Source organism: Oncorhynchus nerka, linkage group LG9a (genome assembly GCF_034236695.1).
Source record: "Oncorhynchus nerka isolate Pitt River linkage group LG9a, Oner_Uvic_2.0, whole genome shotgun sequence".
Lineage (NCBI taxonomy): Eukaryota > Metazoa > Chordata > Actinopteri > Salmoniformes > Salmonidae > Oncorhynchus > Oncorhynchus nerka.
In genome coordinates, this window is record NC_088404.1 from 56,005,894 (window position 1) to 56,294,251 (window position 288,358).

General features: G+C 42.3%; 6 protein-coding genes and 1 long non-coding RNA gene across 33 annotated transcripts; 2 read left to right on the top strand and 5 right to left on the bottom strand.

Annotated features, from left to right (window-relative positions):
* Positions 1-1,203: 1,203 nt before the first annotated feature.
* snx1a (sorting nexin 1a) lies at positions 1,204-14,691 on the bottom strand. 4 transcript variants are annotated; one of them, XM_029668689.2, is made up of 15 exons: positions 14,510-14,691; positions 10,571-11,447; positions 9,747-9,895; positions 7,763-7,826; positions 7,393-7,436; positions 7,147-7,288; positions 6,849-6,927; positions 6,545-6,620; positions 6,045-6,158; positions 5,718-5,811; positions 5,326-5,531; positions 3,427-3,570; positions 2,816-2,896; positions 2,647-2,718; positions 1,204-2,367 (listed from the first exon to the last, which is right to left on the bottom strand). In XM_029668689.2, the coding sequence occupies exons 1-15, from the start codon at positions 14,627-14,629 to the stop codon at positions 2,317-2,319; spliced, it is 2,313 nt and encodes a 770-aa protein (XP_029524549.1). In that variant the 5' UTR covers positions 14,630-14,691; the 3' UTR covers positions 1,204-2,316. The 4 variants fall into 4 exon arrangements, with proteins under 4 accessions (XP_029524549.1, XP_029524548.1, XP_029524550.1 ...); XM_029668688.2 differs by having other exon boundaries at positions 9,747-9,898; XM_029668690.2 differs by having other exon boundaries at positions 9,762-9,898; positions 14,510-14,689.
* Positions 14,692-15,924: 1,233 nt separating this feature from the next.
* sv2 (synaptic vesicle glycoprotein 2) lies at positions 15,925-39,413 on the top strand. 4 transcript variants are annotated; one of them, XM_065022715.1, is made up of 13 exons: positions 15,925-16,617; positions 16,856-16,954; positions 18,656-18,844; positions 19,182-19,344; positions 19,683-19,804; positions 20,142-20,305; positions 20,544-20,624; positions 28,769-28,861; positions 29,212-29,300; positions 29,476-29,603; positions 29,868-29,963; positions 30,282-30,441; positions 38,671-39,413. In XM_065022715.1, the coding sequence occupies exons 1-13, from the start codon at positions 16,503-16,505 to the stop codon at positions 38,786-38,788; spliced, it is 1,617 nt and encodes a 538-aa protein (XP_064878787.1). In that variant the 5' UTR covers positions 15,925-16,502; the 3' UTR covers positions 38,789-39,413. The 4 variants fall into 4 exon arrangements, with proteins under 4 accessions (XP_064878787.1, XP_064878788.1, XP_029524553.1 ...); XM_065022716.1 differs by having other exon boundaries at positions 38,734-39,413; XM_029668693.2 differs by lacking the exon at positions 38,671-39,413 and adding an exon at positions 33,131-37,627.
* Positions 21,878-24,938, top strand: LOC115134569 (UV excision repair protein RAD23 homolog). Its single transcript, XM_029668695.2, has 3 exons — positions 21,878-22,408; positions 22,642-22,783; positions 23,040-24,938. Exon 3 carries the CDS (start codon positions 23,222-23,224, stop codon positions 23,924-23,926), a length of 705 nt encoding a protein of 234 aa, XP_029524555.1. The 5' UTR covers positions 21,878-22,408; positions 22,642-22,783; positions 23,040-23,221; the 3' UTR covers positions 23,927-24,938.
* Positions 39,414-42,523: 3,110 nt separating the features above from the next.
* Positions 42,524-63,400, bottom strand: cpeb1a (cytoplasmic polyadenylation element binding protein 1a). Of its 2 annotated transcripts, none has more exons than XM_029668697.2 (12): positions 63,016-63,400; positions 62,342-62,516; positions 60,763-60,960; positions 50,303-50,505; positions 46,317-46,599; positions 45,844-45,957; positions 45,604-45,693; positions 45,087-45,223; positions 44,610-44,808; positions 44,254-44,348; positions 44,048-44,128; positions 42,524-43,851 (listed from the first exon to the last, which is right to left on the bottom strand). In XM_029668697.2, the coding sequence occupies exons 1-12, from the start codon at positions 63,028-63,030 to the stop codon at positions 43,741-43,743; spliced, it is 1,701 nt and encodes a 566-aa protein (XP_029524557.1). In that variant the 5' UTR covers positions 63,031-63,400; the 3' UTR covers positions 42,524-43,740. The 2 variants fall into 2 exon arrangements, with proteins under 2 accessions (XP_029524557.1, XP_029524556.1); XM_029668696.2 differs by having other exon boundaries at positions 45,589-45,693.
* Positions 63,401-63,565: 165 nt separating this feature from the next.
* On the bottom strand, positions 63,566-154,458 carry LOC115134571 (AP-3 complex subunit beta-2). 19 transcript variants are annotated; one of them, XM_029668709.2, is made up of 30 exons: positions 154,305-154,458; positions 109,588-109,663; positions 102,976-103,050; positions 102,382-102,477; positions 100,944-101,104; positions 100,756-100,822; positions 100,305-100,487; positions 99,956-100,165; positions 99,748-99,845; positions 98,706-98,760; positions 98,481-98,552; positions 98,313-98,375; positions 98,006-98,138; positions 93,979-94,088; positions 93,458-93,634; positions 91,885-92,071; positions 91,458-91,576; positions 89,905-89,964; positions 82,778-82,816; positions 81,811-81,925; positions 80,841-81,027; positions 76,272-76,443; positions 74,337-74,424; positions 73,853-73,965; positions 69,040-69,268; positions 68,665-68,749; positions 68,332-68,429; positions 67,796-67,816; positions 66,156-66,294; positions 63,566-65,913 (listed from the first exon to the last, which is right to left on the bottom strand). In XM_029668709.2, exons 1-30 carry the CDS (start codon positions 154,415-154,417, stop codon positions 65,727-65,729), a joined length of 3,528 nt encoding a protein of 1,175 aa, XP_029524569.1. In that variant the 5' UTR covers positions 154,418-154,458; the 3' UTR covers positions 63,566-65,726. The 19 variants fall into 19 exon arrangements, with proteins under 19 accessions (XP_029524569.1, XP_029524558.1, XP_029524562.1 ...); XM_029668698.2 differs by lacking the exon at positions 154,305-154,458 and adding an exon at positions 135,285-136,171; XM_029668702.2 differs by lacking the exon at positions 154,305-154,458 and adding an exon at positions 135,285-136,170 and having other exon boundaries at positions 63,566-65,877.
* Positions 154,459-176,036: 21,578 nt separating this feature from the next.
* On the bottom strand, positions 176,037-176,487 carry LOC135573425 (uncharacterized). Its single transcript, XR_010464747.1, has 2 exons — positions 176,255-176,487; positions 176,037-176,096 (listed from the first exon to the last, which is right to left on the bottom strand). It is a non-coding gene; the product is annotated as an uncharacterized LOC135573425 (long non-coding RNA).
* A 5,956-nt stretch (positions 176,488-182,443) lies between these two features.
* Positions 182,444-197,229, bottom strand: rbpms2a (RNA binding protein, mRNA processing factor 2a). Of its 2 annotated transcripts, none has more exons than XM_029668716.2 (8): positions 196,710-197,229; positions 189,091-189,168; positions 188,910-188,948; positions 188,570-188,632; positions 187,906-188,056; positions 186,984-187,147; positions 183,759-183,831; positions 182,444-183,510 (listed from the first exon to the last, which is right to left on the bottom strand). In XM_029668716.2, exons 1-7 carry the CDS (start codon positions 196,764-196,766, stop codon positions 183,766-183,768), a joined length of 618 nt encoding a protein of 205 aa, XP_029524576.1. In that variant the 5' UTR covers positions 196,767-197,229; the 3' UTR covers positions 182,444-183,510; positions 183,759-183,765. The 2 variants fall into 2 exon arrangements, with proteins under 2 accessions (XP_029524576.1, XP_029524578.1); XM_029668718.2 differs by having other exon boundaries at positions 186,999-187,147; positions 196,710-197,226.
* Between the last annotated feature and the right edge of the window lie 91,129 nt (positions 197,230-288,358).

The window sequence follows — 288,358 nt, forward strand, 5'->3', positions numbered from 1 at the left end:
AACACGTGGGCCAATGCTTTACCACAGGAACTCGAGAATACAGTAGCCTTTGATTAGTATTGCACATGGAAGGGGCATATAAATAACGGGTAATTTGACGACTTTTTTTATTTTCTTCAAACAACTTTATTTCCCACAATTTACGGCAGTTAAAAAAAAACTCTGGTGTCAGCTGCCAACGAGAATTAAACGTCCCCATTAGGTATAATCTGTTGTGTAGCCATTACCGCAATTGAGTTTAAGTAGAAAAAAAACATGCTAATCCAAAATAGAGAAATGTTAGAAGTGGGATCGATTAATAGGGCTGTCATAACAAAATGATACTTTATTTGACAGCAGCATTGAGTGTTGGAAATTAGTCGCCTTATATGTAAAAGTATAACGTTGATGTATATCTGCCTTAACCAAGGATCTGTCTCTCCCCTTAAAGTGGCAATACAACAATGGAAGAAACGTGTGTGTATTGGCCAATGGCTTATATAAACAGATATAGAAGAAACTTCTCTCGGTATATTGTATGCTCTAAAATAAAATGCATCCCAACACGTTAGAAGAAGCATTTGAATTGCACTATAGAAGGGTTTAGCTCACGTCAAACGATGACCACGCTTCAAATGGGGCTTGTGGAGAATCGTAGGTGGCTCGTTTCATCTTGTTCTTGATACCATGTCTTGAAGTATTTTGACGTTACGTATATGCTAGATAGCTAACCAACAACTAGCGATGGATTTGAGTGCTCATCGTGAAAATGTATTCGTTTTCAATAAACATTGAAGACAAAATAAAGTTTACATGTCAACAATCTAAGCCAACCCCATCTGTTTTGCACCATAGCTGCGCACGCGTCATTTTGTTGCTAAACAATCAGTCTCTAGCATCCTCCCAGGTGGATGGTTTACATCCCAAAATCTCATACATTGAGTCTTGCTTGTTTCTCTTGATTACTAGTTGTTGTTTGACCCAAGCGTCTCGAGGACCATGTTCTTAGACTAATTGATAACCACTGAAAAATAGACTTAGTCATATGTATATAGCCTAAACATGGCGCTAATCTGAGCCATTAAATCATGATCAACTGTTTGACCAAGGTCCAGGAAGTTTCACTCATTCAGAATAACCAACCCAATTGTATTACTAGCTAGTCTGAATTAAAGACCCACTACCTTTCATTCTGGGAAAGTAACAACTCTGTTCCACAAAGAATACAGGTAAGTGATCATTTTAATGGATGCGGTTCCTCATGCAAAGTGAAAACTACAATGCATGTTGAGAAGATTCGATTGCCCTTTTGATGTAAGAGTATTTCCCTGAAACAGTTTCATTTCCCCCAAATCCGATGCCATTCATCCAAATTAATGACAATCTGCAATAACTGTTATATAAAGACAGCTTCCATTGAAATTAACGTGCTTTCCATGTGGACCAGCAGTACTTTTAACAGTTACTGACGTGGTTTAAACTTTTTACATTATTTTTCACACTTATCAACCTTGGTTCTTATTTTCTTGACTTTTATTTTGGAGGGTTGATGTCATGTCCACAGTGATTGAACCGATCATGTATAATAATAACAAAAAAAAGTTTGACTCAAAATGTAGAAATTTAAACATCTCAAGATCCTCCCAAATTATACAGGCTGAATGTGGATCCACATGTGTCTTTGACTCAATTCAAAATGGACCCCCAGCCACAATAGCAACAACGCCAAGCCTTTTGGAAGACTAGGTGGATGTTCTGTGTTATTATTGCTTACTTATACCCAATCCTTTATCTTGATTCTTAAGAAGTGCATGGGGAGAGTAGGGTGCTGGTGTTTGATTTGGAATTGGGTATTTAATTAAACTAGATCCCCTTGAAAGTCCCAGAAACGCTGCCTCGTGTGTCATGTGTGTGATGGGCACTCTGTTGTGAATTATTAACAATGCTAATGTGTAAAAAATCTCCTATTGTTAATATAAGGATGTTGCACTGAGAACAATGATTTCTCCTGTTCTGAAGTGGGAACTAATGGAATCATTAACATTGCATACGCAAGTTGGACACCCAGCCCTCACCCACATCCATACCATCACAAAAGAGCTAAAGTTTGTTTTCACCATTTAGAAAATATATGTGGAAGGTTAAATGAAAATATACAATTATTAATACAACAGTTAGAATGAAGCGCTATAGGTTTAGGATGATTTTAAAAAACGAATCAAATTTCCCTTTGCAGCGCACTCTCTGGTTATTTTCTTGGTTTATAGGCGAGAGGTAAAGTGTATAAAAAAAGGCCGCCTCCTCTTCTTCTTTCTTTCCATTGGCTGGCGGACTCCATCACGCAATTGCTTTTGCCTCTGGCAAGAATGCCTCCCAGTACTTTATCAGCTAAAAAGAGGGAGAAGTACAAGAACATTGTCACCCATGTTCCCAAAACAATTCAGATATTCTTACTATTGGAAACTGCCTTCTTATACCAAATAACTCATGCGTTATGTAATGAACCAGTCTTTATTTAGCAGGGTCCATATTCAAAACATGTGCTTAAATAGGATAAAATACCCCTGTCCATATGAAAGGGCTAAATGTATCCAAGATCAGCACTCATGTTCTGAGACACTTTATGAATACAGGCCTAGGTTTACTCCATTGAGCAGAAACTATTACCTGTTGCTGCGACTGTAGCAGAGACTCCAGGTATTTGATGATCTGTTTCTTGAAATCGCGGGCCTTCTCTTTCTGTTAGAAAAAATGACAACACAAGCAATACATTGTTTTTCTATTCTCTCCATCTTATCCAGCACCTACCCCCCCCCCCAGAATAAAAATGTTTTACCTCAAACCTGAGCACCTCCTTGCGAACTGTAGCTGACACTCTGTCAAAGTCTCTCTCATACTGAGTCACCTTAGCCTCCCACTAGGAAAGAGAGGAGTTGAGAAAGGAGGCACATTTGGTATGTAAGCAAAGCACATTTACTTCCCTTTAGGTTACCATTTGGTTTGTATGCCAATGTGTACAGTTGGAGTCAAATCCAGTACACACAGTGGATCCTAGGGATCAATGTTAAGAAACACGCTAGTGGTGGGAAATGGGTGAAAGGCACAATCTGAGAGTTTAATTTCTGGTAAAAAGTGATGCCATCACTTTTTGGAGGATTGAAAGTAAGAGGAACAGGTGCATTTTATTGGCATTAGTCAAAGAGTGACTTTCGTGTCACGTGATTTGTGTATGTACTTGGTCCGTTTGCAACAGGGGACAGAACTTCCTGACCGTGTGTTTAAGACATTAGGGCACGATTCAGAAAATGTTTAGCGACGAAAAATCCAATTACATTTTTTTTATTCGAAAAGTCTATATGTATTCCCTCCCTTTTCAATTTGTTTTCTTCCATTTGGTGTCTAATGAACACAACCCGGAGAGACAAAAGGTGTCGGGCAGCGCGCTACCTCAGTGATGTCATCCTTGGCCTGCTGCAGCTTGTCAGGTTTGTTGGCCCACAGCAGCTTGGCCTCTGTCTCCCTCTTTTTCTGCAGCATGTTCTGAGCATCCTGCCAGCGCTGCCACGTCTTCATCCGCTGGTCAAAGGAGGCCTGAGGACAGAAACGCACACCATTTAACGGTCTCATCTCAGGGTGACAGTTATGATGGTGTGTTGCCTATAGATGCGTCGGAAAACGTTACTCTTATTAGGGCTGTGGCAGTCACTTACATTTTGTCAGCCAAGTTATTGTCATGCAAAAAGACTGACGGTAATTGACCATTAATTAACAAGCACGTTTAGCTTCACCAGGCCTCCACGCCTTTGGAACATCTACATTTAAAAAAGTAATATACACGATCAAAGAAAATACATGTATTTTAGTCAGGTCTAAAGAAACACAAAGAGAATGCATTTCAGAAGAATAGAATGAGTTAGCCTACTGTATGTTATCTGGCTATGCTCCATGCCATAGGTCTGTTAAGAAATGCTTAAAGTCCAGTGCCATTATTGTATACGGAACAAAAATATAAAACGCAACAATTTCAAAGATTTTGCTGAGTTACAGTTCATAAAGGAAATCAGTAAATTTAAATAACTTCAATAGACCCTAATCTATGGATTTCCCATAACTGGGCACTGGGGAGCCAGGCCCAGCCAATCAGACAGCAGGAGCGGTAGAGATACTCTCAATGATTGATCGGCTATGAAAAGCCAACTGACATTTACTTCTAAGGTGCTGACCTGTTGCACCCTCGACAACTACTGTGATTATTATTATTTGACCATGCTGGTCATTTATGAACATTTGAACATCTTGGCCATGTTCTGTTATAATCTCTACCTGGCACAGCCAGAAGAGGACTGGCCACCCCTCATAGCCTGGTTCCGCTCTAGGTTGCGGCCTTTCTAGGGAGTTTTTCCTAGCCACCGTGCTTCTACACCTGCATTGCTTGCTGTTTGGGGTTTTAGGCTGGGTTTCTGTACAGCACTTTGAGATATCAGCTGATGTAAGAAAGGCTTTATAAATTTGATTTGATCAGAATGAGTTTTTTCCCCCACAAAAGGGAATTAGACAAATACTCCTCGGCTAGATTTAGAGGTATTTGGCAACTTTAGTTGTGAATGATACAAACCTTAATGTCTTTAGAAATCAAAACATATGGGCTGCCTGATGAAACTATAGGCTATTGATGATTAGAGAAAGTTAGAAAAAAAAGCAGCTTGTGCTCCGTTCCTCACCTCAGCTGTTCTCTCATCAAGTGATCATATTTTCACCCATCAGACTATTCTCAATTGAATCTTTACTAATGTCATTTGTTTGTTCAACTTTGTTGTTAGGCTTTGAAACATCCACAATGACCATGTTTTATAGTGTTTCAACCTGCTGTATAACCTCATTGAGGTAAGTTTTGAAATCATGTTTTGATGATAAGTGTTTGATTTCATTTTCGATTGCATTTGCATTGATGTCAGAGTGGTTAGAGGGACAATAGAGCAAAGAGTACCAGGTCATTAGGACCTGATGGTCATTAGCAAGTTGGGTACTACCAACATCTCCAGAGTGCATAAGAGGAGATTACCGTGACTCCACGGTCACATGGAATTTTACTGCGGTCATGTCACGACTACCGGTGTCATGGTAATACGGTCACCGCAACAGCCTTAGTCATAATCAAATCGCTTCCTCCGTCCTTTTTTCCTCAATACCTCACTCTGAAAGTGCCCTTACCGCTGCCCTCTTCCTCCAATGTGCTTTGAGAAAGGGGAAAGAACTGGAGGAAAAAAGGACGAGGAAACAAGGATTTAACAGCTTTTAACATTTTCAGACACAGCCTGTGTTATGCCATTGACTCTCTGTAGGTACCCGGACAGATCCCAGCAGGCGGATGTAGTCGGCGAGCAGCTCGGCGAAGCAGAACGAGTCGCTGGCTGCCTGCTCTTGATGCAGCTGCTCCATCTTGTCCTCCACCTCGGCCAGCTGGGAGAGGGCTCTGGACAGGGCCGTGTTGTCCTCTGAGCTGCCTAGCATCGCCACGCTCTTGGCAAAGCCACCCGTGTTTACCGACAACTCTGGGGGAAGTAGAGCGGGGGAGTTAAGCATGTGCCGCTTAAAGCCTTAAAGCGTGTGTGTAGTTTGGTGGGAAAAAGGGACAGCAAGAAGACATATTTCCATTCCACACACAATAGGTGGCAATGCACTGCTTATAGCCTTGTCTGTCTGAGTCTGTCCGATAAAACACTTGTATTCCATTGTACCTTTCCTGTGTCCAACCAGAGAGTCCACCATGATGTGGAGCTTCCTCAGCTGCTGGTCCTCAGCCTCCACTTCCTGCAGTTTCTCCTCGAACCACTGGTAACACAGCATGACACAGGCAACAGCACATTAGAGCCGCAACGGTTGTATCTATTGTGCAAGATAGTGGGTGCATTCGTTTTAGTGATGCTGGGTCCATTCACCTGGGTGGGTGTAGACTTCACTTTAAAATAAGCACACTCCGCCACAGAGGCCACGGGTGAGGTAAAATGAACACACCCAGTCAAACGGAGACTGTGTGTCACAGTGGTCAATGGAGGGAGACTCACCACGTCCGACTCATTCATTTTGATGGTCATCTTGCTGAGGGAGTCTGTAGCCCTGTTGATCATCTTCAGGAAGCCGGCGCCGCTCAGAGCCTGGGTGTTGTGAGCCCTGGGCATCTACAAAACACACACACACCTTAAGAGAGTCACATCAGGGTCGCATTCATTAGTGCACAACGTAGCAAAACGCTTTGCAGTCAGGTCTCTTGTGGTCAATTGAAATGGCTACAAATTCACATATGGAAAAATCCTAATTGGAAATGGACAGCGCTCTGAAATTCTTGAATCAGACCCCGATGCACACATGAATGACAAGTCTGAACAATATTTATCACTTAGCGTGTGAAAATGTAACAGAAAGCCTGTCAAGCATTTTAACAGAAAATGGGACAGCAGGGTCCTGAGACATTAAATGGGTCATGTGCAGGGCAAGCACATGCGTGTGTGGATAGACAGACAGTATCTTTGTGTGAGGGTGGTGCACGCACACACGCCGAGCTTACATCGTCCCTCTCCAAGAATTCTCTGACGTCAGGGTCTTGTAGCAGTGATGGGTGGAACACCACTCTCTGCAGATACCTTTTGGGATGACAAAACCGAACAAATTAAACATTTCACTACAGTTACATTGGGGTCATTTAGTCCGAACTTCTAATTGACCTCCCAACTTTTTGCATACTACCTTCACAACCAAGTCCCTATGCAATGGCTCATTAAAAAGTGCTCATCTACAAGTTATACTATCACGGTTCCAAGTCTACTGCTACCCATCACCGTTTTGCCAATACAGGAAACCACATTCGGTACCTCTCCAGAGCCGCCCTCCTCCTCTCCACAAACTCAGCCGACGAGTTGTCCTCTTTTCCCACTTTGACTTTAGTCATGCCTGTCCAAAACATGACAAATCAATTAGGCTAAAATACACATACAATGGTCAAAACCAGGATAAACACATCAATAGGTCAAAGACCCACGAACCAAAATTGATCCTTTGACAATGGAAAATGGTGGGAAATACATGGCCCCCATTGAGAAACTATGAATGATTTGCTGCCTAAAGCGACATTAACTCAAGGTATCCAATTATGCGTATACTATAGATTACCCATAATGCTCTTCTCAGGCGGCGGGGGCACAATGTAGCCGTTCAGTGTGTGTTTATCTGAGAGCTTCTCGTAAAGGCCTAAGAAGTCACTGAAACGCCGGCGCACTGTGAACATCTTACTGCGGAACATGGGCAGCGTGGTCTAAAAGAGAGAGGAGCGGAGATGCAAAGTGTTAGCTAAGGGGTAAAGAAGACACTGAACTGGAAAAGGCTTAGAAAATGTTTCATTGATTGCAGTGATATTACCTGTGTGGAGACTTTGTAGGCCATGTAAGCGTTCATGCCATCCCCTGTAGAATGAAAGACAATTTATTAACTGGACAATTATACTAAGGGGTAAAACCAACATTAATTTTAAACTTCTTGGTTAGACCCCTGTTATTGTTGTGTTACTTTTGTTTAAAAAAAAATAGGACCTTCACGTATTACATTGATATGGGTACGCCCTTCACTCTCACTTCAGAGAAAGGAAGGAGAGGAACCAGGAAAAGAGAAGCAGCAGGCATTGAGAGAATGAGGAAGCCGTTTATTTTTACGACAACATTGATGCAGGGTTCATCATAATAGGTGTCATTTTCACAGAAGGAAGAAAACGGTGAAATGTAGTGAAACTCACCAACTTTCTCTGGATTGGTTATTGAGATATTCAGCTCAAATTTATCCTCAACCTCCTCTTCCAACTGCATATGGTAGAGACAAAATGGTAATTCAAATCAGTCAATGGCCATTATCTGAAATGTTTTCACACCAAGTTCACATACAAAATAGTGATGTTGTATTGTTGGAGCCAGACAATTTAGAATAAGAACTATACTGAACACGTTAAAAAAAAAAAAAAAAAATTTTTTAAAGTGTTGGTTCCATGTTTCATGAGCTGAAATTAAAGATCCCAGACATTCGGGGACAAATTTGTTGGTGAGCATTTCTCCTTTGCCAAGATAATCCATTCCCCCGACAGGTGTGGCATATCAAGAAGCTGATTAAACAACATGATCATTACACAGGTGCCGCTTTGTCACAACAATGCCACAGATGTCAACTTTGCACAGCCATTAGAAGAGTGGGACAACATTCCACAATCAACAGCCTGATCAACTATATGCGAAGGAGATGTGTCACGCTTTATGAGGCAAATGGTGGTCTTAGCCACAACCCTACTTTCAATTTTTTTTATCCTGTTACCAACAGATGCATATCTGTATTCCCAGTCATGTGAAATCCATAGATTAGGGCCTAAGTAAATGTATTGCAAATGACTGATTTCTTTATAACTGGTATTGTACACACATGTAAATACATTTTCCTTGATTACTTTCTCATCCTATCACCCCTCCCCAAATTGGAGAAAACTAGTGAACAACTATTAAGCTTCTACTTCCATCTTAAAAAAAAATATATATATATATATAAAAAAAAGAAGAAGCTGGAAGTAGAAGCTTAAGAGTTGTTGTTCACTAGTTTTCTCCAATGTGGGGAGGGGTGATATATATATATATATATATACACACACACAGACATTTTATGGGCACATTCTATTTTACAATAGTTATATTTTGTTTGTTTTTACTCATGTCCGTCCTCTAACCTCAACCTCGCCAATCTATTTCTTTCACAAAAGTTCTGAACCTATATACGTTTTACGGACACGGTATGTTTTACATTAGTTAGCTTGTTATTAGTGCCACCCTTCAGCTCCATTCAACCCCTCCCAGCTATCTCTTAACACCATCCATATTGGATTTCTATTTGCCTTGTATTTTTCCAACTGTGTTGTTTCACAAACATTCTGAACCTTACTAAATTTCTACAGATTGTAAATTATTAAAGTATATTATTGATTGATTGACTTTTCAGATCACTCAGTAGTGCCATCTGAAGAGTTAGCGCCAGGTAAATGTTGCAATTCTTCAGCCATTCCTCGACCGGTGACCAAAAACAAGCTACATATGGACAGTACTAAAACAGATGATCTAATGATTCTGTCTCTTCGCAGCAAAATCTGCAGATCTGGGAAGGTTATATCCCCATATATATATATATATAACCTTCCCACACACATACATAAAGAATTTAAATAGAAAAATTCCTCATTCAGTTTCACACTCGTGACCCCCCCCCCCCCAATACCTTGCGACCCCACTGAGAATCACTGTGCTAGCTCACGCGACCTGTGCTGGTTGACAGTTTAATGGTCCAATCAGAGGACTGAGTGTGCGGTTCACTAGCACGTTTTTTTTTTGCAAGTGAGATGCTGCGGCTACTGTCTTGATGCATGTAGAGTAATCCACGGAGACTCAAGTCTGAAGTAAGTTCATATCATGTCGAGTATCAAGTCAAATTTGTGACTCGAGTTCACACCTCTTCCAGATACACACTTGACTGAGTCAATTGACATAACCAAGGTGGTGGAAGAAAAGCATGTACAGCTGTATTTTGAATGACCTGTAAATTGTACAACACTGAATACCCATGTTGGGATGCTCTGTGGGAGTGAACACATGTGAATGAGCAGTTAAAACCCCTTAAGGTCAATGTATACGCACCCACGGAAATCGAGTTAACAATACAAAAGTTGGTTTAGTTGCAGTTCTGTACCGTACTGTAATGTACTGTACCTCCTCCAGGGTCTTGGGTTGCGGTTTGGAAGCACTTGCTGAGACTGAGGGAGCAGGGGCAGACGCAGAGGGCTTGGCTGCCTCTTTCTTTTTTCTGTCATTCCTAGGGCTGTCCAGAGACAGCTCTACGGTGGCTTCTTAAAGAGGGGAGCAGAAACAAAAGAGAGAGCGATGAGGGTAGTAAGACTAAAAGTTCATGGTATTGGAGGCAGTCACGCTTTTTCAAATTCAAGTTAATTGGAGTCAATTCCCACATATCCAATTTACCCCAAACCTGTTTATTTTCTTTGCATCAGTACTCCTCTACCTGTCGAACATGCTGGTTGCCACAAACTCACTCAAAGGTCTGGAAGATCTGACTACAATAGAGCCACTGTCTCTGTCAGGGAATAGTGACAACAGCACTCTTCTTCCAGACTAAATCATATTGTCAATATTTTCTGAGTCCGTGGTAGAAAAGCCAATGGGAGAATCAATTGAAGATTTTGACAGATATTTCACTCCAGTCTTTTGGTCAGGTGAGTGTGTGTGAGTCCACGTGAGAGGGGCCACATTCCTCATGATCAACACCAGGAAGGTACTACTCTGTCTGTTTATTAATGTGAGTGAGGGGTCAGCAAAGGACACTCCTGTTTCAGCTTTCCTCTTCCTAACGGCACAACGCTGAGACAGCAGTTTCCTTATCAGCCCTAATGGCTTGCACACACACAGTTTTTGTTCATTTCATTGCTTGTTTCAAGCCCTCAGCAAATATAGCACGTTAAACTGTATCATTTGAAATGTATGATTAATAATCTGTAAATTCTTACCTGCAAATATATCAGGTTCCTCCTCATCAGAGTGGACTCCGTTGGTCTTGGAGTTGACGGAAACAGTACTGACTGCACTAGGGAGAGTAGTGACAGCCTCCTCAGTGAATATATCAGTGGGGTGCTCATTGTAGTTGTCACTCAGAGGACCGCAGACATTGCTAGCTTTGGCCACTGGTGCAAGTGCTCCTTTGAAGAAATCATTCTGGGGTTTCTTCGAGGCCTCACCCAGCGGTTCGCTGAAGAGGTCCTCATCAGGTTCGTCAAAGATGCTAGTTTGTTGTTGCTTGGCGGTGTTACTTTGTTGTGGTTCAGCGAAAAGTTCGCTAGGCTCATCGTCAAAGAGGTCGCTCGGTGGCTCCTGGGGCATTGCAGCAACTGTTGTTTTGACTTCACTGAGTGGAGTGTCGTTGATAATGTCAGCCAATGGGTCAATGTCAGGTTTGGGAGGCTCCTTTAAGTCGTCACTTGCTGGTTCCATAAGGAGATTCATCATTGGAGCACTAGATGCCTCGCTTGCTGGTTCCATAAGGAGGTCCACCATTGGAGCACTAGATGCCTCGCTTGCTGGTTCCATAAGGAGGTCCACCATTGGAGCACTAGATCCCTCGCTTGCTGGTTCCATAAGGAGGTCCACCATTGGCGCACTAGATGCCTCGCTTGCTGGTTCACTAAGGATGTCCACCATTGGAGCACTAGATCCCTCGCTTGCTGGTTCCATAAGGAGGTCCACCATTGGCGCACTAGATGCCTGGCTTGCTGGTTCACTAAGGAGGTCCATCACTGGAGGACTAGATGCTTCACTCAGTGGTTTGGTTGAACTTGCGATGTCACTTGCAGACAGCGAAGGGTCCATCTTTATCTCCAATGGGTTATCCTGGAGATGAAGAAAGAACAGCATTTCTCAAATCATGCAAATAAGCAAGGTTGCAGCAGCAACAACAGCAAAGACACTCAGGTCTCTGTCACATTTACAATTGATTTAACATCCATGTGAATTCCACTCAAACTACATTATAAGAGTCAAAGATATTTAAAACAAATATAAATAACTATTCCACATCAAAATGAGTCTAACTGCACAGGAGAAATAGAGAACTTACCAGGAATAACACAAAACGTCTGTCAGGTCTACACAGATAAATACATGTCTACCACAACTTCTAAGAGGAGGAATTCATCGTTTTTCAGGAATCAAAGATTTCCTTCAGAAGCCTGATTGAAGAATTAAAACTTGGGTTCTATGGAAAACTTCCTGGTAGTGAGCATGTGGCCACATCTGAGACTCACATGACTGGAGGCTGAGCTTTAGCCTCCCTTCCTGTACTTTTACAGCAATATGAGGTTCACTTGACATGTGCAAACTCCAGGGTGTGACCTATACTCAAACTTGCCTTGCCCTCCTACACCCTGAGTGAGTAATTTAGCTGACAAAGCTGTTGGGTTCACCGACAGAGTGTTTTTTAGAAAAGTTTGCACAAGAATCTAAAACAGTGGAGCTATGGAGCAGGTAGGGACAGTTCACTCCAAAATCAAAGCTTTTCAAATGTTTTCAGGAAAGTACTCCACTGTCAGGATAAATCCACATCATGGGTTGTGTAGATCATGGGTTGTCTTACGAGCGAGCGGGGGGGGTCACAGCACTTAGAATGCAGCTATAAAGTATGTAGGCACGTGCTCATCTAACATCTTATTCTAAAGAAACATGGGCATTACTAAGGAGCTGATTCCCCCCTAAGGAGTTGAAGCCTACACTCTTCTATGGATATTGGAACATTGCGGCGGGGATTTGCATCCATTCAGCAACAAGAGCATTAGTGAAGTTGGCCACTAATGTTGGGCGATTAGGCCTGGCTCGCTGTCGGCATTCCAATTCACCCCAAAGGTGTTCGATGGGGTGGAGGTCTGTGCATGCCAGTCAAGTTCTTCCACACCGATCTCGACAAACCCTTTCTGTATGGACCTCGCTTTGTAAACAGGGGCATTGTCATGCTGAAACAAGAAAGGGCCTTCCCCAAACTGTGGTCAAAGTTAGAAACACAGAATCGTCATTGTATGCTGCAGAGTTAAGATTTCCAGTCACTTAATTTCAGTCACAGGAAATATTAACACTACAGCATACAATGATGATTCTGTGTTTCTAACTTTGTGACAACAGTTTGGGGAAGGCCCTTTCCCATGAAAAACATCCCCAGACCATCATTCCTCCTCCACCAAACTTTACAGTTGGCACTATGCATTGGCGCAGGTAGCATTCACCTGGCATCCACCAAACCCATATTCATCAGTTGGACTGCCAGATGGTGAAGCATGATTCCTCACTCCAGAGAACATGTTTCCACTGCTCCAAGCGTTACACCAATCCAGCCGCTGTTTGGCTGTGTGCGTGATGGTGTGCGGCGTGCGGCTTCTCGGCCATAGAAACCCATTTCACGAAGCTGCTGACAAACCGTTCTTGTGCTGACATCACAATTGCAACGCCATGGTCCTTCTACACACGCTCAATATAAATAACTAACTAACACACTTAACTAGGCAAGTCAGTTAAGAACATATTCTTATTTACAATGATGGCCTACCGAGGAACAGTGGGTTAAACTGCCTTGTTCAGGGGTAGAACGACAGATTTTTACCTTGTCAGCTCGGGGATTCGATCCAGCAACCTTACGGTTACAGGCCCAACACTCTAACCACTAGGCTACCTGCTGCCCCAGTGTGTCTGCACATACTTGGCCAAATCCTTTATAAATTCTTAAACTGAAGTAGTTTGGGGAGAAAAGCTCTTACAGCATCTTACATAACCAAGCTTCACATGCTAGGTATTTTCTCTTAATCAAAAAGCAACAGGACCAACAAACTTCCGCTTTCTCTATTCATCCAGCAGGTCAGACGACGGGCACCAACCACACCAGGAATTCTCTTCAGGTATTCAACCTAAACATCTGTCGTCACCACTGAGATGACTCTTTGAAGGGTGCTCTACTCCAAAGTTCAAAACACAAAATGTATATTGTCCGGATTCTTTGAGGCCCACTGCAATCTTCCTCTGTTCCACAGAAACACAATTAATCAAAAACAAGACCACTCCTGGTCACTGACAGACTACACACTTTGCCTAACGCATACTTCACAATTTCCAACCACTCAAACCGGTCTCCCTACCCTACTAACTATTGATCAAGGTACAGTATCTTCTTCCCCCGGGGACTTTTGTAAGAGCCACAAAGCTTGCGTTTATTGCGGTACGGTTTTGCAAACATAAGGAACGCATCTTTCATATCAGCGAGAAATAATGTTGAACTAAAAGTTTAAATGACTACACACCTTTTATAGATTTGGGGCTAGTGTTCCCACAGCGCGTGTTTAGGGAAGACCGCGAACTAGCACAAGTGGTCGTCTATCTAGCATGCTCCGAACGCCTAACCTGTGTGGAAGGCCGCCAGAAACGTGTTGTGACTGAAAAATACTTCTGGCTGCAACTGTAATAGCAGGTTTAAATAGTGTACAGTGAGTGTATATTTAGTATTTGTGAAATTATTTTGATGTGATTTGAAAGTAAAGGGCTTTATGTTTCTAGAACCGTATCGCAATTGAACATCGGTTCACGTTTATATGGAGTATTTGGCTGTTTTGGCTGCCAGAGCCAGTCTACCTCTGAAAATAACATGTATTTGGACCTGAAGGAGTAAGTTAACGGTAGGACACGCCATACTCCGGGGTAACGTTAGCTGCTCCGGAGACGAGAGTTAGCCAGTTAATGCATATCCGGCTAGTTAGCCAACTAATAGCTTCGTGTCAATGAACCCAATGGATTTCACAGGCCCTTGTTAGCAATGTTTGGCAGCTACAGTAGCTAGCTACTTGGATAACAACCCGGGGAGTGCCGAGTTTTCTAGACAAAATATTTACGTTAGTAAGAAATCAACAACAGACACTCACTGTGCCAAGAAAAATGTCTTCTCCGTCATCACTGTCTTGGTCTCCAACTTCGTCAGGCTCCGGTTCCAGGTCCTCGGGAAAGGGAGGGGGACTACGCTCTGAACTGGTCGCCATCTTCATTCAACGCAAACAGACAGACAGCATCATATAAAACTTTTGAGACTGAGGGGAGGCAGAAAAAAATAACACCACCTACCGGCTCAAACAATGGTGTGCAAGTGCAGCCTACAATTCGGGGCATTCCTGCATCTGCAGGAACGCCTCCCTCACCGAGTTTCCAATTGGTTCCTTCATGAACATCCCCCCTCGATTATCCCATTGGTTTTTGCATGGACGCCCCCACCCCCAGCACCCCTTGGGTTCCTGCAAGAGTATTCTTCAAATGTCATTGCTATGCTATTAATGTAGCATTTAATTAAAATGTCAATGTATTCAAATAAGCACTTTTATTTTGAAGGCCAACCAATACAGCCTGGAATCAAACCAGGGACTGTAGTGACCCCTCTTGCACTGAGATGCAGTGCCTTAGACCGCTGCGCCACCCAGGAGCCCAATACAATACAAAGAACAGTGGTTCTCAACTGGTCTTGCCTTGGGACCTAAATTGAACCAGGTTGTCTCAATCATGACCCAACATTTACACCGCGAAAAATATTCGCCAAAATACAACCTGGAAAACTATTTTAATGCTATATTGATAGTAAATGTAGCAACTCTTTCATTTGTCAATAATAAGATTTTGCCTATATTTTTGACGAATAATCAACCAAAATAACGCCGCTAATAGCTATATTGAAAATACTGTGATTGAAAAAAAAAACTGAGATTAAATTATTCAAAAATGTTAATGCATTATCATTTCTACACACTTTCTACCTGGTTTAAGTCCTTTAGGTTCAGACTGAAACATTTTTTCATTGTAAAAAAAAGTAATTTATTATTTTCTTTTTTACTCAGTCACCCACAACCCATTCAAAACCTCAACCCACCAGTTGAGAATCACTGCCATAGAAGAAGGCCAACCAGGTCCGTGACACTCGCAGACCCAGTGGCTAGAGTGGTGAAACAGAATGTCTGTCTGTCCTTTTGAGTTTTGCTGCTGAAACAAAGTAATGTTAGTAATCAGTTATCCCATATAACATTTTGTGCTGAATCCACTATGGTGTTTCAGGTGCCAAGTTTATGGTCATATTGTGTGTAGGATCCGATAGGGTTAAATTTGTACAAGGTGGTGGCGTTTTTTTTGTGAGTGTAGGGTTAGTTGGCAGGCAGAAATCATGTGATCTTCCTTTCCCTATGTTGTGTCACAAAGTATAATGGATTTGTACTCCAGATGGTGGCGGTAATGCAACATTATATTGGATGCCAACCGCCGTTAAACCCCACCGAAGAAGGCTAACAGCTCATCCATTTCTTAAAACAGGAAGTAAGTTCAGTTCACTCAGAGAGGAAGAGGCGAAGCAAGAGGGGTAACTTAGCCCAAAATCTGTTTACTCCGGCATGCGGTGTTTTTCCGCTCACCAAGCGATTCGTTTTTGTATGGAGGTCAATGAGAGTGTCGAATTTGGTTAACAAAAAGTTGAATGCTTTATTTGCTACATGTGGCTTATTTGATATAATCGAAGTTTTGTAATGCGCGGTTTGTTAGGCGTGTACTGATATACGTAGGACATGTGACATTCCGGCAACTTTGAGAAAAAACACCTCATATCGGAGTTGTGGGTGTTGTTCACTCACGTTTAGCCCTCTCATTGGCTAGAATGGTCCCACCTGATCTTGCCTCCTCTCTGCCTTTTTTTTTAAATACATTTATTTTCATTGTTAGAGCGGCCACTAGAGTATCTGGTCAATATAATGGATAATTCTTTGGTTCACTCCATAACTGTGTGGATAAATATGTGGTTCTCTGGTAATACAGTTACTATGCATCAAGAAAGTCTCCTCTGACATGTAGTCTCTACAAAACAAGAGGTCGTACTGGTGCTTTAGCTTGATGAAACAGCCGGCTATGTCTCGACATATCCATATAGAGGCGTCCGGCGATGATGCAGCACGAGTGCCACTTCTCACTAGCCACCTGGAGCTAGCTAGCCTCGACTCGGATGAAGGTACATGCGTAAACTCCACCTGGTAGTCTTGGAACTTTCATGCAGTCTCCCACGTAAACTAGTCCAACCTGTGTACTCTTTATTAGCTTAAAAATGTAATTCTGATGTCAAATTCAACAGGTAGTAGGTGTACCTGCATTATCAGACGTATGTTTTCCATTAAATGTTTTGAGTAATTTATGATCATACAATTTACAAAGCCATTTATCATGTTTTTTGTGTTTTTTTTACATTTCAGGTGAAGTTATTTTTGAGAGGCGTATTGGAGATAATGCAAATGATGTTCAGAGAAGTACACAAAGAAAACGAACATATGAGGAAGCTGTTGAGGAAGCAGGTAGACTCTACTGGGATTTTGATGTGTAACACAAGGTGTATTCATTATTATAAACTGGGTGGTTTGAGCCCCTGAATGCTTTTTATTAATTGTTATTGTTCTAATTACGTTAGTAACCAGTTTATAATAGTGTAACGACCTTGGGTTTATAAGCGCAGATATCGACTCTGCCCCATGAGCTTGCTTTTGCGGCACAGTCGATAGCGGGCTGGACTTTGGGCTAGAAGGTCGAGGGTTCGAGACCTGCTTCCTGCTGTTTCATTACAATAGCTATAAGGCACCCCACCCCCAAATCTACACACAGTACCCCATAAACTGAAATGTATCACATTTACATAAGTATTCATAGTCCTTTAGGTGCCTTTTGGCAAACTCCAAGTGGGGATGTTATGTGACTTTTTTACTGAGGAGATTACTTCTGTCTGGCCACTCTACCATAAAGGCCTGATTGGTGGAGCGCTGCAGAGATGGTTGGCCTTCTGGAACGTTCTCCCATCTCCACAGAGGAACTCTGGAGCTCTGTCAGATTGACCATCGGGTTCTTGGTCACCTCCCTGACCAAGGCCCTTGTCCCCTGATTGCTCTGTTTGGCCAGGCGGCTAGCTCCAAGAAGAGTCTTGGTGGTTCCAAACTTATTCCATTTAAGAATGATGGAGGCCACTGTTCTTGGGGACCTTTAATGCTACAACATAATTTTTTTGGGTACCATTCCCCACATCTGTGCCTTGACACAATCCTATCTCAGAGCTCTACGGGCAATTCCTTCGACCTTATGGCTTAGTTTTTGCTATGACATGTGCTGTCAACTGTGGGACCTTTATATAGACAGTTGTTACCACAGGTGGAATCCAATCAAGTTGTAGAAACATCTCAAGGATGACCAACAGAAACAGGATGCACCGGAGTTCAATTTCAAGCCTCGTAGCAAAGGGTTTGAATACTTATGTAAATAAGGTATCTATTTTTTTAAAATAAATATGCACAAAAAAAATGGGTAATTGTGTGTGTATATTGATGAGGAAAACAATTAATTGAATCCATTTCAGAATAGGGCTGTAATGTAACAATGTGGAAAAATTTAAGGGTCTGAATACTTTCCAAATGCACTTTATATGGCCAATATCCCATGACTAAGGGCTGTATCGGTTTGCGTTGTGCATAAAAACAGCCCTTAGCTGTGGTATATTACTCTTTATAAACTGGATGGTTTGAGCTCTGAATGTTGATTGGCTGAAAGTGCTCTGTCCTAGCACTCCGCATTGCATCATGTCTAAGAACAGCCCTTAGCCGTGGTATATTGGCCATATACCACACCCCTGCTCTAATTATGTTGGCTACCAGTTTATAATAGCAATAAGGCACCTCTGGGGTTATACCACACCCCCTCGGGCCTTATTGCTTAAAGTGCAAACCTACCTAATTGATCAAGTTCAGGGGTGTATTCATTAGTGCACACCATCATAATGGAAAATGTTTTTAAACTAAAATTAGAGTTTCTGTTAGAGAAATTCAGGTAGGTCCTTCCCTGTTTCCTTCTGTTTGGTTCCGCTTGGTTCATAGTGAATACACCCCAGGTAGGTCCCTTCCAGTTTCAGCAAGTTTGCTTCTGTTTGGTTCCTAGTGAATACACCGCTGATGCCTCAGTCTCAGACTTCCAGACATCACACTATTCTCATTAGAAAATTAACAGTATTCCTGTAGTGTCTGGTCTCTGCGCCCCACCTTCAGGGTTTGGTTTGTTCCATGGGCTCCTGTTGGTGGTGTGTGGATGGGCCAATGCCAGTGATGCGGTGGAGATCCTGTGTGTTTCCTTTCTGCTGCCCACGGCCCGCTGTGACCTCCATCTCAGCTCCTCAGACATGGGGTTACTGACGGCCAACATTTTCCTCGGTAAGGAATAGCTTATATGGGTAAATAGTTTATATAATTTCAACTAAAGAATTCAGTCATCACATTTTAAAGTAGGCCTAAATATCAGTTCACTTGATTACAGATGCTGCTGTATTACTTATATGTAAGTGCAGACTTAACCAGGGTTCTATTAGTGTGATAAGACTCATGCTTAACAACTAAGTCATTCATCATCAATCGCATGTAAAAACCAAATTTCACATCAAGTTCAAGGTTTATGAATAGCAACATTGTTTAAGAATTCTGTGCATAAAAACCTTTTCTAAATGAGGCCTCTGACTTTTCTATGCTCTGTTTTTGCCCTTTGTCCCCATAGGAATGATGATAGGTGGGTACATGTGGGGTTACCTGGCTGACCAGAGGGGGCGCCAGAAGGTCTTGGTGATGTCCCTGACAGTGAACGGAGTGTTTGGAGCGCTGGCCAGCTTTGCCCCAAGGTTCTGGCTCTTCCTTCTACTACGGTTCATCAGCGGTGTAGGGTAAGCACTCATTACATACCCCTCTGATTGGACCTAATGAAGATGGTACACAGACGCACACACATACACAAAGACACCAACACGGAAATGTAATGTGAATCACTTTACAAACACTCAAAGTTGCATCTGCTCTCTTCATTTAAAGGATTCATTTCAACTTTCACCAGAGTGTCTTTCCAGGGCATAGGCTACTCATATGTTTCCCTCTCACCCTTGCCAACAGACAGTTGTCATTGAAATACCTAGACTCTGCTCAGTTAACACTTTGGAAATCTACTGTGTAGGCACTCTAATTGTGTAGTGGATTCTAACAAGTATTTTCCATTTGCCTTTTCCAGGGTGGGAGGTTCAATCCCGGTCATCTTCTCCTACTTTTCAGAGTTTCAGCCCCGGCTGAAGAGGGGGGCAATGATAAGTGCTCTGGCCACCTTCTGGATGGCAGGGAATATTCTGGCAGCAGGTGACACCATTACTATACATTGTCTTCTGTTACAGTCAGATGATGTTTGTCCTCGTGTGAAATGTTTGAGGGAGGTAGAGATGATAACTGTTGCATGTGTCTATAGGCAATGTTTAGGTCCACATGCCTGTTAAAATCATAAAATATAGACCCATGTCCAGTAATATGATTTTTCTGTTTGTGTTTCAATCATTCGTGAGACGTGTACCTAATGGAAATGCATTAACAAATAGTCTAGCTGCACACTTTTGATACAATGCAAATTATTTATGGAAAGTCACAATATATGATGTTAATGAACATTAGGTAAGCGTCTGGGTGTGTGTTTTCCCTACAGGCCTGGCGTGGTTGGTCATTCCCCGGACCTGGGTCCGCTTTTCTCTGGGTGGGCTGGACTTCCAGAGCTGGAGGCTGTTTGTGGTGCTGTGCTCTGTCCCCAGCCTCACATCGGCACTCATCTTCAGTCTGGCCATGCCTGAGAGCCCCCGGTTCCTCATGGAGGTACACCAGTGCTTACAGGCCACTAATCTTTAAAATCCAAAATGCTGTCTTTAAAGACTGCCTTTTTGTGTAACAGTTGGCCAGTCATACAGTATAACTCCAATAAATGTTTCTGAATAATAGAATAGGACACTTAGCCTTGTATACAAGCCCAACCAAGTTCAACAAGTTAGTTTACGAAATAATATCTTGTTTTTGGTTTGTTTCTTCATTAAACACACTTCTCTTTCTTTGCAAGGCTGGCCGTGAGACAGAAGCCCTACGTGTCTTCTGCAGGATGTTTGCAATAAACCACAGAGGCAGTCTCAAGACCTTCTCGGTATGTACCATAGTATGTGTATCTTAGTGCAGCAGCTCCCAAACTGTGGGTCAGGGCAGATGTCGCGGGTTCACGCGATTTTACATTTTTTTTGCCCATAGATACTCATCATTTCATTATTAGTAAATTCCTTAAAATTAGTCACAAGAGTTAGATGTTTTGAATGTTAAATTGTTTTATTATATTTGGTCTGAGTATGTTTTTTTCACTGCTCAGAACCGGCACTTTTTTCTTCTGGGGGCCTTAAGAACCTTTTGGTCAGGGGGAACCATGTGTCGCTTTGCGTCACAGCTCAACCCTTATTGGAGGTTTGCCACTCAAAAGACACGTCAATTGGTGGGTTATGAAGCAAAAGGTTTGAACCCCAATGTATACAATCGCATAACTCTCCAGGTATAACACTTTTAATATATAAGATATTGGTTTTGTTAAAATGTTTTACTCAAAAAAAATTAAGTGGAGTTCAACATGTGAAAATGAATAGTACAGGTCATGAAACATTTCCCTCAAGGACCCCTGATACATGGGGGTTTCCCATCCTTAAGGAGGTATTGGAGAGGCTGCACAAACCCAGTCACAACTACAATATACAAACTAATTGCCCTGGCAAGAATACCCTGTGTGAATTCTAAGTAACCTTGCATTACTATTACCACTATCATCGGAAGATAATTAATCCGCATTGTAACTAGGATAATCAAAATGATCCTTCAGACCTCACAGAACCGTCCAACAGCAGAACAACTTCAGAGAACCAGACCAGGGAACTGCTTAAGATGCAGTAGAGTTTTACACTATTTGACGTTGACGTGTCAAATAAGCTTCTTTACCAATCAGGACCTGAATATGACTCCAGGTCACATAATAATTTAACACGTTCATTAATTCATTAATTTTGTACGTATTTATTACACATTGATTACACTCTCTCGTATTTCATGTCACAAAGATTCACCGTATGCTACGAGCCATAGATTCTCGTATGCTACGAGCCATAGATTGTCACTGATGATCACATTTGCATAAAGGTCGTTTGGAGTCCGCCCAAGTCTCAGGTACTGATGAAAGACGTTCACCCAACTTCTGTTCTTCCGAGGTAAAATTAGCTAGCTAGTTAACAATGGCTGCCCAATTTCTCGAAGATGGTAGATTTACAATCTCTGATTGCACCAGACTGCTGCTCACGGACAGAAGAGATGGACTTCAACCATCAATAGCCAGGTAACGTTAACTTCATGTTAGCTAGCTATCTAACGTAGGTGTTGAGAGTGTGGTGTAACAGCTGCAAAAAAAGTAACTACATAATATAACACTAACGTTACCGAACTTACCAACGGCGTTAGCTAGCTAACGTTAGATCTGCCTGCCATTGATATATTAACTGAACTCAAGATAGCTAGCTAACGTTAATTGTGGAATCTCTAAAACGTTAACTCGTTACTGCTGTACGGTAACGTTAGCTAGCTAGCGATGTTGAATGAAGATACATTTTTTTAGCTAGTTTGTAGTTAAAGTACGTTAGTTAAAACTGTATTGACTGTCAATGCACGGTTGTCTTTATATGTCAGAGGCTCAGAGTTGGCACCGTTTAGACAAGAGAACACTTAAGGGGATGTTAACTACATACAGATAAAATGTCACTGGAACCATCGGGTCTGCGGTCTATTTTTCAGGTCATTTGATTGGTGAAGAGATGGCCAGCAATATAATTGCTGTTGCAGAGGAGTTCCTAATTGCTGTTGCAGAGGCAAATTACATCCAACAACGGGAACCTTATGAATATGGCAAGTTGTTACATTTGTATCATTTATTGTAAGACATGAGTGGCAAAGGCTGATTGTATCATTTAACCTGTACTGTGTTAAGTCTCCTGTGTCAAGTCAATCAATGAAAACAAACATTTGGTTGGTCTATAATGCTGTTCCTAAATTCTATATGGTGATCTTAGTCTTTTAACCTAAAGTTTTTAGGAGTGTATTTTGTAATTCATGATCTATTGTATTTTTTTTTTTTTCAGTGTCCTATCAAGCGCCTTTGGAGGGAAGGCAGTAGCACATCACCAAGGAGCAGCTTGAGTTCCTCATAGATTGTCATATGACCATCAGACAAATGGCAGATGTTCTCAATGTGTTGCAATCTGTGGTCAAGCTGCGCATGAGGTAAGTTATCGTAATTTAATAAAGCAATTGTAACACAAGTGGGATATCTCTTCATCCTCTCTAGATTTGATCACATTCCTGATTGATGTATCTTTTTGTGTTTTGTGTTTAGTCATTTTCAGCTTGTCAGGTCATACTTACTGTTGTCAGACGCTTAGCTGGATGCGAGGATCAAAGAGCTGATATCAATTAAAACAGAATGGTGTCACTATAAGAGAGAGAGGTTTTGTTAAACAAACGTGTCATGTTTTTTTAGGTGGAGGATTGTTATCCATGGTGCTGTGGATGGTTACAGCAGACTTGTTGGGTTTCTGAAGGCCTCTGACAACAACAGGAGTGTCAGTCATGGAGTCATGCGAAGCAGCCATCACCAGCTACGGAGTACCATACCGGGTGAGATAAACACCGGATGGTGAAAACAACCGTATCTGCGCCTTCATGGAGCAGTTCAGGGATGTTGAGAGGGGAAGTGCCCTCAGAGGAAGGTGCACTCACAACCAGAGGATAGAAAGGCTGTGGGGGGACATCTGGCATGTAGTCTCCAACGTTTACCATTACCTGTTCACCTTCTTGGAGATGGAGCAGATCATCGACATCAACAATGAGGTGTACCTGTGGCCACTGCACTTTGTGTTCCTGCCACGGGTGAACAGAGATCTTGCTGTGTTTGCCAGTCAGTGGAACCGCCATGGGCTGAGGACTGACCAACGGCAGTCACCTCTGCAGTTGTTCGTCTCGGGTTCCCTGGCAATGCAGAGGGCCAATCGGACAGCAGTAAGGGATTTGTTCGCCCCAAATTCAACCACCATCAGCTCTCAAGCCACCACCTCTGCTCCTCCAACCACCACCTCTGCTCCTCCAACCACCACCTCTGCTCCTCCAACCACCACCTCTGCTCCTCCAACCACCACCTCTGCTCCTCCAACCACCACCTCTGCTCCTCCAACCACCACCTCGGCTCCTCCAACCACCACCTCGGCTCCCCCAACCACTGGCACCGCAGCTCTTTATTGGTCGGAATGGGTGATTGTGCCACAAATCCAGTTCACCATCAGCAACACACAGATGGAACTGTTGCGGACAATAATTCCATTGGAAGGCTCCAGAGGCAGCCTGGGAGTTAACTGCCATAACCCTCTGTAGATAGTCATCTTCAGCGCCACTCGTTCCTACTCCAACCTGACCTACTACATACTCCCCTACTGGGATGAGGGATTGGACGCTATATCTTCAGCGCCACTTGTTTCTTTGAATCGGTTCATTTTTATAATACTATTATACATTTTATAATACTAACATTCCCCCTCTTTCACACACTATGATTTGGTCTCTAGAAAGGTATGATAGACATCTTCAACTCTAAACGGATGAGGACCAGGTGGCCTTAACCTTCGTTAAGTACTTCCCCATTCCAGTACGATTCTGTTTGGTCATATTTGGAGAGAGTCAGGTACTGTTAAGATATACGGCCTATGGTTACTGTATTTTGCTCTATGGCACTTTAGCACAGCATTCCATCTGCTGACACAATATTTGTCTTCCACTCAGTACAACACGACCCAGGAGAGGCCTACTGCAAGCACTGGATTGGAACCTTCAGAGCGTGCCTGCTGTGGGAGGACAACCGAACATTCTGAATGGACATTATTAAAACAAACTTACATTTTTGTAATGCCCAATTGAGACTTTTATAAATTGTTAAAATGTGTGGAGAACGCCCTATAGTTAAAAAAAAAAAAAAAAACTGAAGATAGTGGTTCGCCCCCTTTACATTTTATATAATTGTGATTAACATGAACCTATTACAGGTAGTAACATAATTGTTGACACATTGTGACAGCTCAAATTATGTGGTTGAAGATGGACTAGTGCAGGGCTCCTAACCTTGTTCTTGGAGAGCTACTGTCTTGTAGGTTCATGCCTACCCTAATCTAGTGCACCTGATTTTAATAATTACCTGCTTAATGAGGTTAGTTACAACTGAGGTTGGATTGAAAACCTACAGGAGGGTAGCTCTCCAGGAACAGGGTTGGAGAGCCTAGGACTAATAGATTTAGTTCTTAGATCAATGTATTTGAAATGTCACTATGAAGGTGCAGTTCCCAGAAGTGGAGCTGTCATTTAATGCAGTTCTAATTAAATGATAATGGCTGAAGTTAATTTGTTCTTAATGTAGGACATCAAATTATCTGAGTTGGCTGCAGTACTTCAGTCAATATCAGCAACGGCTATTGGTTATTAGTGAAGTGTCAGTAAAAAAAACTCAACTTTAACACCAAGACAAGCAATATGGATTGTATAATTTAATTTGAATGATCATTAAGTGAACAATAACAGCCAATATGGAAACACAGTGCATTTGGAAAGTATTCAGACTCCTTTACCGTTTCCACATTTTGTTATATTAGAGCCTTATTCTAAAATGTATTAAACAAATAAAAATGTAGCATCATACCCAAGAAGACTATGGTGTACTCGCTGCCAAAGGTGCTTCAACAAAGTACTGAGTAAAGGGTCATAAATGTAATATTTCCTTTTTTTATATATACATTTGCAAAAATGTCAACCTGTTTTTGCTTTGTCATTATGGGGTATTGTGTGTAGATTGATTGGGGGGGGGGGGGGATTATTGTATCCATTTTTGAATAAGGCTGTAACATAATAAAATGTGGAAAAAGTCAAGGGGTCTGAATACGTTCCGAATGCACTGTACAAACAATACAGATAAATGCTTAAATATTGATGTGCAGTTACATTTTCAAACACTCAATTGCTACCGTAATTTAGTGCTACTAGATACAATTATGTATCGTAAAAATGTTTTTATGCAACACCGAAATGTGGGGAATTCCCTAAAGGCATTTGTAGGTGCTATGAAGAGGGAGCCTTAGTGTCACAGCACACGTGTTTGCCTCTGGGTATGTTTTCTTCTGCTGCCCAGCAAGATGCCCTTGTGCTGTGTGGAGGAATTCGATGGTCGTGGTGTCCTCAAACCCAAGGGGTGTCACCACCGTTGCCCCAGTAGCAAACTCCAACACCATCGCTACTGTTAAAGGACATTCTTCATCTGAGGAGTACACAGTAAAACATTTAAAATACATATTTAAATCATAAAATTGAATAATATGCAGTTACCGATAAACTTGAACAATGTACTAATTTTACCTTGCACCTCAGCCAGCCAGTTGAACCAATGGCAGATGGTGTCGTTCTCCAAACACCGCCGGTTGCCGCCAGGTATGGAATAGGTTACTTTAAACAGGTCCCTGGCAGCGGGAGGCTTTATGGAGTCCACAAAAAAAATGCTCGGAAGCTGTCCGGGTGGTTCCCCAATGCTTCGGGCAGCTCAAGAGAGTTGAGACGATATTTGAACCTGTTATGGTTTAGAGACTATGTATATTTACAATAAGTGTTAAGGACAATATAGTGATGTGTATTGATTTAGGGGGATGGACTGATTAAAACTACTTATGTTAGAGGAGGTAATGACAAGTACTTCACAGATTTGACAGTTTACTTACTGCTCCAAGGCCACCTGCATGCTCCCTTGGACAAATTGTTGAGCCACCAAAACAACCACACCATCTCTGTCCCCCATTGTCTTGACAACAATCCTTTTTTTTGTAGGGGAACGAGCCTCCTTCTGTCTGTCTTAAAAACCTCTACATTTGGATTAATCTGGGGGAATGTTTCCACCAAAACCTTCAAGAAGCTGCTTTCCTCCTGGCCATAGGGCACTTTGATCTGCCTCACAGCATACTCTAAAGATACTGAGATATGGAAACATTATTTAAATATAATAAAAAAGTATCCTAATATAAAACATGGAAATAGTCCATGATCTTCAAAAAATCAATAAAATAACCTACAATAAGTATGTTGAATCACAAGATAGTTTCACACCTAGCTTACTTACAAAGCAAGCACTGTGCATCGCACGGTGTCCTCATGTACTACATGGATATAGGGAAAGTGTACCTATCCTGTTCAGCTGCCGGATGTTAGGGTCAGAGAAACAGGCAAACCCTCATAGTTATCAACCTGCTTCTCCCGGTTTGCTGCCTTTGGACTCCAGCATTATTCCGTCTCCTGAACGATTGAAATCTGAGATACTCGCGCATCCCACGGTAGCTGTTGCAATCATTAGCAAGCTAACGTTACTAGGTAGTTGTGCCGTTTAATGTTGACTTTTGCCAGGTATTACTTAACCTACCAGAATTAATCCTACTTTTGAACCACCCGATCCTCCTGGGATGGTTGTAAAGGTGGTTGCACTTGGCTGGCAAAACTTAAAAAGCGATCTCTCATGTTTTCAAGGTTCGACATGACTTAGTCGTTTGTTGGTGATGATGAATGAGAAGTTTTTCATATAGTGATTGGCCAACATTTGCATATAGTTTACATATTGTTATTTGACGCGTCAAATAGTGTTATTTAACGTGTATATTTTTGGCTGTTTAAAGAAACCATTGAAAATCAAACCATGGATTACAGTGTCTGCTGTCACATGTTCTTTGACTACTATCAGGATGAGGAACCATAAAACATCAAGTTCTAAAATCCTGAACTTCCCATTACGTGAATACAACTGAATACAATATTTTGCAATCTAAATATGTGACAATTCAAAGAAACCATTGAAAATCAAACCATGGATTACAGTGTCTGCTGTCACATGTTCTTTGACTACTATCAGGATGAGGAACCATAAAACATCAAGTTCTAAAATCCTGAACTTCCCATTTGTGAATACAACTGAATACAATATTTTGCAATCTAAATATGTGACAATTCAAATATATATATTTTTAAGTATAACATTTTAACAACTTCATTTTAAGTACTTAATTAATTTAACATTGATGCTGGTCTTTAAAAAACAATGGCTATATGAATGTACAAAGCCATCGATCACGTGACACCATTCATTCCTATGACATACGCTTTCAGGCCCGTGCACACTCTTATCAAGGAATGGATGTACAGCCAGATCTGGGTTCAAATACATGATTTTTATATCACATATCAGTTTAGGATTAGGTATGATTCATATTGTGAACCCTGCTCAATATACAGTACATGTCTTGGAGGGAGCAGGGGTGTCAAATGTGGTTCATGGGCCATTTTTGTCCCCTTTAAAAAAAAAAATTGTTTCAAAAAAAATGTGGCCTTTACTTGTGCTCCCTCTTTTCAGTAATGGCCCCAATGGAAAAAATTACTTTTCAAGTTAGAAAGATCACTTCTTAATGTTTTGGCCTTGATGAACTGCACGTACTGTGTTACTGTAAGTGTATAGTGGTTGCTTCTCCAGTCAAGCAGTAAATATCTCTAAACCAATCCATTTTTCCTGAACACGTCTCCATCTTTCTGTAAATAAATACAGCCCATCACATGGAGCACGGTATGTAAAAGTAGAGGGAAATTGGCACTCATGACCTTTCTGATCGGCCCCTCTTTACAGTAATGGCAAAACACACTTGCAAGTTAGACAGACATACAGTATGTTTTAGCTCCCCATATCCCAGTACTAAAAGCTGCCCAATTCTGTTGATATATTTTCAAAACCCTTTGTTTTGGCCTCTATTAACTGCATATACTGTATTAGCTCATATACCAGAGGTGATCAACCTTGGGTCTCTATTCAATCTGTATCTCTGAAGTGTTACAGATAGCGAGATAGAAATGTGAAAGGTAATTTCCGATTGAGCCAATATATGCAGTGTTTACGATGAATGCAGTCTCCGCTAACCCGGGAACATTGCCTTTAAATTTAAATCGCGCTGTAACGCTGAACATCCGTGATACAGATTGAATACGGCCCTTACCCTTAACGTTTCAGTGTTTTTGCAGGCTTTTGCTCCAGCCCAGCAGTAAACATACTTCTACTAATCATAATCTTTCTCCATTAGTAGAATTAGATATGTTGATGATGCTACTACTTTTCACTTGATATGTTAAATATGGTGTGTTCTGTATCGTTTACAGATTTGTGGGCTGCATATCCCTTCTGAGAAGAAAGAGAGGGAGACTAGGAGAGGTGGAACACACACTCAGCGCTTTGTCAACCTCCTCAAACAGGTAACACCATGCATACATGTACACATGCACACAGACATAGGAGACCGGCACATACACAAATACACTCTCATAATGTTTTTTCCCCTTCAAGACTGGAGCACCCTCCGATGGGATATCACAGCTTCAAAACTAACAGATGTGCTGAAGGAAATGTTGTACTGTACTTTATGCTGCATCTCAGATCCCCTATATACATACATGTATGCTGTTGGCTTTTACATTCAGGTTTTTCTTGATCACATGAGGTTCAGCCCAAAGTCAAATACAAACCCAGTATGTGAATATTCCAATAACACATTGTATGTAGGACATGTTTATTTTCACTTAAATCAATGTTGCTTGTGTTGCAGTGCCTGGCACCAATAAGACAGCTGTTTGTTGGAGAGTTGGCCTCTAGAAGTGTATGTCTGGTCATCATATTCTACTGCATCTCATTTGGGTGGGTCTCAGCTCTCCTTAATACAATCTGTCTGTCTTCAGCTGTCCGTGTTGTCCATACTGTATGTACGGATGACATTTTTGACACAAATATACAAACATTGACAGCTCATATTTCTGTGGGTAGTTATCCTATGTCCTAACCCCTTTGTGTGTGTGTGTGTGTGTGTGTATAGATACTATGGGCTGTGGATGTGGTTCCCAGAGCTTTTCAAGAGAGCAGAGGATGGAGGCTCACCCTGTGCCAATGTGTCTCGCTTACAAAGCCATGACAACCAAAGCTGCTACCCAGTCAAAACGGCAGGTGTGTACAAAACACGAGAGTAATGCACTTCTCAATAAAATGCTCACTCCTGTCAGACAGAAAAAGGTTATGTGTAAACAGCAGCTATGTATGTTATATAAATCTGTGGGCACCAGTTTCTCTTTAATGATGAAATATTGTGCTATCTATAACATTGTGCAACGTTTGTTATTCAAGTAAAAAAAAGTATATTTCATGGCACTTTACTGGCACAATTATTTTTTTGAAAACTAAGTTTGTGTGTTGGACTGCTTCCTTTCGCAGTATACATGGAGGGCTTTGTCACTGCAGCCTCAAACCTACCAGGGAACATCTTCACCGTTCTCCTAATGGACGTCATTGGAGGAAAGGCCCTGCTTTGTGAGTTGTTTTCCCCTCCCTTCTTAAAAGACAGTAGGGCATGATCAAAAAATGCATTTAGTTATTAGAAGTTTCAGTGACATTGTGGCTCAATCAGAATAATTTTGCAGCATTGGGAATGGTGTCATAAAATGGCAATTTGCAGACGCTTTGATCCAAAGCCTCTCACAGTTAACCCATGTTTGTGGTCTATGCAGGAATCAAGTCAAAGTTGCTAGCCTAGAATCACATTCCAACCAAAGCCATCTTGGCATGGATTCTATTCCCTGTGTGTGTCCGTCTGCTTTTTTGAAGTATGTACTGTGCTCTCTGTCCCAGGTTGCAGCCTATTGTTGTCCAGTGTGAGTGTGTTCCTCATCTACGAGGTGAAGACGAAAGCACAGAGTCTGCTCATCTCCTGTGTTTTTAGTGGAGTGTCTGTGGTGGCCTGGAATTCCTTGGACGTGTTGGGCACTGAGCTCTACCCCACCCAGCTACGGTAACTGCATACACCATCATAATAGCCTGGTCCTAGATCTGTTTGTGTGTTGCCTTCCCAACTCCTATGTACTAGAACGCTTCACGGATCCGTCTGTACCCGAATACACGAGACCCGAGCAGGTCAGGATCCAGAATTCTAAATGATGTCACGGGTCTTGGGCGTGTGTAATTTTAACAGACTTGTCCGGAAGGGCCCGTACAGATCATAAACGCGACTGCTGCAGTAGGAGTGAGACATTTTGTAATTCATGCTGCTGCTGTAGCTTTTTACGAGAGTGCAGCATTGTGCGTATAGCTTGTTGTTGACCAATCATGTCATCAAAGCGGCATTAGGCTAAAGTCACAGAACCTCACTCCGTGTGTGGAAAAAGTTAGGCGGTATCTAACCAATGGAAGATGGAATCAAAAGTTAAAGGAGAAGGATAGGCTACAGCAACCAAGAGCCAACAGGTAGGCAGGCTGCTACTTAATATTCGGAATGGCGTTGTTGTCATTTGTAACAAGGATGAGGAAGCGCATGCGCTGCAGCCTCAGTTAGCCTGCTAGCTAATGTTAGCTAGCTTAACTAGCTTCTCACGGTTTGATGCAGTCCAAGACAGATACTACGTAATCATATTTGATGATAAATAACCTAGCTATGTCAGCTATTAGTCTACTAAGTCGGCTTGGTTGGTTGCTGTCTCTTTCTCCCTACTCCCCATGTCACTTGCTCACAGTACAGCTCCTCCCCCTCCTGCTGGAGCGACACCCCTCTCGCTTTCAGCTCAAAAAAATTAATTTTCTGCTGCTTCCCTCACTTGGATCAGACAGGCTCTGGATCCGACCAGATATATACAGTCATGGCCAAACATTTTGAGAATGTCACAAATATTAATTTTCACAAAGTCTGCTGCCTCAGTTTGTATGATGGCAATTTGCATATACTCCAGAATGTTATGAAGAGTGATCAGATGAATTGCAATTAATCGCAAAGTCCCCCTTTGCCATGCAAATGAACTGAATCCCCCAAAATAATTTCCACTGCATTTCAGCCCTGCCACAAAAGGACCAGCTGACATCATGTCAGTGATTCTCTCATTAACACAGGTGTGAGTGTTGACGAGGACAAGGCTGGAGATCACTCTGTCATGCTGATTGAGTTCGAATAACAGACTGGAAGCTTCAAAAGGAGGGTGGTGCTTGGAATCATTGTTCTTCCTCTGTCATCCACGGTTACCTACAAGGAAACATGTGCAGTCATCATTGCTTTGCACAAAAAGGGCTTCACATGCAAGGATATTGATGCCAGTAAGATTGCACTTAAATCAACCATTTATCGGATCATCAAGAACTTCAAGGAGAGCGGTTCAATTGTTGTGAAGGCTTCAGGGTGCCCAAGAAAGTCCAGCAAACGCCAGGACCATCTCCTAAAGTTGATTCAGCTGCGGGATCGGGGCACCACTAGTACAGAGCTTGCTCAGGAATGGCAGCAGGCAGGTGTGAGTGCATCTGCACGCACAGTGAGGCGAATACTTTTGGAGGATGGCCTGGTGTCAAGAAGGGCAGCAAAGAAGCCACTTCTCTCCAGGAAAAACATCAGGTACAGACTGATATTCTGCAAAAGGTACAGGGATTGGACTGCTGAGGACTGGGGTAAAGTCATTTTTTCTGATGAATCCCCTTTCTGATTGTTTTGGGCATCCGGAAAAAGCTTGTCCGGAGAAGACATGGTGAGCGCTACCATCAGTCCTGTGTCATGCCAACAGTAAAGTATCCTGAGATCGTTCATGTGTGGGGTTGCTTCTGAGCCAAGGGAGTGGGCTCACTCACAATTTTTCCTAAGAACACAGCCATGAACGGTACCAACACATCCTCCGAGAGCAACTTCTCCCAACCATCCAGAAACAGTTTGGTGACGAACAATGCCTTTGTCAGCATGATGGAGCACCTTGCCATAAGGGATAACTAAGTGGCTCGGGGAACAAAACATCGATATTTTGGGTCCATGACCAGGAAACTCCCCAGACCTTAATCCCATTGCGAACTTGTGGTCAATCCTCAAGAGGTGGGTGGACAAACAAAACCCCACAAATTCTGACAAACTCCAAGCATTGATTATGCAAGAATGGGCTGCAATCAGTCAGGATGTGGCCCAGAAGTTAATTGACAGCATGCCAGGGCGGATTGCAGAGGTCTTGAAAGACAAGGGTCAACACTGCAAATATTGACTCTTAGCGTCAACATCACGTAATTGTCAATAAAAGCCTTTGATACTTATGAAATGCTTGAAATTATACTTCAGTATTCCATAGTAACATCTGACAAAAATATCTAAAGACTGAGGCAGCAGACTTTGTGAAAACTAATATTTGTGTCATTCTCAAAACTTTTGGCCACGACTGTACATAACGGGTCTAGTTGTCCTGGGGTCCGTTCAGAACGGGTCTCTATATAAATAAATAAAAATGTATTTATGCATATTGGGTCCGGGTGGGAAGCCCCAGGTCCACTTTAGAACGGGTTCTATTGGTCTTCTATTGTCACGACAGGTCCAAGATCTGTTTCTGCTGTCTTGCCAACTCCTATGACATGTAATGGGACCAAGCTCCCATACAGCCTTCTTTTAAACAATTTCCCAGCAAAGGCTCTTTGCCAGGCTGATCGTCTTGTCTCCCACTGTGCTCACTGTCAATCTTGATTTATTTTAGGTCCTCCGCTCTGGGCTTCTTCACAGGAATAGGCAGAGTGGCAGCCATCATGGGTAACATAGTCTTTGGCCAGCTGGTGGACACCAACTGTGCGATACCAGTTCTACTTGTGTCTGCTTTGCTGCTGACAGGGGGGATCACTGCCTTGCGCCTTCCACGCACTAAACAGGCAGAGCTCACCTGAGGCCTCTGTGAAATGAAGTCCAGAAGACACACTTTTTTTCCCTGCTCATAGTCCTCGCCAAGGGTTATTCCCTGAATCTAGTCTACCTAGAGATGCCTTTTTCCCATCATGACCAAAGATTGACGTACAAAAGATTTTATAAAACGGATGTTGTGAAATGCTGGATTGCACAAGTGCACTTTGAGAAACCGTGTACCTTAATGGTTTCTCAATGATTAACAAGTCATTGACCAGAGCTAATACAGTGATCTACAAAAGTATGGGGACAGTGACACATTTTTTTGTTGTGTATTAAAAGTAGTCAAACGTTGAGTATTTGATCACATATTCCTAGTATGCAATAATTACATCAAGCTTCTGAATCTACAAAGTTGTTGGATGCATTTGCTGTTTTGGTGGTTTCATTTCTATTGGTCACAAAATAATCAATGATAAATAATGTATTGTCATTTTGGATGAACTTTTTTTGTGAATAAGAATAGAATATGTTTCTAAACACTTCTACATTAATGTGAATTAGTGTTGGCATGGTATACCGGTACCACAGTAATATCACGGTACCAAAACATCATGATACCAACATTTATAGATTATCGTTTCATATAATACTATCACATTTTTCAGTCCTACCGATCTAAGGCACCGGCGCCTTTTATAAAATGTGTATCAAGTCAGTTTTGTTTATAAATTCTGTAAAAAAATAAATGCAACTAGTCTCTTGTATGCGCTGGTCCAATAATGTCCACTTAACTTTCATGCCATATCACGTGTAGTAGCTGTAATCTGCCAGCCCATCCCATTCCAGCCATCACTCACCTGTTTCAAAGATTTTACTGAGTTACAGTTCATAAAAGGAAATCAGTCAATTGAAAAATTAATTGGGCCCTAATCTATGGATTTCACATGACTGGGAATACAGATATACATCGATTGGTCACAGATACCTTTAAAAAAAAAAGGTAGGAGCGTGGAACAGAAAACCAGTCAGTATCTGGTGTGACCACCATTTGCCTTATGCAGCACCACATCTCCTTTGCATAGAGTTTATCAGGCTGATGATTGTGGCCTGTGGAATGTTGTCCCACTCCTCTTCAATGGCTGTGTGAAGTTGCTGGATATTGGTGGGAACTGGAACATACTGTCGTACACGTTGATCCAGAGCATCCCAAACATGCTCAATGGGTGACCATGTCTGGTGAGTATGCAAGCCATGGAAGAACTGACATTTTCAGCTTCCAGGAATTGTGTACAGATCCTTGTGACATGGGGCCATGCGTTATCATGCAACATGAGGTGATGGCGGTGGATGAATGACACGACAATGGGCCTAAATCTCCTCACAGTATCTGTGCATTCACTTTGCCATCGATAAAATGCAATTGTGCTCGTTGTCCGTAGCTTATGTATACCGATACCATAACCCCACCGCCACCATGGGGCACTCTGTTCACAACGTTGACATCAGCAAACCGCTCGCCCACATGACCCCATACACGTGGTGTAAACAAATTTGTGCACAACATTTTTGAGAAATAAGCTTTTTGTGCATATGGAACATTTTTGGGATCTTTTTTTCAGCTCACGAAACATGGGACCAACACTTTACATGTTGCGTTTATATTTCTTTCCCAGAGTAATTTCACAAACCATGTCGCGAGTCGTTTTAACCTGTTAAGGAAGTTGAGAATTCAAGCAGCTTTTTGCAGCTTTTTGTTAAAAATCGCGCAACATTTCAGCGCCCTGCTATTCATGCCAGGAATATAGTATATGCATATGATTAGTATGTGTGGATAGAAAACACTCAGACGTTTCTAAAACTGTTTAAATCACGGCTCTGACTATAACAGAAATAACAGAACGTGCGTTTCATCGAAAAGTGCAGGGAAATCTGATCACTGAAAATGGAAAAATATATCCTTCCGCGACTTCAAGGAATTGTTCAAAGTGAACCGAATTAAATAGGGCCGAGGTTACAGTGCCTACAGCTTCCACACGATGTCTAGAGTCTTGTCATTTGATTTAGTCATTTGATTCTTGGTCGAACCGAATCAAGGGAACTCCTTCCCTCCGGTCTCCGACCGGATGTTTTGATCGAGCTCTCTTCGGACATGTTTTATACACGGACAGCTAAAGAATTTACATTGCCTCCTGATGAATTTTATCGCTTATTAACGTGTACTAATACCTAAAGTTGCATTACAAAAGTATTTCGAAGTGTTTTGTGAAAGTTTATCGTCGACTTTTTTAATTTTTAAAAACAGACGTTACGTTATGAAACGCTATTTTTTTCAGTTTATCACACAGTATTCTTAGATCGATATCTAGGCTATATATGGACCGATTTAATCGAAAAAAGACCCTAAATGATGTTTATGGGACATCTAGGAGTGCCAAGAAAGAAGCTCGTCAAAGGTAATGAATGTTTTATATTTTATTTCAGCGTTTTTGGTTTGCGCCGGCTAACGCAAAATCTGTCGTGTTAGGTGACGTTGCAGTATTTTGAGGGTGCATGGTATCAGATAATAGCTTCTCATGCTTTCGCCGAAAAGCATTTTACAAATCTGACACGGTGGATAGATTCACAACGAGTGTAGCTTTAATTCAGTATATTGTATGTCAATTTTAATGAAAGTTTGAGGTTTATCAACCTCTATAGGTGGCGCTCTTTAACATTTCCGCTGATTGTGGTTCCCACCTCGGTACCACGTCCTTAAACTAATCCCAGGACGCTTATTATTGTTTTGATAACAAACAATGTTGTTCAAATTTGATTGGCACAGGAAAAAAGGCCTGGTATGGTTGGTATCATGGTAGCATCCACATGAATGTTGAAATATACTTATGTCCTTATTTACAATAAAAGTGACACCAAAATGACATTAATTTCTATTGGGCACAAAATAATCTGAAACACAAACAAAACAAACAGCAAATGTATCCAACTTGATGTAATCATTGTGTGCTAGGAATATGGGACCAAATACTCAACTTTTGACTATAATACACCATAAGTGAATTTGTCCCAATATTTTTGGTCCCCTAAAATGGGGGGACTATGTACAAAAAGTGCTGTAATTTCTAAATGGTTTGCCCAAAATTTATGAAAATACCCTCAAATTAAAGTTGACAGTCTGCTCTTTAACATCAGTTTAACATAGTTTAATTTAAAATAAAGTGCTGTGTAAGTGTTGGTGCTCACTGTGTATCCGATATGAATAAATCAGTGATTCATGGCTTCATTAATTCATTGCTTGAGTCTGGGCACTTAAAGGAGAACTCCACTTACTATCTTTGGGTCTTTTTTTCATTAGTCCACTGTTGATTCAATCACAACATGTTTTGCATGTTAGCAGTCAAGTTTAAAAGATATTGGATTTCAAGAAGCCAAGTGTTACCAGCCACATCACAAAACGCATCATCATCATGATGCGGCCGGCGATACTTTGCTTGAACTTGACTGCTGACATGTAAAACATTTTGGGACTGTATCAACCGTTGATTATTGGGGAAAATACCAAAAGATAGTTTGAGTGGAGTTCCCCTCAAGTGACAATCAAGATAGTGTGGCCCACAACGTTTTTGTCAAATTGCTAAGCAAATCCAATGTATAGGTAATTGCTTTGAGTTGACTTAATTGGATCCAAAGATGTATCACCATCTGTAAAGATGGGTTGCCACTGCTTATAGTCCATGTTGTAACGCACCTACAGTAAGTAGTTGTCAATGGTTTAAGCGGAGCTGGGGGTCTCCTTGCCCCCCAGCTCCGCTTAAACCATTGACAACTACTTACCGTTTAAGGGATTGCTCTTCAAGAGCACAGTCAGAACTACAAATGTCAGATTATTCCATGTAAAACAATTGTGCACATTTAGCTCTATCATCGGTGTTAAAGTAACTGTAGGCTTTTCATGCTCAGTAAACATTGATCATGTCATTTGAATTGCATATACTCGATGGTAGTGATGGGTTCTGATTTCTTAACTGTTGGAATCATGAAATATACTTATTAATTTCACTGAGGGAGAGAGGGTAATGTATAACGTTTACATTATGTCAGGATATGTTATTGTTAGCCATCAGGGATCCTATGGGAGGAGAAGAGACAGTCTGAGAAATATATATATATAGATAGATATATATACATACATACACACAACTAATCTTCTGGATAGCAACAGAAGTGTATTGGCTGTTCAGATGTGTAAGGGGCTCAGCATAGGAGAAAAGGGTTAAATATCAGTGCTTGTGAGAATCTATTATTTGTTTGTTCAGCTGTTCGATCCTTTGGGGTGAATAAACTTGGTTGGAGCTTTTATAGTGTCCGTCGATTTCTTACTCTGATTTCTAGAACCTAACAGTAGCCTCAATATATATCAATATTGGCCACTATTAATTGGATATTTGAGTGATATAAGAGTGAACTATACCTGACAAGTATGAGTGGTTTTGGTTAATTTCCCCATCCTGTCAAGCAGCAAAAGGGCGCAATTGCCGGCGATGTAATTAATAAACTAAACCAACAAAAATACTGTGTTAGCTGATAGTTTACTTTGCAAACTACCGGTAGAAACGTACAATTGGCTAAACATAGTTATAAGTAGACCTAATGTACTTTTTTTCTCCAACGTAGGCATACAGTACCTAATGAAGTTGGCTCCCCTTTCCCCCATTTTGTTTTTAAGTGTTTAATCACGATTTGCTGCTGACAGACATGATAGGCTGTTGATTGGACCACGTCAAATTGTCTAGCTAGCTAATAACAGATCACCTCAATATGGCTAGTTGACAAGCTAAAATAAAGCGCCTCCATGCTCTGGACACTACGCTGACAGACACAGCAAACCTTCTTGCTACAGCTCGCATTGATGTGCCATCCTGAATGAGCTGCACTACCTGAGCCACTTGTGTGGGTTGTAGACTCCGTCTCATGCTACCACTAGACTGAAAGCACCGCCAGCATTCAAAAGTGACCAAAACATCAGCCAGGAAGCATAGGAACTGAGAAGTGGTCTGTAGTCACCACCTGCAGAACCACTCCTTTATTGGGGGTGTCTTGCTAAATGCCTATAATTTCCACCTGTTGTCTATTCCACTTGCACAACAGCATGTGAAATTGATTGTCAATCAGTGTTGCTTCCAAAGTGGACAGTTTGATTTCACAGAAGTGTGATTGACTTGGAGTTACATTGTGTTTAAGTGTTCCCTTTATTCTTTTGAGCAGTATATATATATATATATATATACATACACACTTATACTTCCAGCGCCGACAGATAGCCGCCTCGCTTCGCGTTCCTAGTAAACTATGCAGTATTTTGTTTTTTTTTACGTGTTATTTCTTACATTGGTATCCCAGGTTTCATTACATACAGTCGGGAGGAACTACTGAATATGTTTTGCCTCCAAACTCGTCATCAAGCTCAAGACCCTGGGTCTCGACCCCGCCCTGTGCAACTGGGTACTGGACTTCCTGACGGGCCACCCCCAGGTGGTGAGGGTAGGTAACAACATCTCCACCCCGCTGATCCTCAACACTGGGGCCCCACAGTGGCCACCTAACACCACCTGATGTCACAAGAAGGCCATAAAGATCATCAAGGACAACAACCACCCGAGCCACTGCCTGTTCACCCGCTATCATCCAGAAGGCGAGGTCAGTACAGGTGCATCAAAGCAGGGACCGAAAGACTGAAAAACAGCTTATATCTCAAGGCCATCAGACTGTTAAACAGCCACCACTAACATTGAGTGGCTGCTGCCAAAATACCGACTCAACTCCAGCCACTTTAATAATGGAAAATTGATGTAAAAAATGTATCACTAGCCACTTTAAACAATGGCACTTTTATGTCTTCATACCCTAAATGACTCATCTCATATGTATATACTGTACTCGATACCATCTACTGTATCTTGCCTATGCCGTTCTGTACCATCCCTCATTCATATATTTTTATGTACATATTCTTTATCCCTTTACACTTGTGTGTATAAGGTAGTTGTTGTAGGACTGTTAGGTTACTCGTTGGTTATTACTGCATTGTCAGAACTAGAGGCACACGCAATAAATCATTATCTACTATTATTCTGACAGTTCAACTCCTTAGTTTGTGTCATTGATATGGAAATTCACCCACAATGTTCAGTTCATAAGCATTGACTATAATACCTCTAGGGCAGGGGTGGGCAACCCTAGTCCTGGAGTGCCTGTGGCACTCCATGCTTTTGATTTTACAAACCTGGAGACCTTTAACTAGGTCAGTCAGTTAACAATTTCTTATTTACAGTGATGGCCTACCAAAAGGCCTTGCTGGGATAAACATTTTTATATATATATATATATATATATATATATACACACATACACACACCACGACGAGAGACACCACAAACATAACAAAACAACATAGCATGGCAGCAACATGACAACATGGAGGCAGTAGCACAAAACATGGTACAAACATTATTGGGCACGACCACAGCACAAAGGGCAAGACGGTAGAGACAACACATCCGCTAAGCAGCCACAACTGTCAATAAGAGTGTACATGATTGAGTCTTTGAATTAAGAGATTGAGATTTTTTTTTTTTACTGTCCAGTGTGCGTTTTTTTGCAACTCGTTGAAGTCGCTAGCCGCATCGAACTGACAAGAGTGAGGCCTAAGAGGGTTTTATAAATAAGCATCAACCAGTGGGTCTTGCGAAGGGTATACAAAGATGACCAGTTCACAGAGTGCAGTGATGTGTCCTATAAAGGAGCATCGGTGGCAATAGTGATGGCCGAATGGTAAAGAACATCAAGCTGCTCTAGAGCACCCTTACCTGCCGATCCATAAATTACGTCTCCGCAATCAAGCATGGGTAGGATGGTCATCTGAATCAGGGTTAGTTTGGCAGCTGGTGTGAAAGAGGGGCAATCACTGAACCGATGAATCAGCTGTTTGTCAAGGGTTCAGTACATAAAAACGTAATAGAACATTCAATTGAACGGAAACTGTTGTACTATTAAAAACGGGGAGGGTAGGGGGTTCAAAATGCACCGCTGCCCTTTTAAATACGTCACTCATTGCTTCAAAACACGGTACACCCACCGAACCGAGCAAGCGTAGCTCAAAGTATGTTCAAGAACGTACAATCATGTTTTGGGGAAATGTGTCGTTCAGTACAAGGTGTTCCGCAACCTAGCAAACATTTAAGCGAACTGAACGCACCCCTGGTGTGGCGCCTTGTTGGACAAAATCCGTCAGTACTTTAGGTTTACGAGTGTTTCAACAATGCATCGTAAAAATAATGTCCGAAGATGTCACACCAGTTTCCCAAAACACACAGTGCACTCGTTACAAAGTTACATTTATCTGTGTCGTTACAGGAGCTGTACCGTGCTGAAAATTATTCCAGAATATAAACTAAAGAGCTTGCAGTAGCTCTTAAATGATACATGGCATTTCAAAGGAATGTAATGAAACCGCAGGTCTCGAACCCTCGACCTTCGAGCCCGAGCGCTAATTGAATGTGCCGCAAAAGCATGCCTCGTGCGGCAGGATCGATTTCCGCGCTTATAAACCCAGGGTCGTTACAGTAATCTGTTGCACACAATACCGTTTTTTTCGAAGTAATCTATTGTACACAATACAGTTCTCATCATAAGAATACATTTTGTGTAGCCTATTATAAAGTATGTGTTTGTTGTTTGCCATTTGTTATGTATTCTGTGTTTTTTCGTGCTGTTTCGCATGCAATGTTTGCTTATATAAATTCTGAATTTCTTCAGTTTGTGTGAAAAAAAAGTCGCTATAGAAAATATCAAAGTTACCTAAAAATAGGATATGTTGACAATAGCAGCTAGTGTAACCGATGTGAAAGTTATACTGTTACATTGGTGCCGTGACCCGGATCACTGGTTGCTGAGGAAAAGGAGGTCAAAAGGGGGGTGAGTGTAACCAATGCGAAATGGCTGGCTAGCTAGTTAGCGGTGGTGCGCTCTAATAGCGTTTCAATCGGTGACGTCTCTCACTCCGAGACCTGAAGTAGTTGTTCCCCTTGCTCTGCAAGGGCCGTGGCTTTTGTGGAGCGAAGGTGACTGTTGTGTGCAGAAGGTCCCTGGTTTGAGCCCGGAAAGGGGACAGACGAAAGTTATTGCTAGCTAGCACACATACAGTGCAGATAAATTCTTCACATTCATCTGATCACAGACCAACATGGCTGACTTTTGGATTATCACAAGGGTAAATGCCATTCTAGTATTGTAATTCATAATTATATGGCATTAACCATCATTCAGACATCAATATGCTGCAGCAGCTGTAGAAAGTTGATAACAATGAGACTTAGTGACCGGTGCAATCCATGAATACTAACATTCTGTAAAACTGGCGGGAACTTGGTTTATGGAAGATAGTCAAACAGGACATACAGTTGAGGCCAAATATTTTGGCCGCAAAACAGGCACTCTACATGGTGATGATTTGTAGAGAGGAACTAGCTAGTTTAGCATAAGTGTTGACAAGTGACTTCAACTAATCCCCATTCATAGACACACACACCACACACACACAGTACCAGTCAAAAGTTGACAGCTCATTCCAGGGTTTCTCTTTATTTTAACTATTTCCTACATTGTAGAGACATCAAAACTATGGAATCATGAAGTAACCAAAAAAAGGGTTTAACAAATCAAAATATATTTGAGATTTTTCAAAGTAGCCACCCTTTGCCTTGACAGCTTTGCATTCTCTCAACCAGCTTCATGAGGTAGTCACCTGGAATGCATTTCAATTAACAGGTGTGCCTTGCTAAAGGTTCATGTGTGGAATTTCATTCCTTCCTTTGTTTAAGGTCTACTTGACCAAGGAGAGCGATGGAATGTTGCATCAAATGACTTGGCCTCCACCATCACCTGACTTCAACCCAATTGAGATGGTTTGGGATGAGTTGGACCGCAGAGCGAACTGCTTCAAGACTGTTGGAAAAGCATTCCAGGGGAAGCTGGTTGAGAGAATGCCAAGCATGTGCAAAGCGTGGCTACTTTGAAATATCTAAAATATATTTTGATTTGTTTAGTACGTGTCATTTCATAGCTTTGATGTCTTCAATATTATTATTATACAATGTATAAAATAGCATAAATAAAGAAAAACCCTTGAACCCTTTTGATTGGTACTGTATAGAAACTCAATGCAGGTATTTTAGCATAAACAAGGAACCAATGATAATGCTTCAACACCTTTATTGTGCAATCAGAACGCCCTCCACACCTGTAGGCAACAGCAGCAACATTAGCAAACCAATGAGGTAGACTTTCAAACCCTAAAAAGCAGCACAAGAAACTTGATCAAAAAGAAAAGAAAAAGAGGGATGACAATAGGTCTTTGGAAAAGCCTCCAATGACAACAAAAGGGGTAGGAGAAGGGTATGGGAAGGTAAGCCATGTTTGGTCGCATCATACTAGCAAAGTTAGTTCTAAATTCAACAGGAACAAAGCGGCTAAGAAAAACACTTCCGATGACATCTGTCCTGCTGAAAAAAGATAACAGGTGATTAAAAAAAACAAGTCAAACCTTTTCTCAAATGCAAATCAAAAAGTACAACAGTAAGTTGATTAAAACTATGTACAGTCGAGATCAAGGTTCGTTCCAGTGTTATTTCCATATTATCTGATCATTAGTTGAAAGCCTGTTGGTTTGACTGGTCAGCATCTGGCAATGGATGGCTAAAAATGCTGGAGCACCGACAGCTAGGCAGAGCAAAGGCTTCAACCACTTCATATTTGTAAAAAAAACTCAAATGTACAAACCGACAGCCCCAGGTAATTACTTTGAAGGGGCCAAAACTTAAAAATCGGCAAATATAAATTAAAAAGCAGTCAAGTAGATATTATATTAAGTTACCATTTTAGGACTTAAAACAATGAGTAAAAATTTGTAAAATACCTGCGTAAAAATATCAAGGTACGCTACTGGACAACTGATTCCCAAACTCCTCACCCCCCCAACAAAAACATCTACCTCTGAGGAATTTTGGTAGGTGTGGTGGGATGGTCAAAAAAAATAAAAAAAGGCACAGTCTGGCATCTGCAATGAAGAACAATGGGACCTGAAATATATAAAGTTAAGGATCAACAACAAAATCAACTCAAAATCTAGGGAGAGGAACATCTATGGATGCCTTTTAATGTCCTTTCCTGAATTATAATAGTTGTCTCAATAACTCCAACCCTTTACTGTGCATAAGGGCCATTAGTGAAAACAAGTAAATGGCAAAAAGAGAGCACAGTGCAGTAGTGAATATTCCTAGTGGTTCTTCCCCTGGGCCCTGTTGAGGGGGATAACAGGCTCTGGGGCTCCTGTGGTTAGCCTATCCCTCATCCTGGCTCCAGCTCCTGTGGGGGATCTCTGGAGCCCCCTGGAGTGTTGCCATAGCAGGCAGCTTAGCTGCAGTCCAGGCGCTTTTGGTTTCTCATGAGAGGCCTGTGGCTGCGGAGCACGTCCATGGAGTGCTGCCAGTGCCAGCAAGAGTGGCAGAAGTACTTGAAGCAGGCCTGTAGAGAAAACAAGTCACTCAGTCAGTCACCACTTCAGACTGGAGCACTCACATTTATTTCACTAATGACAATACCTGCAATGCATCATCCCCAAACTGTTTAGTATTAAGTAATAACCCATTGGAGATAACCCATCAATACAATTAGTGCTGGATTAGTGTCCTCTACCCTCTATTGTATGGGGTGTTCTCACCAGGTCTCTGCAGAAGAAGGGCCCTGGTTGTCGGTTACACACTTGGCACATGGAGTCCTCCAAGTAGGGGTCGATCTGAACCTGAGTAGACAAATCAATGCATTGATCTAGCCCTGTAAAGGAGGTTGAGTACTGGGTAAGGCTAGAGAGCTTAGGTTGCCTCAATCCATCTCTCAATGGAGATGTCCAATGGAAGCTCTCCTTACCTTTTTGGTGAACTTTGGAGTCTTGATCTCCACAAAGGCAGCGCTCACAGCCTTCAGGTAGCTCCTCTGGTTGTTGAAGGTCACACGTCCCGACCCTGCCGTTAAGGACACATGCTTAAACATCCCCTTCGTCAAAGTCACAAATAGCTCGGTCAGAATGTCAGCTATTAACAGATTCACTTTCCCTTGTACTATAAAGGCACTATTCCCTTTTTGAATATCATGCTACTTGTTATCCCTGAGAAAAAACAGCTCACGTGGTCCAGTAGATAATGATGGAGCTTGGCAGGGTAAAGACTAGTGTCAGGAGACAAGGCTAACCATTCCCAGAGTGCGTTGGTCCACACTACACCTACCTATGGGGTACTTGTGTTTGTCCGTGTCGATGCCAGAGTACATGACCCCTCCGAAGAGGTTGTTCATGATGAAGGCCAGGGCCTCTGCATTGAGCATGCCATGCAGCGCGCCTACAAACACAGTCTTACTGGGGACCAGCCGCTGGGATGGGCAGCGCACAAAGTTACTGTCAACCAGCACCCAAGGGATTACCTGCACCTGAGGACATGCGGGGAAGGGGAAGATTTTAAAAAACGTAATACAGAGAAATTTGAATACTGCAGCCAATTATGAAGGCTCCATCCAAAGTCAGTTACACATGGACATGAGTCCAACCCTGATTGGGCCAAAAACTGGATTAGTGAGAGCAATATAGCAGAAGAGCCAACCTCATTGCCTTCACCCATCTAATTCCTACAGATCAGACAGCAGGTAGGTGCTACAAGAACGTCCTATGGACAGAAATGGAACCAGATGTTTGAAAGGTCACTACTCACGTCCTTGCAGCGCATCCTTCGGCTAGACATCTTGTAGTAATACTCCCTATAGTCATCCTTGTGGAGCAGGTCCTGGGTGCAAGCCTGCAGCAGCCCATGGACAGACCGCTCACTCTCAAACACCAGATACACATAGCCTGCAGAGACCAGTGTCAGTTAAAAAACACAGAGTATCATTCCCCGACGAAGGCTAGACATACCACAACATGTCAGTGTTTTTCTACATTTTTCAATATCTATATCCCTGTAGCATTGTATCCCTGCGTATATCCTTACCGCCTACACGCAAAAAAAAAGAAAATAAATAACAATTGCACATTTCCCTGAAATACAATTCAGGTTGACTATGGATTTTAGGTTATTTTATTCCACCGAATAATAAACAAAAATAGAAGGCACCACTTACTGTGAAACACCAGAAGTGAATACATGCCAATGTACGTGTCCACCTCTGTGCTCTGGGAGAATGAGTAAAATAAAATTCCTACCACGTCAGCATTACCTTTAGGCATATTACCTTTGGGTGGGCAGCGTGGGTGCCTCCCATCCTTACCCGGCCACTCCACACTCAGAGGTCCGTACACGCCGAACGTGCCGACCAGGCTGGCTGTGGAGGGAGGGGAGAGAAGAGGTATGTCACAGTAATTTAGCAGACGCTCTTATCTATCAAACCTGGGTTATGTTCAGTAGGGCACAACGTTTTGAAACGGAAACAAAATTAGCATTCTTATTTTTTATTTTTTTTGGCTCTTCTCACCTACAGTCACATCCCATGGCACACCGCCCAGGAACACTTTACATGAGTACACTTGGTTCTTGTAGTTCCTAGGAGGCAGCTGGCCGCTCCATGTGAAGGTGGCATCGTTCACAGCTGGAAGAAAAAGTAAGAAAGATGATAGCACAGTACAACTGTAGCATGTAGAAGAATAAAGAGTCAAATGCAACTAAATTACTAGACTCCTGAAATTGTCAATCATTTACATTTAATTGGGCAATCAAGTTGAGTGAGAGGGGGGAACCAGCAAGAACATGGCCGTGGAGAACTGGGGTATATTCTATACTTCTTGCAACAAAAACATTTACTCTTTAAGAACCAAAACGGAAGTGAACAGAGCAAACGGAAAGAGGGGCCTACATGAATCTGTCCAATAGAAACTTGTTTTCATTGCAAAATGTTTTCCGTTTGGAGTAAACTGTGTTACAAATCATTTTGCAATCGAATCCAACAACCTGCAGCCTGTCTGTGCAGGCGAGCCTCCCTCTCAATGTTGAAGGGCTTCTGGGGCTCCTCCAGCAAGTCCCAGCTGGGCCACACTGAGGCCTGGGGCAAGCACTTGACCAGGGGCACCCCACAGTAGCTTTGGCCCTTTAGGGTGGGGGGCTCAGGGCTGAGAGCAGAGTTGTTGTGGAGGTCCAGGCGAGGACAGTCAACGGCTGTGCCTAGAATGTGGGGGTCCCTCTGTTGTACCCCCGGCATCATGAAGGGCAGGGGCGGGGAGATCCGCAGAGAAGACTGCAGAGAGGGAACACACACACACTTAACTACAGCCAGAACTGTGCACAGAACTCTAGTGCCAGTTCCAAATCAATACCTACCAGTGTTGTGTTCGAGACAGATTCAAGATCAAGACCGGGAGGGGGACAAGGGGTTGGAGACAGAGTCAAGACCAGAAAAATGCCAGTCCAATTCAAGACCATTGTAATTTTGTAAAATCACCACCATAAGAGCGCAAAATATCCAGTATTTCAGTGTTCATATTTCAGAACATATGGATTCTTCAGACATTCAGAATAGTGAAAAAATACACGGAGGGAAAAATAGAGCCACTACAAATAATTACTAGCCCAAACACCATGGGGAATAATTGGCCTTCTAAAACCTTCAGAGAAGGGGTAAGGATTTATAAAACAATGTAATTATTTTGAAATATTTCCAATTTATTCTCTTTAGTTTTTGTTGGAAAGGGTTAACACGAAAGAGAAAATCAGGATTTATATCAAATCAAATTGATTTATATAGCCCTTCGTACATCAGCTGATATCTCAAAGTGCTGTACAGAAACCCAGCCTAAAACCCCAAACAGCAAGCAATGCAGGTGTAAAGGTTTATTTTTTTTTCTTTGCTGGTCTCTAGCTAGCCACGTCAGCTATTGGCTAGGCCATCTGAAGCAAGATAAAGGCATCTGCCATTCAACTGTATTAGGGCAACATTTTGTGGAGTGACAGTGAAATCAACCAATAGCTATTTTTGATTAACTAGTCAAGTCAGTTAAGAACAAATTCTTATTTACAATGACTGCCCACCCCGGACGACACTGGGCCAATTGCGCACTGTCCTATGGGACCCCCAATCGCTGCAGATGTGATACAGCCTGGATTCGAACCAAGGACTGTAGTGGCGCCTCTTGCACTGAGATACAGTGCCTTAAGACCGCTGTGCCACTCGGGGAGCTTAATAGGTGGTACCGTTTATATAAAAACGTATGGAAACTTGCCTTCTTGAAGGCCAACAAGTCACCGCGCAATAGCGAGCAGTAGTTTTCCCTGTCTCGCTAGCTATCTTTTGTTGTCGGCTAGTTTGCAGTGGCTGCAGCAGGTGTTATCAAAGAGGATGTTGTTGCTAATTTGTTAGTTAAGTTTCAAATGATCATCATCAGGTGAACGGAACAGTGTTTATTGCAGAGCGCTTGCTGTTAGCAATCTCTTTGAAAATAAAGTGTGAGAAACATTGCTGCATTTAAAGTCCATATAAACCCCCTTTACAGCCCTATTGATCAAACAACCATGAAAGGTAGGCTCTCTCCCTCAGTTATGCACATCAACTAATGCTATCCAGAGCAAGAGGAGCTAAAATTTAACGAAGCAACATTAGATAAACCCTCTCAAACCTTTCAGCTAGTTGACCGTCAAAATTGCACTGATAAACGATGGGGAATTGTAGCCTTGTCATCCTTCTGCAGTTGCCTGCCAATGCATGCTTATCCCAACCTAGCACCCAAGCTAACTGGCTAAAGTTGGCTAGCTAGCTACTTCTAGACAAATGAGAGAACACCTCACTGACCTTAGCGGAGCTGGTTACACGTTATCTAGAGCATTCTTGACCATCACGCTCCCCCCATCCAACCTGACAGAGCTTGAGATGATCTGCAGAGAAGAATGGGAGAAACTCCCCAAATACAGGTGTGCCAAGCTTGTAGCATCATATCCAAGAAGACTTTAGGCTTTAAATCGCTGCCAAAGATGCTTCAATAAAGTACTGAGTAAAGGGTCTGAATACTTAAATCCAGGTGATTGAAGTTATTTAATACATTTGCAAAAATGTAAAAAGGTGTATTGTGTATAGATTGATGAGAATTTTTTTAATTTTAAAAAATCCATTTTAGAATAAGGCTGTAACATTAAATGTTGAAAGTCAAGGGGTCTGAATACTTTACGAATGCACTGTAAGTTGAAACGTCTTTCCTTCCCTACCGATGTCATTCTTCTGTGAGCTGCTCCTTGCCAAAACAAGTTGAAAGCTGCACAATTTTGCTGCCTGCAGATGATATTGCACTGAAACTAGGCTGTGTGCGGCACGCATGTGAATATATTTCACGCGCTTTGCGATTATGTAGGCTACTTTGTGCATGATTTATCTATTGTCCTACATAATTGATAAGTCGTATACCTCCACTACACTACTTTGATACATATCAGTAGGGATTAAGTAGCGAGTATACGCAATTCCCACTGAAAAAAAAGGTGGGTATAATGTTTATACCTGCGTATACCCTCTACACCACTGGCCCTTTGTGAGTGCGCTGGTATTACGTTTGCTGTCCTTTCAGAATCACAAATCTGTCACACACAGAAGGCTTATAGGTTCGCCACTGCGCAAACATGTCTAATAGATAAGGCTGTTACGATAATGTTTTCAAGAAAGGAGTCTATACATCCATCCTGGTATGGCAACAGCTTGGCCTCCGACCGCAAGGCACTACAGAGGGTAGTGCACATGTCCAAGGACATCACGGGCCACGCTTCCTGACATCCAGGACCTATATACTAGGCAGTGTCAGGGGAAGGCCCAAAAAATGACTCCAGTCACTCCGGTACCCAACTGCTACCGGAGCGCCAAATCTAGGACCAAAATGCTCCTTAACAGCTTCTACCCCCAAGCCATAAGACTGCTGAACAATTAAATCAGATGGCCACCCCGACTATGTTTTTACACTGCTGCTATCACTTATCTATGCAGTCACTTTACTCCTACCTACATGTACAAAATAACTTGACTTGCCATACCCCTATACCCTGTATATAGCCACGCTATTTATATTGTGTTACTTTTTAATTTGACATTTTTTACTTCAGTTTATTAAGTAAATATTTTCTTAACTCTTTCTTGAACTGCATTGTTGGTAAGTAAGAATTTCACAAAAAGTTCTACGCCTGGTTAATGGTTTGTAAGTAAGCATTTCACAATACCTGATGTATTCTGAGCATGTGACAATTCAAATTTGATAGACATTTGGTCTGGTGAAGCAGTTATGCGCTGGATTATTTTAATTTTTTCTATTTTTAACTCCGCTGATCTCGGCTGTCTGAGACAGAGTACAAATGTATCCGACACGACCGAGCCAATGTATGGTATCGAGACAGGTCTTGAGTACTACAACACTGATACCTACCCAACCTTTACTCTGACATACATTTTTCACAATTTGTTGTTGATGGATCCAGACAGTTTAAGTGCATACCAGGAATATTTCTAGCTGCCTCAGGCTAGCCATAACTGATTATAGTGTAATCAAATGTGGCAAACCACTATTTCACTATAAAAAGCAAAAAATGGCCTACACCATCTTGAGTATAGCTGAGGAGTGATCTGATTAAACAGGGCCCCTTAACTTACATTTACATTTAAGTAAACTTACTTACTGTTGAGTTTGAATAGTAGACATCAGAAGTGCTCCTCGTCATTCACTAACAGACCTTAGCTCAATTATTAGCCTTTAAACGGCAAAATTTTGTCTCCACCCCATGCCAAAATGTGCTGAATTGCAGGAAATTAGTTTTTGATTTGGTTGGTGGGGTGTCGCAAAAGGTCCCAAGGTGGTAGGGCCCCCAAACAAAACTTGCTTAGAACTCCCAAAAGGCTAGGGCCGGACCTGAATCTGGGCATATGAAACTGCGCCATAAAGAGGTATATTCTAGGGTCTTCAATCAAAACTCACCAGCAGCTCAGAGAGGTGGTCTGATCCGGAGCTAAAGCCACTGGTTTCAGAGTCGGCCGGGCTGCTGCAGCGCGAGTCCAGGAAGGAGCGCCCCTCCACGCGGGGATTTCCACCCTGACTCAGCCCAGGGAACGTCGCCAGCAGATCTGTGGTGCCCAGAGGTTCCAGAGCCTGGCCCAGTGGGCTACCCAGCATGCCTAGCACTATAAATACAAAGAATACTCATGTGCTCATCATACTGCAACTTGAGAGGGACATCACTGAAGGAAACCTCAACAAATTCACAGAGCCAGTGAAGACAGCATTTTGTTTCCTCAAGGTCAGCGTTTCTTAATTCTGGTACTTGTGCGAAGGGGTGCACGTTTTAGCCCCAGCACTACACAGCGGATTCAAATAACTAACTCAAGCTTTGAATCAGGTGCGTAGTGCTAAGGCAAAATCTAAAATGTGCATCCCTTTGGATTCCTGCAACCAAGATTAAGAAGCGCTGCTCTGGGTGATTTCAAGTTATTAACCTGGGAACACATTAAAGTGAAGCACACAACCTTAATGTATGGGTTTTAATGGTAAAAGGTTAGAGCAGAGGAGGATTCAGAGGAACAGCCCTGGACCTGATTTCCCAAAAGCGTCAACACTAAGTTCATCATAACTTTCATAAGAGCGTCATTAAATCGGGAGCGGTTTCCCAAAAACATTGTTAGATTACGAGCGTTTTTCAATTTCAACACCTGCCTAAGACCGCTCATAAAAGAGCTAAGTACGTCATTAGATACTTTTGTCATCCCACGTCACTTTATACACAGATCTCCACTAATCATAGAATCACATGGATTATCCATATCTCTGTGACCGTGTTAACTTCAGAACAAAGTTGATAAGTTGCCAATGTCTTTGCAATTGATACAAACAAGCAACGTATAAAACGATGCATCAAATGAAAAAAATCATATTGAAACACATTTCATGTTTAAGCAATTGAGTTCCAGTTTGCTACTTGTAGGCTACTGTCCAATTTGTCTCGATACATTTCATGTGTAGCCAAACAGTGTGACGAATCTGTAATTTAGTGTATTTTCATTTTGTAAGCATTAGAATAAGCCGCCTCAATTTGCAGGCATAGGTGGTAATATCCCTAGGAGCTGATCAGATGTCAGTATTGTGAAATTATAATTTTAAGGTAAGAGAAAGTACAGCGCTCCCCTTCTTTTGATCCTATCAGTATTGACATGCTCCAACGACACACTTAGCATCTCTGCATGGTGTTTTGGGAAACTCATGTTACATCTTTGGCCGTTGTAGAAAAGATGCATTGTTAAAACACTACTAAGCCTAAGTCCCATCGCTATTGGGAAACTGGGCCCTCGGCATTCAAATGTGATTACATTCTGTGGCCTCACTGCCCTGGATGAGGGTGCCACTGCCAGGCCAAACAAAACTGCGTCAGCAGCGAGTGTGCCATGCCAGAGACAAAACTGATTAGTCACAGCAAAGAATTAAGAGACGTGATGAGGCAGAACCAGGGCTGGCCCCTTCTGGAAGAGTGTTTACCCTTGTGCACAGAAATAGGTCTGATTAATCATCCTTGGAAGTAGGAGCTCATTGCTGCCACTTACATCAAAGGCCATCCTAATCCAGAGAGCACATTATAGATCAAAAATCATACCAGCACACCCCAAAAGGGGATTAGGGGGTTCTATTAGGACATTTGAAAGAATGAATCACAGCCAGGTTTATCACATAGGGTTATATTAGGGCTGTTGGCGGTCACTACATTTTGTCAGCCAGTGATTGTCAAGCAAATAACTGTCGATCTCACGCAAAAATGTGCTTATGTTAATTAACGGCAATTACCATGAACACATTTCGCATCTCCCGGCTTCCACACAAGCCACTGATGCATACCTTTGGAACATCTACATTTTAAAAAGTCTATAAGTCCATGTAACATAGGCTATACCTTCACAATAAATCCATTATTTTAGACAGTGTAAGAGCAAAATTGCAAGATTGTTATAATACTTTTAATTGCATCAAATGGTTGTTTTATGCAACAGAATAGAGTTCTTAGAACTCTATTGTGTCTGTGTGAACTGAAAGTGGGCCTCTGGGAGATAACACTGACAGGAGATTTACAATGTCTTTGGGGATACCGCATTCCAGAACATGAGTTAATGTTTCTGTTCTATACGGTACCAGAGAGCCATGGCTCCAGCATGGAGTTGAGGGGCCAGACACTGGTCTCTACACAATGAAAACCTTTTACAGCAGATACTGTTTGCTGTATGTTATATTTCCTATAAATCTTAACCTCGTGACCCATTCCATACATCTGTTGTGTTTATGTAGACTGGAGGATGGACTTTGCTGACTCAAACCAGCTTGTTGAGTTCGCAGTGATCACCTCCAGGGGAGGTTACTGACCAGCTCCATTACTGCAGTAATTAAATAATGTTTGATTTTTAGATTTCTTCAAAACAATATTTCCCCCACAACAGGCCTAAAGAAACATGATATTAAGAAAATGTAGTCTATTTCAGAAGAACAGAAAAGCATACTCCGAGTTATCCTTGATGTTAGGTCTTGATCTGGCTATGCCATATGGCTGTGGGCTACAATAGTTCATTTAGCAGACAAGATTTGCTTAGTATTACGTGGCATTATTTTATAGTATGAAGAATACAAATTTAATAGCAAGAATATTTTCTCCAAATGATTTGAGGGAGTGCGCACATGTAGCTATTCCATGTAGAGCGGTTAACAAAGAAATAGATACTCCTATATACTTAATTTAGAGTTATGTAACATTAGTTGTGATACAAATGGCGGGCCATATGTTTAGATTTTTAATACATTGTAAGGCTACATGATGCGACTAATGATGTTTGAAAGGCATGCGCTCTACTTTGTTTTTTATGCAGGCTATAGACACTTCGTCGTCTCTCATTCACAATTTGAGAAGCTCTTGATAACGCCTTGAATTTCCCAGCGGCATTCCCTTTGTGTGGCCATAATGTAACCTAAAAAAAATCCATGCCTTTTGCATCCCTGAGTGCTGCCTGCTCCGAAGCACCTCTGGCTCACGCGGCTCCATCATCTGATCGGATCTTTCTCACAGGCTACAAGTGAAGACAGCCACATCGGGACGCAACTGCGTGCGTCCTTATCCAATTCCGAGGTGCATATTGAAGATTTGAAAAACTGTCCACATTTACTTCGTCAGCCAACAAGATGAGTAGGCCTAACGAACAGCAAAGGCACTAGCCTATGTCAATCTACTAGCATAGTACAAAAGTTGACCCATTCTATTCTGTGCCAGAAATAAATAATCCTCCTATAATCCTGGGACAGTTGTGGGATGTGATGTATTAATTTGGGATCTAAGCACTAGCATAAAAAACACTTTGTGTAATGAGGCTGACTGATATGTGACTGATTTCTTCACATTATATAAGCAACAATGCGCACACAGCAGTAGGATATAAGCGTGAATTGTCCATTAGCGGGAAAACACCATTATGACCATTACATTACATTTACATTTAAGTCATTTAGCAGGACCACAAATGCAATTATGCATGTAATGCTTTTATTATAAAAGGTGCATTTTTATGGTGAAAATTATCTTCCCCAAACATGAAACTAACACACTGCATGAGCCAGTTAGGGCCTACACCTGTTTTAAAGCAGATTAATGTGGTTAATTTTAAAGAAGTTATTCGGCCACTTTAGTTATGATACAAACCTTATGAAAACATACGGGCCTATGGGCAAGGCTACATGTGGCAAACTGTGATTAGAAAAAGTTATTTAAAAAAAAAGGCATGGTTTGCCTTAAGCTGGGCATCATTCCCAAGTGCTAATATATAATTCACAAGTGAGTAGGCTAATATTGTCACCCATCAGACTATTCTTGATTTAACCTTTACATATACTAACTAACATGTGTGAAATTCATTTTGATTTAGAATGGACCATTATGCACGGTCTCTAAATTGGGGCAGGGGGAAAAAAATACGTCATTATTAAATAGCGAATGGCGGACACTTTTTTCTATGGTTCATTTTCATGCCAGCCAGGTAGGCTATACACCTGTTGTAAAATCAAATCAAATTTTATTTGTCACATGCGCTGAATACAACAGTTCAACAGCTCTTAACCAACAATGCAGTTAAGAAAAATAAGTGTAAAGTAAAAAAAATTAAAAAGTAACAAATAATTAAAGAGCAGCAGTAAAATAACAATAGTGAGGTTATATACAAGGGGTAACAGTACTTAGTCAATGTGCGGGTGCACCGGTTAGTCGAGGTAATATGTAGGGATGCACGATATATCGGAATCCGCCGATATTAGCTAAAAATGCCAACATCAGCCAGCTGTCCAGTTTAACGTTGATGTGCAAAACTGATGTCAAAGCTGACGTGCATACCTATATAACGTAGGTACATGAAGTAAAGACGCTGCATAAAATGTTGCGCTACACATGCAACACAGCATTCCTAACCGATACCACAATGTCGTGTGGATCAACAAGTCAACAATTTGAGCAGTCATTTGAAATAGTAAGAACATTTCAGCGAGACAACTCCAAGGCAAAATCCATTAACACCAAGATAATGGAATTCATTGCCCTTGACAATCAACTGCTCTCTGTCGTGGGTGATGTTGGCTTCGCGACTAGTTGAGCACCGCCGGTACACACTACCAAGTGTGCCATTTTTCATGTTGCCCTACCGGAGTTACACACATTAGCTTCACAACATACTATGGAACGCCGTTTGGGTCTTTGTGTGTCAAAAAAGACACGTCAATTAACACTATTTGACACGTTAAATAACAGTTCTATTACAGAATGTTGTGTGTTCTGAATTTGCACGTGCAAGCCAAGCGCCACCACTACTATCAGTAGCACTGTCAAAGTCTGCAAACACTGGCCACGAACGATGTGTTTACAATACCACGTTGGTAATAAAGAATAATTAGTTCAACTGCAACTTCTGGGGTAGCTAGCACCAATACAACCAGCCTGAAGACCATGACCAGTAGAAACAGCAGTTATTTTCATTATTCTTAGTAATGATTTAGGAATCCCTGTGAGTAAGTATTAGCTAGGTAGCAACTTGTTCGCCTATTGAAAATAAATAGCTAGCGTTATAAGCAGCCAGCTAGCTTCATCTGGCTAGTGAAGCTCAACCGGAACGGGTTGTGAAGCTAGCCACAATAAGGATTAGGCACAATAGTGGAATTTGCAGTTGGCCTTCAAGATAAAACGCACCTCATTGAAAGTGATGCAGAAGGTTACAAATTGGTGGAATCATGCCATATTTAGACTAGATAATATTAAACAAGGTTGGAATGTGAAGCAATGAAATGGGGTATCAGTCTACTCTGTGATACCCACAGAACACAATTGTTAAGAGTTTACGCGAATATTAGCGTTGTCTCATAGCGGGACTGCGACTGTGAAATCCCCTACCCAGTCAGCCTATTGTGTGTATTGACATATTGCACTGTACAGCTTTACCTAAGGATTGGGGATCAATGAAATAAGCTTTCAGTCTACTCAATGCCAAATATATTTTTTCCCAACGTCCTCAGACTTCAAAATACCCACGCAGTATTGTTTTTCCTCGGGAATAGTGTTCAGTCCACATAGGTTGACAATAAATGTGGCTCAATTTACAGTTGTTTCAGAGTCCCGCAATAAGAGCTACAATGCTAATGTTCTCTGGGTGTCACTGAGTAGACTGATACCCCATGTAATTGATCTATAATCCATAGGCTGTACAGTGAAATAAGTATGCCCCCATTGCAATTCTAAAGTATAAAACAGTGTGATTTCAACAGATTTGTTCATTTGACACTTTTGTTGATTTTATGTAACATGCCAACCTCCTTTAGCATGATCTATTCAATTATGGCATAATTCTACTATTTGTATTAATTTGCATCACTGTCAATGTCATATTTATATTTTGAAGGCTAACCTCAAAGTCCTCGTGGCTAATCCTTATTGTGGCGAGCTTCACATAGATGGGTCCGAGCACCATTAATCAAGTAAAATCATTTTTTATAAACTAGGGTAATTTTAGATTACACCTAGCTATGTAGTTAGCTAGCTAACTATAGCTAATGTAACATATGTCGTTTAGCTATGTTTTTGGGGAAGAACATTGTTTGCATCCATAAGCTAGCTTTTTTTTTAAATGACCAGCACTGTAGGTGTGCGAGACTTTACCAGCATCATAGCATACGTATCGATGAATCGTTGTGATATATGACATACAAGTGAGTGTAACCAATATGTAATAACTCTGTAAAAAATGTATGAACGTGTTAAATTATTATGTGACATGAGGTCATATTCAGGTCCTGATTGGTCAACAAACTTAATTGACGTGTATCTTTTTTGACACGCAAAGACCCAAACTGTGTTCTATAGAAATCCTGGTTGAGAATGAAATGACTGAACAAATGAAAAACAAAACAGCACAGCAAGTAAGTGAAAGAAATAGGTTTTGATTATGTTTTACTGGTAATGGGGACATACGTAAACGCCAACAAAATAACCTTTTGGTCAGTGTGGTGTATGTGTAACCTTTAACTAGGAAAGTCAATTAAGAACAAATTATTTACAATGACGGCCTACCCCAGACGACCCTGGGCTAACTCTGCGCCGCCCTATGGGACTCCCTATCACGGCTAGATATGATATAGCCTGGATTCGAACCAGGGACTGTAGTGACACCTCTTGCACTGATATGCAGTGCCTTAGACCGCTGCGTCCGTGTGTGTGTTAACTATTTAACTGTACTAGAATGCTTCAAAGGCCGCTAAATTGTTGGTTATTGGCTCCAGGATGCTGGCCTTCTAGGCAGCGTTGCAAAGAAAAAGCCATCTCTCAGATTGGCCAATAAAAATAAAAGATTAAGATGGGCAAAAGAACAGACACTGGACAGAGGAACTCTGCCTAGAAGGCCAGCATCCCGGAGTTGCCTCTTCACTGTTGACTTTGAGACGGGTGTTTTGCAGGTACTATTTAATGAAGCTGCCAGTTGAGGACATGCAAGGACAAATGTACTTGTCCTCTTGCTCAGTTGTACACCGAGGCCTCCCACTCCTTTTTCTATTCTGGTAAGAGCTAGTTTGCGCTCTTCTGTGAAGGGAGTAGTACACAGCGTTGTACGAGATCTTCAGTTTCTTGCAATTTTTTGCATTTCTCAGAACAAGAATAGACTGACGAGTTTCAGAAGAAAGTACTTGTTTCTGGCCATTTTGAGCCTGTAATTGAACCCACAAATGCTAACGCTCCAGATACACAACTAAGCTAAAGGACAGTTTTATTGCTTCTTTAAATCAGAAACAGTTTTCAGCTGTGCTAACATAATTGCAAAAGGGTTTTCTAATGATCAATTAGCATATTATATATATATATATATATACACACACACACACATACACTGCTCAAAAAAAATAAAGGGAACACTTAAACAACACAATGTAACTCCAAATCAATCACACTTCTGTGAAATCAAACTGTTCACTTAGGAAGCAAAACTGATTGACATTAAATTTCACATGCTGTTGTGCAAATGGAATAGACAACAGGTGGAAATAGGCAATTAGCAAGACACCCCCAATAAAGGAGTGGTTCTGCAGGTGGTGACCACAGTCCACTTCTCAGTTCCTATGCTTCCTGGATGATGTTTTGGTCACTTTTGAATGCTGGCGGTGCTTTCACTCTAGTGGTAGCATGAGACAGAGTCTACAACCCACACAAGTGGCTAAGGTAGTGCAGCTCATCCAGGATGGCACATCAATGTGAGCTGTGGCAAGAAGGTTTGCTGTGTCTGTCCAGAGCATGGAGGTGCTACCAGGAGACAGGCCAGTACATCAGGAGACGGGGAGGAGGCCGTAGGAGGGCAACAACCCAGCAGCAGGATCGCTACCTCAGTCTTTGTGCAAGGAGGAGCACTGCCAGAGCCCTGCAAAATGACCTCCAGCAGGCCACAAATGTGCATGTGTCTGCTCAAACGGTCAGAAACAGACGCCATGAGGGTGGTATGAGGGCCCGACGTCCACAGGTGGGGGTTGTGCTTACAGCCTAACACCGTGCAGGACGTTTGGCATTTGCAAGAGAACACCAAGACTGGCAAATTCGCCACAGGCGCCCTGTGCTCTTCACAGATGAAAGCAGGTTCACACTGAGCACATGTGACAGAGTCTGGAGACACAGTGGAGAACGTTCTGCTGCCTGCAACATCCTCCAGCATGACCGGTTTGGCGGTGGGTCAGTCATGGTGTGGGGTGGTATTTCTTTGGGGGGGCCGCACAGCCCTCCATGTGCTCGCCAGAGGCAGCCTGACTGCCATTAGGTACCGAGATGAGATCCTCAGACCCCTTGTGAGACCATATGCTGGTGCGGTTGGCCATGGGTTCCTCCTAATGCAAGACAATGCTAGACCGCATGTGGCTGGAGTGTGTCAGCAGTTCCTGCAAGTGGAAGGAATTGATGCTATGGACTGGCCCGCCCCTTCCCCAGACCTGAATCCAATTGAGCACATCTGGGACATCATGTCTCGCTCCATCCACCAATGCCACGTTGCACCACAGACTGTCCAGGAGTTGGCGTATGCTTTAGTCCAAGTCTGGGAGGAGATCCCTCAGGAGACCACCCGCCACCTCATCAGGAGCATGCCCAGGCGTTGTAGGGAGGTCATACAGGCACGTGGAGGCCACACACACTACTGAGCCTCATTTTGACTTGTTTTAAGGACATTACATCAAAGTTGGATCAGCCTGTAGTGTGGTTTTCCACTTTAATTTTGAGTGTCACTCCAAATCCAGACCCCCATGGGTTGATCAATTTGATTTCCATTGATAATTTGTGTGATTTTTTTTGTCAGCACATTCAACTATGTAAAGAAAAAAGTATTTAATTAGAAAATGTCATTCATTCAGATCTAGGATGTGTTATTTTGGTGTTCCCTTTAATTTTTTGAGCATATACATATATACATACATACACACAGTGGGGAGAACAAGTACTTGATACACTGCCGATTTTCCTACTTACAAAGCATTTAGAGGTCTGTAATTTTTATCGTACTTATGTCATGCAATAAAATGCAAATTAATTACTTAAGTCATACCATGTGATTTTCTGGATTTTTGTTTTAGATTCCATCTCTCACAGCTGAAGTGTACCTATGATAAAAGAATTACAGACCTCTACATGCTTTGTAAGTGGGAAAACCTGCAAAATCGGCAGTGTATCAAACACTTGTTCTCCCCACTGTGTGTGTGTATATATATATATATTTTTTTTTAATCAGCCATTTCCAGCTCCAATAGTAATTTACAACATTAACCATGTCTACACTGTATTTCTGATCAATTTGATGTTATTTTAATGATTTTTTTTTTAAAAGTGCTTTTCTTTCAAAAACAAGGACTTTTCTAAGTGACCCCAAACTTTTGAACGGTAGTGTACGTGTTCGTAGTTCGTCTATTTTATAGTCCAATGATTGTACGTTGGCTAATAGGACCGATGGTAAAGGCAAACCCACTCGCCATCGGATCCTTACAAGGCACCCAGACCTACATTCAAGATATCTCCCTCTCCTGCGAATGACAGGGATGAGGGGCTTGTCGGGTGTCTGGAGTAAATCCTTCGCGCCCGACTCGTTAAGGAAAAATAATCTTCTTCCAGTACGAGGTGAGTAATCGCTGTCCTGATATCTAGAAGCTCTTTTCGGTCATAGGCGATGGTGGCAGAGACATTATGTGCAAAATAAGTTACAAATAACGCAAAACAAGACAATAGCACAATTGGTTAGGGGACTGTTAGGGGACGGAAGCCATCTCCTCCGGCACCATTAACCTGTCCTAGAAGCAATGTACTGAATATTAGGAAAGTTGAGAAATAAATGTAGTAGGCCTAGCCTATAGAAAGCTGATGGAATCCTCTTTTTAAGAGGCCATCACTTTGTTTTCTCACGCAATTGCATAGCCTATAGAAATGTTACGCAACATGAGCTCTCATGAAGTGATTAGATTTTCAATACATTTGTATTGATGTCAGAGTGATTATAGGGACAATAGAGTGCTGAGTACCATACCAGGCAGTTAGCAAGTTTGGTAAGCTACTAATAAGCATCATCGGCATCAGATTGGAGAAGCCTAATTACCGTGACCTAACGGTCACATAGAATTTGACTGTCTTCATGACTCGTGACCGTGATACGGCCCCCGCTACAGCCCTAGGTGCTATTCCTTCCCAGTGATCCCAAAACCAGTTTCTAACAAAGCAAAAATCATCATTCTTCCATTTATCCAAAACAGACTACTCCCACCTCACCTACATTTCATAAAAGGTTTTTTAATTTCTTAAAGAAGAAACCGATTTTCCCTCCCTTATGAAGGTTTTGTAGATATGTGTATAATATGGCACTGATACTCACTGGAGGGCGAGTTGGTGTGTGACGGAGGCTCCATGGTAGCAGAGGGCTGCTCCCAGCAGGCTAGGTTGAGCGACTGCAGCCCCAGGCCCAGCTGAGTGAGATCAGACAGGCCACCACCACGGAGCGTAGAGCCCTGGGCTATGGAGGGGCAAGGAACCTTGCTGCTTATAGGGCTACCCATCGCTGCAAAATCCCCATCTAGTAAGTATGGAGAGAAGGAGAGAGCGAGAGAGTGAGTATAAACGAGGCAGAGAAGGAGTACAAAGAGAGAACCAGACAAACCAAGTTGGGAGAACCTGAGTAAGGGAAGGCGTGAATCAGACAAAATGACAGAGAGCAGGTATAAAGGGAGGGTATAGTGAGAAAACATTCACAGCAGGCAACACCAAGAGAAATGCACAACCTCTGGAAAATCCATTCTACATAGGTACTAGACTAACTACCTACCACCTCATCCACCACACCCCTCCCATCATCTCAGCCTTACCAACCTACTGTACCCGGGCAAGTGCCCAGAGCCTGCCATGCCTCTGTCGGCATCACCACCCAGCTAAGCATGTGACCTGGACTCGGCTGCCCTCACACACTCCTGACGCTGCCATTCGGTGGTGTGAGAGATAGGTTGAATAAAGCTCTCACTCAGCACATGGATCCAACCAGGCAGCACCCGTGGCTGGGTGGCTCAGGAAGCAATGTGCTCCACTCGGTATCTCTCGGTAGAATGTGTGTGAGCGTGGGGCTCAGCAGTGCTCCTCAGAATCTCTCGGCCGACTGTGTGTGTGCGCGTATGGCTGACTCTCCTGTAGCTCTCGCGAGTGTCCAACCGCCGCTGCGCACTGATCAGACAGGCTGAGAGCTGCTTTCTGCTTTCTCTTGCCTGCCTAAGAATGTGTTCCAAAACACTGACTTGATTCACACAACAGAGATCTGAGGAGAACAGCAGTCTGAGAAGTTGGACCCCCTCCAGATTCAGCCCCTCCCCATATGCCTCAGTCTGGTCTGACTCAGCAAATCGGACCGGTAGGGAGGCAGACAGATTCAGCTCGCTTGATACCAACACTACTATTCATTCAACACTACAAAAAAAGCCTAGAAACTTATTCAGAAGAGTATAAATTTACTGCTCAGATAAAGATATATTTTGAGATGCATAATTCTCAGCCTTGTAGAACAGAGCATTATGTCAGTTCAATACATTACAATTCTATCTGCAATGTTACAAAACTTGCATCTTGCTGAATAAGCCCTTTACCATTTGGCAAAACGAACAAGACGTCCCTGTAAGGAGAAGGAAGTCAAGTTCTGCCTCGGTATTGGCAGGAGCCAGTACCTGGATCGGTTACAAGAGCAGCATGAATGAGCTTCAATGCTTTCCCAATCTCATTGACAAAAAGAGAATCAGCTGACTGCCATTGTGGTCTCATACTGCTATAGAATGCGTTCTGCAGGAGTTATGAGAAACAATACTGAGAACTCAGCACATTTATCAAAATAAAACTGAAAAGGGATGCTTCATAGCTGTTCAATTCTAGACTAGGTCCAATTTTACAATGCATTTCTTAAATGGCTTTGGAATTACCTGACAGGTGATGGACACGCTCCCCCTTGTGGTTTGTGGGTGTAGTGCACACCCCAGTGAGGTCCAGAGAGTTGCCCAACATATTGTTAATTCGGCGGAAAATATCACCATTGCTGCATGTAGGCAGGGCTTGAGAGCCTGTATGCCAGTGGTCATGGAGCCTCAGGTCTTCTTTCTGTTTGCAGTATGAATGTAGAACATGCAATGTACAACAGGCAGACAATACTGCACATACATCAAATGTAGGCTTATTCCCCAATAAAGTAGGTTTATTCCCCGTGTAGTCTAGATAGGAAACGTTGAAATAATAGGCCTAGTCTTTACAACTTGGCCTTGTTGGCTATTATTTCTCCGGTTGTCACTGCGTTTGAGGTAAACTTATTATCAGTCAAGTGATGGTAAAAACGCGATTAAATATGCACTAGACATAAAAGGCAACCATAAATACATTTACATCGTTAAACAGTTAGAGCTGGACTGGTGATTATTTATGAATGGGAAAATGTTCAATTTAAATAATATATTGAAAATGTCTACAGCTAACGTTAGCAGTTGTACCGTGGACAAAAGCTAAAGATGCTAAAGGTTCATTTTACAAAAGGACATAGTCGTTGAACGACTGGGAGGTTTATTTTATAGACAGCGCTCGACTATTCACACAAAAGTCTACTTACCAGAGAAAAGGCCATATTATTGGACAGGAACCCGCTGGGATGTGTCAAATATCTGTCTGCCTGCCTCGAAACACTACTTGAAGACTACTTTCAATACTCAGGTGTCATGATTAGGAAAATGTGCGGCAACTTATCTGTTAACGGCATGCGGGGTAATTCATTTGAAATGGCACCACTGAAGTAGAGATGCACAGACCTACAAATCAAATTTTAACTAAATTAAAATGGGGTACATCACGTCGTAGTTTCAGTACTATAACTTCCAGTATTTCATTGCCTCCTGTTAACCTCTGAAAACGGATTTTGAGGCACCTATTGAACTATTTTTAGATTCAGCACGCGGAGGGAAATCACACTGTCTGCTCATGGGCCCTAGGGTCAGTTGCTTCCAGACATGACGTCATATCACATCTAAATTGGATACATTGTACCTTACAAACAGGAAGTAGCTGAATTTGAAGACAAGTCGATAACAAATATCCACATCAAAGAGTATCAAGTTAGGTTTTCCATCTCTCCGGTCCATATACAAAAAGGCTATAGACATTGACACATTTCATCCGTTTTATTTCATTATTTTCATTTGAATAATAAATAAAAGCTTAAACATCACATTATTTCATAACCACACAGAAGATATGGTAGACCATAATCATGACATCAGAAAGAGAAAGCGAGTGTGCATTAAAATAACAATACCCTTTAAATGATTGCTCCATCCACTATTATCTTAAATTCATTGCAAAGTTTTCATTTTGAGAGAAAGGTTTAACCATTTAAAGTTATATATAGCTTTCTATTTTAGGGGAGGAAATAATAGACCACTGCCACGTTTAACAGTACTTTCAATAAGGTACTTTTCACAAGGTCAATGGTATGAGTTAAGCAAATTATGTCCTCAAATTGTCTGCATACCAGTAGTAAAATGAATTTGAAATGACATGTAAATTCAACTTAAATTATTTGTTCTTTGATGGTGTCATGACTCCACAAACCTGTGAATTAAGTCCACAAGCTTGAAAGATTTACCAGTGCGACACTGAACAAATAAAACAATTCAAATTTCAAGGAGTAAAAAACTGCTGTCATTTTCCCTTTTCTTTCACTCTCCAACTTTCTATGATAACTGTTATTGATGCTTGCTGTATTGAACTCCTTTGGTGTGACGATACAAATACATGTTCCTATGGCAAAAAAAAATCGAAACAAATAAATAAATAACATCACTTATGTCACGAAGGCAGCTCGCAGATATGCAGGTGGGTTATGTTATATCATATCACGTGTCTCCCCGATACAGAGCAAGGCCCTTTACCTGGTGTGACCCATTGGCGCCCAAGACAGCATAGTGCAGTTTCCTTAGGATCCCATTTCCGTAGGTCTCATTATGACAACATCAGTGGGTTTATAGCATGATAGAAACCACTTTTAAATATAGCATGGTTAACCTATACTGGAAATACAGTAAGTATATGCAAAAGTCAATGGAAAGGCAGGAAAACACAGATAGCTGCTGATTACAGAACAGTTTGCCTTGGGCCATGATGATTTGACATTGTCATGTTTGGAAATCATTCATACACACAGACACAGACACACACTAACACAGACCTTAGATTTTGTATTAAATATTGCAATGCATTCAATCACATTTACTGTATATCATTTTCAACTGCAGGACTCCCACTCAATAACATCTATTCTATGTGTATGACATTTAGCGGGCCAGGCGGTAGAGATTGAGAATAGAGAACTACACTATTCAAAAGGGGACTTCATTGAACATTCAGCAGACCAAAGTAAATTGAGGAGTGACCACTTTTTTTCTTGATGATGATATACCCTGTTACTGTACCTAAGTAATGTTGGTAATGGTACCACACTACATTTTTTTAAAGGCATGGTGTTTTCTACATAGTACATTTGCGCTTGGCCGAAACAAGTATAGCAAGAGTATAGGTGAGGACTCGCAGTCTTTAGTTCAGACAATAATGTACTATACATCATGAGCCATTCGTAGATATGGCTAAAGAGAGCATGTCAAACCTTTACAGCAGTCATGACAAATGATAAGGAGGATTTTTGGTTAGGATAAACATCCCACTGGGCACTGACCTCAGTTCAATGTCTAGTTTTGATTAAAACATTTTTGAGTTAACATGAATTCAATGTGAAATCAACAAACAAATATAGGTTAAAAGTTGTGTGAAAAAAAAAATTCCCTTACGCTGATTACTTTTTGCAAATCCAATCAGTTTTCCATGTTGATTCAACGCCGTCACTGATTTTATTTGATAAGTGGGATGATTCTTAATGACTTATTGTCTTTACAAATCGTGTACAGTAATGCCATTCTGTAATTTGTTACGACGGTTCGTAGGAAGTGATTTTAAAAGTCAAAGTGGGGCCTATTATTTCCCCCAGATTTGCGTCTCTCGTATAAGTAAAAAATCATCATAATTTGTTTGAAACCTGCATTACATGGAGAATATCAATTGAGCGATGGATCAAACCTGTATTCTATATATTCTTATCAGACTACCAGTATCTTAAGGAAGAGAAAGAGGACTCTAAGTATTGGGGTATTTGGAATGGGAGTGGATGAATGTGTGGTTGTATGTATGTGAGTGAGCAAAGGGAGACAGAACCGAGCTGTGGGAGAGGAAGGAAATTGCTGGGGTCAAAGGTCAGGGGTCAAGAGTTAGGGGTCATCACTGTGTGAGGGCCTGAAGGATGTCCTTGACCAGCATCGTGCCAATCACCATTTTCTCACAGTTGACCGTCAGCTGGGCGGCCCCGTCCTCTTTGGTGACCACACTGACCAGTACAAGGCTGCCACTGGTCACCGTCTTCCCAGCGAACCTGTGAATCGGAAATGGGGGAGGAGGTACAGGATGGCTAAGTTCAAAGATCAAAGAGCAGAAGTAAAGATGAAGTTGAATAGTTGAATAAATATGACACAAAACAGCAATATTCTTTCATGATTTCATAACTTCCTATTTGACACATTCCCCTACTATCTCCCCTGTCTACTAAAACATGCAACATACTAATTCAATAAATAAAAAAATCTATATCAATATTTATTCTGGCGACATCTGCCAACTTTGCCAACTTTTCCAAATGCCCGCCACCCTCACCTGCACTCCTTGTCTGAGCCACAGGGCACTCGGCTGAGGTTGGCGGCAGTGGTAACCCTTTGAACGACAGCGTGCTCGCCCTGACACTTCTCCTCCAGTGTCAGCTTCTCTGTGATCTCATTCATGCCCATCAACTGACCTGAGGACAGTACAAAATAGCAGTGGTCAACAGACGAGTGGTCAAGGAGTCTGCATCTCAATTGATCTTTCCGCGATTCCTTGCATCCTATCTCCTCGGCTCCTTCCCCTCCGTATTGGAGGAGACGGTCCAAGGTCTCTCACCTCAGACCTTCTTCTCCAATACCTTTTTAGGGATGCAAGGAAAGAGGATGTGAGGAATCGAGGAAAGATGAATTACAGGTTCCAGCTTGAGTGAGATTGAACATGTGTTTGAAGAAGGTCAATTGAATTTTTGTTTTTATGAATGCTCATTGTCACCAGACTCCTTCAAAATAGGAGACTGTCCCGTGAATACCTAACGTTTTAACCAAACCTCCTTGTGTAATATCTCACACTATATGGAGGCATTTTTGTCCATATACCATTTGATACTACAACAATCTAAAAGCCATACAACTCTATAGGGTCTACTACCATAAAAGTGTTGGGTTTTACACAATTCTCGTAGGACTACACTAACTATATAATGCCTTAGGATTAAAAGACTAGAGATATGAGCCATTACATAAGCATGGGCTTAATGTGAAAAACTATCTCGCAAAGCAGTGACACTTTCCTAAGAATAAGAAAGTAATCTGATATTTGCCAAAAAACAGGAGTTTGAGGGGAATAGCCTGCATGTGGATTACTTTATTTATCATGTTGCAGGTCTATAACTCATATTTCTATCCTGCTCGTCTTTTTGTCAAACTCATTTTCTCATATATCACTGTCAAACTTCCTTGAACATAGAAAAGGCTCCCTGAAAGAGATTGAAATGTTCCCTCTTCGTTCTGTGACGTCTTAGTTATATTTAGCTGAATTCAGCAAACTTCTGCACAAACGTCCCCCACACTAAATCTAGAATACAATGACCATTAACTTAAAATGTATTATAAAACACCATTATATGCATTAAATGGAAGCAGCATGCTATACTGTCCTCTCACCACTCAGACAAAGTTAAGTTAGCTCTACTTCTCTAAAACATCTGAATGTGGTCTACAGTATGCATTAGTTACAGCCCATGTGTCTTACAGCCTGTATAACACAATCAATGCTGTGAAAGAAGAGCGCAATGGTTTCAAATGCAGTGTATTTAAAAAAAAATTGGACATCCTCTTTGCGCATTCCCGGAACTACTGTTGGACATTGATTTGGGATTAGTGGATCTAAGTGGAGCATTCCCAGTCATTCCCAGTGGAGCTACAGTACATGTTAGAGGCTGGGATGCGGGTTAGGTTAGGTCAGTTGTGTCTGCCATTGAAGTGAACTGGAGATACATAGTGCAAATAGTCATTGGCACCCAGGCATTAGATATCGCTGTGGGGGGTATAGGAGGGAACAGCTTGAAGCAAGGGGGGAGATGTTGAGGGGAAGGATGGGGGAGGAGAGGTTGAGTCTCGTATGGGGGGGTAGGTTGTTAAGGCAGGTGGCACATAGACAGCTGACGAGAACAAGTTCTATCAAAGGAAACTTACCTAGACTTTGTAATAGCATCTCTATTGGGGCCAGTATCAAGAGGGAAGAACGGAGGATATGACACGTTTAAACACACAATATGGTTGGATTTGAGTTGAAAACCTTGCCCAGTGTTAGTGATTATGCTCCAAGGGTGACTATTGCTATTAAACCAAGTTAGAATGAATACCAAGGTTTCCTGGTGGATGTGGATTTGATCAAGTCAGAGGTGATAGTGCGGTAGTAGTCACATGCCATTGTTAGGGTTAGTTTGTGTAGTGACTGGTGGAAACTGCCATTCATCACTGACAAAAAATAAATATACTATGATTTGCCTCAGAAATGTATTAATTCTTGAGTGTTCTTTTGGATACCAACTCAAAACAACACCCAGAGAGGCAAAGACATCTCAAAACACACTGCATCAATGCAGGGATTTTACTATTACAAAACTGTAAAGTTGTATTACTCTTTGTTGACACTAGCATTGTTTCTTTACCGCAGTCAACATGGGGCCCATATTGTTTGATTTCCATGCATTGGTTCCTGTGCTCACCTTGCTCCTTTTTGAACTCATTTTCTGTCATAAAGATTGGCATCATCAGCTCTCCAACCGGTGGCTGGATCGACACAAAGAACTTCCTGGTGTGAGTGCTGCAAAGGAACAATAAGACATGACATGATTCACTTATAGGAGAATAGAGCAATAGGACTGTGCAGTGATTAGGGTCGCAAAATTCCAGAAACTTTCCCAGGAATTCTCTGGTTTTCCAGAACACCCAATAAGTAAAAAACAGGATTTCTGAAAAACCAAGTTTCCATAATTTTGCAACACTAGTTTGATACTTGACTGGCCATATGGGGGGGCAGGGAGCAGGCTTTTTCTTACCAGAGCTGGAAGTTGGCTGCCTGTGTGGAATCACAGAAATCGATGCCCATCACCACGCTGACAGTCTCGCCCGCAGGTAACACCTCTGAAGACAACACAAGATACTAGGTAAAAGTGACAGTGCACTAACTAGCCCAGAACAATGACAAACAGCTACCTAGATAGATCACTGAATGACTGAGGTGTAATTCTAATTTAAAACTGACCCCGTTGCAAACCCAACAAAGAACCATTTCTTTCAATTCGCTTTTCCAAAAAGTATTCTTCAGATAAAAAAGGGTTCCATGTAGAACCCTACCGGTCCTCAAAGGATCCTTTTAGAACCCCTTTTCAAAACTATTAAAAGAGGAATTCTGTTGTGAAATGTTGACTGACCGATCTCAGGGAACTCTTTGATCCTCATGCCTGATTGCAACTTGGCGTCCTCCATGTGCAGGCTCTTGGCCTCGGAGGTGGCGCTGTTGGTGAACTGGATTTTGACTGCCACCATGTGCGGGTCGGGGCTGAACGGCTGGCGGCTGAAGCAGTACTCCACTGACAGGCCCTCGCCGGTGATACGGTGGAGCAGCTCGTAGGTCTTCAGATTGCCGGATGGGACGATGGTCTGTGGTACGGAAACAGGTAGGGGGGGGTTGAGTAAAAACTGCATGTACAGCCAAGCAGGCTTACATATTGTATCAAACACCTGGACACTGGCTATAGTGTTGGGTTGACTGTCGCTGGACACAGTTTAGAATCCCAGTTGGGGTTACTGTAGTAGGTTGGCCCTTGTGGGTATCCATACCTATGTATGACTATATATGACATGTGCAGACTAGGCTAGTAAACATGCTGAAGCAAGAACCTCGTTGTTGTACCTCCTTATTTTAGATGATACTGCATTGTGTCAGAAGTGGGTTTAATAATCACATAAACGTGATGGACTTACCAAGTAAATCATACATTCAGTATGTGGATGACGTGTGAAATGCTTGATAATGTATGTGATATCAACAGAGAGGTATATTTTCTGGGTGATTTAAATATTGACTGGCTTTCATCAAGCTGCCCACTCAAGAAAAAGCTTCAAACAGTAACCAGAGCCTGAAACCAGGTTATCAGTCAACCCACCAGGGTAGTTACAAACAGCACAGGAATGAAATCATCAACATGTATTGATCACATCTTTACTAATGCTGCAGAAATTTGCTTGAAAGCAGTATCTAGATCCATTGGATGTAATGATCACAATATAGTAGTCATATCTATGAAAACCAAAGTTCCAAAGGCTGGGCCTAATAAAGTGTATAAGGGGTCATATATTAAGTTTGGTAGTGATTCCTATAATATTGATGTAAAGAATATCTGTTGGTCTGTGGTGTGTAATGAGGAGAAAACAGACACGGCACTTCCTTATTTTAGATGATACTACATTGTGTCAGAAGTGGTTTTAATAATCACATAAACGTGAAGTAAATCATACATTCAGGCCGACAGGCTGTTTCAAAGCAAAGAGGGCACGGTGTTGGAGATAAACAGAGCAGATCATCATTGGGCTAGCAAGGACTAATGAGGAAGGACTAAGTTACTGCTAGCACATGTTGCAAGAGGAAGGAACTGGCGGGATTTCAGGGTTTGCGACTCCCAAGTTCAACGGGCTCTCGTGCAAACATGGACAGGCCAGTGGCTTATGCTGACGGATTTTGCATTAGTCCCCTGGAGAATTTAGATTGTACGTACATTCAAAACTGGCCGAAATGGATCAGGCGCTTTGAAAGGTACAGAGTAGCTTCAGGCTTAAATGTGAAAAATTTGGCATTTCAAGATAATACACTGATCTACTCTATGGGTGATGAAGGCGAGGATATATTAAATGCTTCACCGTTGACTGAGGAAGATAAACTTAACTACTGTGCCATTAAAGACTGTGTTGAAATGCATTTCGTAGGGAGACATTATATTTGAGAGAGCTAGGCTTAATGTGGGCAAACAGGAGCAGGGAGAAACCACCAACAGTTTTATCACAGCTGCTCACAAGCTAGCGGAACATTGTCGGATTGGCGCACTCAGGGAAGAGTTGACCCGAGATCAGATTGTAGTGGGAATAAGAAATATCTCACTTTCTGAAAAGTTACAGTTGGATTCCCAGCTTCCCTTGTCCAAAGCTGTAAACAAGGTTAGGCAGAGTGAGACAGTAAAAATACCAGCAGACAATGTTGCACCACATCAGCTCCTTGCAGAGTGAAGAGAGTGAGGAAACACATGCGTTTTCATACCGTGCAACAACAAAAATGGAGGGGAACACAGAACAGAGACCGACGAGGAGAAAACAATCACAGACAGCACCAGTAGCCAGTTCAAGTGTTTGTCGCAAATGTGGGATATTCCCCTTTCCACAGATGGGAAGATTGCCCAGCAAAGGATGCGGAATGCAGGAAATGTCACTTTTCAGCAGTCTGTCGATCACGTAAAGGCCATTCTGGTGGGAAGCTGCTATAGACCACCAAGTGCTAACAGTCAGTATCTGGATGACGTGTGAAATGCTTGATAATGTATGTGATATCAACAGAGAGGTATATTTTCTGGGTGATTTAAATATTGACTGGCTTTCATCAAGCTGCCCACTCAAGAAAAAGATTCAAATAGTAACCAGTGGCTGTAACCTGGTTCAGGTTAACAGTCAACCTACCAGGGTAGTTACAAACAGCACAGTAATGAATTCCTCAACATGTATTGATCACATCTTTACTAATGCTGCAGAAACTCTATTCCACATCAAGTAACTCATGCAATCAGTTAAATTAGATGTAAAAAACAGATAAAAAAACATCTTATGGAACAGCGGGGACTGTGAAGCAACACGAACATAGGCACAGACACATGCATACACACACACACGATAATATACGCACTATACACACACGTACACATGGATTTTGTACTGTATATATGTGGTACTGGTAAAGTAGAGGCCTGAGGGCATGTGGAGGTATTGTAATGTTTTTAAAATTGTATAAACTGTCTTAATTTTGCTAGACCCCAGGAAGAGTAGCCCCAGGAAGAGTAGCCTTGGCAGCAGCTAATGGGGATCCATAATAAATACAAATACAAAGCAAATGCATGAGGTCTCAGAGGAGGAACAGCAGCTACAGTAGGACAGCATCTTTCTGGGACAAGTAAGGAAAAAACAATGATGGCGGGCACTCGGATATCAAACTCAATGGGGAGGTTGTGTCATTTAAACCAGACACATGGGCAGCAGTGACCGAAATCCCCACAAAACTGTATAGCTATAGTAGAAATGGCCCTTTGCTCTCTACAAACTAAAAACTGTAAGATATTACCAGTGGTAGGGCAGTTGGTAAGTAAACTGGAGAGTAAAGACAAAAAGTGCCATCCAACCTGTCTTTGCCATTCACTCTCTGGCCAGACCGTTGCTGGGGCTGCCAGCAATTGAACTGGAGGACCCAAGGGATGTTTTCCAAAATACATTTCCAAAAGTGTTTTCTGGCCTAGGAAGGTGACTACAAAACCTGAAAGAGACCTGCAGTTTACAGCAGAGACTGACCACAAACCACTGTTGGCTCTGTTAGGGACAAAAGCACTGGACGACTTGCCTCCCAGAGTCCTGCGCTTCCGCCTCAGATTGCCGAGGTTCACCTACAATATGGTGTATGCGCCAGGGAAGGTACTGATCACAGCAGACGCACTCTCCATGCCCCAATTAAACGTCCATTAACAGAGGAGGAGCCATGTCTAGAGGGGGAGGTACAGGTGTCCATTAATGCAGTAAGAGACAGTCTACCTGCATCTCAGACCAAACTGCAGCAGATTGCAGAGGAGCAACAACGAGACCACATCTGCCGACAGATAGTACAGCAGTGCAAAAAGGGAAGGCCCAGGCAGGAGGAACTGCATCAGCTGCTGAAGCCCTATTGGGTGCACCAACGTGACTTCCACTGTAATGGAGACCTTCTCATGAAAGGACAACGGAGTGTTATCCCAGAGACTCTACAACCGGAAATTCTAGAGAGTGCATGAGGGACCCATGGGGATAACCAAATGCAGACAGAGGGCTCAACAGTCGGTGTGGTGGCTGGGTCTGAGCACTTAGATTGCCAAGCTGGTGGCCCAGTGTGAGGTGTGTGCACAATGTTAACCTTGTCATCCTGAACCAATGATGGCGAGGGAGCTGCCAAAACAGCAATGGCAAAAGGTAGGGGCAGATAAGAACTTATGGAAAAAAGACACCCATAACCACATCAGCTGGTGTTATCAATGTACTAAAGTCAATTCTTTCTGGGCAAGGGGTTGCTGAGGTCCTGGTTACAGATCCCCAATTCTCCGCAAGCTCCTTTTCTGCATTTGCCGTAGAATATGAACTTCACACGTGACCAGAAACCCCTACCATGCACAGAGCAACGGTGAGGTAGAGAGAGCTGTGAAAACAGTCAAAGGACTGATAAAAAAGAACAAGGATCCGTACATGGCTCTGTTACCATACAGAGTTACACCACTGCATCATGGACACAGGCTCCGAGGAGGTACGGATTAACAAAACACCTCAGAGCTCTTCCAGATCTACTAGGCACACAGGCTGAGGAGTCCACAGACAACGCACAAAAAGAGGGAGAAGGAGAGAGAATGCTCACAGAGCCACAAGCTCGCCCAAAAAGGGATGTGAAGCCACCAGAGTGGCTGAAAGACTATGTTACATGAATAGAATGCATACTGTTGGGGACCATACCCAGCAAAAAGAGACTGTAGCTAAGTTATTGCATAAGTGTTAAAGAGAATAATAGTGGTTTCCAAATTGCATTTCAGTTATGCTTCAGTGGTTATAAATGTTGAATTATTTTTCATTGGAGAGGGGAAGATGTAGTAGGATGGCCCTTGTGGGTATCCGTACCCATGTATGACATGCACAGACTAGGCTAGTAAACATGCTGAAGCTAGAACCTCATTGTTGTGCCTTCTGATTTTAGATGATACTACAGTTACCCGCTCAAATTTACCAGAAAATACTATACATCTTCAAAAATATTCAGTAAAATTGGCACTCATAAAATGTTATAAAGCTTGGAATGTATGGTACTTAATCTCTCTTTAAATCTACATGATCTTTCTCTAGCAATCTACATCTATATGAAGTGCTTAGGCCTTCGGGGGTTAGGGGCTATGGGTAGTTTGTCCTAGAAAGGGTACTCACCGTAGGGGACAGAACGTTGTCGGTCAGGGACAAGCCCTCCAGATCTGTCACTAGGCTGCTGGACAGGAAGTTGTTGAGGGGCGTGACTTGAGACGGAGATGGAGCGGGGTCAACTAGGAAGAGGAAAGAGCACAGCGTATTCTCAAAGACTGGGGAGCAATCATGTATAGTCTGATGCTGCGCTAATGTAAACAAACAAGCAAATAGCGGCGATTCTGCATCATGGACAATGGCGATTGTGGACTTCTGAAGTTGCAATGTTCAGTACCACAGACACGGATATATTAGATTTTAAACATTTGATTTCGAATTTGAAATAATAGGGATTAATCTGCAAATAATTAAAATAGACTTATCCAGTGACATCCATTACCAATCGTTCATCATCCCATTCAAATTCTATGTAGGACCACTTGAGGAGGAAAGTGCAGACTGTCACTGTATTCCTGATATCGTGGATTTAGTAAAAAGGAGGTGAACTTACAGTCATCAAAATCTAGCAGAGACATTTCTTTCTTTTCTTTCTTGTTCTCTTTTTTGGGTGGTTTGGATGGAGGTTTAGATGCTGTGGTCTGAAAAGAAGAGAAAGAGAAACTAACCCACAAGCAGAAGGAGACCTGCCACCTGAATATAGTGTATAAAAGGAGGGGGAAAAGTAAATAGATATAAACTATATTACCACTTGTGCATGAAAGCAAAGGAATATGTTCATACAGTCCCACGCTGGCGCGTTTTGGACTTCTAACCCCTTTTAAAACATAGTGTGTTTGAGCTACAGACTTCTGTTGAACCATTGGATTAATCCATCTCTTCTGCATCCATTTAAACCAATCACTAGTCTGTGTGATTAACTTGGGCTGAGCTAAGGCAGTGTTTGTGAGACAAGGGCGGTTCCCAAAGGGGCCTGCGGACGGTTCTTCTCACAAAAACGTCTCTAAAGCCAGAGTGGTTTGAGCGGAGACTCTTTCGAACACGTACATGTAATCGTGCATGTTTTGCATGCATTGTTTGCTCTATGACGCTCACAAGCCATACAACAGTTTTTTGAAGGTAAGGTGTTTTTCTACATTGAAGAGCATAGGAAATCCCAGGACATACTGTCTATAATACTGTAATAAGCTCAGATAGTTGCTGTCACAAATTCCAAACTTCACATTTGCCACTGACTAGTTGGATATTCATTTCCCAATGAGCAAACATAAATTCATGTTTATCAGGTTTTTACTTGGCAGACCTTATTTTTTGTATTTTGTATTTTTTTTTACATTTGTCAATAAAACTGTTTATGTCAAATTGTAAAACACTTCATTGTGAGGCTAAATATAAGGGCTAGACATGCAGATAAATGAAAGTAGTGCCTAGGGTAACTCCACGACTTTTCAACCTCATTTTCATTATCTCCAGCACAATACCAGTGTCAATATATGTGAAAATGGCGAATTTCGACATTTTGTATAATCTTTTGTTAACAAGTTCTACCTAATGACATCAAAACTTAAAACATTTTATTTGACGGGAGCAAGAAAATACCCTCCCTTGGGCTAGAAATTCATTGCAGTTTTTGATCCTACCTTGTGATGTCACTGAGAAGCATTTCTATTTTAACCATGGATCGCTCATAGAAACACTGTTTTCACATATGTAGAAACTGGTTGGTGGTGGAGATTATGAATATGAGGTTGAAAAGTGGCAGAATTGCCCTTTAAGTTTATTAGTTTACTGTATCCATTGGGAATGTTGACATCAGAGAATATATACGTGCTTTATGCCAACCATCAGATAATGCCAATGTAGAATTGGTGTTACGTTTTTCCTTTATGAAGTCTTATAAATTGAAAAATTATTTTTTACATGTTCCCCCTGTTGACGATGTTCATTATATATTAAGGTTGAACCAAAAGATTACATGTAACAAAAATAAAATACGAAATTATTATGTTAAATTGAATGAAACAATTTATGTTGATGCTAATATTATGTACAATATTCCATGTTTCTATATGATAACAATAGCGTAATATATGTAATATTTTTAAACTATTTTGTAACAGTTTCACCAATTCATTTTAATTAATTTAATCATTATGACACACCCCTCACTATTGTCATTAGTTACACTAATTGCACTGAGTGTCTGTCTACATAACCTGTTTCAAAGTATTCATGACATTACACTGAGGAAGGCACAGTGATGCCGAAACATTGGTAAATACACATTACATTGCTGGGAGTTTATTCATGGAGTGTGCGACTTTCTTTATTTGATAGTCCACTGGGAATGTTGACATCAAAGAATATCTATGTGCTTTATGCCAATATCAAATAATGCCAATTTAGAATGTGTGTGTTTACGTCTCTCACTGTGTGTGTGTGTGTGTATATCTGTAGTACGTGTATTTTCGAGTCTCTCATTACCCACCTTCTTTTTCTTCTTGGTCTCCTCCTCTGACTCCTCTTCTGACTCCTCCTCCTCTGACTCGCTGCTCTCTGACTCACTGTCGTCGTCCTCCTCGGATTCTGACTCGGAGCTACCAATCCGCGGTTTGCTCTTCTTCTCGCTTTTCTTCACATCCTCTCCACTGCTCGGCTCACTGTGATGCAATGGTAAACAAGTATAAAAAGGTTTAATGAAGGAATTTCACATCTTTAGAGCTCATGTCAAAGCATTGCATTTCCTAGTGCTCTGCTACAGGTTTTGTCTACATTCTTTGGGTTACACACATCAGATTGAATATGAATTAATAGGTAAAGAAAAAACGTACAATTTAAACTTTTGACTCGAATTCCTCTTTAATCATTATCCAGTTTATGTATAATTGAGATTAGGGCCAACAATTCATCGTCAATGGCTGATATTAAAGATACATTATAACGGTTTTGTAATAATTTTAGCCAGTAGTTTTGAAAGTAGCGCTCACGAGCCAAAATGTGTCCCCGAAAATTGTGCACAATTGTGTACATCATCACATCATTGTTCTCGAGCCTCTGTAAAGTGTGAGAAGAGAAGAGAAGAAAAAAACTGTGGTGTGCATGTGGGGTGTTCATGTTGGGCTCATTGGACAATACTGTGCTGACCTGATCCCACCTCCCACTTTAATCTTGCAACCTCATTGGACATCGTTCCACCTGCCAATCAACATTGTCTATCAGCTCCGGTTGTCATGCATGGTCTCGTCAGGTTAGTATGGCAAACCAGCAAGCGAATGTGATAATGTAACTTAAACACACCTCTGACACACACACTTACCCCACCAGACATGCCACCAGGGGTCTTTTCACAGTCCCCAAATCCAGAACAAATTCAAAAAAGCATACAGCACTATATAGAGTCATTATTTCATGGAACTCCCATCTCATATTGCTCAAATTAACAGCAAACCTGGTTAAAAAAAAAGCAAAGCAACACCTCACGGCACAAAACCTCTCCCCTATTTGACCTAGATAGTTTGTGTGTATGGATTGATATGTAGGCTACGTGTGCCATTTTTAAATGGATGTACTTCTGTTCTTGAGCTGTTCTTGTCAATTAATGTCAAATCAAATGTTATTGGTCACATACACATGGTTAGCAGATGTTAATGCGAGTGTAGCGAAATGCTTCTGCTTCTAGTTCCGACCATGCAGTAATATCTAACAATTTCATAACAGCTACCTTATAAACACACAAGTGTAAAGGAATGAATAAGAATATGTACATATAAATAAATGGATGAGCGATGGCCTCGCTGCATAAGCAAGATGTAGTAGATGGTATAGAGTACAGTATATACATATGAGATGAGTAATGTAGGGTATGTAAACATTATATAAAGTGGCATTGTTTAAAGTGACTAGTGATACATTTATTTCATCCAGTTTTTAATGATTAAAGTGGCTAGAGATTTTAATCGGTATGTTGGCAGCAGCCACTCAATGTTAGTGATGGCTGTTTTTCAGTCTCTCGGTCCCAGCTTTGATGCACCTGTACTGACCTCGCCTTCTGGATGATAGTGGGGTGAACAGGCAGTGGCTCGGGTGGTTGTTGTCCTTGATGATCTTTATGGCCTTCCTGTGACATCGGGTGGTGTTAGGTGTCCTGGAGGGCAGGTAGTTTGCCCCCGGTGATGCGTTGTGCAGACCTCACTACCCTCTGGAGAGCCTTACGGTTATGGGCGGAGCAGTTGCTGTACCAGGTGGTGATACAGCCCGACAGGATGCTCTCGATTGTGCATCTGTAAAAGTTTGTGAGTGCTTTTGGTGACAAGCCAAATTTATTCAGTCTCCTGAGGTTGAAGAGGCACTGTTTCGCCTTCTTCACCACGCTGTCTGTGTGGGTGGACCATTTCAGTTCGTCCGTGAGGTGTACGCCGAGGAACTTAAAACTTTCTACCCTCTCCACTACTGTCCCGTCGATGTGGATAGGCGGGTGCTCCCTCTGCTGTTTCCTGAAGTTCACAATCATCTCCTTTGTTTTTTTGACGTTGAGTGTGAGGTTATTTTCCTGACACCACACTCCGAGGGCCCTCACCTCCTCCCTGTAGGCCGTCTCGTCGTTGTTGGTAATCAAGCCTAACACTGTACTGTCGTCTGCAAACTTGATGATTGAGTTGGAGGTGTGCATGGCCACGCAGTCATGGGTGAACCGGGAGTACAGGAGAGGGCTGAGAACGCACCCTTGTGGGGCTCCAGTGTTGAGGATCAACGGGGTGGAGCTGTTGTTTCCTACGCTCACCACCTGGGGGCGGCCCATCAGAAAGTCAAGGACCCAGCTGCAAAGAGCGGGGTCAAGACCTATGGTCTCGAGCTTAATGACGAGTTTGGAGGGTACTATGATGTTAAATGCTGAGCTGTAATCGATGCACAGCATTCTTACATAGGTATTCCTGTTGTCCAGATGGGTTAGGGAAGTGTGCAGTGTGATTGCGTCGTCTGTGGACCTATTGGGGCGGTAAGCAAATTGGAGGGTGTCAGGTAGGGTGGAGGTAATATGGTCCTTGACTAGTCTCTCAAAGCATTTCATGATGACGGAAGTGAGTGCAATGGGGGATAGTCGTTTAGCTTAGTTACCTTAACTTTCTTGGGAACAGGAACAATGGTGGCCCTCTTGAAGCATGTGGGAACAGCAGACTGGGATAGGGATTGATTGAATATGTCCGTAAACACACCAAGACACCAGCATGCTCTGAGGACGCGGCTAGGGATGCCGTCTGGGCCGGCAGCCTTGCGAGGGTTAACACGTTTGAAATGTTTTACTCATGTTGGCTGCGGTGAAGGAGAGCCCGCAGGTTTTGGTAGCGGGTCGTGTCAGTGGCACTGTATTGTCCTCAAAGCGAGCAAAGAAGTTGTTTAATTTGTCTGGGAGCAAGACGTAGGTGTCCACAACGGGCTGGTTTTCTTTTTGTAATCCGTGATTGACTGTAGACCCTGCCACATAGGTCTTGTGCCTGAGACGTTGAATTGTGACTCTACTTTGTCTCTATACTGACACTTAGCTTGTTTGATTGCCTTGCGGAGGGAATAACTATACTGTTTATATTCGATCATGTTTCCGGTTGCCTTGCCAAGATTAAAAGCAGTGGTTTGCGCTTTCAGTTTTGCACGAATGCTGCCATCAATCCACAGTTTCTGGTTGGGAAAGGTTTTAATAGTCACTGTGGGTACAACATCACCGATGCACTTGCTAATAAACTCGCTCACTGAATCAGCGTATCTATCAATATTGTCTGAGGCTATCAGGAACATATCCCAGTTCACATGATCGAAGCAATCTTGAAATGGAGTCGTGGTCAGATTTGCTGAAAGGAGGGCGAGGGATGGATTTGTATGCGTCGCGGAAGTTAGAGTAGCAATGATCCAGAATTTTGCCAGCCCAGGTCGTGCATTCGATATGCTGATCAAATTTAGGGAGCCTTGTTTTCAGAGTAGCTTTGTTAAAATCCCCAGCTACAATAAATGCGCCTCAGGATATATGGTTTCCAGTTTACATAGAGTCCAATGAAGTTCTTTCAGGGCCGTCGAGGTGTCTGCTTGGGGGGGGATATACACGGCTGTGATTATAATCGAAAATAATTCTCTTGGTAGATAATGCAGGTGGCATTTGATTGTAAGGAATTCTAGGTCAGGTGAGCAAAAGGGCTTGAGTCCCTGTATGTTGTTATGATCACACCAAGACTCTTTAATCAAAAGGCAAACACCCCTGTCCTTCTTCTTACCAGAGAGATGTTTGTTTCTGTCGGCGTGATGTGTGAAGAAACCGGGTGGCTGTACTGACTCTGATAACATATCCCGAGTGAGCAATGTTTCCGTGAAACAGAGAATGTTACAATCTCTGAGGTCTCCCTGGAAGGCAACCCTTGCTCGAATTTCGTATACCTTGTTGTCAAGAGACTAGACATTGACGAGTAGTATACTCGGGAGCAGTGAGCAATGTGCCCGTCTATGGAGCCTGACCAGATGGATGGACGCGTGCCTTGTAAAAATCTTATAGCTTATTCCACAATATATTCCAAAATGTTAACAAAATACACCAAAAACATAATTTCGGAGATACAAGTTGTGAGCATAGTTTTTCTGATTGGGTTAACAATGATCTTCTAATGTGTGCCTACAATGCCATCTTTAGCGCTCAACATTTTCTGGTTTACAGAGAAATACATTGAAAGAGATCTATGAAACCACTACCGAGGTTTAATACATCTAACTTATCATTTTAAATGTTTTATCACTTATGATGCATGGATTTGATTGATGCATTCAATGTATTTTCACTGTTATCAAAATAACTAAATGGTAAGCCATGCAGCCACTTGAAAACTTGCTTCAGAGTGGGGGTTCACTACATCACAGGAACGAGCACGTTCTAAAGGTTGGCAGGTTAGAATGTAGATGGTTCATAAATGAATAATAAACAATACACTGACATGTCGATTCCAAAACGTGAGGTTTAAAAAATAACAAGGTAGTTTTCAATTTTCCGGAAACATTTCTTTAAGCGAAAAATGTGTGCTACCTTTCACTTTCTGGAACAGGTTTCCTTGCTTTGATCTTCTCCACATTCTTCTTTTTCTTCTTCCCCTCTTCCTCCTCGTCCTCCTCGCTTGCAGACTCAGACTCCTCGTTGCTCTCCTCACTCTCGGATCCCGAGCCGCTCTCCTCACTGCCACTGCCACTCTCTGAGCCGCTGGCTGTGTCTGAGGCTGGGGGGTGGAGAGGATAGGTTTCTATTCATCCCATGCTACACAAATTCTTTCTCATATACTTAAAGGTCGGGTTGCAAAAGACCTGTAGGTTATTGGCATTTTCAGAATGTAAAAAAATGAACAGGCCATCTACGGCAACTTTGGTCATTTATACTTGAATAACTTTTTTTTAAAATGGATTCATATAAAATATATATTTTTTGTTCATCTTTATATCTCTCCCCATTTTCTATGAGGTTATAGTGGAAAATAAGCCAATAAATTTCAAAAGCATTGAATCAACAATGGCATCATTTTCAAATAACTCTGCAACTGTCACAACTATTTACTTTTTTCACAACTGCCTCCAAAACATTTACAACAAAGACATATTGACATAGTAAAATAAATAAAAGTGAGTAAAAATATAAAGGGTATTTCATGCTGAAACCCTGATATTAAACACCAACGGTATTCACTAAATTGATGGGTTATATTTAGGATAATGTTTTACAGATTTTTCATAATTGTCTTTAATTTAAAAATCATCTTATCTTATTATTTTATAAAAATTACATAAAATCCTTGAATGTTTCCCAAATTCTGGTGGTTTACTGGTAAACGTAATATACCCTCCCTTTGCAACCCTACTCGTAGGACATGATAAAACACATATAGGCAAACATTTCCACGGTTGCACACACAAACGCTTTTTACGTTATCACAGTATTATTCTTCATGCTAGCACGTGTGGTGAAGCGGGTTGTGAGGTTGTGAATGGAAGTAAGCAGCCCTAGTCACCACTGTCAGCAGACTCGGTCGGGCCAGACTCGCCCTCCGAGTCAGAGTAGAATGGCTTGTCCGCCTTCTTTTCTTTCCTTTTCTCACGGCTGCTGCACTTGGTCCACTCCGGCACCTGGCAAAGAGGTCAGAGGGCAAAGAGTCAGCCGTGTCACCACCACGTCCGAAGCATTTCAATGGAAGCAGAGAAGAGGGGTTCATCCGAAATGCCACCGTATTCCCTAATGCAATACTTTTGACCAGGGCCCGCATAAGGGCTCAGGTCAAAAGTAGCGCGCTATAGGGGAATGGGGTGCCATTTCGGATGCAGCCAAGGATCGAAGACGCAGCATGGCCATGACTGCTTCCCCCTGGGGCCGACCCTGTGAAACAAACCAACCAGCCATAATGGGCATCCATTATGGTACAGTCCCGGGAAGCTTTAGTTTACACAATTGTCATAACATGTACTGTATAACATGTTTAACTTGTATTTATCGTTTTCCACAGCTAGGTGGCAGCACCAAGGTGATGCCTTCATGGCCAGTTTGGTAATAGTGTTTGATTTAGATTTTTTAAAGGGAGTAGTTCCAATAAAGATGTGATGTCCTCCAGGAGTAGTCAATGTCCTGGCACTGAAAAATGTAACAACATTCAAATGTATTGTATTAACCAGGGTGTATTCTTTTCTATTCTTCCTGATACAGTATGTTAGTTGTTTATCTCACATGCAAAAGACAACAACAACAACCACAAAAAGTAAGAAGAAGAGAAGTTTCAACAAGTGGGAGGACCGTCAACTCTTCTGAAGGAATCGACTCTTTAATGGTAGAGGCAGAGGAGGTTGCTGAGCTGGGTAGTTTTGCTGAGTTAGCTAGGCACAGAACAGCAGCTACGGTAGGCCTGGGGTGTCAAAAAGCACTTTGGCGCTTTGGGGAAGGAGGGGGGAGGCTCAAAGAGGCAAGCTCTTTGCCACTGACTGACTCACGCTGGTTAAAGTTGTGACTCTTTCAAGCAGCGTAATAACCTGGCAGGACGGAAGAAAGAAAAAGATTGGGATGGAAGTGAGATGACAAAAAGGAAGAAAAGTCTAGAAAGAGGTATAAAAAAACAAGGCAAAAAGGAACAGACGGATTCAAGTTGCACTTACTCAATACTGTAGATGTTCAAAAACAGTTTTCACTTCTAAGCGATTGTTACTACAAGGCCTTATCTTACTCTCTTAAGCATTCATTAAACAACATTACCGAAGTACTTTAAACATTACTTCAACAACTTGAAATTACTTCAACTAGCAATTTGTTAACTTACTTTAACCAAGTTATTAAATAACTTAATACAGTTCAAGTTAACAAATTCACAATTACTTATGGTTATCATAATCATTACGGTACATCCAATATCTAAGACTATACATCAATGGTAAAGCATGAGGTGGTGTTTGCTTATTGAACTTCGCTATGGTAGTGCAACCTTGATTGAATGAATCCAGCGGGGGTTGAACGGTGGAATACATGAGGAGAAGAACATAGAAGATCGAGAGAGGCAGATTTTGGATTGGAAACAAGGTTGGCACACACCGCACAACAAGAAAGAGTCAAACACAGCAGTTCACACGCAAAATACACAAACTGTACCACTAACACAAGTCCAATTTCAGCTACTAAAATTAGAGACCAGTAGCCTAACTATCCATCTAGCTACAGTCCATTTCAAAACTGAAACTTTCTCTTTATATAAATAGCTATAAGAGACAGAGCTGACTTGGACTTCTATAGCATTCATTCTTGAAATACGTTCATAGAATACCTGTAGCAATTTACCATCCTTTATAGGCTCAGCTAAGTAATAAGTGAATTCCCATCTAAACCAATCGGCACTTTGACATCCAACACCAATCTTTTTTAATATGGTGCCACAGCTAGTGTGCGATCTTTAATATTTACATCCTGTAGTACTGCTCAGCGGAGTTGGAATACTTAATAAAAAACTGTAGACCATACTATTTACCAATAATTTTCATCTATATTTTTCGTAGCTGTCTAATTACCACCACAAACCAATGCTGGCAATAAGACCGCACTCAACGAGCTGTATAGGGCCATAAGCAAACAAGAAAATGCTCATCCAGAGGCAGCGCCCCTAGTTGCGTTTTTTTTAACGCAGGGAAACTGAAATCTGTTTAATCAAATTTCTACCCGCATGTCACATGTGCAACTACAGGAGAAAGAAATCTAGATCACCTTTACTCCACACACAGAAACAAATACAAAGCTCTTCCTCCTCTTCCTTCCTTTTGCCTCCATTTGGCAAATCTAACCATAACTCCATCCTCCTGATTCCTTAGAAGCAAACACTCAAACAGAAAGTACCATTGACTCAGGCAACACAGAAGTTGTCCGATGAAGCGGATGCTAAGCTACAGGACTGTTTCCCTAGCACAGACTGGAATATTTTCCGGAATTCATCCGATGGCATTGAGGAGTTTACCACATCAGTCACCGGCTTCATTAATAAAGTACATTGATGACATCATCCCCACAGTGACAGTGCGTACATATCCCAACCAGAAGCAATGGATTACAGGCAACATCCGCACTGACCTAAAGGCTAGAGCTGCCACTTTCAAGGAACGGGACATTAATCCGACATAGACGTAGAGCCTGAGTAGTAGGATTTGATCTCGGTCCTGTATTAACGCCCTGCCTGTTTGATGGCTCCTGCTATGACCTTTGACGAGCAATCAAACAGACAAAGCGTCAATACAGGCCTAAGATCGCATCCTACTACACTGGCTCTGATACTCGTCGGATGTTGCAGGGCTTGCAAACTATTACAGATTACAACAGGGAACCCAGCCGCGAGTTGCCAAGTGATGTGAGCCTACCAGACGAGCTAAATGCCTTCTATGCTTGCTTCAAGGCAAGCAACACTGAACCATGCATGAGAGTACCTGCTATTCCGGACGACTGTTTGACCACACTCTCCGTAGCCGATGTAAACAGGTTAACATTCACAAGGCCGCAGGGCAGACAGATTACTAGGACAGGTACTAACATGCACTGGCAAGTGTCTTCACTGACATTTCCAACCTCTCCCTGACACATCCTGTAATAGCTAAATGTTTCAAGCAGTCCCTGTGTCAAGGTAACCTGTCTAAATGACTATCACCCCGTAGCACTCACATATGTAGCCATGAAATGCTTTGAAAGGCTGGTCATGGCTCACATCAACATCATTATCCCATACACCCTGGACCCACTCCAATTCGCATACCACAGATGACGCAAACTCTATTGCACTCCACACTCCACACTACCAGAGGAACACCTTGTGAGAATGCTGTTCATTGACTACAGCTCAACATTCAACACCATAGTGCCCTCCAAGCTCATCCCTAAGCTAAGGAACCTGGGACTGAACACCTCCCTCTGCATCCTGGACTTCCTGATGGGCTGCCTCAGGTGGTGAGGGTAGGAAACATCACATTCGCCATGCTGAACCTTTAACATGGGGGCCCCTCAGGGGTGCATGCTTAGTCCCCCCTGTACTCCCTGTTCACCCACAACTGCGTGGCCGCACACAACTCCAAAACCATAATTAAGTTTGCTGACGACAAGACAGTGGTAGGCCTGATCACCGACGACGGTGAGACAGTCTATAAGGAGGAGGTCAGAGACCCGGCAGTGTGGTGCCAGGACAACAACCTCTCCCTCAACGGAAGCAAGACAAAGGAGCTGATCATGGACTGGGGATTGGTCGAGAGCTTTAAGTTCCTCGGTGTCCACATCACTAACGATCTATCATGGTCCACACAAACCAACACAGTTGTGAAGAGGGCACAACAATACCTTAGGTTTGGCCGGCCGAGATATCCTTGTCCCATCGCGCTCTAGTGACTCCTATGGCGGGCCGGGCGCATGCACGCTGACACGGTCGCCCGGTGTACGGTGATTCCTCCGACACATTGGTGCGGCTGGCTTCCGGGTTAAGCGGGCATTTTGTCAAGAAACAGTGCAGCTTGGCTGGGTCAGACGCACGACTCTTGACCATCGCCTCACCCAAGTCCGTACAGGAGTTGCAGCGATGGGGCAAGACTGTAACTACCAATTGGATACCAATAAATTGGGGAGAAAAAGGGGTAAATAAAAAAAGATTCTATAGCTGCATTACTGAGAGCATCTTGACTGGCTGCAACACCGCTTGGTATGGCAACTGCTTGGCTTCGACCACAAGGGGCTACAGAGGGTAGTGCATATGGCCCAGTACATCACTGGGGCCAAGCTCCCTGCCATCTAGGACCTCTATAACAGGTGGTGTCAGAGGAAATCCCTAATAATTGTCAAAGACTACACTCTGCTACCGCACGGCAAGCGTTAACGATGCAACAAGTCTGGAACCAACAGGACCCTGAACAGCTTCTACCCCCAAGCCATATGACTGCTAAATAGATAACCAAATAAACTGAACAAAAATGTAAATGTATCATGCAACAATTCCAAAATTTGACTGAGTTACAGTTCATATAAAGGAAATCAGTCAATTGAAATAAATTCATTAGAACCTAATCTATGGATTTCACATGACTGGGAATACAGATATGCATCTTTTGTTCACAAACACCTTAAAAAAAATGTGCCTCACAATGGGCCTCAGGATCTCATCATGGTATTTCTGTGCATTCAAGTTGCCATTGATAAAACACAATTATTTTAGTTGTCTATAGCTTATGCCTACCCCACCGCCACCATGGGGCACTTTGTTCAAAATGTTGACATTAGCAAACCGGTTCCCCACACAACGCAATACACATGGTCTCATGTTGAGCGACTGGTTGGACGTACTGCCAATTGCAATCTGTGGCATTGTGTTGTGTGACAAAACTGCACATTAGAGTGGCCTTTTATTGCATTTACATGTTGCGTTTATATATTCTTCATAATTACAGTATTTTACTAGGTGAATTTCACTTTTACTTGAGGCATTTTCTATTAAGGTGTCATGACTCTCCTGTGAGGATCGAAGCATCAGGTTACTGTGAGTCCGCTCTACAGCGCCCTTTCTCTCCCGCAGAGGGGGAGAGGGGTGACGTTGGCCATTTTATGACGCTCGTAAATACCTTGTAGAAACAGGATTGAGGGGAATGAAACCTTTTGTGTCAAGGAGATTACTCCCGCCAAAACTACAACATCAAAAGGCTGGATAATTAACAATATTTCTGTAATCCAAACATTGGGAATGGTCCGTGGGTATTTAAAGAATAATGATGTTAGCCTTCTAAATGAAAAAATTGTTTTTCATATAAAGTCTTAACCAGTCAGTGACCACACCCACGTGGGCAAAGACATTATGTCGGCGTCATGGAATGCCCCCTTTGCCAGAGTGCATAAAACCCCTCGTGAAGAATTAACATACAGTGGGGCAAAAAAGTATTTAGTCAGCCAACAATTGTGCAAGTTCTCCCACTTAAAAAGATGAGAGAGGCCTGTAATTGTCATCATAGGTAAACTTCAACTATGACAAACAAAATGAGAAAAAAATCCAGAAAATCACATTGTATGATTTTTTATGAATTTATTTGCACATTATGGTGGAAAATAAGTATTTGCTCAATAACAAAAGTTTATCTCAATACCTTGTTATATACCCTTTGTTGGCAATGACAAAGGTCAAATGTTTTCTGTGAGTCTTCACAAGGTTTTCACACACTGTTGCTGGTATTTTGGCCCATTCCTCCATGCAAATCTCCATGCAAATCCCCTCTAGAGCAGTGATGTTTTGGGGCTGTTGCTGGGCAACACAGACTTTCCACTCCCTCCAAAGATATTCTATGGGGTTGAGATCTGGAGACTGGCTAGGCCACTCCAGGACCTTGAAATTGCCCGGGTGGTGTGTTTGGGATAATTGTCATGCTGAAAGACCCATCCACGTTTCATCTTCAATGCCCTTGCTGATGGAAGGAGGTTTTCACTCAAAATCTCACGATACATGGCCCCATTCATTCTTTCCTTTACACGGATCAGTCGTCCTGGTCTCTTTGCAGAAAAACAGCCCCAAAGCATGATGTTTCCACCCCCATGCTTCACAGTAGGTATGGTGTTCTTTGGATGCAACTCAGCATTCTTTGTCCTCCAAACACGACGAGTTGAGTTTTTACCAAAAAGTTATATTTTGGTTTCATCTGACCATATGACATTCTCCCAATCTTCTTCTGGATCATCCAAATGCTCTCTAGCAAACTTCAGACGGGCCTGGACATGTACTGGCTTAAGCAGGGGGACACGTCTGGCACTGCAGGATTTGAGTCCCTGCCGGCGTAGTGTGTTACTGATGGTAGGCTTTGTTACTTTGGTCCCAGCTCTCTGCAGGTCATTCACTAGGTCCCCCCGTGTGGTTCTGGGATTTTTGCTCACCGTTCTTGTGATCATTTTGACCCCACGGGGTGAGATCTTGCGTGGAGCCCCAGATCAAGGGAGATTATCAGTGGTCTTGTATGTCTTCCATTTCCTAATAATTGCTCCCACAGTGGATTTCTTCTTGCTTACCTATTGCAGATTCAGTCTTCCCAGCCTGGTGCATGTCTACAATTTTGTTTCTGGTGTCCTTTGACAGCTCTTTGGTCTTGGCCATAGTGGAGTTTGGAGTGTTACTGTTTGAGGTTGTGGACAGGTGTCTTTTATACTGATAACAAGCTCAAACAGGTGCCATTAATACAGGTAACGAGTGGAGGACAGAGGAGCCTCTTAAAGAAGTAGTAACAGGTCTGTGAGAGCCAGAAATCTTGCTTGTTTGTAGGTGACCAAATACTTATTCTCCACCATCATTTGCAAATAAATAAATTAAAAATCCTACAATGTGATTTTCTGGATTTTTTTCTCTAATTTTGTCTGTCATAGTTGAAGTGTACCTATGATGAAAATTACAGGCCTCTCTCATCTTTTTAAGTGGGAGAACTTGCACAATTGGTGGCTGACTAAATACTTTTTTGCCCCACTGTATCAGACCAAGCAGGTGGACGGTGTTGAACCGGACGTCACAAATGTTTAGACTCTATGAGACCAGAAAAATGTGGAGCGTGGCTACACGTTGAAATGGTAGGAATTTAAATCTCTAGATATAGTACATTGCTGGGTTGCTACAGGCATGTAAAATGGTTAGACTCTACATTAGACCAGCGTGACTGACAGCGTGAGCTGAAAGATACGAAATGGTTAGAAACTCTCTCTCGAAGAAGAAGAAGAAGAAGAAGAGGAAGACGACAACACAGGAACATTCAGTCTGCAGCTGTTTAAGTATTATTCAACTGTATGTACAATTGTGGAATTCCTTTGTTTTTCCCTTTCCTTCTCTTTTGAATCCGCCATTTTGTGTAACACGCCGTCATATCGGTTTAGTCCACTAGGGACCTTTCATTGCATTGTGTTAGTAAACAATAACTATACTGTGTGTTTATGTATTTCTGTATGATTATTTAGTTAGTTAGTAAATAAATAATTATGCCAATTTGTATATTGCTGATTCATCATTTATGCCAGGGTTCATGCAGATATCCAAGAATATTGTCTGTGACTGATGTAAGAGATATTTATATCTTTAGAGTTTAGTCAGGAGATAGTAACTTGTTAAATAACTTTTCCCGTGGTGCCCCAGATTACTACTTAATGAATTGTTATATGATTAATTTAATTGCGTAATAATTGAACGTGGTATGTAATTATTTTATAAAATAACAGTCAAACACATTAATGATAGTCATGACACGACAAAGGTATTTTTACTTTCACTCAAGTATGATAATTGGGTACTTTTTCCACCACTGGATAGAATCCTCTGCAAAGGGTTCTACCCAGCACCAAATAGGGTTCCCCTATGGGGACAAATCAAAAACCCCGAGATGGTTCTACTTAGCACCTTTTTTTCTAGTGTAGCTAGACTATCCATATGATAAGATCAACTAGTTATTTGGGCAAACTTCCCCTTCAAGTGTCTGGAATTAGTCATTTGGATGAACTCTCTCTTTAAGTCACTGAAGTGCCCTGTTTGAGTGGTACAGAGAAATTAGAGAGAGAGTAGAGCAGTCAGCAGAAATACACTGCACTCTCAAACGGGAGGCACCTCTCGCGTGTCTCCTAGCAAGCCGATCCGCCCCTCACTGCTGGTTATGACCTCCTCTATCTGCGGACCGAGGGCAGAGAGAGAGGTCATGGGGTCAAAAGTTACCAGGTACAAATCCACATGTGAACTCGTCTGGAAATCTGCTTTGGTCATGAATGACACATTAATGCAGAATCATGGGGAATGAAAAGACATTGTTAAAACAAACATAAACAGTTCACGGAGCAACGATAAACCAATGGAACAAGCAAACCAAATCAAGAATTCAAGTCCCTCCTCCAGCGCAACAAAAACTTTTTTTTAAAGGGTTTTGAAGGCGTATTTGGACGTAAGGAGCGAGACTTAAGGATATTGATTTGATGTCAGCCTTTGGCACATATCGTTGAAAATGAACCGATGGCACATGGAATGATAATGTGGAAAAATGGGAGCCTCTGTGGTTTGGGTAATTAGAGGTGTTTAGGTGACACATTACTGCATGGTGGTTATTTGAGTCTGTGTGGTGTGTTTTAGTAACAGTACATTTGCTGGGTTGTTTTCATTAGGCATCAAACAGAAGAAAACTACTTGGAGTTGTCCAATAAACGCTTATTATCGTTTTCCGTTGTAAAATGAATAAGACCCTGTTTTCCAATTTGTAAGTCGCTCTGGATAAGAGCGTCTGCTAAATGACTTAAATGTTAAATGATGATGTAATGTTTTCCCTCTTTTCTGTGTGTTTCCAAGCTGAGCTGCATTGCTGGAAGTTACCCTTCCACCCCCTTATGCCATGTGCCATTGGCTCAAGCAGGTGAGATATCACCAAAGAGGGTGGGGGTGTGGGTGATTGAGTGTTTGTTACCCTATAGAGGCCAGAGGAGCAAGGGGTCTAATGGATAGCATGGTATTGGATAAACTTGGCAAGTAGGCCACAGCTAGGCCAGCTAGAGTTTACTAGCGGACACCTGACAGGGATTTCCCAATTTCACTAGTGTGTGCTCAGGTGTGACAGCTAACTAGCCTCAGCTGCCATTAGCATAACAATATTCCACTCTGTTACCAGTTGATCGGAGTTCACACTGGGACAGGTCATTCCTGTTGCCCAGTCAATTTCAGATTCATTCTGTTACGTTATTAGCTGTTACGTAATCATGTTTACTGGGCAGATAATATGGCAACCATACAGTTCAAGCATCTGGGTCCTTGAACTTGACTAAAACAGAATTAACCTTTTCAGGACACATTCTGGCACCACTGGCAGCATGTGCGGAAGCAGCATCCCATTGACAATGCATGGGAGACAATAGGGATGTGCGTAGTGCATACGTGGATGACGTTATGCTAATGAACAGTGAGTGACCAGTGAATGACTGGCAGGTGGTCATGATTAATGAAGTCAGTGTTATATGTCAGTGTCTGGGTGCTACTGCAATTTGGTGGTGGTGCTGCGCCCCCTCCAAGGCATTGCCCAACTAGAGGAGCGCCCCTCGGGCCCCCCTTGGGTTTTGGGGTGCCCCTAGAGGCCCCCTGTCTCTGGCTGTTACTGTTTCCACTGCACGCACAGACTCCTTCACCTCCACGTTGCGCACAGAGGGGTCTGGGGCGGCCTCGGGCCAGTCAGGCAGCACCTGGTAGCCGCCGGCCTTGGCATTCAGTAGGTGGGACAACGAGCCCAGCTGGAAGTGGTCTCGATCTGGAAAACACAGAGAAAAAAAGACAGTAAGATCCACATAATTACATAAAACATTACTATATTGTATCTCTATGGTATGAATTATGGTTAGGACCATGTTCACTTACAATTTATTTTAAAAGGCTCATGTCTGACAACACAAAACAGAAGCAGAAATAGTAAGAGTCTCAGATCTGAGTCCCTGGTCTCAGGTCTGGTTGTGCCATCTTGCCAACTCTGCGGTCATTATCGCCATAGACGTTGGCAGTAGAGCACAAACTGATCTGGGACCAGTCTAGTAAAAAAGAACACCATCTGATGAAAGACACCTTTAAATGGAGATTCGAGGACGGGCGCAGGCTTAAGGGCCAGGAACAGCTTCTTGGCATACTTGCTGAGGGCACCACTCTTGTCAGTGGGCACGATGAGCTGGCGGATGAAGCGTGCCCGGTCGCGAATGTCATAGTTCTGGTCGTACTTGGCCAGGTTCAGCACGTACTGAGTGAGCAGTTTTGTCTGAGGGAGGAGAGGAACAAGGGAGGAGGGAGTGTGGGAGGAGAGGAAAAGAGAGAGAATGTTACTTTCAACTGGAGGGAGGTGACAGCTTGGTGCTAGAGACACAGAGAGAGAGACACAGAGAGAGAGATATTTCAACACTGTAGACAGTGCCATAGGGATGACTGTATCATACCAGTGGATCATTGGTGGAAGTCCCATAGACATTGTAACGACTGTACAAGAGCCTTGGCTGTACCATAATGAATCATGCTGGAAGTCTAAATCACTCCCTACCTATGGAAAATATGCTTTAATGGTGAGATGGAAGTGTTTTTATCCAAAAAGGGAGTAAGCCTGCTTGTGCAGTAAAATGAGAACAACATTACTTGCTTCTCTGCCATCTTGGGAAAGGGTTTAATACAAGACACTGCTGCGAAGCTGGGGAGCTAAAGGACGTGGCCATACTAAACCCACTGTTTTCTCAGTGTTTTGGTAAAGGCTTTACAAATACAAGCTGCTGTACCAGCTGTTCCCAAGAGAACCATGGCATAGAAGGGGGAATAAAGACAAATGGAAAATATAGCCTAGTGCTGTGCCTTTCTTATTCTCATATGCTGAAACGTGAGGTGATGGCGGCAGCTGAATGGCACGAGAATGGGCCTCAAGATATCTTTGTGCATTCAAATTGCCATCGATAAAATGCAATTGTGTTCGTTTTCCGTTGCTTATGCTAGCACATACCATAACCCTATCATGGGGCCCTCAATGTTGACATCAGCAAACCGCTTGCCCACACAACACCATACACGTGGTCTGCGGTTGCGAGGCTGGTTGGACGTCCTGCCAAATTCTCTTAAACAACGTGGGAGGCAGCTTATGGTAGAGAAATTAACATTCAATTCTCTGACAAAAAGCTCTGTTGGACATTTCTGCAGTCAGCATGCCAATTGCACGCTCCCTCAAAACTTGAGACATCTGTGGTATTGTGTTGTGTGACAAAACTGCACATTTTAGAGTGGCCTTTTATTGTCCCCAGCACAAGGTGCACCTGTGTAATGATCATGATGTTTAATCAGCTCCTTGATATGCCACACCTGTCAGGTGGATGGATTATCTTGGCAAAAGAGAAATGCTCACTAACAGGGACGTAAACAAATTTGTGGACAACATTTGAGAGATTTAAGCTTTTTACATGTATAGAACATTTCTAGCATCTTTCATTTCTCCTCATGAAACATGGGACCAACATTTTACATGTTGTGTTTATATTTTTATTCAGTGTAGATGCTGGCACCTGTTCGGAGTTGGTCAGGTAGAGTTTGTCAGCCAGGAGATGGTTATAACACATTATAACGGTGTCATACATGCTCATCACAAGTCCTAAATGCATTATAAATGCATCACCTGTTTGGAGTTGGTCAGGTAGAGTTTGGCAGCCAGGTTGATGATCTGCAGCTTGACGATGTCTTCCTCATTGGTGAAGGTCTTGGCCATCTTCCTCAGGACATCCGGAGCGATCTTGGGAACGTGCTCGCAATACTCCCCGATCAACCACAGGATACTGGCCCGCGCCATGGGCACCTGTGTAGGCAGACAGCACATGAACATTGGGCATGCAAACAGGCTGGGTCAAGTGGAGAAACTGGAAGAGCTAGCTCTGGCTCTCGGTCATATGTTACAATTCCTGAAATACAATCATAATACATTACAATTGTAACACAATACAATTAACATTTCATTTGTTCAACAAAAGTGCCTATTTGTTGCTTACTCAAAACAAACTGACAGCACAACCAAGCAGGACTGTTGTGAAGGTTTGGGGACAAATATGCTTTAAAAAAACATTAATTATGACAAGAAAAAGAGCACCTCATGTAGTTAGACTATGGGGTCAAAGTTAAGATCAGAGGCCTACGTCCACGTACCTGGATGTTGTCGGTGAGTTTGGCCATGTGCTTGATGATGTCACTGTGCTGCTCGGGCTGCATCTGCAGCAGCTTCTTAATCACCACCACCGACTCGGCCACTACTAACTCTGCAACCGACACATGTTCATGCTGATATTTCACAACCTTCATTGAATCTTTGTTATATCACATGGGTCGTTGAGAGGAAATATTTGATATGATGTCAGCTGAAGCACAGGGAATCCGGATATGTGGAGGCGACATGAATGTACGTTCAAACCCAAAACTTGACTCAACAGGAATGACCCCAACGCAGCCAAAACCCATTTGTAAGAAAATCAATACTTAAAAAAAGATGTTTACCAGCCGTGACTGTACTTGCTTTTCTTCCCCTTTTCTTCAGTTTACAATAGGATTCACTATATCTTTACCTTTAGTAAAGATAGGCACATAATTGAGGAATATGATATAGGAACATTTTCAGTAAAAAAAATACCTTGTTTACATAAGTATTTAGATGTTTCTACAACTTGGAGTCCACCCGTGGTAAATTGAATTGATTGGACATGATTTGGAAAGGCACACACCTGTCTCTATAAGGTCCCACAGTTGACAGTGCATGTTTGAGCAACAAACAAGCCATGAGGTCGAAGGAATTGTCCATAGAGCTCAGAGACAGAATTGAGTCGAGACACAGATCTGGGGAATGGTACCAAAAAATGTCTGCAAGACAAGAACACAGTGTCCTCCATCATTTGTAAATGGAAGAAGTTTGGAACCACCAAGACTCTTCCTAGAGCTGGGCGCCCGGCCAAACTGAGCAATCGGGGGAGAAGGGCCTTGGTCAGGGAGGTGACCAAGAACACGATGGTCACTCTGACAGAGATCCAGAGGTTTTCTGTGGAGATGGGAGAACCTTCCAGATGGACAACTATCTCTGCAGGACTCCACCAATCAGGCCTTTATGGTAGAATGGCCAGACGAAAGCCACTCCTCAGTAAAAGGCACATGACAGCTTGCTTGGAGTTCGCCAAAAGGCACCTTAACGATTCTCAGACTGGGGACGAAGGTTCACCTTCCAACAGGACAACGACCCTAAGCACACAGCCAAGATAACACATGAGTGGCTTCGGAACAAGTCTCTGAATGTCCTTGAGGGGTCCAGCCAGAGTCCGGACTTGAACCTGATCAAACATCTCTCGAGAGACCTGAAAATAGCTGTGCAGTGATGCTCCCCATCCAACCTGACAGAGCTTGAGAGGATTTGCAGAGAAGAATGGGAGAAACTCCCCAAATACAGGTGTGCCAAATTGTAGCGTCATACCCAAGAAGACTCAAGGCTGTAATCGCTGCCAAAGGTGTTTCAACAAAGTACTGAGTAAAGGTTCTGAATACTTACGTAAATGTTATATTTACGTTTTCATTTTTAATAAATTTGCACAAAAAAAATCATCTGTTTTTGCGTTGTCATTATGGGGTATTGTGTGTATAATGATTCAGGGGAAATACAATTGAATCCATTTTAGAATAAGGCTGTAACGTAACAAAATGTGGAAAAGGTCAAGGGGTCTGAATACTTTCCGAATGCACTGTGCCTTTGAACGGGGTATGGGTAGTAGGTGCCAGGCGCACCAGTTTGCATCAAGATCTGCAACGCTGCTGGTATTTCCATGCTCAACATTTTCCTGTGTGTATCAAGAATTTTCTACCACCCAGAGGACAAGATACAACTGTTGGCGTCAACATGGGTCAGCATCCAACATGGGGGGGGGGGGGGGGGGGGGGTGCAACTCAATATTAGGAAGGTGTTCCTAATGTTTAGTATACTCAGTGTATGTCCATGTGTTTGAATAATAGACCAAGATCGACTCTCCGGAGGTTGAACTCAAGTATTTTGAATAACCCACAGATGAAGGTACAAATTAATCTGGACATTTAAACCTATTTGGAACAGAATGACAACGGTGTGGTGTCACCGACTGTGCTCTGGGATGTATGCAAAGCTGTAATGAGGTGGGAAATGATCGCCTCTACATCTCTTTTAAAGAACAATAGACGAGAGAAACTTAATAAACTGCATGCTCAGTTAAAACAAGCTGAAACAAGAAATTAAAAAGTGGAGGAAAAATGTACTTCCAAGAAGAAAATAAAAAGTATATTCCTACAACAGAGGTACTATGAAGTAGGCAGTAAGTCTATGAAACTATTAGACTATAGACTGAAAAAATAACAGGGCAACAGTCTCCCACAAATGATTCAGCCCCCCTCGGCCAAATAGTGACAATTATTCAAATGTATGTTGCGTGGGTTAATGAGAGAGATAAATAAAGAAAAAAAATCGATTCAAAAAGTCTAATTTGCGGAAAATATAATGGGCTGAGCTAAAAGGTCCTTATGGGAAAATTGTTGCTTAATTTCCTTATGGGGGAAGCAGATATAACTGTCTACAAGATAAGGAACCCACAAACCAAAATAATTCAACATAACGTAGAAGGGATACGAGAGAGCTTTGAAATACTGTACAGAAACCTACACTCCCAATCACACTTTGACAATGACTTACAAATAGACACATTTTCTTACTCACTGATCTTACAGTACCCACCATCATTGAAGAACAGAATGAGATGTTAAGCTCAGAAATGACCACAGAGGAATTAAATACAGCTATTACTGGTACCAAAGCAAACAAATCCTTGGGTACGGACGGTTTCACCTCTGAATGGTAGAAATCATTTAGAGAATAGATTATTCCAAGTTTACTTGCAGCCTGTAACTGGGCATTTCAGAAAGGTGAGATCCCCTCGTGGATCTCGGTCCTAAATTTGCATTAAAACTATACACATCTATTCAACTAGAAAAATAGAAAATATCTTACCAGAGCTCATTCACTTAGACCAGACAGGCTTTATCCGACAGACACACTCAGTACAATATTACACGAACATTACAAATGATGATACATTTCCAAAAGAATAAGGTAGAAGCCATTGCATTGGGCCTGGATGCTGAGAAGGCTTTTGATCCTGTCAGATGGGCCTATATCTATTCAGTTAGGACATTATTAAAGCCTTTCAGGCATTATATGATAGACCATTAGCAAGAATTAAAATCAATGGTGACCTCTCAAACCAGTTTGTATAAGAACAGGGTTTGACACAGGGATGCCTGGCCTCGCCCCTCCTCTTCGCCCTATTTATAGAACCCCTGAGTCAATGGATTAGACAGAATTACAACATTAAAGTGATGGATATGGTGGGAGGAGAGAAGATATATGAGATAACCAGTTTAAAGGATGGGCAACAAGAGGCCTCTCAGCCTACTGTAATTTAGCACACAAGGGGGCACTTCAAAGCTTCCAAGTATTAAGAGAGAGCCAAGGATTAGAACGTGAAGATTTCCATTAATATCTCAAAATATGTCACCAATTTGATGAAATCATAAAAGGTGGAGGACTCTGAGACTACATGAGAATACAATGACTTCTTAAAGTACAAATCTGAAAACACACTATACTGTGTATATAAAAGGAGAAATGGGAAAGGGAGGGTAACATGGTCATTTCTGTGGATGAGTGGGAAACCCTATGCCAATTACAATGGAAATCAACAAGCTATTTGACTTGTGGGGAATTTGGATGGAAAAATATGATGCCGTTCTTTAACACTCAGGGTAATGGAATGGAGTGTTGGAGATTATGAGGGCCTATTGAAGCAAACCATTACCACATATTTTGGGAATGCCCTAAGCTTGTTCCATACTGGCAGGATGTCCATAAAGGAATGGAAGCCGTATTTAGTGTTGATGTCCCATTCAGAGGGGAGGCCCTGTATTTAGGGTGCATTACATTTGATCTCAGCGATGCTTTAGGCAAACACTTGATTGGGATACTTCTAGTAGCAAGTAAGAAAGCCCCGACAAAAAAAAAATGGTTACAACAAGAGGCGCCCGTGGTCGATGATTGGACAGATGTGATACGTGAGATCTTGGTGATGGAGAGACTGAAAAATGTCACGCGTGTCTGAACGGGAAGACGTCTACTCACCATCGCGGTTGGAGAGCAGCTGCACCAGGCCGTTGAGACAGGTGTCCCTCACCTCCCCAATGTTGGTGGCACAGCGGCCGATGGCCTGGATGGTGGCTGCCACAAAGTCCTTATCATTGCTTTTAATGTACGTCTGCCAGAGAGAAAACATGGAAGGAAGTTAACCCACTGTAGGCAGACGTGTACTGTACCGCCATGTACCCCTAGCGACAAATGCATCCAAACACACAGGAAAGCAAAACAAATGATCATCCTTATCACAAATGGCAGTCAAGCTAAACAGAAGTCTTCACCATTTTTACTATACCTGAAATTCTCTCAGGATGGTGGATATATTTGTCTCGTTGGCCAAATTGGTCAAAACCTCCAGCTGACAAAACAATCAAGACTATAATTAAAGTTCTGAAATGTCAACGTGTTGCAGCATACTGTAACACGAAAGGAATGCATGTCAATGTGAGAAGTGTTTGGTCACCTTGAGGACTTTAATCTGGGTTGGGTCTGTGGAGCGGATGTAGAAACTCTTCAGATACGGCTCAAACATCCCCTGGGAAACACAGAGACAAATAACACGTACAATTTTAGATCGTGCTGCAGACCCCATGCAGTACCTCCTCGGTCCCTAAACAATTTGGAATCAATTTTACCATTCAATACCCCTTTTGCACCCTTTGGAGATATTGTTGGAGTTATGACTCACCCTTCTCTTGATGGACATCGTTGCCACATTCTGAAGGACGACATATTGCACTTCACTACATGGGGATAGAAAGGGGGGGGCAGGGAGCGAGAGAGGACATTAATATAATTAATTACATGCAGCTGCCTCTCCACACACACACACACACACACACACACACACACACACACACACACACACACACACACACACACACACACACACACACACACACACACACACACACACACACACACACACAATGAGATGTAGCTGTTGTCACGTCACATGGTGACAATACTGAAGTCATCCCTGGGCAGATGGATTGAACCTGTTCTCTGAGCAATTTCATGGTGACATTTCCTCGTTGCTGACTGATGACCTCATCACTGTGCACGCAGCTCCACAACACCAGAAATAAACTAAAGAGCAGGTGCTAGACAGCCAGGATGAGAGACAACAATTTCCTTGCTTTTTGTGACATTGTTTACTGTTTGTGCCTGTTCTTGTCTTATGGCCCCATTCATGTGGACTCTAGATTAGAGTTATATTAATAATATTCAAACAATATAAAAAGTCTAATTCACAGGTGTAGGATCTTAATTTGATCACCCTGTTGTGTGAAATACAAACTCGTAGCTTATTCAAGGTTTAACAAGGCTTCTAAAGTTTGTAATTTCCTCTAAAATATCAGACTTAATTTGCTCTAATGAAAAATTGATTAACCCCTACAAAAATGTCCATTAATTATTATCCACATAATAATTCTCATTCCTTGTTGCTGCAGGATTATTTCGCTGCTGTGAGAAACTGGTCAAATTAAAATCCTACCTATGTAAATGAATGACACTAATATAACCATAGAAGTTATGACAATGTAGTAGATAAGAGAATTCTCTAACAAATTTAGAACAGGGTGTGGAGTTTCTCTAATGGAAAGAGAGCACTGTCTCACGTCATATAGCATGACGATGCTGTACTGAGTATAGAGAGTTCATGGCAACACGTCGGTTACAATGACTCCATCTCTGGGAAGACAATGGGAAAGAAAGGCGACACTGACCTGTGACTCCTCATGAGGCGCACCAGAGCCTTGGCAATGACGCCTACCTCCGCTTTGGGTGCCAGGTGGAAATATAGCTGAGCCACAGCCATCACCACCTAGAGAGAAGAGAGAAGGAAGAAGAGACAAATAATCATTAGAATAGTAGTAGTAGTAGTACTGGTAGTAGTAGAAGTCGTAGCAGTAGTAATAGTTGTATTATACTCACTGCTGCGTTTCGACTCTGCAGTAGGGGCTTGGTATTCCTCAGCAGTAGCCGGTGGTCTGGGTCCATCACGTAAGGCTTCCTCTTGACAATGGCAGTCGCCTCAGTCTTCTTCTTCTCCTTCTCCTCTTTGTCTTCCTCATCATCGGTGTCATCATCATTATCAGAGCCATAGAAGGCCTTCTCTCCACCACCCTCCTCCAACAGGGATTCCTATAGAGAGAGGGAGGGATGAGTGGAGTAACACAGACACACACACACACACACGCACACCCACACACAAACTGTACACCCACACACAAACAAACACACAACCACGAAGACACAGTATGCGGGGACCTGCTGTACTCACGTTCATGTTGGGGTTGAGGAACTGCGTCCGGGCGTAGCGAGTGAGCATGTTGATGATGACCACCTGACCCCACTCCTCCACGTCGATCAGCAGGTTACACAGTTTACGGTAGTTCTTATGGATCAGGTCTATGCGCTCAGGACACACCTCCTCAAAGGCCATGACAACACTACCTGCCACTAGCTGCAGGCACAGTCAGAGGGAGAGAAATTCTCTAAATCCTGTAGATACCTTAAGCTCAAAAAATGGCCATATGTTGACTTTGGCAGAGGCATGAAAATTTGCACATCATTTTCACACTTAACACAACTTGATATGGTACCATTCACGCAAGCCTGTAATGCCACCAATAGGCCAAAGCAGAATATGGGTTTAACTGAGCTTAAGTTTTCAGTCATAGTTTCCCTTGTAAGAGCGTACAGAGTTGGCTAACGGGAAATATTTAACCTACTGTGGTTTTATCAGCCAAGAGCTTCTCAATGACCTCAATCAGACAGTCCTTCTGCTCTGGGTCCAAGCTGAGAGGAGACAACAGACATGTGTCAGGAAGTCAAGGAGCTGGATTCTATCTCTCTCGTTCTGTCTATATCTCTTTCGTACAGACACCCCCCCCCCCCCCCCACCCCACCCATGTTATACCTGTAGAGTTTGGGGATGGCGTGAGCTGCCGTCTTCCTCACATAGGGGGACATGTCGGAGGCAGCCTCTTTGATGGCCAGCATCATGATAGGGACAATAATGGTGACTCTGATGCTGGAGAGCACACGCAGAGCACTGGCCCGGATCAACTGGTTAGGGTCCTAGAAAGACAGACAGAGAGAGAGGCAGCGAGAAACAGAGAGAGAGAGAGAGAAAAATGTTAAGAGATCATTGAATGACTCAATTAACTCAATTACTTCCTTTATTATACATATGGCTATTATTTACTGCTGGGAGGTTCTGTAGGTCCAGTGTGAATTCAGTGAAGTGTCAAAAAACCCATGACCGGCCTCCCGGGTGGCGCAGTGGTTAAGGGCGCTGTACTGCAGTGCCAGCTGTGCCACCAGAGACTCTCGGGCCGCGACCGGAGGGTGAGTGGGGCGACGCACAATTGGCATAGTGTCGTCCGGGTTAGCGAGGGTTTGGCCGGTAGGGATATCCTTGTCTCATCGCGCACCAGCGACTCCTGTGGCGGGCCGGGCGCAGTGCACGCTAACCAAGGTTGCCAGGTGCACGGTGTTTCCTCCGACACATTGGTGCGGCTGGCTTCCTGGTTGGATGCGCGCTGTGTTAAGAAGCAGTGCGGCTTGGTTGAGTTGTGTATCGGAGGACTTATGACTTTCAACCTTCGTCTCTCCCGAGCCCGTACGGGAGTTGTAGCGATGAGACAAGATAGTAGCTACTAACAATTGGATACCACGAAATTGGGGAGAAAAAGGGGGTAAAAATTCAACAACAACAAACAAAAAAACGAACAAAAAAAAACACCATGACCATCAATCATAGAGAAACTTACTGATATGCTTCATGTACTTTTTGGACCTAGTTGGACCTAGCAGCAGCCTTATGTGTGGCAGCGAGGATAGTGACAAACGAGAACTCTAATCTCAGAATTAACTATCGATTGGCTATTAATCTGTGTGAGAGAGAGAGAGAGAGAGAGTGGAAGGGGGGGAAAAAAGAGGTGAACACTGGAAATGGAAATGGGAGAGAGAGATGAGACCTAGCTATTTTTTTTTTTAACCACCTCTGGAATCTCATCTCAGCTTCAGTAGGAGAGCAGGTGAAACAGATGGTTATTGTAAAATGGCTGGAGAGGAATCCCCTGCTCCTGCTGTGTATGTGTCTGTGTGTGAAGAAAGAAATAATGATCTTACGACTTTGATAATTGAACTCGTTTTGTCTTGTCATAACACCACCATCGGATCATGTCACGTGTTCCCAACTCAATGGACCCCCTTTACTCCAGAGTAGATAGAAGTTGCCGCTCACCACAGGTCCAGGGTCAGATATCTTTGTCTCCATCCAATGGTTAAGGTTAGGATCAAGGGGTAGGATATCTAATGCTAGATCTGTGGTTATGGGCAAGGTGACTGACCTTCAGGCCTCTCTGAAAGGTTGAAATGGAGAGCAGAGCCAGATCCTGCTGCTCCTCAGCATAGCGCACCAGGTACACATAGACCAGCTTCTTCACCTGAGATAGTGAAGAGGTCGGGGAAGAGGAGAGAGGGGGGGAACTTGAGACATGACGGTACAACACACCATTGGATATATTCCCCAAAACCTGCCATTTATCAATCTACTATGCTTCTATTCATTGCCATTCACTGGCATTCATAGGCAGTCTATAAGAAAAACCATCACCTTAATATTTGCCTCGCATCCACACCTTGTTTCACATGAAACAGAGCAATATTCAGTCTGGATGCAAGACAACCTAAACATTGCCAAGCCTTCAACTACTCTTGTGCCTCTATATTGTTTGCTTCACTGTCTGCTTGAGATAGTTTACAAAATGAAAATAACGGGCAATTTCTCCAATGAAGGTATTAACAGTTCGATATATAGGCCTATGCACGGCTCAAAGATCTAAAAAACGTAACGCCAGTACCCCCCTGAAAAATAAATGTATATGTGACCTCAACTTCATGCTACAGTATATGTGGGATGGCTGGCTGGCTCCAAGACTTACCTCGATGTTCTTGCAGGCCACATTCTTCACCACTGCTGGGAAGAGGTCCGAGGCATTCTTCCCTCTGGCGATCATCTGGGGATCACAAACCCAGTACAGAACAGTCACACACTGGACTGCACTGTCAAAACCAGCCATTTAGCCGTGTATTATTGGATTAGTGAGTAATGATGAACACTCAAATGCATAGCAGCAGACAGTAGCCTGAATCTCAAATGACAGTGTGGGCTTTAAAGAAAGATATTATGTCCATGTGGAATGGAGTCAAACACATGATTTCATATGTTTGATATGGTAAAAATGTATTCAGTTCTAGACATTACAATGAGCCCGTCCCTCCTATAGCTTCTCCCGCCAGCCTCCACTGTAGTACATGTTCTGCTGTTCTATTGCGTATGCAATGATGTTCGAGAGAGAGAAAAAAAGCAGTGTTTGTTGTTTGCAGTAACTTTGTTGTTGTGAAATCCCAAACTGACGTGGCAGTTTCAGCAACGAAGGATTCCAGCTTTAAAGGGAAACCCAGCAATATGACATCATACACACACAATGAGATGTAGCTGTTGTCACGTCACATGGTGACAATACTGAAGTCATCCCCGGGCAGATGGATGTAACCTGTTCTCTGAGCAATTTCATGGTGACATTTCCTCGTTGCTGACTGATGACACTGTGCACGCAGCTCCACAACACAAAAAAAAAACGTTGGGTTTTCTAGACGTTTATCCACACCGACCAACCACCCTCCTATCGTTGTTGACTTAAGTAATCATCTGTTTTATGTAACCATACCAAACATATCATACTAAATTGGGTTTCTCGGAATTACGTACAGAATAATATGAAATGCTCTGAGACCAGGTCGTTGCAGGGTTAATAAGCCCGCCACTCACTGCACTACTAGATATATCTTCGCAAATCTACGAAAAATATAAACGCTCTGTCACAACAAAAATACTAAATTGGATAAGTCCAATCGATTGTGAGATATGGCATATACATTTTATATGATACATTTTGGGTCGCAGGTTCACAATTTTACCTTTTCTGAGATCGCTGCCCATCAAAGAGGAAAAAGCCACCAGTTTATGCAACAGCACACGCAGGAGGGGGCTGCTCATAAAACACAACACACTGGCAGTTTTCAAAATAGCCTACATCAGAATTTTGCACACCACAACACGCCTTTTAGCCTACTATATTGTCAGAAGCATCATCAGACCTCGGTAGTAGCCTATTTATCTCTCTTTCAATGCTCTGGAAACCAAGCAGAAAATCCTGTGCTCTAAAGATGGCATCATAGCCACACAAATACATTATAAGATAATTGTCGATCTGATCAGAAACAGTGTGCTCACAACCTTAATCTCCTAAATTATGTCGCTGATGTATTTTGTTTGAATTTTGGAATAGATTGCGCAATAGAGCCCCACAGTGGAGGTGTCATAATACCCATAAACCCTAGCAGCCAAACAGGGACATGGTTTTTCCACCATTCATTTTTCCCATAGGGAATTTTAGAAACACTTAAAATAAGGGCTGTGTTTCGTGTAAGCTTACACTGGCGTGATGTTTTGATAACCATGTAAATCTCTCTCGGACAAGGTGACTTATCAATATATTCGGCTCTATTTCCTCTCAGATTCAGAAATGCTAATTAGTAAATCCCTGCAAGCTCCTGCACGTCATCGCGAAGAACACATTTCCATTTGATAAAATTTGCCTACATTCTCTTGCTCGCTCGAGGAAGGCAATTTGGGGTAATAATAGTATATTTGATCTAACCCAATGAAAACTTGGATGTGAGCATGAAACACATTTCAATAGATGCATGCATCAGTACCTAAGCTATCTATTATATCTGCAACAGAAATTCATTTACAAGGATATGTTCGGTGTCAGCTGGCTTCTGGATGAAATTTATAATCAAATGATACATTTATTTCATAAATAATCCTTATAGCCCATATATGTCATCCCATGAAGCGGAGGTTATGTTGTACACTCACTAGTCTTTCCCTATCAATTTACTAGATATATGATATGATCTCACCATGCAATGAGGGAAGTAGCCTACAGTCAGAGAGGGAAGACGGACAAATGTGTAAACTGCAGCCCGCAATTCGAGGCGTTCCTGCATGTGGGCATTCTTGCATCTGCAGGACTGCCCCACCCCCCATCCCCCTCAAGCATCCCATTGGTTCCTTCATGAACAACCCCCCTCGAGCACCCCATTGGTTCCTACATCAACGTCCCCCCTCAAGCATAACATCTTCATGCTTGTGTGACATTTTGAAAGTGGGTCAAAAGGGAAATAAAAGTATTATCCGAGTGTCCTTCACTCACGCCTGCCCTCACCGTCGTTAACAGAACTGCAGGAAAACAGTGCCCGACAGGCAGAATCAAGAGGACACTGTCTACCGGTTGCCCCGTTTCCAGTTAGTACAGCAGGCGGGAGGCTGGAGTGAGACAATGTGCTAGCTAACTAGCTAGTGTAACCGGTGTCAAATGGTTAGCGGGGTGCACGCTAATAGCGTTTCAAATCGGTGACATCACTCGCTCTGAGACTTTGAAGTAGTCATTTCCCTTGGTCTGCAAGGGCCGCGGCTTTTGTGGAGCGATAGGTAACGATGCTTCGAGGGTGTCAGTTGTTGATGTCTGCAGAGGGTCCCTGGTTCGAGCCCAGGTTGGGGCGAGGAGAGGCACGGAGGCAACACTGTTACACTAGTTTGCGACACCATGTGCTTGCTTGCTAGTTAGCTAGCAGATTGTGTAACCCCCGCCTGCTGTGTACCGGAGAAAACCGTGCCCGACAGGTGGGGGCAAAGGACACGGTCTACCAATGTTGTCCCCGCCTACTGCTAACTACTCTGGTACACCGCAGGCGGGGGCGACACTGTGTGCTTGCGACACAGTATGCTAGCTTACTAGTTAGCGAACCAGCACATGGTGTCGCCCCCACATGTCGTGTACCGGAGTCCTATTTAGGACTAGCTGGCTAAGCTAGCCCACAGTGTCCTTCGCTCCCGCCTGCCGAACACCTGCCCTTGCTGTCATTAACAGAGCTGCGGGAAAACACTGCCAAACAGGCAGGGGCGAAGGACACGTGTGTACTAGTTGTAGCTAGTTACCATTGTTGCCCCCGGAATTAGGATTAGGTTAGCGCCTTTCCTCATTGCTTAGCAGAGATCTCAGAAAAGGTAAAATTGTGAACCCACCACAGGAGGTTGGTGGCACCTTAATTGGGGAGGTTGGGCTAGTGGTAATGGCTGGAGTGGAATAAGTGGAATGGTATCAAATACACAATTTCCATGTGGTTGAGCCATTTGCACCGTTCTGGTAATTATTATGAGCCGTTTTCCAATCAGCAGCCTCCTGTGGAACAGATTATTTCAATTCACTGTATCACAATTTCAGTTGGTCAGAAGTTTACATACACTAAGTTGACTGTGCCTTTAAACAGCTTGGGAAATTCCATAAAACGATGTTATGGCTTTAGAAGCTTCTGATAGGCTAGTTGACATAATTTGAGTCAATTGGAGGTGTACCTTTGGATGTATTTAAAGGCCTACCTTCAAACTAAGTGCCTCTTTGCTTGACATCATGGGAAAATCAAAAGACCTCAGAAAAAAATTGCAGACCTCCACAAGACTGGTTGATCCTTGGGAGCAATTTCCAAACACCTGAAGGTACCACGTCCATCTGTACAAATAATAGCACGCAAGTATAAACACCATGGGACCATGCAGCCGTCATACCGTCTCCTAGAGATGGACATACTTTTGTGCGAAAAGTGCAAATCAATCCAAGAACAACAGCAAAGGACGATGAAGATGCTGGAGGAAACAGGTACAAAAGTATCGATATCCACAGTAAAACGAGTCCTATATCGACATAACCTGAAAGGCTGCTCAGCAAGGAAGAAGCCACTGTTCCCAAACTGCCATAAAAAAAGCCAGACTACGGTTTGCAACTGCACATGGGGACAAAGATCGTACTTTTTGGAGACATGTCCTCTGGTCTGAGGAAACAAAAATAGAACTGAAAAAGGGGGACGCTTGCAAGCCGAAGAGCACCATCCCAACCATGAAGCACCGGGGTGGCAGCATCATGTTGTTGTGGGGGTGCATTGCTGCAGGAGGGACTGGTGCACTTCACAAAATAGACGGCATCATGAAGAAGTAAAATGATGTGGATATATTGAAGCAACATCTCAAGACATCAGTTAAAGTTAAAGTTAAAGCTTGGTTGCAAATGGGTCTTCCAATGACCCCAAGCATACTTCCAAAGTTTTGGCAAAATGGCTTAAGGACAACAAAGTCAATGTATTGGAGTGGCCATCACAAAGCCCTGACCTCAATCCCATAGAACATTTGTGGGCAGATCTGAAAAAGCGTGTGCAAGCAAGGAAGCCTACAAACCTGACTCAGTTACACCAACTCTGTCAGGAGGAATGGGCCAAAATTCACCAAATGTATTGTGGGAAGCTTGTGGAAGGCTACTCGTAACGTTTGACCCAAGTTAAACAATTTAAAGGCAATGCTACCAAATACTAATTGAGTGTATGTAAACTAACTGACCTAAGACATGGAATTTTTACTAGGATTAAATGTCAGGAAGTGTGAAAAACTGAGTTTAAATGTATTTGGCTAAGGTGTATGAAAACTTCCGACTTCAACTGTATATGTCATAACTCACAAACGATTGGACTTCCCCAATTCAGTATTTTGATTGTGAGAGAACGTTTATATTTTTAATATATTTGTGTTATTCCAAAAAGTTATATCTACCATTGCAGTGAATGGTGGGGATGTATATCAGATTTGTTATGGTATTTCCACACTATGAGGTTGAAAATGATAATGCCCTTTTAGTGTAAAAAATAAACACCCAGAATTTCAGCCTGTTCAGGTGAGATGGAGTTTTTGGCCCACCAGCATGACATCACATATTTTATTTGCATATGTATCCTCCTACTTTGAAGGGGTAAGCAGGGTAGACTCTGGAGTCTAGACCTGGGTGTCAAACTCATTTTGCCCTGGGGGCCACATTTGGCCGCACTGACAATTAGTTATATTTCCAAAGCCATCAACATTTTTGCTAAAAATAGTCCTCTATCTATTATTTTGGGAATTTTCTATGCTCACTGGCAGTGAGTGATTATTAGTGAGATGTAAACAGTCAAGAAACTGTATGAATAGAGGTCCATAATCATTTCTACATCATTTCAATTTAGTTTGATTTATTTTAAAGTATATTGTCGCCCCCCCACACATTTTTTAAACTCAAACCACACGAGGGCCGGATTGGACGCCCTCACAGTCGGATCCGGCCCGTGGGTCGTATTTTTGACACCCCTGGCCGAGACGATTATATCCGCCAATCAGGATTGTGTATATAAAAATAAAGATAAGGAGGCTCAGCGAAATGATAAAACCTGTATTTGGAGTTATATTCATAAAATAAACAGTTTTTTTTTTTTTGACATACAGTGATGATATTATTATTTTTTAAGACAGCATGGCTTTAAAAGATGTTAACCAATTATCCTATCCTTTTGTCAAAGTAGACTGAACTTGAAACCTTATACTTTGTGTAACAGTACTGGCGGCAGGCAACCTACATTCGCAGTCGAACGGACTTATATTTGACCACAAACTTACCTCGGCCTAGCTTCATTTTCCCCTCCACCTCTCTAACTATTCTCAGATATAAATTATGCAGTGACGGCTGCTCTGCTTCAGTAGTAAGAAACTGACACCAATAATGAATATTCTCTCGCCTTCTCTTACAGCTGTCGTCCTTGATGGGACGTCTGGGATCAGTCTTAGGAACGGCAGATATTCAAACTCAATACCTCAGGCTATTCTTGTTATCAGGAGCACATTTTCGACAGTAGCAGAGGAGGAAATGATTTATGCGAAAGAGGAAAGAGAAAGCGTACTCCAGAAAATAAACTGTTCTGCCTTTACAATTACATAATTAATGTCATGAATATTTTAAAAGCTACTGTATTCATAATAGATGTCGATTGGAAAATGCAAAGGCTGCCACTGACGTATGTGCTAATTGGGACAACCAGGAGGGTAACTCACACAAGTTTGAAGACTAAAGCCTACGGATGGTTGTCAAAGCTTGGACTATGACCCTTTATCAACCACTAGAAGGATATAATATATGGAAGGATATAGGATGAATGCCATCTATGATTTCCAAAATAGTGTGGGCTACTGTGTTTACAGAAATCAGAATTACTCAACGAGTAAGATCTGAAACTTTACCAAGGACATGGGGTGGAAAATGTCAAAATTACAGCAAAAGCACTGAAAACAGATTTGAAAGTATGTTTTTTTGAGTAATTTTTTTATGATGGACAGAAGGTGTCAAGGTGACAGTGAATCCTCTTCGAAAATATTGAGTCTGTTTCTCTTTTTACTCCCGTTTGGTTATTTTGAGAGAGAGAATATTGAACGTTTTTTCCAAAGATTCCTCATGTGCTTGATTTCTCGCCTCCACCTGAGTAATCAAGGAAAGACTTCTGAGATTCACCCAGTGAGTTTTTTGTTGTTGAAGATGGTGGTGGTTGACAGTGGATATGAAGACAGCAGTACTCACAGCCACAATCCTCTTCATAGCTTCCAGCTTCAGGGAGTCTTTGTTGCTGTCCAGCATCTCTTTCAAGTCATCATGTCTGGGGGAAGAAGAAGGAAGAGTCTTCAATTACTGAAGTTATCCAGACTAGCCACTTTCTGGTGTAAAGGTAATTAGCAACCTTGTCTGAGACCTGAAGACTCATTTTAGCTCCCTGAGCTTATTCCTAAGGCTTTAGCTCAGCAGGCTAAAACAGTTTGTGGAGTGCCGATGACCCCGTTTTCACACCCAGTTGATCACACTAACAGACATCTACGTCTGTGGTTGAGAGCAACTTCTACCTCGAGCATGTAACTATGGCAGCTGATGGGTAACGAGATACTTCTGGGTCCCGTTTAGTAGGCACGAAACCATCATAATTTTTCAATAAGAAGCACTCATATTTGTTTTCTAATTTAATATAGATGTAGGAAAAAAAACAGGATGAGGGACATGTCAAAATCCATATTTTTTTGCACTTTAGCAAGTCTTTATTCATGTCAAAATGTATTGAACTTTCCATGTGGTCTATATTAAAGGGTACAATTCAATATTGGTGCACAATTCTGCATCAAAGAGATGCAAAATGTACTCTATTCTTGGAACGACCCACGAGACGAGATTTGGAAGGATGGCCACGCGAGACTATATTTGACATGCTCCATAAATATTGCAATGTAGGCTTGATCGAATATAGAGCTATGAGTCTAGGTTGACAATATTAAACAAACTGAAATCTTTCGAACAGCAATCCCAACCTATTTGTGACACTGTACGTGGAGTAGCGAAGCACGTTTTTGCAGTGGCTTGACTCATTCACTCATCATGGCTCTCCTCTGTATTGTGGAAGCTTTGTTATTGTTTCAACTGCGGATTGCCCCTTTAAGGCTGTCACGAGAGACTACCTGTTCAGTAAAGCCACAAAGCCAGTCCCAGTGACAGCACAATGGTTACATTGAATCCCATGCTATCGAGTCTGAAGATATGAAACAGTATATCAATGACAATTTGGTTAAATGGTTTACTCTGAATATAGAAAAAAAGCTAGACTATAGATGTGAATTATTCAATTAGAAGTCCAGTGACCACCTCAGTATATATCACAGGCTTGAATGTGAGGGATGATGCTTTCCAATCTACCTCATTGATACTATAACTGCCTATTGCACTTTCAGTCTAGAGGTCCTGTATACTCAGCAAATAGTTAAGTGATTAGTTTGGGTTGGTCATCATCTCTGATCATTACCATTGTGCCACCCCCACCCCCCTCGATACACTTCTAAGGAGCAGCAACTTGGGCACTAAGTAACAATGCTATTTAAGTAACTACGCAATTCCAAGTAACAACGCTAAATAGTGTAAGGTAGGGGGGCAATAAAGCAATACATCATAAGACAATAAATCAAAACCATGACTGTCCGTAAAGAAAGCATGGAAGACAGTGGTTTTAACTTTTCTTTACTAAATGTAATCCTATGGTGAGCTAAATATGGGAGAAACGTGGGAAGAATGCAGAGGGACAACAGAAGACCAAGCAACTCGCAGTCGAATTCCCCCTCTTCATAGATATATTCACTAACTGTTAAATACTCATCTGAATTAAGCCTGAACAGTGTAAAAATAGGCCTCAACACGATGGCACATGTCACAAAAATGCTCCTGCTCCCGTACACACACATGTGCACATGCATACAGACATAGACACACACACACACACACACACACACACACACACACACACGAGAGCCCTCCTGGAGCCTGTTATTCACACTTGGCTGAGGAGATGTCCAAACAGGCCCTGAGAGAGACACCACAGCACAACACTCTATAGTTTGTGTGAAAGATAAAACACACACAGTGTTTCTATGGCAACAGTCATTCGTTTCTTTAGCACAGGTGATCAATGGAGTCGTTAGTAAGATCCCCCCCCAGCTAACTAATTTCACATAAGAGATAGGACATGCAGGCAGAGTGTGAATTACACTGTGACATTCGGGGGTGTACATATTTTTTATGGGAATTCCTATTTGGCGTGCACTTTTTTTTTATGGGCCTAATAGTAAAAGACATATATTTTAACAGTACACATGTAGTGCAATTTAATGTGGAGTTAACACAAGCAGTCATGATGTTCTCATCTGATTGTTAAACAAATCTCTTTAAAAAAAAGTAGGCTACCTGTGCACAATCGTCCAAAAGAATTCCAGCATCTAAACAGTGCACTGTGCACCTGCCATTTGATGGGAAAGAGACATCTGTTACAAAACACCAAAACGTGTAACGACATTCGACGATTGCCATTAGACCTACAGTCTGAATTCATTTGATGCGTCTTGCTGACAAATGTACTTTTTTTTGTCAAAAGAAAAGTCGGGACACCTGAAAAGGGGCTGAAATACGGGATTCAAGTACAGCTGTGTCTGTCCCGAGCTCATCCATGCAGAAAACTGTGAGGGCCCAGTTGAAACAATGTTGCAAGTTCGCTAGCGAAAGCTCAACCCACTGGGCACACGCTGGTTGAATCAACATTGTTTCCACGTCATTTCAATGAAATGACGTTGAACCAACGTGGAATAGACATTGAATTGATGTCTGTGCCCAGTGGGAGAGAGAAAAAGACAGACAGGAGATGAATGCGATTGAAAGAACCTAAACCAACTGTGTCACTGGTTTAAACCATGTCAGAGATGTGGGGGTGTTCGTTTAATTTGGAATAAGCTTTTATTTTCATATTTGACACTGTAGCATAACAGTACACAATTGCATTTTAAGCAACTAGGAGAATGGTTAGACTAACGTTTGACGAAAGTTTGAGTTTTGTTGCATCTCATTCGGTGGCCATGATCCCCTGTAATTCATGCACTTTTACTATCATAACTGATTTGGTATTGACCATGCTCTGTTTAAAAGCCGCCTATATTAATATGTTACTGGAAAAAGCACACAGATGCCTGCTCATTTGCTGATAGTCTCAATAGTGTACTCTACAGACACTTTACGGTAACTTGCTGGCAGCCAGTTGCCTGTATTTTACCGTTAATGAAGGTGCCGTATGTTACTGTACAGTATTTTACGGTATCCAATACTGTTACTGGAACTGATTTATTGTACCAATAATGCTACTGTAGCCATTTTACGTTAACATATACTCTTACCGTAATCTTTGGTATTGCTGTTTTAAGGTAACATACAGGCAACCGGAACATCACTCTTACTAACGGTACAACAAATGTAGCCTCTTACAAGGCATGCCTAAATACATGTTAATGAGCCACAAACAACAATATCATGCACCCACTAGGGGTCAAAACGTTTTTGGCACTCCAAAAATACAGTAGGGTACTGTATTCTGTCAAGTAGAATTACAATACCATTTGAAATAAAGCAAATATTTACAGTAATGTACTGTTAAACTAAAGTTCATTTGGAATTGATGTTATCATTTAACAGTTATGCCTAAAATCATCCAGAGTGCATTGCGATTTACATCAATTTACTGTAAATGCTTGTCATTGTTCATTCTATGTGTTTGTAGGCAGTCCCCTGCCCCTGTAATATGTTTGGTGGTACTGTACCTTCCTTTCTAACTGAAAGCAATACCTCATTATTAGAAAGATGGGAGGAGTCCATAACCTGTGGTGCCCCACAGGGTTCAGTGCTAGGATCCATTCACTTAATCTATACATGCTGTACTGTAGTAGTACCTTCTCAATATCACACTTACACTCCTATGTGGTAAAAGCTTACAACGATACACCCATGCATAAAGACACTCAAATTCTATCCAAAAAGAGGATGATATCACATTGATACATTTATATTCAGACCGGGCCAGCCTGAAATGGTTCTGTAAAATTCCTAATATGTAGCTATTTGATCTGTTCCGTCTTAATGTGTTCATGGGCCATTTGGGGAGCAAAGACACAAAGACCTTGGTTCCATCCCAAATCACAGCCTATTCCCTATGCACTACTTTTGACCAGAGCCCTATGGGCCCTGGTCAAATGTAGTGCACTAAATAGGGACTATGGTGCCATTTGGGACACATATTTTCTCTAAATAGCAGCCCCATTTGCTGAGAGCCTGCTGAATGTGAAAGGAGATGGGTTTTTCATTGGGCCAGGGTGAGGGAGATTTGTTCATCTGTCATCCATGCGATTGGCAATGGGGACAGACTAGCTGCAACACGTGTGGGCTTAGAATCATGCTGAGGGGATCTGAGGTGATATTTTCTCTTCCCCCTCACCTCCCTACACACACGCACACACAATATCTTCCAAATTGATTTTATTATATGCTACACAAAGATTCTCTACAAATCCTATGAGAATAGGAACAATTAATCATTTTTTAACCATGGCCTGATTATCTTACCTGTTTGGCAGAAACTCATGAGATTACTTATTCCAGTAAACTAGTCTATGTATAAGTAATCTCGTCCCCGGCTCTCACGCTGTTGAACCAATTGAGCCTGGGGACGAGGTCAATGTATAAGCCATTTCTGATCAATACACTACTGCATGCATTCATACAAACAAAACTCTGACCTAATAATACGTAGTCCGTCTGAAAAGCATTCTTCCATTAATATTGCTCAAGGACATTAATTTCTTTGCAGTATGAGTTTTAATGTGTATATTCACATAGAAATGCGAGTTATAGATCTGTCATTCTCATTGAAAACAAGTCTAAGAAGCGGTAGATCTGCTCTATGTGTGCTATTTCTAAGCTTCCCATTCTTAAACCTGCACTGCGTAACTGTGTGTACATTGTCTTTAGAGACCCCTCTGGCAAGAATGCAATATTTTTTTCTAGATTTGAACACGATATCCCAGAAACCCCAGCTCTCATTGGTTGTTGCCGCTGGGATGACGTAGCACAGGCCTGGGCAATTATTTTACATGGAGGGCCACATTAGAATAGATTTTTGCCATCGTGGGCCAGAATCATATTACAGGATTATACAGCATGTGTTTGACTGTGTTAAAAGATATATCTACTGTAAATGACATCCAGATATGCTACTTATTTTACTTTTTTAACATGCACAGAAATAAACCACTTCTATGTTTTCTCCTTTTGGTAGATATTTTCATTTTTAAACATGCAATGAACGGAGGGATGGGAAAAGTACACTGTGCATTCAGCAACACGGACAGAACTCTTGTTAACTCTTAAGGAGTCGCCCCTTTTTTTCAATTTTCGCCTAAAATGACATACCCAAATCTAACTGCCTGTAGCTCAGGCCCTGAAGCAAGGATATGCATATTCTTGGTACCATTTGAAAGGAAACACTTTGCAGTTTGTGGAAATGTGAAAGGAATGTAGGCAAATAACACAATAGATCTGGTAAAAGATAATACAAAGAAAAAACAACCATTCTTTTGTATTTTTTGGTACCATCATCTTTGAAATGAAAGAGAAAGGCCATAATGTATTATTACAGCCCAGGTACAATTTAGATTTTGCCCACTAGATGGCAGCAGTGTATGTGTAAAGTTTTAGACTGATCCAATAAACCATTGCATTTCTGTTCAAAATGTTGTATCAAGACTGCCCAAATGTTCCTAATTGGTTGATTAATAACTTTCCATGTTCAAATTTGTGCACTCTCCTCAAACAATAGCATGGTATTATTTCACTGTAATAGCTACTGTAAATTGGACAGTGCAGTTAGACTAACAAGAATTTAAGCTTTCTGCCAATATCAGATATGTCTATGTTACAACCTCATGCTAATCACATTAGCCTACGTTAGCTCAACCGTCCTGTGGAAGGGACACCGATCCCGAAGAAGATTTATTAACAGGTATGCACAAAAACACAAGAAAGAGAGAGAGCTCAACATTACATTTAAACTAGTTAATGTGAGGAATGAAGTCTCTGAAGTGCATTGACTAGAGTAGTGAAGTCAGGTATAGTTTCTGACGTCGCTATGCACAGAATTGCTGAGAGGTGAGAGCCAGTAAGAGATGATCTGTGCCTTGACTTGTTATATTTCATCACTGAAAATGTCTGTTCACATACATAGGTTGACCCAAACAGTACAAACATCTTCTGAGCATGACCCCTAATCTTTGGTAAGTTTTGTTAATCGAGAGATGCATAGAACCTCATCAGTGACATTGTTTTGAATAGTTCTCCAATCATTTCATCAGACTGAAGATCAATAAGCTCAAGTTGCATGTCAGTGGGAGCGTTATCCATGTTGAAGGTGAAAGGAGAGGAAACCAACAGCATGTCATTTTCCAAGCTTTTTAAATCCTCAAAACGGAGAGAAAACTCACCGTTCAAAGCACACAGCAGTGATGTATACTTCTCCCGCTGGGAGATAGAGAACAGACTAGTAGTGTCGGAAGGTGGGTGAGATTGTTAGATTCTACTTGGCGGTTCAGGAGGAGTAATTTTCCCTTGAAGGCTTTGACAAGGCTGTACATCTGATGTGCAAAAAGGCCCTTCCCTTGTAGTTTGGAATTCAGTTAATTCATGAGGGACATGATGTCCACAGTGAAGGCAAAATCAGCCAACCATTCTTTATCTTGAGGTTGAGGGAATTCCACATATTTTCCTTTAATATGCAAAAATTCAGCAAATCTCTGACTTCAGGTCCCACACCTTTTAAGCACCTTTCCCAAACTCAGCCATCTCATGTTTGTGTGGTAGGGGAGATCTGCATGACCCAACCCTGTCTCTTCCAACAGTGAGACAAACTGCCTGTGCTTTAAAGATTTTGCTCTTATGAGGTTTACCACTTTAGTGACTGTATCCACAACAAGGCTCATTTTCAGAACACCCTCCTGATGAATAATGCAATGCAGGAAAATCATTTTCTGATCTGGGTTCAGCTCAGCTACTTGATCTTGTATCCTTTTCAAAAGGCCAACATTTTTTCCTGTCAAGTTTGGGCACCCATCAGTGGTGACACTGGATAACTTTTCAAAACTCAGTCCCAGCTTTGCCACACACTTATTAACCTCCTCCAATAAATATTTCCCTGTGGTTGTGTGCTTCATTGACTGCACTGAAGCAAGCTCCTATGTCATTTAAAGTCTGGGGTTATGCCTCATAACATGGAACCCATACAGGCTGTGCGAGTGCGCCATCTTGCATACATTTATTTTGTCCCCCTACACCAAATGCGATCACGACACACAGGTTAAAATATCAAAACAAACTCTAAACCAATTACATTATTTTGAGAACAGGTCGAAAAGCATTAAACATTTATGGCAATTTAGCTAGTTAGCTTGCACTTGCTAGCTAACCTGTCCTATTTAGCTAGCTTGCTGTTACTAGCTAATTTGTCCTGGGATATAAACTTTGAGTTGTTATTTTACCTGAAATGCACAAGGTCCTCTACTCCGACAATTAATCCACACATAAAACGGTCAACCAAATCGTTTCTAGTCATCTCTCCTCCTTCCAGGCTTTTTCATCTTTGAACTTATATAATGATTGGCATCTAAACTTTCATAGTATTTGGCTGCATTCTGTAATTTCATGTTGCTTATTTTCTTATCATTACAGGTTCAATTGCAAGAGATGTCCTTTAACGAAAGGGGAGAGGCGCTGGAGCTGGCCTCTTCCCATCTACATGGAGTGATTTTTGACATCATGGAGTACCGGAGAGCTATCCCTGGTTCACCGGACAACCTCGCTGGTGCACCTACATGAATTGCAGGGAGACTCCTGCACCTTACAACACACAACTTCTGCCATTTCACCACTGCAGTATTCCATTGATTTATTACCAAGTATGTTTACATCGTTGGATGGCCCTCGCTTCATATTCGTCGCCAAACCCACTGACTCCAGGTCATCTATAAGTCTTTGCTAGTTAAAGCCCCGCCTTATCTCAGCTCACTGGTCACCATAGCAGCACCCACCCGTAGCGCGCAGGTATATTTCACTGGTCACCCCCGAAGCCAATTCCTTCCAGTTCTCTGCTGCCAATGACTGGAACGAATTGCTAAAATCACTGAAGCTGGAGACTCATATCCACCTCACTAACTTTAAGCACCAGATCACTGCAGAGCAGCTCACAGATCACTGCACCTGTACATAGCCCATCTGTAAATAGCCCATCCACCTACCTCATACTGTTATTTTTGTTGTTGTTGCTCCTTTGCATCCCAGTATCTCTACTTGCACATTCATCTTCTGCACATCTATCACTCCAGTGTTTAATTGCTCAATTGTAAATATTTCGCCACTATGGCCTATTTATTGCCTTACCTCCGTTGCACACACTGTATATAGACTTTTTTCTATTGTGTTATTGACTGTATGTTTGTTTATTCCATGTGTAACTCCGTGATGTTGTTTGTCGCACTGCTTTGCTTTATCTTGTCGAAGTTGTAAATGAGAACTTGTTCTCAACTAGCCTACCTGGTTAAATAAAAAGGTGAAATTCTAAAACATAACAGGTTAATACTTTCCACGACTACACTGTACTTTATTCTTCATTTGGATCCCAATTGTGAAAAATACTTAATTCAGTGATATCTTTAGTTTTCCTTTCTTTTTTGAAATACTTTTAAGGGGGTAGATCAGCTGTAATATTGCAGATAGATTGTGGCTTCTATCAATGTTATTGTCTGCATCATTTCCAATCCCCTTTCAGTGCATTCGGAAAGTATTCAGACCCTTTCCCATTTTCCACATTTTGTTATGTTACAGCCTTATTCTAAAAATGATTTAATCAATCAAAAAAAGGTTCCTTAAATCCACATAGAAAACCCCATAATGAAAGTGTTTTTAGACATTTTTGCAAATGTATTAAAATATTTAAAAAACGGATATACCTTTTTTACATAAGTATTCAGACCCTTTGCCACGAGACTCGAAATTGAGCTCAGGTGCATCCCGTTTCCATGGATCATCCTTGAGATAGCCACAGCATGATTCTGCCACCACCATGCTTCACCATAGAGATGGTGCCAGGTTTCCTCCAGATATGACGCTTGGCATTCAGGCCAAAGAGTTCAATACTGATTTCATCAGAACAGAGAATCTTGTTTCTCATGGTCGGTCTGAGAGTCCTTTTTGTGCCTTTTGTCAAACTCCAAGCGGGCTGTCATGTGCCTTCACCGAGGAATGGCTTCCATCTGGCCACTTTACCACAAAGGCCTGATTGGTGGAGTGCTGCAGAAATGGTTGTCCTTCTGGAAGGGTTCTCCCATCTCCACAGAGGAACTCTGGAGCTCTGTCAGAGTGACCATTGGATTCTTGGTCACCTCCCTGACTAAGGCCCTTCTACCCAGATTGCTCAGTTTGGCCGGGTGGCCAGCTCTAGGAAGAGTCTTGGTGGTTCCAAACTTCTTCCATTTAAGAATGATGGAGGCCACTGTGTTCTTGGGGACCTTCAATGCTGCAGACATTTTTGGTACCCTTACCCAGATCTGTGCCTCGACACAATCCTGTCTCGCAGCTCTACGGAGAATTAATTTGACTTCATGGCTTGGTTTTTGCTCTGACATGCACTGCCAACCTTATATAGACAGGTGTGTGCCTTTCCAAATCATGTCCAATCAATTGAATTTACCACAGGTGGACGCCAATCAAGTTGTAGAAACATCTCAAGGATGATCAGGGGAAACACGATGCACCTGAGCTCAATTTCGAGTCTCATAGCAAAGGGTCTGAATACTTATGTAAATACGATATTTCAGGTTATTTTCAATACATTTGCAACCTTTTTTCGCTTTGTCATGATTACGTGTTGTGTGTAGATTGATGAGGGGGAAAATATTTTATCCACATTTTAGAATAATGCTGTAATGTAACAAAATATGGAAAAAGTGAAGTGGTCTGAATACTTTCTGAATGCATTGTAATTTTTTGTAAATATACAGTACCAGTCAAAAGTTTGGACACACCTACTCATTCAAGGGTTTTTCTTTATTTGTACTATTTTCTACATTGTAGAATAATAGTGAAGACATCAAAACTATTAAATAACATTTTTGCAATCATGTAGTAAGCAAAAAAATGTTAAACAAATCACAAAATATATTTCATATTTGAGATTCTTCAAAGTAGCCACCCTTTGCCTTGATGACAGCTTTGCACACTCTTGTCAGCAGTGTGCTGACAAGCTATTAGCTAACGTTAGCTAGCTAATACGAACTATTGGACATGTGGCTTGAAAACAATCAAAAAAGTAATCCAAAATATTACTGGCATACATATTTACAAAAAAAGCGATTTCTGCATATTGCACCTTTGTTATGAAGCTCACTTCAATAGCTTCCCGTCATACATAAATCAGTGGTTCAGTGGATGATCCTCAATCTATTATTCCATATGTGATTTTTTAAATTGAGAGACTGATAAACGTTGATATACTGTATTTTAAAGGCTTCCAGATATACACAAGTCCAAACAGGTTTAACCTGGAACTGATCAAATGTGCAGCAGTCTTTTGATGATGAGTGACAAGTATCTCTAATTAAATCAACTTTGTTCTCATATTCAGTTTTCTTTTCATAATGTTCTGCATCTGATTATTGCAAATGTCAATGTAAATTGAGGGCTGTTACTAAACATACAGCTTTTGTGTGTATAACTGTTTGTTTCTTTACCGTGTGTATCTGTTTGAATGAATGTGAATATTCGCATAGGTGTTTGTACAGTATGTGGTAGTGGACTTGTTTGTGAGAGTGGATGCTTCTGTGTGTGTAGGTCTGTGTCTGCAGCAGCATAGTACACTGACAATGACCATTTCTGATACTAATTAGCTGTGTGTGTGTGTGTGGTGCGCATGTCACCTAACAGCTGAGGCACATATGTGTTTGGGATCTGTTGTTTTGATACTACTCACATCATTAGATATGTACAGTGTCTTCAGAAAGTGGATGTATTCATACTCCTTGACTTATTCCACATTTTGTTGTGTTACAGCCTGAATTCAAAATGGATTAAATATATTTTTTCCCCTCACCCATCTACACACAATACCCCATAATGACAAAGTGAATTTTTATTTTTATTTCTGCAACTTTATTGTAAATGAAATACTGAAATATCTCATTTACATAAGTATTCACACCCCTGAGTCAACACTTTGTAGAAGCACAATTGGTGGGGATTACACCTTTGTGTCATTTTGGGTAAAGTCTGTATCAGTTTGCACATCTGGATTTGAGGATTTATCCCATTTTTCTTTGCAGTTTTTCTCAAGCTCTGTTAAATTAGATGGGGAGCGGCAGTGAACAGCAATCTTCAAGTTTTTCCACAGATTTTCGATGAGATTCAAGTCTGGACTTTGGCTGGGCTACTTAATGACTTTCACATCCCTTGTTCTGAAGCCATTCCAGCATTGCTTTGGCTGTATGCTTGGGGTCATTGCCCTGTTGGAAGGTAAATATTCGTCCCAGTCTAAGGTTGATTGCACTCTGAAGCAGGTTTTCATCAAGAATTTGCCTGTATTTGGCTCCATTCATTGTTCCCTCTATCCTTGCTAGTCTCCCAGTCCCTGCCACTGAAAAGCATCCTCATAGCATGATGCTGCCAAGCTGTGCCCGGTTTTCTCCAGACATAGCGCTTTGCATTCAGACCAAAGAGTAACATTTTTGTCTCATCAGCCCAGATAATCTTTTGTCTTATGATCTCAGAGTCTTTCACGTGCCTTTTTGAAAATTCCAGGCGTGCTTGTCATGTGCCTTTTTCTCTGGACTAGCTTCTGTCTGGCCACTCTCCCATAAAGCCCAGATTGGTGAAGTGCTGTAGAGACTGTTGTGCTTCTGGCAGGTTCTCCCATCTCAGCCAAGGAACTCTGTAGTTCTGTCAGAGTGGTCATTCGGTTCTTGGTCACCTCCCTGACCTAGTCTGGCTAGTTCCATATTTTTGAAATTTTCCAATGATGGAGACCACTGTGCTCTTGGAAACATTCAACATTCTTGAAATTGTTTTATATCCTTCCCCATATATACTGTATGCCTCATCACAATGCTATCTCACAGCTCTATGGACAGTTCCTTGGTATAGTTTCTGCTCTGACATGTGACGACCCTCCCACTCTGTCTGCCGTATTCTGTCTTTGTTCTTGTTTCCTTATTAGGATGCCGGTGGGCGGAGTGCAGAGGGTCGTCAGCTACATGGGAAACACCTGGGCCAGGTGTCTCCCAGGATAAATAGACCTCTTCCACATTCATGGAGGAGACTCTCTCCATGCAGACACCTTTGTAGATTGTGTTGTGGTTCTTGGTGGCTGGCTGGCTGTTTGTTTGCTTTGGCACCTTTCAACACCCTGCATTATCACATTCATGCATGCACAACACTCACTTACACTACTGATTACTGATTACACACACCATTGTATATTTTCCTTAGTTGCTTTAGTTAATAAATATATATTTTGCTACTCCTTATCTCCACGTTGTCTCCCTTTGTTACGGGCTTTGAGCCGGTTCGTGACAGACATGCACTGTCAACTGTGGGACTTTATACACGGCGTGTACAAAACGTTAAGAACACATGCTCTTTCCATAACATAGACTGACTAGGTGAATCCCTTATTGATGGCACTTGTTAAATCCACTTCAATCAGTGTAGATGAAGGGGAGGTTAAAGAAGGATTTTTAAGCCTTGAGACAATTGAGACATAGATTGTGAATTTGTGCACAAAATATTTAAGTGCCTTTGAACAGGGCTTGGCTGTAAGTGCCAGGCGCACTGGTTTGTGTTAAGCACTGCAACTCTGCTGGGTTTTTCACCCTCAGCAGTTTTCCGTGCGTATCAAGAATGGTCTACCACCCAAAGGATATCCAGTCAACTTGACACAACTGTGGGAAGCATTGAAGTCAACATGAGCCAGTAACTTAATATTAGGAAGGTGTTCTTCATGGTTTGTGCATTGAGAGTATAGCCAGGTGTGTTTCTTTCTAAATCATGTCCAAACAATTGAATTGGCCACAGGCGGACTCCAATACAGTTGTAGTGACATCAAGGATGATCAAAGGAAATTGGATCCACCGGAGCACAATTTGGTGTGTCATAGCAAAGGGGTGTGAATACTTATGTAAATGAGATATTTCTGTTTATAATTTTCAATACATTTGCAAAAAATTCTAAAAACATGTTTTCACTTTGTCTTTATGGGGGATTGGGTATAGATGGTTGATAAGCGCCCCCCACACACACACTTTAAATCAATTTTGGCTGTAACACAACAAAATGTAGAATAAGTCAAGGGGTATGAATACTTTCTAAATATAGTGGGGTCCGAAATGATTGACACCTTTGATAAAAGGTGAGCAAAAATTACTGTATAAAATAAATCATTTTAAAAAAGTGAGCTAAATAGAATGCTAGTGCTCAGTGCTTCACCGAAATGTTGGTTACTTTAATTTTTTTTAACTACTGTAATTGCTCTACATTGGTTCAATTATCTGAATTCCATTTCTTTTTCTTCTTCTTTTTTTAGCTCAGGGAACATTTTGCAGTTTCTCTAGAGATAAATCACATCAAGCCCGAACTGTGCAATGTAGTAGGGAGTTGTAGTTTCCAACAGGCCAGTTTAGAGCAAAAACGTGGTAATTAACTACGATGACCACAATCCATTGCACGCCTACTTGTCCGGTGTCACGACTTCTGCCGAAGTGGAATCCCGCACCGCAACATGGAATCAGCAGGAGCAGCCGCATCTCCTCTCCCATCGATGGAGGAAAGGGTCCTCCATCATACCAGCGTTCTCCATAGGATTGGTTCGGCCATGGACCAATCGCTAGTCGATTCAGGCACAGCTGGGAATTTCATGGATCGTGGGCTCGCGTTAAGGCTAGGGATTCCCCTGGTGTCGTTAGACCTACCTTTCCCCGTGCACTCCTTAGATAGCCGACCATTAGGGTCAGGAGTAGTTAGGGAGGCTACGGTGCCGCTGGACATGGTAACGCAGGGGGGTCATAAGGAGCAGATTAGTCTGTTCCTTATAGATTCACCTGCGTTTCCAGTGGTGTTGGGCATTCCCTGGTTAGCTCAGCACAACCCGGTGATTTCCTGGCGACAGGGGGCTCTGAAGGGGTGGTCAGAGGAGTGTTCCGGCAGGTGTATAGGAGTTGCCGTTGGTACGACTACGGTGGAGAGTCCAGACCAGGTTTCCACCGTGCGCATTCCCTCTGAATATTCCGATTTGGCTATCGCCTTCAGTAAAAAGAGGGCGAACCAATTACCAACCCATCGTCGAGGGGACTGCGTGATAAACCTTCTGGAGAACGCTGCACTTCCTAGGAGGGGCGCGGGGCGCGCTTCTTCACAAAACTGGACCCGAGGAGTGCGTATAATATGGTACGTATCCGGGGAGGAGATGAGTGGAAAACCGCATTTAGTACTACATCTGGTCATTATGAGTACCGCGTCATGCCATATGGGTTGAAGAATGCTCCAGCCGTCTTCCAATCCTTCGTAGATGAGATTCTCCAAGACCTGCTCGGGCAGGGAGTGGTAGTGTACATCGATGACATCTTGATCTATTCTGCCACACGTGCGGCGCATGCGTCTCTGGTGCGTAAGGTACTTGGGCGACTGCTGGAGCATGACCTGTATTGCAAGGCGGAGAAATGTGAGTTTTTCAAACAGGCCGTTTCCTTCCTGGGTTATCGTATTTCCACCTCCGGGGTGGTGATGGAGGATGACCGCGTTACAGCCGTGCGTAATTGGCCGACTCCAACCATGGTGAAAGAAGTGCAGCGGTTTTTAGTGTTTGCCAATTACTACCAGAGGTTTATCCGGGGTTTTGGTCGGGTGGCTGCTCCCATCACCTCACTGCTGAAGGGAAGACCGGTGCGCTTGCGTTGGTCAGCAGAGGCGGGCAGAGCTTTCAGTCGTTTGAAGGAGCTGTTCACCAATGCGCCCGTGTTGGCGCCTCTGGACCCCTCTTTAGCGTTCATAGTGGAGGTGGACCTGTCCGAGGGGTCGGGCCGTGCTGTCCCAGCGCTCGGGCGTGCCACCCAAGCTCCGCCCTTGTGCCTTCTTTTGGAGGAAGCTCGGTCCGGCAGAGCGAAACTATGATGTGGGGGACCGGGAGTTGTTAGCGGTAGTCAAGGCTCTGAAGGTGTGGAGACATTGGCTTGAGGGGGCGAAACACCCTTTTCTCATCTGGACTGACCATCGTAATCTCGAGTATATCCGGGCAGCGAGGTGACTAAATCCACGTCAAGCTAGATGGGCCATGTTTTTCACCAGGTTTCGGTTTACCATCTCATGCCGGCCAGGCTCCCAAAATACCAAAGCCGACGCGCCTCTATGATACCGAGAACCGGTCCGTTGAGCCAACTCCCATCATTCCACCTTCATGTCTCGTGGCACCGGTAGTATGGGAGGTGGACGCGGAGATAGAGAGGGCCTCACGGTTAGAGCCGGCACCCCCTAACTGTCCAGCGGGGGCTCAGTACGTGCCGAGGAGGGTCCGGGATAAGCTGATCCATTGGGCTCATACTCTCCCCTCCTCGGGTCATCCTGGCATCGAGAGGACAGTGCGGAGTCTTAGAGGGAGATACTGGTGGCCCACGCTGGCTAAGGACGTGAGATTTTATGTCTCCTCCTGCCCAGTGTGCACTCAGAGCAAGGCTCCTCGGCACCTGCCTAGAGGGGAAGTTACAACCCCTCCCCGTTCCACAACGGCCGTGGACACTTATCGGTGGACTTTCTTACCGACCTTCCCCCGTCCCAGGGAAGTACTACAATCTTGGTCATTGTGGATCGGTTTTCGAAGTCCTGTCGTCTCATCCCGTTGCCCGGTCTCGCTACGGCCCTGCAAACTGCGGAGGCCTTGTTTACCCATGTCTTCCGGGACTATGGGGTGCCTGAGGGGGGGGGGGGGGGGGTACTGTCACGACTTCTGCCGAAGTTGGCTCCCCTGCCTGTTCGGGCGGTGCTCGGCGGTCGCAGTCACAGTCCTACTAGCCGCTACCGATCCCTTTTTCGTTTGTCTGTCGGTTTTGTCTTATTAGTTTCACCTGTGTGTATTTTGGTTTAATTAGCTTCCCTATATGTAGTAGTTTGACCCGCCCTTGTTTTGTGCGGGATTGTCTTTTGTTATGTGTGTACATATTAGGTCGTGGTGTATTTTATTTTCTATACTGGACACCCTGTGGTTTTGGGTTGTCTGGTATAGTGTCCTGCGCCCTGTATTGTATTGGGCTTATCAGTTTGGTGTGCAATAGTAAAGCTCTTTACTCCGTTACTCTCTCTCTGCATCTGATTCCTGCACACACACCTAGTCCCGTGTGACATCCGGTCTGTGTTTTTTTTACGCCTGCTACATTAAAAAGAGACAGAAGAATGCGCAATCGAGGGGGATAGAGAGCAGTCATCAAATAAAACAAACGTAATATACACAACAACTGAAATATGTTAACAATCATATGTTAACAATTTATCACGGTTTTTGATTTCGGTTTAGCTATTCTTTTAAACATGAAAATGCACTATGCATTATGTGAGTTGAATGCTGTAATAACATAATAAACTATTCATAAAAGTCCCATGATTGTAGTGTCTGCCCTTTACTGCTTATCACATCATTTACTCACATTACTTTACTTTAATACAATATTTCAGTTGTTGTGTATTTGAATACTTTATTATTTTATCCCAAATTCTAATATCATCACTATAAAGCTGCATGCTGCCTATGCTGTCTGACAAAATCACTATTTTAGTTGTTTTTCAAAGTAATTAAGGCATACTTTTATGACGGCTCAATACTAATTATCATCACTTAGATCGTGTATTTTCAGGTAGAGATACTTCTTGAAGAAACTGCTATCCCTATTTGATGGTGCATCCCTCTGTCTCTGCTTGAAGCAGGCGTAAAATAGGCACGACATGGATTATGGTCATTGTAGTTAATTACCATGTTTTCTGCGCTAAACTATGTTGAATATTAGCCTGTTGGAAATTACAACTCCCAACTACATCGCACACTTTGGGCTTGATCTGATTTATGAACCCAAATCTCTAGAGAAACTCTGCAATGTGCGCGTTGAGCTTACAGAAGAAGAAAAAACGGGTAAATTAGTTGTTTAAAAAACATATAGAAAATTGCTCAGCACTAGCCAGCAGAGACCTCACATGAGTATCTGTACAGTTTTTCCCTTGACAAACCTCTACTGACCAAACCACCCCAAGCCAGTTTCTCTAGAAGACACGTCATAGCACTGAGAAATAACAATACAGTAGCCGCCCCTGAATGTCCCCCACTCCCACCTCTCTTCCAAATGAGCCAGACTACAACAGGTTAGGCGAGGGAAGCAGACCTGGGTTCAAATACTATTTGAAATCTTTCAAATACTTAGTGTTTGCTGGAGTGCCAGATGGGCGGGATTTGGACTTTTGCCGCTATTCTATTGGTTCCATTGTGCCAGACAAACTCAATCTAACCCAGTTCAAGCATTTGAAATACATTAAAATAGTATTTGAACCCAGGTTTGGAGGGTAGCAAACAGAATTTAAAAAACTGGCTAATTGAAAAGATTCCCCTGGGAGTCCGGGCTCTCCATAATTTAAATAGCTATGATATCTCTGCACAAGCCCAGGTTCTCCTGACTAGTTTCCAAGGCAACATAGAATGTGATAAAGTGAAGGGAAGTGATTTCCTGCCTCCGTCGTGTCTTTGTTGCAGCTGCATGCAGAGAAGCAGGCATGAAGTGTCTAACTAGGTGTGACACCGCAGTCTTAAGAGATCATTCCCCCAGGTACATTCCTTTGAGGAAGACGGTCGTTCAAATTCACCTATCAATCAAGTCTCTTGATGTCATCTTTTGGGAGGCTGATTGTTTCAGATCCCAGGTAGTGGCACTATCTCCTGCTATTGTGCCATTGAGCAACATACTTGGGGCACTGTACTATGGACCCTGATCCTGGGTTGCTCCCAAAATGTGGGCTGTCTGTTGGGGACAAAGCAGCATTTCCATCTCTGCAGATGGACTAATGATTGCTGACTAAAAGCAATATAATCAAAACAGTCATTAAAAGTCCATTAAATAACAGGACAGAGAGCACATCTGGCAAAGTAGACAGCCAAATAGACAGCCAAATAGAGAGCAAAATAGCCCTAGTCAATTGTGGGTAAAATAGCCAAGTGTGGGTGCGAAGACTGAAAAGACCATTCTTTCAACATAGCACCCATCTGCCATTGTCAGGAAAGCTCTTCTATAGGGCGTTATCAGTAAAACGTTACAATAAGGTGCAGAGCATTCTATTTGCCTTCTGAGGTGCAAGGAGACCCACCGCTCCTCTAAAACCATTGCCAACTGCGTGCTATTTCCAAGGGATTGTTAAATAAATGTTAACTATTTGGTTGTAATGTTATCACCTCTTGAAGAGCATAGTCACGACTACACATTTCCGATTATTCCATGCAAAACAATTGCACACATTTAGCTCAATCATCAGAGTTCTAGGCCAACAGCAAGTAGACCTAACTGCATGCTTTTTATGATCAGTAAACATATGAGTGGTTTTGGTTAATTTCCCAGCCTTTGTGGGATCTGCCTGTCAAGCAGCAGAAGGGCGCATTTGCCGATGTAACATTACTGTAGGCTGATAATGTTTACTTTGCAAGCTACCGGTAAAAACGTTGTACAGTTGGCTAGACATAAGTTGGTAAGTAGACCTTTTTCTCCAACCAAATGTCGGATTACCTAGCGAAGTTAGCCACCATGATCCCATTTTCAACATTGTATTTAAATCATGTTTAAACATGATTGCTGCTGACATACATGATAGACTACATTGACTGATGGACCATATCAAATTGGCTATCTAGCTAACAACATATCAGGTCAATATGGCTAGTTAACAAGCTAACTTTCAGGGATAAACTAGATCGCCATATTCAAATATTGTTTGATTTGCTTGCTATCTATATTAGGGATGACCATTAGGCCGACTGACAACTTTACCAGGACGATGTCAAGCCCTTTCCAAAAGCCTTATCTCTGATGAAGCAAGCTAAATTACACATGGTTTGCTTTTTAGCTAGCTAGCTAGCCAAATGGATGTGGTTACACTCACGTATCTGAAAATAAATGATAAATGGATGTTTCCTGATTGCTGTATAACTCTGATGATGGAGGTAATTGTGGAATAGTCTGAAATGTGTAGTATGCTCTTCAGTAGGTGATGATATTAAAACCAAATAGTTATAACATTTATTTAACAATCTGTTGAAAACGGCACATAGTTTTCAATGGTTTTAGCAGAGCTGGAGGTCTCCTTGCCTCCTAACAGCCAACTCAAACGCTAGTTTTATTGATAATGACCTATAGTGTTGAATGAAGCTTGGAGGGTCAGACAGGGAAAACTCTAACTTCGTAGATGATGAAAAACGTAATATCTTTCGACATGGACCATTGTTTTGAGTTGATGTTGAGGCATTTTCTGTTTGACGTTTGATCTTTACATGCAAAGCGTTCAAACATGTCAAAGGCTAAATCTATTTCACTACAATCTGTTATATCATTCGGTCCATATTTGATTAATTAAAAGATTACACAAAGGTACATAATCAAGTACAGGCAGGATTTCACAAGAAAAGCCTGTACAACTTTAGGAGGGTATTATCCATGGGAGATTGCCTTAATTCCATTCAATCAGAAAAAGACAGAACATTTGATGCAGGCAGATAAAGACATCATTAAATGTGGCTGGGCCTGAGAAGAGGATTAAAGATTCAACAGAGCCAATTTTGCAACATTGAGTTCAGACGGAACTGAAATAGCTTATTCTCTCCTGAGGGTTGATTAGCATTTCTAGCTGAATTATGATTAGGAGGAACCCCTACTTTGGTCTCGTTACACTTCAGTGGAGGCTGTTGAGGGGAGGATGGCTAACAATAATGGCTGGAATGGAGCAAATGGAATGGCATCAAACACATAGAAAATGTGTTTTTTTTGTATTTGGTACCATTCCACTAATTCCGTTCCAGCCATTACCACGAGCCTGTCCTCCTTAATTAAGGTGCCACCATCCTACTGTGCTACACATTCATGCAGTGGCGACCCGTCATTCAGGGCAGGTGGGGCAAAGTTATTTTGGCATTAATACGTGTGGCATATCAGTTTGCAAACAATGTCCAAAAAAATAAGCATTGGGTTAATAAAGCCACATACAAACAGTCTCTTTTTTGCTTTCTTGAGTAAGTGCTTTCTGTGGTGGTGGGGCAGCCAGTGGAAAATATGGAGCATAGGTGTTGGTAATGTTCTCTAGTTGCACAATGATTAGCTCAGTGTTCTATCACTCGTGGGGACAGTATGTCAACACCAAGTCTAAGGGTAGACCTAGAAAATTCAAGCTCCTTGGATGCTTCCATAGAGTTACATTAGAAGTGCCCATCTAAGAAGGCTTAAGGTCATTGGCCACAGATAAAATGACGTCAAATGACATATCTACAGTAGTTTTGATTGGACTGATCATGTCAACATCATTCTTTCAAAATCTTAGCTAGCAGTCATCATCATGAAGTCAACAATCTACTGGCAAATCCTTTTTAATCCTTGTCATATGAAGATAAACTATTAAGATAAATTATAGATAAAACGTGTCGGTGCTCATCGGCCATTGGACATAAACATTTCAAAGGAATCAGTGACAGTGGCTAACTGCAAGCATTGCAAAGCAATCACTACTGCTATTCAGTGGAGTGGCTGTGTGGTCCTAAATCTGTGATTAAGTGTCTCTTTTCCAAGTTTAAAATGATAAACATTCAACATTGGCCATGCTGTCAATGAAGCATGATTTGTGCCGTGCTCAAAACAACTGTTAACTCGGAACTGCGAAAACTTGACTTCAGTGAGTTCAAGACAACTTGGAATCTCGGAAAAAAAGAGCTCCAACTGGGAAATACATTTTGAACGGTTATCCAACTCAAAATGTTAAATCGAGAACTCTGGCCTCTTTCTAGAGCTACGACCTGAAGATCAATGACGCCATCGTGATTTGTGACCCAGACAGGAGACACCGTTGAAAGCACCATAAACCCAGAGAATGCCAGCCTTTGATGCCAAAATTTGCCCACGAAGGACCGCTGTGCCACCTTCCTGTTCAAGTGAGCACAGCACAACAAGGTGAGTCCAAAAATGTATTGTATGCTGCTGCATAAATGATGTAATATGCCAGGGAGATATGTATACTGTAGCTAAGAAACTAATACTAAGTGTATGTTGTGTAGTAAGCTGTTAGTAGCCCATGTGACTCACGTCAAATAATTTGGTATATTTACCCCTCTTAATTTTGCCTACTGTTCTGACTTGGTGGTGCACATGTAGCCTACATCTTGTTTTAGAGAAATGTAATCATCAAATTTCATTAAGAACTTTCATTGTTTGCTTATATGCCCCATTTATTTATCCTACGGTTCTGACTTGGTGTACAGGGAGGACACCATAACAACAGCCCATGTTCTGAATTCCTTCGCTGTACATTTCAAAAGTGCTAAACAAATAGCTATATTGACTACATCTGTACTAGCTCGCTCATTAATGTCTAAATCGAAATGACGGATTGCCTCTTATCCACTTGTCGTCCCTTTATGCCATAGTTTGTACATCTCAATTGCCATTAGAAACCACAGTTGATATGGCCGACTTGCTTAAACAAACATGTTTTCTTACAAGGCAGTAAATGAGGCTGAATGAACTGTTTCGTAGCCAGACAAGGCTCCACTGAAAGCCAGGTGTAGCAGTGGTAAGATGTTGGGACTGCTTTATGTAGGCCCTAACAGTTTGTGGGCACCGTTTGTCACCGTTATAGTGCAACTATTGTATTGTTTTGTTGTGTTGTGTAGTGGCTTTTCTGGCATGCATCCCACTTTTTGACCCCCCCAAGATTTACATGCTAAAAGCATCACTGCATTCATGTTCCTCCGTGGCTTCTGTTGGTAGACTGCATTATTCAGTTATTTCGAACGGAACACTGGAAGCTTCATAGAGGAGAGCTAAAGGAGGACTACAGTTCCCATAAAGCAATGCACTGAACCATGCTTCCATGTAAAATTAAAATCGGGTAATAACTTAAAGTAAAAATGATTTTAGTGCTAGGTGAACTATCTTGCATTTGTCTCCTTATGAATACAAGTCATAATGTACATGATTGATCCTGCATGACAAAAGAAGCCTTTTTGGTGGCCATTTTCAAAACTAACACTTGATTCACTGTCGTTGTCAAATGTTAGTTTAGGAATGCCTTACACTCTCTTTCTCTCCTGCCAGTAAAGAAAGACAGGTGGGTGAGTTGATCCAGAGCTAGTCAGATATCAAGTTCCACAGAGAAGGAACCTTACACCTATACTGGGTTTCACTGTCCTAGGTCTTTGTCTTGCCCGGCAGAGAATAGCTTAATTTACAAACCCAGTACTCAATTATTTAACTTACCGAGGCATTGTAGAGCACTGGCCCAATGTCTGAATTGGTGGTCAGGTTACTGGTGGTCAGTTTATAAGATCAGCCGGAACTTTCTAGCTATTTTGAACTATTTTAGAAGCCTTTCACAAACGCAAAGTAGGGTGCCTATGGCAGTTACTACAAAGTTAGAGTATGTACATGTATGTTTTACTGTGTATAAATCCATGGCAATGGCAGGGTAATTATACTGTATGTTTGTGCTAATAGATACAGTGCCTTCAGAAAGTATTCACACCACTTTACTTTTTCCACAATTTGTTGTGTTACAGCCTGAATTTAAAATAGAGTAAATTGAGATTTTGTGTCACTGGCCTACACACAATACCCCATAATGTCAAAGTGGAATTATGTTAAGACATTTTTACAAATTAATAAAAAATGAAAAGCTGAAATGTCTTGAATCAATAAGTATTCAACCCCTTTGTTATGGCAAGCCTAAATAAGTTCAGGAGTTAACTTTATGTCCTGAATGCAAAGCGTTATGTTTGGGGCAAACCAACACAACACTCTTCATATTTTCAAGCATGGTGGTTGTTGCATCATGTTATGGGTATGCTTGTCATCTGCAAGGACTAGAGTGCTTTTTTGTGGATAAAAAGAAATGGAATAGAGCTAAGCACAGGAGGACCTAGAGGAAAACCTGGTTCAGTCTGCTTTCCAAAGACACTGGAAGACAAATTCACGTTTCAGCAGGTCAATAACCTAAAGCACAAGGCCAAATATACACTGGAGTTGCTTACCAAGACAGCAATGAACGTTCCCGAGTGGCTTAGTTACAGTTTACACTTAAAATCGGCTTGAAAATCTATAGCAAGACTTGAAAATGGCTGTCTAGCAATAATCCACAACCAACTTGACAGATTTTGAAGAATTTAAAAAATAATAATATGCAAATATTTTACAATCCAGGTGTGCAAAGCTCACAACTGTAATCATTGCCAAAGATGATTCTAACACGTATTGATTCAGACGTGTGAATACTTATGTAAATGAGATATTTCATGGTTTAATGAAAAACCCCATGAGGTTCCAGCCGGAGTCCTGATCAGTAGATCAAACAACACAAAAGTGCTGCTGTGTTGTGAACCTCAACATGCAGAAACTTCCTAACTGAAGTAGTCAGTTTAGCTTCCAGCTAGAACAAGCTCGTACTGTGACAGTCACATCCATAAAACAAAACATAGAAGCGGCCTCTTCTTGCATTCGAAATTCGACTAAAAAGGCTCATGTAATTTACACCACCCATGAATTCACATAAATTGACTAAGAAACTTTGAGAATCTACAATGTCCTCATGCCTCTGCTAAACTATCCATTGGTTCTCAAGAACAGCTACATTTGCTTGAATTCTCTGATGTATTGCTGAGGAGAGACTACTAGTGGTTTTTTTTTTACGACAGCGCAAAAACAGACTGAACCCTTTGACCCCCGTATACAGCTCAAACCTCTGGGATCAGGAGAGAGGCCTTGAGAACACAAAAACAAAATAAAAAAAGACATCTAGAGCAACTGTTTCATTACCCTGTGCTCTTTAAACATTTACTCTCTTACGGCAGCTGACCTGTAGACATGCACACACAAAAACAGAAGCAATTCAGGTGAGAAGCTTACATTCTGTTGGCGATGGAAACACAGGCGTAAAGAACATAAATTACTAATACGTGTGAGCGCGTGTGTCTGAGTAACTCCAGAGCAGCAGGTGAGACCAAGGTTTTTTTCAGGCATTTTCAGCAGTACATAACCTAGCGGTGTGCTTATTTCTGAGGTCCAAACACTAGCCGATGAGTAAGTACGCGTGGCCTTTTAAAAGACCCCCCCCCCACTTCTGAAGAATGATGAAGGCTACATATAGATATTAACAAATTGGGTGTGCGAATTTCCATGTGGAGTTGATAAACATCAACAAATAGGGCACTGACAGCTGTCAGTGTAGCTAGCTAGCTAATGTTATCTGTTGCATTTATTTTATTTGAACAACACCGTATTCAAAAGATTAACCAGCTGTCTCAATGGCTGGATTTGTCATAAGCATTGACTTAAGGAAAGCTACTGGCAAACGAATCTGCTATAGAAATACTTAGAAATAATAAGATGACATTCCAGGTTATATGGATAACTATTGACAGATTGCTGACATGCGTTTTTCTACATTGTAATGGACATGGTGCAACCATTGGTAGGTAGGCTGCTGGCATACTTCGGCTGCAGTACAGCAAAGCCAGGTCAGCCCGTGCTCATGTTTCTCACAGGGGAAGTGAAATTAAAGGCTACAATGACTTTGCTCATGACCATGCATGCCACAAATGAAATGTGTTACTTGAATTTTCTTCTGCGGGTGCTTGCTCATTATCTGAATATACACTTGTGGTTTCTAGCTAACGTCACAACAATAAAAGCCGTGGAGAATGAAGTGAAGCAAAACTTTAGTGGTCAAAACCATTCTTGTTGGGGCAACGGGGGGGAGCGGGTTTTCAAAATGCTATCATATCAAGTAATTATATTTCTACAATGGTCACACATATTTTTAACACAAACTATCTCAAATAGTTAAAATTTTCAAATTATGATAATTTTCTGTTTAAAAAAAAGTGGAGGTGCAAAAACAAGTTTGCGCACCTTATTTTAATTTGCTCCATGGCTCAGGCGGCCAAGTAGATACAAGGCTGTTTGGCTCATCTCAGTCACGAAGAGGAATAACTTTGCAGTGGTTTCTGATGAATAAAAAAATGCCATGCTGGTGGGTGGTAACAATCAAATAAAACCCAGGCCTGTAACAAAACGTAGGCTGATAATAATTTGTATGTCATATCATAGGAATAGTCACCGCATTCACACGCATTGTACAAAGTCGGCAGTTTTGATTTGTTACTTCAAGCTTAAATATATCATACTTTGACTAAAACGATGACTTTACTGACTTAAATCGTTGTGCAACATCATGGGTAAGCTCTGGCCATCGTCTTTCAGCTCAAAAAAAAGTAGATTTCTACTGGCGTGGGCGTTTAACAGCACTATTATTAACATAGATTACTGTTTTCACAAGGCCTGGAAGCAACAGGCATATAGTGTTCAGAGTTTGTGTGTGTACACAAGGTGTTTTCACATCCCAGGTGTGTGTGTGTGTTTATGCTTATCTAATTACGCTTGTCTCTTTCTCATTATGTCTAATTACTGTCGTCTGCATACTCACTCATCAGTAACACATGTACGCAAGCGTTTTCAGGTCTGTTTATGCACATATTTACACGGCACATGTGTCTCATGCTGATGGCACCCTACCGCAACGGCTGGGTCACAAGGCTGGATAAACTGCCTCCCCCTTCCTCCAGGTGGGCCCGCTCCTCCTGGTCTCCACCTCCGCTGCCAAACCGAATGTGGCGCGGGTCGTTGGGCTCCCCGTTGTACCAGTTATGGTTTCCGCCATCCGGGGTCATCACAGGGCTTTTGGCCTCATCCTGCTGCCCCATCTGGTCCTGCGCCGTTTTCACCATATTCATCGCGTTCACCGGCAACTGGAGGAGCTTTTGCATGGGCGTCATGGCTAGCGTCGTAGAGTCCTTTCCCGAGAAGAAGCCCAATCACAACTTTATGGACTGAAGAACTCAAAAAAACCTAGACCTTCTTAGATCGTTTCCATATGGCGTAGCTGTAGATGTGGGTACTGGAATGAGGATTGGAGAAGGTAGATCCAACAGTGGGTGTCCACTTTCATTCTCCAGAAGCTAATGTGGTGAATACAGTCATCAACAAGCCCAAACTCTTGGTATCTTCCTTTGAGATGGTCCTACTGAGATGGAGATAATGACTTATTCACTATGGATATTCCTTTGAGGAGGAAATAATGATGCGTCAGGTCTTGCCTTGGATGAAGCCTTAATGATGACGAGTGCTGACAGCTTCCTCTGACACCACATAGAAACACAGCCTTACAGTTGCTCTTCTCGTGTGAACCGTACGCTCCGCTATGCTAGGGCTGTCTAAGGGAGTCCAGTGAAGCAACAGTAGACTGCACAGCACACAGTGAGTAGCAAGTAGGTGCTGAGGATAGAAGGCGTGGATGGAGTTCCCTCCCTTTATTTTTCCTCCTTCGCTTCCTGTTCTGCTCCTTCTCTTGCTCCTCTCATGGGGAAAGGAGCTCCGTCTGCCTCTCCGAGGGTTTGGCGTCTGGCGCTGATCTCCAGTGTTGCTCTGCGCCGATGGCATAGCCCCCTTCTCTCCCTCCTTCCTCCTTCTCCGCCACGTTAGCAGCTACCACCCCTCCCTTCTCCTCTTCACTCCTCCCCCTCTCCCTCTCCATCTCGTGTGTACGCAGGTTTTCCGACGCTCTACTCCGTTTCATCTCTTGCACTGCCTTGACTCCAGTGCACTCCTCTCGCCTGAAACTGTATTTGTCTCTCATCGCTTGCTCTCTTCTCCCCACCATCTTTATCTCCATCATGCTTAGTTCCCCTCTTCTTCACCTGATCTTGTTCCCTTCGTTCACCACCCCTCCCTGTTTCCTTGCTTGCTTCCTTCTGGTTACATTATCTTTGTCCATGCCCTCTTTTCTCTCCCTTCGTTTTCCTGTTCCCTCGCTCTCTTGCCTTACATGACTCAGCTTTCACAGCAGTGTCGTGGTGATGATGTTGCTCTTTCTCACACGCACACTCCTCCCCGTTCTTCCGATCAACAGTGCCACCTAACAACAGGAATCCTTTCTCTCTGCCTCTCTCTCATTCCTTAATCTCTCTCATTCCTTCCCCTCTTCCTCTCTCATTCCTTTCTCTCTTCCTCTCTCATTCCTTTCTCTCTTCCTCTCTCATTCCTTTGTGCCTCACATTCTCTCTTTTTCATTTCTATTATTCCTTTCTCTCTGTCTCTCTCTCATTCCTCTTTCTCCCGGAGGCTATAATGTAATGGGTTAATTTACAGCCAGAGAGAGACTGTGGGATTGTGGAGGACTGATGGCCATGATGATGGCCCGTGTGTGTGTGTGTGTGTGTGTGTGTGTGTGTGTGTGGGCTGATCGAGGTAAGGGAGTGCCGCACTGAAGCAAGGGAACATTAAATCACATCCTTTACTAAAGGGGCCTAGGTTGCTAGGCAAGGGTACTAAATTACCCCCTTCAGTAAGGGGCTAGGACACAGAGATGTGGCCCATGTTCTGTTCAGTGCTACGGTTCCAGAAAACACAGATTTAGCATCAAAGTCAGGTTTTATTGCTTGTATCTGTACTGAATCTAACACACTAAATTAAACATGTCAGATGCATAAAACCTCAACAATTCTCCAATTTGCTTTTTCATGGTATGGTATGTCTCTCCTCTCTCTCTCTCTGCAGTATTACTGGTACCATCCCCCACCTATCTCCTTTCACCATTTCTCACCAGGATGCCTGAAACTGTGACATCACGCTCTAGTGAATTACACACACACACACACACACACACACACACACACACACACACACACACACACACACACACACACAGCCAATGTGGCACATAAACAGTTTCTCCTCACAGCTCGACATCATCTCATCAGTCAGCCCTGCTGCACTCTCTGCTACTCATGCCAAGTAAATTGCCCACCATCCAACAGACAAGGATACTATGACATTTCATCTTCAACTGAATTTGTCCGATACACACTCCTGTTTCAGAGACCGAGAAAGAGAGCGAGACAGAGACACAGAGACTGATCCCCAATGACCGGACCGACTGATCTAGAAATGATAATTATTAGTTAGATAGGATGCAAGGTGATTTACAGATTTCCTCAAACACACACAAATAAAGAGACCGAGACTGCGAAATCAATTGAATAATAGAGGAATTGTTCAATTATTCATTGACAATTAACACTGAGTGACATTGTTGTAATCAACAATCAAGTGAACACTGCAAACAACCAAACCAAGATGGCCGCTTAGATGGCGTACAAACATATTGAGTCTTCTGAGAAATAAACAGAGAGGATGAGTAGGTGTGGGCCACAGGAGAGAGACATTTTTCAGAGAAAAAGCCAGACAAAAATCAATGACATTTAGAGAGGCAGGGGAGGGAAAATAAAGACGATATCAGAACAGACAGTCACACGTACTCCGAGGAGGTGAGAGAGAGGAGAAAGATCAAGTGAAGTGAGCAAAAGCGAGGGAGTCAGGGGAAGCAATGTATTATACACAGTGCCTACAGAAAGTATTCACACCCCTTAACTTTTTCCACATTTTGTTGTGTTAGATTTTGTGTCAGTGGCCTACACACAATACCCCATCATGTAAACATGAGATTATGTTTCTACACATTTTTACAAATTAATACAAAATGAAAAGCTGAAATGTCTTGAGTCAATAAGTATTCAACTCCTTTGTTATGGCTAGCCTAAGAAGGGCACCTATTGGTAGATGGGTAAAATAAAGAAAATGCAGACATTGAATATCCCTTTGAGCATGGTGAAGTTATGAATTACACTTTGGATGGTGTATCAATACACCCAGTCACTACAAAGATACAGGTGTCCTTCCTAACTCAGTTGCCGGAATGGAAGGAAACCACACCATGAGGCCAATTGTGAATTTAAAACAGTTACAGAGTTTAATGGCTGTGATAGGAGAAAACTGAGGATGGATCAACAACATTGTTGTTACTCCACAACACTAACCTAAATTACAGAGTGAAAAGAAGGAAGCATGTACAGAATAAAATGATTCCAAAACATGCATCCAATAAGGCACTAAAGTAAAACTACAAAAAATGTGGTGCAAATCCAACACAAACCATCACTTCATACACTATGTATACAAAAGTATGTGGACACCCCTTCAAATGAGTGGATTCGGCTATTTCAGCCACAGACATTGCTGCCAGGTATCTAAAATCGAGCACACAGCCATGCAGACAAACATTGCCAGTAGAATGGCCTTATTGAAGAGCTCCGTGACTTTTAATGTGGCACCGTCATAGGATGGCAACTTTCCAGCAAGTCAGTTCATCAAATTTCTGCCCTGCTAGAGCTGCTCCGGTCAACTGTAAGTGCTGTTCTTGTGAAGTGGAAACATCTAGGAGCAACAATGGCTCAGCCGCAAAGTGGTAGACCACACAAGCTCACAGAATGGGACCGTCGAGTGGTGAAGCGCTTAGCGCGTAAAAATCGCCGGTCCTCGGTTGCAACACTTACTACCAAGTTCCAAACTGCCTCTGGAAGCAACGTCAGCACAATAATTGTTCGTTGGGGTTTTCATGGCCGAGCAGCCGCACACAAGCCTAAGATCACCATGCGCAATGCCATGCGTCGGCTGGTGTGGTGTAAAGCTCGCCACCATTGGACTCTAGTGCAGTGGAAACGCGTTCTCTGGAGTGATGAATCACGCTTCACCATCTGGTAGTTTGACGGACGAATATGGCGGATACCAGGAGAATGCTACCTGCCGAATGCATAGTGCCAACTGTAAAGTTTGGTGGAGGAGGAATAATGGTCTCGGGCTGTTTTTCATGGTTCGGGCTTGGCCCCTTAGTTCCAGTGAAGGGATCTTAACGCTACAGCATACAATTACATTCTAGACGATTCTGTGCTTCCAACTTTGTGGCACCAGTTTGTGAAGGACTTTTCCTGTTTCAGCATGACAATGCCCCCGTGCACAAAGTGAGGTCTGTCAGAAATGGTTTGTCAAGATCGGTGTGGAAGAACTTGACTGGCCTGCACAGAGCCCTGACCTCAACCCCATCGAACACCTTTGGGATGTATTGGAACGCCGACTGTGAGCCAGACCTAATCCCCCACAATCAGTGCCCGACTTGACTAATGCTCTTGTGACTGAAAGGAAGCAAGTCCCCGCAGCAATGTTTCAACATCTAGTGGAAAGCCTTCCCAGAAGAGTGGAAGCTGTTATAGCGGCAAAGTGGGGACAAAATCCATATTAATCCCCATGATTTTAGAATGAGATGTTCAACAAGCATGTGTCCACATACTTTTGTAATGTAGTATATTTTCAAGCATGGTTGGTGGTGGTTGCATCATGTTATGGGTATGCTTGTTGTCGGCAAGAACTAGAGTTTTTTTTAGGATGAAAATAAATGGAATAGAGCTAAGCGCAGGCAAAATCCTAGAGGAAAATCTACTTTCCAACAGACACTGGGAGACAAATTCAACATTCAGCAGGACAATAACCTAAAACACAAGGCCAAATATACAATAGAGTTGCTTACCAAGATGACATTGAATGTTCCTGAGTGGCCTAGTTACAGATTTCACTTAAATCAGGTTGAAAATCTATGGAAAGACTTGAAAATGGCTCTCTAGCAATGATCAACAACCAATTGACAAATTAATTATTTGCAAATAATGTGCAAATACTGTACAATCCAGGTGTGAAAAGGCTCTTAGACTTACCCAGAAATATCCAGAGCTGTAATTGCTGCTGATTCTACAATTTATTGACTCAGGGGTGTGAATACTTATACTTTAATATTTCTATATTTAATTTTCAATATATTTGCAAACATTTCTAAAAACATGTTTTCACATTGTCATTATGGAGTGTTGTGTGTAGATGGGTTAAAAAAAACAACATTTAATCCATTTTGAATTCAGGCTGTAACAAACTGTGGAATAAATCAAGGGGTATGAATACTTTCTGAAGGCACTGTAGACTACTGTCGAGATCTTACTCCGAGGGAGTAGTTCGCTGGGGTGAGAATGGTGCTGTTGACAGGTTTCGAGACCTCAAATCCCACAAACCTTAAAACCTGCTCTCTTCCATTATCCTTGTATACAGTCTATGGTTCCTCCACAGAGAATACAATGGACTTAACCGGACTTAGCTTCACAACCACGCCTCAACCAACGCAGGCTTAGCAAGACATTTATTCTCTTCCTTCTCCTGCCTGTTAGTCGATGACTCATTGCTAATAGAAGAACACATTACGTAGGGACGTACAGTAGGCCTCCGTGACTAGAGAATCTTCTGATGTTTAGCATCATGCTAACAGAGGATGATACTAGTCGGCTGGCGTATTGCTCAGCAGGGTGGGACTGTAAAATAGATTTCAATAGATAATGAAGTTATCGATTTTGACAAATGAAAGGAGGCAAAACTTGTAGAGATTACTAGCCTGGTCCCAGAGCTGCATATACTGTTTAGCCAACTCCTATAGTTGTTTTGGCACAAAACAGATCTGGGACTGGGCTAGTAGATTACGCCACCAAGACAACAACCTATTCAAATAACCTACCCAAAATAACGAGGAGGAACATCTTGACTTTACTGTGTGTAAGCGGTTAGTGGTTTGTCTTTGGCTTACATGACAACATGGAGAATGTTTGTGCAGAAACATGAACATTCGTTCATCTGCTACATCCATCTCCCAGCTGTGTGAATGGCACATTGAAAAAGCAATCCTCTCCAAGGTCTTAATGCTTTTTCTCCAAGAACGTCACTTCATCCTACATCTCAACTCAAAATGTTATATTGGAACCAATGTTCGCTATATTTTTTTATCTGAGAAAATTTCAGGTCTGCTGACAGAAAACTCTGTGCATCTTCCGGCACAACGCGTTTAATGTTAACACTGAGGCTGTACCCGCTTTAAGTTAGTTTTAACAATGGTCAAGTAAGCTACTGTGGCTATTTGATCATAATGTAGGCCTACCAGAGTGTCTCAAAATACAACAAAATGAGACAAAAGCAAGCACTACCTTACTAGCTCTTCAAAGATGTCTAGAAATGCACACGTTTTGTGCTCTTGTAGGAAGCAATCACTCCCCCATTGCTGACTACAAATGATCTATAACTGGGCTAATAACTTATTAACTAGCAAAGGATATGAACAAATGTACACACCTCGCTACATGTAATTCACTTTGATCTCAAAACAAGCTCATCTACCCACAACCGCTGATGCTGTAAAAACAGTCCATTTTAAAGTGAATGGCACAGATCCATGAATGGCAATGGTCTATTTTCATATAGGCCTACTGCATCTGATTGGTTATGGCGCACCGGTCTGTGCAGAGTACATGCCTGTGTCGTGCCAGTCAATTAAATAAAATCATACTCTGATGTGTTCTGCCTACAACAAAATCTCCTGTATTGTTAGTTTTGCATACTAAGTCTTGCGTAGTTCATTTTGTTTTGTTATGTTGCATTGAAAGTGGCTAATTGATTCGATCACAATTCCCAAAGTAAAGGGAAAAGTGCTAATATTTCTTCTGCTTGGCAGTCCAGGAGAGCTGTGCTTTAGAGGGAACATTGATTGTAACCCCACTTCATCCTAATTCATTCAATGCAGAATTTAAGGATTCAAATGGACAATTTGTGAAAGAGCCAAACAGATCCACAAATGGCATCAATCTGTCACGTTTGCGATGACATGGCAGAGCAAAATGCCCTGAGCAACATGGAATGTGGTGGTGACTCGGGCAGGTTTCCAAGGCAACAGCATTTCCTCTGCCATGTTTATACAGAGACCAGCCGACTTGCCATCCTGTGCACCTGGGATACAACAGAACAATGCAAACATGCTGGGTAATTGCACATCAGATAAAAACTAGCTGTCGAGTGGCCATTATTGAACAGGTGACTATGTGCTGCTGCTATGACAATCTAAAACTGGATTTAAAGCTGTACGATGGAGGTATATTGTGTGTGTTGTTGTCTCATCTAGACATGTCATATAAGCAAGGTTTGGGGTCCAACTTTAAGAAATATCTCGTGCACAAACCAGTTTGTTCAAGCTCTGTAGTAATTGTTGTCGCTGCTATGACAATCTAAAACGGGATTTAAAGATGGACGATAGTAGTATATTCTCTGTGTGTTGTCTCAACTAGACCTGCAATATAGGATAGGCTAAGGGTTAAACTTTTAAAATGTCCATGCACCAGTAGTTTGTTCGGCTCTCCATGTCCTGTAAAAGCCCATTTTCTATGGCATACATTATATGTGCCACTGCCACTAAATCAATCTCTCATTTGAAAGGCCTGAGCTAGATATCTTTCCCATTATGTATGATACCATAAAAAAATTAACTGAATGTACAAAATATTAGGAACACCTGCTCTTTCCATGACAGACTGACCAGATAAATACAGGTGAAAGCTACAGTATGATCCCTTATTGATGCCACTTGTTAAATCCACTTCAATCAGTGTAGATGAAGGGGAGGAGACAGGTTAAAGAAGGATTTTTAAGCCTTAAAATAATTGAGACATGGATTGTGTATGTATGCCATTCCAGCTCTCTCCCCAGATTTTTAGAAGTTCAGCTGTGGAGCTATGAAGAAGACAGGATCATTTTTTTTAAATGACATTGCTGCAAAATAAAATCTCTGCTTAGAACATGAGATTGCACAGCTAACCAAACATTTCTGCTGAATACATGGTATATACTGTAAAGCTTTGATACAATAACCATGTTTCCATCCACATTTTGTATTTGAGTAAAATCATACCATATGAAAAGAAATCACAACAGCTGTGATGGAAACAGGATGTTATTGTACATTTTTATAAATGCCGACAGATCATTTGTTCGTTCGACAGTGTGGGATATTTTTTGTGTCGGTAAAATTAGTTATGTGAGAAATGGCACTAGAAGCAACTTTATGCGCAAATATTGATATAACAACCATCATATCGAAGTAAACTTGGAGTCACGCGATGATACGGTGAGTGGTCCTCCCACTATGACTCGGGAAACTATGCAGTTTATTAGGCTACAGATTAAATAAATGATGATGAACTTCACAGGGTGGTGAAAGTGCACAGTTATCTTGATGCTCCTTTCTAATAAATATCGAGGGCCTTATTCTGGTAACATGATGATTGACGCTTAACTGCCATTTGACAAATACAAATTTTCTCGCTCTTACCCATAATAATCTCATCATGTAGACTAGCCTACCCACACTTTATCAGCTTTTGGCTAGAGCACACGTTGCCAACTCCTCAGTAAGAAAAGTAGCTATTGGCTGTCCTAAAAGTCGCTAAATGACGTCATCGCCTAATTTGCATAATTGGACATGTGCATGCGATTGTGATGGACGCTGTAGGAGAGAGGAATAACGTCGTAGGAGAGACAAAAAGTGAGTAAAAAACACCCTAAATATGTTTAGAACTACAAATGAGCAAGCTGCAGAGAGTGGCACAACACAGCGAATAAGAACCAGATATTTGAGGCCATACTCCTTTCTCCTTCAGCACTTTATGGACTCCATTGTTAATCCCCATCATAACAGAGGCATTGTTAGTCCCTATCCACTTCTCGAGGAAAGCCACAACAGCACGGGCTAAAGATTTGGCATCTCCTCCCTCCAACTCAACAAGCCCCAGAAATGTTGATACAATTGTCTGCTTGGTGTCACTAAAGTACCCCCAGGTACATAGAAACACTTACATCCGTGGACTCATCGAGGAGGCTGAAACACTGGTCACCCACATCTGCGACCAACGTTTTCAGAAAGTATGTTGCTAGAACACCATTAATCATTTCTGTGCACTTTGTCCTGTGCATTTTGAAGTGGGTAGCAGCAGTGGAGTCTGAGAAAGCAGCTCTACATGCTTCTCCAATGTGATCACATCCCAGAATGGAACAGTGCGATAGCTAATGCCATGGTGGCCTCAGCCTTTTTTGCAGAGTCAACCTTTTTAACCATAAATGGCAGCTTGTTTTGGGTGGAACTGTTATATAAGGCTTTGCCTTTTGAGTATGTTTTTGAGTTGTCATGTGTTTTTTTTTTACATCATTACGTTTGGCATAAAAATCAGCCTTACAATACAGGCAGTATGCCCGTGTATCAACTCCAATAAATGGCTCTGAATTCAGGGTTTGATTCCCACTCCTTTCTGTATTTTGGGTGTACAGTTTAGACTGAGACATGATGAGCTAGCCAGCTAGATGTTTAGCTTATGTCACAGAGAGGCACACACACAGTGGACAAGGTGAGTAAGTGACTGAGGCTGTGTGAGTTAAATGCAGTGATTTATTTTCGTGCAGTTTATTTATTTCAAACAAAAAACAGCAGCACCCACTGCTCGTTGAGAAGAGTCTCCAAAAGTCTCCAATAACACCAGAAAAAGTCGCTAGTCGATTTTTTTAAAAATTTGTCGCTAGAGGGGTCTGAATACTCGCTAAATATAGCGACAAAGTCACTAAGTTGGCTACACTGGCTAAGACCAGAGTAGGCACATTTGCTATTTAATGCAACAGTTTTTGTAGCAAAACTACGGTAGAGTTTAAAAAGCGATGGAAACACATTTAACTTTAGATTTTTATTCGGTACATGAAAAATGTTGTATGCATGTGTGCAGTATGTCATCACGCACTGAATGGAAAATGCGCATCTTTTCTTTTTCAGATTTGAGAATATTTGCATTAAAATCTGTAGCCAATTGGATGGAAACCTAGCTATTAATTAAGTGGCCAAGAATAATTATATTGTTTTGAAAATTGTTAATTTACACTTGATATCCCAATTCACTAAATGCACCTTCACTCTTTCTGTGTGAAACATTCAATTAGCTTAAATCAATTAGTTGATCTAAAATTTGATTATTTGTGATTTTCATAGTTTTATCACAGGTTGTACTCTGTCTCACTAGGGTTGCAAACATGGCCAGCAAAATCCATGGAATATTAAGTCAGAAACTTGGCGTGCCTAGCTGGTTGGGGGGGGGGGGGGGGGGGGTCTCTGACACAGACTGTGTGTACCCATTGAACCCACTCAAGGCCATCCTGGCATGGAATAAAAAGCAATACAGTGAAAAAGCCTTCAACACAGTGACTTAACTGTGAGCACCATCTGCTGGGGTAAATGCTCCAGTACACTTTAATCGAAGGTTATCTATTGTCAATAACATTGACCTTTGTGCTTATGTCAACAATTGCAGGTTAGTATGTCACTGCAAATATGTCAACGTATAGTATATTGATGGTATAATAAGGGGTATAGAGGGTTTGTGCATTGAGTATTTCACAATTGCTTTCATGTAATGGAGGCTGGTTTCTTTTGCCATTACTCATCCACTAAAGCCTAAAGAAGACCAAAATATGTCATATGTGAAAAAAGTTTATTACAAGACCATTTTTATACCAATTGTTTATCCCAATAGACAGTTGAGTATTTTAGACCATGATGTCATGGTTAAAAAAACGTCGAGCTTGCTTACAAATGAACTCTGGGATCACAGTTATGGCAATCATTTCACTGTGAATACATCATGGCAATCTCCAAACGGATCTCCAAACAGCCTCTGTTCTATTCCACCAAAGGAGAGTAAAGTGGAACTCCTGTTTGGTAAGCCTACCTTTAAATGGTGATGTATGATCTGTCAGTCAAAAAAAAGTTGCTTAAAAACCTCATACCTCCATCAAAAGTGAGCTGACCTATTAAACGTAAGAGCAATTTGAATGATTCCTCAGTGGTTGTAATTAACACAGAATGTTTCTGGGGGAAAATCTTTCAAAAGATGTCGAAGACAAAACATGAAAGGTGTTCAAACAAAGGTGTGAATGTGTAATAAAACATGATTCATTTCTAGCTTAGTCACTACATACAGTAGGCCAGTCGCTAGACTACACAGCTCCCCAGACACATATAAAGGCTACACTTCTAGTGCTGTGAATCAGATATCTAGACTAGGATCATCAGATATATACCAACATACCAGACCAGAACCTCTACATGGCCAGGAAATTAACTTTTTTTAATCACACAAGGTGATCTTGGCTCTTGGCTTCAGCAACACACACACACGCCTCCCATTTTGCATATTTAATGCATTCATTTCACAGGCACTTAAATATAGCCCCTACCTGGAGTGCATCCCAAATGGCACTTTACTCACCATACCGTGCACTACCTTTGACCAGGGCCCATAGGGAATAGGGTTCCATGTGGGACACATGACCAGAGTTATGCGTGCGTAAATGGAACATAATTCCCTTTTTTATGGACTTTTGTCTCTCGACGCATCTGCTGACCTTAGACTAAGCATGGGAATGGCATGCTATTCACCTGCTATTTGTTTGGGGTGGAGACCAAAGAAATGAACGTGGCGAGGTGTGTCTACAGATACGGCGTATTCCAACCTAGATTTAATTCCCTAATAATTCCACCACCTTTATGTGCGATAAAGCGATGAATAAGGTCAAGCAACCTGTTGGTTCCAAGTGGAAAACCATCAATTTTATTTTTCCCAGATAGAAATAAAACCATTCTCCATGAAATGTAATTTACAAATTGATCCGAGCTATTAATAAGATGAGTAAGCCGTTTGGATAAGGGGATTGTAAACATAAATGACCATTTAAAAAAAAAATCTATAAATCTATTTTATCTTGTGATCGCTGGAGATAAATGTTAAACAAGTCATAATGGCAGCAAACTGAAGCATACATAGCTTATCACCATTTCCACAGTGAAGTTTATTAAATGCTGGCCTTTATAATTTGAAAGAGACTCACTCTATAGGCTTCTGTTGACATGCGCAAATAACAGTATAGCGCCAAACCTACCTAATTGATTTATGATTTCTAGAATGTTTTAATTATATTACCGGACTTTCCATTGTATTTGTTTTTTAACAATTTTGATCATATCAAATTTTTTCCACTAATCGGTAGCCACAGTCGGGTATACCCACATACAGTGCCTTCTGAAAGTATTCAGACCCCTTGACTTTTTCCACATTTTGTTAGGTTACAGCCTTATTATAAAATTGATTAAATTGTTTTTTCCCCTCATCAATCTACACACAATACCCCATAATGACAAAGCAAAAACAGTTTTTTAGAAATACTGAAATATTACATTCACGTAAGTATTCAGACCCTTTACAAAGTACTTTTGTTGAAGCACCTTTGGCAGCGATTACAGCCTCGAATCTTATTGGGAATGACACTACAAGCTTGGCACAGCTGCATTTGGGGAGTTTCTCCCATTCTTTTCTGCAGATCCTATCAAGCTCTGTCAGGATGGTTGGGCAGCGTCGCTGCACAGCTATTTTCAGGTCTCTCCAGAGACGTTAGATCGGGCTCAAGTTTGGGCTCTGGCTGGGTCATTCAAGGACATTCAGACACTTGTCCCGAAGCCACTCCTGCATTGTCTTGGCTGTGTGCTTAGGGTTGTTGTCCTGTTGGAAGGTGAACCTTCGCCCCAGTCTGAGGTCCTGAGCCCTATGGAGCAGGTTTTCATCAAGGATCTCTCTGTACTTTGCTCCTTTCATCTTTCCCTCATTCCTGACTAGTCTCCCAGTCCCTGCCGCTGAAAAACATCCCCACAACATGATGCTGCCACCACCATGCTTCACTGTAAGGATGGTGCCAGGTTTCCTCCAGATGTGACGCTTGGCATTCAGGCCAAAGAGTTCATTCTTGGTTTCACCAGACCAGACAATCTTGTTTCTCATGGTTTGAGTCCTCTAGTCCTCTAACTCCAAACGGGCTGTCATGTGCCTTTTACTGATGAGTGGCTTCCGTCTGGCCACTCTACCATAAAGGTCTGATTGGTGGAGTGCTGCAGTGATGGTTGTCATTCTGAAAGGATCTCCCATCTCCATAGAGGAACTCTGGAGCTCTGTCAGAGTGACCATCGGGTCCTTGGTCACCTCCCTGACCACCTCCCTCACCCCAGAGAATGCGATTCCACTGCTCCAGAGGCCAATGGCGGCGAGCTTTACACCATTCCAGACGATGCTTGGCATTTCGCATGGTGATGTTAGGCTTATGTGCGGCTGTTCGGCCATGGAAACCCATTTCATGAAGCTCCCGATGAATAGTTATTGTGCTGACATTGCTTCCAGAGGCAGTTTGGAACTCGATAGTGAGTGTTGCAATCGAGGACAGATGATTTTTATGTGCTACGCGCCTCAGCACTCGACTGTCCCATTCTGTGAGCTTGTGTGGTCTACCACTTTGCGGCTGAGCCGTTGTTGCTCCTAGATGTTTCCACTTCACAAGAACAGCACTTACAGTTGACCGGGGCAGCTCTAGCAGGGCAGAAATTTGACGAACTGACTTGTTGGAAAGGTGGCATCCTATGACGATGCCACATTGAAAGTCAGTGAGCGCTACATGCAATGTTTGTCTATGGAGATTGCATGGCCATGTGCTCGATTTTTATACACCTGTCATTAACGGGAGTGGCTGAAATAGCCAGATCCACTACTTTGAAGGGGTGCCCACATACTTCTGTATATATAGTGAACTTAGTGCGGAAAGTGTCGCCAAACCATTTTTTAAATGAATTCATAACTACTTTCCTAACCCTAAATGATATACAAAATCAGAGTATTTTTAAATATACCAATTTGTCACACCCTGAACTGTTTTACCTGTCTTCGTGTTGTCACCCATCTTCCTCATTATCCCCAGTGTATTTATACATGTGTTCTCTGTTTGTCTGTTGCCAGTTTGTCTTGTCAGGTCTTACCAGCGTGTTTTCCCGTCTCCCTGTCTTCTCAAGTTCTATTTCCTAGATTCCCCGGTTTTGACCATTATGCCTGACCCCGAGCCTGCACCTTATAGACTCTGCCCTGGATTACAGACCTCTGCCTGTCTTTGACCTGTCTTTTGCCTGCCCCCTGTTCGGGTCAATAAACATCTGTGACTCTAGCTGTCTGCATCTGGGTCTTATCCTGAGTTCTGATACCAATTAGTGCTGAAACGGAGAAGAATATGTGTATATTTAGGCCTAAGTGGCTTTATTTCATTGATCCCTAATATTCTGAACTATTCTCCATATATTCCAGGGAGTCTGTCGAGAAACTGCAAATTAAAAAAGGTACACCAAATTTAAAGGGATAGCTTTAGATAAATTTACTGAAAACCATTTTGAATGAACTTCACGAGAAAATCTGTTGGTTGGAGGGTTTTCAGCAGTTGAATTCAATTTATTCAGGGCACGCATGGGAACCAGGCCTGCAAAGCCTGTTATGCACCTACATAAGGTAAGTCTGAACATCAACTTCTGAGAAGTGTGTAGGAAAGGCGTACATCTGAATCGGGCCCATAGTATATAACACAGTCTGTCTCCAAAGGATATTGTAAAATGTATTAAAAAATGTATTCAATCAAATATCAGGTGCATGATACATTGGCCGTGCAGCATTTACGGGGATACTGTAGAAGGCAGGGCATTCTTACTTCTTGCTCTTCACCGAGCAGAGCAGCACTGTTGTGAAGGAAGTTGTCAAGGAACTAAGTTTGTGTTTATACAGGACCTCCAGCCCCCACCTCCCATCAATCAATCATGTCAATGCGGAGCTATACAGAGCCCTATGCATTGTTACAAAATTTGGGCGGCGCATGGTGATGCAGCACGAAACTCAATTGGCCTCTGCATGCCTCCAGAGGATCCGAAATTGCATCACACCATCCATACGGCCCCTATGAATTGTTTTTGTTGAAAAAAGCATAAATTGTCTCTTAGTTTCCCTGGCGTGGTTAACCACATACTTAGGGATGTGGCGGTGATGAGATTTTGTCAGACGGTGATTGTCAAGCAAATAACTGCCGGTCTCATGGTAGGTAATCAAACGTTAACTAACATAACTACATTTAGCATCTCATCGCTTCCACGCATAGTCTACAAGCAACTGATGCAGAACTTTGGAACATCTACATTTTTAAAAGTCTAATAAATCCATTTAATATAGCCCACACCATCACAATAAATACATTATTTTATACAGGTCTAAAGAAACATGATATGAATAAAATGTAGTCTATTTCAGAAGAACAGAATAGCATACTCTGAGTTATCCTTATGTTAGGTCCTGATCTGGTTATGCCATATGGCTGTGGGCTACACTAGTTCATTTAGCAGACAATATTTGCTTAGAATTCCATGGCATTCTTTTATACTATTTTATAGTATGAAGAATACAACTGAACATAGCTGAATAAAATAGAAAGGATATTTTCTCCATCGGGACTTAAAAATAGATATATTGAATATTAAAACATACAATCAACCTGTAGTGAAGCCACTCAACATTTACATTGCATTCAGTCATCTAAGAGCGACCCACAGGCACAACCAGGGTTAAGCGCCCCGCCCAAGGGCACGTCGACAGATCTTCCATCAAGTCAAAACGGGGATCCGAACCAGCAACCTATCGGCCACCGGCCCAAGCTCCCAACTGCCAGGCCACCCACCACCAGGCCACCAACCATCCAAGATCCCCCCCACAGTTCCCTGTGATCGGGTCTTTGTCACAGGCTACAAGTGAAGACAGACACATTGGGGACATAACTGTGATCATCCTTATCCAATTCTGAGGTGCATTTTGAAGATATTGGAAGAACTGTCCAACTGTACTTTTTGTCAGTCAACAAAATGAGTAGGCCTAATGAACAGCAAAGGCAGTAGCCTATGTCAATCTACTATCCCCCCATAGTACAAAAGTTAACCTATTCTATTCTGTGTGAGGAATAAATATTCCAAGCATAGTCTGGGATGTGATAGATTCCAAATTAATACAACCACTACCATCAAAAAAAGGTTTTCAAGCAATGTGGCTGACACAACAGATCAGAACATTTAGCTTAAAATGTTGATAAACTATTAGGCTATTTCTTCACATTATAAGCGCAGTAAAGCGCATATGTTCGAAAATACTGTCAATTAGCGGTAAAAAACACCATTCTCAAAAGTCAACTCCAATACAAATATGCATGTAATGCTTTCATTAAAAAGGTGCATTTTTATAGTATGCATGCCAGTTAAGCCCTACACTCATTGTAAAACTGATTTAATGTGCTTCATTTTAAAAAGTTGTTTGGCCACTTTAGTTATGATACAAACCTTATCAGGCCTATGGGCTTGGCTACATGAGGTGTGTGACTATTATTTGAAAAAGGTTGCAAAAAAAAGGCATGCTCTGTTTCTTGCCTTACTGCACACAAGCTGGGCATCATTCACACGTGATACTATATAATTCACAAGTGATAGGCTAATATTGTCACCCATCACACTATTCTTGATTTAATCTTTTGTCTTTACATATACTAAATAATATTTGTTTGGATTTAGAATGGACCAGGGGCAGGGGAAAAAATACATGTCATCTATGCACTTAAATAGCGAATTAAGTACGCTTTTCCCATGGTTCATTATCATGCCAGCCAGGTAGACTATACTCCTGTTGTAAACAGAAGCAATGTGCTTAATATTAGGAAGGTTGAGAAATAAATATAGTAGCCTATAGAAAGTTGATGGGATCCTCCTATTTTTAATAGAGAACATCACTCTGTTTCCTCACGCAATTTCTTAGCCTATTGAAATGTTGCGCAACATGAGCTCCTGGGCTCTCATGGAGTGTTTGATTAGATTTTCGAATTCATTTGCATTGATGACAGAGTGATTAGAGGGACAATACAGTGCTGAGTACCAGGCAGTTAGCAAGTTTGCTAGCCTACTAATGACCATCAGCAGCATCAGCGCTTGGAGAATCCTAATTACCATGGCTAAATGGTTACGTGGAATTTGACTGCCGTCACAACTTGTGATTTGTGAAAATGTGTTTGTGGTCCTTCCAATGCAGCCATACATGCACATATCAAATAACACAAGCCGTTATGACATCAATGTTTCCTATTTTATGAAGAAAGCATCAATGTAAAATTGACAGCTCAAGCAAAGGCAGCTGGGATGACCTGTCCTGACCTGCATATTTTACTCTAGCTTTCTCACTGGAGCCATAGACCGGCCCACTTGCCGTGTCAGAAAAAAATACAGTATTTGGAAGGTCATTTTAGACTATAAAGTATTACTTACACAGTAATATTGGTACCCTGAACCAAACAGTGACACAAGAGACTTATACAGTATAAGTGTCTACCCTGACTTGGGCATTTTAATAGTGTTACCAGTGCTCCTTTTCTCCAATGCACTTTATTGCATTGCACTTAGAGCAGGTTGGGGTTGATGCCTGCAGCAATCAATGAACTGCAGATAAGAGCAGAAGTGACAGGTAGGCAGACTGCCCTTTCCTCTGCCCTGCACTCTTCAACCAAATCAAATCAAATAGATCCATAGATCCAGGATCCAAGAGAATACACTCGACACACACACTAAGCTACAAACTAGTTTCAATAGCAAGTTCAATAGCAGCATCAGCATCTCCCCCTACTCCCTCATCAATCTCAAATAACATGAATACAACAATACTGATAAATAATACAGTACAATTGAATAGCACTGTCTAGACCTGCAATGATTAGACTCAACAGAGCATATTGTGTAGGGTCAAACATCAGATTCAGACAGCACAGTAAATCAACTGAATTATTTAAATGGCAAACTTTATATCTCAGATATTCATTTTTTGTTAATCAAATAACATTTTATTAGTGTAATATAGCAGTGAATATCGGTTGATAGCAGCCTACTAATTGTCTTAGTTTGCCTTCGCTTTCTTAACCTTTTGCCAAGTGGCCAAAAATTGAAATGATATTTATCACAGTTCCCTAATTGCCCTTCAAGAGTAGGCTATACAGACAAGGCCACTTGAAACGACCTTTCTGGAGAGCAGCATTCTGTGAACACAAGCCACTTCGCCCTACACACACACCGTCCTCTTCAGCACCACGGAGCTGTCCGGTCCGCGGTTCTGCAAATATATAGAAAACGAACGCTCCTTACGTAGACTATTATGAAGATTATTATGCCTAGTTTCATTTGTAGTATAAATTTCCAGCAACAATCTATCGTATATTTCCCCATCCTATCATGTTTGGTTGACTAGGCAGTGTAAACTGATTTCTAATGGGACAGCGTTTTGGACGAATAGGCTATGCTACACACGAGTGAGTGGTCAGCCCGATTCGCGTTCAACTCAGATTAAGAATTTAAAATGTAGCCTATAGCCTAGATAGAATACTGAACAATTACGCTACGTGATAGCAATCTGTCAATAAATAAACCCACTCTAACAGAATATGCATATCGCTTCTGCGGCCTAGTCCCATGTAAATTGGCCCAACACCAAATCACTGTAAGATTCAGAGCTTCAGCCCTGATGGCCTTCTCCTTGGTAGCAGCATACGGCAGTTTTCCCAAGCAAATCATCTAGGACTCAAGAAAATACACAACTATGACTGTTCAAACACATATTTTTCAATCGAAGTAAACTACGTTGGAGACATTGTTTATTCGAACGTCCCCAAGCATATAAAGCCCGTTCAAGCGCCGCTTCCTCTCCATCTTGACAGGCAGGAAATTGCATCCACCTCGCACCTCCCCCATAAACTGCCCATGATATTTCAATATGACAACATTAAACATAACCGCGACAAACGCAAGCGGCGACGGGTTTTTGCACCTACCTTTTGTAGTCGGAGGAGAAAATCCCTCCGCTGGCCGGGTCGTGGCCATATTCGGGCTCCCCGACATTCGAGGAGCCCCCTTTTTCATCATTGAAAGCGGAGCTAGCAGACATTTCAGCAGCTTCTTTGGAACACAATGATGGAGATTTAGTGCGGCGGTCAGGGCAACTCTTAAAGGCACACTACCCGCTATCTCCCCTCTATTCTCTGTGACACACCGTCACCAAGTAGACTAGGTTATCCCCAACATTGGAGCTACGTAAGCCTACAGTCGACAACATAAGGTCTGGGGACTCTTAACAGTTGCGTAGATTTCTGTGTGCGCCATTTCTGAAAAGTCTGCGCATGTACACAAATATTGAGATTTATAAACTTGCCATATATACATGGTTGTGTTATAAATCAGACCTGTTGTAAAACTGTGCACATGCACGAGCATTAAAACTTCGTTTGGAAAACGCCCAACATTCACCTTTTATGGTGACAATAACGCCATTTATTTGCTGTAAAATGTGAAACTATTTGAATTAGGCCATGGCAGTTTCTATAATATATATATATATAGTGGCACACCAGGGGGTTTGATCAAGACGTTTACACAGATCAGACACAGAGTAGGATTAGCTCGGTTTCAATGGTGTTTATTTAAATAATCAATCAAAATTAAAGGATAGGTTTCCCCCATGAGACCCTCTCCGGGATACCGTCTTCTGGGCTCCGGGTCTTGCTGTATCCTGTCGTGCACAAAAACTGAACTGACTCCTTTTAGCTCGGGCACCGTGTCCAACTATACGAAAGTCACCTTTCTTTCCCCCCAATCCCTCCCTTTGTGTGCTGCCCCTCTGGCAGCTTTATGGGACTCGTACAAGCTGGTGAGCAATCAGCCCTTGATTTACCCACCAACCGCAATCAGCCCCAATTAGTCCTGGCCGGAGAGCCCGTCGAGACCTGGCACGTCCAGCAGAGGGAGCCATCGCCTCGTGATGTAGACTCCCGTCTGCCACCAGGCCTCGACGAATCTCCCCCTGGTGGCTGACCTGCCTTACGCCACAATATAGTACCAGTCAAAGTTCGGACACATCTACTCATTCCATGGTTTTTCTTTCTTTATACTATTTTCCACATTGAAGTCAATATGCCTTGTCTATTGCTGTTTTGGTTAGTCATTTTCTGTCTTATTTCACTGTAGAGCCTCCAGCCCTGCTCAATATGCCTTAGCCCTTATGTTCCACCCCCACACATGCAGTGACCACACCTGGCTAAATTGGTGCCTCTAGAGACAAAACCTCTCTCATCGTCACTCAATGCCTAGGCTTACCTCCACTGTACTCACATCCTACCATACCCTTGTCTGTACATTATGATTTGATTTGATTTGATGTCTTGAATCTATTCTTCCGCACCCAGAAACCTGCTCCTTTTACTCTCTGTCCGAACGTACTAGATAACCAGTAATTTGATCCTTTAGCCGTACTCTTATCCTACTCATCCTCTGTTCCTGGTGATGTAGAGGTGAATCCAGGCCCTGCAGCCCCCAGCATCACTCCCATTCCCCAGGTGCTCTCATTTGTTGACATCTGTAACCGTAAAAGCATTGATTTCGTGCATGTTAACATTAGAAGCCTCCTCCATATGTTTGTTATATTCACTGCTTTAGAACACTCCGCCAACACAGATGTCTTAGTTGTGTCTGAATCCTGGCTTAGGAAGGCCACCAAAAATCCTGAAATTTCCATCCCTGACTATAACAATTTCCGACAAGATAGAACTACCAATGGGGGCAGGGTTGCAATCAACTGCAGAGATAGCCTGCAGAGTTCTGTCATTCTATCCAGGTCTGTGCCCAACCAATTCTAGCTTTTACTTTTAAAACTCCATCTTTCCAGAAACAAGTCTCTCACTGTTGCCGCTTGTTATAGACCCCCTTCAGCCCCTAGCTATAGCCTGGACACCATATGTGAAATGATCACCCCCATCTATCTTCAGAGTTTGTACTGTTAGGTGACCTAAACTGGGATATGCTTAACACCCCAGCCGTGCTACAATCTAAGCTAGATGCCGACAATCTCACCAAAAACAATCAAGACGCCTACGAAGGGAAAAACCCTAAATCTGTAACCATGGGCTCCCTCTTAGATATCATCTAGGCCAACTTGCCCTCTAAATACACCTCTGCTGTCTTCAACCAGGATCTCAGCGATCACTGCCTCATTGCCTGTGTGCGTAATGGGTCCGTGGTCAAACGACCACCCCTCATCAATGTCAAACTAAAACACTTCAGCGAGCAGGCCTTTCAAATCGACCTGGCCCGGGTATCCTGGAAGGATATTGACCTCATCCCGTCTGTAAAAAATGCCTGGTTATTCTTCAAAAGTACTTTCCTCTCCATCTTAAATAAGCATGCCCCATTCAAAAAATATAGAACTAAGAACAGATATAGCCCTTGATTCACCCCAGACTTGACTGCCCTTGACCAGCACAAAAACATCCTGTGGGGTTCTGCATTAGCATCGAATAGCCCCCGCGATATGCAACTTTTCAGGGAAGTCAGGAACCAATATACTCAGTCAGTCTGGAAAGCTAAGGCTAGCTTTTTCAAACAGAAATTTACTTCCTGTAGCACTAATCCAAAAAGTTTTGGGACACTGTAAAGTCCATAGAGAATAAGAGCACCTCCTCCCAGCTGCCCACTGCAATGAGGCTAGGAAACATTGTCACCACCGATATACAGTGGGGAGAACAAGTATTTGATACACTGCCGATTTTGCAGGTTTTCCTACTTACAAAGTATGTAGAGGTCTGTAATTTTTATCATAGGTACACTTCAACTGTGAGAAACGGAATCAAAAATACAGAAAATCACATTGTATGATTTTTAAGAAATTAATTAGCATTTTATTGCATGACATAAGTATTTGATACATCAGAAAAACAGAACTTAATATTTGGTACAGAAACCTTTGTTTGCAATTACAGAGATCATACATTTCCTGTAGTTCTTGACCAGGTTTGCACACACTGCAGTAGGGATTTTGGCCCATTCCTCCATACGGACCTTCTCCAGATCCTTCAGGTTTCGGGGCTGTCGCTGGGCAATACGGACTTTCAGCTCCTTCCAAAGATGTTCTATTGGGTTCAGGTCTGGAGACTGGCTAGGCCACTCCAGGACCTTGAGATGCTTCTTACGGAGCCACCCCTTAACTGCCCTGGCTGTGTGTTTCGGGTCGTCGTCATGCTGGAAGACCCAGCCACGACCCATATTCAATGCTCTTACTGAGAGAAGGAGGTTGTTGGCCAAGATCTCGCGATACATGGCCCCATCCATCCTCCCCTCAATACGGTGCAGTCGTCCTGTCCCCTTTGCAGAAAAGCATCCCCAAAGAATGATGTTTCCACCTCCATGCTTCACGGTTGGGATGGTGTTCTTGGGGTTGTACTCATCCTTCTTCTTCCTCCAAACATGGCGAGTGGAGTTTAGACCAGAAAGCTCTATTTTTGTCTCATCAGACCACATGACCTTCTCCCATTCCTCCTCTGGATCATCCAGATGGTCATTGGCAAACTTCAGACGGGCCTGGACATGCGCCGGCTTGAGCAGTGGGACCTTGCGTGCGCTGTAGAATTTTAGTAGGCTACAATTTAAAAGTAGGCTAAATGCTTTTATGCAAAATACTTTGTTTGTTATTGGGTTTCTATACCCTGCTTTGGATTAGGCTCTGAGATTCAACAGGCAATGATGTTGTACTGTTATCACACAGCAATAGGCTACTGTAATTTACGCATACTATCAAATATTTTACATTAGCTACCAGTCTATTTACTGTGTTGGCAGAATCTTTTAATCTTTTGCAGTAATTTATACTGTATTTGGCAAAGGACTGTGCCAGTTTCTGTAAGAGAAAACAAAGGCAAATTGTTGTGTACCTTTTCAGCAGAACGTTTGAATTCAACAATCTATTGCATCGACTTTCCCCCCAATCTAAATATTATGGACCTGAAATGTTATGGACCTGCGAATTCTGAAACATTGTAAAAAACAATAACAATTTCAGTACTTACAGTAGCATACATACAGTGCCTTCGGAAAGTATTCAAACCCCTTGACTTTTTCCACATTTTGTTAAGTTACAGCCTTATTCTAAAATGTATTAAATATTTGTATTCCTAGCAACCTACCCCATAATGATAAAACAAAAACAGTTTTTTAGAAATGTTTGCAAATATATTTAAAAAATAAAAATAAAAATACCTTATTTACATAAGTATTCAGACCCTTTGCTATGAAATTCGAAATTGAGCTCAGGTGCATTCTGTTTCCATTCATCATGCTTGAGATGTTTCTACAACTTGATTGGAGTCCACCTGTGGTAAATTTAATTGATTGCACATGATTTGGAAAGGCCTACACCTGTCTATATAAGGTCCCACAGTTGGCAGTGCATGTCAGAGCAAAAAGCAAGCCATGAGTTCGAAGGAATTGTCCGTAGAGCTCTGAGACAGGATTGTGTCGAGGCACAAGGGTACAAAAACATTTATACAGCATTGAAGGTCCCCAATAACACAGTGGCCTCCATCATTCTTAAATGGAAGAAGTTTGGAACCACCAAGACTCATCCTAGAGCTGGCCGCCCAGCCAAACTGAGCAATCGGTGGAGAAGGTCCTTGGTCAGGGAGGAGACCAAGAACCTGATGGTCACTCTGAACGAGCTCTAGAGGTCCTCTGTGGAGATGGGAGAACCATCTCTGCAGCACTCTACCAATCAGGCCTTTATAGTAGAGTGGCCAGACGGAAGCCACTCCTCAGTAAGGCACATGACACCGAGTTTGGCAAAAGGCACTTAAAGACTCACACACCATGAGAAACAAGATTATCTGGTCTGATGAGGCCAAGATTGAACTATTTGGCCTTAATGCTAGCGTCACATCTGGAGGAAACCTTGCACCATCCCTACGGTGAAGCATGGTGGTGGCAGAATCATGCTGTGGGGATGTTTTTCAGTGGCAGGGACTGGAAGACTAGTCAGGATCAAGGCAAAGATGAACGGAGCAAAGATCCTTGATGAAAACCTGCTCCAAAGCACTCAGGACCTTAGACTGGGGTGAAGGTTCACCTTCCAACAGGACAGTAACCCTAAGCACACAGTCAAGACAACACAGGAGGGGCTTCGGGACAAGTCTCTGATTGTCCTTGAGTGGCCAAGCCAGAGTCCGTACTTGAGCCCGATCTAACATCTCTGGAGAGACCTGTAAATTGCTGTGCAGCAACGCTCCCCAATCCAGCCTGACAGAGCTTGAGCGGATCTGCAGAGAAGAGTGGGAGAACTCCCCAAATATAGGCGTGCCAAGCTTATAGTGTCATACCCAAGAAGACTCAAAGCTGTAATCACTGCCAAAGGTGCTTCAACAAAGAACTTTGTAAAGGGTCTGAATACTTATGTGATAGTTCTTTTTTTATATATATATTTAAAGATTCTAAAAACCTGCTTTTTGCTTTGTCATTATGGGGTATTGTGTGTAGATTGATGAGAGGGAAAAAAACTATTTAATACACTTTACAATAAGGCTGTAATGTAACAAAATGTGGAAAAGGTCAAGGGGTCTGAATAGTTTCCAACGGCACGGTAGATCTACTTCAATGTAAAAGATCAACTGTTAAATTCGACTATATATGGAACGAGTGCGCTGAGAGTCGGGAAGCAATTACAGGGAGTGAGGGTTTTATTAAGTAAATAAAACAATAAACTCAAAACACAAACTACGCACCGACATGAAACAAAGTCAATAACACCCGAGGAAAGAACCCAGGGGAGTGACAGATATAGGGAAGATAATCAAGGAGGTGATGGAGTCCAGGTGAGTGTCATGAGGCGCTGGTGCGCTTGATGATGATGACAGGTGTATAATGATCAGCAGCCTGATGATCAGAGCCTGATGATCAGCAGCCTGATGACCCAGAGGCCAGAGAGGGAGTATACGTGACAATATATTATAAACTGCGCTGCCTATGGGATTGCAATACGTATGCAATGTCTATCAGGCATGATTAGGCAAATCATTTTTCTAGTTAAACCAGTTTAGAAATTTTACAGATTTACAACAGTAATTTGTTTTATTATTGTTTCTCCTTACTGTTAGTAAACCTAGCTAGCTAGCTTGCTGGATAGCAAATAATTGTTTGCTGTTTGGAATCCTATCTTGCGTCATGCCTATAATTTTGTGAGATTGAAACGCACCCGCTGTCATAATCTTAACCAATGTCAACCCATGTCAATTATGTTACATAGCTAGCTAGAAGAGGTTTTACAATCAAGATAAAATAGATTGTTGTTAAACCTATTGTTAAACCTCTTCTCTTTTTAGTCATAGATATGGCTATCGGTAGCGGTTTAGCTAGCTAGCTACCTAATTTAGCAAACAGAGAAATCATTAGATATGGGCATAAGCACGTGATCAGTTCCCACCAGGATGTCCTGACCGGATGCCCAAATATGGGCATGCACACGTCTCCTTTTATAAACAATATCTCGCCATAGCTAACGTTACCTGGCTATATACAGGACATGTGCATTTGTTTATTCATTAAAATGAGTCAGTCCATATATATAGCCTAAGTTGACAAATTTCCCATGATGCTTAATTAGCCTACTTGCTGCTTGAATACGGACACATTTCTCAATAACACCATGTATCCTTGTAGGCTGACTGTATTAGACTAGTTTACGATATGTTTGCTATGTATTGTTCTAGTGGTAGTGTGATACACTCATCCTGTTGGTTGGAGATGTCTAAAAAGACTCATAAGCCCCATAAGGGTGTGGATGTCCCGATTGCGGACATTTGCCGCAGGAGTTTGGGCTGCCAACATACCCTGATGAAGACAGCTTGGCTGTCGAAACGTTGGTAATTACATTTTTGCATCTGAGCTCCTAGAGTGTGCGGCTCTCTTTTATTTTCAAGTTTTCTACTCCGCTAGCCAGCACCTCGCCTAAGTAGGTGTGCGTTTCTTTTTCTTCTAGATTATAATGAATGAACTGCCTGAGGACCTGAAAAAAATCAATCTCTACGGTCAAGCAGGCCCAGGCTGATTTGCAGGTATCGGTCAGTGAAATCAAAATCAGGCTTGATTAAGCAGAGGAGAGAATATCAACATTGGAGGATGACAACATCGAACTGAAAAAAGCACCGAAAAATTACACTGAGAGTGACAGAAAAAATATGAAGATTTATGGAACCATATGCAAGATACCATCAATAGAGATCATCCCCAAAACATCAGACGGGTGTTCCTGTGATAGAGACAGTGAAACCGAGAGAAGGAGTGCAACAAGTTGTTCGGGAAGCAATTGAACTGGAAGGTGATGCGCCGATCCTATGCTGCTCATTCGCTTTCTGGGGGACACGGAGCGAGAGAGAAGGTGTTATCTTCTTCTTCGGCGGGGTTTATCGGCGGTTGGCAGCCAACGTTATGGTGCATTACCGCCACCTACTCTACTGGAGTGTGGGCCAGAGACAGGGAGAAACTAAATCCTACCTGCCAGTTTCTCTTCAAAAAGACAAAACTAAATATTTGAGATGGTATCTAATGACGTTCTACTCAATATACTCGTTAAACTAATTTCCTGTATCCCCATATCCCTCATACTAGATCTCAGCCTCTCTTTTCCCCTCTCATACTGCCCATGCTGTATCAATACATGCTCCACTGTCTCTGTTTCCTGGCAATAATCACACTTTCCTGGGATGCTTTCCTATCACATTTAAAGTCTTATTCAACCGGCTGTGTCCCACCCTTGTAAAAATAGCCTCTCTTCTGTCCCATCCTGCCGTCGACCCTTCCCGACTTTCCTCTGTACTTGACCTTAGTTTCTCTATTCCATTGCTCCTGCTATCTTTGCACTACCGCTGTCCATATCAGTCCCATCTCCCTCGCCTGGGTATTACCCACCCACCCAAAGCTCGTGTTCTGTCCTTGCTCATGTTCCCAGCATGCCTGTAAAACCCCTTTCGCAGGATGAGACACCCCCAAGTCTCTGTAGGTTGACCCAATAATTAATTCCCAGCTGCCGTCTCCTAATCTGCAATGGCATATCCCCCACCTCCACCTGTAGTGCAGCCACAGCGGAGGTCCAAAATGCCCCACTGCAGAGTCCTTGCCCCTGTATGGCATGTAGCCTTTCCAATGAGGTCCGGACTGCCAAACCATACGCTATACTGCCATAGTCTATTATAGATTGGATCAATGCAACATACATGGTCCTGAATGAGGAACGCCCAGCCCCCCACTCCTTCCCTGTCAGACAGCGCATCACATTTGGCACCTTCTTACACTTTCCCACCACTCTCTTAATGTGTTCTGCCCAGGTCAGCCTAGTGTCAAAGTATACTCCAAGGAACTTGAACACAACCCTGGTTTTTCCCATATAACCTCAAGTGTACCTCATCTCCCACCTTCCTCCTAGTATAGAACACTGTCTGAGTTTTCTACAGAGAACCTGAATCCCCACATTAATGACCACTTCTCGAACTCATCAATTGCTTCCTGTACCTTCCTGACTATGTACGCCAAATGTCTTCCCCTCTTCCATAAGGCCCCATCATCTGCAATATCCCAATATCCGTCTGTATGTGAGAGTAAACATAATTGATCATGATTGAGAACAACAGAGGACTAATCAGGCTCCCCTGCAGTGTACCGTTATCCTCCAGGTAGCTGCCTGATAGAGACTTCCCCACCCCCACCCTGGATAGACCTTCCAAACTGTCACGTTCTGACCATAGTTCTGTTATTTTATTCTTTGTTTTAGTATGGTCAGGGCGTGTGTTGGGTGGGCAGTCTGTTTGTTTTTCTATGTTGGTTTTTTAGTTCGGCCTAGTATGGTTCTCAATCAGAGGCAGCTGTCAATTGTTGTCCCTGATTGAGAATCATACTTAGGGAGCCTGGGTTTAGCACCAGCGGGAGAACATCAGCCATATCCCCGGCGAGTGTGCATATTCACTGGGTCAGTGCCCCTTTTGTTTGTTTTTGGACAATCTTTTCTCCTCCAGGTTAGATGGAGGTCATATAGTATTTGTGTTTCCTCTTTTCGCAGGCTGATTATATGGATCAGCCAGCATAGTTTTTATTGATCTGTTTGTCAGTGTCAGCAGAGTTGGCTACCCTGTCATTTTTGTAGTATTAAAAAAAAACGTGTGCGCGCACTTGGGTGTTCAGTTCCAGTACGAAATTATATCTACTTTCTCCCCTGGACCATGTCTTTGTGCAAACAAACAAACAAACGATTGGATTGTCTCTAACAAATCAAAGTCAATGATGAATTTTCAAACTGTCGTTTTACCCATGTGTGTTCTGGCTCTGGCCCAACCCATTGGTTTCTAGGCAGATCAGACTGGCCCGAATGTGTTCCCATTCGGTGAAGGGTCGGGGAGGTACACGCTCATTGTGTGCTTTGCCCATGCTTCGTCAAAGGGCAGCGTGGTCCATTTTGGGCGATTCTGGGACAAGGAGAGCTCTCCTTCAAGGAGTGAATGGGAGTCAATTGAGTGCTAGCGCAAAATCCCAACATTAGCATGCATTTTATGAACAAGAAATACAACGTTACAAATCTTTTCCAGGATGCGAGACTTAACTTGTTCTCTGTAATATCGTATAGCTTTTGAATCGTGACATTACGTACTTCTGAGGAAAATACTCAGGTTTCTCATACTTTACTGTACTGAACACTACTGTACTGAAATCTACTGAACTCTACTGTACTCTAATTCTACTGTACTTAACTCTACTGTGCTGTGTTGTACTCTACTGTGCTGTAATTTGATGTCCAAACTTGTAAAACATCTGTGACATTTGTGATTGGTTCAAATTTGGTCCGGTCCAACCAAATTTGGTCTTGTTTGGGGGCAGAGCTCATTCAAATAGCCATTGTGTAGAACAGGGCTGGGCAATTGGCAGCATGCGACCCCCATTTTGAAGGCCCTCAGTCGGGGTCTCAACTTGCGAGTTAGAATAGTACAATGCTTAAGGTGCAAGTTCAAAATTTGGTTGTGCATCAGTGTCAGTCACTGATAGTCACCCACGTCAGCTATTTTTTTTTTAGATTGGTAGCAATCATGGTCGAATTAGAGGCCGGGGGCCCCCATTGATTTTGATAGTCAATGTCACTGCAAACATTTCACTGCACCCTATAGAAAAATGCGTAGAATTGCAGGAAATTCGCTGTAAAACAAAATGTGTATGATTGTACAAAATTAACTAATAAAATGGAAAAATTAGCTCTCTACTGTCAAGAGCAGGGCAGCTAATGTTTTCCTCCCAAGGTAGGGTGTGTGGTGGTGTATGGATGTGGGTACGCAGAACTGCGAGCAACTGCGGCCCCTCATGAGGAGTTCAGATTTTTTGTGGCCCCCACCCCCGTCAAAGTTACCCATCCCCGTGGTAGAATAACATTCAAATATGCAAAAGAAGGATATTGCATATTTATACCTTTGTGTACCTATTAGGATACATCACCATGAAGAGAACGACATTCATATCCATAATTAGGCATTTCTCTGCAGTAGAGATCAGGGACCCATGATGAAATTCCATTACTGCAGTTTTGTTACCAGGTGTAAATCCACTTCACTTACTGTAGTTCAATAACCAAAATATATTTTTGTGTCATGTCACAGCTGACACCCCATTCTTTCTGCAGACATCATTGCATCTTAATTCGGAGAATATACACTATAATATATATACAGTACCAGTCAAAAGTTTGGAAACATCTACTCATTAAAGGGTTTTTGTTTATTTTTTACTATTTTCTACATTGTAGAATAACAGTGAAGACATCAACTATGAAATAACACATATGGAATCATGTAGAAATCAAAAAGGTTTTTAACAAATCGAAATATATTTGAGATTCTTCAAAGTAGCCACCCTTTGCCTGGGGGGTGGCAGGTAGCCTAGTGGTTAGAGTGTTGGGCCTGTAACCGAAAGGTTTCTGGATCAAATCCCTGAGCTGACAAGGTAAACATCTGTCGTTCTGCTCCTGAACATGGCAGTTAAATTCTTATTTACAATGACAGCCCACTGAGGAACAGTGGTTCCCCAGTAGGCTGTCATTGTAAATAAGAATTTGTTCTTAACTGACTTGCCTAATAAAATAAAAAAAATGCCTTGATGGCAGCTTTGCACACTCTCGGCATTCTCTTAACCAGGTTCACCTGGAATGCTTTTCCAACAGTCTTAAAGGAGTTCCCACATATGCTGAGCTGTTGTTGGTTGCTTTTTCTTCACTCTGCAGTCCATCTCATCCCAAACCATCTCAATTGGGTTGAGGTCGGGTGATTGTGGAGGCCAGGTGCAGCACTCCATCTGATGCAGCACTCCATCACTCTCTTTCTTGGTCAAATAGACCTTATACAGCCTTATACAGCCTGGAGGTGTGTTGAAAACAAATTATAGTCCTACTATGCGCAAATCAGATGGGACGGAATATTGCTGCAGAATGCTGTGTGCCTTGAATTCTAAATAAATCAGACTGTGTCGCCAGCAAATATTGTAAATATATTATGATCTTAGTTCACTAAAGTTTATTGCAACATACCGGCCGCCAACCTGTCTTCTTTCTTTCGGTTATACTAAATATGCAGTACATTATTCAATCCAGGAGATGGAGGAGTTGTATAAATAGGCACAATCTAGGAATCGCCAGTGTTGCCTCTGCAGGCACTGTTGCCTCTCTGCAGGCTCTTGTCTGGTTGCTGTCCAGAAAGTATGAGGAATTGGGTGATGTGCAAATGGAATTCATGGGCAGAATTTCTGGCAACAGTATATTACAACTGATTTACAAATGCACACCTTGCTGTCCACTTATTAAACTGTGATCAGATCAGAATTATTATTTTTTTTTACTTAAAGGGTAGGTAACATTAATGTAACAAATATGTAACATATGGATTTGCATTAGTATACACATCAAAAGTCAGACTGCAAAGTTACACCTCACTTTTCTATTTTTCAAGTTAATACATAAACCGATCATGTTTTTCGAGGGTGTGATGATGTAATATGGAGGACCCGGCAAGCTAGCCTATTGCCCAATACAAATAACTTCAAATGTATAACTTCAAATAAAATAAAATAATTTGCACTCATTACTACAGGTTTCAATGACATTTTCAGCCAACTTACAGGCAAATACTTTATAAATGTGTTGTTACAAATCAACTTGCAAGGTTGCTAGCCAACTAGCCTTCTAACGTTATCCTATTAGCCTGATAATGCTACGTTAGCACTGCATGAGTTAGCCAGCTGCTATTAACATCTAGCTTACAGCTACATTAAAGTAAACCAATGTTTTAGAAATACACAATGCCATCTAACCAGTTATCAAAGAACGTTAGCTATTTGCAGTTATCTTAGCCGGCAAGATAGCCAGTCAAATAACATTAGCTATTTAGCCAACTATTAGCTTAGCCAGCCACCATTGTTATGGTTGGCAAGGTAAACCCAACTACTGGAGACCAGCTAGAACACAACTAACACAACTAAAACATAACGCATTTTAAAAGCAAAGAGAGAGCAGAGACTTACAGATTGATGTTTGGGGCCCATGCGATGGTAAAACTTTAAAAGAGTGCAGGCTGAGTTAGCTACCAAAGCAAAGGGGAGGCGGGAAATTCAGAGCTCCAAGACAGGATTGTGATGAGGCACAGGTCTGGTGAAGGGTGCCAAAAGATGTCTGCACAGTGGCCTCCACCATTCTTAAATGGAAGAAGTTTGGAACCACCAAGACTCTTCCTATAGCTGGCTCCCCAGCAAACTGAGCAATCGGGGGAGAAGGGCCTTGATAAGGGAGGCAACCTAGAACCCGATGGTCACTCTGAATGAGCTCCAGAGTTCCTTTGTGGAGATTTGAGAACGTCCCAGAAGGACAACCATCTCCGCAACACTCCGCCAAATCAGGCCTTTGTGGCCAGATGGAAGCCACTCCTCAGTAAAAGGCACATGACAGCCCGCTTGTAGTTTCCCGAAGGCACCTAAAGGACTCATACCATAAGAAACAAGATTCTCTGGTCTGATGAAACCAAGATTGAACTCTTTGGCCTGAATGCCAAGCGTCACGTCTGGAGGAAACCTGGCAACATCTCTACTGTGAAGCATGGAGGTAGCAGCATCATGCTGTGGGGATGTTATTCGGCGGCAGGAACTGGGAGATTAGCAAGGATCGAGGGAAAGATGAACGGAGAAAAGTGTTATTGACTTGTTAATTGTTTACTCCATGTGTAACTCTGTGTTGTCTGTTCACACTGCTATGCTTTATCTTGGCCAGGTCGCATTTGCAAATGAGAACTTGTTCTCAACTAGCCTACCTGGTTAAATAAAGGTGAAATAAAATAAAAATAAAAATAAAGTACAGAGAGATCCTTGATAAAACCTGCTCCAGCGTGCTCAGGACCTCAGACCAGGGTGAAGGTTCAACTTCCAACAGGGCAAAGACCTTAAGCACACAGCCAAGACAATGCAGGAGTGGCTTCGGGGCAAGTCTCCGAATGCCCTTGAGTGGCCCATCCAGAGCCCAGACTTGAACCTGATTGGAGAGACCTGTAAATAGTTGTACAGCGCCCCTCCTGTAAAGCACTGGAATCTTTTTTCCCCACTCCAAAAAAACACTGAGACCTCTTGCCAGGATATCAGAGGTGTTGTATTCTCTCTCTTCAGGTGTCTGGGGAGTCATAAAGGTACCCACGACAGGCATATCCATTGTCACTCAAAGCTGGGACTGAGAGACTGAAAAACAGCTTCTATCTCAAGGCCATCAGACTGGTATTGTCACTCCTGCTCCCGCTCTCCCTTTCTGGATTCTCGAGGGCGCCAGGCTGCCCTTCATTATGCACACCTGTCATTACACATAGCAGCGATCATTGGACTCACCTGGACTCCTTGCCTTTGTTGATTGCGCCGTCTATAACTGTCTGCTCCCCCATTTGTTCCCTGTGTCTGCATTAATGTTATGTGTTCACGTCCAGATGCTGTCCTGTCCTGTTCCATGTCCGTCGCCATTAAATGTTCACTCCCTGTACCTGCTTCTTGTCTCAATCAGAGTCGACTCTTAAAGAATGCAGATACCACAAAAATAAGCATCAGGAAGTGTTGGTTGGTGACGTCGGGTCCGGTCTTCCACACCTTAGTCTGCTTGAGAGGTCGTATTGCCTCGGTGGGCTCGGCAGGTGCCCACCCCACGTCACGCTTCTGCCGGATCGTCGGGCTCCCACGCCTGTCTGCATTAATGTTATGTGTTCATGTCCAGACACTGTCCTGTCCTATGTCCATTGCAATTAAATGCTCACTCCTTGTACCTGCTTCTTGTCTCTAACTGTAAGGGTTGACGCTGGTAAACAGCCATCACTAACACGGAGAAGCTGTTGCCTACACACAGACTTTTAAATTGATCACCAGTCACTTTAATAAGCTCACTTTAATATTGACATGTTTTGCATCACTCATCTCATACTGTATGTGTACACGGTATTTTATACCATCTATTGCATCTTGCCTTGCCCTTTATCATTGCTCATCCATATATGTATATGTCTATATTCCTTTTCTTAGATTTGTGTGTATTAGGTAGTTGTTGTGGAATTGTTAGATTACATGTTAGATATTGCTGCACTGTCGGAACTAGAAGCACAAGCATTTCGCTACACTCACAATAACATCTGCTAACCATGTGTATGTGACCAATAAAATTTGATTTGAGTAGGTGGCCTTCATTTGCTCCCCTTTCCAGCGTTGCACATAGTTGACGATCGTCAAAGATTCTGCTGTCAAGGGTAGATCCTGGCCATCTAGCTACAATGTTGGTGAGCTGACCTTTGTCATCACAGACAGCCTGCACGTTGATGGAGAAGTAACCTTTCAGATTACGGAATAGTTCTCCATTCTCGCCAACAGGGTTGGGTATAGGAATGTGTACATTCTATTGCCCCTAGTACACCTGGGAATTTAGCTCTCCTGTAAAATCTAGCTGCTGTTTCCTCTGTAGGATTGAACCTTATGTACTGATTCTTCAGACCGGCAATAGCACTGGTCACTCTGACTACAATCCTGTTGACCTGTGGAGTCCAAAAAAGTCCCCATCCACCATCTGGAATCATCCAATGGAGTAGAACCATAGGGTCACCAGGAGCTGAAGTAGTGGGGGTACAGCCAAGTTCATATCACTCCCATGCTTACTGGTCGGTCCAACCTTTCTTTCCAGTTGCATTACAGAGTCCTTTGGAGAAGCGATATCATCATTATCATAAAACTCAACACGTTTCAATGTGTCTCAAAATATTATCTGAGGAACTCTGTCGTTTTGGACTCTCCACAGTAGATATGCTGCCATTGTATCAGTTAAACGACCTCAAGTTTAGAATGAATCTCCAATAAAATGAATCTAGGTTTATGAGGAACCTAATTTAGAGGAAGGATTTAATAACAATTAATTTAAAACTAGGTTTAACATTTGGTGCAACAAGATTAATAGATAAACCTTGATTTAACCCCGTTTGAGTTCATCCATGTTGGTGCAACCCACCCTATGACTTTGTGGCTATCCCAGCTAGTGACCACTGCAGTGTTGCCTCCAGAATAAGATTCATGATGAAAAACACTAACCTTTGTGGAGCGGCTGCCTTCCAGACTCTGGGTGATGGTACCAGAAATAATGTTAAGGTTAAACATATGTGTTAAAGATTCTGCAATCAGAGGAGCAGAAATCTGCAGCAAGAAAGGATTAAGAAAATCAGCCTCAGTGGATTTTTTTTGGTTCTTACAAGAAATCTTGTGCAAGGCGTAAAGCACATCACAAGTAGAAAGTTGTTGAAATGAAAACAAAGACTCACTAGAAATTGAGCCAACTAGAGGTTGGGATAGGGTCGGCAGTTGACTGGCTGACCAAGGTCAATTAAACCAACATTTCTTTAAAAGCCTGCTGAGATACATTGCTGACTAAAATCATCACATCACATTTTTCTCCATAATGATGCCAGAGTTTCAAATCAAATCAAATTGTATTGGCCACATACACATGGTTAGTTATTGCGAGTGTAGCGAAAAGCTTATGCTTCTAGATCCAACAGTGCAGCAGTATCTAACAGGTAAAATCTTACAATTACACAACAAAACCTAATACACACAAACTAGTAAAGGAATGGGATAAGAATATATAAATATATGGATGAGCAGTGACAGAGCGCCTAAGATGCAATAGATATGTACTGTATACTACACTATGAGAAAAGTCATGTAAGATATGTAAACATTCTTAAAGTGACATTATCAAAGTGACTAGTGATCCATTTATTAAAGTGGCCAATGATATCAATTCTGTAGGTAGGCAGCCGTCTCTCTGTGCTAGTGATGGCAGTTTAACAATCTGATGGCCTTGAGATAGAAGCTGTTTTTCAATCTCTCAGCATTGATGTACCTGTACTGACCTCGCCTTTTGGATGGAAGCGGGGTGAACAGGCTGGTTATTGTCCTTGATGATCTTTTTTGCCTTCCTGTGACATCGGGTGTTGTAGGTATCCTGGAGGGCAGGTAGTTTGCCCCTGGTGATGCGTTGTGCAGACTGCACCACCCTCTGGAGAGCCCTGCGGTTGTGGGCGGTGCAGTTGTCGTACCAGGCGGTGATACAGCCTGACAGGTTGCTCTCGATTGTGCACCGAGTCTGACACAACTCAGGGGTTAAAGTTCTCCGTCACAGCGACCAATTTCCGTCATATGGATTCTGGAGGTCATTTTTTAGATCAGTGTAGATCTTTGATAAGAAAATATCGGGGGGGATGGGGGGGTGGTTTGGAGATGCCATAGGAGGGAAAGATGTATTCTGACAAGCAGTCAATGCACAACAATTGTTAATGCAATTGTGTGAAAACACTTCTGAAAGCAGTTTTGGCCTTTGTTAAAAACAAATTGTTTGGCATAGTTAATTGCATGGCATAGGTTTACCAATGCAGTTTTTCAGGCATAGTTTAGGTGCAGCTGCGCAACAGAACCCTTCTAAAGGGGCAATGTCATCTTAAAAATGGCAATAACATACTTTGTAATAGAAACAAACAAAAATAATTTATATATTTAATAATAATAAATCAGGATGTTGTGTGGGGTAAATGTAGATGGACAAATCATTCTTCAGCCTCTGTGTATTTTATAGCCACTATGCTTCATCAGTTGGGCTACAGGTGGTAATGCTTATTGCTAATAGCACATCTGATAATATAGACAATGCATAGGATATATGCATGTTCCAATATGTTCCAAATATTTTAACATGAATTTTTACAATACATTTTTGGACCCATTTCTGGAGGTGGAAATTATATATTTAGATGGTGTCAGTATAATTTTATTTTAATACATTTTAGTGTAGAATGTCCTTTTATAAAGTCACCAGAACTGAGCTTCTTAGTCCTTCATAAGCAAGGGGACTGGAATTGGTCAAACTTGCCGTTTAATACACGTACAAAACAATGCTCTTCCCCAAAAAGCATGATGGTCATGACTTTCTTACGTGAAAGGGGAGGTTAACTTGGCCCCAGACAATCGATCTGAGACGGACTTAAATTTCAGTCATGGGATTTGTTTATGCTTTAACCCCTACACAACTTGCTTAGCCAGGGAATGACAGGATGCATTAACTGTTTTCCCCAAAAATGTTGATGGATCACCAGCAGAGTCCGAGATATAAATGAGAAAGTAGCTAGATTTAGCTTTCTTGATTGAGGAAGTGCATCTTATTCTCAATAGCCTGAAAATCTGCCAATCAGCTACAAAGTCTTTTTTTTTGGCCTTTGCCCAGGCCTGATTTCTCATCATAAATAGATCTGAAAGTTCTATCGAGAACCAAGGATTTTAAAAATATATTTTACTCTAATGCATTTAAAAGGGAGCATGTTTGTCTGCCAGAGAGATAGAAATAGATGAGAAGAATTCTATAGCCAATTCAGGGTCAGGCATGTAGTTAATTGAGGAAAAGTAATGCGTCTCTTCATTATTATACAAGGCCCAGTGTTCATCTGTTTGGTATCTTTAATACATGCAATAGGACAGCGATCACTGAGATCATTAGCAAAGACACCACTGGACAAGTACTTGTCGGGACTATTTGTCAGAATTAGGCCAATCGTGAGGAGTTTGATAGATTTTTTTACATTCATCCGTGTGGGTTTTGCAATCAGTTGAGTCGGGTTAAAGTCCAGACAAATGTTTTTTAAATGGTCTGAGATCTAAATGGTCTTAAAAATCCCTTAAGACGACTAATTCAGACAGAAAAGGAATATTCTCCCCATACCCACACGGCTCAGGCAGGGATTTATAATATTTTATTTATTCAAGGGGAACCCAATTGAGACTAGTGTCTCATTTACAAATGGTGCCCTGAGGACAAAATGTTTTCCATCAATACAAGAACAAAAGATAAAAACTACAAGACAGCTATAAATACATTACATCAGGTTATTACAACAAGTTATAATAATCAATTGAAACAACTGCACACTTCTGTAAATTCATTGAACTTGTAGCGGTTTTCGTCGTCTGAAGAAGAGGAATCGGACCAAAGCGCAGCGTGGTAAGTGTTCATGCTTTTTATTGAAACTGAACACTACAACAAAAATAACAAAGAGAATAACCGAAACAGTCCTGTAAGGTGCAAAACACTAAACAGAAATTAACTACCCACAAAAATCATGTGGGAAAAAGCTACCTAAGTATGGTTCCCAATCAGAGACAATGATAGACAGCTGTCCCTGATTGAGAACCATACCCAGCCAAAACAAAGAAATGCAAAAACATAGAAAAAGAACATAGAATGCCCACCCAAATCACACCCTGACCAAACCAAAATAGAGACGTAAAAAGCTCTAAGGTCAGGGCGTGACAGAACTACAGAGTTTTAAACTGCCCTATTGGCACCAGTGAATCCAGGTGTAATTTGTTTTGTAAGGCATTCTATAACTGTGGTGTGTTAAAACTAAAAGGCAGATTTACCAAACTTTCTGGAGACAAGCAATTATCCAACCCTGCGAACGGGTTAGGTATTTCATATTTATATATTTCAACAGGGAAGTGAGGTGTGTTGGAAGTTTGTGAACCAGAGCTTTGAAAACAAGAAGGGAGTAAGGAAGTGATCTATGGGATTTTAGTGAGGTCCACCCGACCTTCTGATAGAGGATGCAGTGATGAGTATTAAAACTGTCACCTGTAAAAAAGTGAAGGGCGCTATGGTATGTTTCCAAAGTTAAGAGTAGTGGCTGCTGCATTCTGATAAATGATGTCACCTTAGTCAAGAACTGGCAGGAAAGTTGACTGTACAATCTGCTTCCTGCTGTTCATGGAGAGGAAAGTTCTATTTTAAAACAACAACAAAAAACCAGGAGGGATTAGAGAAGTGTTTATTAATGATGGGTTGTATTCAACTAGAGAAGTGTTCCAAGCCTTCGGACCAGTGACCAGTGATATTAATAGGGTCTGGCAGGTTCCATAGCCCCCCTCGCACCCCTTCCTTTCTTAGCAGGTCCCATTAATTGCAGGCTCATTAGAGGGGTCCAGTGAATGGGACACTCCACTGCACAGATCCTCACAGTGAACCAATCAGACCTTCAAACAGTATGGGACAAACCACTCATGCAAAATATGGGGGTGTCAAGACTCAAGAGAAGACCCAGATGCAGACATTATCGAAGTAACAAAAGTTTATTACAAAAAGAGGGGAGCAGGCAAATGACAGGTCAAGGGCAGACAGAGGTCAATAATCCAGGGTGGTGTGACAATGTAGAGAACGGCTGGCAGACAGAATGGTCAAAACCAGGAAAACTAGAAAATAAGAACAGAGAAAGACAGGAGCATGGGAAAACGCTGGTAGGCTTGACGAAACAAACCTGACAACAGACAACACAGGTATAAATACACTGGGGATAATGGGGAAGATGGGAGACCCCTGGAGTGGGGTGGAGACAAAGGACTATGAGACATAGGTTTAATCCTAGACACATGAATAGTGGGATACAGTTGAAGTCAGAAGTTTACATACACCTTAGCCAAATACATTTAAACTCAGTTTTTCACAATTCCTGACATTTAATTATAGTAAAAAATCAATTAAAAACTCAATTAGTATTTGGTAGTATTGCCAATAAATTGTTTAACTTGGGTCAAACGTTTTGGGTAGCCTTCCGCAAGCTTCCCAATAAGTTGGGTGAATTTTGGCCCATTCCTCCTGACAGGGCTGGTGTAACTGAGTCAGGTTTGTAGGCCTCCTTGCTCGCACACGCCTTTTCAGTTTTCAGTTCCCACAAATTTTCTATAGGATTGAGGTCAGGGCTTTGTGATGGCCACTCCAAAACATTGACTTTGTTGTCCTTAAGCAAGTTTGCCACAACTTTGGAAGTATGCTTGGGGTCATTGTCCATTTGGAAGACCCCTTTGTGACCAAGATTAAACTTCCTAACGTATGTCTTGAGATGTTGCTTCAATATATCCACATAATTTTCCTTACACATGAAAGCCATCTATTTTGTGAAGTGCACCAGTCCCTCCTGCAGCAATGCACCCCCACAACATGATGCTGCCACCCTTGTGCTTCAAGATTGTGATGGTGTTCCTCGGCTTGCAAGCCTCCCCTTTCCCTCAAACATAATGATGGCCATCATGGCCAAACAGTTCTATTTTTGTTTCATCAGACCAGAGGAGATTTCTCCAAAAAGTACGATCTTTGTTCTCATGTGCAGTGGAAAACCGTAGTCAGTTTTTTTTATGCCGGTTTTGGAGCAGTGGCTTCTTCCCTGCTGAGTGGCCTTTCAGGTTATGTCGATATTGGACTTGTTTTAAAGTGGATATACACTGCTCAAAAAAATAAAGGGAACAGTTTTAATGACTCCAGAGAGTAATAGGATACGGCGCCTGTCAAATTTGATTGATTGCTGACCTTATGACCTGATGACCTGTACAGAATATGTGCCCCCGCCCCGCCCCCCCTGTTCGTGTGGTCATGTGTTAGAGGGTGTTTGAACTTTTGGGGCCCATGCCCCCCCTCCACCCCCCCCAGTTTTATCTCCCTTATGGTTGTTATCTATGAAGCAGGAATGTCTGGGGCTATTGTCCATTTCAGGCTTTAAACAACAATTAAACAGCCATCTAAATAATGTTTCTCAGCCTAGTTTCCTATTGAGTTCTCTTTATATGTACAGGCACAGAGCTTCCAGATGGCTCCAGCCTAAGGATTTTCAGTGCATGTACACACGGGGAGATTAGAACCCCAAAGAAAAGATCCTAAAGGTACTTTCAGATTCAGGTTTATCATGACAGCCGCTTTATGAAAGGCCTTTACTTATGGCTAAACAGCTTCTACACAGCTTATTAATTAATGCTGTGGGATGAAATTATGTGTTTCTAGGAGGGCTTAAACAAATATACAGTGAAACAAACATGGCCACTTTACACACATTTTTATTGACTTTTAAAAAAGACCACAGTAACATGACAGAATTTGTGCAAAGGCAACGAAATCTGCTAGGGGATATTAAATGTACAACAGTAGTATTCTGTAACAAGCAATACGTGTTAAACATAAGGGACATGCAATCATGACAGGCTCTTTATGAAAGGCCTTTAACTATGGCTAAACAGTTTTCCACACATCTTATTCATTAATGATGTGGGCATAGCTCCCTTCAGTAACCACGAGCACAACCGTTCAATGATTTTAACTGGCGGCTTTATTCAGTAGTTTCAGTGAGAATTATCCCCTTCAGTGAGAACTATAAAGTAAATTAAAAATACAGTTAAGCACACTCTTACAACATTATCTTAGGAGTGACTTATTAGCTTGGTATAACTCTGAAGTGCTTACATACATAACAGTTTAACCGGCGTTATAAGGGGTTCAGATTAAACACATGAATAAAGGAAAAAATACCTCATTGGCTGCTTATTACAGAAGGGAGGAAATCAAACTTCACACTTATTATTCCTGGCATGAATTCACACTTCATCCTAACATACACTCTTCAACCTTTATGAACTACACCCGATGACATGAAAATTTAGCTAACGCAGCGCAGGATTGCCTTCCCTACAAAAGTGTGTTGCTACAATAAGGATCCCCAGTTACAACAGTATTAGCTACGTAGTTCCGCTTGTATTATCATTTTCCCCCACAGCGGACACATAATTTGGAATTATAACATGTGTTAAAATGTAGGTACTAAATATTTTGAATTAAATCACTGGTTTTAAAAATGTATCGCACGCTTTAACGATAGGGGAAGAGGTCATTTCATATTTCGTTTTAGGGGGGGTTATTAACTTTATGGAAAACAATATTCACACAAACAACACCGTTTAGAGCAGCTTGGAGATTATTAGCCATGTAAACGGGGAGCAAAAGAGCGGATTTAACCAACTCTGTACAAACCGGCGCTCCAGGGACAAGGTATGGGACCATTATACAGTTTTGTTATTAGTTATCAGCCTTTTTATTAGTTATAGATCTGTTGATAGCCTATGTTAAAACAAGGACAAATAATGTTATCAACAGATCTATAACTAATAAAAAGGCTGATAACTAATAACAAAACTGTATAATGGTCCCATACCTTGTCCCTGGAGCGCCGGTTTGTACAGAGTTGGTTAAATCCGCTCTTTTGCTCCCCGTTTACATGGCTAATAATCTCCAAGCTGCTCTAAGCGGTGTTGTTTGTGTGAATATTGTTTTCCATAAAGTTAATAACCCCCCCTAAAACGAAATATGAAATGACCTCTTCCCCTATCGTTAAAGCGTGCGATACATTTTTAAAACCAGTGATTTAATTCAAAATATTTAGTACCTACATTTTAACACATGTTATAATTCCAAATTATGTGTCCGCTGTGCGGGGAAAATGATAATACAAGCGGAACTATGTAGCTAATACTGTTGTAACTGGGGATCCTTATTGTAGCAACACACTTTTGTAGGGAAGGCAATCCTGCGCTGCGTTAGCTAAGTTTTCATGTCATCGGGTGTAGTTCATAAAGGTTGAAGAGTGTATGTTAGGATGAAGTGTGAATTCATGCCAGGAATAATAAGTGTGAAGTTTGATTTCCTCCCTTCTGTAATAAGCAGCCAATGAGGTATTTTTTCCTTTATTCATGTGTTTAATCTGAACCCCTTATAACGCCGGTTAAACTGTTATGTATGTAAGCACTTCAGAGTTATACCAAGCTAATAAGTCACTCCTAAGATAATGTTGTAAGAGTGTGCTTAACTGTATTTTTAATTTACTTTATAGTTCTCACTGAAGGGGATAATTCTCACTGAAACTACTGAATAAAGCCGCCCGTTAAAATCATTGAACGGTTGTGCTCGTGGTTACTGAAGGGAGCTATGCCCACATCATTAATGAATAAGATGTGGAAAACTGTTTAGCCATAGTTAAAGGCCTTTCATAAAGAGCCTGTCATGATTGCATGTCCCTTATGTTTAACACGTATTGCTTGTTACAGAATACTACTGTTGTACATTTAATATCCCCTAGCAGATTTCGTTGCCTTTGCACAAATTCTGTCATGTTACTGTGGTCTTTTTAAAAGTCAATAAAAATGTGTGTAAAGTGGCCATGTTTGTTTCACTGTATATTTGTTTAAGCCCTCCTAGAAACACATAATTTCATCCCACAGCATTAATTAATAAGCTGTGTAGAAGCTGTTTAGCCATAAGTAAAGGCCTTTCATAAAGCGGCTGTCATGATAAACCTGAATCTGAAAGTACCTTTAGGATCTTTTCTTTGGGGTTCTAATCTCCCCGTGTGTACATGCACTGAAAATCCTTAGGCTGGAGCCATCTGGAAGCTCTGTGCCTGTACATATAAAGAGAACTCAATAGGAAACTAGGCTGAGAAACATTATTTAGATGGCTGTTTAATTGTTGTTTAAAGCCTGAAATGGACAATAGCCACAGACATTCCTGCTTCATAGATAACAACCATAAGGGAGATAAAACTGGGGGGGTGGGGGGGGGGCATGGGCCCCAAAAGTTCAAACACCCTCTAACACATGACCACACGAACAGGGGGGGCGGGGCGGTGGCACATATTCTGTACAGGTCATCAGGTCATAAGGTCAGCAATCAATCAAATTTGACAGGCGCCGTATCCTATTCCTCTCTGACTCCAACCGAAGTGTATGTAAACTTCCGACTTCAACTGTATCTACGGAGGGTACGGGGCAACAAAAGACGAACAGCAGAGGGGCTAATGATCTTGGAGGGGTAAAGGGCAGATAAAACGGGGGGAAAGTTTGAGGGACTCCACCCGGTGGGGCAGACCTCGGGTGGACAGCCATACCCTCTGCCCGAGACGATACCAGGGAGCCGTGGTCTGGTGGCGGTCCCCTTGTCGCCGATACCTGGAGGTAGTCTTGAGAAGAGCTGACTGGGCTCTCTTCCAGGTACGGCGAAAGCAGCGGACAAACATCTGAGTTGAGGTTATGCAGACCTCTTCAGTGAATTTGGTGCGCCCCCCCCCCCCCCCCCTGTTCAGAGAAATTAGTCATTGAAGTTGCTTATGTCCCATCCTACATCCTGATATTACCAGGTTATCACCACTACATGGTGCTGTTCGGGGTCTTTTTTTTTTTAAAGAAACCCACCCCTTCCCCCTCATTGTTAAAGGGATAGTTCACCCAAATTACTAAATCATATATTGGTAACCTAGTGGTTAGAGCTTTGGACCAGTAACCGGAATGTTGCTAGATCGAGTCCCCGAGCTTTCGTTCTGCCCCTAAACAAGGCAGTTGACCCACTGTAAATAAGAATTTGTTTTTAACTGACTTGCCTAGTTAAATAATAGGTCAAATAAGTAGACAAACATTGGCAATAGAATGGCCTTACTGAAGAGCTCAGAGACTTTCAACGTGGCACCTGTTCTACCTTTCCAACCAGTCAAATGTCTGTCCTGCTAGAGCTGCCCCGGTGAACTGTAAATGCTGTTATTGGGATTTGGAAACGTCTAGGGGCAACAGCGGCTCAGCAGGGAAGTGGTAGGCCACACAAGATCACAGAACAGGACCGGAGAGTGCTGAAGAACGTAGTGTGTAAAAAAAAAAAAAAACGCCTGTCCTCATACATGTAGTGTACTTAACTTGCAAATCCGGGTTGGTCTTTGTCCGAGTTGAAATAAATTGGCTAGTTCGAGTTGAAACATTGAAAGCAAACTGGCTACATCCTATGATTAGCGAGCAAGTTAATATCCAAGTGCCTGACCTGAATTGACCCTAAATGCTAATGACTACAGTTAGCTGTTGTTAGCAAGGTAGCTAGCTAACGTGAGCCATACACTGCTTCACCTGACAATCTACAGCACATTACCTTGCTGTATTTAACTAGTTACAGTATCCTTCCCATTGAATCTGTGTTATCATAACTAGCCTGGCTCACTAGCATTACCATATAACGTTGTATAACCAAAAGTCAGAGGTGGGACCAAATCGAGTCCCAAATTGATATTGTCAAGTCCAAGTCGTAATAGTTCAGTTGAAAACATTCCAAATGCATGCTTCATAAGTAAAGATCAATTTGAAGCAATTTGGACATACCAAAAGACCAGTAGGCCTTCGCTACTAATTGTTGCCCAATTGCCAGTGATATTGCAAAGTAAACTGTTCATATTCTTGCCCACCAAACCATTTTTTAACTGCATATTCATTTATGGCAGTTCACTCTACAATTTCACGTTTGCGCTGCAACCCGTCCTATAGCTGTCAGCAAATCAGCAATCTGTTCGCTAGCTCAGCGGTTTCAAACTTTGACCCACCACCCCCAAAAAGATGTGGTTCAAAACTTGAGAACCCCGCACGCGCACATGGACACACAATCGCAGTGCAAATGTATCCTGTCATTACAGCCCTAAACAGTGATGCATTTTCAAACTGCAAGATACAGAAATAAACTGCATTTTAAAGATTATGTTAGCAGTCAATATCAACTAGCGATATCACATGGTCACTTCACTGGAGTCCAGAGCAAGTAGGATCATACCTGTATCCAGTGGAGGTTGCAGGATCGGATGGAAAGCATGATCTGTCTCACACATATCATACATACATTGCCAGAATGTTGCATCTTCATCCCATAAGTAGTCCCTACTGAAGGACATATAGCCAGTTCCACCACTGAACAAAAATATAAACACATGTTCTAGGGAGTTTTTTCCTAGCCCCTGTGCTTCTACACCTGCATTGCTTGCTGTTTGGGGTTTTAGGCTGGGTTTCTGTACAGCACTTTGAGATACCAGCTGATGTAAGAAGGGCTTTATAAATAGATTTGATGTTGTGTTGGTCCCATATTTCATGAGCTGAAATAAAAAATACCAGAAATGTTCCATATACACAAAAAACTTATTTTCCTCTCATTTTGAGCACACATTTGTTTATATCCCTGTTAGTGAGCATTTCTCATTTGTCAAGATAATCCATCCACTTGACAGGTGTGGCATATCAAGAAGCTAATTAAACAGCATGATCGTTACACAGGTGCACCTTGTACTGGGGACAATAAAAGGCCACTTTAAAATGTGCAGTTTTGTCAACACAGCTTGTCCATCAAAGCTTTTGCCAGTGAATTGAATGTTAATTTCTCTACCATGTCTGTAATAAATCCCTTTTGTGGGGAAAAACTCATTCTGATTGGCTCGGCCTGGCTCCCCACCCAAACAAAACTAGGCCTATCTGTCGCTACATGTTTCCCTCCTGTGGTCACAATACCTTTGCTGTCTGATATTTTGTGCATACATTGAAAAGTGACTTAAGAGGACTCACTTTCAGAGCACATTGCCTATTGTTCTAATCACCATTTACGTTGAGCTTGTTAGCCATCTCCCCTAGTGGTAGCATTTCCATTCAGAATGAATTAGTATTTAGCATGCCTGTTCGCAATTAGCTGTTCGTTAGCATTTCTGTGGTGGCAAGCAATTTTCTGTGTACAACGATCATGGTTAATGTTGTGTAGACATACAATACTGCACTGTTTACATTAGATGTTAAGTTTACCATGTCTACAAGTTCCATAGTCTGTGTAGGTTATTGCCATGTGCACACACTTCCTGCTACAGTGTATAGCCTGTGCTGTAATGTACAAGCTTGTTAGTCATGTAGAGCAGTGCTATAGTCTAAGTTTTACCTCATTCATTTCAGAACCAATCATTTTCAGTCACAATCACTGTCAGAGTAGTGTTGGATGTGTGTGTATGGATCATTTATTAAACCCCGAAGCTGAAACACTGCATCCTCATTTTGGCAGAATGTTTCGCCTTTGCAGTAACTTATGCTGTATTTGGAAAAGGACTTAGATTTTGAAAATGTAAATAATTTGTGGACCGGTCAGTAGCATGTTTGAATCTATTTCTCTCAACCTATGCTGGACTGACCGCGAATACTGAAATGTCTACTCCAGAAATATGAAATTAAGGTACTCACACAGTAGTAGCCTTCATACATCAATGGAAAAGGTGAACTGTTCTGAAGTTCAACTGCAGCCTATTGTTTAAACCATGGTCCAGGTCATATCAGTAAATACTTATCCATTTACAATTGTAAAGTACCTTATTTTTTGGCTGTGTCAGGAGTATGAAAGCATCAGTCAAGTTATTCTGCTAATTATTTTAGATTGCAAACACTTCACTAACGGCAGCATCTATACTATATTTTCCAGTAAAAAATGTAAAAAAAAAAAAAAGCCTAATCGTGGCATATCCCCCATTTTCACAAATTACTGTCTGCTTGCAATTCAGCCACATCGTGCATATGCACGGTCTAAAGTTTGCAGGGCATTAAGCACATTCTCACATCAGTTTTTATTAATGACAACTTTTGCGTGAACTGGCACATGTTTGAGTAGATTTTTTAAAGTTAACATTTAAGTCCCCAGAGCACTACAACTACGCATTTATTATAACAAAGACCCAAAGGCTAGAAAGAAAGAAATACAATCCAAGGACATCACAGGGGATTACCAGAAACCAAAAGTGCCCAATTCAAAGTGTATATTTATGTTCAGATCCATCATGTTCCACCCTTCAGTTGAGGTAACATTTGATCACAGTCCCGTGTTTAAAATAAATAAATAAAACACTTCAGATCAATCCATTTATTATCCAGTTTCACATTCTGAATGATCAGCATTTTGTTTTACAGCAATCTCATGTTAGCAGTCCATGTACAGTAGCAGTTCTGACTGCCACGGTCAAAATATTTCAGTATTTAACACCAAGCCAAAGAAAATTGCACTTTTGTTCTACTTCAAAACAGGAGATTATAGACAGGATTCAACATCCATCAAAAATAACACCAAAGAAACCCACAAGGGCAGACTAAACATAAACTTATACAGATTACTTCTTTAAATTGCACAAAAATGCATAAATACTCATTACACAAATGTACAAAAATACTTGTACTCACTTTTTTGTTCAAATATAATCTGAACAGACAGATATTTTGGCAAAACTGGGTCGTTAGAGGTTGCATTCAAAAGGTCCAAGGTTACAGACAGCGTCAGCATTCTTGGACAGGTTTACAGTTAAAGATCAGAGGAAGAAAAAGAAAACCCAGTGCATACATTATCCATTCTGAACAAAGAAAAACAAAAATAAAAATGACAAGTAACAAGATGTCTGCATCTACTTCGCAGGTAACATCGTAAGCAACTCAATCCAAGGTAATCTTCAAAGAAGCGAGACTAAGAATAATGAAAACATACTGTAGGGGTCCGCCGAGACCTCTCGCTATTATGGCAACATAAGCAATATGAAATGACAAAATGTTTGGATTTCTAATTCATGCCGAATACCTCAACATGGATTGATTGTTGAGTCCCACCCACATCCAATAGAGCAGCTTGATAGTTTCAGCACAGAGTAAGGTCCACTTCGAGAAAAGACTGCGCACACTTTTTTTTGGGGGGGGGGGGGCTGTACCGTCAAAGGCCAAAAAGTCAGATTGTCTTCTGCTTCAGATTGTCGTCCGCAACATGTTTCCACGGTCTCAAAAATCCTCCTCTCCATTTTTCTGCGAGGAAAGCAACATCGGTAATGCACCTTAATGTCCGTTAAATAAACCGGATTTAAATTCAATTGAGTTCAGAATACCTTTAATCTGCTCTGAGGGGAAAAACAAAAACCTTCAGGTACTGAATGGGATCTGGGGAGAGCGAGAAAATGGTTTAAAAACATTGTTTTGCAAGTCCATACAAATTAGCCAACTGAAAGCTTCACGTGTGAAAGCTCAAGAAATAATGACATGGGATGAGTCTGAAAGGGCACCCACCCTATTCTCTTCAGTGCACTACTTCCTATGTAGGCCCTTGTCAAAAGTTGTGTAGTAAGTAACAGGGTGCCATTTCGGATGCAGACAGTTTAGCTAGGCTTCTTGGGATGGGTCATACTTACTAAACACTTAACAGAACTGACGGGATTTCCATCCTGGTTGTGAGGTTTCAGATGGGGACGGGTACCAACGCATCTGGGGAATACAAAGCAGACTTAGAGGGCACTCCAGCAGAAAAGCCCATGCTTGGGTCATGTTCCGCATTTGATTTATTAGACAAGGTAGTCCCTCCCTGTTGGTCCGTTTTCTTCCATGTGCTGTCTAATGAACACAACCCAGGTGAAATACTGGCCTAGTATTCTTCTGATCACCTTACCAGAGACAAAATTACTTTCAGGGTAACCAAATACTTGGTTATGTGAATATTGCTTTAGACACTTTACAGACATTCAATTGTTACAGAGTAGGCATTTGTTCGGTCAATAAATCTGAATTACACAGCAACAGAGTGCTCCTTTTTCTTTATTCTCCTGGATAGTCACCAGTTGAAGTATCCCAGAGTAGGGAATGTTGTTTTAGCCACAGAGTTACTAAAAATGGGGAGAACAGCAGAAATAATCAAAACAGGATCTAGTCTGGGGGTGCTCCAAGTTCAAATAATTGACTTTCACTGACAAGACATTTAACCTAGAGTACAACTCCACACGGCATTAGTGTCAGTCTACTCTACAAACCAGCCACTGAGCTGTACAGGAAAGCTACTGTTTTCAGACCCAATTTCTATAGCTTTCACCACGTCGCCATTAGTTGTTTTCCTGTCCCCCATTGGACAGTGCCACGCATCAGACCTTTGTGTTCCAGCCAAGGGCACCGGTAGGAGAACGCCAGACAATGTGTTCAGCACTTCCATACCCTGTGGTCATGTTGCATTCTTTTTTTTCCCCCCGGAACGCGCCCCTCAGAATGCCCCACATTCCTCAGGCCCCGCTGGGCTTGGAAAATAGACTTAACAATTAACTTCCTATGCAAATAGAATGAGAGGGAGCTTGTTAATGTATGAGGGAGCCCATCAATGAGCAGCCACCATTGTTGGGACAAAGCTCAAGTAGCAGAGCTATTAGCCACAGGGTGAAGTTTCCCCCAAGGAACAGATAACAGGAGGCTGCTGAGGAGAGGACAGCTCAAATGCTTGAATGGCGTAAATGGAATGGTATCAACACCATTGCATCTATTCCATTCCAGACATTACTAGGAGCCCATCCTCCCCAATTAAGGTGCTACCAGCCACCTGCGATACAAATCTAGGGGATCAGCATCTCCCCTAATCCTAACCATTAGTGGGGCAAATGCAAAACTGGATCAAGATCAGCATCTAGGGGTAGTATCACTATACATACCAACTGTGAGGGAGGTGGTTTTACTACAGTAAACAGAGCTACAGGGTGTGCAGCCTTTTGTTCCAGCCAGCACTAAACAAGGCAGATCTTGCATCAGTTGTCTTTTCAATCATAATGAAAAAGAGGGAGGGTGAGGCTGAGCTATATCCCAGATACCAGTGTTCACAAAATGTTGTGTTGGTGCTGGGCTGTTACTCACTGTTTTTCATCTATGCATAGTCACTTTACCCATAATGTACATATTACGCCAATTACTACTAACCTGTACCCCCGCACATTGACTCTGTACTGGTAGCCTTGTTACTTATAATATTTACTAATTGTATTTTTTTTTTACTCTTATATTTCTGAAAACGGCATTGTTCGTTAAGGGCTTATAAGTAAGCATTTCAGTTTGTTGTAGTTGGCGCATGTGACAAATAAAATCTTATTTGATACAAATGCCATGTAGTTCTCCAGGACCAAGGTTGGTGACTACTACGAATACACAGCATCTCATAAGTGAACTTGTGGAATTTGGGGGCTTAGCTCTGCAGGCGCTACACATTACATAACAAAAGGCCCTCTGACCTAAGACTTTGATTACCTATGCACATTGAAGGGAATGAATGATGCATGGATGCCCTCATTCACCTTACTGAACTTTACAGTTAACAGTTACTGAGATTTGACTGCACTTTCACCTTTAATGGTCCCTTTTGCAGCCGGCCAGCGACATGATACTGTGGTTTCCAGGAAGGTTTCCAATTGGTGTGTATTCCACAACTATTAAGGGAACGGTTAGTACAATGCCACCCATGGAAAACTGCAATTGAATGTGTGAGTGAGAAAAGACAACTGCATTCCCTTAAACCAGAATATTGGTAAAAGCAAAGGGAACAGCTACAGGAACACATGCCCAAGACTTCAGGTACACTGTAGCCCTGAAGTACAGAGTCAGGTTGATATGTGCTGGCAGGTAGAAAACAGTCAACCCCTACACAGCTTTGACCTTTAACTCGCATTGAGTTATTGTAATGGCAATTCGCAGGAATGCCAGAGCCAACCAAACGATTGGTCTGCTCACCGAGAGCTGGTTCGCAGGACAACCAGTCACAACCGATTAAAGGCTTACAATGAACATCATTTAGAGTCATACCACTCTAGTCACCAGAGTGATGAGACACATTCTATTTTCTTACAGTATAAGAATGTATGATATTTTACTTGTGACAAAGCCATCAAGATGCATATCTAGGGGCGAAGCAAGCAAATTAATTCAATACAACAGATGTCCTACACAAGAAACACCCCCTATTTAATGACACCTCATAATTCCATGTATCATACTTGAGGGTCAGAGTTCATTGTGAATAAAACAATGCTCTATCTGAGCAGTGCTGTGAAGACTGTCCTCACTCACTCGTTTTAAGAGGTCATAGAAACAGCCAAAACAGTGGAGAGGCTTGGCTAACGTTTTACAGGACTTTATGGGCAACAGATTCACTCAACGACCAATGCATAATCCAACCTGAGCGCCAATTAAAAACAGATTTTCTCTGTTGTGATCTCTTAGCAACGAATCCCGTGCGCAGGAATGTTGAGGAATTTTACGAAAGGAGTGAAGCAGACAGAGGTTGGACCCTTATTTTACTCCACTGGTATGGTTTCTTACCGTATGTAAGACAGGCAGTCAGCGGGCTTTGCAAAAAGCCCTCCCAAATGCACAGAATGGATCCCGTCATGTTGAACAATACAGTATCAGGTTGTGCATGTTTAAGGGTGGATAAGCTCACTACTGGTTCCTTATGATGTCAGATGATTGAAATGGAACTATCAAGAATGATTATCCAATTTTATTTGGGATTGAGAGCCATCCTGATGTGTATCCATGTATGTTCCGCGATCATATGCTACACATATAGCAAGGGATGGTAAATGAGAGAGATGTTGAAGGGGCAGTAGACCCACCGGTTGGTCCCTCACCTGGGCGTGGAGGGCTGCGGCAGCAGCGGCAGCGGCCGGGTAGGTGAAGGCAGCATGGGGGAGCCCAGGGGGAAGCTCCGTGGTGTACAGTGGGTAAGGGGCCCAAGCCTCGGGAGAGGCTGGGATCAGTGCAGCCCCTGTTAGGTCATCTATGGAAAAAAATATGCTCAAATGCATAGTAGTTCTGATCTCAATTTGGGAATTTCTTGGAAGGGGGGGGCAAAAAGATAACTTTAGGGAGATATCAGTTAGCATCTTCTCATTTCAAAAGCATTTGCTCCCTTTTGGTGCCTAAATGACTCAGGACAATGGCCATGTTTAAAAAGTTGGAAAACGTAACTGGCCTCCAGATGATTTTTGATTTAACGGAATATGTGTGAAATCAAGTTCCCAACCAAATTGTTCACACCTGTGTAAATATGTTAGATCTGTGATCCATGAGTAAGGGCAGGAGGATGTATTGGGTCAAGTATTCAAACTGGATCCATGTCCTGCTAGTCTGACTAGAACAATTCTCTTTCACCGTGCCTTACTTCTGGGGGACCCGTCAATGAGGATGAGAGCAGAGACTATTTAAAGTGTGGATTTAACAGTGTTTGGGGGAGCAAAGCGCAGGTGCATGGGATTAAAAACCCTGGTGCAGCAGATTAATCAATAACCACTGGAGGACCCCTCTTAGTCCTGGTTCCAACAATCGTGGTGAATTTAATTGAAGTGGAACATTGTGCACTACCTAGTTGTGCCTGACCAGCAGAGATAAAACTACAATCTACTTGAGGTGTAGAGGTGAGTTAATTGATCCAGCATTGTCTGTAGTGCATATTCTAAAAGGAGAGGGGGGAAAGGAGGATTGGGGGAAGCCTATGTCCGCGTGGTGAGTGTTTCTAGGGTAGAGCCGCACACTTACATGGGTCCCGTGCAATGAAGTGTGCTCCTAGAGCTGGGTGGATATTTGTGGGGTTCGGTGTGGCCATCAGCTTACTCTTTGCCATCTTCGTGTTGGCTTTAGCGAACTCTAAGCGCAGGGTCTGGGGACTCTCGGGGTCAAAACGGATCCCCTAGAGAGAGATAGTGAACACTGTAAAGGGGTGGTGGGACTATACTGTGAGAAGAGGTGTGAAGTGCTCTTTAGTCTGCTCACATGCATGCAGGTCAAATTACTGTACCACGGCAACTCTTCAGAAGATCCCATTGAGGAAAACACTTACATAGGGAGAGGGGGGTGGTAGAGCTTCTGGCCAATATGAAAAAGGAGGCCTTTCAGTTGACTGGTTATACATGACTACATTAGTTGAACCATCGAGGTAATATATATCACAGTAAAAACAGCCATCTTGTCACATTTCAACTGCATTATGGTAAGTAGACAATTGAGTCTTCTTCCATAGTGGGCAGTCGTGACCCAACAATCTTGCATATTGGAATTGAAGTCAAGGTCAACATTCAGTTCCTATGTCAAGGTGTCAACCTGCAGTTAAGCATGAAAACAAATCCCCAAAGGTTGAAGAGGATTACTCAACAATTCAGGGATAGCCTCACGTCCACTTATTAATGGCTGAATGACTGCTTACGTTTAATGCGTTCTTCGCAGCTTCAGCACCTGTCCGGTTGTCAAAGGTAACAAACCCGACAGGCTGGAAGAGAGAGCGAGAGAACAGAGCATCAGAGACAATACAGGGAAAAGACTGATGACTCTTAGATTGGCTAAAAGGTACACTATTACATTTCCACATGCAAACAATGGTGTCTGTTAGCGGCAATAATGAAGGAATGAACCAAAGGAAACATCTAATATTTAGGCTACTAGAGCATCACTTGAAGGTATAAAATTGCAAGTCTACAGTACAATCAACTACAAGCATCCTCGCTCCCTTTGTACCTCTCATACCTCAGATATGGACATAGTCTCACCTGCTTTGAAGTCAACTTAATAAGGGATCCTTCATAACCCTGTAAATGCAAGTAAAACCACAAACACCATGTAAGTCACAAGAACACCGAACTTGACAAGCTGGACACACTTAAGCATGTCAATAAGGTGAATCAGGAAAAAAGTAATAGTTCAGACATTTAACAAAATATTCTGGCCTACCTTGAATGGTCTGAAGAGCAGGTAGAGTTCCCGTGGCTTGATATCAACTGGAAGGCCGCTGACAAAAAGAGTTCGTACCTGGAAACACAAAATGCTAACTTGAGACAAACGCTACTAAAAAAAGGTCAGATGAGGTTGCCATAGTAGGGTATAAAAATCACAAGAGATCATCCAAGAGTGAGGGTTGAGGCCATATGCATACCCCCAATTTAAAACCTGGCTATGCTAGTTTTTATGCTTTGATTTTGAACACATTTTGTCCTGGCAACAGGACTAATGTTTTTGGGGTTCAGAAACCAATGTTTGAGTTTATTTTATATTTTTTAACTAGGCAAGTCAGTTAAGATGACAGCCTAGGAACAGTGGGTTAACTGCCTTGTTCAGGGGCAGAACATTTGTACCTTGTCAGCTCGGGAATTTGATCTTGCTGCAACCTTTCAGTTACTAGTCCAACGCTCTAACCACTAGGCTACCCTGCCGCCCCGAGTGAGGCAGGCATTGGATAGAATGGAAAGAGCAAGACTTAACACCCTTAAAGAAACAACCCTACTTTGATTCAAATTTGAGCTAAGTTTATATGTTCAATAGTTATAATTTGTCGGTGTCCTTTTTTATTAGCTCAATAGGTCAAGTAGCCTATTTCTTATGTAGCTTCAAATTCCAGATAACAACTTATGTCAGAATGCATGAAGAAGCCAACCAATGCACATGAGAAGCAGAGTTTACTAGCTGAAGCACAGACGCCTCAGAAGAGGTGTACATTTAATATTGAAAGCGAAAATCTAGCAATTACAACTATCAGCATTGACACAATCATTTCAATTCACAACAATGAATACACGTTGAACTTCAGGCTTAATTTGGGTACAGCTTTGAGCCTTTAACACTCACTCGGCACCTTAAAAGGCTACAGAAGCGTGTATATTGCCTTGTGTGAAGTCACCCCAGCTGTTTAATTTCAGGTTTTCCATTCTTACCTTCTGTAGCATTTTTCACTGAGGCTTACTAAAGTAAAACGACATTTTCATAAATTTCACTGGTATACTTGCGTGTCATTCCTAACTTTGGCTTTTGATGGGCTTTGGGGAAAATGTGCAAGTAGCAGAACACTTAATATACAGGTATTCAGAGACTTCTGCCAATGTACAGCTAATCTGTGAGAATGTTTTTTTTGCACTAGATAGGATGAGAACAAGTGAACGCCAGGCTTTCGAAGGAATAAATGTGAACACCACCTAGGGCTCATATTAACAGGCCTTTTGGGGAACTTATGGCAACTTCAGCCAAAGGGAACTGATACTTGTTCATTGAACCTGCCGATTAAACACAACAAGGGTGAATGGCATCTAATTTTAGACCAAATGGGCATCAGATTTCAGACAGAGGATGTGAGGAATCAAGAAAAAAACATTTAGAAAGGCTATTTCAGAACCTAGCCAAGTATATGGTCGAGGTTCCTGGACATTAAAAGGGAGGCTAAGGATGCGTGCACGCACACACACACAAACAAAAGGCAATACCAAGAGATGCGTTTTCCTTATTCAGGACAGAGGGTAATTTCCACCAATACACTGGAAATTACTCAACACTTCAGACACCATGAGTATATTATTCCTGGGAGAACACAATCAATTGATTTTCTAACAAGGGTAATTTCGATAGCAGCACAGTAACTAACACCCATCTAGCAATTCAGAGAAAAGTAAATCTTAAAGCTGGAATCAGTAATGGTGAAACTGTCACGCCAATTTCCGATATTACAACAAAGAAAACAACGAAGACTTTGCCCTCAAATCACTGCATGAGCGATAGAACAGCAGATTATGTATTGAGTTTACATTTTTTAAACCACAATTCTAAAAATGGTCCTCCCCTCAGTTTCATAAACAAAAAAACAAGGTGCTGGGGTGAACAGTGCGCCGTTTCCCGTAATGTGGATTCCAGCTTTAATGCGAGCAATGCTCAGGTGGTAAATTAAAATACAGATCTCATTGCAGTTTGTGAAGAAATTCACAAGTGACATTTTGCACACATTTTCTACTCAATTAAAATAGGAAATGGTTGACCTTTCCCCTAGGGCCGACACTTGGAGAAAGGATTTGATTGGTATGAGCAATACAGTGAAACTTCTCCCTAAACTACCAGGGGGAGCCATTACCATATTTCATCCTTTCAGATCTACACAAGTGTTGAGTTTAGTTGTCTGTCTATTTGGGATAGGGCTGTAGGCTACAGGTACTGAAGCCTTAGAGATTACCTGTACACTGGAGGATATTTACAACAGTAAGCCCTATGAAACAAGAACAGTACCTACCACTGGTCCAAAAGCTGACTTCAGATCACCGAGGACAGGTCTGAGGATATAAGGACTACTAAATTTCGTTTATCCGGTAAGACAAAGCATAATGAACTGAAATCTAGGTGTTAACTTTGAAGTAACATGAAACTCACCAAAATAGTCATTTTCATCCAATTATTCTAGTCACTTCATTGGCTTTTGACAAAAGATCCAAAAAGCATACAGGGCCTGTAACATTTCCATGAGGAAGGTCGCAACAGCCTGAGCACAATGGGTAGCTTGAACTCAAGTGGAAAACAAAAATTATTATACTGCCTCCTACTGGAGGATTTTACATAGGTTTTTGTAGGCGTAATTGCTTGACAGGGCTGGCAGTGGATTCAAGAGCTTCCACTGGACCAAAGCTGTGCAGTTTCAGCACTGTAGCAATATATTCAAGTGCCAAGGCTGGACAGTAAACATGCAGATTAAACGATATACAGTACCACTCAAGTTTGGAAACACTCATTCAAGGGTTTATTTTTTAAATATTTTCTACACGGTAGAATGAAGGCATCAAAACTATTAACACATGGAATCATGTAGTAACCCAAACAAAGTGTTTAACAAATCAAAACACATTTTAGAGTCTCCAAAAGTAGCCAATCTTTGCATTAATGACAGCTTTGCACACTCTTGGCATTCTCTCAACCAGCTTCACAAGGAATGCTTTTATAACAGTCTTGGAGTTCACACATATGCTGAGCTCGTTGGCTGCTTTTCCAACTCATCCCAAACTGGGTTGAGGTTGGGGGATTGCGGAGGCCAGGTCATCTGATACAGTACTCCATCACTAATTCTTGTTCAAATAGCCCTTACACAGTCTGGAGGTGTGTAAGGCGATTGTCCTGTTGAAAAACAAATGATAGTGGGACTAAGCGCAACCCAGATGGGATGGCGTATTGCTGCAGAATGCGGTGGTAGCCATGCTGGTTAAGCGTGCTTTGAAGTCTAAATAAATCACTGACAGGGTCACCAGCAAAGCACCCCCACAGCTCCATGCAGAGTTCCGTTCATCTACCCTGCGTCTCACAAAGACACAGCGGTTGGAACCAAAAAGGACAGATTTCCACCGGTCTAATGTCCATTGCTAGAGTTTGACACAAGTAAATCTCTTACTGGTGTCCTTTAGTAGTGGTTTCTTTGCAGCAATTCAACCATGAAGGCCTGATTCACCCAGTCTCCCCTGAACAGTTGATATTGATATGCGTCTGTTACTTGAACTCATTTATTTGGGCTGCAATTTGATGTTGGTAACTCAAATGAGCTTATCCTCCGCAGCAGAGGTAACTCTGGGTCTTTCCTATGGCGGCCCTCATGAGAGCCAGTTTCATCATAGCGCTTGATGGTTTGTGACTGCACTTGAAGAAACGTTCAAAGTTATTTACATTTTCCTGATTGACTGACTTTCATGTCTTAAAGTAATGATGGACTGTCGTTTCTCTTTGCTTATTTGTGCTGTTCTTGCCATAATATGGACTGGGTGTTTCATCAAATAGGGCTATCTTCTGTATACCACCTCTACCTTGTCACAACACAACCGAGTGGCTCAAATGCATTAAGTAAAGAAATTCCACAAATTAACAAGGCGAAGTTAATTGAAATGCATTGCAGGTGACTACCTCGAAGCTGGCTGACAGAGTGCCAAGAGTGTGCAAAGCTTTAATCAAGGCAAAGGGTGCCTATTTGAACAACCGCAAATATATTTTGACTTGTTTATTTCATAGTTTGTCCTCAATATTATTCTACAATGTAGAAAATAGTACAAAGAAAAACCCTGGAATGAATAGCTGTCCAAACCATTGACTGGTACTGTACACAACCGTTCAAAAGTTTGGGGTCACTTTGAGCCACTCAGTTGTCACTTAGAATTGTCCTTGTTTTTGAAAGAAAATTCTGTCCATTAAATTAACATCACATTGATCAGAAATACAGTGTAGACATTGTTAATGTTGTAAATGACTATTGTTGTTGGAAACAGCTGATTGTACGCCTATGTAGATATTCGCCTATGTAGATATTCCATAAACAGCAGTTTCCAGTTACAATAGTCATTTACAACATTAAACATCTCTACAGTGTATTTCTGATCAATTTCATGTTATTTTAAATGGACAAAATGTGCTTTCAAAAACAAAGATCATTTCTAAGTGACCACAAACTTTTGAACGGTAGTGTACATCTAAAAGGATTCCCCACTGATAGCCCTCATTAACATTTGTCATTTAGCAGGACTTACAGTAGTGACTGAATACATTGTTATACTGGTCCACCATGTGAATCGAACCCACAACCCTGGACATGCTCTACCAGCCACGCCACACAGGACATGTCATTCAGTGCATTCGGAAAGTATTCAGACCCTTTGACTTTCCACATTGTTATTTTACAGCCTTAATCTAAAATGTATTAAATTGTCAATCTACACACAATACCCCATAATGAAAAAGTTTAACCAAATTTTTAGAAATAAAAAAAAATGGAAATAACCCATTTACATAAGTATTCAAACCCTTTACTCAGTACTTTGTTGAAGCACCTTCGGCAACAATTACAGCCTCAAATCTTCTTGGGTATGAGGCCACAAGCTTGGCACACCTGTATTTGGGGAGTTTCTCCAATTCTTCTCTGCAGATCCTCTCAAGCTATGTCAGGTTCGATGTGGAGCATTGCTGCACAGCTATTTTCATGTCTCTCCAGAGATGTTCGATCAAGTTTAAGATTTTCAAATCAAGGATCTGTACTTTGCTCCATTCATCTTTCCCTCGATCCTGACTAGTCTCCCAGTCCCTGCCGCTGAATAACATCCCCATAGCATGTGTCCACCGCCACCATGCTTCACCGTAGGGATGGTGCCAGGTTTCCTCCAGACATGATGCTTGGCATTCAGGCAAAATAGTTCAATATTGGTTTCATCAGACCAGAGAATCTTGTTTCTCAAGGTCTAAGAGTCTTTAGGTGTTGTCTGGCCACTACCATGAAGGCCTAATTGGTGGAGTGCTGAAGAGATGGGAGAACATTCCAGAAGGGCAACCATCTCCACATAGGAACTCTGGAGCTCTGTCAGTGCCCAACACCTCCCTGACCAAGGCCCTTCTCCCCCGATTGCTCAGTTTGGCCAGCTCTAGGGAGAGTATTGGTGGTCCTTAACTTCTTCCATTGAAGAATGATGGAGGACACTTCTTGTGGACTATAAACACTGCAGAAATGTTTTGGCACAGTTCTGGGGAAGAGTACCTCGACACAATCCTGTCTGAGCTCTACGGACAATTCCTTCAACCTCATGGCTTGGTTTTTGCTCTGACATGCACTGTAAACTGTGGGACCTTATATAGGACAGGCGTGTGCCTTTCCAAATCATGTCCAATCAATTGAATTTACCACAGGTGGACTCCAATCAAGTTGTAGAAACATCTCAACGATGATCAATGGAAACAGGATGCACCTGAGCACAATTGAGTGTCATAGCAAAGGGTCTGCATACGGATGGATGTAAATAATGTTTTTTTAATATCTTTGCACAATGTCTAAACCTGTTTCGCTTCATCATTATTGGGTGTTGTGTAGATTTAAAAAATATATATATATATAAAGTTATCAATTTTAGAATGAGACAGTATTGTAACACAACTTGGAAAAAGTCAAGGGGTCTATAAACTTTCCGAAGGCACTGTATATCACATTGAAGCCACAATCTCGAATGAATTTAGCCAAACAGCAGTATCACCACTTTTTTACTATAAAGCTAAGATTGGGCTGGAGAAACTACTCAAATTCATAGATTGAGCTATGGATGCAAAGAATGAAAATCCATGAGTTCAAGTTTAACACATTGAAGCTAACAGTATAAATTGTTTACAATGGAGTAAAACATTTCAATTTTCATGGGGTAAGAGTTGTCCTATTAAAGCTCATTCGGCGTAGCCTACAATTTTTTTTAACCTTTATTTAACTAGGCAAGTCAGTTAAGAACAAATTCTTATTTTCAATGACGGCCTAGGAACAGTGGATTAACTGCCTGTTCAGGGGCAGAACGACAGATTTGTACCTTGTCTGCTCGGGGATTTGAACTTGCAACCTTTACTAGTCCAACGCTCTAACCACTAGGATACCCTGCCGCCCCAAATAACATTCTTCAAGAAACTATGGGAATATTTCATTATAAACTGAGTAGTACAAGCCCTGAATGCTAATTGGCTGACTGCCGTGGTATAGCACAGGTATGACAAAACATTTGTTACATTGGTAACCAGTTTAATAGCAATAAGTCACCTTAAGGGCTGTATCCAGGCATTCAGCGTTGCGTAGTGTGTAAAAACAGCCCATACCCCTTGTGCCTTATTGCTTAAATGACCATTGAATAGCAGTAATTGCAGAATGTTCCGGTAGGCCTACTTGTAGATTATGTGCAGTGTGTATTTTGATTATGCATTACCCTCCCCATAGTAGTTTAGTAGCCTCCAAAACCCATCAAACACACTGTATTTAATAAAAACGCAGTTGCAGCCAATTCATGCTTTAAAAAATATTGGGGAATCAAACGTTCAGCAATTAAGGTCTCAATTAGGAATGGAAGACTAAGCTGAACATACATTCCACACAATCGAAATTCAACCTTTTTTTCCTGAAATGCTCAAGGTCAAGGTTGACTAATAAAACGATGAGATTTCCACAGCCCCCCCCACTGTTTGTAAATAATATTTCGACTTCAGAAATCCTCCCTTTAGTTTGCAAGTAGTGAACTCTCGTAAACTCTGCCTTTACAAGACGAAAACATTGTAACTCACATTGAAGCAATATTTGTGGTTTGATCGCACGCTGGCTTTCCCACAAGGTAGCCCTACGTTACAGGTGTGTCGCATAGTGTCAATACACCTAAAGAGTCAAATGCGATACTAAAAGGCAACATGTTTTTGGTCTACTTGCGCTATAATATCCTTATCCAATATATTGACTTCGTCAAAAATAAAAAAGTACTATGTTGAAGTGTGAAAACAGTGAATTCGGAGTAATTTCTTTAAAAAGTAGCCTCATTCCTACTTTCAAATCCAACATTTGGATTTATATGGCGTAATTTAAAAGGCCTTACAGACGTAAAATACAACGAAGCTAGGCTACAAAGGAAGATACATGCGCTACAAGTTCACACACTATGCAAATCAGTCTTAAACATGGAATAAGACTTCTTAGAATCCTCAGACCTGAAAAAAAGCGATAAACACAACTGACACGCTCAATAAAATGTGTGCAACAAAACAGCAAGGACTAATCTTCCCCTTACCTCCTCTTCCAAGGATACAACATTGTTGTTCGGCTCAGAATCAGATTTGAGACTCATTGTGTGACTTTTGCGCTTCTTTGTATAAGACAAAAGTATGTTTTCCCTGTTGGTAGATTTTTCTCTGAAGTGCTTTAAAGTTGCGGAAGAAATCTTGGTGCCGTTTCGTGAGACTACAGTAAAAGGGTGACCAGGTGAAGCCGTGCTGGAAAGCCAAAAGTATCCAAGGAACCACAAAATTAGTTAAACTAAAGGTGAAATAGTGGATAGGTGCACTGTGAAGGTGAGAGAAAGGTTAAAAAAACAAGTGCTCTTGTTTCCCCCTTGCTCACATCAAGCTCGTTTGCGTCAAGATGAAATAAAGAAGAAAAAAAATCTAGGAAAATCTTCAACGTGAGGTGTCCACGCCGTTGTCCCTCGTCCTCTGCTTTGCAATTTGCTCATCAATTACATTAAAAGCCAAAGCGAATGACTTGCACTCATCTCTGATGGCTCTCAGCTTGTCCAACAAAGCCCAACCCACTCCACCACGGTCAATCACTGAGCTACTTCAAAAAGGAAAATGAAAGGTCCAATGCAGGCGTTTTTATCTCGACATCAAATCATTACTGGGTAAGAATTAAGTACCTTACTGCGATTGTTTTCAATTGGTCAAAATTAAACAACAAAAAATATTTTTAGCAATAGCAATTTCTCAAGCAATACTTTTGCTAGGAGTGTCTAGTAGACGTTATTACAAAAAATCCGATTTAGCATAATTTGATTTTAGTATCTTATTTCGTTTAACATATTTTAAAGTAAATACTAATTTTGTCACATTTATGTGGTAAAAGGGGGGCAGTACACCAACATTTGAAATGTACTGAATTTTATTGAGAGAAAAAAGCGATTCATCCATTGATCCTAAGAGACATTACCAAAAATGTGCCTCAGTTTCCATTAGTTACTTACTCCACAGCCAGCTTTAGCGTCACTAGTAGTGAAGCGGTAGGGTCTATGGCAGGATGCTTAAAACATTATATCCAAATCCTCAGTCCCTTCAAACCAAATGTTATAGCAACCCAAATACCACAACAAGTTGCACATATAGAATATTGGAGGATATTATCGATATTCTGGTATTTATATACTGAACAAAAATCTAAACGCAACATGCAATAATTTCAAGTGAGTTAGAATTCATATAAGGAAATCAGTCCATTTAAATAAATTCATTCAGCCCTAATCTATGGATTTCACATGGCTGGACAGGGGCGCAGCCATGGTGGGCCTGGTAGGGCATAGGCCCACCCACTGGGGAGCCAGACTGTATATCTAGTCAAAATCACTGATACATGTCCCCCTCCACCTTCTGAGGTTATGTATAATTTAATATTATGTCTCCAGAGAAACCTGGATTATAATATATACTTAAAAAAATATTTACCCTAGAATAACTACTTTTCTGAGAATTACACACCAATACAGCTCTCTATGTATATTCAGTTGTATCAACTTTGTCTACCATTGGCAGATTTTTAAATGCACAAAAATAAGATAATTTTGGTTTTGCAGACAGTCATACGATCAGGTCAAAATCACTGATACAGGTCTCCCTCCACCCTCTGGTGGTATGGATAATTTGTCATTATGTCTCCAGATTAAAATAAAGGTCCTATTTATCAAATTACTATAGGTGGAATCAGGTGTTTTTGTTTGGCGTCAAAATGACCCCAGTATGAGGGTTAATAAAATGCTTCTTTGCATATAATTGATTAATGGGAAAATAATGAGAAACTCTCATATATTATTGAATACTATTACAAATATTATAACAAACAAAAATATTTACTGTAAATAGTGATTATTATCATGTCGATATTAATAGTTTAGACAATAAACTGTGAGAGCTCCCCCTTTCTGATGGCAGAGTAGGCCTATGTAATATCTTTGTGTACTTCTTAAAAATAATAGTGCTTAGGTTTAGAGAATACTGTATAAATGTAAGTTTTATGTTTTTCAAGTCGTTTTTAATGCTATTCACAAAAAGTCTTCAAAGATGGTTGCATTGCTTTATTGTCTCATTTTATAGGTTAAGCCGAATTTGCCCAAGATTATCAATGCAGAAAGAAAACAATGTAAAATAATATAATGCTCTATATGCATTTTGCGATTTTATTTCATTTACATGTTTTATTTGTGTAATATATTAAAGGGGATGAAAAGGAATAAAACAAATTGGTTAAATAACACATTCTATAAGAATAATTATTTGATTTCTTCCCCCCATTCTTTAAAAACACATTCTAAAAAAACAAAATAAGAAGACTAAAGAAGGACCTCCCAAGTTTTCCATCTCGACAATGCATAATATCAGTTAAGAGGTTACAATTAGTGCCTCATGTTTTCTTTGCCTGTGATTAACCCTGTCCTGGGCTGTACCCTGCATGCTGTGTGGTGCAGAATTAGCTGCTAATGAAGCGTTCAAGGGGAGGCTCCATCTCTGATGACAAATCCCAGACCTCCAGAGGTCTTGATACGGAGCAAAACAACAGCTAACACCCCAGCACCAGTTCAGCCAAAAGGGGGGAGAGGGCGGAAACTTGTGCACTGCCCTCCCTCCCTGCACTAATCTCAATTTCTCCCCAATGATGGCCCCTGGTCCTGCCCATAGAGATAGATAGATGACTCCAGTGCCCAAAAGACTGTTTTAGCATGGCCAGTGCCATTAAGGACTTTCACCATTTTGAAGTAGTCAACTTCCTATGGGTTAAGGAAGGATCACATGATTCCATCCAGGTCATCAGGGGGATCAGACAATTAATTATACTTGTGAGGAAACATTCCATAACCGCATGTGGCAGTAAGTCGCCAACCTAGGCTTAATACCTGTTCAAACAACACACTATAGGTGGCAGAGTGAACCCTTTCAGTTTGTTTGACAACTCATAGAAGTAGTGGAAGAAGAAAATGGACTACTTCAAAATGGAGATGGATGCTCTCACAAATGCCATAATAGGACAGATACAATGATGTAAGTCTATGGTCCTGCATCAATTCCCTCAGGTGTCGGTGAAAATGTTTTGTACAGATCTCTGCCTGTCCCGCTCTATCTCTGCAATCGCTGACGCAAGCGTGGGCGCTCATTGCAAACTGCCCTAGTTCCTCAATTAAAGAAGAATGTCACAGAATGTTATAGAAACATGCAGTTGAATAAAATGCTCTGGAGAAGGAGTGGATATTTAATTAAAAGGGGAGATTAGCCTAGGTTTTCAGCATCAGAGAAGTGGAGGGCCTTGTTTTAATGTGTGTGACCCCGTTGGAGGCTGTCCGTTGATATATTAAACAGCGTTCCTCTCCTCAGGAGTGTGGAGCTAGCTTGTGTCTCCACGAGCATACCGTTTCCTGACTTTGTGTGGGAACACAATTAGGGAAAGGCCGGGCTCTCGGGGGGGGGGGGGGTGCTCTGGAAATATTTGGTTCTTTTGTAATCATTGACCCAATGTTGTTTCTTACAGCCAGGCCTATAAATAGACACTAGGGCCTCTTTCGTTTTTCCCCTCCCTGGCTTTCTATCAAACTTGGCAGGGATGCAAAATATTAGCACTCCTTAGTAACTGCTGCAGTGATGTTATATCTCGGTGTGAAAACCTTGCTAGTTGAGGAAAGGAGTCGGTGTTATGGTGATATATGATATAATACTTGTGGAATGTTACAACTCCTCAGTTATTCTAGCTGTTAATTCATTACCTATTTTCTATATTTGGTTAGATGTGCTGTTTATGTTACGGTTAATGTTGCTGTTCGTGTTAGGAATGGTCATATTTTCCCAGTGGTGTTAGATATTACTCAAGAAACATAAAACCACATTCTACTGCAGTTGATAAATTTTACACACACATGTTACACGAAAATTGGTACACATTCTGTATAACCTTTACACAAATGTTACGCAACATTTCAAATTCATGACATCAGTTTCACTAGGATTATTGTTATGATCTGATTCCATTGGCTCAGGAAAACGCCAAAATTAAGTCAATACATTATATTCAATGCAAAAAAAAGTTGCTGTTAAAGCTGCAATGTGTAAATTGGAGAAAGTCACAGACAGACATATACTGTACATTTATAGACAGACCTCTCTCTCTCTTTTCTAATCCCTTCCTCTCCCTATCTCTCTCTCTAACTCCTCTTTATCCCCGCCTCCTTATCTTCTCTCTCCCTCCCTCTTATTTCACCCCTCCACCCTCTTCCCACCTCTCCCAATCTCTATCTCCCCTCTGTCCTCTCTCCCCCTCTCTCCTTCACCCTCTCCCCACCTCCCTCAATCTCCCCCTTCTCTCATTCTCCCGCAATGGGTAAATTGGTGAAAGACTCAGACAGTCCGGCAGGCAGACTCTAATCTCAACCCTAAACCTACCCTAACCCTAGCTTCATGTCCAAATTCTGGCTCAACCCTAACCCTAGCCATAGGTTAAGTGTTGAGTTTGGAGTTAGAGTTGAGCTGGGATGTGGACAAGAATTTAGGTTTAGTGTTATAGCTAGGGTTGAGCCAAGATGTGAAGATGAAGCGAGGGTGGAGGTTTAGGGTTGAACCAGGAGTGGATGTGAAGCTAGGGTTATGGTTATGGTTACGTTTAAGAGGGTTTCTGTTTGTGCTGGTATCAAGCCTTGGGTTGCACAGGCTTATTGCAACTTCCTGCTCTGGTTAGTGTTGAGTCTTAGGTGAGGGTGGAGCCGGAATGTGGATTTGAAGCTAGGGATAGGGTTAAGGCTAGGTTTAGGGTTGACCCGGGATGCGGGCATGAAGCTAGAGACATCGGCAGAGGCTAGAAATTATTCACGTATTCAATCTTTCAGCAGACACTCTGGATGAACGCAAACCTACACATCACCATGTGAAATTAACTCTTTACAGTGAAAACTTGGTCCCACAGCGAACATTCTTCCATAGAAAAGCATTACCTACAACCCTTACATAACCCTTGCGCCCGTGAACTCCATTGAGCTAGCTAACCGTCCTTCCACAAACCCATTGTGACCTTATAGGATGCCATGGCTTGAGGTTCAACTTTCTGTGTCAAAAGGAAGTGGCTTAAATCTTCCTCAACATGGTCCTTCATTCTCTCCCTGCAGTTACACAAAACACTGGCTTCCATCCTCTGTAGAATAGTCAATTATTAATGTAAAGACTCAGAGTATTGTTAAAAAGTGTCCCCAGGAGGCTGTACGTTGAATTAGGGGTCATGGGGGCGATTTGGATGGGTTGAAAAGGTTGAATATTCCCAAATTGTATATAGAGTTGAAGTCAGAAGTTTACATACACTTAGGTTGGAGTCATTAAAACTCGTTTTTCAACCACTCCACAAATTTCTTGTTAACAAACTACATTTTTGGCAAGTCGGTTAGGACATCTACTTTGTGCAAGATACAAGTAATTTTTACAACAATTGTTTACAGACAGATTATTTCACTTATAATTCACTGTATCACAATTCCAGTGGGTCAGATGTTTACATACACTAAGTTGACTGTGCCTTTAAACAGCTTGGAAAATTCCAGAAAATGATGTCATGGCTTTAGAAGCTTCTGATAGGCTAATTGACATCATTTGAGTCAATTGGAGGAGTACCTGTGGATGTATTTCAAGGCCTACCTTCAAACGCAGTCCCTCTTTGCTTGACATCACAGGAAAATATATATATATATTTTTGAAATGCCAGACTACGGTTTGCAACTGCACATGGGGACAAATATCGTACTTTTTGCAGAAATGTCCTCTGGTCTAACGAAACAAAAATATAACTGTTTGGCCATAATGACCATTGTTAGGTTTGGAGGAAAAAGGGTGAGGATTGCAAGCCGAAGAACACCATCCCAACCGTGAAGCATGGGGTGGCAGCATCATGTTTTGGAGGTGCTTTGCTGTAGGAGGGAATGGTGCACTTCACAAAATAGATGGCATCATGAAGAGAGAATATTATGTGGATATATTGAAGCAACATCTCAAGACATCAGTCAGTTAGTCAGTCAGTTAAAAGTAAGTTAAAGCTTGGTCGCAAATGGGTCTTCCAAATGGACAATGACCCCAAGTATACTTCCAAAGTTGTGTCAAAATGGCTTAAGGACAACAATGTCAAGGTATTGGAGTGGCCATCACAAAGCCCTGACCTCAATCCTACAGAAAATTTGTGGGCAGAACTGAAAAAGCATGTGTGAGCAAGGAGGCCTTACAAACCTGAATCTGTTACACCAGCTCTGTCAGGAGGAATGGGCCAAAATTCACCCAATGTATTGTGGGAAGCTTGTGGAAGGCTACCCAAAACGTTTGACCCAAGTTAAACAATTTCTAGGCAATGCTACCAAATGCTAACTGGGTGCATGTAAACTTCTGACCCACTGGGAATGTGATGAAAGAAATAAAAGCTTAAATAAATCACTCTCTACTATTATTCTGACATTTCACATTCTTAAAATAAAGTGGTGATCCTAACCGACCTAAGTCAGGGAATTATTACTATAATTAAATGGCAGGAATTGTGAAAAACTGAGTATAAGTGTATTTGGCTAAGGTGTATGTAAACTTCCGACTTCAACTTTAGTTGTGCCTGGAGGACCATCATGACATCAAATTTGATGTCAAAGGGCCCAAAAGCATTTTTAAACTACATTATACAGTTCAAGAAACTAAGAGCCTTGTTAGAGTGAATTCTGAAGGTGTTGGTGACAATTGTTTTGATTGACTTGAAACTGTCGGTCTGTCTGTCTACCCATTGCAGCTTTATCAACAACTTGTTTTGCTTGAATGCAATGTATTATCATATGCATCACCCCTTATAACCCCATATCGATGTAGACACAATTTCTAAATATCTGTCAGGTTTGAGGTCAATTCGGTATTTCGGAATTTAATTCAATTCAGCCCATGAATTGAAATTCTAATTGACCACACTCCACAGGAAGCAGATTTTGAAGGAAGTAGAATTTGATTCAAAGAAATTAAACTGAGACATGAAACATGAATCTCAAACATTTTGCTAAGAGCATCTGCCACTTATTAATGCAAAGAATACAGACACCATTTAAAATTAGCTTGATTATAATGAAAAAAAATGTCAAACAGTATTTTATTTGTATTTTTGCCATGATATGTTAGGCTGCTCCCTTGCATTCTGGAGTGTTTCATCTAATGCATTCTGAGAAATGTATTTCGCCCCTAATATTTAATAACATGTAAGTGAATTACGAATTATTACAGACCTACAGATTCATCTTAGAATATTTCCAGACCACTAATTATAAAACATTATTTTAGGAGGATGCGTTTTAAAAATGAAATGTTTCCAGAACATGTTAAACATAGTATTGGTAACCATACATTGTCAAAATAAACATGTGAATAATGACGTATGGAATAAATTAACCATTTGAATTTGATTGAATTCTACTTTCTTTAATAAAAAAATCTGCTTCATGTGGGGTGTGGCAAATTCAAGAATTGGAATTAAAAACTAATACGCAACTCAATTCAGAATTGACCCAAACCCTGGGGTCAATAGCAGTGTAATGTATTGACCTAGACCAGGACTAATTAACTATATTATTACGGGGGCCAGATGTTAAAAAATGTTTTTCCCACATGCGATATATATATAAAATAATTAAACGCACAGCCACCATAAAAAGCACTTTTCTTAAAATTAAATATTGCCATAAGTAATGAAAGAAGTGCTTGTCATTTTGGCACTGAACATTGGACTTTGGCAGGAAATTTATTTTCAGATCTTTTGTCAGAATTGTTCAAAAGGCCTATATAAATTCATGAACGGGCCAGATCAGGCCCACGGGCCACCAGTTGAATAGCCCTGACCTAGACACTTATCTCCTCCCATTGAATGCAATGTATTCACTTCATGTCCATGAGGCCTTTCTCTAGGCATCAATAGTGTGAGGCTAATCTTCACCCCATTAAATGCAAGGTATTCACTTAGGTGTTATGTCCGTGAAGGCTTTCTCTAGAATTTCACAGTGTGACGCTAATCTTCCCCCATTGAATGCAATGTATTCACATAAGCATCATATTCCTTGATCCATATCTGTGACGTGGTAAGGTTGGACCCAGGCGCAGAGAAGAGACCAGACGAGGAATCAGTTGTTAACGATAAACATAATACTTTACTGAGAAACGGTAAGCAAAGGATCACAGTATCACTGGGAAAAGTCTCGAAAACTCACCCAGGAGACAAACAATGTCTAGTTAGAGGAGTGTCCCCATTGTAGTACCTGAGAACTGGCTGGTCGCAGAACATAAAGTCTGTAAGTGAGACCCCCGCTGGGGTCAGGTTCTCAGGTCTGGGCTTGTCAGACCATGGTCTCAATATTCCATATCATAGTGGCCACAATGCAGGAGCTGTGGATGATGGGCTCAGAGTCCCTGTCCTTGTTAGAGATGCCCTGTCCCGCCAACATGATGTCTGCTTTCTGATTCTTGGATCCCGGACAATAGGCTAGTGTGAAGTTGAACCTGTTAAAGAACAGAGCCCACCTAGCCTGGCGAGCGTTCAATCACTTGGCTTCTTGAATGGAGACCAAGTTCCTGTGGTCCGTCCAGATCACAAAAGGATGAGGTGCCAGTGTCTCCACCCCTCAAGGCCCCACTTAACTGCCAAGAGCTCCTGGTTGCCTACATCGTAGTTGCGTTCTGCTGGTGAGAACCGCTTGGCGAGAAAGGCACATTGGTGCAGTTTCTTGTCCCACTCATTCTGCTGTGAAAGGACCGGCCCTTCTCCGGTGTCTGAGGCGTCCAACTCTACCACGAATGGACAGGTAGGATCAGGATGGGTCTGGAGGTGAAATGTCCCTTGAGTTCCCCAAATGCCCTGTCAGCCTCGGGGCCAGCAAAAAATGGTTCAGGGACTTACGGGTTAGGGCCGTGAGAGGTGGACTTGAGAGGCAGGATGGGGCCAGTCGGTGACCGCCCTCACCTTTACAGGGTCAATTTGGATGCCGGATGTAGAGATAATGTGGCCCAGGAAAGAAACTTGGCATACAAGGAACTCATACTTCTCTATCTTGATGTATAGTTGTCTCTGCGGGTGGTGTCTCAGGACTTGCAGGATGTGTTCCGGAAGGGTCTTGGAGAAGATCAGAATGTCGTCGAACCGATTCAATATATCCCTAAGCGTGTCATTGATCAATGCTTGGAAGACTGCCGGTGAGTTAAATAAGCCGAAGGGCATGACTAAATGCTCATAGTGGCCACTTGGGGTGTTAAAGGCAGTCTTCCATTCATCTCCCTCCCTGATTCTCACCAGATTGTAAGCGTTGGGGAGGTTCAGTTTGGTGAAGAATTGGGCCCCACGGGCCAACTCCAAGGCGGCGGACATCTGGGGTAGGGGGTAATGATTCTTAATCGTAATCCTGTTCAGCCTTCTGTAATCAATTCAGGGATGCAGACCTCCATCCTTCTTTCCCACAAAGAAGAAGTCTGCACCAGCTGGGGATGTAGAGGAGCGAATGTAACTCCTCCAGCAACTCCCGGGTGTAATTGCCCATGATTGCTGCTTCAGGGGACGAGAGGGAGTACAGACGGCCTCAGGGAGGGGTGGAGCCATGTAGGAGTTCTATGGCACAGTCGTATGGATGATGAGGAGGGAGGGTGGCGGATTATCTCTTACCGAAGGCCTCCTGGAGGTCGAAGTACTCGGGAGAGAGAGTGGAAAAGTCTTGGTCTTCAATGGATGCTGGGGAACACGGCAAGGCTCTTGTTGGGGGTCTTAGGCATTTAATCTGGCAGTTCTAGTAGGTATCCTGTGGGCCAGGATAATAGTGGGTTATGTAGCCAGGGGTACCTTAGGATAAGGGGGTTCTCGGGAGCAGTGATCAAAAGAAAACGAAGAGTCTGAGGGGTTCACCCCAACCTGCAGTAGAATGGCTGAGACCTCCGGAGTAGAGGCAGCAGCCGTCGCGCGTGCGCCTGTCACATTCCTGTGAGATCAGACGTGTGTCCCAGCTGCCTGGGCTCCTCAATGCTGGGCTCGGGGTGCTTCGGAAACCAGGATGGTGTCAAAAAGGTGCTGTCTCACATATTCTAGGATGCGGTTGTCAATCCTGATGGCCAACATTATCAGGGACTCGAGGTCCTCTCCCAGTTCTCGAGCGGCCAGTTCATCCTTGATGGAGTTAGACAGACTCAGATGGAAAGCGGTGACCAGTGCCTCAGTATCCCACCCACTCTCGGTGGCGAGAGGGTGGAACTCAATGGCGAAGTCAGCCACTGGTCTGGCCCCTTGGCGGAGGTTGAGCAGTCGGCTTCCCGCTTCTCGTCTGCCAACTGGGTGGTTGAAGCTCAGCAGTTGATGCTCAGCAGTGAAGGCTAATATGGAGCTGCAGGATGGTAGCTGCTGTTCCCACACCGCTGTTGCCCATGCCAAGGCCTTGCCCGAGAGTAGAGAGATGATGTAGATCATGGCCCGATCAGTGTGGAACGAGGAGGACTGTAGCTCGAACACCAGAGAGCACTGAGTGAGGAACCCCTTGCATCCTCCCGGGTGGCAGTCATGCCTATCAGGGGCTGGGATCTTGGGTTCCCAGTGCAAGTTCGCTGGAGGAACTACGGCGATGCTTGTAGCACAGGGCAATGAGACTTGGGCATTGGCTCATCCTGGGTTAGGGTTGGACTGTGGTTGGAGGAAGTCGGTAAGTGCCCGGGAGGTCTCCGGAGAGTTGTTCTTGCTGCAGCACCCAGCAGTGCTCCGTGGTGGGTTACAACATTCTTGATCTGGGAGATCTCTGCTGGGTCTATGTTGAGGCAGAAGCTTGCTGTGACGTGATGAGGTTGGATCCAGGTGCAGAGAAGGTACCAGATGAGAAATCAGTGGTTAAGGATAAACATAATACTTTACTGAGAAACGGTAAACAAAGGATCATAGTAACACTGGGAAAACACTAAGTCTCAACAACTCATCCAGGAGACCGCAGGCAGGCAGGCAGGCAGGCAGGCAGGCAGGCAGGCAGGCAGGCAGGCAGGCAGGCAGGCAGGCAGGCAGGCAGGCAGGCAGGCAGGCAGGCAGGCAGGCAGGCAGCAAACAATTCAAGCTTCTGCAAAGCACAACAGAAAACACACCTCTTTTAAAGGGAAATCATAACGAGTAAATAGGACACACCTAAGTGTCGTTAATGTCTCTAGGACGGTCTCTGCCACCCTCTGGTGACAGGTAGAACCATGACAATATCTTTTGGATCAGTGTGAGGCTAGGCATCCACAGTGTGAGGCTAATCTCCCTAAACATTGAATGCAATGTATTCACATAAACGTCATGTTCCTTGAATGATATATTTTCTGAAAATCACATCAGATTGACGCTTATATGCTGATACCTGGCTGAAAATACTTACAACTCAAAGCTGGGTATTGTTTCAGAGATGTCAATGTTCAACCTCTACACAGCTGTTATTGCAGAGGCTTGGTCTCTTGGGTAGCCGTTTCCAGCAGTTAATAATAAACATTATTTTAAAAAAGACGCAGAAAATCCGGTATTTCTATGTCAAATGGTTTTGTTATATTTCAGGCTTCTGTAATGTATAAGAGTAATATTGGGATGCAAACTCAAAATTGAATACATTTAAACTCTACAGTACATTCAGAAATGATTCAGACCCCTTCCCTTTTTCCACATTTTTTTTTCCATTACAGCCTTATTCTAAAATTGATACAATCATTTTCCCCCTCATCAATCTACACACAACACTCTATAATGACAAAGTGAAAACAGTTTTTTAGAAATGTTTGCAAATCTATAAAAAAAATCTATATATGTATTTACATAGGTATTCAGACCCTTTGCTATGAGCCTCGAAATTGAGCTGTTTCCACCTGTCGTCAATTAAATCAATTAAATTGATTGGACATGATTTGGAAAGGCACACACACGTCTATATTAGGTCCCACAGTTGACAGTGCATGTTAGAGCAAAAGCCAAGCCACGAGGTCGAAGGAATTGTCCGTAGAGCTCCGAGACAGGATTGTAGCACAGATATGGGGGAGGGTACCAAAACATTTCTGCAGCATTGAAGGTCCCCAAGTACACAGTGGCTTCCATCATTCTTAAATTTAAGTAGTTTGGAACCACCAAGACTCTTCCTAGAGCTGGCTGCCTGGCCAAACTGAGCAATCAGGGGAGAAGGACCTTGTTCAAGGAGGTGAGCAAGAACCCAATTGTCACTCTGACAGAGCTCCAGAGTTCCTCTGGGGAGTTGGGAGAACCTGCGAGAAGGACCACCATCTCTGCAGCACTCCACCAATCAGGTCTTTATGGTAGAGTGGCCAGACACAGCACGCTTGGAATTTGCCAAAAGGCACCTAATGGACTCTCAGACCATGAGAAACAAGATTCTCTTGTCTGATGAAACCAAGATTGAACTCTTTGGCCTGAATGCCAAGTGTCACATCTGGATGAAACCTGGCACCATCCCTACAGTGAAAAATGCTGTGGGGATGTTTTTCAGTGGCAGGGACTGGGAGACTAGTCAGGATCAAGGGGAAGATGAATGGAGCACTCAGGACCTCATACTGGGGTGAAGGTTCATCTTCCAACAGGATAACGACACTAAGCACACAGCCAGACAGTGCATTAGTGGGTTTGGTACAAGTCTCTGAATGTCCTTGAGTGGCCCAGCCAGAGCCTGGACTTGAACCCGATCAAACATCCCTGGAGAGACCTGAAAATAGCTGTGCAGTGACGCTCCCCATCCAACCTGGCAGAGCTTGAAAGGATATGCAGAGCATAATGGGAGAAACTCCCCAAATACAGATGTGCCAAGCTTGTAGCGTTACACCCAAGAAGACTCAAGGCTGTAATCGCTGCCAAATGTACTTCAACAAAGTACTGAGTAAAAGGTGTGAATACTTATGTAAATGTGATATTTCAGGTAAAAAAAATTATATATACATTGTGTGTATATTGTGTTATTGTATTGTGTGTAGATTGATAAGCGTAAAAAAAATTAAATGACATTTTTTTTTAAAGTCAAGTGGTCTGAATACTTCCCAAATGCACAGTATATCTGACATGGTACAGGTGTCTTGTTTTTTTAAGCCCATAACCACGTGTATGAGGTGTATACTTTTGTTTCAAAATAGATGTATTTAAGACTACCAAGAAACACTCTGTGTGACCCTGATTTTGCCCACTGCAGTAAATTAATATTCAGGCCACAATCCATTTTCTCTGATGTGATACGATGGAGTCAACACAAGTGAAAGAGTTACCTTTTTCCTCTGAGGCAACTGTTTGCCAAGCCTGATCCCTTAATTCCTGGAGGGCTTCCGGAAGCTTTGTCTGCCCCTCCCTCCCTCTATCCGAAGGCTTCAGCCCTACCAGTGTGGCAAGAGACCTGTATGAAGGATATGGACACTGGACCCGGGAGAGAGGAACCATCCCATCCCATTTCTATGACATTTCTCTGACCAAGTGCTTGAGAGGAAGCAAGCCCTAGAACAGCTGTACTCAACAGGCGGACTGCGGTACAGATCTGGGCCCAGAACAGGGTCAATACGGACCGCTGGTTCCGACAAAAAGGAACTGTCGGGCCTCAACCGCTGATATCATATGAACACACATAAGACATGGTCAAATGTAGAATTGCAGGAAATTAGCTTTAAAATGCAACATTTTGTCTCTGCACCATGGCAAAATGTGTAGAATTGCAGGAAATAAGCTTTCAAAATGCTAAATGTATTCTCTGCCAACATAAAGGGTGTGAACAGTTTGAATAGTTTGGGATCACATGGGTTGCGAGGTGCGGGTTTGTTACTAAGCCAATAAATGACAATATCCTTCCGGACCTTTGCCACCACGGAGGTTTTTCTGACCGGACCTTCTCAAATAGTACGTGAGTACCCCTGCCTTAGAAGTTGAGCCCATCCTACTTTGGCTGGCCAGGAATTGGTTCAGAGTTAGTATATCATCGAAGTCAGACAATTGACCTATAAAGGCTGTCAGAATGACAAAGAGTGACCAACAGGGCTGAACCAACATCCAATGCTGGGGGGGATTAACCAAACTCCCATTTTGCATTTTTCTCTATTTTAAGACCATGCTAAACTAAACAGAATGTAATGGACAGCATAGAAGGTGGCACACTAGGTATTCAAACCCAGTGCTGTTTGGGGCTATATGTGGTTTAGAGTCAGCTGTGTTGACCACAAGGCCAACCTCTGGCACAATGTTTGGCATGTACCCTGTCCTTCCCACTGGGTAAATCTCTGTGATAAAGATGTCTCCAAGCGCCTCTCCTCTATCAGCCGCTCAGGGCTTTTAGATAACAGCCCTTGTCGTGTCACATCTCCCAACACTCTGAAAGAGGACCTCGGCTAGTTCTGTGGAAGGCAGGGCCATAAAGTTAGACATACAGTGTTGTGAGAAGGTATTTTTCCCCTTTCTAATTTTCCCAACTTTTACATAGTTTTTATACGGAATGTTAGATCCTCAACCAAAACCTAATATTAGATAAAGGGAACATGAGTGAACAAATAACACAACAATACCATCGAGAGCATCCTGACCGGTTGCATCACCGCCTGGTATGGCAACTGATTGGCATCCGACCAGAAGGTGCTACAGAGGGTAGTGCGTATGGCCCAGTACATCACCGGGGCCAAGCTTCTGGGGCCATAAGTCTTCTGAACAATTAATCAAATGGCCATCCGGACTATTTGCATTGATGCCCCTCCTCACTTTTGCTTTTACAAATCACAAAATAGATGGCATCATGAGGAGGGGAAATTATGTGGATATATTGAAGCAACATCTCAAGACATCAGTCAGGAAGGTAAAGCTTGGTCACAAATAGGTTTCCCAAATGGACAATGACCCCACAACTTCCAGTTGTGGCAAAATGGCTTAAGGACAACAAAGTCAAGGTATTGGAGTGGCCATCACAAAGCCCTGACCTCAATCCTATAGAAAATTTGTGGGCAGAACTGAAAAAGCATGTGCGAGCAAGAAGGCCTACAAACCTGATTCAGTTACACCAGCTCTGTCAGGAGGAATGGGCCAGAATTCACCCAACTTATTGTGGGAAGCTTGTGGAAGGCTACCCAAAACATTTGACCCAAGTTAAAAAAAATTCTAGGCAATGCTACCAAGTACTAATTGAGTCTTCTGACCCACTGGGAATATGATGAAAGAAATAAAAGCTGAAATAAATAATTCTCTCTACTATTATTATGAAATTTCACATTCTTAAAATAAAGTGGTGATCCTAACTGACCTAAGACATGGACTTTTTACTAGGGTTAAATGTCAGGAATTGTGGAAAAACTGAGTTTAAATGTATTTGGCTAAGGTGCATGTAAACTTCCGACTTCAACTGTATATGTTGTGTAATTTGTTAGATATTACTTGTTAGATATTACTGCACTGTTGGAGCTAGAAGCACAAGCATTTTACTACACCGGCAATAACATCTGCTAATCACGTGTATGTGACCAATACAATTTTATTTTATTTGAATTATAATTCGCATTCTGTAAGAGCTAGAGTAGTGACACTCTTCATGAGGAAGAGAAGCTAGAAGACCCAGAGGGCGGGAGATTCCTTTTATAGAAGTGAGAGTCTGTCTGAACCAAACTGTTCCTAGGCCATCATTGAAAATAAGAATTTGTTCTTAACTGACTTGCCTAGTAAAATAAAGGTAAAAAAATAAATAATAATAATATTTTGCCACCCTACCTGTCTGCAACTCACTATTAGGAAGGTGTACCTAACGTTTGCTATAGTCAGTGTATACATTTTACTGCAAAAAAGCTCTGGCACTGCACATACCATTTTACCAAAATGTTGTGTCACAATGTCATACATCACATTTTTTTTTAAAGAATGAGATTAACAAGAAGAGCCAATTATGTCATGGCAAAAGAGTGCTCTGATCAACATGTGTTACACGTGTCACATGTGTTACTTTATTGGGCTCCTGTGTTGCTCCTGTGGTACTGTTGTTGTCAGTATGCACTGCCCAAGAAGGGCCACAGAGTGGCTATCATTCCACAGGATGGATGTTCCTTTCTCAAACTTGTCTATTCAATGACAGCTATCCTCGGCCAGTTGGTACAGTTACCACTTTGCCTAAGTGTTTGGGTTTGTCTCGTCAGTTCCCACTTTACCAGAAATACTTTAGCGCAGCGATAAAATAAGAAATGCTTTTTATAGCAATTTCATGTCAGTGAAGAAGATACAGGAGTTAAAAATGAAAAATGTATCCCGTACATTTTAAATCCAGAACCCAGATTTTGTTTACCAAACCCAATCCAAAAATATGATTCAATGTTCCCTGAGTTTTGAGGAATTTCTTTATTCGTTTGCTTTTAACCTGGCTACAAATACAAATGCTTGGATTAACTCAAATGAATGAGTAGAATAAAGATCATGCCGCCCAGTGATCTTTCTCACCACATTTGGTAGCAGAGATACTGTTTGTTTTTCACTTCCGTCTTTGTTAGAGATGGTTTATAACAGCGGTGAAATGAAAAAGAAGTGTTTCACTGTCCAAACAGGAAGAAAACCCTTGTATTTGGACTTTGGTGAGGCCTGAATATTGACAGCTCCTAATCAAAAGATCCTTGTTGAGTGAATCTTTTTTCAAATGTTTCATATTCTAGTCATTTTTCTTGAAGGGTTTATGTAGGCCTATATTGACAACACACTATACACCCTTGACTCACCCATTGCAGTAGACAACTAGTCAAACAGAACAGAAGCTACATGTGCCACAGAAGAGTGACTACAAACTGTTGGTTGAGGTGAAGCCATTGAAGCGCTTCATTTGGTTTATGATAACAGTGAAGATTCCCCTCCTTTTAAGGTGATCTCATGGATGTGTTTTGCTCAGGCCCAACGCTCTGTGCGATGGCTGCCAAGATCAGGGTGAGCGCTTCTCAGTGACTCCTCAAGGACTGTCACTGGGATATTCACCAGCCTACCCCACGTGTGTTAACCACACTAACAACAGGACATAATAAACTCTACATGTTCTCTGGTCTCTGTTAACAGCAACATGCTGTACAATAAGGTGACGTGTGTGTGTGTGTGTGTGTGTGTGTGTGTGTGTGTGTGTGTGTGTGCGAAAAATTGAGAGAGCAAGAAATTGACCCGTGTCACATAGCATGTAGTAGTCCTACACGTAATAAATTAATAATCAAATATGTACACAGGGGCTAGAACATACCTCGCATCCCCTAGAAAATACATCATGCTCCCAGAACAATGAACTATGTAAACATGATTTCTCCAGTCCTTTTATGGTCTCCTGTGCTGACCTACTTAAACCACCTTCACCTTTTACTTTCAGAGGCATTTAGGAGTTGAGGGACCCCTTAATCTCACATTTAAAATTCTCTGTTAAGAGGAAGCCCCACCCCCCTAAAATGTCTAGTCTGGGAAGATCTGGGCCCCCATTCATAAAGCATCTCAGAGTCGGGCCCTGGAAGTCTACAATCTGAAAGAGGATACCTAGACAACTGACACCAAGCAGACAAGAGCAAAGATTCAGAGTCAGTTCAACCTTACGTGGATTGAAGATTTCTCCCTCCCATTTGAATTGGTTCCAAACCTGTGTGGTCCAGTGTCTTTGTGGCTTTTATTAGATACTCACCAAATTGAAAAAGCGTGGACCCTATTTAGGGAGATCTGTGGTATTTTGTGCTTTCCAGTCCTTGTAGGGAAGCGAGGCAGTCAAGGACATCAAAGTAAATACAATGAAGGAAAAACACATCACCTCCAGCTATTGTCTTCAATGACCCCATGTGTGTGTGCATGTGCGTGTGTGTGTGTGTGCGTGTACGTGCGTTTCAGACTAAAGTCAGGAGCGGGGAAAAGAACAGTATGCTCTGAGGTTCTTAGTGGGGTTATATGTTTGGTTTATGTTGCGGGAACTCTGGAATGACATCACAGGGACTTGTGTGTAGTGTTTCTCTGTGAGTCTGATGTATCACCCGCTAGGTGACTCTGAGTCCCGCAGAGTTTGTGTTATTTAAAACTGTGTGATCAAGAAAGACTCGTCGGCTAAGGCTACATGGTTATTTCACCTGATATGAATTGACATAACTTTAAATATTACAATATCTGTGTTTGACAGACAGACAGATAGAGGGCATATGTGAGTGCGCAGGTGTGTTTGTTTGTGTTTGGAAGAGGGAGCCTGGGTAATACGCTTGTGTTTGTGAGTGTGACTGTTTGCTTGTTTGTGTGATGTGTTATCATATGTGTGTAGTGTGTAGCATCATTCCTCCACATTACTAAGCCAGCTGATGGAAACTCTGGAGGGTCACACAACAAGAATAGCAGCCTGGTCTCATAGACTAGACGTAACATAGTAAACGGGACACTCAAATAAGTATGATATGCCACGTTTGGTATGGTTACATAAGACATTATGGCTAAGTTGGTTTGACGTTGGATATCTGGGGATAGTTAGGGACCGTCAATAAATTACACAGTGTATATAAATGGGACAATATTTTCATGTTGCACATCTTTTAGTTCTCTCATTAAATGCTTTCAATATTTGTATATTAATTACTACAATTTATAGTTGGTTTGAGGTTTTTAAGGCATTGAAAATTGGAGCTATTGACCTTCTAAAATATTGTTCCTTATAAATTGTTGAATTTACTGATGGTCCCTAACAAGCCCCATAGGGATATCGAATGCCAAACCAAATGAACCTTGGGTATTATGATTGGGTCATTGAAAACTGTTACGGTACCCTTCATTCCGTGACATACAATTTTCTCCTACCATCTCGCAATCTGAGTTTTGGACGAGACTGACTTTATGACCCAAATGATCCCGTTTACACTTTGTAATCAACTTCAGGTTCTGTTTATGCTCATTGAAAAAGGTAGTTTTTTTCTGGTTTTCGGTTCTGGTTCCTGAACCGGTTCCAACCCCTGCTTGTCAGTACACTCATAACAACGCACTATGCACTATGAAACTTCTATTCGATCCAATAAGCCACATGTAGCAAATAAGCCACACATATTTGTTAACCAAATTCGACACTCTCTCATTGACCCCCATACAAAAACTCCTTGCTTGTTGAGCGTAAAAAAACTGGGCCCAAAAATATGGGCCCAGAAGCTGTCTCTCGCTTCGCCTCTCTGGTGTGACTCACACATTTAAGTTAATTACTATAGCCCCCACATTGGGCCAATTAGAGTAATTTTGTAAATGCTATGGCAAGACACATCGTTCTTCCAAGTTTTGTCAAAATCGGGCTAGTGCTGTCTGAAATGTCGCTTGTGACTAAAGTATCATATATCAAATATCATATTTGATGCTATGTAGGCCTATATAGCCTTTACAAAGTCATAGACAGATATTGTTTAAATTCAACCTAGGATTCAACAAAAAATAGACAATGCATATACTGTAGGCCTAGGGTTTCAAGCTAGAGTTTCTAGCCAATCGAATTATATTTTATGATATTGAATGGTGTTTGGTTGTAAACGCAACCAAATATCAACATTTGAAGGAGATGTAATATTCTGCTTAGTCTGGCTTTATCTACAAAATTAATAAATGATATGTTTGATTGACGTCTCTGTCTCAAAACCAAAAATCTAAGTTAAAGAATAGAACTAAATTAAATCAAACTTTATTTAAAGCACATTTAAAGTTTGATTTAATTTAGTCCTATTCTTCAACTTAGATATTTGGTTGAGCTGGAGACGTGAATCCAATATAGCCTATCAATTATTAATTTGTAAACAAACTGGAACAAATTGGAATCCAAACAGAAGATAAAACCTCCTTCAAATGTTGACATTTGGTTGCATTGACAACCAAACACAACTTAACATCACTTTTGAAATGCAATAAGTAGCCTATAAACCTGTCGACAACTGAAGTTAACAAATGATATGTTGGATACACGTCTCCAACTCAACCAAAAATAGAAGTTAAAGAATGTTATTAAGCCAGTGGCCCCGATGTAACTATCCAAGCAGTATAGATCATCTCCTTTAAATGTTGATATTTGGTTGCGTCGTCACCCAGCACAATTAAATGTGTAAGGGATAATCAACGAGGAGTATGCGTTCTCTGGAAAATAATGAACGAAGTGCAAGATGTGTTCTGCAACGCTCTAGCGGAGTGGAACTGCCCACTGACATGCTGGACACATCGTGTGCGCGAGCGTCGCAAAATAAATGTTGAAATCCATGTTATTCAATTATTGCGTGCTTACGAGCGTCTGCGATGCCAAGGGCTAAAATAGAACTCCTTTCTATTTCTGATGCAGATCGCGCTGGAAGTCCTGCCTCTCCCGTCTCCTCATTGGTTTATAGAAGCAGGGACCCACGTGCCATCTCCTCATTGGTTATACCCACGTGGGTGATTGAAAGACAAACTGTTTTGCAGGTCGTCGTGGTAATACTATGAAAGTTTAGATGACGATCACCATATAAGTTCAAAGAGGAAATAGCCTGGAAGGAGGAGAGATGACTCAAATGTAATGGCATGTTCACGTATCGCCAACCAGGATCAAACTGACCATGACCTAACCATTTGGGTGGTCTTAACCAATCATAGCACAGTATGATATAGCGGTAAAATGCATCCAATTACAATTCAGTATGTTTACACATATGAATATTACAGTTTGTTTAAGTGTTCTTCCTTCATTAAAATAACTTCTTGATGCACCCATCCCGTTAGTGGGATCATTTTCGTCAACCACCGCTGAATTGCAGAGCGCCAAATTCAAATTAAATCACTAAAAATATTAAATGTTCATGAAATCAAAAGTGCAATATAGCAAAACACAGCTTAGCTTGTTGTTAATCCACCTGGCATGTCAGATTTCTATAAAGCTTTTCGGCGAAAGCATACCAAGCGTTTATGTAAGCACATCTCTCTCAGAAGTCAAAATATTACAAACAGCTAGCAGCCAAGTAGATTGGTCACGAAAGTCAGAAAAGCAATAAATTAAATCTCTTACCTTTGATGATCTTCGGATGTTTGCACTCACGAGACTCCCAGTTACACAATAAATGTTCCTTTTGTTCCATAAAGATTATTTTCATATCCAAAATACCTCCATTTGGTTGGCATGTTATGTTCAGAAATCAACAGGCTCGAGCGGTCACGACATCGCAGATGAAAATTCCAAATAGTATCCGTAATGTTCGTAGAAACATTTCAAACGTTTTTTTATAATTACATTTACATTTACATTTACATTTAAGTCATTTAGCAGACGCTCTTATCCAGAGCGACTTACAAATTGGTGCGTTCACCTTAAGACATCCAGTGGAACAGCCACTTTACAATAGTGCATCTAAATATTTTAAGGGGGGGGGGGTGAGAAGGATTACTTTATCCTATCCTAGGTATTCCTGAAAGAGGTGGGGTTTCAGGTGTCTCCGGAAGGTGGTGATTGACTCCGCTGTCCTGGCGTTCCACCATTGGGGGGCCAGAGCAGTGAACAGTTTTGACTGGGCTGCGCAGGAACTGTACTTCCTCAGTGGTAGGGAGGCGAGCAGGCCAGAGGTGGATGAACGCAGTGCCCTTGTTTGGGTGTAGGGCCTGATCAGAGCCTGGAGGTACTGAGGTGCCGTTCCCCTCACAGCTCCGTAGGCAAGCACCATGGTCTTGTAGCGGATGCGAGCTTCAACTGGAAGCCAGTGGAGAGAGCGGAGGAGCGGAATAATCAATCCTCAGGTTGTTTTTACAATATATAATCGATAATATATCAACCGGGAATATAGCTTCTTCAATAGGAGAGAGAGAGAAAATGGCTGCTCCAAGCTGTTGCGCATACAAAATGCTGCTGGCACCCAGCCATACAATGACGCGATGTGATCTTTCTCGCTCATTTATCAAAATAAAAGCTTGAAACGAATCTGGTTGATATCCCTTTAAATGGAGTGAAGGCAGGCTATGGAACATGGAGCTTTCAAAATAGAGTCCACTTCCTGGTTTGATAATCCTCAGGTTTTTGCCTGCAATATCAGTTCTGTTGTACTCGCAGACAATATTTTGACAACTTTAGAGTGTTTTCTATCCTAATCGGACAATTATATGCATATTCTAGATTCTGAGCCTGAGAAATAGGCAGTTTAATTTGGGTACGTTTTTCATCCAAACATCAAAATACTGCCCCCTACACTCAAGAGGAAGAATGTATTCTAATCACGCTGCGCTTCGGTCTCCTCTTTACGACGAACGTGACAGTGATAGACATTTGGGTGACAACTACACCAAAATTCTGACATTGTTTTTCCAATGGAATTTGGTTGTGTTTTTAGATGGTTGAAAGTGTAGTCATAACACATTGGAAATTCAACTGACTTTTGTCTGCCTTTATGAGTGGGTAAATATAGGTTGTAATTTCACTAATCAACGTCTCAACCAAATATTACCCAATTATCCACGTTGAAATAACGTAGTGTGTAGGTAATGACATTCGGCAATTGTCACTGGGTCTACAGTCTTGTAGCCTGAATTAAATTATTATTACATTTTTTTATAGAAAGAAAAGTTGTGACGCCTGAAAAGGTGCTGAGCTATGGGACTGTCCCGGGATCACAAGAGCAGACACATTTTAAACACTGATACAGAGGTGAGGATGTTTGTTAAATTTGGAATGAACTTTTATTTTTATATTTACCACTGCATCAGCACAAATTGCATTTTAAACAATTAGGAGATTGGTTCAAGTTTGACTGTTGCATTTATGGGGACTCATGTCTCATTCAGGGGGTCTGAGTCCCCCCTGGGCCCCTGTAATTGGCACTCTGAGAGAGGGAGATAAGCATGATCTCCCCTTCCTCATCTCTCTTCCTTAAAAGGGCCTGTCTGTTCCTGAGGTCTTTATCTCTAACTGGTGGAGAGCAGGAGGACTGGGGCTCGCTCCCTGACACTCAGCACATCCCCTACGACCTAAGGAGGGGCCCTGATAAGCATATTAGGGTTGACACTACCCAGTCCCAGGCCCGGCTCCATAAGGGGCACCTTGGTGAGATGTCTGGGCCTTGAGAGTGGGGTAGTGGTTATAGAGCTTGATTCACCACTATAGGGTTGAAGGGTCAGTTTCACTGTAGGAAACCCATGTAATCTAATACTGTACCTTGGCATTTTGCTTGGAGTTTGGAGTGGGTATTTTTGAAGTTGGGAATATTATGTGTGTGGAGCGGTGGACTTTTGAAAGTGAGCAACTGACAAAGATCATTGTTGGTCGTCATCAACATCATTGTAATTATTATCATCATCATAGTCACAAGCATACATTGTATTTTTGTATTTATTTAACCGTTATTTAACAAGGCAAGTCAGTTAATTAAAATAACAAATTATTATTTACAATGATGGCCTATCAGAAGGCAAAAGGCCTCTTGTGGAGACAGGGGATGGGATTACAAATACAAAATAAAAAATAAAATATAGGACAAAACACACATCACGACAAGAGAGACACCACAACACTACATACAGAGAGACCTAAGACATCAACAGCATGGCAGCAACCCATGAAAACACAGCATGGTAGCAACACAACATGACAATAACATGGTAACAACACAACATGGTAGCAGCACAAAACATGGGACAAACATAATTGGGCATAGACAACAGCACAAAAGGCAAGAAGTTAGAGACAACAATACATCACGCGAAGCAGCCACAAATGTCAGTAAGAGTGTCCATGCCTGAGTCTTTGAATGAAGAGATGGAGATAAAATGGTCCAGTTTGAGGGTTTTTTGCAACTCGTTCCATTCGCTAGTTGCAGCGAACTGAAAAGAGGAGCGACCCAGGGATGTGTGTGCTTGAAATGTATCATGAAATCTCATGTAAATACAGGATTTCTATAAATGTTGTGTATACAAAACCAAGGACCTTATGACTGGTTCACCACTGACCACCATTGACCCCTAATATTGACCCCTAATTCCCCAGCAGTTAAGTAAACTATTATACACGTTATAGTCAAGATGATTTAGGTTGTGGTTTCTTCCTCAATTTGTCTATCACGCAAATAGGGAATTTGTCATTTCAAATTCAACTCCTAAGTATTTAATTTACTCTAACCCTAGATTGTAAATCAGTGTATGCTCAAGACGAAAGCAGACATTGATGGATGGAAAAGAGGTGAAGTATAACCATCAGCCATTCCTCAGTCAGTCAGTGGTAGCTAGAGTAGGGTTCGTCGAACAGGAGTGGCCCCAGGACAGAGCAACAGAGGCAGGCTTTTAGCAGACCTCGGGGGGCCTGTCTTCTGTCTCGCTGCCTCTCTTTCCACAAAGATGGGTCTTCTGCTTCATTACCCAGGGAAGAAAGTTCAGAAAGAACCTTTCTCCTATCACCCATGTTGGGCCTGCTTTTAGAGACAGCAGTCAGCCAAAGTAATGTGATGCAAATAAAAAATAAATGCAATGTGTGCGCTGGGATCATGGCAAAACATTAGGTGAGGGGAGCGCGGAAGAAGGGAGAGGGAAAGTTTAGTGTAGAGTTCTAGAGAAAGTGCAGTGTTGTCTTGATTTAGTGGTGAGCTGAGCTGTTGAAAATCAGGAGCATCTGCCATTTGTCACAATAGGAGAAAGGAGCTTGGAATCTATTGTATAGCCACTCAGCAGCAGAAGAGTGAGATTGTGTACTTGTAGGTCATGAGGGCAATTTGGGTCAGAAACTGAAATTCCATTCCTCAACAAATACTCTATATGAAATCATGACATTGGATATCCCGAAGGAAACATGGAGTGGCCTTATTTGGCATTGTGTATTGTATTGCCCCCTAATATGAGTAAGAGATTGGAATGAATGGAAGGTAATCTACTTCCTGCTTTCTTCCTGGAAACTACTGTAGGCTGGGAAACATCTGTAATATACACACTTTTCGCTCCCACATAGAAAGTGGTCAAATCTGGAGGGTCTAATCTAATACATTTTGTATTAATAAAATGACCATTAAACTGATTACATTGTTCAGTATTATTTATTTTCCACAGCGCCAACAAATGGAACATTTCTCTAAAATGCTGTATGTCCATAAATGTACATTATTTGGAGCAAATGGTTTTAATCAAGGCCAACACAAAGGCTAACAGTGGCCAATAGTTCTTCCTTCGGATGTGAATGTACATCAGTACATAGAGCCAGCTTCATAGGTTAAGTAGCATGATCCACGCTAGCCTGGAGAGTTCCCAGCTTATTAAGGCCTGAAACTGCTGCTGCTGTCAAGTCCGATGAGCCTCAACACTCTCAGCTACAACATGCATAGCTCTGCCCCCACGTCTGGGGCGGGCCAAATCCCCTTATGTACTCTGTGCATTAGCCACCTGCTGATGCCTCCCGCTGGGCGCTCACTTGATGGACCTCGACTGAGAGAAACATCCCCAAGTACGTAGAACCCCCCGAGGCCTAGTTTACAGTACAGCCCCCATTGGAAACATCAGCCTTCCACAGTCTTCAACTAAAGTTCGCGTTAAAGGGGGTCTGAACTTCCTGATTTGGCCTTATTTTTTAGCTTGCTCATTAAGAAATGCTAGCAACCATGACTGAAGTCAAACGAGAGTTGTCTTGGGGGTGTGGTTTGATGTGGGTATTTCTTTGGTGTGTCTTTGCCATTCAAACAACATACAAGGGCAGTAGTGAGTGGTGACAGCGAAGTAAGCTAAGCTAGTTTTGCTATGGAGAGAACAAAGTCAGCCAATTCAGTTATATGTGTAAGTTAGGCTAAGGCCTTCACTGACCTTGTGTTTAGCCAAGTTGACAGCAGCTAGCTAGCATAGCTCGGGGATAGCTGCAGCTGGCTAGCCTATCTAGCTGATATTTCTCTGTCAAATCACAGTTATGCCATGATAGCAAGAACCAGTGTCTGGAATATTTCATGAGACACTCGTTCGCTACAACACCTTGCCAAGAAAGTAGCTTGCAACTTAGTTGCAAAGTTTCATCACGTCATGTAAAGACATGTTACTATGGAAACGGTATCAACTGCGAGCTGAATGCCTGGATTTCAGTCATAAAACACAATATTCTGGAACTGATTGTGTCTTGTCTTGTCTCTCCTCATGTCCACTGTTAGATATTTCCCAGGGGACAAATCCCAGAACTACTAATATCCCTACAGGTGTAGGATACATGTGGACATCTCACAAACATCACCCAACTTGAGTGTAGATGGATTTATCAATCGATGGGTGTGTTCATGTTACAAAGAAAGAAAGAATTCTGCTGTAAAAATCACATTGACGTGCTTATGAAGACAGTATGCCAAAATAATTGTGTGAAGAACTAGATAGAATGTCTAACCAGAAGTCCCTTCCATCTATGTCATGTCTTAGAGGTTATAAGTGGCAGGAGGGGTGAAGTGCATGACACCTCCTCCAGGAGGAAGATTTGAATCGGTCAGTAGTTTACAAAGTAATATGAGAAGAGTGCAATTGCTGAACATATAGTATAAAAATATTCTAAACAAAATGTTTTCATAACAGTTCCATGTAGAATAAACCATAATACACATAATACTGTAGAAGCAGTGTTCTGATTACCCAACAAGGTAACACTTTACATGACACCCAGCATCATATCACGTTATGAAACGGTCATAACCATGTCATAATGTGTCCTAACTGCTGACATAACTTGTCATAACCTGTTATAATATGGTCATAACACTGTCATGACGCATATTTAGACCTATTGTGACATATTGCATTATTTTATGGCTGGTTATGACACCAACATAAGAGTGTCAAAACCCACAACACCTACCACACAAGGCTTTGGGCTCCCGAGTGGCGCAGCGGTCTAAGGCACTGCATCTCAGTGCTAGAGGCGTCATTACAGACCCTGGTTCTATGCCAGGCTGTATCACAACCAGCTGTGATTGGGAGTCCCATAGGGCGGCGCACAAATGGCCAAGCATCGTTCGGGTTAGGGTTTGGCCGGGGTAAGCAGTCACTGTAAATAAGAATTTGTTCTTAACTGACTTGCCTAACTAAATAAAGGTTAAAAAATATATATATTTAAAAGGCTAAACATTCCTTTACAGTATCTTTATTTGATATATTTTGGTGAAATTAACCATGTTAAATTATCATTGTAATTTCGCACACATTGATGTCAGATATACACCTACCTCAATGCGTTCCTATTTATTTTCTTCAAACATGTCAGTAGTCATATCTTCCTGTATGGTTTCCCGTATAAGACAGGAGTTCCCTAACATGTTTTGATAGTACCATAAGATTCATAGATGTGTATTGTATAATCTTTTACATTTTACATTTGACTAGTTTAGCAGACGCTGTTATCCAGAGCGACGTACAGTTGTGAGAGCATACATTTTCATACTATTTTCGTACTGATCCCCTGTGGGAATCGAACCCATTATCCTAGACTAGCAAGCGCCATGCTCTACCAACTGAGTCACACGGGTCCTTTTTTCCTTTTTCCACAAATAAGCATTTCACTGTTAGTATGCACCTGTTGTTTACGAAGCATATGACAATTAGATTTGATTTGATTACATGTTGTCACACCCTGATGTGTTTTACCTGTCTTTGTGATTGTCTCCACCCCCCTCCAGGTGTCCCCCATCTTCCCCATTATCCACTGTGTATTTACCTGTGTTCTCTGTTTGTCTGTTGCTAGTTCGCCTTGTTTGTCAAGTCAACCAGCATTTGTGTTTCAGCTCCTGCTTTTCCAAGTCTCTCTTTTTCTCACCCTCCTGGTTTATAACCTTGCATCTTCTGACTCTGACCCCGCCTGCCTGACCACTCTGCCTGCCCCTGAGCCTGCCTGCCGACCTGTACCTTTGCCCCACCTCTGGATTATTGACCTCTGCCTACCCTGACCCTGAGCCTGCCTGCACCGTTGCCCCACCTCTGGTTTACTGACCCCTGCCTGCCTTGACCTGTCTATTGCCTGCCCTTGTTGGATTATTAAACCATTGTTCATTCGACGTTGGCTGCATCTAGGTCTTACTTTCATACCTGATACACGTTAGGGAGAGGCTACATATTTAGCTAGTTACATCACAGTATCATGGCTACCCTGGCTCTCCAGCATGATCAAATACGTAACTAGCTAGTTATAACCAACAACAACACACCAGTCTCAGGTTTGACAGTTGACAGCCCACAGAGGTCGTAGCTAGCATCGTATTTAATCCATATCCTTGCCATCTGCCCAGGATTGCTGAACAACTTTATGTAAGCCCAGATTCACTTGTATTTGCATAGCAAAATGTGTGTAGCACCACATGCTGCATCTGTAGACATGACAGTATGATCCTTATATGGCAGGGGGGTGTTACCACACTGTATTTTCACTGGGGAATTGGGCACCATTGGAAAAAGAGGGCACGTAATCCATACCCGACCCCTCAGGAAAACTGTGGCATACCCTTCACTCGTAACATACTGTACTATTTTTTCCTAATAATCTTGCAGATCTCCGTTTTGGACTAGACAGACTTTATGACCAAAATTATCCTATTTATACTTTGTAGTACTTTTTGACACTATAATAAATGTTTCTGACTCATATCGATGCCACATAGGCCGTTTTCAAAAGGAGAAGTTGCTTTTGTGAGTCAGTCGCCCTTTAAAGCTATTTCTTATTAATGGTCAGTTTCTATTTTGTGCTCGCTCAGGAGGAAACATTGTGTCCAACCCCACCTCGCCCGCAGAGGCTCCATAAGTAATGAGCCCCCAGAAGCAACCGCAGGGGCCCCATGCCTGTCCGCTGCTCAACTCGACATCAACTAGTGCCGTCAGGGAGTTCAATCATTCATGGGTATATAAATGCAGAGAATAGTGTTGGAGTGAGCCAAAGTTAAGCTAGCTACTTTCCTCTGTGAACCACCTGATGAAACAAGTGTGGCTAGTTTTCAGCTTCCATTTTACATTTACATTTAAGTCATTTAGCAGACGCTCTTATCCAGAGCGACTTACAAATTGGTGCTTTCACCTTATGACATCCAGTGGAACAGCCACTTTACAATAGTGCATCTAGGTCTTTTAAGGGGGAGGGGGGTGAGAAGGATTACTTTATCCTATCCTAGGTATTCCTTAAAGAGGTGGGGTTTCAGGTGTCTCCGGAAGGTGGTGATTGACTCCGCTGTCCTGGCGTCGTGAGGGAGTTTGTTCCACCATTGGGGGGCCAGAGCAGCGAACAGTTTTGACTGGGCTGAGCGGGAACTGTACTTCCTCAGTGGTAGGGAGGCGAGGAGGCCAGAGGTGGATGAACGCAGTGCCCTTGTTTGGGTGTAGGGCCTGATCAGAGCCTGGAGGTACTGAGGTGCCGTTCCCCTCACAGCTCCGTAGGCAAGCACCATGGTCTTGTAGCGGATGCGAGCTTCAACTGGAAGCCAGTGGAGAGAGCGGAGGAGCGGGGTGATGTGAGAGAACTTGGGAAGGTTCCATGATGTCCCTAGACTTTTGCAGCTCTGCATGGCATCAACATTGATCAAATGAAGAGGATTTAGGACTTGAGGCTTAGAGACAAAACTGTTTTTAAAAAAAGAACAGCTTTAGGTTTAAGATGTGAACACAGACAAATAGTTAGACAGAGCAGCCAACATGTAGCCACAAGACTGCTCTGAATAGTTTGGAAACCCATTGTTTCATGGCACAGAGTTGCTGTTTGTTCCATGGTCTGGGCTTGCTTGGCTCAGCACTTGATTTGTGTCTTAATTGTTCTCCGTCTTGGCTTTAGGCCACTGAGTGTTACTCTACCAACCTCGCTGGTCCTATCTGTGTGTATAAGCCTTCCTTCCTTCCTTACTCGTGCTAACACCTGGGTTGTATTTATAAAATACACTATATATACAAAAGTATGTGGACACCTCTTCAAATCACTGGATTGCTGAAAGGTGTAGGAAATAGAGCAAACAGCCATGTAATCTCCATAGACAAACATTGGCAGTAGAATGGCCTTACAGAAGAGCTCAGTGACTTTCAGTGTGGCACCGTCATAGGATGTCACCTTTCTAACAAGTCAGTTTTCTAAACTGCTAGAGCTGCTTCGGTCAACTGTAAGTGCTGTTATTGTGAAGTTGAAACGTCTAGGAGCAACAATGGCTCAGCCGCAAAGTGGTAGGCCACACAAGCTCACAGAAAGTGGCCGCCGAGTGCTGAAGCACGTAGTGTGTAAAACCCTCTGTCCTCGTTTGCAACACTCACTATCGAGTTACAAACTGCCTCTGGAAACAACGTCAGCACAAGAACTGTTCATCGGGAGCTTCATGAAATGGGTTTCCATGGCCGAGCAGCCACACACAAGCCTAAGATCACCATGTGCAATGCCAAACGTTGGCTGGAGTGGTGTAAAGCGTGTCGCCATTAGACTCTGGTGCAGTGGAAACGTGTTCTCTGAAGTGATGAATCACTCTTCACCATCTGGTAGTCCAAAGGACGAATAATGGTCTGGGGCTATGTTTCATGGGCCGGGCTAGGTCTCTTAGTTCCAGTGAAGGGAAATCTTAATGCTACAGCATACAATGACATTGAAACAATTTTGTGATTCCAACTTTGTGGCAACAGTTTGGGGAAGGCTCTTTCCTGACAATGCCGCCATGCAGAAAGCGAGGTCCATACAGAAATGGTTTGTCGAGATCACTGTGGAAGAACTTGACTGGCCTGCACAGAGCCTTGACCTCAACCCTATTGAACACCTTTGGGATGAATTGGAACGCCGACTGCGTGCCAGGCCTAATCGCACAACATCAGTGCCCAACCTCACTAATGCGTGGTTAAAATGGAAGCAAGTCCACGCAGCAATGTTTCAACATCTAGTGAAAAGCCTACCCAGAAGAGTGGAGATTGTTATAGCAGTAAAGGGGGGACCAATTCCATATTAATGCCCATGATTTTGGAATGAGATGTTTGACGAACAGGTGTCTACATACTTTCGGTCATGTAGTGTACTTAAGGGGAGAAAACGGACTAAAACAGAGAGGGACTACCTGGACTTTTTTCATATTCCGTTGCACAACGTTTTCTGTTTCATTCCCTAAAGAACTCATGCCAACACCTGCTCGTTGATGTGCTCTTTACTTCCAGACATTTGACTATGGGCTCCCTGGAAGACACCTCCCCCTTATCTCCAGCCTGTCTGGGGATTACATCATTATGCATACAGTACATGACAATACAGGGAAATGCGTCTTGAAATGTCAATCCAAGCAGGTCGAAATATTTCAGGGGGGAGGGCAAGGATAGAATCTACATCCTCCTCTTCTCCCCAACTCATCCCAATACAAATGTTAGTCTCATAATAATGTATTGTGAGCCTTGTTCAGAAGCAACCCCCTACCGCCCCTAGCTCCTGCTCACTTATGTAGATCTGAGAGGATTAGATGAATATGGAAAAGATTCGCCCTAGCCTATCAGAGGGAAAGATAAGACAGATTAAAGACGCCTGGCCCTCCTCCACTTTCCTCTCCTTCACTGTGCAAGGGCCCCATACAAATCAAATCAAATTGTATTAGTCACCTACACATGGTTAGCAGATGTCAATGTGAGTGTAGCGAAATGCTTGTGTTTCTAGTTCTGACCATGCAGTAATATCTAACAAGTAATCTAACCTAACAATTTCACAACAACTACCTTATACACACACAAGTATAAAGGAATTAATACGAATATGTACATAAAAATATATGAATGAGTGATGGCCGAACGGCATAGGCAAGATGCAGTAGATGGTATAGAGTACAGTATGTACCTATGAGATGAGTAATGTAAGTGGCTAGTGATACATTTATTACATAAATTTTTCCATTAAAGTGGCTAGAGTTGAGTCAGTATGTTGGCAGCATCCACTCAATGTTAGTGATGGCTGTTTAACAGTCTGATGGCCTTGAGATAGAAACTGTTTTTCAGTCTCTCGGTCCCTGCTTTGATGCACCTATACTGACCTCACCTTCTGGATGATAGCGGGGTGAACAGACAGTGGCTCGGGTGGTTGTTGTCCTTGATGATCCTTTTGGCCTTCCTGTGACATCGAGTGGTGTAGGTGTCCTGGAGGGCAGGTAGTTTGCCCCCGGTGATGCGTTGTGCAGACCTCACTACCCTCTGGAGAGCCTTACGGTTATGGGCGGAGCGGTTGCCGTACCAGGTGGTGATACAGCCCGACAGGATGCTCTCAATTGTGCATCTGTAAAAGTTTGTGAGTGCTTTTGGTGACAAGCTGAATTTCTTCAGCTTCCTGAGGTTGAAGAGGCGCTAGCGTCCCACCTGGCCAACATCCTGTGAAATTGCAGAGCGCCAAATTCAAAAACAGAAAACTCATTATAAAAATGCATAAAACATACACATGTTATACATGGGTTTAAAGATGAATTTCTTGTTAATCCAACCACGGTGTCAGATTTCAAAAAGACTTTACGGAGAAAGCATACCATGTGATTATCTAAGAACAGTGCCCAGCAGACAAATCATTACCAACAGTTACCAGCCAAGTAGAGGAGTTACACAAGTCAGAAATAGCGATAAAATTAATCACTTACTTTTGATGACCTTCATATGGTTGCACTCACAAGACTCCCATTTACTCAATAAATGTTTGTTTTGTTCGATAAAGTCTCTGTTTATATCCAAAACCTCCGTTTTGTTCAGTAATCCACAGGCTCAAATGCAGTCACAACAAGCAGACGAAAAATCTAAATATTATCTGTAAAGTTCGTAGGACATACACATTGCCGTGCCGGGCCCCCAACCACCTGTGGATGACAGAGAAAGAGTATCGCTGTAAGGACAGGAATGGTCATTTGTGTCCTTACCTCTTGCCATCCACACGAGGGGGGAATGGTCGGTGATCAGGGTGAACTTCCTCCCGAGGGGGTAATGCTTGAGGGTGCCCAGTGGCCACTTCACCGCAAGGCACTCCTTCTTCTCCCTCGGAAGGAGCTTCTTACTGAAATACATGATGGGGTTCTCCTTGCCTTCCTGCTCTTGGGACAAGACGGCCCCCACCCCTGTGCCAGATGCGTCTGTCTGGACCAGGAGTTTTTTTGAGAAATCCGGGGTGACAAGTACCGGGTGCAAACATAGCGCGTCCTTCATGGCCTGGAACTTTGTCTCAGTGTCTATCGCACCGTCTGGGTTAGGTGTGCCTTCTTTAGGTCTGCGAGGGGAGAATCTATTGCGGAAAACTTAGTTACAAAACTTAGTTACAAATCGACTGTAATAGCCTGCTAACCCCAGGAACGACTTAACCTGCCTCATGGTTCGGGGGACCGACCATTCAGTAATGAATTCATTTGGATGAATTTTGATAAATATGTTAATATCACCGCTTGAGAACTGTGTCTTCGGTTCGCAACTTCTCATCATGTGAGTGGTCATTTTGTTTGTTGTATGTCTTTAGGGTGGTCAAGTCCAAGTCCTGATGTTGTGATAATACGACCAGAGATCAAACGAAGGTCAGAGTCAAATGTCTTCCAGGATCAGCTGTTGCCATGGCAATGAGAAAACCCTGCAAGTCTGTCTCCGGTGCGACACTGAGGAGACCCAGGACTGAAATTTCCTTCACCACCCACATGACATAATCTCCCTTTATCTACCACAAAGTGTAAATAAACTACACACACCCCATACACCAAGAGAGGATTATGGTAATCTAAGATCTACTAAAGTCGTTTAGAAAAAACCCATGTCCTTTGTAATGAATCACTATCAAAGGCTTCAGTTCTTCAGAACTTCCTTGGAAAATATGATGTTATCATACTGTATTTTCAGAAAATCATCTTATGGGTTCTTACATGAGTGCTGTATCAACTGTGCAATGATTATGTTTAAATCCAATCATGTGTATTATTTTAAACAGTAGAAATGACTGGGGCTGTGTCCCACTACTCTTAGTTACCCAGCAAACATGGCCCCATGTGGGTATTACTGTAGATGGGCAAGGTGGGCATGGGCTAGCCCACACCAAGCCACACCAACCTCACACCAGCCCAACACGGGCAAGCCCAGCACAGACTAGCCTACAGCAATCCCACACCAGCCCAACGCGGGCAAGCCCACACCAATCCCGACATGGGCAAGCCCACACCATTCCCAACACGGGCATGCCCACACCATTCCCAACACTGGCAAGTCCACACCAATCCCACATCAGCCCAACACGGGCTAGACTACACCAGCCCAAAACAGGCTAGCCCACAACAAGCCCATATCAGCCCAAAACGGGCTAGCCTACACTAGACCAACACAGGCTAGCCCACAACTAGCCCATATCAAGTCCAACACGAGCTAGCCTACAACAGCCCAACACAGGCTAGCCTACACCAGACCAGCACAGGCTAGTAGACACCAAGCCCAACATGGTCTATCCCACACCAAGCCCAGCTACTATTTCATAATGTAGAAGCAAGGGCTTATGAGAATATTTCAGGGCATAGTTTGCAAATACCCCAATTCATGTTGATAAATAAAACAATAAGATAAAAATTGCTAACACCATTCAAACTAATGAGCGTTCTGAACTTTAAAGCCAATTATCTCAGAATCCATTTTTTTCAAAATGAAACCGTTGTGAAACTGTTACTTTGTGTCGTTCCACCTCAAGTGTTCTGTTGTGTGACATTAACAAATCAATTATATTGTACACTGCCAATGATGAAGTCTGAAAATACTTAAGTAAGTGCATGTGACATTATGAGAAACTGAATTTGTCTTTGGAGAAATATATACCAGTGTGAAAAATATTTTGAAGATCTTCCTAATATTGAGTTGCACTTTAAGTCTTTTGTCTTTCCCATTCACACATACATCAGCTATGTCTCATTTGGCTCAAGGCTTACAAATCCTTCTCTATCCCATTTCCTCCCCTTCATGCTCCCGAGTGGCGCAGCGGTCTAAGGCACTGCATCTCAGTACAAGAAGCGTCACTACAGACCCTGGTTGTGTTTCAGGCTGTATCACATCCAGCTGTGATTGGGAGTCCCATAGGGCGGCGCACAACTGACCCAGCGTCGTCCGGGTTTGCCCGGGGCATAGGCCGTCATTGTAAATAAGAATTTGTTCTTAACTTAACTTAATCTACACTGATTGAAGTGGATTTAACAAGTGGCATCAATAAGGGATCATAACTTTCAATAGGATTCAACTGGTCAGTCTATGTCATGGAAAGAGCAGGTGTTGGCCACTTTAATAAATGGATCACTAATAATGCCACTTGAATAATGTTTACATATCTTGCATTACTCATCTCATATGTATATACTGTATTCTATACCATCTATTGTATCTATGCCGCTCGGTCATCCATATATTTATATGTACATATTCTTATTCTATCCCTTTACTTAGATTTGTGTGTATTAGGTAGTTGTTGTGGAATTGTTAGATTACTTGTTAGATATTACTGCACTGTCAGAACTAGAAGGACAAGCATTTCTCTACACTCGCATTAACATCTTCTAACCATGTATATGTGGCCAATAAAATTTGATTTGATCCTAATGTTTTGTACACTCAGTGTATATGATAGCAACAATTTGATACAAATTGATACAATGTAACGGGTAGCAGATCCAAAAGGGTGGGTTTATTTCAGGTGAAGTGAGGGCTGTCCTTGGGGCCAATGTGGAGCCGATGAGCAAAGGCAAATTGGCCCAATCTACATGGGTCAAATGTTTTAACCCGCATTGGGCCCACATCGTGTCAATGTGGACATGTTTACGTAGCTCCTTTCCTCATCTGACTGGGTGGGTGGAAAACAGTTGTGGAAGTTCCACCATCTTGCCCTCACCTATCTTGTCCTTTTAATTCAGGGTGCATCATAATTCAGCGGAAAGGAGATGAGGAAAGGAAGCCATTTAATACAATTGGGACGTAGCCTAGTTCTGTATCCTCCCACATTCATACTCAATGTCAGAATAACCCAGACATAAGTGCTTTGAGGAACCTTGGCTCTTCTCTTCCTCGTCTTTCCCTTTCTCTGGCATAAATTTTCCTTCGTTTATACTGTAGCTTCATAAATCTCAACCCCATCCGAAGGGCCAAGTGTCAGAACACGTCTTTCGCACGTCAGACCCCTTTCATGGTTGAAAGGGGTCTGACGTGCGAAAGACGTGTTCTCCTCGGTGTGGAGTGAGAGAGAAAAGAGCACTCTCTAGAATGTTAACAGAACCAAAGAAAGCAGGCAGGACAGTGTGTTCTGACACTTGGCCCTTCGGATGGGGTTGAGATTTAGGAGAGAAAATGGGGGAGGTGTAAGGATATGTATGAGGAATAACTTTTGACCTTAAGTAAATATTGCTGCCAATGGAATGTGTTGCTCCCAGTAATGCTTTACACCTGTGAACATAGGGGGATAGGGGCCATGAGTTGGGGGGACCCTTGGGGGGCCCTTGGTTTTACATAGAGCTAGCAATAGAGATACTAACAACTGAGCCCTACTGAAACACAACCATTAGCTATGTCCAGACAAAGATGAAGACAATGCTCTTGCATTGCGAGAATGCATGTTAGGAGTCATGTTATCAATTAATTTAAAAAAGAGTCAGTAGAGTCAGTGACGCACAAAATAAACAGCAATATCAGGTCGATTTCCAAACTACTAAATGCATTGAAGCACAGGGTTAAGCTTTTCTGCTGTTTGGGTCCTGTTGCTGTCACGTTGTAGCAGTGTAAAGTGCACCAGTCCACGTGTGCAGATACTCTGTGTGACCGTGTGAGAGCAAAGTCACGCATCACGCTCATCTCAATGTCTGCAGTGCTGCTCGTGACAATGTCATATCACTAAGTCTCAGTTTAATACATACAATTAAATAAATGGGATTACTACCAGTGTGTTTCTTCATGAAATTTAGAAAATACCTTGTGATGACTAAAATGGATATTCAGCTATGAACTATTTACGGTAACTAGGTAAATTACGTAATAAAGAGCACACATATACAGTGCCTTCGGAAAGTATTCAGACCCCTTGACTTTTTCCACATTTTTTACGTTACAGTCTTATTCTAAAATTATTAAATAAAAAATCCTGAGCAATCTACACACAATACCTCATAATGACAAAGCGAAAACATTTTTTTTGTATACATTTTTTAAAACAGAAATATCTTTACATAACTATTCAGACCCTTTGCTATGAGACTCGAATATAAGCTCAGGTGCATCCTGTTTCCATTGATCACCCTTGAGATGTTCCTATAACTTGATTGGAGTCCACCTGTGGTAAATTCAATTGATTGGACATGATTTGGAAAGGCACATGCCTGTCCTATATAGGGTCCCACAGTTGTCAGAGCAAAAAACCAAGCCATGAGGTCGAAGGAATTGTCCGTAGAGCACCAAGACAGGATTGTGTCGAGGCACATATCTGGGAAGTACCAAAAAAATGTCTGCAGCATTGAAGGTCCCCAAGAAAACAGTGGCCTCCATCATTCTTAAATGGAAGAAGTTTGGAAACATCAAGACTCTTCCTAGAGCTGGCCAAACTGAGCAGTTGGTGGAGAAGGGCCTTGTTCAGGGAGGTGACCAAGAACCCGATGGTCACTCTGAAGGAGCTCTAGAGTTCCTCTGTGGAGATGGGAGAACATTCCAGAAGGACAACCATCTCTGCAGCACTCCACCGATATGGGCCTTTATGGTAGAGGGGCCAGACGAAAACCACTCCTCAGTAAAAGGCGCATGACATCCCGTTTGGAGTTTGCCAAAAGGCACCTAAAGACCCTCAGACAATGACAAACAAGATTATCTGGTCTGATGAAACTAAGCTTGAACTCTTTGGCCTGAATGCCAAGTGTCACATCTGGAGGAAACCTGGCACCATCCCTACGGGGAAGCATAGTGGTGGCAGAATCATACTGTGGGGATGTTTTTCAGCGGCAGGGCTGGGAGACTAGTCAGTTTCGAGGCAAAAATAAACGGAGCAAAGTACAGAGATGAAAACCTGCTCCAGAGCGCTCAGGACCTCAGACTGGGATGAAGGTTCACCTTCCAACAAGACAACAACCCTAAGCAGACAGCCAAGACAACCCAGGAGTGGCTTCGGGACAAGTCTCAATGTCATTGAGTGGCCTAGGCTGAGCCTGGACTTGAACCTGATCAAACATCTCTGGAGAGACCTGACAATAACTGTGCAGGAACGCTCCCCATCCAACCTGATAGAGCTTGAGAGAATCTGCAGAGAACAATGGGAGAAACTACCCAAATACTGGTGTGCCAAGTTTGTAGCGTCATACCCAAGAAGACTCGAGGCTGTAATCGCTACCAATAAGTGCTTCAACAAAGTACTGAGTAAAGGGTCTGAATACTTACAGTACCAGTCAAAGGTTTGGACACACCTACTCATTCAAGGGTTTCATTATTTTTATGCCAGCATCTCCCACAAGCGGTCACAGTACAAGCCCAAAACGTTTAAAGGAAGAACCACTGTATGGAATCATGTAGTAACCTAAAAAATAAACAGTGTTAACCAAATTAAAATATATTTTATATTCTTCAAAGTTAGCACCCTTTGCCTTGATGACAGCTTTGACCACTCTAGGCATTCTCTCAACCAGCTTCACATGGAATGCTTTTCTAACAGCCTAGAAGGAGTTCTCACATATGTAAGGCACTTGTTGGCTGCTTTTCCTTCACTCTGCGTTCCAACTCATCCCAAACCATCTCAATTGGGTTGAGTTAGGGTGATTGTGGTGGCCAGGTCATCTGATGCAGCACTCCATCACTCTCCTTCTTGGTCAAATAGCCATTACACAGGCTGGAGGTGTGTTGGGTCATTGTCCTGTTGAAAAACAAATGACAGTCCCACTAAGCGCAAACCAGAAGGGATAGCGTATTGCTGCAGAATGCTGTGGTAGACATGCCTGTTAAGTATGCCTTTAATTCTAAATAAATCAGACACTGTCACCAGCAAAGCACCCCCACACCATCGCACCTCCTCCATGCTTCACGGTGGGAACCACACATGTGGTGATCATTGGTTCACCTACTCTGTGTCTCAAAGATATGGCTGTTAAAACAAAACATCTCATTTGGACTCAGACCAAAAGACAAATTTCCACCGGTCTAATGTCCATTGCTCATGTTTCTTGGCCATAGCGAGTCTTCTTATGGTATCCTTTAGTAGGGGTTTCTTTGCAGCAATTTGACCATGAAGGCCTGATTCACACAGTCTCCTCTGAACAGTTGATGTTGAGATGTGTATGTTACTTGAACTCTGAAGCTTTTATTTGGGCTGCAATTTCTGAGGAAGGTAACTTTAATAAACGTATCCTCTGCAGCAGAGGTAACTCTGGGTCTTTCTTTCCTGTGGCGGTCCTCATGAGAGCCAGTTTCATCATAGCGCTTCCGGCACAGCCAGAAGAGGACTGGCCACCCCACATATGTTCTCTCTAATTCTCTCTTTCTTTCTCTCTCTCGGAGGACCTGAGCCCTAGGACCGTGCCCCAGGACTACCTGACATGATGACTCCTTGCTGTCCCCAGTCCACCTGACCGTGCTGCTGCTCCAGTTTCAACTGTTCTGCCTTATTATTATTCGACCATGCTGGTCATTTATGAACATTTGAACATCTTGGCCATGTTCTGTTATAATCTCCACCCGGCACAGCCAGAAGAGGACTGGCCACCCCACATAGCCTGGTTCCTCTCTGGGTTTCTTCCTAGGTTTTGGCCTTTCTAGGGAGTTTTTCCTAGCCACCGTGCTTCTACACCTGCATTGCTTGCTGTTTGGAGTTTTAGGCTGGGTTTCTGTACAGCACTTTGAGATATCAGCTGATGTACGAAGGGCTATATAAATAAATTTGATTTGATTTGATTTTGATTTGATGTTTTTTGCTACTGCACTTGAAAGGTCCATTTTAAAAAAAAATGTTATGTTCCGATTGACTAACCTTCCAGGTCTTAAAGTAATGGACTGTCATTTGTCTTTGCTTATTTGAGCAATAATACGGACTTGGTATTTTACCAAATAGGCCCATCTTCTGTATTCCAACCCTACCTTGTCACAACACAACCGATTGGCTCAAACAAATAAAGAAGGAAAGAAATTCCACAAATTAACTTTTAACAAGGCACACCTGTTAATTGAAATGCATTCCAGGTGACTACCTCATGTAGCTGGTTGAGAGAATGCCAAGTGTGTGCAAGCTGTCAAGGCAAAGGGTGGCTACTCAAATATAAAATATATTTTGATTTGTTGAACACGTTTTTGGTTACTACATGATTCCATAGTTTTGATGTCCTCACTATTATTCTACAATGTAGAAAATTTAAAAATATTTAAACCCTGGAATGAGTAGATGTGTCCAAACTTTTGATACCCTATGTAAATGTTATATTTCAGTTTTTTTTTAAATTACATTTGCAAAAATGTATAAAAAAACAGTTTTTGCTTCCTTATTATGGGGTACTGTGTGTAGATTGATGAGGGGGGGGAGAAAAACAATGTAATCCATTTTAGAATAAGACTGTAACTTAACAAATGTGGAAAAAAAATCAATAGGTCTGAATACTTTCCGAAGGCAAAAGTGTCAAAAAACGAAACTAGAGGAAACACACTAGAGCAGCCGACAGTACACTACTCCCCCACATCTTCCCATGTTTCTTAGGGCACCACAGAATTCGTCTGCATCCTGTTTAGTTCTGGCTTGTGAATGTGATGAAAGGGGGTTGCACTCTCCAATCCAAAGGGCAACATGTTCCCATCGAACAATCCCAAGCCTGGGAACAACAGTTTCTATCCCTGCAAGTTAACAGATCATAGGAGTCTCTAACACCCCCTTGGCTCAAACAAAACCCAACTCACCAGCATCCTCCCACCCCCCTCTGTCAGTGAGAGACATGACCCATAGGGACCACCTTTTAGGGTCCAGTGAGAGAACAAATAAACCAAACGTCATCAGCTCACACTTTGAGAGAGGCTGGGAAGATTGATATACTGTAGGACCCACCTGATCCACTTAAAAAGTACAGGGTATGTGAATCTGGTGGAAAGTAGAGTATGCATGTATTAGTTCCTTGAGATGAGAACTTGAGGCAGATGATGTGGAAAACTGGACACACATGGGGAGAGCTGAAAAAAAAAGAATTCCCAGAACCAGATATGCTGGAAAACTGTTGTCAATGGGTTGTGCTCCAGGAGGCGTAAAAGGCCTAAGTGGGTAAATAAATATGTATTGGTTCCTCTCCATGTTGGGTCGCCTCAATGAATGAGTGTCCCGTAGCCTTGCACCCTAGCTAACTCACGCAGGAAAAAAAGCAAGCAACAAGGCAACCCTCCTAAACCAAGTAAAGTACTTATACTTCACTCTTCCCAGGGTACTAGCCAGAGCTCACCATGTGAAAGCCTCTGATCCATTTCCTGAGGGTCCCTATGAGTGAAACCACAGTGGAAGGAGAAGGGGGTGGCTGGGACATGGGTCTTTCCCACTGAAGGCTGATTCTCCCGGTACCCCCACTTCCTCCTGTAGATTGTTAGACTGGTAGGACAAGAATGTGGATAGGCTGACATATATAGCTGGCCTCTGAGTAACAGGCAGTAAGTTTTAACATAGCGTATTTCACTGCCAGTGTAAGTCAGCCTTCAGGAGTCCTTGCTACCTGCTGTAACACAGTAAGCCTGTGTTTTATGTGTCGTAGATTGACTAGAGTGCTGAAATCTCTGTCTGCTTAGAAATGTAATAGATGGGTCGAACTTGGACTCTGTTGGGAAAGTCCGTGTAATTATGTGACTTGAAACACAACTTTTAACTTTAATTGCTGACTTTTGGCCACATCGGTTCTTGTTATTTCGGAAAAGACGTTTTGGAAAGGTGCAACTAAATCAGGTGGCAACCAAATTGCACAATTCCCTTGTTCTAGGTTTTGTAAATATCCCCAGGAGAAAACAATATAATATAGCACAGATTGTTATCCCCAATGCCTATAATATACACAAATCGTATCAAGAATTGTGTGAAATGGAGAGACATGACACACTTGATCTTATGTTGCTTGCTCATGGTCCCATAGGACTTTTGATCTTTATGATTCAAAAGATGTTTAGGTCAGATATCTTGTTTTGTTCTTGAGTTCTAGTTATAGCACATGGCATTCATGTGGCTACGTTACACAAACATACGATAGGGCCACACAGTGTTTGTGCAACCCAACATGTCCCCTGAACATCTTTTGATTAATTGATTTCTCTACATTTTCATCAGATTAAGAACCTCTGTGGCTGAAGAGAAACTGTTTAAAAACCGATCACGGAACCTCCAACCTCAAAGGCAGGAAGTTCACAAGGTCAATATTAACTAACCTTTTTACTACAGCCGATGGGTAAACGTCATACAGTATTAACGTTCCTGTCTAATGGGAAGCGTTATATTAAAGTTCCAGTCTATATTTTATAGCATTTCTTGGATCTGATGGTGACTTCCCCATATATACATTTACATTTAAGTCATTTAGCAGACGCTCTTATCCAGAGCGACTTACAAATTGGTGCTTTCACCTTATGACATCCAGTGGAACAGCCACTTTACAATAGTGCATCTAGGTCTTTTAAGGGGGGGGGGGGGGAGAAAGATTACTTTATCCTATCCTAGGTATTCCTTAAAGAGGTGGGGTTTCAGGTGTCTCCGGAAGGTGGTGATTGACTCCGCTGTCCTGGCGTCGTGAGGGAGTTTGTTCCACCATTGGGGGGCCAGAGCAGCGAACAGTTTTGACTGGGCTGAGCGGGAACTGTACTTCCTCAGTGGTAGGGAGGCGAGCAGGCCAGAGGTGGATGAACGCAGTGCCCTTGTTTGGGTGTAGGGCCTGATCAGAGCCTGGAGGTAGTGAGGTGCCGTTCCCCTCACAGCTCCGTAGGCAAGCACCATGGTCTTGTAGCGGACCATATAGTCTGTAACAGTTGATCCAGAGCCACAGAACTATCTAATCTCCTCGATTATTCTTTACTTTGTATGCACTTTACAAGTGTTCACCATAGGTCAAATAGCCTACATCTGGATGTAGTTTAAAGCTAAACTCAATTAGGTGTGAATATTCTGTCAGAACTCTAACGTGAAGATAATTAATAACCCAGATCAGGACGATAAACAGATGTTCAGCGTTGCTCCTAATTTGTGGCTCTCTGACCCTCGACTGTCTGTGGTATCGGGGTGACATTAGGATAAGACTTCCCTCAGCTCTTCAAGGGGTTGTGTGGCCCTACCTGGCAGTAGCTGTTAACAGCCCTATGCTTGTTAATGAAGTTGGTATGAGCTCTGGCCAGCACGCCATTTCCAGCCCTCTGAGGAGAGTTTGGAGATGTTATCGGGGGAAATTTGTCAAGGCGCCTACCAGGCACAGAGAGAGTGGCTTCCAACCCCTTTATACATTATCAGGTTGTCGTGGGTGCTATATCTCTCAAAGCTAGTTCAGCTCCACTTTGCCAATGTCAACATTTTCAGATCTTGGTTAGGTTTTGATATGATATGTAGCTTTAGATCCTCTTACTTGTTTCATAACTATGGAGCTCCGATTGAGAAATCTACCGCTCCATGTAACATCTGTTTCCAACTCACACCCTCAAACACATAGATCAAACGTATTCCTGCCTGTACTTTAGCCTATCGGATCACGTTACTAGCCTTTTCCCTGCCTATACCGTTGCCCTTTCGGATGCCCTGTGTATGACCTGCCTGCCTCCTCCTGTGGTCCTTTGCAATAGACACCTGCTGCACCCTGCGCTTGAAACCAGCTCTGTCTCCTCTCGTGTTCATCACACTCCCGGCTTTGGTTCTACACCTTGGTATTGTTAAGGGTGTGTTTAGACAACTTGATCTCACAATTGAATAATTTACAATCCTCATATGTTGAATCCCTGGTGCCTATAGGGCAGTTTAGAAAGCTGAGGAATTGAAGTTTGCGAGTGTTTCTGTTTGACTGTAATAATTGATTTGTGTTGTATCTTGCTGCAGCACCCTAATCACCCGTACCTCCAGAGGCTATGATTCTCAGAGCATCACTCTCTGTAGTGGTGCCCAATACGGTTGATAGTAAAGTACAACGCACATTGATTTTTAAATCAATTATGTAGCATTCAAGGTTAGATTTAGGCATGCTACCGAGTGGTTTAGGTTAGCTTTAGGCATGCTACCGAGTGGTTTAGGTTAGCTTTAGGCATGCTACCGAGTGGTTTAGGTTAGCTTTAGGCATGCTACCGAGGGGTTTAGGTTAGCTTTAGGCATGCTACCGAGTGGTTTAGTTTAGCTTTAGGCATGCTACCGAGTGGTTTAGGTTAGCTTTAGGCATGCTACCGAGTGGTTTAGGTTAGCTTTAGGCGTGCTACCGAGTGGTTTAGGTTAGCTTTAGGCATGCTAGCGAGGAGTTTAGGTTAGCTTTAGGCTTGCTACCGAGTGGTTTAGGTTAGCTTTAGGCATGCTACCGAGTGGTTTAGGTTAGCTTTAGGCATGCTAGCGAGGGGTTTAGGTTAGATTTAGGCATGCTACCGAGTGGTTTAGGTTAGCTTTAGGCATGCTAGCGAGGGGTTTAGGTTAGCTTTAGGCATGCTAGCGAGGGGTTTAGGTTAGATTTAGGCATGCTACCGAGTGGTTTCGGTTAGCTTTAGGCATGCTACCGAGTGGTTTAGGTTAGCTTTAGGTATGCTACCGAGTGGTTTAGGTTAGCTTTAGGCATGCTACCGAGTGGTTTAGGTTAGCTTTAGGCATGCTACCGAGTGGTTTAGGTTAGGTTTAGGCATGCTAGCGAGTGGTTTAGGCATGCTAGCGAGTGGTTTAGGTTAGGTTTAGGCATGCTAGCGAGTGGTTTAGGTTAGCTTTAGGCATGCTACCGAGTGGTTTAGGTTAGCTTTAGGCATGCTAGCGAGGGGTTTAGGTTAGATTTAGGCATGCTACCGAGTGGTTTAGGTTAGCTTTAGGCATGCTAGCGAGGGGTTTAGGTTAGCTTTAGGCATGCTAGCGAGGGGTTTAGGTTAGATTTAGGCATGCTACCGAGTGGTTTAGGTTAGCTTTAGGCATGCTACCGAGTGGTTTAGGTTAGCTTTAGGTATGCTACCGAGTGGTTTAGGTTAGCTTTAGGCATGCTACCGAGTGGTTTAGGTTAGCTTTAGGCATGCTACCGAGTGGTTTAGGTTAGGTTTAGGCATGCTAGCGAGTGGTTTAGGCATGCTAGCGAGTGGTTTAGGTTAGGTTTAGGCATGCTAGCGAGTGGTTTAGGTTAGATTTAGGCATGCTAGCGAGTGGTTTAGGTTAGGTTTAGGCATGCTAGCGAGTGGTTTAGGTTAGATTTAGGCATGCTAGTGAGTGGTTTAGGTTAGGTTTAGGCATGCTAGCGAGTGGTTTAGGTTAGATTTAGGCATGCTAGCAAGTGGTTATGTTGAAGCTCATGGAAACCAAACATGGAAACCAGTATGCTCTTTTTTAAATTTGCTAAAAGCAAAGGAACAATGGGAGAAAAAAATAATAAAATGTGTTTTCCAAGTTGCCTACAAATCTATCTCAAGAACCTTATGAACATCTAGTGTGAATCTGCTGGACTGAATGCCAGCGGAACTCGATTCTAAGACACTCTTACCAAGTCTTTTATTACTGATCGTATCAGTGCTTGACAATATATTGTGATTTCACCCCACTGTTATGAGCCAAAAAAGGATTTTGATTAGTCTGATTGCGTCACAGTTCTCCTATTGCCCCTACTTCTGATATTGAGCAAAAACTTTCTTTACATTTTTTTTTTTTTTAAACCATAGCAGCGAAAATCCACTTTTTTCAGCTGGAAGACGATGCACAGAACTTACCCATGATGTTGCACAACAATTTAAGTCATTGTTTTAGTCAAAGTATTATATATTTATATATTATATACTTGAAGTGGGAACTTTGTGGAAATTCATGTCAATGAGGTGTATGTTTTTTCTGACTTGAATGTCAGTTACAGGACTGGCATTTAGTTAATTTTGAACCACCTACACTACATGAACAAAAGTATGTGGACACCTCATTCCAAAATCATGGGTATTAATATGGAGTTGGCTTGTGTGCAGCTGCTCGACGTTGCTTCCAGAGGCAGTTTGGAACTCGGTTGTGAGTGTTGCAAACGAGGACACTTCAGCACTCGCTACATGCTTCAGTTCTGTGAGCTTGTGTGGCCCACCATTTCGTGGCTGAGCCATTGTTGCTCCAAGACTCACTTTTTGTTATGTTATAGTCCTATTCAAAAATGTATTAAAATAGTTCCCCCCCTGAAATATCACATTTACATACACTACCGTAAATGAAAGACTTTCATTTAAGAATGATGAAGGCCACTGTGTTCTTGGGGACCTTCAATACTGAAGACATTTTTTGGTACCCTTCCCCAGATCTGTGCCTCGACACAGTTCTGTCTCAGCACTCTACGGAATAATTATTTCAACCTCATGGCTTGGTTTTTGCTCTGACATCCACTTTCAACTGTGGGACCTTATATAGACAGGTGTGTGCCTTTCCAAATCATGTCCAATCAATTGAATTTACCACAGGTGGATTCCAATCAAGTTGTAGAAACATCCCAAGGATGATCACTGGAAACAGGATCCACCTGAGCTTAATTTCGAGTCTCAAAGCAAAGGGTCTGAATACATATGTAATTTTTTATAAAAAAATTAAAAAAAATATTTCACCTTTATTTTAACCAGGTAGGCTAGTTGAGAACAAGTTCTCATTTGCAACTGCGACCTGGCCAAGATAAAGCATAGCAGTGTGAACAGACAACACAGAGTTACACATGGAGTAAACAATTAACAAGTCAATAACACAGTAGAAAAAATGGGCAGTCTATATACAATGTGTGCAAAAGGCATGAGGAGGTAGGCGAATAATACAATTTTGCAGATTAACACTGGAGTGATAAATGATCAGATGGTCATGTACAGGTAGAGATATTGGTGTGCAAAAGAGCAGAAAAGTAAATAAATAAAAAACAGGATAAAAACAGTAAGGTATTTCTGTTTTGTTTTTAAAAATACATTCTAAAATGTATTTTAACTGTTGGGAGATGTTTGATGGGCTGTCGCCGGTGAAACGGTGAGTACTCTCAGTGCTACTCTCTGTTTATCATATGTATGCATTTACATTTACATTTAAGTCATTTAGCAGACGCTCTTATCCAGAGCGACTTACAAGTATGCATAGTCACTTTAACTATACATTCATGTACATACTCCCACAATTGGGCCGACCAACCAGTGCTCCAGCACAGTGGCTAACCAGGCTATCTGCATTGTGTCCCACCCACCACCCGCCAACCCCTCTTTAACGCTACTGCTACTCTCTTTTCATCTTATATGTATAGTCACTTTAACCATATCTACATGTACATACTACCTCAATCAGCCTGACTAACCGGTGTCTGTATGTAACCTCGATACTGTATATAGCCTCCTCTACTGTATATAGCCAGTCTTTTTACTGTTTTATTTCTTTACCTACCCATTGTTCACCTAATACCTTTTTTTGCACTATTGGTTAGAGCCTGTAAGAATTTCACTGTAAGGTGGTATTCAGCGCACGTGACAAAATAAACTTTGTTTTGAGTAAGAAAAGAGCTATATTATTCTGATTAGTGGATCGGTGAAATGTAAACAGCTGGGACATCTTATTGTTTCTGGAGACGTGCACGGCGGCGCTACAGCAAGAATGTAGCTAGCTAGCAAGTAGCAGTTGCTCTCTAACTGCAAGTTCGGCTGGCTAGGTAGCATAGCTAACTGTGCGGTGAGGTAAAGCCATATGAAGTACCGGTACGTTAATATATAGATCAGTGAGTAAATCCCAGCTTTACCAGTACTAATGCTACCGCTTCGCCTTAGTTTTGATACCAAATGCGAAGTTGTCTGCAAAACTGCACGGTGTCGCTAGGGTAATAAACCCAGCTGTCAAAGGGAATGTGCTTGACGGACAATGTGATACAAAGTGCTCTAAGGTAATCTAAAAATCTGCAAACTACACTTCAGTTATAAACAATTGTTTTAATTAGCTAGCTTGCTTTCTTTCAAAGTAAAGAGATTGGGTGCGTGTAGCTAGTCAAATGAGTTCATCCCTCAATTTTGCACTTCTGTGTTTAGCAGAGTAACATTCTGTCCTATCCAACGGGCACCAAATGTGAGGACTAATACTGTAGTTGCCTAAACCAAGAGGACTAGAAACAAACAGAGACGGGGGAAACTAGGTGCAAGGAAAACCGCTGGTTGACTTGGAAAACAAGACGAACTGGCATAGAGAGACAGGAAACACAGGGATATATAGACCGGGGATAATAAGTGACACCTGGAGGGGGTGGAGACAATCACAAGGACAGGTGAACCACATCAGGGTGTGACAGTACACATGCATTTGAGTTGCTTATTGTGAAAGTAGGTCTATATCACTTAATAACGTCATAACTCACACACGCCCAAAAAAGAAAGAGAGGATTCTCTTTCTCCCCAAAAATACAAAATCATGATTGTCCTTCCCTGCTAAAATCCCTACAACACCTGGATAGAGTAGAGTCAGGACTACAACAAGGCTGGACAATCATGGGGGACATGACCTGGGTGTTGATGTACACAGTCGGTAAGAACCCGACAGCACTGTCTTGACTATATACAGAGAGAGAATCCCTGCCCGATATTCTCTGGATTAAACTGAGAACAGAAAAATGGTCATGTATGGTCAGGATCCATGACAGACATAATGACAATTCAACAACCTACATGTGTTTCATGTGTCTTACAGGGCTGAAGACTCCAGGCTGTTGGATGCAGAAAAATGACTGAGGCTGAGCAAGCAGGAATATTGACATAAAATGAGGATGAAATTTAAAAAAAAAATATATATATATATATATATACAGTGGGGAGAACAAGTATTTGATACACTGCCGATTTTGCAGGTTTTCCTACTTACAAAGCATGTAGAGGTCTGTAATTTTTATCATAGGTACACTTCAACTGTGAGAGACGGAATCTAAAACAAAAAAAATCCAGAAAAATCACACTGTATGATTTTTAACTCATTCATTTGCATTTTATTGCATGACATAAAGTATTTGATACATCAGAAAAGCAGAACGTAATATTTGGTACAGAAACCTTTGTTTGCAATTACAGAGATCATACGTTTCCTGTAGTTCTTGACCAGGTTTGCACACACTGCAGCAGGGATTTTGGCCCACTCCTCCATACAGACCTTCTCCAGATCCTTCAGGTTTCGGGGCTGTCGCTGGGCAAAACGGACTTTCAGCTCCCTCCAAAGATTTTCTATTGGGTTGAGGTCTGGAGACTGGCTAGGCCACTCCAAGACCTTGAGATGCTTCTTATGGATTCACTCGTTAGTCAAATCAAATCAAATTTATTTGTCACATACACATGGTTAACAGATGTTAATGCGAGTGTAGCGAAATGCTTGTGCTTCTAGTTCCGACAATGCAGTAATAACCAACAAGTAATCTAACCTAACAATTCCAAAACTACTACCTTATACACACAAGTGTAAAGGGATAAAGAATATGTACATAAAGATATGAATGAGTGATGGTACAGAACGGCATAGGCAAGATGCAGTAGATGGTATCGAGTACAGTATTTACATATGAGATGAGTAATGTAGGGTGTGTAAACAAAGTGGCATAGTTTAAAGTGGCTAGTGATACATGTATTACATAAAGATGCAGTAGATGATAGAGTACAGTATATACATGTACATATGAGATGAATAATGTAGGGTATGTAAACATTATATTAAGTAGCATTGTTTAAAGTGACTAGTGATATATTTTACATCAATTCCCATCAATTCCCATTATTAAAGTGGCTGGAGTTGAGTCAGTGTGTTGGCAGCAGCCACTCAATGATAGTGGTGGCTGTTTAGCAGTCTGATGGCCTTGAGATAGAAGCTGTTTTTCAGTCTCTCGGTCCCTGCTTTGATGCACCTGTACTGACCTCGCCTTCTGGATGATAGCGGGGTGAACAGGCAGTGGCTCGGGTGGTTGTTGTCCTTGATGATCTTTATGGCCATCCTGTGACATCGGGTGGTGTAGGTGTCCTGGAGGGCAGGTAGTTTGCCCCCGGTGATGCGTTGTGCAGACCTCACTACCCTCTGGAGAGCCTTACGGTTGTGGGCGGAGCAGTTGCCGTACCAGGCGGTGATACAGCCCGACAGGATGCTCTCGGTTGTGCATCTGTAGAAGTTTGTGAGTGCTTTTGGTGACAAGCCGAATTTCTTCAGCTTCCTGAGGTTGAAGAAGCGCTGCTGCGCCTTCTTCACGATGCTGTCTGTGTGGGTGGACCATTTCAGTTTGTCTGTGATGTGTACGCCGAGGATCTTAAAACTTACTACCCTCTCCACTACTGTCCCATCGATGTGGATAGGGGGGTGCTCCCTCTGCTGTTTCCTGAAGTCCACAATCATCTCCTTTGTGTTGTTGACGTTGAGTGTGAGGTTATTTTCCTGGCACCACACTCCGAGGGCCCTCACCTCCTCCCTGTAGGCCGTCTTGTCGTTGTTGGTAATCAAGCCTACCACTGTAGTGTCGTCTGCAAACTTGATGATTGAGTTGGAGGCGTGCATGGCCACGCAGTCGTGGGTGAACAGGGAGTACAGGAGAGGGCTGAGAACGCACCCTTGTGGGGCCCCTGTGTTGAGGATCAGCGGGGTGGAGATGATGTTTCCTACCCGATACAACAGTAGTAGGCCTGATTACCAACAATAATGAGAATAGCCTACAGGGAGGTGAGGGCCTTGGTGGAGTGGTGCCAGGAAAATAACCTCTCCCTCAACGTCAACAAAACTAAGAAGCTAAGAAACCAAGAAACTAAGAAGCCGAAACAGCAGAGAGAGCATGCACCTATCCACATTGACGGGACAGCAGTGGAGAAAGTGGAACGCTTCTTAGGCGTACACATCACTAACAATCGGAAATGGTTCACCCACACAGACAGTGTGGTGAAAAAGACGCAACAGCTCCTCTTCAACCTCAGGAGGCTGAAGAAATTTGGTTTAGCCCCTAAGACCTTCACAAGCTTTCACAGATGCACAATTGAGAGCATCCTGTCGGGCTGTATTACAGCCTGGTATGGCAACTACACCACCCTTAACTGCAGGGTGGTGTGGTCTGCCCAATGCATCACTGGGAGCACACTGCCTGCCTCCAGGACACCTACAGCACCCGATACCACAGGAAGGCCAAAAAGATCAAGGACCAACCACCCGAGCCACGGCCTGTTCACCCCGCTACCATCCAGAAGGCAAGGTCAGTACAGGTGCATCAAACCTGGGACCGAGAGACTGAAAAGCAGCTTCTATCTCAAGGCCATCAGACTGTTAAATGGTCATCCCTAGCAGGCTACCACCCGGTTACTCAACCCTGCACCTTAGCAGCTACTGCCCCATGTACATAGACATGGAATCACTAATCACTTGAGTAATGTTTACATACTGCTTTATTCATTTCATATGTATATACTGTATTCTATTTGACTGTATTTTAGTCATTGCCACTCCGACATTGCTCGTCCTAATATTTTATATATTTCTTAATTCCATTATTTTACTTTTAGATTTGTGTGTATTGTTAGATACTACTGCACTGTTGGATGGTAGGAATGCAAGCACTTCGCTACACCTGCAATAACATATGCTAAATATGTGTATGTGAACAATAACATTTGATTTGAATAACCTTAAATCGGGAGCGCCGGTGTCCACCTCGCCACTCACCTTTGGCCATCCAGAGACTGAACCCATAGAGATAGGGTGCTTGCCTACGGAGCTGTGAGGGGAACGGCACCTCAGTACCTCCAGGCTCTGATCAGGCCCTACACCCAAACAAGGGCACTGCGTTCATCCACCTCTGGCCTGCTCGCCTCCCTACCACTGAGGAAGTACAGTTCCCGCGCAGCCCAGTCAAAACTGTTCGCTGCTCTGGCCCCCCAATGGTGGAACAAACTCCCTCACGACGCCAGGACAGCGGAGTCAATCACCACCTTCCGGAGACACCTGAAACCCCACCTCTTTCAGGAATACCTAGGATAGGATAAAGTAATCCTTCTCACCCCCCTTAAAAGATTTAGATGCACTATTGTAAAGTGGCTGTTCCACTGGATGTCTTAAGGTGAACGCACCAATTTGTAAGTCGCTCTGGATAAGAGCGTCTGCTAAATGACTTAAATGTAAATGTAAATAGGGTCCACACAATTCCCCGCAGCAGAGCGGCATCCCAGGAGACAGCTGGGGCTCTATGCCTATTGTGGTCAGGAGGGGCACCAGCGTCAGCGATGTCCGTTGCGTCACAGCACCACTCACCTTCACCGTGGGATCCATGCACAGGAGAGCCTTCCCTTCCTCGTCATCACTCGTCATCACCGCACCAGTGCACAAAGTCATCCTTGGCCTCCTGTGGCTTTAAAGTCATGAGCCCTCCTGGTTGAGGATGGAAATCACCGACTGGTCACCCGAATGCTGGAAGACTTGCTTTCCCTAGCCCTGTGGTTCCACACCGGTTGAGTCTTGTGGTTGCCCTGCAGCCCGACATCCCGGAGGCTTACCAGGATCTTCAGGAGGTGTTCTCCAAGACTCAAGCCACCTTTCTCCCTCATCGTCCCTGGGACTGTGCCATCGACCTGTTAAGAAGGCTCTGCGTTAAATCTTAGTCTTGTTTGGATGCTTTGCCTGTTTGATGGTTTGTCGGGCGGGGGAGCAGGATTTGTTTTAAACATCTGGATTAGTGTCCCGCTCCTTGAAAGCGGCAGCTCTAGTTTTTTAGCTCAGTGAGGATGTTGACTGTAATCCATGGCTTCTGGTTGGGATATGTACGTACAATCACTATGGGGACGACATCATCGATGCACTTATTGATGAAGCCGGTGACTGATGTGGTATACTCCTCAATGCCATCGGATGAATCGTGGAAACATATTCCAGTCTGTGTCATCTGACCTCATCCGTATTGAGCGAATCACTGACAAGCAAGAATCAGGAGGATATAAGCAAGAATCAGGAGGATATAATCACGGTCAGATGGAGGGCGAGCGAGAGCTTTGAACCCGTCTCTGTGTGTGGAGTAAAGGTGGTCTAGAGTTTTTTTTCTTTCTCTGGTTGCACATGTGACATGTTGGAAGAAATGAGGAAAAATGGATTTAAGTTTTCCTGCATTAAAAGTCCCCGGCCACTAGGAGCACTGCTTCTAGATGAGCATTTTCTTGTTTGCTTATGGCCTTATATAGCTCGTTGAGTGCGGTCTTAATTCAAGTACCAGTTTGTGGTGGTAAATTGAAAGGTACAAAAAATGTAGATAACTCTCTTGGTAAATAGTGTGGTCTACAGCTTATCATGAGGTCCTCTACCTCAGACTAGCAAAACCTTGAGATTTCCTTAATATTAGAAATTGCGCACCAGCTGTTATTGACAAATAGACACAGTCCACCACCCCTCGTCTTATCGGAGGTAGCTGTTCTGTCTTGCCGATGCACCGAAAACCCAGCAACTGTATATTATCCATTTCGCCAATAGAACGGCTGGTAGAGGCGCGTTACTTACTCGCCGACAAATTCTCACAAGGCTGTCGGATCTGCAGCCCCTGTATTGGCGTCTCCTCTTCATGCGAATGACGGAGATTTGGGCCTGGTCCGGGAGAAGCAGTAAATCCTTTGCGTCCGACTCATTAAATAAAAACTCTTTGTCCAGTTCGAGTTGAATCATTGTTGTTCTGATATCCAGAAGCTCTTTTCGGTCATAAGAGACGGTGGCAGAAACAAAAAACACACAAAATAGCACAATTCGTTAGGAGCCCCAAAACGACAGCCATCCCCTCTGACTCCATTATTTCTAAAATTACTCTATCTACCCAGCAGACCACCAAAGACCCGGCTAACATCTGACCAGGGCTTGCCAAGAAGAAGCCTAATCCTGATAACCTAACCTATGCCAAAGACAGGAATTTCGAAATGTTCTGTGCTAGCAGTAACATTACCGTCTTCCCATACTATCCTCTGTGACATTTTTGTTGTGCAATGTGGCATTGGTTCTCCTTTCTTAGGTCACACACACACACACACACACACACACACACACACACACACACACAGCAGGAGTGATGTTTGGTGTCAGAAGGAACCTGTTGGTGACACAGCCCAGACGTGACCGGTCTGTCCCTGGTACATCTCTTCTCTAAACACAGAGATAGCCTCTGCTCTATGTTCTAGCCTAAAGTCTAAAATAAACTTTTGCGATCCTGGTACCAGGGACCAACTGTGTATGCTAAGGTTTCTCTCCAGCTGAACATTAATGATTGAGCACTATTGTTTTGGACTCCAATCAAGTTGTAGAAGCATCTCAAGGATTATCAATGGAAACAGGATGCACCTGAGCTCAATTTCGAGTCTCATAGCAAACTGTCTCAATACTTATGTAAATAAGGTAATTCAGTTTTTTGTTTTTAAGAAATTTTCCTCAAATTCTAAAACCTGTGTAGATTGATATAATCCATTTAAGAATAATGCTGTCACGTAACAAAATGGGGGAAAAGTCAAGGGTTCTGAATACTTTTCGAAGGACACTTCCATCCATGAACAAGTGTTGCAACATGTCCAACTACTTCAACTATTTTATTTGGCTGATACACTTTTGCCAGGATATAGTCTGCCACCTGTTGAAGTTAGCATTGGGCTAACTTGTACCATGTTATCTGATCGTAGCAGCTCAAATTTAACATTTGGTCACAAGTAAGCAGTCCATGCTTTTCACTGGCTAATAAGCATTTTGTGCGTGAGAACCCATTTAACTTTAAAACCAGACTGAACTTCCTGGTTTTACCAATAAATAAGCAAGCTCGAGATACTATGCAGTATCACTGACTGCAAGCTGACATGGTCAAAACATCTCACCAATATCTCCATCCAGTGGCAATTTTAGCATGTAAATCTTGGTGAAGCAAACTCAAAGACATGTTTTTAGATGCATGCCAGCAAAGCCACAACACAACACTAAACAATACATTCATTGAACTAGAACAGTGACAAATGGTGCCAACAAACGTAGGGCCTACATAAAGCTGTCCCAACTGCAGAGCTTTATTTTCAGCACCAAGGAGTGAATCCTTACCACCAATACACCCGGCTATCAGTGGAGCCTTGTTTGCCAGCAAAACAGTTCATTCAGCCTCATTAACTGCCTTTTTAAAAAACATAGCTGATAAGGCTGACTTTCTTAAACAAATGTGGTTTCTACTGACAATTGAGATGTACACACTATGGCATAAGGGAACTACGAGCGGATAAGAGGCAATCCGTAGTTTCGATGAAGACATTAATGCAAAACACCAGTCTCAACGTCAACAGTGAAGAGGTGACTCCAGGATGCTGGTCTTCTTGGCGGAGTTGCAAAGAAAAAGCCATATCTCAAACTGGCCAATGAAAAGAAAAGATTAAGATGGGGAAAAAACACAGACACTGGATAGAGATATGGCTTTTTCTTTGCAACTCTGCCTGGAAGGCCAGCATCCTGGAGTCGCCTCTTCACTGTTGACGTTGAGACTGGTGTTTTGCGGTACTATTTAATGAAGCTGCCAGTTGAGGACTTGTGAGGCATCTGTTTCTCAAACCAGACACTCAAATGTACTTGTCCTCTTGCTCAGTTGTGCACCGGGGCCTCCCACTTCCTCTTTCAATTCTGGTTAGGGCCAGTTTGCACTGTACTGTGAAGGGAGTAGTACACGGCGTTGTATGAGATCTTCAGTTTCTGGGCAATTTCTCGCATGGAATAGCCTTCATCTCTCAGAACAAGAATAGACTGATGAGTTTCAGAAGAAAGTTCTTTCTTTCTGGACATTTTGAGCCTGTAATCGAACCCACATATGCTGATGTTCCAGACACTCAACTAGTCTAAAAAAGGCCAGTTTTATTGCTTCTTTAATCAGAAAAAAAACGTTTTCAGCTGTGCTAACATAAATGCAAAAGAGTTTTCTAATGATCAATTAGCCTTTTAAAATGATCAACTTAGATTAGCTAACACAACGTGCCATTGGAACACAGGAGTGTTAATGGGCCTCTGTACGCCTAAAAAAAATCTGCCCTTTCCAGCTACAATAGTAATTTCCAACATTAACCACACATTAATCACACTGTAATTTAACTGTAAATCAATTTGACATTATTTGTTACATGTTACATTCTGGTCCCTTTCTTTCTAAAAAAGGATCTGCCGAAATTGTTGCAACCCCTATTACTAGCCTGTTCAACCTCTCTTTCGTGTCGTCTGAGATTCCCAAAGATTGGAAAGCAGCTGGGGACACTCTTGACCCAAACACTCTTGACCCAAACTGCTTCGAAATCCAAGTCAACAAACATATTACGGACCATTTCGAATCCCACCGCACCTTCTCCACTATGCATTCTGGTTTCAGAGCTGGTCATGGGTGCACCTCAGCCACGCTCAAGGTCCTAAACGATATCTTAACCACCATCGATAAGAAACAATACTGTTCAGCCATATTCATTGACCTGGCCAAGGCTTTCGACTCTGTCAATCACCACATCCTCATCGGCAGACTCGATAGCCTTGGTTTCTCAAATGATTGCCTCGCCTGGTTCACCAACTACTTCTCTGATAGAGTTCAGTGTGTCAAATCGGTGGGCCTGTTGTCCGAGCCTCTGATAGTCTCTATGGGGGTGCCACAGGATTCAATTCTTGGGCTGACTCTCTTCTCTGTATACATCAATGATGTCGCTCTTGCTGCTGGTGAGTCTCTGAGTCTCTGAGTCTTCCGTGGCCTCCAACTGCTCATAAATACAAGTAAAACTAAATGCATGCTCTTCAACTGATCGCTGCCTGCACCTGCCCGCCCGTCCAACATCACTACTCTGGACGGTTCTGACTTAGAATATGTGGAGAACTACAAATACCTAGGTGTCTGGTTAGACTGTAAACTCTCCTTCCAGACTCACATCAAACATCTCCAATCCAAAGTTAAATCTAGAAATGGCTTCCTATTTCGCAACAAAGCATCCTTCACTCATACTGCCAAACATACCCTCATAAAACTGACCATCCTACTGATTCTATCGACTTCGGCGATGTCATTTACAAAATAGCCTCCAATACCCTACTCAATAAATTGGATGCAGTCTATCACAGTGACATCCGTTTTGTCACCAAAGCCCCATATACTACCCACCACTGCAACCTGTACGCTCTCGTTGGCTGGCCCTCGCTTCATACTCGTCGCCAAACCCACTGGCTCCAGGTCATCTACAAGATCCTGCTAGGTAAAGTCCCCCCTTATCTCAGCTCGCTCGCCAACTAACCGCAAACCAGAGGGCATGGCGTATCACTGCAGAATGCTGTGGTAGCCATGCCTGTTAAATGTGCCTTAATCTAAATACAACTCAGACAGTGACACCAGCAAAGCAACCCCACACATTCACACCTCCTCCTCCATGTTTAACGGTGGGAACCATGCATGCAGAGATCATCGGTTCGCCTACTCTGCGTTTCACAAAGACACGGCAGTTGGAACCAAAAATCTCAAATTTGGAGTCATCAGACCAAAGGACAGATTTCCACGCATCTAATGTCCATTGCTAATGTTTCTTGCCTGAAGCAAGTCTATTCTTCTTATTGGTGTCCTTTTAGTAGTGGTTTCTTTGCAGCAATTCGACCATGAAGGCCTGATTCACGCGGTCTCCTCTGAACAGTTGATGTTGAGATGTGTCTGTTACTTGAACTTTGAAACATTTATTTGGGCTGCAATCTGAGGTGCAGTTAATTGCTGATTTTCGTGGCTGGTAACTCTAATGAACTTATCCTCTGCAGCAGAGGTAACTCTGGGTCCTCCTTTCCTGTCATGTCTCTTTGCTTATTTGAGCGTTCTTCCCATAATATGAACTTGGTCTTTTACCAAATAGGGCTATCTTCTGTATACCAACCCTACCTTGTCACAAAACAACTGATTGGCTCAAAAGCATTAAGAAGGAAAGAAATTCCGCAAATTGAAATGCATTCCAGGTGACTACCTCATGAAGCTGGTTGCGATACTGCCAAGAGTGTGCAAAGCTGTCATCAAGGCGAAGGGTGGCTACTTTGAAGAATCTCAAATATAAAATATATTTGGATTTGTTCAACACTTTTTTTAGCTTACTACATGATTCCATAACTGTGAATTTTATAGTTTTAATGTCTTCAATATTACTCAACAATGTAGAAAACAGTAATAATAAAGAAAAGGCCTGGAATGAGTAGCTGTGTCCAAACTTTTGACTGGTATATATATATATATATATATTTATTTTTTTTGATAAACAGGTGGTGCTCAAAACAGGCTTTGCCCCACCTGCCATGAATGACTGGTCGCCACTGTCTCCATCAGACCAGGACAAAGACTTGGTGCGCTGAGGAAGGTGGCCAACAAACTTGACAGAGGGCCGAGAAACAATTTTTCAAAGCTCAAGTCTGCGTTGTCATGGAGTACACCTCTTTGTGCTGGATGAATGCCTCAAATCATTGATTATGCTAATTGGATGTACTGATGTCTGATATGGCCATTGTTCATCCAATAAATAAGAAAGAAAAAAAAACAGGCTATGCTCAGAGCGTTAAGTCTGGTTTAGGTTAAGGATTTGTGCTCCTACACTGATGAGTTATTTTAGTCTGGTTCAACCAGGTTAACAGATCCTCCCTTACAAGGATCAATACAAACAACAGACCCATATTCTGCACCAAAGCAGAAAGGCAGGCAGGTAGGCAGTCACTCTCTGCTGCTCTATTTAGGAGGCTGAAGAATTCACCCGGGCAGAACTAACACTGCAAAGCCAGTCAGCAGAACTAATCTCATCAAAAATTAAAAGGGTCACCACGAAGCATGGAGCGAGGAGGCTATGCCTCCCCAGGATCCCAAGGGTCCCACAGAGAACAGGCAAGCAACAAGGTTTTGGGTGGTTGAATGTGTTGTGAAAGTTGGTCACCACAAACCCTATTTTCTTTATACACAGAGATTCAACAGGGACTCATTGACTTGTTGACGTGTTTCTTAATTAACATATAAACAGAGTAAGGCTTAGTCCTCAGAGTAATTTCAGGGACATTCTTCTAAACTATTGCTGCATTTCTCTATTGCTTAATATAGCCTGATGAACTATGAGAAGGTATCAGACATAGTCTTTTACACAGACATGCACCAACCTGACCACCGTCTACATCAGGGGTGTCAAACTCATTCCACGGAGGGCCGAGTATCTGCAGGTGTTTGTTTTTTCTTTCAATTAAGACCTAGACAACCAGGTGAGGGGAGTTCCTCACTAATTAGTGAACTTACTTCATTGATCAAGTACAAGGGTGGAGTGAAAAACCCACAGACACTCGGCCCTCTGTGGAATGAGTTTGACACATGCTTTACATGATCTCCTACCACAGAGAAGGGGAGACAGTATTAGCAGAATCCTCCGCAGGTTAACTTCAACTTTTTAATAACCAAATGTGTCTTTTTAAAGTGTAATTATTGAAAGCTTGGACTATTTTATTTGATAAGCATCTGCAAATCTTAATCACCAAATGTGCCTTTTTAAACTGTAATTATGTAAGCTCTGACTATTTTAATTGATAAGTATCTGCAAATCTTAAAGTGTGACTTTGCTGTAATTTCTCTAAATGTAAATGTATATATTTTTTCCTGACGCATCAGCATTGACTGTAACCAGCACAATATGGGGCTGCAGGTAGCCTAGTGGTTAGATCGTTGGACTTGTAACCGAAAGGTTGCAAGATTAAATCCCAGAGCTGACAAGGTAAAAATCTGTTGTTCTGCCCCTGAACAAGGCAGTTAACCCACTGTTCCTAGCCTGTCATTGAAAATAAGAATTTGTTCTTAACTGACTTGCCTAGTTAAATAAAAGAAAAATGGGAGATTAAAAGTCATACAGTTTGGCCTTTTTTGATCGAGAGGCCCGCAGTTACAGGGAAACCTCAATACTTTAAAAAAGTAAGACACCATTGAACTGTCTCCCTCTAACAGAGTTTTACAGACAGACGCAGAGTTGTCGAAATACATTAAAAAGTACGACTAGATTGAACTTTCTTCCTCTTGCTGAGTTTTACAGAGGCCACAGAATGGCTTCGGGAGTCATTTCCTGTTTGCGTTGACGGAAGCGGTGTGATTTACACCAGGGACATCCCGTCGATCAGATGGGACGGTAGAGAAGGATCTCATTTATCCCTGTGGCCTCGCAGGAAATTCCTGCTGTTTCTCTCCCCCTCTGTTTACAAGACGTTCTCCCGCTCCTCTCCCTCCGGAGACCCTCACAGCCTCACTAAGCCACAGGTTGCGTCCCAAGTGGCATCCTACATAGTGCACAACTTTTGACGAGCGCCCCGTGGGCCCTGGTAAAAAAAAAAAGAAGTTGTGCACTATATTGGGAATAGGGTGGCATTTGGGACACACAATGTGCAAAGAGAGAGAAAAAACAGACCCAATACCAGATCCCCTTCATTTCTCAGTCTTCATTTTGATCACATTGTCCTTCCTTTCTCCATGTTTTCCACCCAAACTCAGTGAGATCTGCCAGGATAGTGTTATACCTAGAGGCTCATGGTCTAATAAGCTAATTCAAGATTTAGATGGAGGGAGAATTCAGTGGTTTTCAGTAGAGTAAAGTGAGGGAAAAGGTAGGAGTGCATACAGTATTATACAAAATAAATCTTTCACCTAGTGTAAAGTATGGTCATATTCCTATGCCATATAAGGTGAACAGACTGGGGATCTGTGTCCCAAGTGGCATTCCCTATGTAGTGCACTTCTTTTACCAGGGCCCAATGCAATTGCACATTCGATGTATGTACTGTATGAGCCTAGTATGTTGATATTGCTAACTGCATATGTTTTTACGAAACTGTATGTTGTAAATAGTATGTAGTACGATTAATACACGGGATATAGTTTTAGTAAGTAGTAGGCAAGGACCGGGAGACCTGTGAGGCAGGATAGGGGTCAATTTGACTAGCCTAGCCTACTGAAACAGATTGAATCAGAGAACCATTCCGCTCCTATTTCTTTGTAAAGCATTTATTTACTTCGGGTGGTACTGGTAGTTATTGTTAACTGTAAGGCGACAAATTTAAGAAAAAGTACCTCCGTTAGTTACATAATAGCCTGTTGGAAATCAGCCATATCAAACTTGCAATGAGGAATTACATGTGGACAGCGGAAGTTTGAATTTGACCGTCTGAATACATGAGAAACTTGAATGAGTCTGAAATCCATCCAGTATTATTTGAGCCTTTTCAGTTCGATGACAAATTCATTAACATTTTGTTTGATCTGTTTTCTCCCAATCAAATGAGGATTTCTACGTAGCGTATACATCTGTGCCCATACAATACAAACAATAGTGTAACAATACGAATCATACAAATAACATGCAGCATGCAACATCCATCTCCTTCCACCTCTGCCACTGTGGGCCAGAGGGCCAAACAAGATTGAACTGAGGTGAAAGTCCCATCAGACCCAGTGAGTGAAACTTGACTCTTGTTTCCCTGGCAACAGAGACCGAGTGTTTTTAACAGTTTGTTTAATCTTCACTCACTTTGGTTTTCTGAACCTTTCTCCTCAACACTTGTTTCCAAATTTTGCATCACTGGTCTTAAATACAAAATCCTATTGACTGTGTTAAAGAATGGCTTATAAATTCACAAAATAGCATGTTCTTACCTCATAGGGGAAGCAATGGTAGTAAAGGGGCGTATACTGTACACACAGTGTGTGTGTGTGTGTGTACCCATCTGTGTACGCATATACATGCGGTTTTAAGGGGGGGCTGTAAAAGGTGGAGAAACTGGTGTGTAAAATGTTCAAGAGTTCCAAAGTGAAGTGCATTACACACAGGTCCCCCCATGAGGCCTGTTGCATTACTCGGCCGCCCATCGCCTCTCATCAGGGCCAGCTTGGCTGAGGCCTACTTAGCAGTGTGAATATTTCATGGCCTCTTCTCCCCCGCCTATACCACCCTGTCGCTTTCTGTTTGGAGGTACATCTAAGGGCCTCCCTGCCTCCACCCAACTCAGCCCCACAGCCCATGCGTTATTCAGGGACCTTTCCACATCTCCTCATGTCGCTCTCCATCCCACCCTCCCACACTCCGTTGCCCACCCTCTCCTTACTTTCTTCTCTCTATCTCTCCCACTCCTCTCTGATTCTAAAAACAGGTGAAAGGCAGGCTCTCTGAGCTGTAGAGGATGAAGAGGAGGGAGGGAAAGAAGGAGGAAGAAGAGGGGGAAGAGTGCAATGACAGCACAGTTCTTACAGATCTCCTACTCACCTGCCATCTCCCTTTCTATACTTTCTGCTCCCTTACAATATTTAGGGTTATATTTGTTTCCTCTGAGTTGAAGATAACAGAGATGATGAAAGATGAGATGAGATGATGAACACAAGGCCTTGGAAATCTCTTCATGTATGTACCTCTCTCTCACTTTGTCTATCACAAACAGAGGATCCAATAGGTCCCAGATGTGCTCAATGGGATTGAGATCCGGGCTCTTCGCTGGTCATGGCAGAACACTGACATTCCTGTCTTGCAGGAAATCACGCACAGAACGAGCAGTATGGCTGGTGGCATTGTCATGCTGGAGGATCATGTCGGGATGAGCCTGCAGGAAGGGTACCACATGAGGGAGGAGGATGTCTTCCCTGTAACGCACAGCGTTGAGATTTCCTGCAATGACAACAAACTCAGTCCGATGATGCTGTGACACACTGCCCCAGACCATGACGGACCCTCCACCTCCAAATTGATCCCGCTCCAGAGTATAGGCCTCGGTGTAATGCTCATTCCTCCGATGATAAACGCAAATCCGACCATCACCCCTGGTGATACAAAACCATGACTTGTCAGTGAAGAGCACTTTTTGCCGGTGATGTCTGCTGAGGACCTGCCTTACAACAGGCCTACAAGCCCTCAGTCCAGCCTCTCTCAGTCTATTGCGGATAGTCTGAGCACTGATGGAGGGATTGTGCGTTCCTGGTGTAACTCGGGCAGTTGTTGTTGCCATCCTGTACCTGTCCCGTCTTGGGCGTCTCACAGTACGGACATTGCAATTTATTGCCCTGGCCACATCTGCAGTCCTCATACCTCTTTGCAGCCCTCATGCCTCCTTGCAGCATGCCTAAGGCACATTCACGCAGATGAGCAGGGACTCTGGGCATCTTTCGTTTGGTGTTTTTCAAGTCAGTAGAAAGGCCTCTTTTAGTGTCCTACGTTTTCATAACTGTGACCTTAATTGCCTACCGTCTGTAAGCTGTTAGTGTCTTAATGACCGTTCCACAGGTGCATGTTCATGAATTGTTTATGGTTCATTGAACAAGCATGGGAAACAGTATTTAAACCCTTTACAATGAAGATCTGTGACGTTATTTGGAATTTTACGAATTATCTTTGAAAGACAGGATCCTGAAAAAGGAATGTTTATTTTTTTGACCGAGTTTATAATATTATATACTGCATTTATATTTGTATCATCCCAACCCACAGTCATTGCAATTCTGTTCCAAAACAAAGCCGTTTTGACAGTATTTTTAAGTACTTAAACAGTGTTGACTCTGACCTTGAGCCTCTTTGGAAAATCATTGGCAACACCTTTCTGCTCCAGTTGTACATTGACACTTGGGTTACACAAGAAAAATGACACTGCATTAGTGGGGGGAGTCAATAAGATCAGGACCCTGACCCGTATTCACAAAGCGTCTCAGAGTAGGAATGCTGATCTAGGATCAGTTTGGCCTTTTAGATTATGACAAATAAGACTATTATGGGGGGGGGGTGTAGTGGAAGGGGCTGCTTCTCTGAGTGAAATTCCACTTTTTACTCATCAACTGCCCTTATATGAAGACAGGGTATCACATACCAGTCGTATGCCATTCGATTTTCAGCGCTCTAGGTAACATCCCAGCTAGCACATTTGGTTTCTTGGAAGTTGTGGCAACGTATGTTTTTGGTTTCACGTTGGTTGTGAAAACAAAGACAGTTTCCTAACTGGTAAAACATTTTTTTTTTTACATTCTTAGAACAGAAGTGAACATTCACCTGTTCTGGGAATGTTTGTTTTTGGCTTCCACGGAGGTTCTGAGAAGGTTTTACTCCGGTTCCTTACCAGTTTTCCTGGGAGGTTTTAATAAAGATCTGCGAATAGAAATTATAGGTATTTTGAAGTTAATTAAAGAACATTCTCTAAATGTTGTGAAAGTTTTGTTATGGTTATTATAGAACGTTTTCTTAACACTCTAAGAGCAAAATGTATAATAAACCCACATGCTTCAAGATGTCCACAATCATCCCGTGCCCAAAAAAGGGAAAGTAACTGAACTGAATGACTACCGACCAGTAGCACTCACTTCCGTCATCACGAAGTGCTTCGAGAAGCTAGTCAAAGACCATATCACCTCCTCCCTCCCCGACACACTCAACCCTCTCCAATTCGCCTACCGCCCTCACAGATCCACAGATGACACAATTGCCATTGCACTGCACAATGTCATTACCCACCTGGACAAAAGGAATGCATATGTGAGGATGCATTTCATCGACCACAGCTCAGCCTTCAATACCATAGTGCCCTATAAACTCATTGCAAAGTGTGTATCCTCAGTCCCCTCCTGTATTCCCACGACTGTGTGCCTCACACAGTTCCAACTCCATCATCAAGTTCGCTGACAACACGACAGTAGTAGGCCTGAATGCCAACAACGACGAGACAGCCTATAGGGAGGAGGTAGGCACTCTGACAGTGTGATGCCAGGTAAACAACCTCTCCCTAAACGTCAACAAAACAAAGGAGCTGATTGTGGACTTCAGGAGGATCCAGGCTGGACACGCCCCCATCCTCATCAACTGAGCCTCTGTGGAGACGGTCCTTCAAATTCGTCAGTGTATACATCTCAGAGAAGCTGAAATTATCCAACCAGACGGACACAGCAGTGAAGAAAGCACGACCGCAACTCTTCAACCTCAGGATGCTGAAGAGATTTGGCCTGTTGCCGAGGGCCCTCACAGTGTTCTACAGGAGCACCAGCAAGATCGTACTGTCAGTCTGCATCCCTGCCTAGTATGGACAAGGTGCTTCAGAGGGTGATACACACAGCCAAGCGCACCATTGGTGTTGCAGGAAGGCCAAGATCATCAGGGACCCCAGCCCCCCAAGCCATGCCATGTTCTTCCCTCTTCCATCACTCAGACGGGGGCAGTACAGGAGCATGTCAAAGACTGGAAGAGTGGTTTCTACCCCCAGACCATCAGGCTGCCACCATTAGTCAGCTACCCACTCCCTCCTGCAACTCCCCTATGGACCCCCCCTCCCCCTCCCCCTCCCTGGTCAATACTTTACCTGCTGCTCCCCTTATGGACATTTTACCCCCACCCGCTCAATAGACCTTTACTCTGCCCACACTCCAATGACATTCATCACTGTTGCAGTTGTTAATGTACAGTTGAAGTTAGAGGTTTACATACACCTTGGTCAAATTCAGTTCTGCCCTCAAATTTTCTATGGTATTGCGGTCTGAGCTTTGTTATGGCCACTCCAATACCTTGACTTTGTTGTCCTTAAGCCATTTAACCACAACTTTGGAAGTATGCTTGCGGTCATTGTCCATTTGGAAGGCCCATTTGCAACCAAGCTTTAACTTCCTGACTGATGTCTTGAGATGTTGCTTCAATATATCCAAATAATTTTATTTGTGAAGTGCACCATTCCCTCCTGCAGCAAAGCACCCCCACAACATGATGCTGCCACACCCGTGCTTCACGGTTGGGATGGTGTTCTTTGGCTTGCAAGCCTCCCCTTTTTTCCTCCACACATAACGATGGTCATCATGGCCAAACAGTTCAATTTTTGTTTCATCAGACCAGAGGATATTTCTCCAAGAAGTACAATCTTTGTCCCCATGTGCAGTTGCAAACTGTAGTCTGGCTTTTTTATGGCGGTTTTGGAGCAGTGGCTTCTTCCTTGCTGTCGATATAGGACTATTTTTACTGTGGATATAAATACTTTTCTACCGGTTTCCTCCAGCATCTTCACAAGGTCCTTTGCTGTTGTTCTGGGATTGATTTGCACCTTTCGCACAAAAGTACATTCATCTCTAGGAGACAGAACGCGTCTCCTTCCTGAGCGGTTTGACGGCTGCATGGTCCCATGGTGTTTATACTTGCGTATTATTGTTTGTTTTGATGAACATGGTACCTTCAGGTGTTTGGAAATTGCTCCCAAGGATGAACCAGACTTGTGGAGGTCTACAATTGTTTTCTGAGGTCTTGGATGATTTATTTTGACTTTCCCATGATGTCAAGCAAAAAGGCACTGAGTTTGAAGGTAGGCCTTGAAATACATCCACAGGTACACCTCCAATTGACTCAAATTATGTAAATTAGCCTATCAGAAGCTTCTAAAACTATGACATAATTTTCTGGAATTTTCCAAGCTGTTTAAAGGCACAGTCAACTTAGTGTATGTAAACTGACCCACTGGAATTGTGATACAGTGAATTATAAGTTAAATAATCTGTCTGGAAACAATTTTTGGAAAAATGACTTGTGTCATGCACAAAGTAGATGTCCTAACCGACTTGCCAAAACTATAGTTTGTTAACAAGAATTTTGTGGAGTGGTTGAAAAACGAGTTTCCAACCTAAGTGTATGTAAACTTCCGACTTCAACTGTATATTATTATTTCAATCTTTATGATAATACAGTAAAATAATGGAATGTATATGTTTTTAAATAACGTTTTCTGAACGTTAAACATTTTCTTGTGTTTTTTCCAGAATATTGCCAAGAACTGACATAAAGAGAACCATACATTCTCTGAACGTTTTGAAAACATTGCCTAAGTCACACCATTTTTGAGAACGTTCCCAGAAAGTAGGAAAAATATGACATTTAAATAGAACTGCAGAACAACGTTGTTTCTTAACGTTCTCGGAACATTATGGTTTCTGTACAGCACTTTGAGATATCAGCTGATGTACGAAGGGCTATATAAATAAATTTGATTTGATTTGATGATTTATCAACAATTCAATTAAATGTAACCATGTTAGACTTTTTAGGAAATGTTCTGGTGTACTAATTAAATTCCACGAAAATAATGTTTTTTGTCAAGTTCCTTAAATATGCTGAGAATGTTCCAAAGCCAAGCAACTGTACTGCACCATTCTTAGATGTTGTGGGATGGTTGTATGCAAAAGAAGCATAGGACAACTATGCACACTCACCAAGCTCTAAGAAACATATGGTTTTCAGAACATTATGTGCTAGCTGCGATTACTTGCACAGAAAATCATACAATCTGGGAACAAGGCCAAATTATTACATATGTTTGACCCTTCGTACATAAAATGTACTTAATCATCATCACAATCTTCATCCTCTTCATTCTGAAAAGCCATGCTGAAAAGCCAACAATTAGAGCAATATTAGTAGTAATATGTAAGTACATTGGAGGGTGTACAATGCAGTAAGTTACTGGGTACCAGTGGAGGCTGCTGAGGGGAGGACGGCTCATAATAATGGCTTGAACAGAGCGAATGCAATGGCATCAAGCCATGTGTTTGATGTATTTGATACCATTCCACTGATTCCGCTCCAGCCATTACCACGAGCCAGTCCTCCCCAATTAAGGTACCACCAACCTCCGGTGCTGGGTACAGTACAGTATATCTTGAAGCTAGTGCCCCAGGACACTACAGATTCTCTGTGTGTGTGCTGCTCTCTACTGGAGAACAGAGAAAATGCTTTGGGATGTCAATAAGAGCAATGGATGTGAAAGACTGCACAATGGGAAGAATCTCAATTGCATTTCCTTGATTCCCCGTGTCCTTGGCTCCTTCTCAAAACCCATTGGATGAGAAGGTCAGAACATCCAATGGGGTTTGAGAAGGATAAGGGAGGACAGGGGGAATCAAGGAAATGCAATTGAGATTCTCCCATGCTACACAAACCATGCATATATTAGGCTGTGCAGAGGAGGCTGGTGGGAGGAGCTATAGGAGGACGGGCTCATTATAATAGCTGGAATGTAATTAATGGAATGGAGCCAAACATGTGGTTTCCATATGTTTGATGTGTTTGATACCGTTCCATTTATTCCCTTCCAGCCATTAGAATGAACCCATCCTCCTATAGTTCCCCCCACCAGCCTCCTCTGAGGTTGTGTACAGTAGCTTCTTGTGCAGTGAATTTACATAGTATGAATTAAATAGAAGAAAAGGTCTTTACAGGGGTGAGTTTTCAAATATGGCATTAGCCTGATACCAGGGAGTTGGGGAAGGAGATACCCAAGCCCCATCTCTCCCTATAACAGCCTCTGTGGGAAAGAGGGGGTATTGGTCTTAAGGGTCCATGCCCCTAGAAGCTTTTGGAGGTCCTCCTGCCTCCTCAGCCTCACTTTCCCACCCTGACGTCACCTAGCTGGGGTAGACATAGAGAGAGCGAGACTGTTACGAATCCCTTTTGGCCCGACAGTCTAGGGGGGATGGTAATGAGACCCGTAACATAACTCATGCAAATTATTATGGTGACAAAGTAAAAGTGTGCACGAAATAACCACGACAACAGAAATCTACCGTCAAACTCTAGGTTTATTTATAAACACACGGTAATGGGGGGGAGCAGGAAAAGGGGCTGAGCTGGACCCAAGGAAAGAAACAATAAGTATCCAAAAACACCCCTAAGCTAGACTAGCCTACTTTAACAACAGCTAACTAACTAACCAAAAATACAGTTGGTGGTCCGCCCAGTTCTAACTAGTGTATTTAACAAAGTTCACCTACGGGTAGTGTATGCCCATGGGCGACTTGTCTTGGTTTCCCCTTTTCCCACCAGCAAACAAACACAAACACCATAACCAAAAACAATACTCACAGGTGATGACAAAGTGCTATGGAGGTGCTTAAACAAAAGAGAGGTTAAGACACAAAGCGAGAGTGAAACACAGAGACCTACAGACATGGCATTTACAGAGAGATTGAGCTAGAGATTGCTAGAGATTGCTAGAGATTGCTCTAGAACAAACAACTGATGGGGTTTTTAAACCATGGGGAAGGAACTGTGATAGGGTAGGAAATATGAGGAGGTGTGTCTTCTGATTGATGATTGATTGTTGACTGATTGGGGAGTGATGGTTTTCACCTGTGAGGGGAGAAGGAGAGAAAAGAAACACACACAGGATACACACACACACAGGATAACTGTATCCGTAACACTCCCACCCTTAAAAGAGCAACCCTAGGGGTTGCGACTACAGTATTTCAATGAATACTCACAACCAAGCAACAACCTTGCAAAACATACAGAAATAATTTTCACACACGAGACAAAGCATCTGCCAACACATTATCAGAACCCTTTTTGTGGCGGATCTCCAAATTATAATTTTGTACAATCAGCGCCCAACGCATAAGGCGCTGGTTCTGGTTGTACATTCGGTGGAGAAAAACTAAGGGGTTATGGTCAGTATATACAATCACGGGTAGGGCGCTGGAACCAATATATACTTCAAAGTATTGTAGAGCCAACAACAAAGCAAGAGCTTCTTGTTCTATTGTCGCATAGTTTGTTTGACATTTATTAAATTTACGTGAAAAATAACAAACGGGATGATCCACTCCACTCTTGTCCTGCTGCAGTAGAACAGCACCAGCACCTCTGGCACTAGCATCTACCTCGAGTTTGAACGGTTGTTCAAAATCTGGAGCAGTAAGTACAGGTGTACTACATAATAGTGCTTTCGCTGATTCAAAAGCTCTCTTACAATCAGGGGACCACACAAATGATCTAGCTGGACTAAGCAAATCGGTCAATGGAGCAACTACCGCAGAGAAGTTCTTACAGAAGCTACGGTAGTAGCCAACCATCCCTAAAAAGCGGCGTAGCTCTCGTCTGGTGGTAGGTGCAGGGAATGCAGTTATAGCCAAGACCTTGGCATCAACAGGGCGCACCTGTCCATGGCCAACCTCTTTACCGAGATAGGTAACAGTAGCCTTCCCAAACTCACACTTTGCCAAGTTCAGGGTTAGAGAAGCAGCTGCCAACCGTTCACATACTACCCTTAGAGAGTCAACATGATCTGACCACTCAGAAGAATAAATCACTAGGTCATCAAGGTATGCACTACAATTAGGAACGCCAGCTAATACGGAGTTAACCAGTCGTTGGAAAGTGGCTGGTGCATTTCGCATCCCAAAAGCCATGACTGAGTACTGTAGGAAGTTGTCTGGGGTCACAAAGGCAGAAATCTCAGAAGCACGTGAAGTTAACGGAACCTGCCAGTAACCTTTTAAGAGGTCTAACTTGGTTACATACTTAGCAGCACCAATAGTGTCGATACAGTCGTCCAGTCGGGGTAACGGGAACGAATCTGGCATTGTGACAGAATTTACCTTTCGATAATCCGTACATAACCTGGACGTACCATCAGGTTTAGGAACCAAAATGCAAGGAGAACTCCAAGGGCTTGAACTTGGCTTAGCCAGGTCATTCTCCAACAAATATTTCACCTCATCCTCATTATCTTCCTCTTGGAAGCGTTGATACGATATGGGTGTTGCTTGATAGGTGTAGCATTTCCCACATTAATGTCATGTTCCAACACGTTTGTGCGAGTAGGAACGTCATTAAAGAGACATGGAAAACTGTGTAGTAGCCTCACAATATCATTGGCCTGTCCATCCGTTAAATGAACCAGACCGGATTGGATAGACAGCAGCATTTCTGAGTTGGGCAATCTAACACACTGCTGCTGAGTATTGCGCAACTCCAAGCCATCAACATCATCAATATGACAGTCCACTATCATAGCAGTAGTAGCAGAGGAGACAGCAGTACCTTCCTCTGTTTTTGAACTCTCGAACTGTGTGATGGGTCGGGTGTGGTAAGCTTTCAACATGTTAATGTGACACACACGAGATTGGCGTTGTCTATCAGGAGTTTGAAGCACATAGTCAGTTTCACTTATTTTCTTTTCAATTAAATAAGGACCCGAGAAACGAGCTGACAGTGAAGATCCTGGAACAGGTAATAACACCAGTACTTGGTCACCTGGCTGTAGTGGACGAGAAACAGCCTCTTTATCATAGTGTCTTTTCATGCTCCTCTGTGAGGAAGACAGAGCTTCCTTTGCGAGAGCACAAGCTTGGTGTAGGCGCTCACGAAAGCGACTAACGTAGTCCAACACATTCTCATCTCTGGTACACAACTCTTGGGACAAGAACTGTTCTTTAAGGACTTTCATTGGTCCTCTCACTGTGTGACCAAACACCAGTTCAGCCGGGCTGAAACCTAGGGACTCCTGCACAGTTTCACGAGCAGCAAACAAAACTAGAGGAACTCCCTCATCCCAATCTTTCTCAGATTCCAAACAATATTTACGTAGCATAGACTTCAGTGTCTGATGCCATCTTTCAAGTGCACCCTGAGACTCTGGGTGATAGGCGCTTGACACACGGTGCGTAATTGACAAGGATTTTAACACCTGCCTGAAGAGCTTGGATAGGAAATTGGTTCCTTGATCGCTTTGTACCACCCTAGGTAACCCGAATGTCGTGAAGAATTTTATTAAGGCTTTACTCACTACCGGGGCTGTAATCCTTCTCAGAGGAATGGCCTCGGGGTATCTTGTAGCCATACACATTATCGTTAACAAAAACTGGTTACCCGATTTTGTCTTCGGTAACGGTCCGACACAATCAACCACCACATGCTCGAATGGTTCACCTATGACAGGTATGGGACAAAGAGGAGCGGGAGGAATAACCTGATTTGGTTTTCCTGTTATCTGACATGTGTGGCATGTCCGACAGAACTGAGCCACATCTTGTTTTAAACCCGGCCAAAAGAAATGTTGAAGGATCCGATCATAAGTTTTTGTGATTCCTAAATGACCAGACCACTGGTGATCATGAGCAAGGGATAACACATTTTGTCGAAAGGCTGTAGGAATCACTATTTGGTAAACAGCATTCCAATCTCCATCCGCGTCAACATGGGATTTCCATTTACGCATGAGGAGATTACCATCAATGAAGTAAGCCACGTTCTTCTTCTTCACATCTTCCAATGAGACAACACTAGAAAAACATTTAGCAAGCTTGTTGTCAAACTTTTGGTTAGCAATCAGCTGCTCACGAGTGACTGGTAACTGTATTGCATCAGCAATAAGTTCAACGTTCTTTGCTTCTTTCCTGGGCTGTTTGTCAGAGGTGATCAGCTTCTCAGAGGAATCACACAATCCATCTTCTTGATCAACCTCTTTGAACAGAACAGTGTTCGACAAATCTATCACGTCACCCTCTTGTCGTGCCTGAGCACGAGTGACAGCACAAGCGGGGAACACATGTGGATAACTCTGTGCCAGCTCATTCGAGAGAGAGTGGTCACTTTTATCCAATACTTCCAATACGGGTACTACCTTTCCTCCGGCAATATCGTTACTCATTATAAAGGTCACACCTTTCACTGGCAACATAGGACGTACCCCCACTCTGAATATTCCACTGATTAACTCAGAGTGTACTTTCACAAAGTGCAATGGCACTGGGACAAAACCCATTTCAATACCCTGCACTAACACACTGGAACCACAGTATGTATCGTCAGATAAGGGCAACACATCAGACAATATAAACGACTGCGCCGCACCAGTATCTCTAAGGATTTTAACCGGTCGTTGAGACGCTTCGTCATTCGTTAGGGACACAAACCCCTCGAAAATGAATGGTTCATAACGGCGGTCGGGGACTGAGACTTTCAAACTACAGTTACCCTGAGGCACCTGTTTTGTTGCAGACCTCACAACCGTACGAATTAGAGCAACACCTGTTGGTGGCTTGGCACGAAGAGGCATCCCTTGTTTGCGTTTAAGCAGGAAGCAATCATTAATCATATGTCCTACTTTATGACAATAGAAACAGGGACGCTCATTCTTCTGGCGTGCTTGATATACTACTTCTGGCCGACTAGGGCTAAAGGTAGGAAACTCAGTGGCTCTACTCTCAGTTTGAGCCGAAAACACACTCTTGTGCGTCAACACAAACTCGTCTGCCAACACAGACGCTTCTGCCAGGGAGGATACTTTCTGTTCGTTTAGGTAAACTACAATGCGTTCGGGTAAGCAATTTTTAAACTCTTCCAACAAGATTAACTCCCGGAGAGAGTTGAAATCAGTTACCTTACTAGCAGCATGCCATTTATCAAACAGATTTCCCTTGTCTCTAGCAAATTCCACATAAGTCTTACTAGAAGACTTTCTATGAGACCTAAATCTCTGTCGGTATGCCTCAGGCACAAGCTCATAGGCACGAAGAACAGTAGCTTTGACCACTTCATAATTCAAACAGTCCTCCAGAGGTAACGCTGACAAAACCTCTTGGGCTTTACCAGTTAATTTACACTGAAGTAATAGGCACCATACATCTTCAGGCCATTTCAATGCTACGGCTATACGCTCAAATACACAAAAATAGGAGTCAACCTCTGACTCTCTGAACAAAGGTACTAAGGCAATCTGCCTACTAATGTCAAACGTGTTTGAGGACACAGTAGGTGAGGACGGCTCACAAACAGGCACAGTAGGACCGGAGGCTAGCCTCGCTGTCTCTGCCTCCAGTTCCATCTGGCGCATTTTGAACTCCAACTGCCTTTGTTCTCTGTCTGCCTCAATTTTACACATCTCCAAATGCCGTTGTTCTCGTTCTTTTTCTGCCTCTATTTTACATATCTCCAACTGGAGAGTCTCTTGCCTAATTTGGGCTCTCTCTTCCACCTCCAGTTGAAACTGTGCTAAACGGACATCCCTCCTGGCATCAACATTTGACAGTGGGGAGAGTGGATCAAAACGGGACAATGTGGCTGGAGCTTTAGCCTCTCCCTCATTACCAGACACCAATGGGCTTACAGGAGCAGCAACATCCCCTACAGGGGTAGTAGGCTCAGGCAGCGGTAACACAAGCACCTGCTCTTCCAACAATACATTTAATACTAGCTGTTTAACCTCCGCCTTAACTAAACTCTGCGGAATCGATACTGAATAATAGTCAGCCAAGGTCATTAAATCAACTCTACGACATTTGTCAAAAACCTCCCACGAAGGGTTATCCAAAAAGGATCTCAAATCAAAAGTAGTCATTTTACACTACTTCACAAGTGCCAAAGAAAATAGCAAAAACTAATGCTACTTCAGCTATGACGCTCAACACTGAACTATACCACTACAACAATCTACATGAGCGGCATGGATGTCAGTTATGACAGATCCCGGACGAGGCTCCACTTATGTTACGAATCCCTTTTGGCCCGACAGTCTAGGGGGGATGGTAATGAGACCCGTAACATAACTCATGCAAATTATTATGGTGACAAAGTAAAAGTGTGCACGAAATAACCACGACAACAGAAATCTACCGTCAAACTCTAGGTTTATTTATAAACACACGGTAATGGGGGGGAGCAGGAAAAGGGGCTGAGCTGGACCCAAGGAAAGAAACAATAAGTATTCAAAAACACCCCTAAGCTAGACTAGCCTACTTTAACAACAGCTAACTAACTAACCAAAAATACAGTTGGTGGTCCACCCAGTTCTAACTAGTGTATTTAACAAAGTTCACCTACGGGTAGTGTATGCCCATGGGCGACTTGTCTTGGTTTCCCCTTTTCCCACCAGCAAACAAACACAAACACCATAACCAAAAACAATACTCACAGGTGATGACAAAGTGCTATGGAGGTGCTTAAACAAAAGAGAGGTTAAGACACAAAGCGAGAGTGAAACACAGAGACCTACAGACATGGCATTTACAGAGAGATTGAGCTAGAGATTGCTAGAGATTGCTCTAGAACAAACAAATGATGGGGTTTTTAAACCATGGGGAAGGAACTGTGATAGGGTAGGAAATATGAGGAGGTGTGTCTTCTGATTGATGATTGATTGTTGACTGATTGGGGAGTGATGGTTTTCACCTGTGAGGGGAGAAGGAGAGAAAAGAAACACACACAGGATACACACACACACAGGATAACTGTATCCGTAACAGAGACCGAGGGCCAGACGACTGGTGGTGAGGAATATGATATGCTTTTTTGGCAGGCTATTGCATGGATGTGTATGACTGGGTTTAGCAAGCAGTGCAATGCAAAAGAGGCTACAAACAAACTATGATGTTCATTCTCACAAACGATGTGATAATGATGTATTATGAGGCAAAGGGGGTTTACTGTGATTTGTATACGATGTGTCAATCTCATGCTATTAACCCTACCCCTTTGTGTGTAAGCCCCCTCCCCTGTTTTATTGTCACATACACTGGATAGGTGCAGTGAAATATGCTGTTGTACAGGGTCAGCAATAGTAGTATGGCACCCCTGGAGCAAATTCTGTCAGCATGTTGGCTTGGGTATTCCAACCAGCAACCTTTCGGTGACTGGTCTAGCGCTCTAACTGCTAGAATATTTGCAGCCCCAAATCCATCCTGGACTCAGGGGTAACATAGTAAATGTGAGTCCGGAACACTCCAATTAGTATGATATGTTACGTTTTGTATGGTATGTATCAGAGATGGAAACTTAAGTCTGAGACTCGGACTCGAGTGGCACTTCTTAGGGCTGAGATCCCGCTAACGGGATCGATATGACAACAGGCAGTGAAAGTGCAGGGCGCCAAATTCAAAACAACAGAAATCTCATAATTAAAATTCCTCAGACATACAAGTATTTCACACCATTTTAAAGATACACTTCTTGTTAATCCCACCACAGTGTCCGATATAGGCTTTACGGCGAAAGCACCACAAACAATTGTTAGGTCAGAGCCAAGTCACAGAAAAACAGAGACATTTTTCCAGCCAAAGAGAGGAGTCACAAAAATCAGAAATAGAGATAGAATTAATCACTAACCTTTGATGATCTTCATCAGATGACACTCATAGGACTTCATGTTACACAATACATGTATGTTTTGTTCGATAAAGTTCATATTTATATAAAACAATCTCAGTATACATTGGCGAATTATGTTCAGTAGTTCCAAAACATCTGGTGATTTTGCAGAGAGCCACATCAATTTACAGAAATACTCATTATAAATGTTGATGAAAATACAAGTGTTATACATGGAACTTTAGATACACTTCTCCTTAACTTTTTATGGCTGCAGGGGCAGTATTGAGTAGCTTGGATGAAAAGGTGCCCATTGTAAACGGCCAGCTCCTCAGTCTCAGTTGGTAATATATGCATATTATTATTAGTATTGGATAGAAAACACTCTAAAGTTTCCAAAACTGTCAAAATATTGTCTGTGAGTATAACAGAACTGATATTGCAGGCGAAACCCTGAGGAATATCAAAGCAGGAAGTGACTTCTATTTTGAAAACTCCATGTTCCATAGCCTCCCTTTGCTCCATTTAAAGGGATATGAACCAGATTCCTTTTCCTATCACTTCTTCAAGGTGTCAACAGTCTTCAGACATAGTTTCAGGCTTTTATTTTGAAAAATGAGCCAGAACGATAACATCGCGTCAAGTGGTTACATGAGTTTTGCTCGCGCAACAGAGTTTGGATAGGTATTGCTTTTCCCTCTCCTACTGTGAAAGACATTTGCGGTTGATATATTATCGATTATATATTTTAAAAGGATTGATAAAATGTATCGCTTACCTTTGATGATCTACAGATGTTTGCACTCACGAGACTCCCAGTTACACAATAGATGTTCTTTTTGTTCCATAAAGATTATTTTTATATCCAAAATACCTCCATTTGGTTGGCGCGTTATGTTCAGAAATCAACAGGCTCGAGCGGTCACGACCGGGCAGACAAAAATTCCAAATAGTATCCATAAAGTTCGTAGAAACATGTCAAACGTTTTTTTAATAATCAATCCTCAGGTTATTTTTACAAAAAATAATCGATAATATTTCAACCGGACTGTACCTTCTTCAATAGGAGAGAGAGAGAGAAAATGTCTGCTCCAAGCTGTTATGCATGCAAAACGCTGCTGGCACCCAGCCATACAATGATGCGATGTGATCTTTCTCGCTCATTTTTCAAAATAAAAGCCTGAAACTATATCTAAAGACTGTTCACAACATGTGGAAGCCATAGGAAAATTAATCTGGTTGATATCCCTTTAAATGGAGCGAAGGCAGGCAATGGAACACAGAGCTTTCAGGAAAAACAGCACTTCCGGTTTGGATTTCCCTCAGGTTTTCGCATGGAATATCAGTTCTGTTATACTCACAGACAATATTTTGGACAGTTTTGGAAACTTTAGAGTGTTTTCTATCCTAATCTGACAATTATATGCATATTCTAGATTTTGGGCCTGAGAAATGGGCAGTTTCATTTGGGTACGTTTTTCATCCAAACATCAAAATACTGCCCCCTACACTCAACAGGTTTTAAGTCACAAAGACAATTACTTAGACTTGTGATCAATTGACTTGAGACTTGACTTGGACTCTAGATGAGAGACTCGTGAACAATGTAAGTCAGTACTGGGATAAGTTTTTGTTCTGCATTCTGCCAGATAACATGGAACAGGGGGTGTTGTAACACAGAGAAAGTAGTTTAATACAGAGGGCTGAAAGGCGTTCTAGAATGTCTGTGTTCTGCAAAACAATTGCAGACAAGGATGTATCTATTTCAATGGGAGGATAGTGGTTACTCATATTTGCACCTAATTTAATTTAATTTATTTAACCAGGTAGGCCAGTTGAGAACAAGTTTTCATTTACAGCTGCGACCTGGCCAAGATAAAGCAAAGCAGTGCGACACAAACAACACAGAGTTACACATGGAACCAACAAATGTACAGTAAATAACACAATAGAAAAGTCTATATACAGTGTGTGCAAATGTAGTAAGATTAGGGAGGTAAGGCAATAAATAGGCCATAATTGTTATGAACTTGAGTGAGGACCCAAAAGCGGTTTAACAAAAACAGAGTCCTTTAATGTCAAAACACAGGGAAGACATAGATCCTCTTCAGATGTAGAATAATGGCAAAATAGACAACCCGCAGAGAGGGCGACAAAAGAAACAAAAAGTCCTTCTGATATTTACAGAAGAGTCCCCTTCTTAGCAGCAGAGGAGAATAGCTGGGTTAGAGTCCCCTTCTTAGCAGCAGAGGAGAATAGCTGGGTTAGCGGCGACAGACTGCTGGTCTCTCTGGGTAGGCGCGGGTCGTAGAGGACAGAGGTACCTGATCACACGTAGCATCAGAAGAACAGGCAGATTCCGACAGGACGGGACAAGGGTGAAGCAAACGAGACAATAGTTTGGTTCTGGCATGAGAAACTCAAACGAGAATCTGACAAAGACAGAAGCAGGAACAGAGAGAGAAATAGAGACCTAATCAGAGGGAAAAAGGGAACAGGTGGGAAAAGGGTGAACGAGGTAGTTAGAGAATATGAGGAACAGCTGGGGGAAGGAGAGGAAGAGAAGGTAACCTAATACGACCAGCAGAGGGAGACGGAGTGAAGAGAAAGAACAGGAACAAGACATAATATGACAATACATGACAATAATGGCAAAATAATTATAATTCGGCAATTAAACACTGGAGTGATAGATGTGCAGAAGATGAATGTGCAAGTAGAGATACTGGGGTGCAAAGGAGAAAAAATAATAATAATAACAATATGGGGATGAGGTTGTTGGGTGGGCTATTTACAGTTGGGCTATGTTACGGGTGCAATGATCTGTAAGCTGCTCTGACAGCTGATGCTTAAAATTAGTGAGGGAGATATGAGTCTCCAGCTTCAGGGATTTTTGCAGTTCGTTCCAGTCATTGGCATCAGAGAACTGGAAGGAAAGGCGGCCAAAGAGGAATTGGCTTTGGGGGTGACCAGTGAAGTATACCTGCTGGAGCGCGTGCTACGGGTGGGTGCTGCTATGGTGACCAGTGAGCTGAGATAAGGTGGGGCTTTACCTAGCAAAGACCTGAAGCCAGTGGGTTTGGCGACGAATATGAAGCAGCCAACGAGAGCATACAGGTCGCAGTAGTGGATAGTATATGAGGCTTTGGTGACATAACGGATGGCACTGTGATGGAGGCTATTTTGTAAATGACATCGCCGAAGTCAAGGATCGGTAGGATAGTCAGTTTTATGAGCGTATGTTTGGCACCATGAGTGAAGGATGCTTTGTTGCAACAACAAAAAAGCGCAAATTCTAGATTTAATTTTGGATTGGAGATGCTTAATGTGAGTCTGTAAGGAGAGTTTATAGTCTAACCAGACACCTAGGTATTTGTAGTTGTCCACATATTCTAAGTCAGAACCATCCAGAGTAGTGATGCTAGACGGCGGGCAGGTGTGGGCAGCGATCGGTTGAAGAGCATGCATTTAGTTTTACTTTCATTTAAGGCCACGGATTGATTGAGCGGACATTGTGTATGCTATTGCTCTATAGATCGGAACATTAAAATGCAAGCAAAAGTTAGCTATCGTTTTTCATACTGAAGTATGTCAAATCATGTCATATTTAAATATTATGCTGTAAATTATATAATTATGACAGTCTTTGGCAACTAACGAAATAGTCCAAAAAAGAATGTAGTAAATTTCTGTTTATTTTTAAAAAAAAATTAAGAGAACATGGTTTCACATTGACTGTTGACCTAGTGAATCATCTTAGTAAACTTAAAGAGCAACTATTTTGTTTATTTTATTTTAAAAATAGGTTCTTGGACTGGACTAGGTGGCATATTTATTACATTTTTCTGGCCACCATGAAGAAAAAATAAGAGGTTTCTGAAGAGGTTTAGCCATGCTAAAATGCCTTAAAGTCTTGAGACTCGACTTAGACTTGGCCCTAAAAGACTTGAGACATGACTTGGACTCACCTCAAAGACTTGTGAACATCTCTGGGATGTATTATTTGTGGCTGTCCGTCATCCATTTCATATGATATGTTACGAATTACAATTCATATGATATGTTCTGTATTTGCAAAGCAAATTATATTTTACAAATTCCAATTTGTTGTGACTAACCTTAGCTAGGTGGCTAGGTAGCTAACGCTAACATTAGCTAGGTGACTAATGTTAGCAAGGCTAGGTTTTAGGGTTGGGGTTAGGGTTAAGGTTAGGGATAGGAGTTAGGTTAAAGGGGTAAGGTTCGGGGAAAGTTTAGAAAAATGCTAAGAATTTGCAACGTAGCTAAAACATAGTAAGTCGTTCCAAAGTTCCAAAGTCCAAAGCTAAAGTTGTCCGTGATGAGATTTGAACGCGCAACCGTTTGGTTGCTACACGTTCGACATTCATTTTTTTTGCCTTAAAGAGCGACTTCCTTTAAAAAGCCACAAATTCCTTTGAAAATGATCTACGTGGCATCGATATAAGTCAAAAACAGTTATAGTGTAAATAGGATAATTTTAGTCATAAAGTCAGTCTCGTATAAAACGGAGTTTGGAATATCCACAACAGGTGTCACAACAGGTAAACGAAGGTTGGGTTTTGATTTGACGATGTCCATTTGCCCACTAACATGGGGTGAACAGCTACTGTGATTGCTCTCTATCCAATAGCCTAGACAGTGCAACAGACCTGCCAAAATAAAACATTCAGACTGCATTTCCCATCTCGGCCTCTTCCCTGGGCGAAAGTGTGTGCTCCCACCAGCTTTAAAGAACCTGTATATATTGTATGATTAGGCAGAGCTCCCCATGCTCTTGTGTAAACCTGGGGTGGTGTAGATCTGCTGCACTTATTTTATCAGCCTGCCTCACAATACCATATCCTATTGTTTTTGTTGTAATTACCGCTACATCACACCATAGTATTTTAGGGCTCGATTTAAAAAATACAATAAAATCTGCGGTGTAACACAATTTAAAGGCAATGTTACCGCGATCACGGAGCAAATTCACTGTAAATGCTGCATATGTTGTCTCAGTTGGAAAATGACTTTTACGTTTTAGTCAGACTATATCGTGGATCTTCAGGCCTATTTAGAACCAGAACCCCCATCAGGAGCTAGCCAGCTAACTAGCTGTCTTCACAGTTAACTCGGACAACAGCCTGCCAGTCTGCACAGCGTGATATCAACCCAGAGCATATCGGACTGCTTTTTCTCTACCACATCTCCGGATTCCTACTGCAAGCTCTGAACCTTTACACCGGATCATCGCAGCTAGCTAGCTGCAATCTGAGTTGCTACTCCTGGCTAACGTCTCTGTCCCAGAAGCAAGCACCAGTTAGCCTTGAGCTAGCCTCGAGCTAGACCCATCTCCCGGCTTGCCAAAGAGGTCCACCAGCTAATTCTTGGGCTACTATACCTCTTTTGCCAATTGGCCTTGACCCTTTACTGCCGACACAGAGCCCCGCCCGATCCATCACGACTGGTCTGCTGACATAATCGTCCGAGTTGCTTTCAACAGGCTCTTCCATTGCGACATCGCCGCAGGCCCATCTGCTAGCCCCGGCCCGCGAGCTGTCTGAATCGCCGTGACTCCAGCTCGCCTAGCGTAGTAGCGACTACTGAATCGGATCCCTGACTCACCTACTGTTACTCATTGGACCCTAAGATCACTCAGCTACACATGCCTCTCCCTAATGTCAATATGCCTTGTCTATTGCTGTTTTGGTTAGTGATTATTGTCTTATTTCACAATAGAGCCCCCAGCCCTGCCCAATATGCCTTAGATAGCCCTTTTGTCCGACCCCCCCCCACACATGCGGTGAACTCACCTGGCTTAACTGGTGCCTCTAGAGACACAACCTCTCATCACTCAATGCCTAGGTTTACCTCCACTGTACTCACATCCTACCATACCCTTGTCTATACATTATACCTTGAATCTATTATTCCGCGCCCAGAAATCTGCTCCTTTTAATCTCTGTTCTGAACGCACAAGATGACCCGTTCTTATAGCCTTTAGCCGTACCCTTATCCTACTCCTCCGTTCCTCTGGTGATGATTCCCCATGCGCTCTCATTTGTTGACTTCTGTAACCATAAAAGCCTTGGATTCATGCATATTAACATCAGAATCCTCCTCCCTAAGTTTGCTTTATTCACTGCTTTAGTGCACTCCGCCAACCCGGATGTCTTAGCCTTGTCTGAATCCTGGTTTAGGAAGGCCACCAAAAATCTTGAAATTTCAATCCCCAACTACAACATTTTCTGACAAGATACAACTGCTAAAGGGGGCGGAGTTGCAATCTACTGCAGAGAAAGCCTGCAGAGTTCTGTCATACAACCCAGGTCTGTGCCCAAACAATTCGGCCTTCTACATTTAAAAATCCACCTTTCCACGCCTCCCGGGTGGCGCAGTGGTTAAGGGCGCTGTACTGCAGCGCCAGCTCTGCCACCAGAGACTCTGGGTTTGCGCTCAGGCTCTGTCGTAATCCGGCTGGCTTCCGTGTTCCCAGAGCGCTAAGAACCTTGGCGTGATCCTGGACAACACCCTGTCGTTCTCAACTAACATCAAGGCGGTGGCCCGTTCTTGTAGGTTCATGCTCTACAACATCCGCAGAGTACGACCCTGCCTCACACAGGAAGCAGCGCAGGTCCTAATCCAGGCACTTGTCATCTCCCGTCTGGATTACTGCAACTCGCTGTTGGCTGGGCTCCCTGCCTGTGCCATTAAACCCCTACAACTCATCCAGAACGCCGCAGCCCGTCTGGTGTTCAACCTTCCCAAGTTCTCTCACGTCACCCCGCTCCTCCGCTCTCTCCACTGGCTTCCAGTTGAAGCTCGCATCCGCTACAAGACCATGGTGCTTGCCTACGGAGCTGTGAGGGGAACGGCACCTCAGTACCTCCAGGCTCTGATCAGGCCCTACACCCAAACAAGGGCACTGCGTTCATCCGCCTCTGGCCTGCTCGCCTCCCTACCACTGAGGAAGTACAGTTCCCGCGCAGCCCAGTCAAAACTGTTCGCTGCTCTGGCCCCCCAATGGTGGAACAAACTACCTCACGACGCCAGGACAGCGGAGTCAATCACCACCTTCCGGAGACACCTGAAACCCCACCTCTTTCAGGAATACCTAGGATAGGATAAAGTAATCCTTCTCACCCCCCCCCCCCCCCCTTAAAAGATTTAGATGCACTATTGTAAAGTGGCTGTTCCACTGGATGTCTTAAGTTGAACGCACCAATTTGTAAGTCGCTCTGGATAAGAGCGTCTGCTAAATGACTTAAATGTAAAATGTAAATGTGTTGGATGCGCGCTGTGTTAAGAAGCAGTGCGGCTTAGTTGGGTTGTGTATCGGAGGACGCATGACTTTCAACCTTCGTGTCTCCCGAGCCCGTACGGGAGTTGTAGCGATGAGACAAGATAGTAGCTACTAAACAATTGGATACCACGAAATTGGGGGGAAAATGGGGTAAAAAAATAAAAAAATAAAAAATGTATCCACCTTTCCAGAAACAAGTCTCTCACTGTTGCCGCTTGTTATAGACCCCCTGAGCCCCCAGCTGTGACCTGGACACCATATGTGAATTGATTGCCCCCCATCTATCTTCAGAGTTCATACTGTTAGGTGACCTAAACTGGGATATGCTTAACACCCCGGCCGTTCTACAATCTAAGCTAGATGCCCTGCATCTCACACAAATTATCAAGGAACCTATCAGGTACAACCCTAAATCCGTAACCATGTGCACCCTCTTAGATATCATTCTGACCAACTTGCCTTCTAAATACATCTCTACCGTCTTCAACCAGGATCTCAGTGATCACTGCCTCATTGCCTGCATCCGTTATTGGTCCGAGGTCAAACAACCACCCCTCACTATCAAACACTCCCTAAAACACTTCAACGAGCAGGCCTTTCTAATCGACCTGGCCCGGGTATCCTGGAAGGATATTGACCTCATCCCGTCAGTAGAAGATGCCTGGTTGCTCTTTAAAAGTGCTTTCCTCACCATCTTAAATAAGCATGCCCCATTCAAAAAAATGTAGAACTAAGAACAGATATTGCCCTTGGTTCACCCCAGACTTGACTGCCCTTGACCAGCATAAAAACATCTTGGGGCGTTCTGCATTAGCATCGACTAGCCCCCGCGATATGCAACTTTTCAGGGAACACAGGAACCAATATACACAGTCTGTTAGGAAAGCTAAGGCTAGCTTTTTCAAACAGAAATTTGCATCCTGTAGCACTAACTCCAAAAAGTTTTGGGATGCTGTAAAGTCCATGGAGAATAAGAGCACCTCCTCCCAGCTGCCCACTGCACTGAGGCTAGGAAAAACTGTCACCACCGATAAATCCACGATAATCGATCATTTCAAAAGCATTTTTCAACGGTTGGCCATGCTTTCCACCTGGCTACCCCTACCCCGGCCAACAGCTCTGCACCCCCTGCAGCATCTTGCCAAAGCCTCCCCCCCCTGCTTCGCCACGCAAATCCAGATGGCTGATGTTCTGAAAGAGCTTTAAAATCTGGATCCCCACAAATCAGCTGGGCTAGACAATCTGGACCCTCTCTTTCTAAAATTATCCACCGGAATTGTTGCAACCCCTATTACTAGCCTGTTCAACCTCTTTCGTATCGTCTGAGATCCCTAAAGATTGGAAAGCTGCCGAGGTCTTCCCCCTCTTCAAAGGGGGAGACACTCTCGACCCAAACTGTTACAGACTTATATCCATCCTGCCCTGCCTTTCTAAAATCTTCAAAAGCCAAGTTAACAAACAGATCACCGACCAATTCGAATCCCACTCCACTATGCAATCTGGTTTCCAAGCTGGTCATGGTTGCACCTCAGCCACACTCAAGGTCTTAAACGATATAACCGCCATCGATAAAAAAACATTACTGTGCAGCCGTATTCATCGACCTGGCCAAGACCTTCGACTCTGTCAATCACCGCATTCTTATCGGCAGACTTACCAGCCTTGGTTTCTCAAATGACTGCCTCGCCTGGTTCACCAACTAATTCTCAGATAGAGTTCAGGGTGTCAAATCGGAGGGCCTGTTGTCCGGACCTCTGGCAGACTCTATGGGGGTGCCACAAGGTTCAATTCTCGTGTCGACTCTTTTCTCTGTAAATATCAATGAGGTCACTTTTGCTGCTGGTGATTCTCTTATCCACCTCTACGCAGACGACACTATTATGGATACATCTGGCCCTTCTTTGGACACTGTGTTAACAAACCTTCAAACATGCTTCAATGCCATACAACACACCTTCCGTGGCCTCCAACTGCTTTTAAATGCTTTATAACTAAATGCATGCTCTTCAACCGATTGCAGCCCGCCCGACTAGCATCACTACTCTTGACGGTTCTGACTTAAAATATGTGGACAACTACAAATACCTAGGTGTCTGGTTAGACTGTAAACTCTCCTTCCAGACTCACAATAAGCATCTCCAATCCAAATTTAAATCTAGAATCGGCTCCTATTTCGCAAAAAAAGCCTCCTTCACTCATGCTGCCAAACATACCTTTGTAAAACTGACTATCCTACCGATCCTTGACTTCGGCGATGTCATTTACAAAATAGCCTCCAACACTCTAGCAAACTGGATGCAGTCTATCACAGTGCCATCCGTTTTGTCACCAAAACCCCATATTCTACCCACCACTGCGACCTGTATGCTCTCGTTGGCCGCTTCATATTCGTTGCCAAACCCACTGGCTCCAGGTCATCTAAGTCTTTGCTTGGTAAAGCCCCGCCTTATCTCAGCTCACTAGTCACCATAGCAACACCCAACCGTAGCTTGCGCTCCAGCAGGTATATTTCACTGGTCATCCCCAAAGTCAACACTTCCTTTGGCTACCTTTACTTCCAGTTCTCTGCTGCCAATGACTGGAACGAATTGCAAAAATCACTGAAGCTGGAGACTTATATCTCCCTCTCTAACTTTAAGCATCAGCTGTCAGAGCAGCTTGCCGATCACTGTACCTGTACACAGCCAATCTGTAAATAGCCCATCCAACTACCTCATCCCCATATTGTTATTTATATTCTTGCTCTTTTGCACCCCAGTATCTCTACTTGCACATCATCATCTGCACATCTATCACTCCAGTGTTAATGCTAAATTGTAATTATTTCGCCTCTATGGCCTGTTTATTGCCTTACCTCCCTAATATTTTATATTTGCACACACTGTACATTTTTCTATTGTGAAATTGACTGTACGTTTGTTTGTGTAACTCTGTGGTGTTGTTTTTACTGCATTGCTTTACTTTATCTTGGCCAGGTCACAGTTGTAAATGGGAACTTGTTCTCAACTGGCCGCCTGGTTAAATAAAAGTGAAATAATAAAACATTTTAAAAGCCTATCTCTGGGAGGAGTACAGAGAGAAGAATCTAAATGAGGGCTTCTGGCCAACTAGTAGACAGGCCCCATTTGGATGAAATCCATGGAATCTTCAAATCTCCATGGGCCTGATTTTTATTATATTCTACTGAGCCATTTACTCTGTATTTTTACATTTGATTATTTATTGTTTTTGTATTGTTTAAAAGGAACCTGTAAGTATGCATTTTGCTGGACAGTGTATACCATATGTGTCCCGTACATACAACCAGGGCTGATTCCAGGCATAAGCAACATAAGAAATGTAGAATACACCAGGTGCATTTTCGAAATTTGGTTTTGTAGTCACTGACAGTCACTCAATTAGCCATGTCAACTAACCATTTTAGCTGACATGGCTAATTAGTAGTTAGTCTAGCCAGTTATCTAAACTTGTAGTAATCATGCCCGAATACCGACCAGAGACGCAGGTCCCTGGCCCAGGAGCCCTGACCTCCAGGGGACCCCTATTGATTTTGTTAGTCATTCTCACTCAAATATCATATTAACGTGACATAAGTCATTACAAAATGTGTAACATTTCTTTCCACCCCATGGCAAAATCTGTAGTATTTTAATGAAATTACATTTAAACTTTAATGTTTCACTTTAGTGGGCCACTAAAATGTTTTGCCCATGAGTTGTGGGGCCCCTCAACCAAATCTCACTTACGGACCCCATAAAGCTAGAGCCAACCCTGCATAGACTAATAAAACTTGAAACTAGTAATCTGCCAGCTGCACAAATTACCTCACTTCCATATGGTAATGAGGAAACGTTCAAAATAAAATGTTTGACACTAGTATGTTGAATATTGGGCTGTAGACAGAAATTTTCTAGCTGGTTCAGCTAAAGTGGGGTGGGAAATACTCAGTAAGATCTCTATTAATGAAATATAGTTCGTTTTAGAGGGTAACTGTGTGTCACAGCCTGCTGCTGGCTTTTCACTCTGCTCCCTCAAGGTTTTACTGCTAACCTACAAAGCATTACATGGGCTTGCTCCTACCTATCTTTCTGATTTGGTCCTGCCGTACATACCTACACGTACACTACGGTCACAAGACACAGGCCTCCTAATTGTCCCTAGAATTTCTAAGCAAACAGCTGGAGACAGGGATTTCTCCTCTAGAGCTCAATTTTTATGGAATGGTCTGCCTACCCATGTGAGAGACGCAGATTCGGTCTCCACTTTTAAGTCTTTATTGAAGACTCATCTCTTCAGTAGGTCCTATGATTGAGTGTAGTCTGGCCCAGGAGTGTGAAGGTGGACGGAAAGGCTATTACAGGGGCTGAGTCCCTGGCTTACTGGTGCTCTTCCATGCCGTCCCTAGGAGGGGTGCGTCATGTTGAGTCACTGACGTGATCTTCCTGTCTGGGTTGGCGCCTCCCCTTGGGTTGTGCCGTGGCGGAGATCTTTGTGGGCTATACTCTGCCTTGTCTCAGGATGGTAAGTTGGTGGTTGAAGATATCCCTCTAGTGGTGTGGGGGCTGTGCTTTGGCAAAGTTGGTGGGGTTATATTGTGCCTGTTTGGCCCTGTCCAGGGGTATCGTCGGAGGGAGCCACAGTGTCTACTGACCCCTCCTGTCTCAGCCTCCAGTATTTATGCTGCAGTAGTTTGTGTTGGGGGCTAGGGTCAGTTTGTTATATCTGGAGTACTTCTCCTGTCCTATTCGGTGTCCTGTGTGCTCTCTCTAATTCTCTCTTTCTCACTTTCTTTCTCTCTCTCGGAGGACCTGAGCCCTAGGACCATGCCTCAGGACTACCTGACATGATGACTCCTTGCTGTCCCCAGTCCACCTGGCCGTGCTGCTGCTCCATGCTGGTCATTTATGAACATTTGGACCATGTTCTGTTATAATCTCCACCCGGCACAGCCAGAAGAGGACTAAGAAGGGCTTTATAAATAAATAAAATTCTGGGTCCGGATCCGGTTAGCGCTCTGCCAGTTGAGATATTGGGGGGGGGGAATCAGGGAATTGCATGCCTACAGGTTTAGGTGTCCACTGGATGATATTCATATAAAAAAAAGATATAGCTTTAAATAAAGGAAGAGAGATATATATATATATATATATAGCCCCAGAGAGATATATAGATATATAGGGGCAGCAGGGTAGCCTAGTGGTTAGAGCTTGGACTAGTAACCGGAAGGTTGCAAGTTCAAACCCCCGAGCTGACAAGGTACAAATCTGTCGTTCTGCCCCTGCACAGGCAGTTAACCCACTGTTCATAGTCCGTCATTGAAAATAAGAATTTGTTCTTAACTAACTTGCCTAGTAAAATAAAATGCTACGACACCGACATGGATTTCTTTATGTCCTATGGCTACTGCGTCTGTTGTACAGATATAGATGTACAGGAGGCTAATTCATTCATTTTCGATCAGAATATTTTGTATAAAGATAAGCATTATCGGAGTAACTCTGACACGCCTGAAACATTCTTCCTCACCTCAAGTTAAACTTGGAGTCAGTTGAAGTACTGTTGCACTTACGGCTGCCAAAGCTTCATAATAGCTACACCTAACCTTCACAAATGTTTCTAAGCTTTATTAGCGTAATATCAAAGGTAAACCAAGCCATTGTTTATAGGGAAAATACTAGCAGGCTATTATATTGCAGTAAACACAGCATTACAGTTGGAACTTAATTTGGCCAAAGAGAATGACTGGTTAAAACCTTCACAAAAGGCAAGTGCCTACCATACCCAACAAATTACAACATACATACATAGAACCTGTCTTAAACGAAATACGTAGCACACAAAAAATACAGATCAAATTTAATTTAGCCAATAAAAATGTTGTCTCAACAGAATGAAACAAAACAGTTTTTTAAAAATATTTAAATAATTTGTTGATGAATAAATATGCTTACAATAATAACAATTATATATAATAATAATAATAATAATGATAAAATAAATGATTATACATAAATATAAGTTCCAAAATTGCATCCCTACCTGAATAGGGAGTTGCACAGTAGGCTGCATTCTTCTCATCTTAGTCCACTACAATATTATAACTTAGATTAAATGCCCCGTGAAGTAATTTCACTATAGGCATACTATTTTCCCTCTAACTTTTGTTTTACTAAAAAGGCCTCCATATTCACAATCAACAGTAGCCTAGGCCAAAGCTCCTCTGTTGCTCTGTCCCTCCTCATCAGCAAGCGCAGATGCACTCAAGGCGTGAGAGAATGGTGCTGAAGCGCGAATTCGATGTGGAGGCTATGATAGACAGCCTCTCTTGGACAATTTGGCCTGCTACAATTTTATTTATCTGGTTAAAAAATATTTATCAGCCAAATGCAGGCAATTACGAGCTAAGTGAAACCCTGGAGCATTTTCCCGTCAGAGTTGTTTCCATTATATTGCGTTGTTGCAGATACAAGTCTGTGAGTAACTACGTAGTGCACATAAAGAGACCTTGAGGTTAAATTCCCATGTATCGAATAAAAAATACAAGTTGAATGGGTTTCCATCGCATTTTCACCTCTAGGCATACTGATGGTTTTGTAACAAAAAATGGATTTGGTATAGCGAATGTATCCGCACTCTGGTATTGGCACGTGTGCTCTAGCCAACAGCTCGCATATACAGTGCAGGTATAGCCTACTAAACGATGAGATTATTATGGACAAAGGTGCGAGATAAGTTTTATTTGTCAAATGGCAGCCGAGCATCAATCCCCATGTCACCAGAATAAGACCCATGATATTTATTGAAAGGTGCATCAACCTCATCACTGTGCACTTTCACCACCCTGTGAAGTTAATAATTTATTTAATCTGTAGCCTAATAAACTGCAAGCTTTCCCATGATGTGGTGACATTTTTTTATCAGACATATAGGATACTTTACTCGCATAAAAAGTTTGGATGGAAACCTGTTAATGTCAAACCTTTTGAGGGTGGTGGAATTATATTTTGGATGAATGTGCGCCTGCGTACAGGAGACTTTTGAAGTAGCCTAATCAGATTAAAAACATTTTGACTGGTATTGTTTATGCCACGTATAAAAGGCTACATTATTATAGGAGGACTTGGGAGAATGATGATCTACAACAGACAGCGCATTCAGTATCAGAAGTAAAAAATATAACTAGACTGGACTGCTAGTGTGGATTTCTAGACCTTTATAAACTGTCGAGAGTAGACCCACAACCGATCCAAATCGAATTAAACATTCAAATCACAGGGCTTTTGCGCCATTATTCAAATAACATTTTCACTGCAGGCTAGAATGTCGTACTCACTTGAACACAATAATGCAATTATTCGTTGCATTGTGGTGTTGTGGGCTAGTCTAGGTTTGATAATTGTATTGTCCCTAAACAAGATCAATAGGGGCGATTTTTTAACTCTGTGTCAAATATTTTCGCTGTTCTTTAGAAACATAAATCCCTATACATCAAAAATAATTTCACAACATAATTTCACAAAATACAAAATGATTCTGTAACTACGTGCATTTCTATGTCTTCGGGTCAATTTTGGGGATTTTATAAAAAATAAAACAAATACAAATATTTGTATGTTAAGTTCACACTAGATTCACTCCATACTTTTTTAAACACCTCTCTCATTTTGTACCTCAATTTCATTATTTTGCCCTTGTCCTTGTCCTTGTCCCAGACCCAAACTTTTAAGCTTCTATGTTTTTCTATGAAGAAACATTAATAATGACACATTATGTAATGTTATGTACTACAGAAAGAGTCAATTAAATAAAATCTATATCAATATTTATTGTGAATATGCCCTTTATATTGTTTTTTACACAAAATATACCTGTTCTCTGGGAGTGGTGTCATTTCCACCACTGAGGACAAATTCCTCATTAATAAAGTTTTTTCAAGAAAATGTAAATGTAGTTACCATGGAAACATATTGTGACACTGAAGCACATGGCTGCAGTGGACAGTTGTTCCAGATGTGATGTTGTTAATATAATTATATGATTAGAATGATTAGAATATTACCCTCTGAGACCATAACTCTGAAACCATATGATAGTATGAAATTGATTAGCATCATTAGACTATTTTAATGCTGTGTGTGATTTAGTCAGTAGAATTATATCTGAGAGTGTAGTTCGTAGTCAGAATTACTGGTTTGGTGACAATATATCTAGTGTCTTGATAACGGACTGTCTGAGCAAGATTCGGGGCCAACCTTGGCTGGGGCACTGAGAACTTCCCAGGGTCTCTCCCTATGTCGGCTGGGTAGCAGGACAGTGTGGGCGTATGATAACTAATGTTTTGTGTGGAAGTATGTGTGTCAATCTAAAATTAAGGTCTTTGTACTGTGCACACCAGAACGTTCCCGTGAATAAACATTTGACTATTGTGGACTGGGCCTGTCTGTTTTCATTCCAACCAGTATCTTACAAATCCTGGTTGCAGACAGAGT

Bases quoted from the DNA above. Each gene is read 5' to 3' on its own strand.
- LOC115134569 (XM_029668695.2), top strand. From the start codon at position 23,222: ATGGAGCAGTTCAGGGATGTTGAGAGGGGAAGTGCCCTCAGAGGAAGG.
- LOC115134571 (XM_029668698.2), bottom strand. From the start codon at position 135,544: ATGACGCCCATGCAAAAGCTCCTCCAGTTGCCGGTGAACGCGATGAAT. The intron at 89,965-91,457 runs GTGAAGGAGTCT...CTCGGTCCGCAG, and splicing joins CCTCTGTGCGCAACGTGGAG to ATAGAGGAGGTCATAACCAG. The intron at 81,926-82,777 runs GTGAGTCAGTCA...CCTCTTTGCCAG, and splicing joins GAGTCACAACTTTAACCAGC to GTGCCGGAGTGGACCAAGTG.
- sv2 (XM_029668693.2), top strand. From the start codon at position 16,503: ATGAAACAGCCGGCTATGTCTCGACATATCCATATAGAGGCGTCCGGC. The intron at 19,805-20,141 runs GTGACACCATTA...TTTTCCCTACAG, and splicing joins AGGGAATATTCTGGCAGCAG to GCCTGGCGTGGTTGGTCATT. The intron at 30,442-33,130 runs GTAACTGCATAC...GATTTATTTTAG, and splicing joins CTCTACCCCACCCAGCTACG to GTCCTCCGCTCTGGGCTTCT.
- snx1a (XM_029668688.2), bottom strand. From the start codon at position 14,629: ATGAAGATGGCGACCAGTTCAGAGCGTAGTCCCCCTCCCTTTCCCGAG. The intron at 9,899-10,570 runs GTAAGAATTTAC...CCCCTCTTTAAG, and splicing joins GGAACCTGATATATTTGCAG to AAGCCACCGTAGAGCTGTCT. The intron at 2,368-2,646 runs GTAATAGTTTCT...CCCTCTTTTTAG, and splicing joins TGCTACAGTCGCAGCAACAG to CTGATAAAGTACTGGGAGGC.
- cpeb1a (XM_029668696.2), bottom strand. The intron at 60,961-62,341 runs GTAATTCCAAAG...CATACTTACTAG, and splicing joins GCGTGTCCATCACCTGTCAG to ATGGGGATTTTGCAGCGATG. The intron at 44,129-44,253 runs GTAAGGAGAGCT...TTGTCTACTCAG, and splicing joins CTCCAAAGTTCACCAAAAAG to GTTCAGATCGACCCCTACTT.
- rbpms2a (XM_029668716.2), bottom strand. From the start codon at position 196,766: ATGAGTCTCAAATCTGATTCTGAGCCGAACAACAATGTTGTATCCTTG. The intron at 189,169-196,709 runs GTAAGGGGAAGA...TTGTGTTTCCAG, and splicing joins TTGTATCCTTGGAAGAGGAG to GTACGAACTCTTTTTGTCAG. The intron at 188,949-189,090 runs GTAGGCCAGAAT...TTGCATTTACAG, and splicing joins TGCTCTTCAGACCATTCAAG to GGTTATGAAGGATCCCTTAT.